A 239,005-nucleotide genomic window follows, 5' to 3' on the forward strand; every position below is an offset into this window, starting at 1 on the left:
TAAGTTCAAAACACTTCTTCAATACAGAAAGAGTTATTATTTACAGATCCACAGCTAAGTACCAAAACATCTTTCAATAAAACAGCTAGTTCCCAAGTTTCAGCAAGATCATTCTCACAGTGATCAGACGAGCTCTACCAACAAGCAACTTCTCTTTCCAGCCAGACTGACCTTATCGCTCTCTACAACTGCCTGAAGGGAGGCTGTAGTGAGGAGGGTGTTGGTCTCTTTCCCCTGGTAACAAGCAACAGAACAAGAGGAAATGGCCTCAGGTTGTACCAGGGGAGGTTTAGATCGGATATTAGGAAAAAATTCTTAACTGAAAAAGTTGCCAGGCATGGGAACAGGCTGCTCATGGAAAAGGCGGAGTCACCATTCCTGGACACATAGATGAGGTTCTTAGGGACATGGTTTAGAGGTGGACTTGGCATTGTTAGGTTTATCGTTGGTCTCAATGATCTTAAAAGTCTTTTCCAACTAAAACTATTCTATGACTCTCTAACTCTGTGTATGACAAATGCCTGTCCCCTATCAGCACACACTTGAGCAGGACACAGCGCAGTGCTGCACACAGCCCTGCCCCAACACCCCAAAGCACCTGCCCGTCTGCCCTGCACGCTCCTCCTCCTGCAGCACCGCCGTGACCACCCGCTCTACAAGTCTTGTTCCTCTTGCTTCCCGCTCCGCAGATCCCAACCACCCCTGCAGCTGAAGGAACAGCGTGAGGTCCCGAGCACTTTCTGAGATTAAGCACAAAAACTCACAAATTAAGGGCATTTTAGCTACACGTCGCTAGTGAAGTTAGCATTTCTGTCTCATGGAGAGATTCTGTTTGCAAAACGATGTTTGTTAGTAAGACCAATTATCTGCATCCATCTAAAGCATACTTTTAAGAAGAATGTTTTTCTATAAAAGATGCCTCAGCAAACATACAAGCGTCACTGAATCTAAAATAAAAAGCATATGCTATCTAACAAGAGATATGAAAGAAAGCAAAGCATTATGGGAGGAATAGCACAGTGAATATGGATAAAGAATTTGAGACAACTGGAAGCAGCCGTTCTCATGGATTTTGGCTTTACATTTTTTCATTAAACTAGATGACATTTAAAATGCAGCATGTCAACTACTATAGGGCTAACAGACATTTGAGCATTTATATTTCACACGTGCATCATCCAACTAAGAAGTGAATATTTCAGAAAACCACTGCGTGTCAGTCTCAAAAGTATGATTACTTTCCTCAATTTGTCCTCCAATTTTTCTTTTTATCCAGCAATGAATAGGCTGAACATGTGAAGAAAATAAGAATGCTGTGAAATCTAATAATAAAACAGCAGAAGGAAATCTGCTAACTTTCTAAGCAACTACACTGTCTAAAGAATGACATAAATTCAAGAGCAAGCTTTCAAGTTTCATTTCGTTCTCTCAGACCAGACATAAAAATACCACAAGTATCAAAAATGTCAAAATAAGACACTTTAAAAGATGAGCAAAACTTGTTCTTCTTCTAAAACTTGACATATGATATATATTTAAAATTACATACAAGGATATTTTAGCTAAGCCAGTTACTAAAACAAGCAATAAGCCATAAGAGACCTTGAAATTTTCTAATTCTCAGAAACAGTCTTGCTAAAAACCTGGCATTATGATTCCAAGCAGCATTACATTAAGCAGTTGGTCACCTCAACGAGATGGCACAAGTCTGCCACCTTGTGAAAAATAAACCCATCTGCATTAACAGCACAATAATCGTATGTCCCGAGACTATAGAATATGTTTTCCTACGATGTTTTTAACAGAAATAATCCATCAGATTTATCTGCTCACAACAAAAGTAACAGATAAAAAAAAATCAGCATGCACATATGGCTTATGGTGTAAAATTAGTGCTAATTTTGAATGTGAACACGTGTTGTCAAAGAATTCAAGAAGTATGAAATACAGAACGCTAACAAATAACAGAAAATACAGTTCACATATACAATTACCAAACAAACTTCCTATCTTCCCAAATTGCAACCTATGTTTAACTAAAAGAAAAAACCAATATGTTCATTTGTTTGTCTTTTTTTGTTTTTCTACCTCAAAATAATTCAGCCATGCTGTGGCTGTTCAGCTCTGGTTTTATTATTCTGACAGTTCTTGAAAAACCATCATCTTTCTGGCAGAGAAAAACTAAACCTGAGTCTTTAATTTTAAATAGCAATTATAAAAATGTTAGCTGTGCTGGTTTTGTTTTCATCTTGGACATTTCAACAAATTAGCACTACTTTTTTTTCTAAATGGATAGCTGATTAATAACATATACAATACATTATCATTTTAATGCTGTTGTAAGTAATTTAATTGCCAAATGACACCTGCTGAGACATTAACCTGAAGTAAGCAGTTTTGGTTCTACCGAAACTAGAGGATCTTGGCAACATAAACCATGATAAACACTGCCCTTTCTGCATGTCTTTAGGATGAATAACTAATGAATTACAAACAACCACAATAGAAATATTTCAGGAGCAAAATGCTAAAATCGATTTTCCAAAAGATACTTGCTCCAAGATTATAAAGTATGTTTAACTATTTTTATACCTAGATTCAAAAAACGCTATTGCTAGAAATTTGTCAAATTTCTAAGAGATGTTGATAGAATTTGAAGACGTTTATTTATGGCTAATTATGGTATCATTAAAACCACCTTGATTTCTGAGACTGAATCAGGCTAACAATGAATATTACCTGCAAACTCCCCGTGGTTCATCAGCAAAAGTGAAAACAGTTTTATTCTAAAAATAAATTATCATGCCATGTTTTAGTAATTCATGGACTTACCTCTTTAATTTAAACTTGTATCAACTCAGCCCACTTTTAATGAGCAAAATACATAGAGAATAATTGTACTCTTAAACATATAAGCAGATTGATAAATCCCATTATAAAATATTTTACCATCTTATAATATCGGTTAAAAACCCCCAATGATTCACAGACCTCTCTCTCCATGTAATTTTTCTAGCATCTTGTGATGTGGAGCTCATTAGAACAGTATTGTGCTCTAAATTTTGGGGGACTTTTTGCATTCACTTTCCTTTAAGAAAGAAATGCATTGTAATTGTATATATTTAAACTCGGTTCTTTTCACTTGAAACATGGCTGCTATCTGCATTAAATAGAGAGCATAAACACTGTCTCCTAACAGTGCTGATAACCTAAGACATTCCAATACCTGCATCAATGGACATGCTGGACAAAACAGCACAGCTGTGGACTACGTAAGCACAGGAACTTTTGTATCTTGCCAAGCAAATGAACACTTTCTCCCCTACATAAAACCAGAAAACAGAAAAAAAATCCAGAAGGTAATGTGGAATTCTAGCCAGAACCCCATCCCCATGTTACCATACCAACTCAAGTCAGTCCTAGTATTTCAGGACGCAAAATAGGTTGCACTAAAACATGCATATGGTCTTTGTCTTGTTTACGGTTTTATTGGCATGGTGCACAAACACAAAACTGGAAGCACAAGGCACGCAACTCCCCCAACTCTGTCATACTAAAATCACAACAAAAGACAATATCCTGGACTCTGCAAGAACCACGTTGGATTCTTAAAAAGCAACCCATTTTGGATTTCTCCTGTCCCTTCAACTTGATAAAGCAATTAAAGAATGACTGAAAATGGCTTTCCCTATGGTAAACACATTATCAACAATGTACCCTACTGGCAACAGGCCAAGCAGCAAACGGTGACCTGGCAAAGGTCTTAAATTCAAGACCAATAAACCTACTCATTGAAGAGTGGCTTTATTTTTTCCTTAAAAGAAACAGGGTTGAAAAGACATTGGAGAGGAGAATCTGCATCAGCCACACTCCTCAGTGTTAGCACAGGGAAGGAATCAGAGGCAGAACATTGATCTACATACTGTAAAAGAAAAAAAAACATAACAGTACTAATGTAAATAACTCCACAGTACTGACCTTTTGAGAAACAATTCCATTGTGTTCCATTCCAGAGTGACTGGAGTGCAATAATATGACATGTTTGCATAGATTTGGCTCCAGTATTTTCATCATAGAACAAGAAAGAACCTAAAGATACTACACAGCACATACGGTTTTGGATGCCACACCACCACATAATTTAGTTATATTTCTAAAACTGCTTAAGTTAACTTTAAGCGTTCAACTATTTTTGAGCCTAATTAAAGTAATTTACTCATAGGAACCATTACAGCCTTCTTCTATCCTGATGATAATACACTACATGCTTTTTAGAAAAAAAAATATATATACACATTGTATTTTACCTTTGTAAAAATATATACTCCCTAGTTCCATTAGATTTGTATATATATATATATGAGAAAAACATTTAAAATAACAATTTAGTAATGCCAGTAGTATTTCTTTAAGATTACACATCAAGGATCTCAGAAAAACCCAATTCAATTGGGAGTGCGCTCATATCCTACTTCAATACAAACCTGTGAACACAGAACCTCAGGATATGAAAGCCCAATTATTTAAAAGGGTATTCGTGAGACTGCGTTCCACTGTGTAACAACACGTTTCAGCCTGATATACCTCAATTACTCCCCTTCTAACAGGTCACATTATCAACTGCAATTCACCTTTTCTTGTACATTAACATTTATTTCCCCATAGAAGGTACATGCACATAGCCTCCATTGTATTTTCTAAATATCAGTTTGAAATATAATTTTTCAGAATGCTCCAATGATTTAAGAGCATACATTCTCTTTGAAAAAACAATGTCAGCATTTATTGGTAAAAAAATCGTGCAAATTCAGTGCAACATAGGAGCTTTTGAAAACATTACACTTTAGTAGTGGTTCATACCTTGACCACTAGCAAACCTAGATGGAAGTGGCCTGATCCAAGGAGTAAAAATGCACCCAGAGGTAACAAAAAGTTAAACATTCTGTTTTTGAAGAGAAACCTCTGAAACATAAACTGTCATACCTTCAAGGGCATGTAATACAATATTTTATTATAAAGAAAACTGACTGTAAACATCTCCCTTATGTCACATTAATTACAGAAAGGTGTCCTCATATTGAATTTGTTAATTCCAGGAGCTCTTAAATTCAATATATGCAACATCTTCACATTACATCGTATCAGATCTCACAGTCAGTTGCAAGAATGTAAGCAAACAGCTTATTTCCCCAGTTGCAACCAGGTAAAAAAGTCCTTACATAATGCAAAACATATTCCTTCACTCCAGAGTCCACAGTTCTGAAACAGAAATAGGTTTTCATAAGGGTAGGAAAGTATTAAAAAAAACAAAGGTCACCACATGAACCTCTGGATTTCATCACTATTTGGCCATTGAAACGTTTTGTTTAGAAAAAGATTAAAAGTTATGGCATTCACAACAATATAAAAAGCCAACTCTACAAGTTGTCTATACACAGATGGAAATGGAATATTGAGCCTATATATTAAGAATGGCAAAATAAAGTAACGAAATTCTAGCAATTTCTGAGGAACTGTGACAGCTAATAAACATACAAAATACATTAAAATCCAGAAGATCGATTTTGATTTTAGTGTATCAGCAAAACTCCAGCCAGCAAATATATAGACTGGAACTAATACATATTTTACAAGTTCGTGTCTTTGGAAGATTTTCCTCCAGACATAGAATGTATAATGTCTGTTATCTGCTAGTAAATACTTGTGAACGTAGGTAAATTTCCAGATCAGGAATAAAGAGATGACAGCTACTGAGCTGTACTGCACAGGGTGCTTTCGTAACGACAGAAGGAATCTCCTGATTTTAGTAGGGGTCAATAAATGAGGGAATGAAAAAAAGACAGTAAAGGACAGAAAATAGAACAGCTGAGGAAAGTGCAAACAGGCTTCGTGGCTACTTCTGTCACCAACAACAATTCCACCGTTGACGAAGACAAAACCAAAGAAGATGGTTACTAATACAATGTATGGCCAAGTTAAAGCAATAAGTGTAACTAAGTTTTTAGGTGATATGAGATACTGAATAAGAAACTGCAATATTCTGATTAAATCTGAAAATGATCCTTTCCTGGAACAAATCTTTTCATCTTTCTTTTTATGTAGTTCTGTCTTCCAGGCTTCATTTAGCTTCTCTGCAACAACATTTCCAGCACAAAAAACTGTCCACACGATATTTGTCTGACGAAACAGGAAGCCACAAAATCCAAGGAGAGCTGAAGTTTTATGGTTACCATAAAGACACATTAAATAGGCAAAGAGAGTAAAAAACACTGATCCTGGGTCTGTATAATAAAGGAATGTAAAAAAATAAAGGGTGGGAAACATTGCAAGAGTTAATGTAGACAAGATTCTCTGGAAACCAGACACAGCCTAGAGAAGAAACAGAAAAATGTGGTTAGCAATGTCCAATAATAATAAAAATTAAAATTAAAAAAAAATCATTCTTGAGAATTCAGTTATCACAATATAACATATCTTATGCTCTTTGGTTCCATCACTGCACAAGCACCCATGCTATATTTTTGTTATCCTCCTGTTACATTAATACAGAGTGTCAGATTGCACAATGTTAAAGTACAAATGAAAGTACAGAACATCATTGCAGGTGAGTAAAAAATACGGCAACAGAAATACACCAACTTCTTTCATATGTCAGTTGTTCACATATTTGTGGCATTAAAATCATTGTGGGAGTTTAAGTGCTACATATCTAGGATAAAAGAACTGCACAACTGGGCAAAAAAAAGTTTTATGCCCCTACAATCTCATCACCAGATTGTTTATTTGTGAGACAGCAGAACACATGTACTTCTACTATTGCCTCTTTTGAACCCAGTCCACAGAGCAACCAGTTCCAAGTTTCTAATATTTGGCACAGCTTTTACTGTTTATCTTCATTATAATTCATTAGTTAGAAAAGAAACTTTAAAGAAGGCAGGAGACCCTGCTGTTAAAAACTCCTTCTAATTATCCCACTCACTACATGATGCAATGCAATTGACAACACTGAAAAATGTGTGATGTTTCTGAATGATGTAGGGTAGGGTGAAAGAGCCAGTCACCACCCTACTGAGAAGAGGAAGAGAAAACGCCGAGTTCAAAGAAGTGCCAACAATATAACTACGTTTTCTAATGCTTAGTCTAATGTCATGAAATCTTTTAGGTTTTTTACATTCATATTTCCACCTCCAAGCATAAAATAAAATGTTCTGAAAGTGGAAAAAATGTATTGAATTTGACCCAATTCTGTATGGTCTTATCATATGCTTAACCATGAAGAGTCTCCTGTATGAAAATACATCAGAATAAATATTCTTCATAGTAAAAGAAATCCTTCAGTTATCGTGGAACAGGAAAAAATATTCTTACAGTTAAAAGTGAAACTAAAGAACTTCACTAAGGTGAAAGATTTTGAATAGGCCATTTACCACTGGAACAATTTATCTGCTGCACTGGTGGATGCTTCACCACTTTAAACATACAATACTATTGTATCTAAGTGGAATGGTTATGGTCTGGACAGGCGGACAGCTAAGACAGGTAAAAACTGGCTGGATGGTTAACTGGTCACACTCCATCCAAAGGGGAGAGTACCAACCAGAGTATCACAGGGATCTACACTGGAACCTGTCCTGTTTAACATCTTTATCAATGACTTGAAGGCAGTGAGATTACACTGCCATCAAGTGTGCAGATGACACTAAACTGGAGGGACCAGGCAATATACTAAAGAGCAGAGCTGACATCCAGAGTGACCCAGACAGCATGGAAGAATGGGGCAACAGAAATACTACGAAATTCAACAAGGATAAATGCAAATGCCTGCACCTGGAAAGAAATCCCCACAATGATACGGGCTGGGCATGTAGCAGCTGAGGAGCTGCTGCTCTCTGGAAAGGGACTCAGGGTTCCTTGACAGACAGCAGGGTGAATGTGAGCTGGCAGCGTGCCCTGGCACTAAGGAACAGCCTCCTGAGCTGCATTAATAAGAGCAGAGCAGCAGAACAAAGGAAAAAGATTATTCCTCTTTATTCTATTTGCTAGGCTGCACCTAGAATACCATGCCAAATTTTGTGTTCTGTGGTACAAAAAAAGCACTAGTAAACTGGAGCAATGGCAGAGGGACCACCAAGACAGCTGAGGGCTGAAGCACCTGCTCTGAGAGTAGAGGCTGAGGGACCTGGCCTTGTTCACCCTGGAAAAGAGATGGCTTGGGGGGACTGAACAGCAGCCTCCCAACACCTGCCAGAATATCAACAGGTGAAGGGAGCCAGGCTGCTCAAAGTGGTGCACAGTGGGAGGACGAGAGGCAGCAGGCATAAACTGAAATGAGAAGTTCAGACTGGATGTAAAAAAAAAAACTTTTCCACTGTGAGGCAACTCAGGCGTGGAGCAGGTTGCCCAGAGAGGTTGTACAACCGCTCTCCATCCTTGGAGAGTTTTCCAGCTGCCAACTCTGAGCAATCTGCACTGATCTCAGACCTGACCCGCTCTGAGCTGGAGGGTGGCCTTCCTAAGGTCCCTTCCAGCTTGAATTATTCTCCAGTTCTAAATATTGACATTAAACCTGATATCTTCCTAAAGAAAACATTTTAAAACACAGCTCACAGGGTTTCAACTCAGGATTCACTGGCGAAGATTTGTGAAGTCTCAAGCAATTCCAACTAGATGAGCATCCAGACCTTTGCATAGTAAGTCTATATGCATACTAATTTGAACTTTCATTTCAGTGGGACTACTTATAGTTATGCACAAGAGAAGAGAAAAAAAAAAAAAAAAAAAAAAGAGGATCGCATCCTGAGAAAAAAAGATACTAAAAAATTTAGAGGAAAGGAAATTTGCCTCCTCGGTCAAACTGGTAGTAGTACCTGCAGCTGTATAAACCTGAGGACAGTTCACATATGCAGTGAATATACACACAGTCACCGATCTGCTTGTATGAGTGCAGAGAATTATTCGCTTTGACCGTACCTTATTCTTCTGATGGATCTTGGAGAGAAGTAAATACAGCAAATATAAGTTCCCGGCACTGAAGAGGAGGTTGACGAAGCGGAGCGTTCCCACGGAGCACACCACGCTCCCGGTCCAGCCGAGCAGCCAGGCCGCGGGCTTCACCGCTCCCACCGACACCAGGTACAGCCCGGGCAGCGTGGTGATCATGGGGTCCCACTGGAGAGGGGGAGACACGGAGCGTTACGGACAAGGCAAGCAACGGGTTGTGATACCATTCCCACCCACACCCCATGTTGTCAGTTTGGCCTTTCAGTGAGTTGTGGGCATTATCACAGAAATGTTTCAGCATTTTGAATCTTGCCCTGCGCACCACCAGGTCACGGAAAGCAGAAGCGTGGACAGCAGCGACCACACGATTCCCCTTTCAAAGCGCCCGGGTGTGCTCATAGAAACCATGGCCCCGCCCGGCCAGCAGCCCCGGGCGGCCCCGCGCAGCACCTGCAGGAAGCGGCCGTGGCAGTAGGCCTGCGCCTGCGGGACGTGGAACGCCTCGTCCATGTAGGGCCCGCGCTGCCGCCGGTTCACGGCCGCGAAGAGCAGGCACGACAGCAGAAACGCGCCGCTCATGGCGGCCGAGAAGCCGTAGGCCTCGGCCCGCTCCATGCCGCCGCCGCGCTGGCCGGGAAGGGGCCGCCCTTCCGGGAGGGCTGAGCGGGGAGGAGGGGCCTGGCGGCGCGGGGCCGCGGCGGAGGCGCTTGGCGGGCGGCGGTGAGGGGCGGCGGGCAGCGGTGCGGGGCGGCGGGCAGCGCGGTGTTGCGGGCAGCGCGGTGTTGCGGGCAGCGCGGTGTTGCGGGCAGCGCGGTGCCGGGAGGGCGGGCGGCTCCTGTGAACGCGGCCGCTGCGGGCGGGAGGGGTGAGGAGAGCGGCGGGCGGGACGCGCGGCCTGTCCCGGCCGGGGAGCCCGCACGCGTGGGGTTTCACCTCTGAGAGGCGCTGAAAGCCGAACGTGAAAGGCTGCGTGTTGTTAAAGTTGTGTTGGGCAGGAGACAAGCGCGGCTGTGTGTGGTCGCTCCCCCGGGCCGCCCGGCGCCCGCGCTGCGCGATGCAGGTGACGCACCGGCTGGAGCTGTTCCCCGAGCACAGCGTCACCATCCTGCTCTTCAACCGCGTGAGGAACGCCGCCGCTCTGCGGAAAAAAGCCATGGAAGGGGCCATTGAGGGAGCGTTAATCAACCCTGCGATGGTGAGTGAGTGGGGGCTGGTGCCGGGTCACAGCGCTGGACGCAGCGTGGAAACCCTTCTGTGTGGCACGTCTGAGGAACCACCTGTGTCTGTCATCCCTGTACACGTTCTCAGCTGTCTCTGCACAAGTGTCCCTCCTTTGCTTTCATCAAAGTGGCATCTGTGCGAAGAATGAGCCTTGGCAGCACTGGCCAAAACAAAGTTGACTTGATTCACTTCACATCCTATTTGGTGGATCTGTTTAAACCTATCTACATCTCCAAAACGTTGTACTAACTGTTTCATGTTACCAAAAATCACCACTGTTTGGACCCTTTGTTCTCATTTAAACCCATAACTAGTTTCTGAATCTTTTTTTGTTAGAATTAGCAAAGCAGCAGTTAGGGGAAAAAAACAAACAAACAAACAAAAAACTAATCTAATCTGGCAATTTATTGACAGAAGATTTATTAATGTGATTCCTTTTTCAAAATATTCCAGAAGAGTGTAATCTTTATGTCAACTATTACCCCCCACAGTAAATAATCACATTGACTTTGCAGAGCAAGAATTGCTAAAATAACTGGCAGAATACGGTACTGCTCACTTCTATGATTGCAGACTTAGGCTATCAAAATTAAGTCATTTTTTTTTCAGAGTTCAAAATAGTATGTTAAATTTCTGTTTAATTTCTTTGTTGTATTTTACAGATTGTAGATCCTTTTCAAATTCTTGTGGCAGCCAACAAAGCAGTTCATCTACACAAGATAGGCAAAATGAAGACCAAATCCCTCTATGCAGAAATTATTTTCAGCCTTTCACCAAACAACAATGTAAGATTTACTGAACAAATCTCTTTTTTTTTTTCTCCTCTAAGCTTGCTAAGGTCCATGCAGCAAAACGAAATATAGGCATTCATTTAACTGTTAATCTGTTTGCTAATAGAAGTTACTGTTATTTTAATAATACTGATATGCTGTTATCAGAATTCTATTAATGTAAAACGTGTGTCAGTTTATATTCTTGGTTCATTTTAATCAGTAACTAAAAAGGTCGCTTACACATAGTGAGAATGTGATTCAGTATTTTGATATATTTATTCTTTTATTAGATTTCAGATGCATTTAAAAAGTTTGGCATTTCAGACAGTGACACAGCAGTACTCATTGTTCTGGTTGTGGACAGAGAAAAACCTGTAAACCTGGAAGATATAGCATCTCAAGTAGAAGGCCAACAGGTTTCTTTAGATGAACTCCCCCAACTTACAGACACTGCCAAGGTTAAAAAGGTATGTAGCCAAAACAGGTGACTGGCATAGAGAAAAGGTTTTTTTTTTTTGGTTGTCTGATTAAGTAGCAATGGACATAATTAACTTAGGGTTTGTATTTCTTTAGCATGACTGGAAACTTCTTTTAAGTGAAACTTGATTGTTTTTTTCTTATACCATTTTTACTCTGGGAAAAAGTTCTAGTTGTCACACCCTGACATCACAAATTTTAAGTCATCAAATTCTTAACATTGTCAGAAAGTTGGAACATAAAAATAAATTCCAGATTGCTCCCTACCACTCAGTCATTTTTGCTTCCTGTTTTCTCAGGCAAATATCCGTGTAATTAAAAATAAATTTTCAGTCCTGAACAGTTTCATCATCTTAAGCACATAAATAGTCCCAGCATGGGCGGCTAAAATAAAAATGTGTTGATGAACTGCTAGGAGCTGTGTTAGGGCATGTGGGCTCTTAACACATTACCATATGTTAGGTCGGTATCTTGAAGTGTATGTGTTCCACTTGATTAAATTCAAGTAGTTCAAATCGTCTTGATCATGTCCATCAAAGTGACAATGGGAACCTATGAATATAGTTGGACAAATCATAGTATATGAAGTGCAGTACTATTTTCATTCAGTTTCTTAGTTTTCCTGTGTCTCTTAAAATTTCAGAATTTGCTTGGTTCCTCAGTCCCAATTTTGTCTTGCAGGCCAGACAAGACAGGAATTTCTAATGTAAGAAGTGGGAGAGAGGAGGAAATATTTTTGTTTTGGAAGATACATGACCAGTTTTTTTCTTCCTTATAAGGCTTTTATGTTTTTCTTCTTTTTTTTCTGCAGATGTACAAAATTACTCCGCAGGAAGAAAAAATGAACAACTTATTGGACAGTATTGTTTGCAGAATGTCAACAAAAGATGTTTTATGAAAATCTGGAAATAAATATTTTTTAAAGGAAAAAGAGGGTGTTTTAAGATGTAAAGACACTTCATTGGAATTATTCCTGTGTGTCAGAGAAAGGGGTGTAGTACAGAGTATTTTGATGACATCTGGGCTTTGACCATAAATGAGCAGATTTGGATATGAGGGTAATCTGAGCCACGTTCTAAGCACAGAGACCAATTCTGTTGTGCAAAGTAGAATTTGCCATTGGCATTTCTGTCCATTTGTTCTTTCTTAACAAGAAGAAAAATCACTTTTGACAGTATCCTAAGTTGATCATAAACAAAAGGCTTGGAAGTCTGTACTTCTCTCTTTCATCAAATGTTTTGCTAGTCCTAGACAGGATTCAAACATTGTAGATAATTTTTATTAACTCTACCATGATTTGTTGTGTTTTTACACCCCTAAAGGTTTATACCCTTTTAACAATAATACTGCCAGAAAAGGTGTGTCTGTGGCACAAAGTATTGCCGAGGGAAAAAGGAAAGTTTCTGTAAGCTCTGAGCAGCACCTCCCTCTTTCTGCTAATGGGGTAGAGTTGCTGCCCAGCCTTTGGGGAGAGGAAGAGGCAGGAGGGGCACTGTGGAGCAGAAGCATCGGAGATGTGCACAACAGTAAATGAGGTCAGTAGGGATGATGCTAAAGTGGTGTTAGCACCTGACACTCCAATGTCATCAGATACAGCGTGCTGCTGAGGTACTGGTGTGTTGCTGTGGTACTTCAGTGTTGATGTTAAAATAAGAGGTGCTTTTCCTTTGTAATACTGGATTATACACGGTGATGCTGACTTCCTAGGGGCTGGTTTCTGGTGGAAAATTCACAGAGAAATTTGCATCATGGATTTACTCACTTAAATTGTTGATATAACTTACATAGCAGTCTGAAAGGGTCATTGAACTAATTTTGTTGAACCAGTGATAGGAAGGGTCATCAGAGGGAACTAAGAATAATGTTGATTTCCAGTAGTCACCAGGTAATTTAATCATTGTCCTAATTAGGTAGAAGTCCATACTGTTCGTTATTGTTACACTGCATTGTTTTTCTAGGATATGTATAAAACTGTATAGCTGTCTGAATTTTTGTTTTTTGTTTTTGTGGGTTTTTTTGTTTTGTTTTTCTAGTGTTCTCTGAGGTATTTACAAGATTGGGAGAGTACACCCCAGATTTTTCCACATAGTGTTTAGGAAAACAAAACACATTTTGGGGGAGAGGCAGGTCTGAGTTAGAGCTGAAATGTTATCCACTACAGTAAACAGACCAGCAAACTGATGTATAGACCTAGTATTGTCTGTGTTTCTGTATTCAATATGGAAATCCCTAGCTTCTGTTTTGCATGTTGATTTTGGTTAATTCTTCTTCCCTCAGTTAAAACACACTAGTACAAATACCATCCTTTTCTTACCAACCAAATCAATGGTAAAATACTTAGCAGGTATCATAGATCACAGAATGGTTTGGGCCTTCAAAGGTCATCGAGGTCAACTCCCCTGCAATGAGCAGGGACATCTTCAACTAGATCAGGTTGCTCAGAGCCCTGTTCAGCCTGGCTTTGGATGTCTCCAGGGATATGCCTACCACCTCTCTGAGCAATCAGGACCAGTGTTGCACCACCCTCATTGTAAAAATTTCTATCCTACCACTACATGTCCTTGTAGAAAGTCTCTCTCCAGCTTTCCTGTAGGCCCCCTTTAGTCACTGGGTGGCTGCTATAAGGTCTCCCCAGAGCCTTCTCCAGGCTGAACAGCCCCAAGTCTCTTGGCCTGTCTTCATAGGAGAGCTGTTCCATCCCTCTGGTCATCTTTGTGTCCTTCCTCTGCACTTGCTCCAACAGCTCCATGTCTCTCCTATGTTGGAGGCCCCAGAGATGCACACAGCACTGTGGGTGGATCTCACCAGGGCAGAGCAGAGGGGCAGAATGACCTGCCTGACCTGCCGATCACGCTTCTTTTGATGCAGCCCAGGATATACTTGGTTGCTGGCCTGCAAGCTCAGCAACTACCAAGGGAATTACAAGATCTATCAAATGAAATGACACAGGAGAAATGGATGTTCTGATTTCTTAATTTAAAGATGGTTTTACAGAATGTATCATCCTACATAAAGGGAAATGTGAGGCAGTAGTAAAAAATGGGGCTTGGAAGGGCTTCAGTCTTTTAAAATAAAATGTGTATAATGTCAGCACGTGAGAATGACCATGGAAAATAAAGACTTGTTTTCCTTTTCTGACAGTCCAGTTGGTACATGGAGTATATCATCAGATTTCCTGGCTGAACTGCTGACATTGTTTTTGGCAGCTTAAAATAACAGCTGACAGGTATCCTTAAACCACAGCCTTCTTTGAACATGTGTAAAACATCAGTCTAGTCTGTTTAATATAAAAGAAATATTAATAAAAAGATCACTGTATAATAATTGATACATGTTCCAAACTTGGCTTCCCAGTTTCTAATGCTTGTCCATCTATTTCATTGGTGTAGAAACCGTAAATATTTTGTTACTGTTGACTTGAGTTAAATTAGGAAATTGTGACTTATTGTGAGACCCGAATGGGCTGTTTTCATGGTGAATTTACTGGAAATAATTTTTCGGAGCTGTAGCCTCCATAGTATCATTCAGTCCAGCAGATGATTTGGGTCTGTTGGCAGTGAGAGATTATACCATTGCCCTGCAAGACCACAGTTTTCCTCTAGTCCTAGTTGCATTACCAAACTAAACTAAATTATTTACAAAAAACAGTAGTGTAGATTTTGACCCCGCAAAGTTACACATTAAAAAATTAGTAAATTTGGATCTGTAACTGTTAAATCAACCACCACTGGTTTCCACCAAGGTAAAAGTTTAAGAAAAAAGATAGGCTTTCAAAACATTTTGTGTCCTGCTGCTGTCTCCTCTGAACTTTCCTACCTCATCTCCTCTATCACAAGGTGAAAGAGAGGAAGATGAAGCATTTTTAACACCTTATTTGGATCTCCATTTTTCTTTTCAGAAACATTTCAGTTTACACATCCTTCCTGCTTATGGATGGATATCAGAATGGGGTACACAATACTTGTAAGAATTGTGTTGTCTACAGGTACTACATAATTACAAATGTGTATCTGGCTGTTCCTATGCAATCAAAATGTCTTGCAGTTCTTGTTTATTAGGATACTGTTTGTTAGTTTAGGCAATGCTGAAATTTGGGGTTTAAGCTGAATTTAAGCTCCAAAGGCTTGGACTATTGTTCCCAACAGCCACTGCACCTCAGTTCTGCCAGTCCATTGACCTGAGCTCATCAGGAGTTGGCAACCATAAAATTGACAGAGAGTTTGACAGAGAGTTTGACAGAGATTACAGTTGACTGTATTTCTAGAAAGCTTGCAGTTTTTCTGAGTGGAGTTATTTCCCTGAAAAAGTGAGAGTACGGAGTGTCCCCCATCAAAGATGGGCTGGTGTATGTAGAGGTTGGTACTGCCATGAGGTATTAATGAATTATGGAAAAGCACGCGGTGGCTGAAGATTAATTAAATATATTGGTATGAGATGAAAAACTGAGCCAGTTGGTTCTGCAACAAAGGATGCTTACAAATACAGATTATTTCATGGGTTTATTCCTGAGTTTACAAAGGTATTACCCTAAATTAAAAATATGCAGAAGCAAGCTCCATCCTTCATATAAACTCTACAGCAACTGAGATGAGAATTTAACTTGTTCAGAGATCTTCCTTTGCCTGTAAGATAGCTGGTTATATTGTTTGGGGTTTTTTTGTTTTGTTTTTTTGTTTGTTTGTTTTTTTTTTTTATGTTATTGTGGCATGGTAGATTACTTGCCTGTTTATAGTGTATGCTTTACCATGGATTGGGACAGGTAATCTTAGCAGAGGTAGAGACTGGACAACTTAAGTTCAAAAATGGAAAGCTGGAGTGGATATATAAAATATTGACCAAGAAAAACATTAGTTGAACTCTTCTTGCTAGCATATTGTGTTTAAAATAAGTTTCATATGCATGCAAAGGATAATATAAACATGTTTACAGTGTGAACAGGTATATGTTATTCACAAAGTCATGTTCTGTACATTGCCTATTAAATTGCTTCACAGATCCAGTTCCACAAGTAGCAACAGTTTAAGCAGTTTCAAGTAAACTGAGATATGCCAAGATCATTTTTTTCATACCTCCTGGGTATGGATAATTGACACAGATATGCCGTTAAGTATTTAATAAAGAAAACATACTGCTGCTACAAGGATGAATCCCTTCTTGACCAGGCTCCCCAGATTGCCATTAGAAGAATCATAATAATCACTGTGTAGAGGGTCTGGACTGTAGCAAGATCATCTCCATGCTGGTGCTTGAAGCCAGAGGTGCTGTGCCAGGTCTCACTTCTGTTCCCAGTGGTTTTCTGTCTGTGAGCACGGAGAGAATGTATCCTGCCATAACAAAAAACAATATTAAGATTAAAAATTATTCTTTTTTATTAATAGTTCAGTAGTGTTTATAATGAAGTTCAGAGTGTGCATTGTATCATTGACTAGATTTGGAAAAGAGCTATGTGGCTAATAAAGTAATTTCCATAACTGGAAGTGTAAAACATTAACCAGCCATTTGGTATTTCTCTCCCACTGACAGGCAGAGAGACTGGGGATGGGCTTGTTAGAGGACACACAGTGCTCTTACTCTTCACTGTTGATACAGATCAGTTGTATGAGAAAAAACATACCCTTTCATTTTGCAATATTATGAAAGTTGCAGGGTTTAAAAACAAATACTGGTTTCCAAAGCTTTAATCCATGGGAATAAGCACAGCATGTGCTCTGATAATGTGTTTCTGTCTCTGCTTTTCAGAGGGGACTTCCCTCGGCAATCTGTGTCAAGGTATTCATTAACCAAAGATACCAATCAGGACTAACTACACAAAGCGTATCTGCAGGATTCTCTGCACTAACATTTTACATTGCTCTGCCACCTTTCCCAAATGGTTTGAAAGTAGAAGTGCTAGTCTGTGGTAACTGACTTCCAGTTACTGTTATCTCCACTGAAAATTGCCCTGGTGGGACAGGTTTTTTTTTTTTGCTTTTTTTTTTTTAATAGAAAAATGTTGAATGTCCACAATTCCATCTGAACTGGAATGCCAACAGGAGATCAATCAGCTTGTGATTTTCATGTAGCTTAGGAAGGGGTGTGAGAAGTATGAGATGTATTAAGCTCTGGTTCATACGCATTCCTGCCATTATTATCACTGAAGAGTAGGAGCTACCAAAACCGTTACTGCAGATACAGCTTACGAGTAAAGAAATTTAAACACAAATTATATATGTATGCTCACTTAGAAGAGAGCTGTCAAAACTGGTTTGTTAAAAATGAAAGACTAGGAATTGCAGTCTGCCAAAGGGAATTCATCAATATAACAGAAGTTCTGCAGCTGAGATTTTACAGAAAGTAGTTGTAGAATTAGAAATACAGGACAAGGGCTACCGTCTGTCTTGTGTAGCTGCAAATCAAATAACATAGTTTGTTATCATCTGCCAGCATTATGTGAGGACCATGAGAGGAATATTCTCCCTGTCAGTTGTTCGATTTCTCATTCCTACCTGAGGGGAATGCAGTCTGTGTCACTTACCTCCTGCAAGCATTCATGGTGTTTTAGTGATTGAGATCCCAATGAATCAGATTCCTTCTTGCAGAGAGGAAAACGTTGTCCTTTTTTATCCTCTTGTTTCTTTGCACAAAAGAAGAAAATCTTCACTCCGTACAAACAAAAATAATCTTTCTTCCAAGCCCCCCGACTTAACCAGTGCTTATCTGGAAGCACTTGATCTGTGTCAAAGTTCTCAAATTACTGGTTTTCTGAAGCTAATTTTGACATAGTTCTTCAAGAAATTCCCTGGAGCAGCTCACAAAGCAAGTAATGAGTAATCCCAACGACTGGCTGCTTTTAGCTGCTGGGATCCCTTCTTATAAACAGTAGCTCGCTGCTAAAATGTTGCCAAATTCATAGCAACACAAGTAATGCACAGATGGAGGGTGCTGGTGATGAAAAATACAGGATGAGCTATAAGGATGAACTACTTTCTATTAGATCACGGGCTATTTTGGGGTAGAACTTAGTTCCTTTCTACGACTGTAATTTGTTTTAACTTGCCTGGAATGAAATTTCGAGCCACCATCACTTAGATGTGGTCTAATATTCAAATATTTTTATGAAAAAGTAGGTGCCTTCTTTAAGAATCTGTAGACTTTTATAACACAATCATATTCAATAAGCAGTATATCAGCACAAAAGAAAGCATTTGAGCATTTAGGGTTAGTAACAAGGTCACATCCTGTTCTTCCCCTGACTCACTGGAGCCATAATTAACAAGAGGCCGTGTCAATGCAGAGGTTCTTGCATAAGTTGTGCATCGCACGATGAGCTGGGTTAATAGTGGCTTTAGTATAATAAATCCCATGGTCCAGCAACTATTTGTAGGGCTCATGAATATACACATTTAAATTCATAGTTCAGAAAAATGGGCCAAGCCCTTCTTTCCCAAAACAAAGTGTGAACACCATCTTGCATCATATTTAAACTGCCAAAAAAAAAAAACTTCCTTATTTAACTATTACTTTAAGTTTATTGGCACAAATAAACAAATCTGAACGTGTAGTTCTGGTGCATTCCTAAAGGCTTTTGCCTTTCTTCACATAGCATTTATGTTTTTATATAAATCAAATTGGTTCCTTTAGTTTTAGTAAAACAATCAGCAATTTCCAAATGTCTTGTGATAACACAGTCCAGAAAATGAAAACTGAGCTTGTTTACTCATGCTCTTATCAGTCTTAAAACTCTTTTCCATAGTTAACATTTGTAAAAAGAGCTATTTTCATTTCATCAAGACTGTGACTGTTTAATGGAACTGAGTCTCCATTTCTTCTAAGTAAACTTGTTATAAGAATAGTAAGTACGTCAGTGTGCACTTCAATAGTAATGCATGTGCTGTTTCCTTCTAATGGCTGAGTAAAACCATGTCACTGGAACCACTGGAGCTACAGAGAGCTTCATATCATTCTTTAATATTACTAATAGACAAATAGAAATATTACAGTGATTTGGAGGAAGAAAAGATTCTGTAAAGAATTACTGACTTGAATTACTTCTAGCTCTTTCAGGCCTGATCATGAAAACATAGGCAGTTCCAACTTTTGGATTCTGCCAGAGGAGTTGGATGACTAGTTCCTTAAATTACACATACCAAATGGTAGGTGCCGCAATAAAAGCTGTACAGTGATTTTTTTTCCTGTGCCTTTTTAGTTTTATTTATACAATTTTTCTATTTCAGTCCTAAGATCTGTATCACTTACTGCCCATTTTACCCCTTTTCCCATTAGTTTCATCTTGTTGTTTTGTTTCTTACTGATGCTTCCACTTTCTGACTCAACTAAGCAAAGGGAGCCATGTGCAAGCCCCAGCTCAGAAGTGTGAGATTGTTGATTATTGGTCATATAATAAATTCTAGGTATCTCACTGACTTCCATTCTTCTATCAATTTTATTTGTGGAAAATTATCTTTTATAATGCGCGTGGCCCAGTTCTGTTAGTGAGACATTCTATAGGTGAAAGCAATGCAAGCAAAGACGGTAGGTGAAATCATAGAAATTAAATTGTTACATCAGTAACAGTAATTCAAGGACTCATGAGAAAAACACAAAAGAGAACAGGTATAAAATCCTGAGATGAAAAGCTGCAAGATAGCAACTCTGTAATAATGAGGATTGGCCCATTTTACGAGCCGCAAAACCTGACACTTCCCTACCTAACTGAGCACTGCCAGCCAAGAGGGACTCCTGGGGGGATGGGGTGGGAGGGAAGGTGGGAGGTGAGCATCTTCATACTGAGCCTAGTAACTTATTAGTCCCAGCCACTTACTGTGCATTCTAGGATACTTGCTACATACTCAAGATCCATATATGTTGCTTGCATGGCTCCCTGAAAGATACCAAAATATAAATGGCCAAGTAGAGAAAGGGTTACAAAATATTTTGGCTATATGATAATCTGCAAGTGACGATTAACCATTCTTATTCAGCTGCTGAATTGCAGTCCAGTGATTTACTTAGTCATTCCAAAGTACTTAGAACACAATATATCACTCAACTGCAATTTTTGAGGCCATGCTTGTATTAGGAGAAAACCCTAAGCACTGCACAGCATTAAACATCAGAAGAAATGTGAAAGAGTGGTTTTTTCCTGGTGTTTCTAACTGACATGGGTCTGCTTTTAAAACTGTTCTGTCAGTCAGCCCGTATCAGCTGGCATTAACTGGAACTGACACTCAAGGATCTCCCCATCCCTTATCACAGTATCACAGTATGTTTGGGATTGGAAGGGACCTCAAAAGATCATCTAGTCCAATCCCCTGCTGGAGCAGGAACGCCTAGGTGAGGTCGCACAGGAACATGTCCAGGCGGGTTTTGAATGTCTCCAGAGAAGGAGACTCCACAACCTCCCTGGGCAGCCTGTTCCAGTGCTCTGTCACCCTCACTGAGAAGAAGTTTTTTCTCAAATTTAAGTGGAACCTCTTCTGTTATGTCAGTTTAGCAACAGGTACATACATCCCTTTTGGCAAACTTAAGTTCCCAGGACAATCAGATCCAGCCAAGGTGTGTAGGAAACAAAAGGAGTCCTTGTGCACCCACTGCAGCCAGCATGTCAGCTGCGCAAGAGCCACCCTCAAGCCAAGTCCCTCAGTAATGCCCAGGCACTGCAGAAGGCCTTGCCTTCCCTTCCTGACACCACCGCAGCTGCTGGGGTCAGCCAGGCAAACCTGACTGCGGCAGCAAGCCGCGGGGATGAAACAGCAAGGCTGGAACCTGCACTTGAGGAGTAAAAAGTGCCAGAGGAGCGGCCTGGCCTGCGAGGCTGAGTAGAGCAGGAGAGGCCACGGCCCCAGGCATGGCAGCCAGCAGCCACCCATAGGCACGGGCTGCAGCCTTCTGGGCAGCCTCTGCTGGCCCTGGGCGCTGTGGTGCTCCAGAGGCCCATCTGCAGTTCTCCCAGCCCATGAATAACTACACGTGTTTCACCTGTTGAACACCGGTCCCGGTGAGCGGGGCGGGGCGGGGCGGGGCGGGGCGGGGCGGGGCGGGGCGGGGCGGGGCGGCCGTTGGGAGCCCCGTCCCACTACAAGCCCCAGAATGCCCCGGGCGGGACGCGTATCGTTCGAACCTGCCAATGAGGGCGCGTGGCGCGAGTCACGTGAGCGGGTTGCTACATTTCAAACGGTCCGGCGGCAGCGCCGCGCTGCTCTGCGCTCCTCGGCCTCGCAGAGGTGAGCGGGGTGGCGGGTGTGGCCCTGGACCCCGGCTGGGACCCTTGGCGGCCGCAGTTGCTCTCCCGGCGTCGCGGTGTGGTGACTGAGGCCTCTGGCTATAGAGGGGCCGTTGCCTTTGCCGCTGCCGGGGCCTACGCGAGCTCGCCTGAGGCGGGGAGAGGCGGGCGGCTCCTTGCGGCGTTCCTTGTGGCTGGTGAACGGCTCCGTGTCTGCCGGGCAACCTCTGCCCCGGGGGGTGGGTGGGTGTGGGTGTGTGTGGAGCGGGGGGAAGGTTCCCTCCGCTTCCGTGGGCTGTACTGAGCTGCCTCGTGAGGGACCGGCCCTGGTAGGTCCGTGCCCCGCGTTAACCCCTTCGGTCCGGCCGCACCGCACGGGCTCGCTCCTTTCTGGGGGTCTTTTGACTGACCGACCTCTCGGCAAGGCCTGAGCGCCTTATGTTAGGGTAAGGACGAGTTAACCTTTGCGCACAGGAAGATCGCATGTGATGGGTTTCTGTCCACAGGTGAAAGGTGCTGTCTGAAGCACAGCACAGATGTGCTGACTCTCGGTTAATGTCAATCTCGGATTAGTGCTGTAAAAAGCAGGTTTTAGTCTGTGGGGTGGCAGTGTTCTGTAACTGTCCAGCTGTGCTGCCCGTTGTAGCTGTAGTTGTATACGGAGCTTAGTTGCTGAACATAAAGTTTGTGTTAAAGACCTTCAAAAATCCTAGGTATTGCTGCTGAATTTGAAGGCTTTTTACAGAGGCTGCAACACCTCACATATGCATAGTCTCAGGTAATTTGATAGCACGTTTCAAGAGAGGACGGTGAGTTGTGTGACAGCACATAAACTGTGTTTGTCTTGCTATCCCTAAACATAACATATAAGAGCCTTCAGAGGGAATGTTTGCCTCCTTGCTAATTTGACAATATAATAAGATTTTGTGACCTTATTGTTTCAGGGCGGTGTATTTGTTTTGGGGTATTTTTGTTTGTTTGTTTTTAAACCAACTGTATAGCTAATTCTCTCTTTTCCAGACACTATGGAGGAAGGAAAAGAAATATCAGCAGATTGCTCAAGTCATGTGACTGAAGAAAAAACAAGTGTCTGTATGGGGAATGGTAGGTATAGAACATGTTGGGATATTCTCTTGTGTATTCCTTATTAAGGCAGTTCAGATCAGATATGCAGCATCTGCTTTATTTCTTGTTCTGTGTACTTGTTTCCTTGCATGGGTTGCTGTTGCAGCCTCAGACTTACAAAAGTCCTCAAGAGCCTGTGGAGCACTGGTGCTAGAGCATGTGTGGTAGTGACATGATGTCATCAGCTTCTCTTCTACATATCTAGCCTGGGCTCCTCCCTTTCCCACTAAATTAATATTTAGTGTATATGCTAGCTAACAGGAAAACTAATCTTTCTTACTGGCTCCAGTTACTGTCCTGTGGTGGTCTCAACTGGAAAAGAACTGACTGATAGGACAACTGCCTTGTCATGTAGCTCTAGATTATGTATTCTCCCTTCTCTTGACTGGAGGTTGCTGATACCCTTTCCCACAGCTGGATCCTACCTTATTATAGAAATAAGCTCTGAGATATTTTGTGATATTTGGGCATCTATCACAATTATGATTGTATTCACAGCTGTACCTTCAATTTATTTGACCTAAACCATGTTTTTATTAATTACTTAAACTTGGTAGCTAAAACTTTATTTTCTGACAGTTTCACCAAATTGTCAAAGCATAATGCAATCATTTTTATTGCAAATCCCCATTGTGACAAAATCCTTATTGTTATAGTTTCAGACATTCCTCTTCTAATTGATGAAAAGTTTGATTTTGACCTTTCACTTTCTCCAGCAAGGTAAGTGAAGGGTCTACAGGTACATATACCTTTAAAGAGGATAAACATAAGATGCTGGGCTGACTTATTTTTCTTTTTAGTGGAAATGAAGATGAAGTGTTTTTTGGACCTCTGGGGCACAAAGAAAAATGTATTGCTGTCCATATTGAAGCAAAAAAATGTGCTGAAAAAAAGAGACTGCCTCCTTCTGATGATAAACTGATGTGGAGCCCACTTATGGGAGAGAACTTTGTGGAAATTAGCAAAGAAGCTCATTCATTAGCACTGCAAATACAGACTGTAAGCAACAATGAACAGACTAAAATAAGCCAATCAGAAGAGCAGGAAAACAAGATTATAGAAAAATTTGTGGAGGATCCGAAGTCAAAACTGAAAATATTGAGGAACCAAAATATAGAGAGAAGTCCCAGGGCTGTTAAAAGGGAGACATACTGTGTGCAGAATAGCCCAGCATGTCAGCTGCCACCTTGTTTTCAGAAGGAATCAGATAAACTTTTGTCAGATGATAAAACACATGCTCTTCATACTTCTCCAAACAGAAGCCCTGGTAAAATTTGTGTATCTCCTATGAAAATTGCCAGTTCACCTCTGACACAAGAACAGAAAACTAAGAAAATAAATATGAAGGCACCTGGCAAACTCCCAATGGCAAAACATTCATCTGCTCTTGGAAAAAGCAATTTGTTTACTACTGAAAAGGTAAAGACAGTTTCTGGCCAACAATGTTTTCTTTAAACATGGCCTTTGTGTTTGAGGAATATTTAAACTGTCTACAAGCTTTTATTTTTAAAACTGGACTTTAATCTTCTGATGTTTCCCTACCTCATAAGATCCTTAGGCAGGAAATGTTATTATATGTGAAAAATAAAGTTAAGGCATATACTATGGTATAGTAGCCAACTAGTTGATCTATTATGACAATGTGGAGCATCTGGAGGCAATTTTCTTCTCCATTGTATTCTGGTGTTTTGAATACCAAAATTCCTGGCTGCTGTTTAAACACTGTTTTCTTGCTGGTAAAATTACTTCAGTGTTATTAGTGACTTAATGTGCAAAAATGGCTTTGTTTACTCTTAACCCTTGTCAGCAGAGATGGAGAGGGGGAAAACCACAATTATTTTGTTAGGACAGTAAAATCTTTTAGCACTAGTTCTGTTCACAATGTGTCTCCATCATGAGAAGCACTAATTCATGGTATTACATGTAGGATGTAGCTGTTTGACCAGCTGAAAATGTGTTCTAGGATAGCAAGGCAAGAGTGACCTTGTGTGCACAAATCCCAGTTTCTAGATACAAGTTCTGGATTTTATTGCTTTACACCTTATGGCTTAGGCTCCAGCAGGTACTGCAGATTTTACTGGAAATGTGTTATTGGCTCCTTGGAAACCTATAGAAAATCAGGGACCCTTTGATTCCTTTATGTTATGGGTCTCTTCTTGATTTTGGGTGCTATAAGAAAAGGCATGGTCTTAATGCTTTAACTAGTTGAATTGTACCCTGCTGTCTAAACAGACAGTTTGCATAGTGCAGTCTACTATTGTAGCGTCTTGTCCTTTGGAAAGCTAGTGTAAAGCAGAAGGATGTTAATTAAATGGAGACCTTGTATGGAACAGCTGTTACAGTATGTAGGTGCACATGCTTGTATGAAGTTTGTGCTGATGAATTGTTGCAGAGCTTTCCTCAGGTTGGTGTCCAACATCTGGGTTCAAACACATTCTAGTACTTAGCAAATATACCCATTAGACTAACTTTAAACTGTATTAATCTAAAGACTGAGGATGTGACTGGGTTCAAAGGCTTCTTCATTTATTGTTTTCTTGGTTTCTTAAAAAAAACCAAATTTGTGTAAAAAGCTTTATGGTCACTTCTAGAAACACTAGTAGCTTTTAAAATGTTATGTTGAAATTTACAGCCTGGATCAGGAAAACATGCTAGTATTTCTACACAAAGAGACTCGAACAGCATGGGATCATCTGAAGATCCAGTTTCTGATAAATCTAGTGCTGCTTCAGATGTCTTTGAGTCTTCATTCAGTAGCAGTTCCTCAGTGCAAGATAAAAAAGCTCTTCCTGCACCAAGTAAGGTAATGGCAAGAGTTCTTAATATGAAAATATTTTTGTGATTTTTTTCAATACAAAGAAAAAACTGAATGTAGTTACTTTCTAATTTAAAGTTATACAGTTTTGTATAATGGCTTTAAGGAATAGTCTCTGTTCTGCAGTTGCCGTTCTTGAATGTCTGTTCTAAGCCTATAACACAATGAACATACTTAAGAGCAGCTATGAATGTGTTGGATTAACAAGCATTACCTTTGGGTTTTTTTAAAGCACTAGTTGCAGTTAAGTGATCAGCAATTTTCTATAAGAAACAAAGTTTTGTTGTGTATGTGGTTAACTATACCATATGAAAAGGTTGCCATAACTTGTATGAGGGTAGAATACCTATAACTGTCAGGAGTTGTTTTGGAGCTTTAGACACCTACTTCCATGCTGTGTGCTGCTTCACTGAATCACGGTGCTGATGTTGGAAGTGACCTCTTGAGGTCATCTGGTCCAAGCCCCTGCTCAAGCAGGGTCACCTAGAGTCAGTTGCCTAGGCCCATGGCCAGATGGCTTGTGAGTATTTCTAAAGATGGAGACCCAACAACCTCTGGGCAACCTGTGACAGTGCTCGATGACCCTCGCAGTAAAAAAGTGTTTCCTGATGTTCAGAGGTAGAACCTCTTGTGTTTCAGTTTGTGCCCATTGCCTCTGGTCCTGTCACTAGGCAGCACTGGACTCTGTCCTGTCAAATATTTGTATGTATTGATGAGATCCACCTTGAGCCTTCCCTTCTCCAGGGTGAACAGTCCCAACTCTCTAAACCTTTCCTCAGATGGGAGATGCTCAAGGCTGTTAGCATCTTCATGGCTCTTTGCTGGACACTTACCAGATTGTACTCCTACTGGGGGTCCTGGAACTGCGCACAGATCTTCAGCTGTGGCCTCCCCAGTGGTGAGCAGAGGGGCAGGATCACCTTCCTTGACCTGCTGGCAACATTCCTCCCTGTGCAGCCCAGGGCACCATTAGCATTATTTGCTGCAAGGGCATATCAGCAGCTCCAGGTCAGCTTGTCTACCAGCACTCCCAGGGGCCTTGTCTGTAAGGTGCTTTCCAGCTGCTTGGTGCCCAGCACAAACTGGTGCCTGGGGTTACTCCTTTTAGTCTTTAATTCCTTGAAGTTCATACTCAAGTTTGTGGCAGCAATAAAAGTAACAGTCCACCTCCTAGATTTGTTGTTCCAGTTCTGTATAATAACCCAGATATAATGAACTGTTTCTTAGAAAATTCACTTTTAAAACTGTACTCTGAGGAAGGAACCAATCTAAAATTCACAAATACAAACATATAATACCAAGAAAAGCATGGCAAAATAATGTGTTAAGTAGTTGTTTTTTGTTTTTTTTTTTTTTGCTTTTGAATAAACTATATTCTCTGATTCAGCCTGGCTTGAAGAAGATAACACATCTGAAACTTCCTGGTGTTGCCAGTGGTCTCACAAGAAGGACTTCATCAGTTTCCAGCATGAACTCAAGTCTGAATTCAAGTTTACCCATTTCTCCCATAGGAAAAAATGGTAATCACTCTTACTACAGATTTGTGCCACAGATCAATTTTGAAGTAGCTAAGTGTGTCTTGGACTGTGGGTTTGGATAAAAAACAATACCAAAACACCTGAAATGCAAAAGGAAGGTGGAAGTCCTAGTCCAAAGTTCTGAGTTTCTGTAAGCCTAATAAAAGGATGAAGTTTTCTCAAGCAGATTGGAAAAAAAAACCAACTGTGGGGAGAACCTAATACAAGAGGCTCATACTACAATGAGGACATAAATTTGACCCTTTTGGTAAGCCTCAATGGATCAGGAAAATCATCTCGTAAAAATACTGCCGGATTTAAGCACCACAGTTCTTGTAGATCTATCAAGATACCAAGTTACTGCAAATTTTTATTTTGTACCTTGTTTCTGGATGGAAAATATATCAGTGAAAGTTAGAGCTTAATAAGAAATATTTTATATGATAAAGTGTATAGTCAAGATTCTTCCTAATAAGGAAATTAACCTACAGACTAAAAGTAAGAACTGTACAGAAAACTGAGAAAAGCATCTGTGGGGCAGTTCAGTCTGTGGTGTTAATAAGCATAACTTGAACTATTACCTTCTTGAATGTCTGATTAAGGGAACAGAAATAACTGTGCTGGGAGAATATGTTGAAAATGTAGCTTGAATCTGCGAACTGTACTGGCATTTCTTGAAGAATATTCTTTGGCTTGATTGCAGTAATTCAGGAATTTGGTGAGGAGATTTTCTAAAACAGACAAAATAGCTGGAGAATTCAGGGAGTAAGTTTTCAGTAGTTGTTTGTGTTCTCCTTAAACTTGAGTTGTTTGAACATAAATTTAAATGCTGTAAATTGCTGTTTTTTTTTCCAGTGTGAGTGTAATTATTCTGCTTAGTCAAAAACTTAGCAATAAGCAATGATTCAGAAGTATAACTTTCTATTTCAGGAAAGTCAAGTGTGTCTTCAAAAGCCAGTGTGAGTGGCTCTAGGCTTTCTTCTAGCACAAACAGGCTGGGCTTGGTCAGACCCACCAGGGTATCATCTCTGCAGGCTGCCAATACTGAGAAATTCAGGAAGCAAGCGAGATCTAGTACTCCCAAAACATCCAGTGCTGTAAGCTTGGCTAAATCTTCAGCTTCTGTGATACCATCTGAGGCTGTAAGCAGTGGAGTTCAGAAGCTGAGCTCTGTTCCTGGTCTACAGAACCTATGTCAGCAGACTAAAGATGGAAGTGCAACAAGAGGAAGCCTGTGTCCAAAGCCCAGGGCTCGACTTTTGTCTGTTCCTGCAAGTCTGACTAAGGTTCCGGTGAAGACTGGAGGTAAGTGCATACTTTACGTGACCTGTCTTCTAGCTTGGCTACTAAAAGTAAACATTTACCTTGAATGCTTGTTATTTGTTACATTACACTTCTGTCCACCTCTGGGAAGGAATTAGTATTTTAACTGAAAAGTATCTTTTATAAAAATATGAATGTGGATAGCAATTAACAAAACTTCTCTCCTTAGGTACACCAACAAGCAAACTGGCACCAAAAGCAACACCATCTCATGGACTAGCATTTTGTGGCACACCTGGAAGGTAGGGCTTAACTGAAAACTGAACATACTGGGGCATACTTCTTAGAATGCAACATGGTTGGGTGTTGCCAACAGTATTTAAAAGTTTTTTCTTTAATTGTCTAGTCCTTTGAGACCCTGCAGGTTAGCTATGTTAATGCCTATTTGAACTGATTTTAAAATAATAATGAAAAAAATACCAAAACCCAAAACTAAACCAAACAACCCTCTCCCCCCTGACTTGAGGTTTTCTTTACAGTGTGAAGCAGACTAGAGGAATTCCTAAAATAATTTCTTATGAAGCCCTTACTATGCTGTGATTATCAACTTTATGATGATTACCATTCCCTTACTGACCAAAGGGAGACAGATTTCTATTGTTTGGTAGAATAGTTTGAATAAAACTGTTTCTAAAAGCTTTTGGCTAATGCATATTTCTTTTTTAGTGCCATGGCAGTCAGCACTCCTGTGACAGCCTCAGGAGATGGGACCTTTCAGAACCCTTGCTTTCCTGAGATGTCTGTCTCCATGACTCCTGCCAGTCTAAAACGTTCTGGCTTACCTACACCTGTTCGCCGTATCCCAGGACTTCCAGCAGTGACTCCTAAAAGTGCACCAAGAATGGCACTTTCTCCATGTGCTGCACCTGTTCGTCAAAGTTCCAGCTTTTCTAAGAAAAAGATTCTTACAGCTAGGTAAGACAAAAACCTCCATGTATGAAAAGAGTATTGTAGGCAAACTGCTCCTAAATGAATTTTATTGATGACTTTAAGGTTTGAAGGACCTCTGCTAAATATTAGAATGAAACATTTGAGCATAGATGCTCTATAATCTTAATAAATACTTACATCTTGTGACTAGTGAAATACTATAAGCCTTACTGAGATGAGTCAATATCTGACATTTAATAATTATAATCTCTAATAGGGAGTTATTTGTATTTCTTGAGCTAGTGGACAACTTAAGACTTGTATCTGATGTTTTGACTGAAAATTGATTTGATGCTGGTGTTATTTTGCTGTTGTTTCCTGATGAAGGAAAGGAGCTGGTTAAAATATAGATTACTCTTAGCTTTGTTTTATACTGTTGCCAGTGCTTCTGTAAAATTACACTTTGTTAAAGCATCAGTGAAAAGCCAGGGATTTAGCTGACTGAACTTTAGTTTCTGAGCAGGCTTACCTGTATTTCATTTGAAATAATTGCTTGCAGAATGGGTGAATCCTACACTGTTGTTAATCATGCTTAGTTTCTGTGAAAATGTTACTTTCTTCATATCAGCCAAACATCTCCTCACCAGTGCCATAAATATGTATGCAGGCTTACTTCATGGTTGGTGGAGATGAGCAGTATTAAAGCATGAATGATTCATGGCTAGAACACTCTTCCTGTATGTTATATTGCTTAGGCTAAATGTCCAAAATAGTCTTTTCTCTCAAGGCAACAACTATTCTCTCTACAATGACTTTATCATACTAAGCTGATTACAACTCCTGGTCTTCCAGCTGGTGTCAGTACCTCCTCTCACCAGGGACTGAAGTGGGTTGCTGAGTGATATGCAATATTAGTACTTGTTTGCTAGTTGTTTCTTTAAAGTCTTAAAAAAAAAAAAGCAGCAAACTGCACACAAAAACACCAAACAAAACAAAAAATTCCATTTGTGAAGTTTAGGCTGCATATGCCAATTTAGGATTAAGTTCTTCATCATGCTGAAGTCATTAGCTCTTTTTTTTTTTTTCCCCACGGGTAGCCTATACATTTATTGTAGCATGAAATAACTTGTATTTTGCAGGTAACTAGTATTCTTTTGGATGAAAATATGGGAAGCCTGTTGGTCATTAAAACTTGGGGGGGGGGGCAGAAGGAGAAAACGAGGTTAGGACATTGGCTTTTCTGGCTTTAGTAGTTCATGCTGACTTAAAAGTTCTATTGCCAATGCTCTTTTTCCCTAGCTCTAAACAGACAAAAGAGACTAAGACACAGGTGTCTTCATCAGAAGATGATACATCTCCTCCACCTGTGCTACCTCTTGCACTTGACTTCTCACCAGAAAAAGCTGCTGCAGAAGTAGCAGAAAACAAAATAAAAGAGGCTGAAGTACAAAATCAGCTGGCTGAAGAGGCTGAAGTACAAAATCAGCTCACTGAAGAGAAACAAACTGAGGTAAAAAATGACAATACATTTTTCTATAGAACTACCAAGTAAACTTCTTCAAAATAGATTATTTCAAGATGAGGGATAGGGAGGAAAACCACTTCAGTACACATTAACTTGAAGTGGATTAACTTTAAATGTGTGCACCCTCTACTGTCTGTTTTTAGCACTGAACATGTGTTCAGTGTTTCCACTAAGTTTGTTCCCATCTCAAAGCTGAACAGACAAATACTTGAAGATTTCATATTAAATTTCCATTTCTGGAAGTACTGTGAAATCCTTGTGGTTTTTGATTAGAAAGTCAATGTCACAAGGCAGTTCCTATTGCAGCCATAAAGCCCTTAAAAACCAAGTAAAAGAAAAAAAAAACCACTGCTGTAGCTAAATTCAATCACCTAACAGTAGAGAAAATCTGCATATAGTGAGTGAGGATTAAATCCCAAAGCCCATGTAGCAGTAAATGTAGTTAAATGTCATGTACTTAATCCAGTGAATGCTTTTCTCTGCTCTGAAAAATTGACTGGCGTCATGTTGAGAAAGGACTGAACTGGTAGTTCTGAAATATTAACCTGTCCAAGTGGCTATTGATTTATGAACATTCTAGTGTGCAATAATCTGTAGATTAATTGCTTGATGTTACTGCATTGGTATTATCTCTGTTAGGTTACTCGATGACATAAAGTATCTGTTACAGAATTGGTTAGCATATGTATAGGGTAGTTCAACTGGACAAAAGCATAACTTAAGCTTGGAGCTCTACAGAATACTTTATATGGCTAAATGACATTGAACAATAATTGTAGTCAAGTCATTTAAATATTAATATAGTTTTTAATTTGGCTTAACTCTGGTTTTAAGTGAAAAATTTTGTGCCCCAAGGAGCTATTTTGCTTTCTCTCACTGCATTTTCCCCATTTGTGATGCTGGCCATTGGCAGAGCAAGAGCTGAGGTTTTCACACTGTGTGCAGGCAACCCTGCATAAAAAAATACCCAACCTGTAAATTAAGCCTGTTCTGTGATTATTACAGCTGTATAAGCTAAATTGGCTGCCTAAATGTTTATGAAAGAAGCATGGAGAACAGAGGGGAAAACCTGAACTTTTTTTTTTAAAGGCCTTGCTGGTAGATATTGGAATAGATGAATCTTTCCCACACACTTTGGAATGTGAAAGCAGACCTCTGATTGACCTTTCCAATACCCCTGAAGTGAATAAGATTATTCCTCTAAAGCCTACATTCTCAGGACAGGTAAAGGTAAGTTATCTTCAAGTTTTCTGGTACAAATATACTAGCAGAAAAATGTCAACTGGCTGCATACACTTGCCTGCAGAGAGGCTCCACAATACTGTAAACATTTTTTACTGTTAGCTCAATATGTTCAATATATTCCTACATGTTAAGATGCCCTTAAGAGAACATAGTATTTAAAATCAAACAATGTGATCTGAACTAGAGCTGAATCTGCAAATAGAAAAAGGAGGAAGATGGAAAAAGACCTTGATGCTTAAAGCGTTTCTTACAGAATGAAACTGTCTGAAGCAGGGAGTGCTGGCATCAGTACAGTAGGCACGTTGACTCCTTTTTCTTGTAGATTTGCAGTTCTTGGTGCCAGCAGCAGATCATTTTCAGCAAGAAAGAAAGGGTGTTTCTCTTGTTTAAGTCCTAATCCCCTCCCTTAGTTGAAAGATGTGCATTGGAGTCTACTCTAACAAGTATTTCTGGACAAATAATTTTGTGCACTAGTGGCTTTAGGGTAGATGCCTTTAGATATTGTCAGATGAATGGTGGTAACTATGTGGATGCAGCCTTTGACATTGGATGTAGTTGGGATTAATATCGGGTCCTTCAAAGTCTTTTAAAAGAGGATCACAGAAGTCTGACTTCTGGGGTCAGGGGCGTTTAGAAGTGCTCTGCCCTGCCCAGATGACAGTGTCACTTGAATATGCACAGCAGTGAAACTTTAAAAAGTCTTCTTAGGCTTTTAAGGTGAATACAGGCAGTAACCACCCCGTGACAAGCTTGTGCTTGTCTAAGAAGGAACGAGATGTTTAAAAACCTGAACCTAAAAGCTTGAGTGTGATTCTTGTATCTGTCTCCTGGATAGTAATGGGAATCTTAAAAAAAAAAAAGTACATGAAAAGACTGTGTTAATGGAGATTATCACTGCTAGTAGTTATATGCAACAGCTGACCACAGTAGCTAAATTTTATTTTTCTTTTTTTCAGTTAATTGATTTGAGTTCACCTCTTATCACTTTGAGTCCCGATGTAAACAAAGAAAATCTAGATTCCCCTCTGCTCAAGTTCTGAACATGAATTGAAAAGAAGAATTATTGGCATCTGTGATATTTCAAGTCTTTAGTTGTTACTCTTCACTCATACAAGTCTTTTTGAAGAAGGCTGTAGATTATCTGATGAACTGCATTAACTGCATTAATAGAATTCTAATCGTCTTGACATAGGACTAAGTCTGATTTAATGGTTCTTTCCATGGAATTTAAACTGTGTTGTTCTAAGGCTTTGGAGCCTGTCTGTCTTCATCTCCTGCCAATTGTCTTTGGTTCCTTATCCCTTGTGTGCAATGAAGATTTAATTTAAAATAAAAGAGTTGTTTAACAAACTGTTGTAAAAAATTAGCAATCTTTTATTACTGGCTTTGAGACTATTCTAGTGTTTAATGAACAAATGTTAAGATAGGTAAAACTACTGGACATCAGTGTGTTTTTTCATACAAAAGTGTAGCAAGTTTGTAAACAAACATTTTGCTGTTGAATGCTGGTGGAATATACTAATAACAGCTGAATTTATGTCATTCAAAGGAAAAAGCAACAGCTTGTTACTGCCACATGGTTTTGTTTCAACATTTGAAAGGTAACTTGAACTTTTCTACTCTCAAAGAACAGAAAAATGCTTTATTACCTGAATTGCCTGACTTGGATATTATTTGGAGATTTTTAAATACAGGGAGATGAATGAAAATGCACACAGTAGTAAACCCTAACTGTTGAAGCAACAAGCCTATCTTAGAGACGAGAGGCTTCTTGTGTGTATGTACTAGCTTAATATATTAGTGCAAGTTTATCAAGAGACGGAAATGGATTTTCAGCTGTTGTTATTAATTCAAAAAGTAGTAGAAGTTGGATACTCTAAGTGATTAAGTAGGAAGAAGTGTTGAGATGAGTTTGTCAAACATTTTGATGCTGAATGAGGCTTCTGCCTTGGTGTTATCTGAAGGTGCTTGCCTGCTTAGCACAGCTGCATTTTCTGTGGTTACTGCAGTGTCAGATCATGTTCTCAATGAAGGCCTTTAGCCAGATTGTGAAAACTGAGTCAAGAGAAAACAACCGTGCTACCTGCTCCTGCCAAATATGAACCACAAAAGTGGAATTTCTGTGCTTTCTTTGCTTGTTCCTGCTGTCCTGTGAAAAGCAAGAGGACTGCTTCAACTGAAACATGTATTAAAACTTTGAATCAGTTCTGTGCAGTTAAAAGCAATACTCAAACCAGGTCTTCAACTCGCCCCTAAATGGATAGAACACTGACTTTGGTTACGTATTTCTAAATTGAAATGGATTTTTAAGGAAAAAAAAAAAATCAATTTTTTTTGAGTGATGTATGTATTTGTGATTTCTTTTAAAAAATAGGTAAATTGGTTTATGCCTTCTGCTTCAGGGACTTGCAGGAGAGCCAAGTATTCTGTGCCCATTGAGAACTACACATGTGAATACAGGCTTTTGCAGGCAGCAGACCTGAACCCTGGTGTTGAGCATGACCATGACACCTTGTGAACAAGCTGGAGTCATCAGCCAGATGAAACACCCAAGCATGTGGTGCTGAAGCAGGTGCCTGACCTGCTGAATAACTTCTGGGATTCAGCTCCTGCACTGACTAGCCTGACCATGCACTGGAGCTCAGGCACTGAGGCAGCAGCTCCATGTGTCTGCAACTATGAGCTTCACAGTGCAACTCAGTTGCTCAAACACCCAGAGGTGCCTGCAGCAGGGTTAGTGCAGGGAGGCCTGCGCTGTCCTCCAGAAACAGCTGGAGCCAGGTAGACAAGCCTTTGTGTTAGGTGGTAACAAACATGAAGCATTCAAACAGAGACCATGATGTTTTCTTCTGGGTCTTTGTCCCATTCAACTTGCTGACTCCTGTTGCTCATGGATGTTTGCAAGGCTCCTGCTTGGAGTTTTTGTCTGAGGGTTCTGGTTGTCCTGAAGAAGGGGAGAGGGTTGTGGGACAGGAAGCTCTTCAGCTTTTTCCACCTTTCTGGCTGGTTTAACAATGTCTGGTCTCTCCTGTCGCCAATACCCTGAGCCCCCTGCCCTGTGGGGTGAGGTGTGGGCCAGCTGTGTGGCACCCAATTCAGCAGTGAACAGGGGAAAACACGGCAAGTCCTCATTGGTACCATGTCTTCCCTAAAATAAGACCTACTGTGAAAATAAGCCCTATCATGATTTTTCAGGATTTTTGAGGATTCTCAAAATGCAAGCCCTACTCCAAAAATAAGTTCATTTCAGAAGTCAATTTAAGTAGTGCCCAGGCAGCTATACATGTAAAAAAGTGAAATTAATTGGCAATAGACTGCAGCAGGACAGATAGACCCTTCACCAAGAAAAGTGGATGCCCCCACAGGAATTTCACTCAGAAGACCCCAGGAGAGCCAAAGCAATAAGGGCTGGCAAGTGCTGTGCTCTCACAGCCAGATCGGAGTCACGGCCATGTTCCAGAATAAATGCGAATAAATGTTGGGGTTTTGTTCAAGAATAAATATAGATTGTTGTTCTTTCTTTCGGGGAAGTAGGGTGCCCGCCGTTACGAGCGAGCAGGTGGTGACTGCAGGTGGTGACTGCAGGTGCTCCTGCCGCTTGTGTTGCTGCGTTAATTAACGCCCCCCAGCTCCTGCTCAGCGCCGGAACCCCTGAGCGGCGCCGCGTTTCCCACGGGCTGCGGCCGCCGGAAGTGCGGGGTGAGCGGCCGGAAGCGGCGGTGCCGCGGCCGCTGCTGTGGGGGGCGATGCTGGCGGGCGGGCGCCGTGTGGCCTGCGCCGTGTCCGGCGGCGTGGACAGCGCTGTGGCCGCGCTCCTGCTGCGCCGCAGAGGTGGGTGAGGGCGGCGGGGCCGGGCGCTGCTCTCTGCCGGTGCAGCGGGGACCGTGCGCCACCTCACGGTTCCCTCTCGGGCCTCCTGCCCGGCCGTTCCCCGCGCATGCGCCTCCTGCGGCCGCTGGAGCTGCCCCAGCCCGGGCCGGGCGCCTCGGGAGTGAGCGGTGACCGAGGGCATGGGAGGGACTCGGAGCAGTGACATGACATCGCGTGTGGCTGCCCGAACAGTTCGGGTTTGTGTGGCTGAAAGGCTGGACATGAGCCGGCCATGTGCACCTGCAGCGCACAAGGACAGTCGCGTCCTGGGCTGCGTGACCAGCAGGTCAGGGAGGTGATTCTGCCCCTCTGCTCCACACTGGTGAGATCCCACTGGGAGTCCTGTGTCCAGCTCTGGAGCCTTCAGTACAGGACAGACATGGAGCTGTTGGAGAGGAGCTGGTGGAGGGACACCAAGGTGATCAGAGGACTGGAACAGCTCTGCTGTGAGGACAGGCTGAGAGTTGGGGTTGTTCTGCCTGGAGAAGAGGAGGCTCCAGAGAGATGTTATAGCAACCCTTCAGTACTTAAAAGTGCAATTAAGAAACATGGGGACAGACTTTTTAGCAGAGTCTGTTGCAGTAGGACAAGGGATAATGGTTTTAAACTAGAAGAAAGGAGGTTCAGGCTAGATACAAAGAAGAAATTTTTTACAGTGAGGGTGGTGAAACACTGGCCCAGGTTGCCCAGAGAGGTGGTAGATGCCCCATCCCTGGAGACATTCACGGCCAGGCTGGATGAGGCTCTGAGCAACCTGATCTAGTTGAAGATGTCCCTGCTCGTTGCAGGGGGTTTGGACTAGATGACCTTTGAAGGTCCCTTACAGCCCAAACTGTTCTGTGTTTCTATGATTCTGTTAGCAATAGAAAAAAATAATACTGTGACTGTAGTGCAAAACTCCACAGGATGTTTGCTTAGTATGGGGCTACTCACATCTTCTGAAAGAAGCAGTTACCCATGTGAGTCTTGAAAAACACAGTTTTAGAGTTGAGACTTTAGAAATTTCTCTTTATAAGTCGTTCTTATAAGTCATAGGTCGAGAGAGGTTCTCCTACCCCTCTACTCTGCCCTGGTGAGACCACACCTGGAATATTGCGTCTAGTTCTGGGCCCCTCAGTTCCAGAAGGACAGGGAACTGCTGGAGAGAGTCCAGCGCAGAGCAACAAACATGATGAAGGGAGTGGAGCATCTCCCTTATGAGGAAAGGCTGAGGGAGCTGGGGCTCTTTAGCCTGAGGGGTGACCTCATTAATGTTTATAAATATATAAAGGGTGAGTGTCACGAGGCTCTTCTCAGTGACAACCAATGTTAAGGGGCAGTGGGTATGAACTGGAACACAGGAGATTCCATTTAAATTTGAGAAGAAACTTCTCCACGGTGAGGGTGACAGAGCACTGGAACAGGCTGCCCAGGGAGGTTGTGGAGTCTCCTTCTTTGGAGACATTCCTGTGTAACCTCATCTGGGTGTTCCTGCTTCGGCAGGGGGATTGGGCTAGATGACCTTTCGAGGTCCCTTCCAATCCCTAACATACTGTGATTCTTGCCTTTTTGTAGGCTACCAGGTGACGGGTGTCTTTATGAAGAACTGGGACCCTCTGGATGAGCAAGGAGCTTGCTCCATTGACAGAGATTGTGAAGATGCTTACCGGGTTTGTCAGAAGCTTGATATTCCTTTTCACCAGGTTTCCTACGTGAAAGAATACTGGAATGAAGTATTCAGGTAGAAACACATTTAAAATAGGTGATACTACTGTAGAACTGTGTTACTGTGAAAAGTGAGGATGGACAAAAAATGGGCAAAGGCAATTTATTTCAGTATTATCAGTGCTAAGAGAGAGTGGTGGCATTGCAGATTAAGTTATTGTCCTTTCATCTGAGCCACAGTAATTCGTGCTGTGTGCTCCACTGTACCGTCACTTTGAAAAATTAAACAAGGTTGTTTAATTCTGAAAGTACTTCCTGAGAGATAAGTAGGATGTGCTTGGTGGGTAGCCATGTATCCCCTGAGGTGATATTAATAAAACACAGTTACAATATTGCAAGTGTTTGTTTGACCATGTCCTCAGTGCACTGTGGAGAAAATCTTCCGAGCATTGTTTTTTACAGGTTAAAATCTTATAAGTATTTTATTTCTTACATAAAATGCTTAATATGAGACCCTCCAGTCCTGGATATATTACGCGATGTTAATAATGTTTATATACGTTTGTGTCTTTATTTTTTATTTTACAGTGACCTCCTGAAAGAGTATGAATTAGGAAGGACTCCTAATCCTGATATTGTGTGTAACAAGCACATAAAATTCAACTATTTTCTTCACTATGCTATGGATAACTTAGGTAAGGCATTTTTGAAGTGTGTCAGTACAGAGTGTGTGCTGTGAAAATGCTTAAAGGATACAAACTCTTAAAAAGCTGAGGAAAAACATGAGTTCCTGTGCCTGCCTAATTCCACATATCTCTTCTAGTATTTCAGTATTTACAAAGTATTTGGTTTTAACTTTGTTATTACATACAGAATCATAGAGCGGTTCAGGTCCCTGCCCACAGCACTGGGGTTGGAACTAGATAGTCCGTCACATCTTCCACTAGATCAGCTTGCTGATGTGTAGGAGCAGATTTAATTCAGAGACTTCTGTTGACTTGAGCATTAAGATTTTTACATTCCTAGGTGGTCACTGAAGTACAAAAGCACAAGTTCTCGCAAGCGATGAATAGCTTATTTAGGTAGCAAGAGCATGGTTATTGTCAGTATAAGAGTTTTCCATAGGTTTTCTTCCTTCATTGGTTTCTCCTTTTTTTTTTTCCTAGTTTTTTATAATGCTGTTTTAAATGGCGAATTTCAAGCATGTGACTTTGCGGTTTGGTTTTATTTTTCTCTTGACAGGAGCAGATGCAATTGCTACTGGGCATTACGCTAGGACCTCGCTAGAGGATGAGGAAGTGTTTCAACAGAAACATATAAAACGACCACAAAGGCTTTTCAGAAACCGTTTTGAAGTTAGAAATAGTAAGTGGCTACTTCAATTCATATTTCATCCTAGATATGAAAAAGAAATTTAAACTATATTCAGCGTCACAGAGTCAGGGAATTTTGTTTTTCTCACACAACGATTACCGCTTAAACCCCAGCCTTTCTAGAAGGGTGATTAGCAAAATGGGTTTTACTTTACTGAAAATTACCCTGACTAGTCAGGTATTACATTTTCTGTTTGGAGAGTTCAAACCCAGGTGCAGGGGTAAGAATAAGCATTTCAGGAGTAATCAAGATTCTGAAGGAGCTGTAATGTGGATTAAGGAGACAGGTCTGTCTTCTATACCCTGGACATGTATTTCAAGAGATCTTGATCAAGTATTTGCATAACTTACATAAAATTTTCCTTATAAGTTTCTTCTGTTTTAGGGAATGTGTTCTTTGGCTATTCATTATATAGTTTTGATAGACCTCATCATGGGGGTATACTTTAGTGCAATCTAAGAATTAAGGCCTGGAAACATTAAAATTAATACCATATTTTATAATGTAATTTGATTCTGTTTTACTGGAAAAAAACTCCAGGTTTTAATTCATTAGTTCTACTATTCTGCCTTATTTCTCTGTTCTCCTTTAGAAGCCTGGTTTTCCAGGCACATAAAGGTTCTGCCTGTACTGCAGTTGAAAAATACGAGTGCAGGATGTGCAGAGATTTTTAAGGCTACGATTCTCAGGTCAGCAATGGTACCAGTGGCGGCAGTGTAGGTTTTGCTCTTTAGTAGTTTGCCTGTGGCTGTGTTTAGCCAGAGGTTGGTCTCTGCACCACAGGGATTCAGTTGTTATTGGTACCTGAACTAGCCTGATTCTTGCTGGTTTGGGTGCGTCTGCATAGCGCTGTCACAGCTCGGACAGCAATTCAGAGATTTCCCACATAGCTCTGCAGTGGGCAAAGATGCAGTAAAGTAGCTCAGATGAAGCTCTGATGTAAAATGAGAAATGTGCTCTATCCAAAGGGAAGGAAACTTGCAAACTATGCAAAGCTGCCCCAGTGATGTTTTGGTGTTACAGCTTCCCTGCTTTGGTGTTCCCTGCTTTCATTTGTTTGTTCTGGACTTAAAGGGGTTTATTTGTTCCTTTGTTTTAATTTTCTTTCTGGAAAGTTGAAATGGTGCCAGCTGGACCAGTGGTCTATGCTTGTGACAGGCTGTGATTCTCAGCTGTTGTATTTTGTGATGCTCTGAGCAGGCTTTCTGCCCTGTTGCTGAGATTTTGTGTTATTGGTTGTGACCGAACTACTACAGGCCAGTAGTCAGTGTTTGAGTCAGAAAGTCAGAAACACATCAGTAGACTTTGTACCAAACATCAGAGCTATTAGCTCTTAAAGAGAGTGGACAGAACATGAATGAAAAATGGCACCGATTTTATTGCGTCTGGGCAGTTGGGACATTTCATCTATTTTATAGAAAAAAGTCAAACTCTGAGTATTGGGAGTAACCAAACATTTTTCCATTGCATTTTGAAAAACCTGCAAAACGCTGTCTTTAACATGTATTTGGAAAGAATAAAACTAAAATGTAGATTGTTGAACGCAACACTAAAGGAAGTTGAACTATTTAAAGGGGTTATGTTGAGGTGCTTGATGTGTTCTTCACTTTGCAGCTGTGAAACTCCTGCAAGGGGCAGACCTCTTTAAGGACCAGACCTTCTTTCTCAGTCAGATCTCACAGGAGGCTTTGAGGAAAACCATTTTCCCTTTAGGGGATTTAACAAAAAGCTTCGTGAAGAAGATAGCAGCAGAACACGGTCTTCATCATGTGCTAAAGAAAAAAGAGGCATGGTAACACTTAAACTCTTTTGACTTGTATTTCTTTCTAAAATAGACTTTCCTGAACTTTTGAACTTTAATCTGTGACAACCTGACTGTTTCCAAGCACCATAATAGAACAGATTGGGAAGCAATTTTATAGCTGTCTGCCTGCTTAAAAGTACTTTTATGAGCTTGTAGTTTCTTGTGTATTTAGCTTGCAGATAATTTGTCTACTATTATATCTCAGAAGAACTAAGGTGAAGGGGATTGTGATAGAATGCTGTGAGCCTTAAGGAAGATGTTCTCTAGTACAGCAGGTGAGAAGCCTTTGAGCTTTATTTTCATAGCTTTTAAAGGCTTCTTCACTATAACTTTTTTCAATATATCTTCATTAAAAGTTCTGTTTCCGTGGCTGAGAAATAACACTTCATTATTTGATCCTAAAAACTATTCAGGCAGCAGTTGTATTGCTGATGGCATCTTGGTAGCTTTTAATGTTTATATCCATCTACCGTAAATGGTGGTTTGAATGGTTGAAGAATGTAGGCAATAACCGAAAGGAAAAGGAAAACATATTTTTTCATGAATGTTTTTATGAAGAGGTAAGTCTTCACTGTATCACTTGTGTTAGTTTTGTACTTTAATCTGAAAGAGACTTCTGTTTTTAATTTACATACAATGTAGTCAGCAAGGTTAATGTGTCTGTTGAGCATGTGTTCTATTTCCTATTCTCTTCTATGCTTAGGGCTCTCACTGGTGCTGTGTAGAATTAGTTTACCTATGTTGGAGCAGATGCTGTGGTTTTGTTTATTTTATGAGATGCCTGGCATAGTTTGTGATGCATGGTTCATGATACATAGAGGAAAAAAAATCCATCTTGGACATTATTAATAGGCATTATTTCAGATCTTTTTCCTCTGCTTTTATGGATTCAATACCACATTTCCTTTTCAGAGTATGGGAGTCTGTTTCATTGGTGAAAGAAACTTCGAAAATTTCCTTCTTGAGGTGAGCAACATTAAATCTATGATAATCTTTATGTTCTGTTCTGGTTTTCAGTAGTGGTTTCTAACACTACAGAAGAACCTCCAGCAGCTTGTGGCCCACACGTTGTAGCAATGTCCTATCTCCCCGTGCAGTCCCAAGCCTCCCAGAAGCCCACGCCAGCAGGCTGTGGGCAGCGTCTCGCCGCTCCACCAGCAAGCAGTCGCTTTCTGCAGCAACAGGAGCGAGGGAACTTGCCCTGCTGCGCCTGCCAGGCTGACAAGTTGGGATGTGAGAGGGGCAGACGTCTGAGTCCTGCCGTGCCCTGGCGTGGGTGAGGATGCGGGGAGTGAAGCGCAGCAATACTGCTCGTAGGGACTGCCCTTTCTACTTTTCTCCTTAAAGCAGCACCAGGGAAGAGGCAGTCAGCTGCTTGGGCAGAGTTCGCTTCTTAAGTTTTCCAACTTCAAGGGAACGTAGTGACAGAAGCTGAAATAAACTGTGAAGTTTTTTGGGGCCATCTTGTGACTTAAACAATCTCTTCCTATTTGGTAGTATTTAGAACCTCAACCAGGTAACTTTGTTTCCATTGAAGATAAGAAGGTGATGGGAACACACCAAGGTAATTGGCTAACCCACCTTAATAACTGCTTTTAGTTAAATGAAACAATAGTGCTTATATTTGGAGGGACAAATTTTGTGAAATTCCAAAGCAGTCTAGGGTTTTTTCCCAGGTTGATAACTCTAATAATTGTGGAAAACTTGCTTTATACAATAGTGAGCCTTTAACTGGTTCTTGATTATTTGTTCTGTATTGCAGTGAAGTAAATGATAATTACTAAGGTTACTCTGTTGATACTAAGTGGTTGTTAATTTAATAGTGAGACACCATTGTTCATTTAATTATTTCAAAAGAACTGTGCTTCAGTCCCCGATTCTTTAGTACCTAAACTTAGCAGAAAAAAATACACCATGTACCTCAGTGATGCACAGTAGGACCTCACCAAACATGGGCAGCTTACCCTTTCCTGCCCTGTGCGTGTCCTTTGCTCTCCTCAGTTCTAGCTGCCAGAACTGAGTTCCTCTCCCAAGTAACATATGGAAGTAGGATGTTCTACTAGTACATACAAGTACGGGAAATTGGTAAGACTGAGTGGTAACAAAAACACAAATTAAAGCTGAAATAAAGAAATGTTTGTCTTTTATAAACCCTAAAAATACTGCGGTTGAGACAGATTAGTTTGAAATCACATGCTTCAGTACCAATGAAAACTTGTTAGTTTGGTCTGTAATTGACAAAATTCTCTAAAGTTACTTGGTTTGTTATTCTTTGTTTGGTGGTCACGTTTTGGGGAAATGATTTTAACATATTTTTCTGAAAGTAAACTATGAAAGTTTACTAGCAGCATTACTTCTTCCTCTTTCTTTAGGTTGGTTCCTCTACACAATAGGCCAGAGGGCAAGACTGGCAGGCCTGAAGGACGCTTGGTTCGTTGTAGATAAAGATGTCAGCACTGGAGATGTCTTTGTGGTGAGTTAATTAACACCGCTGTTGCAAATGACTCATCCAAGCGTTTTGTGACTCCTGCTGTACAGAATGTCGTTCTAACCTGGGCAGAATTCTTGGCTTTCCTCTTGGAGAAAACAAGAATCAACTAGTGCAGCATCAGCAGATTTGAAACATCTTGTCCAAACTAGTTTTTCTTGAGTAGGAAATTGGTTTAGATCTTGGCTTGTTCTATTTCCAAACAAAGGGAAATACTGAAAAGAATCAGCCAGTCTACTGAGCCATCATTTTCTGCTGTAAAACATGAGGTTTTCATTGTAGTTATTATGACACAGTATATAAAATGTGTATGATCTTGGTTTACTATGTATTGCTACTTTATTTTTCTAGTAAAAGAAGTAGTAGCCAGTAATACAGTTTTATCTTATTTAAAACTTGGGAAATATATATAAAAATACACACACATATGGGTAATATGTGTATATAGTGTATATATAGTGTATATATATATATGTAATCCTGCCAGTCATTGGTGTCTTAATGACTAATCCTGTGAGAGTTCTGCAGCTTGCTATCATTGCTAATGTTCATTGCTGTCCATGCAGTTATTATTCTTATTTGATACTGATGAGATTATAATGAGGTGTTCTGCTACTTGCTGATGTGCATGGGGGGAAAAAATCATAATCAAAAGAGAGCTGAGAAGAAACAGGTGGGATGACTAAGAATTGTTTTTTATACTCTACAGTAAGGTTGTTTTTGTGCAGCACGTTTGCTGGGGAGGTGTTTAGTTGGGAAATTGGAGAAGAGGGAGGTAGCATCTTGTTGAGGTAGGGTAGGGAGAGTGGCGGACATCTCAACTCAGTCTGAAGAAGGCAGAAATATGATTGGAGAAAAAAGAATATAAGAAGTGACGTGACTCTGAGGTGCAGAAGGTTGACAAATAATTCAGGCTTGATTTAGCCTTTTTTTGTTTTCATTAAAGGCTTCCACATGGAAGCTGATTAAGTGCGAATAAGCTCTTGCTTTCTTACTCATTTGGCCTTCATTTTGGTATGGCTGGATGCTGCTTCTGTATTGCATGCTTTACTTCACAAGTTACACGCTCTCTGGCAAAAGCATCAGCAATAAATAAAATTAATATTTTAAGGCACCAACAACAGATCACCCTGCTCTGTACAGAGACCTGTTGCGGACAAACCGAGTGCACTGGATAGCAGAGGAACCTCCTGCGGAGCTCGTTAGAGATAAAATGATGGAATGTCACCTCAGATTTCGGCATCAGATGCCATTGGGTAATCAAATCTTGTTTTCTTTTTTGTTTTACTCAGTTTGTGGAACTGTGCTGGTGTGTTCAGTGTAGTTTTGCAGAAATGGTTGAAATGTTGTGGCTTACCTTTCTGTCTCTCTAGTGTCTTTATAAAACAATTCTGTGGACTGGTATCTTGACTTACATCTGGTTAAACGAGTGAAGAAGTTTTTTTCTCTTTGAATGTGAACCGTAAAGATTAACTGGCAGGTGTTTGGCCATTTTCTGCTCTAGTGCCCTGTGTGCTGACTCTGAACCAGGACGGGAGTGTGTGGGTGACACTAGTGAAGCCAGCAAGAGCCATCACACCTGGGCAGGTAAGTTATTAGAAATGGTTTTCTTTCCTTGTTTATGTTTTGGCTTATCTGGCTAATAAAACAGTAGTGTTTTTATTAGCTGGAGCAAAATGGTTAATTTAGTTGTGTGTGAGAGCAGTTAGCTCTATTTTGACTATTCATCAGCTATTTTGAAGGAGATTGTTCCTAGTTTTAAATAGTCTGCTGTTCCTCATATTGTCTGAGAAACTGACAAGTTTTAGAACTATATGAAAACTTCTCTGATAAGCATTTGTATATGCAGAAACGGAAGATGTTGTTGTCTTCAAGAAACAGATTTTTAAAGGCATTAGTTTGATAATTGGCTACTTAATATGGTTCTAGTGTTCGGATTTGTTTAGTGAGGATCCGTGTCCAGTGAATTTCACTGTCCTGGAGCAGTCCTGTGTAGTGATGCCTTTTAACACAGCGAATATGAAGGTGCTGCATTACATCGTAAACCAGTGCTTCTCAAACTTTTTCTGGTTGCCCTCTCCCAGCCCACATTCTGTCCTCTCTCTTCCTCCCCAAAGCTTGTGGGCCCATGGAACACATCAGGAGGCAGATTATTCTGAGAGCTGGTTGTAACAAACAAACTCTCCCTGTGTTTATCTCCTAGTTTGCCGTGTTCTACAAGGGTGATGAGTGCCTGGGCAGTGGGAAGATCCTGAGGATGGGCCCGTCAGTGTACACCATGCAACAGGGCAAAAACCGAGGGGAGGGTCCAAAGAAGGAAGAGATTGACAAGATGGAACCCGTAACATAACACATGGGCTTCTTTACTGAAGGACTTTGGATAATTTGCTGCCTGAGAATAATAAAAACAATAATAAACGTTTTTCTGTTGACCTGTATATTCTAAAGGTCAGTTGCCCATCACGTCCCGGCTCTTGACTGTCAGCACTGAACAGATTTAAAACTAAAGCCAGTTTGGTACAATTTGACTGGACTGGTTGGTGCTATTTATGTTAATATGTATCAAGGGATGTCTTAAAGTTACTCTGTAATAGTGGTTACGCATACAAGAATTTTAATATAAAAATCATGTCTGAAATCATAAATCTATCTTTTATGCATAAGTGAAATACTTTTTTCTTACTTGAAGTTACCTGTCTCTAGGTAAAGTGCATACGTTGTTTTACAGTAAATGTGTGTGCTTTGAACATGGGATGAGGAATGAACCAATATTAAAGTTCAGCATTTTGGATGAACTCCAAGGAACAGATATTTATTTTTCATTTGATATAGTTTTATAAGAAATGCTTTAGATTCCTAAGATGTATTAACCTATGCTTTCACATGTTTATGTAATTCAGAATTACAGATCTAGGGGCTTAAAAACAATGTTGATTGTTAAATTTTTCACATAACTGACTCATTTTTTGTTAACTACTGAGGGCAGAGGCTGTTTGTTTTGTGTCCTGGAGAAGAAAATGCATTGTCGTGCTTCAGCAAAATGCAAATTCGTATGCCTTTATTATACAGTTCATATAGACCCAGTAATAATTTGATCTTGGATCGTGCCATGTGTCAAAATTGAGTGGTGTTAGGAAGAACTGAATACCCCTGTCCAAATTATCCACAGTTACAAGGATTGAGTGTGTGTCGAGGACAACCTAAGCTTATAATAGTTTATTACAGCAATTCAACAAAGATGAAGCCGTGTCTTTCAGCACAGTAGTAGAAGGTAACTGTCACTGAAGTCCAGCTGTGCAGGAGCAGGGCTTTTCAGGTGGGTTTAGAATGTTGAGATCTGGTTTGGGTGGTAGGAAAGCTGCACCATGAACAGATCTTTTCAGCAGATCTGGAGACTTGGATTCCGTGTAGCCTTCTGTCCTCTTCTGCTGTCTTACAATATACTAACAGTTACTTCTGCTTTTCTTACAAGAAAGAAGAAAAGGCGTAATCTTTTTCTCTCCAAAGTGTGGAAGTAGAAGGGGGAGAAGACACTTTTCAGTGTGTACCTGCTAGTCTGGCAAAGTTAAACACAGCTCAGGGAGCCCCGTGGGGAAAAAACCTTGACCCATGGAAAAAAATACTAGAATTTTACTTGACATTACAGTAGATCTGTTTGAGAGAGGAAGAAAGCCATCCTTTTTCACCAGTGCCCAAATCAATTCAGTTTAGAAGTCTGTCTTCAGAGTGGCTATCCATGCGCAGGTTAACTCTAAAGAATTTGTGCTTCACGTCAGCTCCTGATTTGTGTTAGGTTAGTTGTGTTATGGGTCCTGGTCGTAACTATGTGTTTTTCCTGATGTTTTCCTTATCTTTCCTGAAACTTGTCTTTGCAAAATGTGCAATTAATTACTAAGGAGTTAATGCTCCATGTTTTCCTCATCTGAGCTTTCCAGTAAATGTCCCAATTAAAATCTTCATAAGTGTTTTGTGTTATACTAATGTGTTTTTTTACAATGACCTCATCTGACAACACTCTCAGGTATGTTTGTTATTTGATACTGTACTAGTAGAGGTAGGTTCAACTACAAGGACACAAAGGACATAGCCATTTCAGTCTCTTCAGAATCCCCTTTTAATATTCACAGAAGCACAGAGGCTGGCAAGGACCTCTGGGGGTCAGCTAGTCCAGCTCTGCAGCTCAAAGCAAGGGGCAGCTGGAGCAGGTTTCTCAGAACCATGTTGTTGGGTTTTGAATATTCCAAGGGTGTAGACTCCATAACCCTCAGATCTCCCGAAGCCTTTCCTTCTCAAAGGTGAACAAGCCCAGCTCTCTCAGCTTCTTGTATGAGAGATGCTCCAATCCCTCATCAGCTCCCCTACATCTCTGTCGGGAAGTTATCAACACTCCAGAGACCTCCTGGACTGCTTGTGCCTTTCAGTGTTGTCCCTCCAGCAGGTACCAGAGTGGTTTAAGTCCTCCATGGGGAGCAGGGCAGAGCTCCATCCTTTCCTGCCGCTCCCTCACCTCCAGGATGACTTCCCCACCTCCCCTTCCCAGCCCACCCTTCCTGGACAGCCTGTCCCCACCCATGGCGGCGCTTGCTCTGTGTGAGCTGTCCCACGGGGTCTTTGTGATCCAAGTGCGATCAACCTCTGCAACTGCTCACAGATATCAACTCCTCTCATGTGTTCCCAACTATCGACGTTGCTATTGTGTGAGGAGTCCTTACTTCCCTTATAAAGGGAGGTAAAGGCTCCTCACACAATAGAAACATTGTGTTTCTACCAGGCAGCGCTTTCTTTCCTGTGTGCCTCAATTTATGTTGAAACACATACGTACTTTTGGATCCAAACTCCAAAATTTAGATATTGTGTAGCCACCTGACTTATTAAAGTGTCCACAAGGTAAGTTCTCAGAGCTGCCTAAAAACGTCTGCTTCTGGGCCTGCCCAAACCCACTGAAATCACACCAGCATGGGGACACTGGAGTACCAAACTCTGCTCAGAGCTCTGGTCTTGGGAACCAAGATCCATACATACATTGAAGTGCTGGACATACATACATACATACATACATACATAGAAGTGCTGGAGCGGGTCCAGAGAAGAGCAACACGACTGGTGAAGGGACTTGAACATAAGACCTATGGGGAGAGGCTGAGGGAGCTGGGCTTGTTTAGTCTGGAGAAGAGGAGGCTTAGAGGTGACCTCATCACTCTCTATAACTACCTGAAGGGAAGTTATAGCCAGGTGGGGATTGGTCTGTTCTCCCAGGCAGTCAGCAATAGGACAAGGGGGCATGGGCTTAAACTCTGCCAGGGGAAATTTAGGCTGGATATTAGGAGGAGGTTCTTTACAGAGAGAGTGGTCAGGCATTGGAATGGCTGCCCAGGGAGGTGGTGGACTCGCCGTCCCTGGAGGATTTTAAACTGAGATTGGACATGGCACTTAGTGCCATGATCTAATAAACGGACTAGAGTTGGACCAAGGGTTGGACTCGATGATCTCTGAGGTCTTTTCCAACCCAGTCGATTCTGTGATTCTGTGATTCTTCCCATTGTCCTGGTTTTAAACTCAACTGCTCTTAAACAGTCTTATGAACCCGCTCTGAAAAAGTGTTACAGGCAAAAAACTACTTGATAAATTTGAATAGGCTTTGCAAATAATTTCAGAACAACAAAGATTCCCACAGTAATTTTGATAAATTTGATATTTTTTTACCATTAAATGTTCATCCAGCTGCATAGACTTAGTAGTTACTTGTGTTTCTTTGGGTGCGAGCATTGCTCCAGTGACAGGTGGGGCTGCTGGGTGCTTTGAGCTCTGCTTTACACTGGGTGCAGCATTGCTGGCTCTGAGCAGGGTGAGGAAGCGCCCATTGCAGGGGACGGCTCAGCCAAGCAGGGGGACGTGACTCCCTGTGGCCTGAATGCATTTCCTTAACCTTTGAAGAGAAAAGGACTTTTTTCACTGTTCCTCAGCCTTTGTCTCTATCAGGTGGGCTCAATTTTTATAAATCCCATTCCGAGGACTGATTCTCCCAGTGCATTGTCACCAATAAGGCTTTGCTGGCTTTGCTGCTGGATCGCTGGTATGACGCTGGGAGCATCCCCTCTTAGAGTTCGCATCAGCTGGTAGGACTGGAAGAAGCTTTCACCCTCCTGCTCCAAAATCAAGTGTTCACATGCTTTCCCTCTAGCTGCAAACCACAGGGAACAAAGCTGATGTGTTGATTTGGTGAAGCTTTTTATTTCTTTTTAGAATATATCTATCGTTTCTGCATGCTTATAAGCAAAAAATAACAATTTTTTGGATGCAGCATTTAATCCTGTCGGTATATGTATTGCCACTTAGCCCCTGTGGATGAGGCTGAGTCCTCCTCGGGAGCTTGGAGATGATTGTGTGCAACCACCTGTTTGACTCGCCCCCACAGGCAATGGGATGGGACTGAAAATTCACAGCATGGCCTCTGCTGCCTTGATTTCAGGGTTGTGCAGTTTCAGAGTTAAGGACACGACTTCCCCTTCCACCTTTATCCCCAAACCAGAACTTTCAAAGCTCTGTCTGAAAAAAACCCACCCTTTCAGCTTGGAGACTTCAATAGAGGAAGGTCCATTCAGGGTCTCTGCTGTCCCTTCTTTACATGGGAGATGTTGGGTTCCACAGAACAAGCTGTGGAGGGATCTCGGTGTCACCAAACAGCCTCCAAGTCAGGCCATGGGAACATCAGTGCCATCTGCTCTGCACTGATGCCTTCTTCACACTGGACCTGCTTTAGAAGACTGGAGCACATAATACGGATGGTGCCCAGCAAAGTGAGTCTCCTGTTTGATCTCTGTAAGCACGCTGTTCCCTTATCAGTCACATTTATGGTACTGTCCAAAACAAACAAACAAAAGGTGGTGTCACCGCAGCTGTAAGGCAGTTTCAGTGGGAGCTGCCACCAGAGATGAAGCCCTTCCAGCTCCTCCCTGCTGGTCCTGGTATGAATGAATATTTCTTCAGCTTCCCCAGAGGTCTGATGAGCTGGGAGCTGGGAAGAAGTTCCTGAAGGCAAGTGGCTGTTCATGGGAAAGGGGAAAAACGTGAGAAGCTGTTGTGGAGTGAGGCTGCAGTGAAAACCGTGTGTGAGCTGGGGAGGCTGGAGCCAAAAGATCTGTCAGTAAGGATGAGCATGAACCAGAGAAAATCAGGTCGACACTGCAGATTCATCTGAATGCCTTAGATGCTGGTTTCTTTGAAGAAATCCAGATTGTTTAATTTTTGTCAAGCAATGAAAAACTGACAGCCCTGACTATTCCTAAGGTCAAATAACCCCCAAACCATGGAGCAAACAAAAAATATTTGTTTTCCATGCAATAAATTAACTTCACAGTACGAGTGAGAAGATATAGGTACTGTCCTGCTGGCCTGGGAAAACATAGGTGTTACGGGAATCATGGTAGCACAGAGTTTGGAGATGATGGTGACAGTAGGTAGAGAGGATGTCCCACTGATGAGGAACACAACTGCAACCTACACAACATTATAAGAACACTTCCTCTGCATTTATATGTATCTACATGCTTTAATTAATTCAACACAATGAAATTATCCATCACAAATGTGATAATCAACCCACACTGATGACACGGCGAAGCGGCGTGTCCTTCCCAGCGTCAGCACCAGGAGGCACCAGGACATCACGTTCGTCCCTCCCAGCAGCGCAGGACTCCTGGTTTGGAGGCGACGGCTGAAAGAAGAGTCATTAACATACCCATAATCGTGAAGTTCTTTTATTTTATGTATATATATATATATATATTAGGTTTTGCTCAGCCAATAGATTAGAATAATCGCCACTGGGTGGGTTTGCTTTAAAGGTCAGTTGCCCATCACGTCCCAGCTCTTGACTGTCAGCACTGACAAGTTCAAAACTAAACCCAGTTTGGTACAATTTGACTGGACTGGTTGGTGCTACTTACGTTAATATGTATCAAGGGATTTCTTAAAGTTGTTCTGTAATAGTTGTTACACATACAAGAATTTTAATATAAAAATCATGTCTGAAATCATAAATCTATCTTTTATGCATAAGTGAAATACTTTTTCCTTCCTTGGGGTTACCTGTCTCTAGGTCAAGCACATACACACAAAGCGGCACTGTCACTACAGGACGTGGAGGAGCCAGGTGAGCAGCAGCAGCTTTTGGGAGCCCACCTGCCCCCAGCCCCGGCAGCACAGCAAACGCCGTTCAGCACGGCACGCACCGTGCTGTGTTGGTCATTTGCTTTCATGATCACTCTTAAACTTCATCTAGTTCTTGAACAGCTTGAGGTGAAAAGGAAATTTTCTTTTCTTGGGCATTGGCGCCGGATTCTCACACTGATCTGGGTGTGCGGGTGGTCTGATGAACACTAACTGCTGTGTTTGGTTGGTTCAGTCTCTGGGACTTTTTTTTTTTTGCATTTTACTAAATGTATAGCATCGGCCAGAGAAAACTGCAGATGGAAAATGTTAATGGGCTCCTCATTCTACGCAGTTTTACAGCATGTAGAGTAATTTCTTCAATATAAAAGAGCTTCAAACTCACTCTGAACGTTTTCAGGTCCTAGAAACAGCAAAATACATGGAGAGATTCCTCTTACTCAGATCCTATCTGGAAAAACGAAATTTTCCCAGGGCACTGCCCTGCTCCAGGATTTATAATACAGTGGCCCCATTCCCATTCACAAGCACCAGTTTTTGAGGAAGCTGCTGGGAAAACACCAGCCATGTAATGACAGCACAGCGGTTCCTGTGGGGAATAGCCGCAGGAGACCTACTTCCAGCAAGAAGTTTCCTCAGGAGAATGGTGACCCAACTGCCCCGTCCTGGACTTCTCTGGCAATGGGAATTCCTCTGGTGTGTTCACTCCCACAGGGCTCCGGGGTTTGTGTCTCTGGGGTTGCAATGAGCTGGACACACTCTGCAGTGTCAGTGGTAGCTTTTTCACAGCAGTTCTGGCCATGGGCAATGACATGGGCCGTCTGGGTTGTCCTGCCCAACTTCTGGGACTCTTCAACAAACGGCAAACTCTTCTTTTCCTCCTTTTCCTCTGAGAAAACTGTGAGGTGGGAAAGAAGAGACTCAAAGAGATGTAGCATTGGTTTGTTGGGAGCCAGGTGTTTCATCCCTTGGTGCATCTACTCCTCTTCTGAGTTTAATGAAGTTTGGTCAGAGGTTTCACCCACGTCCTCTGGAGCAGGGAAGATGCCCCATGGGATCCTCTCTCCTGGGGTGGGTGCTGTAGAGATCCCCTCTGTGCCTCCCAATCTGCTGCTTTCTCCAGGGCTGAGCAACAGGAGAACCCCGGGCTGTGCCCACTGCTCACTGCAGTGCAGGAGGAGAGGCTGAGGAATTAGAACCAGCAACGCCACATTTCTTCTCTTATTTGAAGGAATTAAGGAAAATTTGCATCTTAAAAAAAGCAGATGAGTAGCATCACAGGTGCCTTGAGCAACGTGTACATCTCAAAGGCTGCGTCCCCAGCCCTGCTGCAGCTCCTGCTTGATGGCAAAGCAAACTCAGCCCGGCTGGTATGACTTCATATAAAATTATAAACATCAAAGAAGGATGGATTATAAACATAGAAAGGGCTGGTATACAAAACCGAGATAACTACATATGAGGCATGTGATGGAGTTAAGATTGGTGCTGGATTAAAGGTAGTTTTCCTACTGCTCACTCATTTTTATCTATCACTCCTCTCTGGGAGTGCATAAATAACTCCACACATTGTGTCACACCAACCAGCTCCATGGCAGAGGAATTAATTCTTTTAGCAAATTTTTGCTATGTAGTAAAACTGTGTGAGCAATTTATTACAAGTCTGAAAGGTTTGGGGCATGGCTTTTAGATTGAAGATCACTTCATGAACTATTAGAACTTGTTTTCTTTTGTAGCTTATTGAACTTATATTCCATTGTAATACCTATTGAAATGAATCAGAATAGCCTACTTGAGTTTTAAATATTAAACAAGGTGCTTTATGGTATAAGATTTTTACACTGAGCTAGTTTTACACCGAGCTTTTAGGGTGAAGCAGATAGCACAAGAAAAATCTCTGTGAATTGATTTGTAGCCAGGTGTTGCACCTCATTTAAGCCACATGGCCTTTTCACAGAGCAGAGGCTCTTTGTCTGGTGTGTCTGCTTTACACTGCGATACAACAGAGAAAGCAGGAGACGTCATCGCTGATGGATCAGGAGGAACGTGTGGATACCCACTAAGCAGGAAAGGTTGATTCTGGGAATCAGAGCAGGCAGCTGTGTCCGTGTGCTGCTTGCACAGCTGTCTGACCCCTGCACTGCAATGGGCATCAGCCGTAACTCATCCCCGTAGCTAACGCTGCGGCACTGAGCACCTGCCATAGACACTCAGCCCGTGGAGCTGAGGCTCTGCTCCGGTTAGAGAGAGACAGGCTTAACAGGGACGGAGCTTGCAGCAAACCACAGGCTATGCATGGCATATACCTGCATCACCCATGGAGGCAATAGAAACGCTCTGTGAGAAACAGGAGTGCTTTGCCGCAGGTCTGCTCCAGCGAGAGAAACCGGCATGGGCAGGACCTTCGTTGGGGTCACCTTGGCTGCGGTGGCACTGGCTCTTCTCAGGGTGCTGCCACAGGGACCATCCATGGGGCAGATGGCCACCCCGTCAGCTGGAACATCACTCAAGTGAATGAGAAAGAAAACATACAAAAATATGAGATCAGGAAGGAAAGTGTTTTCTGTTGGAGAACCCAGTGGAGAAGAGCCGTGTGTCAGGTGTGCTTTGGCGTCATGGCAGCTTGGTCCTTCCTGGCTGCCCACTCTCTCTCATTCTTTTGGTCATTTTGTGCCAGCAGAACAAACTCTAACCCCTAACCCTGACCCTAAACCAGCAGAGCTTTTCCATGACCCTTTCCATCCCCAAACCTGTTCCCTGTGCAGCTGGAAGTGAAGGAGTTAACCAGGCTTTCTCATTTGTTCTATCCAGAAAATTGAAACATGTAATAAAATGTACTGATTTTTCTCCAAGTCAATGTGTGATTTACTGCTTCACCTGGAAACTTGTTCACTCCGTTGGCTCCCAACCACAGCTGCTGCTGTTTTGCACTGGATTCAGTGAGGTGTTCCCAACCTGAAGGGACCATTTGGAACAGATCCAGGTGAAAGGCATATTTATTTCCTTTAAACCCAGGTATTCTTTTTCCTCTTAAAACACGCTGGCCTTTCGGGATCTGCTTTTATAACTGATGAAATTACTGCTGTAGGTTCTTTTTTCATTAAAAAAAAAAAAAAGGCTGATAAGCATGCACTAGGAACGCAGCTGTTTTGGTTGAAGAGCACTCTCATCTCTTCGCATCTTCAGGGTGCTCGCTCCAGCGCAGCTGTTTTATTATGGGTGGCTTGCCACGTGCCATGGACATGTGGGTTTTTTTGGTGTTTTTTGTTTTGTTTTTGTTACGTTAGTTAGTTAGTTAGTTAGTTTGTTTGTTTGTTTTAATAACTGTATTATCGCGGAACTCTCCTGTTTGACTCTCTGCTGCAAACCCCCCACTGGGCTTTGGCGAGTACTCGCTGGTGCTGGCAGTTTTGCTGCAGCCGAGTGGTTTCCCAGCAGTGCCCATCATCTCGGTGCTGGAGCCGCAGTGGTGGGTCCCTGACGCTGCCATCCCCGCGGGAGCCCGGCTGGGACCTGCTCCTCTTGCTCATGCCCTGCCCGGCGGAGGGTGACCCGGTGCATTGCATGTGGAGCTGGTCTCACCGCCGTATTTGTGTCACCCTGTCACTCCTGCCACAGCCGTGCAGCTCCGCAGGGCTCTGAGGGGGCTGTGTGGCTGCAGGGGCAAGCACCAGCATGGGGTCTACCCACCCATGCTTTTTTAAGGCCTCCCCTTGCCCCACCAGTCATGTCCATCATGTGCCCATGCTGAGGGAACAGCAGCTGAGAAGCATCTTTTTGTGGGGCGTCGAGGTTCCTTCAAACCTGTTCCTTCCCCTGCTCCTCACCCAGCAGAACTGCTGCTGGAGTCACTCGTACTTTATAAATGCTCTCACTGCATCTAAAACTGTCGTACCCAGGGACTCACTGTGCCGGTTGCCCTGTTTATACACACACAGGACTTCACTTGCTCGTTATTTCCTTGAGCATATGGACACATAACAAAACCACAGACCCAACCCTGTGCTCTTCGCTTGGAAATTGTGACAGAGGCTTAACATGTGAACAAGATCGTTCAAGTCGGACTTCCAAAGAGCTGTTGTTAAATGACCAAAATGACACAGTAGACAAAGGGGTCGGCATTTTTGCAAGCTGTTATATTTGCAAGAAAAAAACAGAAAGAAACCGACCCCATAAGAAGCTAATGGTAGAAACAACCCAACTGGATGTATTGCAACTATTTTAACGAAAGAGGGTGGCAGCACCTGGAAAGCTGGAGCTTTCAGTTCGTTTCTGTTTCACAAGGGGATCTGATGAAAAATTATGGCTTTGTGAAGGTCAGGATGGACTCCTGAAGCCTTAGGCTGGCGGAAGGCCCATGTTTCAGCCCAGGGTGGCCCCGGGACACACAGTCACTGCCTGAGAAGCCAGGGCTCCGATCATCATCAGTCCTCTCCCTCCACAAGGGGTGGCTGGGCCGCACTCCATTGCTGTGGTGTCTCCTCACCCAGCACAGGGGCTGCGGACGCACAGCACCAGTTCAGAGAGGCATCAGCCTGGGTCCCCCTTCAAATAAAGAAAATACGCTCAGAGTATGAAATATTGAAGCAGCGGATCCCCTGTTCACAGTGGTCTTTGAACAGAGGGATGGTGGCAGCTGATGTCTGACCTGACACAAGAGGAGACACCAGCCCAGGACAGAGCTCCAGGGGGCTCCTGGGGGCACTTGCAAGTGCTTTTAAGTATTTAGAAGACGACAGTGAGTGAACGCGGTCTCTTTGCAGCACACACATCAGGCTAATCTGATTTTGTTCTTTAATAGGGTGCCTGGCATGGTGGATAAACCAGCAGCAGGTGGGACACATCTTCAGTAAATGGTTTGATACTGTCTCACAGTCTATTCTCATATGCAAAATACAGTTAGTACGGTCTGACATTAATTGCTACAAGGTGGGTGCAAGACTTGCTTGGCAAGAAGGAAAGTTTTACAAGAGCCCTCTTGGGCTTAATTTTATTTGATATTTTCGTTCATGGTTTGAATGATGAAATAGACGGTAGCTTGTAAAGGCTTCAATGCTGCCAAAGGACTCCAGGCATCCTCACGGACAGAACTAAAATCCAAAATGTATACGAGAGACTGGAGAATGGATCAAAAAATCAAGAGACTAAAATGGAAAATGAGTCTAGTGCAAATTGCTGGGAGGAAAAGTGAGCTGCACACATGCAAACAGGAGCACAAAGGCAGGGCAGAAGCTCTGCAGAAGAGGCTGTGGAGCCCAAATGCATCCCAGACTGGCTCTGGATCTGCAGGTGATGTTGGCGTGGATGATGATTAACATCTCATTAGGTCTGCTGGGGATTTTTAAGAGCATGTTAGACAAATCTGCAAGGATATTTGATCCCTAGTTGTTGGAGAGGCTGGGCTACGTGATCGCTTAGGTTACTGCAGCCTTATTGTGCCATAATGCTGCCACTGGTCCACTTCTTCTGGAGTCTTTTTTCTCAAAATTTGCTTAGGCCAAATGTCATTGTAAATATTAGGACAGGAAAAGGGAAGGAAATGGAGTTTTTTTTTTAAGTAATTCTTTTCTTTGCGTTGTTGGTAGGCCTACCACTTCCATTTTGTGGGCTGCTTCCGTGTCTTCTCTCTCTGCCATCTCCAGAAAGGTTATATCAGACCTGGTAAAGGGGTTGAAGAAGAGCAAGAAGGAAGGTTAAAAGGTACAGCAGTGTTTCTGCACAAGGAACAGTTACACACGTCCGAGCCATTCAGTTGGAAGGAGACAACTCAAGCGCTCTAGGATGGAGCCCGTCTTCCCCTTTACCCTGGAGGAGGTGACTGAGGAGCGATGGTTCACTGTGTCCTGTGGCGCAGGCAGCAGACGTGTCCATCGCCAGGGACTTACATGAAGCTGAAGAGGAGCAAGAACATACTCTTGCTGCTTGTGAGTGAATCAGGCAACCCACTGTGTACCAGGAGTTTCCGTGGTTCCAAAACACAAAAGGACACATTATTGGAGGAAAAAATGGGCTGATGGGGACAAAAACAAGCCCTCCCGCTGGGGACCCGCGAGCAGCAGTGTGTGGGGGGCTCTGGACCCCACGGGGGGTGCCTAACCATGGAGCATGTGGCTGATAATCCTCTTTTCCTAAACATCTGCTGTTGGCTGTTACTGGAGACAAGATCACAGGCTGGTCTGTCCCATAATGATCCTGCTTATGTGAAAACCTGAGGCCTATTTATGCCTCATCTCACACCAACTTATTGCCTAATTTTTAGAAACATTTCTGAAAAAGCTGTCCAGATGATACTAAGAGATACTTTCATTTCCAGAAAGCTGACAGGCACATGCAGGTCCCTGCTGTGCCTCATGAGATGCATGAACGAAGACTTGCGCTACAGCCTGAAAAGTACAGAGCCAGCAAGACCACAGCCTGGCCTCGGCTGGCTTGAGAAAGCCAAGTTCATAGCCAAGGAAGTCCAAACAGGTCCTTTCATTGTCAGCTTTCATGGGCTGGGCTGGCTGCCTCTCCAACCTCCTTTTCTGAACTCGGTGCTTTCCTGGCCGTCTGCTTCGCCCTGTGTTAGCAGAGGGTGTTTTTACTCCACGGATCGATTCCCAGGTGTGAGAAATGTCGCAGGTTTGGACCAAAGGTCAATGCACACAGAGGCGCCTGTGCCAGCAAGGGGCACTGGGCTGGCAGGGGGACTGTGTGTGTATGTGTGTGTGTGTTCACCCGGAGCGCACCCCGCGCAGCCCGGCTGGCAGCCTCCTGCAGGCAGCAGCGCTGGCGGCCGATGCTTCACAGCCTCTGCTTCACATCCCCGACAGAGCGATGGCACCCACGTGTCCCTCCTGCTGCTTTCTAAACCCCTGGAAATGCCATTATTTGGTCCCTCAGCGTCTGTACTGTATTTTAAAATAAACCACCAGAGGAAGAATACATATTCAAAAAAATTTCTTAATTTATTGTAAATTCTCCTTTCATCTGCGCTGCAATTCCAGTGTTCTGCACATTAATAAATATACATTTGTTAAAAAACCAAACAAACTCCAGTGTCTAATCTGCCATAAAGCTTTTAAAAAGTCATAAAAATAGGTTTTAATTTTTTGTCATTAATACAACTGACCCTCATTTGCTGCGACAATTCTGATCAAAACAAAAACTACCTACATCTCGCTGGGACAAAATATACATACACAGATGTAGAAACAACTAGCGTGGGTTATACACAGTGCCTGAGCACACAGCCAAGTGCCAGACCCTCAAAACATTCACAACTTTTTTCAGTCGGAAAATGTCACACAGTACGTTGCATAATTTTTAAGGGAACAGCATCCTTCCTGCCTCTCCCCTGCCAAAGGCCGCCCCGATACATTTGAAAATGCACAGGAATATAATGAAACCAAGATTACAGTATCTGTTATTTCCTTTTTTCTCCTGCATTTTATTTAGCCCGGTTTTCTGTTTTTATTTTTCCCCCAATTTCATGCAGTTACACAAATGGCAGCCAGTATTTCCCCAAAGGGCAGCTCTGGCGAGTGAGGAGCTCCTGAGAGCCGTGGCCACGGCCGGGCCACTGCTGCCCTTGGCCCCCCCACGGGACGCCACCAGCAGAGCTCTGCCCCACGCTGCCAGATGCAAACTTCTTCACATCTTATTTTTCCTTTTCTTGTAAACACTGCAGGAAGGTGAAGATGCTGGACAGGCCACACTTAACTTTCCTGTTCTTGTGAAACCAGTGTATTTCCTGGGAAACATGAAACCTTAGGCCTTCCATGTGCTTTCTGAAACACCAAGAAGGCCAAGGCTTTGCCAAAGAGCTGGGCAGTGAAACCTGGACATCCCTGAAGACTCGTATTTCTGCTTTGATGAGCACTCCAGTGGGAAAGAAATTAACAGTAAAATAAAAAACTGCGCCTGGGGCAGAACTCGTCCCACGGGAGGAGGGAGGAGGACCCTCTCCCTGGGACACGCAGAGCACTGGTTTGTTGCAGAGCCAGATCAAAGTCAAAACCTACCATACAATGACACCACTTGTTTTCTTGTTCTTGGTAAGGGAAATATTGATTTGCCATCTTCCAGAAAAGGACTGCGTTGAAATCTTAGATGAGGATATGACTTTTTCTAGTCCTGAAGTTCAGTTGCTGAACATTTCAAAGCACTTGAGAGAAGAAGCCAAAACACCAAGAAATGAAAAAAATAAACAAACATTTTTTGTGGGTTTATAAGACGTTATGAAAAAAACATCCTGTGTCCTTAAAGTGTTCCAAAACCTGTCAACGAAACTTATAAATTATAGTAATGGATTTGGATGTAATCTTTACTGTATTACTTTGAAAACTGCATTGCATCTTAAGGTGGCTTTCATGCAAACCTCAGTTACTTTATCAAATGCCAAATTCAAGTAAAATTGTGCAATGTTCATATAAAAAATATCAAAACCTCTTTTAATTGATTTCCTATTATCAAATTAAGAAGATCAGTATAAATGTAAAATATACAAAGGAACTTTTTCTTTAGCAACACCATACAAAATATATAAAAGTATCTACACTTTTTATATATATATATAAAAGGATTTATTTTTTTCTTAAGACAATGTGTCCATAGGGGGACGGATTGAGATGCTGGCGTAGAAACAAAAGGACACTTGTTGGGATACTCCTCCCTAGAGCCCAGCAAGCTGACGTGTTCACACTGTAGCCGGACAAAACTCCACAAGAGGCGTCTCCTGGCGCTTGTCTTAAGGCTGATGGATTGACTTACTGTAGGTCTATATAACAACAACGTGTTTTTCTCGGTTCTCCCCAGCAGGTAAGCGGCCCCTGCAGCACTGTCCGCACCGTGAGCAGGTATCCGTCCCTCACAGTGCATCCCTGTGGCCATTTCCATGCGTTTCGGCACGGGTCTGTGCCGCGTACCCTGGAGCAGCCTGACGCAGGCGCAGCCGGGCACCGTGTCTCGCCGCGGGCGGTCGGGAGCCTGCGCAGCGCGGAGCCGTGCGGGGATCAGCGCCCACCTTGTCCTCGCTACGCAGCCGCTCCCACGACGTCCGAGGCGGGCGGGCGGCGACCCCGCGGCGAGGAGTCCAGAACCGCGCAGCAGCGGTCACCGGTTCCTGATGGTTCAAATTGAAGTTTCGTTACTGCCTCTGTTAGTGAGAAGAAGTAATCGTGCAGCTTAGGGTTAAACAGGAACAGGCAAACCATGCCACCCAAAAACACCTACTCCTTCTCAAAAAAGACTCATGCTAAGTGAAGTGACCATGCCTTGCCGATACAACACTTGCAGGGGGGATGCTGCCTTGGAGAACAAAACCAGTTGGAAGAAACATTTCCACGAGAGACACACTCTTCAGAGGAAGCTCTGTGGAGGGTCTGTGTTTGGCTAATCCTTAGGTGAAGGTGCAAGGTTCACATCCAAATCTTACAAGTTGTTAGAAACCTGGTATTTCAGACAGATTCATGCAATCTGCTGTCCAACAGCAGAGTTTTACAGTATGAAAAAGGTACAGAGACAGAACAGTTGCTTAGCTCAACAAGTTGGCCAATTATTCTCCAGTAATGCCTGCTACTACCTGGTAGCAGCAAGTAGATACTGCTTGTTAAAGACATCTTTCTTTCCTGGCTAATGAGGATACATTTCAACGGCCAGTTCCCAAAACTCAGAATTGTATTTTTACATTGAGCTGGCAACGGTCGGTGCACCTAGAGACAACACGGGTGTTTAAAGCATGGTGGGACAATGTCAGAGTTAGAGCTGGATGAGAAATTTTCTCTTGGTTTGGAGAAAGAATGAAATTATTATTTGTGTAAAATGTTTGTGCAGGCTTTACATATGGCCGTTGCCCTCATTTTAACTGCAAGAATTATGATGAGTAATGAGATTTCTAAGAATACCCTTTGGCTGAGGGCTTGTTCTGTCTTTTGTTAATATTTGATTTAGTTTACGATGGCAAACACACACACACCAATCGCCATGCAGTGGGTGGGAATCATGCATCTGGTAATTGACCATCAGTAGCTTGACGTGACACTTTCTCTGCAGCCTTTGGATCTCCTGCCCCAGCAATGGTTTCCCTCTGCCCAGCAGGACACCCAGCCTGTGCTCCCCCCTGCCCAGTTCCCTTCCCCCACAGAACACTGGGCTTCCTCACGGGTCCTCTCCCCTCGAGTCTTGTCCCACCTGCCCTCCTCCACACTGGCTGACCGACACCCACAATAGCTCTTGCTGGTCTTACTGGACATGCACCAAGAGATGCTGCTCCACATTTGCCCTGCACTTACCCTCTTCCTCGGGTGCCTGGTAACGGCCACATTACAATTAACTGTACCCCGCTAGCTGAAAGGCCCAAAAATTCAGAGCATGCCAGGGTGACTAGTGCCTGTGATACCTCTGTCGGCCTTCTCATCAGTGAAACACCATGGCTTGGGGACATGGTATGGACAAGCCACCACAAGAGTCACTGGTGAAGGACTCTGGTCCAGTCACCAGGTGAAATCCTTGCTCATGTGGGAGTTTAGGGCTGGAAAGCGAAGGGAGAGGCCAGAGTCAGACAGGTCTGCCAGGCCACCCCAACGTGGCACTTACTCTGAGTCTGAGGTGTCAGCATGTCCTGTTCCCACGTGGAGGTTCATGGCCATGCCGTTGAGCTGGTCTCGAGACTGCTCCCTCCGAGCATTTTTTATTGTCACCCCTGAGTCCGAGGGAGAGTGGACCCCGTCATTTGTCCCCAGGGAAGCAGTCCTGGATGAGATCGTGGTCTGATTGTAATCTGACAGCTTTTCCCGCAGCCGATTCTTCATATTCTTATCCACCAGCGGGGGAGGGTAGGTGACTTTATTTTTTAAGATGCCTGTTATGGAAAAGAGGGAATAATGAGAATTTTGAAGACTATCACTGAATTTCAAGCTGAACACATCCAAGAAGTGACACTTTATATTTCTTGATCAAAAGTTTGTCACTTTATTTCAAAACCAAAAGCTTAGACTTCAGCAACTACCTACTAGCTTCCCATGGTGTATCTGGTTACACAGGTTGGAACCATTTGGGAAGTGTTCTTCCCCAATAAAGGTATCATATTAACTAATTCAGGTTCATTAACTCCCTGGTCTCCCAGTCTGGCTATGAGGCCCGGTTGGCTGCGCTACCTTTCCTCTGCTCCGGCTGCTGGTTATTTTGGTGGGACAGAGGTCTGTTCTCCTTTTGCTGCCCTTCATTCTCCTTGTCCTGCGGTGCTTCGTTGCTGTGGTTCACCTGGTTTTCCCTGTGAAGCTCTACGTTGACCTTGGTCTCGACTTTGAGTTTCTGTTTCCCAACAGGGTCCTCGCTGTCGCTGGCTGTTACACACTCTGTGGGCCAATAGGGTTTCACATGATTGGGAAGGGTATCAACTGCAACGCAAAAAAACACTAGCTCGAAAACCACTCTTGACAGGTTTTCTCAACCACTGCCCAGCCGGTCCTGTTCCCTGTGGCTGGGGAGGAGTTGTGTGTCAAACCAGAGCGACACTTCAGATGATCCTTGCTGGACTGCGCTGCCCTTGGGGTGCAGCAACACACAAAAAACATGCTTGGTAGGATGGCAGGGTGTCCAAACCTTCTTAGAGCAAGGTTGCTGGCTCCTTTACTGAGAGGTGTGACTCAAACCTGCTCTCTCAGCTCTCCAGGGCCAGAGATCACACTGGCTCCCTGGGGATGCCAGTTTTTGAGGGGCAAGGATACCTGAGCCACCTCGTGCTGTGTCTGTGCAGAGCACTAACACACAGCCTGGACATCTGTCAGTCTAAGCTGACTTATCTTTAGGACAAGATGAACTGCACCTAGAAATGCTGGCACCCTGCCAGACAGTACTGATGTCGATGGCCAGTGATCGTCAACTCTTTAGCTCCGTCACCTCCCCAAACCCACTAAATCCACTCGCCCATATTGCACGAGGAGAGGTAGGTATTTCTTCCTTCTACCCTCAAAATAACCAGCTCCTTCCTCCTCTTCCTTCACATGAGACTTTGCTGACTGTACAGCTGAGGGGACCAGTCTGCAAAGCCCACTAGGGATGCTTTCTCAACCATGTGGTAATCTGAAAAATTCGTCCTGTCTACTCTAAAGCTATTTTAAAGAAGAGAATAAGCCTATTGCTCTCCCCTCGCACCAGGAGTACCTTTGGGTGTGCTGTGGAGCGGGCCACGTTCATTATTTTTGGAAGTGGACGTGTTCCACGTTTTCTCCGGCTCAAGCCCCTCTTCCTCACTGTCCGATGAATGGGAGGAGGCATAAGAGCTGCTGTGTTCATCGAGGGACAGTTCGCTGTCAGAGTCTGAATCATGCTCTGCAAATGCAGAAAGGGGAAACACACTGATGAGAGTGCGGACAGGAGCTGGACAAATCTACCTGACAAATGCATGAAGAGAAAGAAAAGGTTGGTGACTGGTGCAGGCCACACCAGGGATGAGATCTTACATCTGTAAGCATACGTAAGATTAATTCACAAGGACTGTGGCATCCATCTCAGTAATTATGGGAAGTACAACTGCTTGGCTCAGCTAGCAGGCAGGACCTTTTATGTACATGGGAGGTGCAGAACAGAATGGGGAGGCTTTTTACGCTATGTTTTAGAACAGTAACTCCACAGGATCTCAGTCAACACAACACACAAACCAAGGTACCTAGAAATGTCAAGAATCTGCAAATGCACTCTTAAAAATTGCTACAAGGCAACAAAATATAACATCAAGACCCGAAACAAAATGAAGTCAGCAAGAGACACTTCTCTTTTTCTTGTACAAAACACATAACAGCAAGAGAGGATATTGCCTCAAGGTCTCAAACGTTAAAAGATCTCCAATTAAAAATCAAGAGCAACAGCACATAATTTCTGAGAAAGAGAGGGGATGCCAGAAAGTGTCAACAGCTGTGACAGCTGTCAGATTAAAACGGAACGATCACAAGAAGCAGATACATGATACTTCCATTCCAGGATTCCCTAGTAAAGCAACCATTGCATAGCTCGTTATGCCAACAGCATAACAAGAATCAGACACACCAAGTAAGACTAACTATTCTTCCTATTATAGAAGCCTTTGAAAAAAGTGCTGAGAGGAAGAAGGTGCACAACTGGGTCAGAGCATTTAGAAATAATTCTTACCATTGGATTTTGATGGATTCCTATGAAAAATGGAGGAATCTGCTTCAGTCTGACCAGCCCTTGCTTGACTTGAGGATCCACTGAGCTTATGAGCAGCCTCATCCCTTAGAGAATAAAAACAGGGAACAACGTTTTTGGTCACTTTACTGTTCTTAACAACAAGTCAGACATGCAGATGTGATTCTTCTGGTCAAACGCAGACAGCTGCAGTGGATGCCAGCCAGCCTGTGCTTGGTTGTCAACACAGTCACTTCTACAGCCAGACATAGCTTATCCTGATGCTGCTGTCTGCCTTTGGTCACATGAATCATACTCCAAAATAGCCTGAAGTTAATAAGCTAAATCCCACTCCTTGAGACACAACTGAATTTTACCAGGCAAGCAGCACAGCCCATATAGTTAACCTAGTAGTTATGTTAACCACCACACTGTCGGAACTCCCCACAGAAGACGCATGCAAAAGAAATCCACGGAAGAAAATTACAGCCACATAAACCGGAACTGTTAAGACATCAAACAAGAAGCATTTGAACTAAAACACTTCTGTTTTCCACAAAAGCAATGAAAAGGGAAAGGCAAGCACCTGAAAGCCATGCACCTGCCACCTGATTACCTGAGAATATAAGCAAGGTAGCTATTGTGGCTCTTGGCTGACCTGACGGTGCTTTCTAGGGAGACAGTGGATTCCCCAAGAGTTGTGCGATACATATTTGGTTCTTCTATGTATGTGTTGTTACAGTTCAGAGAGCGCTGAAGGAAAAAAAAACGACACAAAGCAATAGTGAATGATCCTACCAGAAACCCTTGTTACCCCAAATTTTTGAGAGAGACCATCAGTAACCTTTGTATGAGTCACTGAAATTAATCAGACAATTTGCTTAACTATGGACAAGCCACCTATAAGTGTATTTAGGTAACATCTACCAGCAAGAGGATGTTTTTTCCCAATGTTTCTTCCTTACAGTTAGCAATGTAGCTCTTGTTGCAGTGGAATCATCTGGAAGAGGTTTCTTTCCAGTTAAAGTGTTCTTCAAGTGCTTCCTGACTTCTTTGTTAAATACACAGTGGAAGAAGAAAATGAACAGCCCCTGGATCATTTTAGAGAGGAAGAATAAATCTAAATTATTCATTACTACCAAACAAATGCAAACAGGTATTAGAGAACAGCTTTTCTGAAATAACCTGTGAATTCTAGTTCGCAGTCCATGATTTCAATAGCAATAACTATTTTCTGTCTTTGACTGAAATGGCATTGATTGATCTCCTAGGACTTCTTCATAATTTACTTCTGTGTTCAAGTGTGCATAAAGGGGCTGGGAAAACATACAGAACAACGTGTCCCTCCAGGATTTACAGAGCAGAGCTTGTGGTATCTGCCACCCTCCCTCGTTGTCTGGGAGGAAACATTCTTCCCAAAATATCTAATGAGGACCCCAATGTCCCACTGGAAGACACTGCAGGGGGTTCTAGGGCTGTACTTGCATTAAGATTTTAGAGCTTTTACACTGATGAAGAGACAAAATCAATAGCAGCACATAAAAAATATCATAGCCTTTAGTGAAAACCTCTGGAAATGGGGAAATTCTGTGGTTGGTGTCCTTTATGCTGTTGCTTAGAGAACTTTAGAAAGCTATGTAAAATGTGGAGAGACACTGCAGGCAGAGAGGTCCCAACTTTCACGTCATATGTTCCTGGGCTCAGCAACACCTCCTGGTGTGAAATCCCCAGGGCTGGGCGGTTGTTGGCTGCCAGGAACACGTGTTAACAGCTTTTGCTGGGGGCAGGGGGCACACATGTGTGTTGCCTTCAGATGCATTTGCTCTGAGGGAATTCATGCAGCTGCCAAATTGTTATCAATTTTGGTTGGAGATATAGTACATAGAAGCCAATCACTCATGAAGTTGCAGCTGTACCAACATCACAAGATGTGTGCATTTCGTTATTTCAGCCAAAGCAATTGACTTCTAGAGAAACTTTAAACTTCAAGCTCACTTTCTAAACATTCAATCAAATACAATCTTAGCTAGCATTAGCACTTTGGGATTATTCATTAATAAAATGCACATTAATAAAATGCACATAAATGTCTCTGTAAAAATACAAGTTCAAAGAAGGCAATGACATGAAACACCACATACCACTGTGCCTCTCTGGGCAAGTTTGGAGAATTGCCGCTGCTGACTTTCCTTCCTCTCATCAGGTTTGTATTTAATTTTATTTTAGATTTGTGGAAGCCTGGTTTTACAGCCTGAGCATGTCTATCTGTTTCAGAGCATATCTGTTGCAGTGGCAAAATAACCTTGCTCCAGGCCGGCCTATCTGGTGTGCTTCCAGGGCACAGACAGTCACTTCTAGAGGAGACCCACCAGACTTCTTTTTCTCTTTGCTTGCAATTTGTGGCTGTTGTGCTGCAGCTGACAAGAGTGGCCTGGTAGCAGTAGCTATTCCAATACTGCAGGAACTCGACAAGACATTTCTGCCATCCTTGGTCACATTCCAGTTGTGACCAACAGGAAGCTTCATGACTACTTCTGTACCAGGTCTTCTACAAATAACTATGCTCTGCATTTTTAATCAATGAGTGTGCCCCTTAGGACAGGCGACCCAGTAAATCTCTAAAGCGACCAGTTGTATTTGAAAATCATTATTTGGCCCATTTTCTTAAATAGTAACTTCATTTGTAAAAGCCCTGAAGTTGGAACCATCCACTCTGGGTGAAATAAAATGATCTCTTATTTGCAGTAGCAACAGAATGACTATGAACAATGCACGAGGAAGACAGTAACAAAGATTTTTGTCTCTAGAAAGATAAAGGTGTAATTGCCTACTATTATTTATCTGTCACAGGTTACAACAGTACACCACTTTTCTTTACAATGACTAAAAGTGAGAGATGCAATTACATGAACTTATGGTTTTGGTGGAAAGAACCCTCTTTTTGAGAAAAGACAGCAAAAAAGTGTACTTGACATGTCTGTTCTTCTGAAGTTAGCTGGTGTTTAGCAGGTTTTTGGAGGTCCGGGTGCAGCAGTGTGCTCCCCAGGGTCTGCCACGGATGAGACGCCATCCCACTTACCTGAAGGCAGCTGAAAATGGCAAAGAGATAGTGGAAGGTCATGACGTCGCTGTTCACGGCCATCAGCCCCAGGAGCCAGGTGGCGCTGACAAGCAGCAGGAGCAGGAACGCCGTCCGCAGCACAGACCTGTAACACAAGCACAGGGGCGTCTGCAGCGCAATGGGACACGCGGGAAGAGCCCAGCGCCTCCGCACGGGCCGTGCCACCTGCCGAGGATTCACAGCTGGAAAGGCCCTTTGGGAAAACATTCAGTGTTCACCAGCTCCCAGCTCTCTCACTGCACTACTCAATGACTTGGGATATTCAGGTAAAAAAAGGGTGCTTTCTTTTCAAGTTCATTTCTGAGTTTTTCTTAAAAAAAAGCAGGCTCTTCACCAAGCCCAGGCTGTTCAGCCCTGTTGACCATGAGGAAGAGATCAGGGCAGTAAACGGCCACATCTGTCTCGCTTCTGTTTGTCAAGTTCACTCTCACATTCCTTCTCAATGTTACAGCCCAAGGTTTTGGATCGAGAGCACTTAGGGGAATATTTGTTTGCTTAGACATTATTTCCACAGACACTTTTAAAAGATGGTCACAATTCTAGTGGTAGAAGTTTTGTATGATAAGTAAAATAGCTGCCATTAAGTAGCAATTATACTCCATTTGTTCGGGGAGATTTAAAAAAGAAACTTGAAAAAAATTACCCAAGAGCTAGGGCTGAATAAATAGCTAGAAAAATCCTTTTGAAATCTCATAGAGCTACTTATTTGGGAAAAAAAAAGGGGGGGAAGGGGGGTTGTCTTGCCACTACCTAATCACATTTCATTTCACAGGTAAATTCCGAGCTTTGGGCAAAACAAATGTTAATGGGAACAGGTCGCCACAGCAGCTTGGGAAGGCGGCAGGTTTCAACTTGCAAGGCTTTCTGCTTGTCCTACAGGGAGCGGGATGGGGGGAGAACGAACCCTCAACACGGGAACCTCAATGTGTCTCTGCCACGACATGGCTGGTCACCCAGGCATTAGTGAGGGGAGACCTTTCTGAGCCATAGGTGAGCATGGGGAGACTCAGAATTATGCCTGCCTGGGCATGCCATGGGTGGAAGTGAAGTGACAGGGTAGTGGGGAGTGTGATGAAAGATCTGAAGGACTACAATGATCCCATCCAGACACCAGACCTTGCCTTGTCCCCTCCCTTCTCCTGCCTACACTTGGTGGTGGTGCAGAGCACCATGGTGGAGGTTTTACAAAGCCTCCAAGGGAACCCCGGGCGTAGGTGCTGGTGAAGCATCTTCAGTTGCCTCTACCAGTGCTGACTGTCTTCTCCAAATACTTATTTCCCACGCCAACACTTGCTTTTAGGCAATTCTGTCCCTTTATTATTCCTAGCCAGAAGTTTTTCTACAGGTGTTTGAACCCAAACTTACGCGACTCCAGTTTTTTCAAATGAACGTTGCCTTCGTCTGCACGATGCCTTCATTGCCAGGATAAAGATGACGGTATTTATCTGAAAGGGGAATTGAAGCAACAGCATGGATTCCTTCTACAAAGTCATTAGGGCACAGTTTTCAATGACAATGCAATTTTTATCTTAAAATGGTTTGTGGTGACAAGAATATTTTTTCTTCAATTCACACATCTCAGAGTTCCGAGATTCATCTTGTTTCAAGCCAACATAGTCAAGAACATCCTGCAACTTGATCTGAAACCCACTAAGTCGGCCCTACACAAAGAGGTTCGAGTGAAACACAAACCCTCAAGAATGGCTGCCATTGTCCAGCCCAGAGCCCACTCAGCACAGCATCTTGCTTCAGCTGGGTCAAAGCAGAGCACAGTACCAGAGCACACATATAGCGATAATTCCTCTGAATAATCCTCCAGCCTCTGATTTTCAGAGCTGGGATGTACTAGGGGGATGGTGTATTTGCATTAGTCACTCATTGTGAGTATCGATGATGGGAATTCATGCAGTTACTTTCTGAAACCATGCAGAGCTTTACCACCGCCACTGTTCCATTTCTGTGGGTTTCTAACTCAAGTCCCTGTGGAGCAACAATGTGGTTTGTCCTCTTCGCTCTGAATCTGCCACTTGTTAATAACAATTGTGTTGGAAAAGACAGTGAACGGTTGGCTCCATGGTTGTATTCTCCAGCTATTACAAGCTCCTCTCTATTCTCTTCTCTGCAGCTTTCTCTTCTCCAGGCTGAAGGCTCCTAGTCTGCTTAGTTGCTCCTCCAGCAGGGGCTGTCCCATGTCTCTGATGACTCGTGACCCCAATCTATGCCACTTCCAGGTCTACTTCATACTTTTTGAGATGAGGAGACCAGACTTGGTATTCAAAACACAGTCACACCATGTATTTGTATCTTCTGGTGCTCTGTTACTGAGGGATGTTTTACATGAGAAATTAAACACCAGCCAATTCTTTTAAATTCTTGGAATCCGAATTATTTAATATTTCCTTAGGACTTCTGGATGAAGGGACTTGTTATGGCTTATTTTGATTTGTTTTATAAGCCCACCAACCAACCCTTGAAACATGCAACAAAGCAAAGAGGAAAAAATAAATATGATTCTGGCTATACAGCCATTGCCCCACAAGCAATCTTTGCACTGGCAAGCAGCCCTCTGATTTCCAGGAGTTCGTTCATGTCCTACGCGTTTAAGCAAAAGAAGAAAGCTCGAGTACATCAGTTTCAAATGTAAAGAATACAGTTGCTTCACATTATGACTATTGGTTGACAAAACATAAAATAAAACAGAGCAGTAAGGAAGAGACAGCTCAGGATGCCAACTCCACCATACTTACAACTACAACAATTACAATGGGTCCAGCAAAACTCCAGATAAGGGTGTCATGAACAGACAACCAGCAGAAATCAGGGTTCCCATAGCCTTGTGGATCCAGACCTACAGCAAGCCCTGGGTCACAAAATGGAGAGAAGGTACATCAGAAAGGTGTGGCTGAGATCCTCTACATAAACAGGTGCATTTTCAAATTGCTGACAAACAAAATTATAGTGGCAAACTGTGTTCAACAGGACAGTCTGGAAGTAAAAAAATCAAGGCAAATATTGAAATATAACTTCTGTAAATCAAAACCTTTACACTGCTCACTCCATATCAAATGATACCACAAGTTTTGCCTACCGGAACAAAGCTCAGCTGCATAAAAATGACAATAAATGTAAGTCCTAAATTAATTCTGTTTCAGCACAGTTTTATAGTCATACTCACACAGTGTGATGAAGCCTTGAGGGTGAGTGACATGTTGAGGAATTTCAATAAGCCTAAGCAGCAGAATGACATGAATCATAACTGAGGAGACGTCTACACTACAAAAAAAGTGCATTCTGAAGTGCTGTGAGCTTGCTGTCACTAAAATCACACCAGAGACAAAGGAACCTGGGAACTCATGGGAGTTAACTGCTTGAGCTCAGGTGGGATTCACTCTGAGCTGCCATCCCAGGTACCTCACCTTGCTTTCAGCACTGTTTGAAATGGAGTTTGCTAATGCCTCCAAGGCAATGGAGTTAAGAACACACCTTTTATTGTTTTATTTTTCAAAGCCTGGACTATTCTGAGAGTCTCTGAGTCCAGCCTCCACCTGCTGATTTACAGCGCCATCTGATTCGGTGACTTGCACCTCGCCCATATGGCAAGGGTAGCAAGGGACTGGGATTGCTGCCTTTGACCTGCAGAGCCCTGCAGAGCTCTTCCTTCTTCAAGGCACAGAAATCGATCCCTGCAAGGCCTATGGCCAATGACATATGGTAAATGGCTGCAGGATGTTGTCTGGGCACCGGGGTCACCTATTGTGTTGAGCGTATGTTCTGACTCAGCCAGGCGGCCATGGTTGATGGCAGTGCCGTTCTCCACAAGAATTCATGTGCATTAATAAAAGCTTGTTGTTTTGTTTTTTTTTTTTTAATTGAAGCCCATGTGCTTTGATGAAAAGACACTGAAAAAGGGAGAGGTAGCTGCGTTTCACTCTCACTGCTTAAAGCTGGCCCAAAGCCAATATTCACATCTGGTACAAGCCTATGGTCTATGAAAATTAAACTGGCTATTTGGCAAAGCAGTGGATATTGGATCTGTTTTCTCTGAAGTGTGGAATGAGATAGGACTGGTCTCCCTCCCTGCTCCCATTGGCCCTTCCACCACCCCCTTCAGCATTTGCCATCCACAAAGAATTAGCCATAAATGATTAAGGGGCCATAAAGTATTTTATACAGATGTAATTCTATAGACACAGCCTGTTTCCCAGGACTTGATTTCCCCATTAGTGGGAGTCAAACTATATTTTGACAAAACATCTGGCTCTAAGAGCAACTGGCAGTCAGCAACATTTTTTCACGCTCAAAATCCTACCTCAAGTTCTCCATTAAACAAATGGGGGGAATTGCAGTCTTCAGGTAGGCAGTTCAAATTTTACTGGAGTCAACAGCATATGAAGTAACACTTTACCCAAAGGCAGAATTAAACCAATGCAATGTGATACAGAGGATCATTTTGGGACACTGATTAAGCTGCAGTGTGGTTGTCCTGAGCAAACTAAGTGTGTGGGCTGCAGGATGGCTCACTGATGGTGGCAGAAACTGGAGCCAGTCCTGTGGCTGAGCTGGGTGTCCTGTGGGGACCAGCACCCATCCCAGGAGCGTGTCAAGAGCATGTTGTGTGGATGTACTGTCGTGGAATGTGCTGCTGGGGGGACATATTTTGAACCTCCTGAGCTCTCGTGGGCTCAGCAGCCGCGTGTGACTCAGGTGATGGCGGTTCAGCCTCGCCTCTCTCCTGACTCATCATCTCACTTAGTATTCACAGCAAACAGCAGACTTGGAAAGTGCCATTTTCTGGGCGATATTTGTTTTAGGGCAATGTAGGAACCTGTTTTGACACTGCAGTCTCCACGGTAAAGCAGTTACTGCACACACATGTCAGCCGGTTAGCATGTTGTCACAAAGACACACAAACTGGAAGGGTCTTGCTGGGTGCCACATCCAGCCCTGTGCTCCTGAGGCAAGGAAGTCATCAAATTGCTCTTCTAGGTGGATTAAACTACATTTTAAAATGAGCAAGCTTAAAGCAAATGCAAAATATTCCACTGTCACTCCCCACAGAGGAATATTCCAGATCCGCACCCTTTTGATGGCAGTAAGCCTTCTCCCAACTTCCATTCTACTTTTATTCATGGCAATTTGTCTTCCTGTGCTGTGACTAAATGCGGTTCTTCCCTGCTGGAGTGTTCCCTATGTCAGCGTTTTGCTGAGTTTTGCTAACCCACTCTAAAGGTCAAGGTTCCCTTCTGCAAGTAGCTTCATCCCATCACAGATGGCTTAGGACCAGTATGTGCCAGCTTGAAATGAATGTCAGTTTGAGCACGGAAAATACAAAAAATAAATAAACAAAACAGAGTAAAGCCACTACTATAGGTTCATTATTTTTTTCAGGATAGCTATGGTAAAGATGAAATGAGCTAGATATTTATCTTTCAAATAAAACAAAAAAGTCCTTCGGATGTCCAAGAATAAAATCCCTTCCCATATCTAGACTTTTCCACTATTAAGAAATGTACATAATCCTTCTCTCATAAAGCAATTTAAAAGAAATTGCATTTAAGATGCATGTTATGAAGTTTGAACCTTTTTACTATTTAGATATTAAAATTTAGAATTAATAAAAGAAGCTTATTTAAAATATGTACAGTAACGAAGTTTTCCAGGGGCAAGGAATCCCATATTGTGCTACTTATGATGAAATGATTTTCTCTTCAGATGATTTCTAAACCTGGAAAAGCAAGCTAAAGGCTTAGACTTTTTATCCTTTGTTTGACAAAATCCTCTGACTTGCTCAGTAATAGGGATCTGACTTTTCACTTAAATTAACTGCAAATTGAGTAGATTCAGAGTTTCCATTAGAGGAGATGACCTGGAACTGTAACTCATAGTTTCAAAAGTGCAAAATAGATCCATACCACAGAGAACAATATCTAAGTACAAAAATGTAGAAGTTCAAGGATGATTTATATTTAAAATGACAGAGATATGTCCAGAGCGGCAAAGCCTTCTGGGCTGTACCTTCTACTGTCTTCTGGATAAACTGATAGAAGCAGAAATTATTTATGTACAAGGTGATATAAAAAAAAACCTCACCAGCTCTCCAGAATGAAAGCTAACCTGTACTAACCAATGTTATGTTTCTGTATTACACCTTCTTAAGTTACATAGAAAAAAACCCACATATTTTTAGAATTCTAACTTGTTCCACAGTGTTTTTCCAAGTGTACATGAGTGATAGCTATTTGTTTGATTTGAGAGACATCTAAACCGCTGCCATGGCCAACAGTATGTTGCCATCTGTAAAAATAAAAGTAATTGGATAAAAGTTAACTGTCTGCCTATGATCTGATTTCCCATATGGCAACAGATACACGATGAAATAGCTGAACCAAAAAACCCCGCTCCAACTGTTCTGCGAAGCGGCGCTTCCCGAGGAGCTGTCTGCCCGAATTAACACAGCACCATGTGCTCGGAGTAGCACTGGAAATGTCTGATTGCAAAAATAGGCACGGTGAGGGTGGAGATGGATGTGCTCCTGCAGATCACCCTGGAACAGTTTAGAAGATTACTGACTCCAGCTTTTCATTACTTTTCCCCAACTGGACGTTATTGCCTTTGTATCTGAAATTAAATAAAAGGCTGCTTAAATATTCCCAGCTTGTTTTTATGCCAAATAAAACAGAACTGCTGAAATCCCCTTCAGGGAGCATAAGCTGCTGGTTGAGGGTAGGCAGCAGGAGCATCCAGCGACAGGTAGCAATGTCTGGTGGGCAGCATCACTGCTGAAACCACTGCAGCCACCACCCTGAGACACCACGTGTGAGCATCCTGAGGTACCAGCATGCGGAAGGAAAATACCTGAAGTCTACCAGCAAGTTGTTAAAATAAAAATAGAAGTTATACTCAAGCAGGGCTATCAAGCCCTGTTTTAATCTAGGAGCAGTGATGTTTTTGTTATTGTAAAGCCCTCAGTATCACTTCACCTCGGTCAAGAGATATTTGGTGTGCAGAGCTGCCAAATTCAGGATGACTTCCGCTAGGCTCGATTTGGTGTTGCCCTCTTTCAGGAAAACACTGAAGTGACAGCAGTAGTTGAGAGCACCCATAGCTGTCTTGGATGGGGCATCTTTCCTGAATTTGGCTAGTGACGATGGCAGGGATGGGAAAAGAAGCTGTTTTGGGGTGTTTGAGGGTACCTGTTATGATGGCAGGAATGCCCCATCCAACGACGTAGTAGAACCGCATGTGCCCGAAGTTGACGTTCCTCACTTCAGTCAGCATCCGGTAGATGTGGAGCTGCTCCACGAACATCCATGCGAAGGTGCTCATGTAGAAATAATGCAGGAGGATGGCAATCACGGTACACACAAACTGCAGAAGGGAAAGGGCAGGGAAATTAGAAATTCTGAATCACAATCTCATGAGTCACCAGCTCCCCCATGCAGCTAACGGCAAGTGTAATAAAGAGGTTTCAGCAGAACAAATATACTGCCATTAATGAAGTTTTCAGTTTCAGAAAAGCTGTTCATATTGTGAAAGCTTTTTTTTTTTTTTTTTTTTTTAACATTATGTGGCCTGTTCTGGTTCAGCTTTACCCTGTCAGCCCAATATGCTCTTGGTCACTGCCCTTGCCCTCCACGTTCTGCGGCTAATTTCTCTGTGCATATTGGCTGCATAGGTGAGACTTTTGGCTCTTCTGACTGAATTCCTTCTGCTCACAGGAGTGGCAGGGCTGGCAGAGACCCTGGCTCTTTCTCCTGGCGCAGAGCAGGAGGTGGGGATGCCCCTCAGGAGGCTGCAGACCCTCTGTCCTGCCTCCTGTATTAGTCTCGCCTGCCCAACGCTACAGCACGTTTAGCTGCATCAGCTACACTGATCTCACTGCAAAGACAAATTGCCCCTGAGAACGGTCACCCTCAGCCTTGCACTGACTCAGTATCTCCCATTTCCACATCAAGGGCCATTCTACAGGGTTCTTCTGCTATTTCACTCCTTCCAGGGAGCAAGGTATCTCTCTCTCCAAGACAGCATGCTGTTTTGGTAGAGTTTTGTTTTGCCTTGAAGTAGACATTGTTTTGTGCCCAATACTAGTCAACAAATAAGCACAAAGAAACTCCCTGTGTTTGGTAAAGGCTGAGGAGAGGTGTGAGACAGATCTTAGGTCTTCAGTTTAGGACCAGCCTCTGAGAAAGTCCTCTTGCTCTGAAAAACTTCACTTCTGGGAATGGAAATCCATGAAGCTTCAGCCCAGGAAAAGAGAACAGGATGAACATGAGCAACAGTTTATTTATAGACCTTAACCAAAGAAATCCAATATTTCTTTGAGGGAATTTTCTGATCAGTCATATTAAACATCTGTCTCACAAACAGGCAAAATTTGATGTGATCTATGATCTAGCATAAGATCACCAGGCCATTTTGGCTCCATTGACTGTGTCATAGGTCTGATAAGGTCTGTTCCACCTACAGCTCCTTTTGTGGGACTCTTTTCAAAAAACAATTGCAAAGCAAAAGCATGGATGTATCCATGGGGTAAGGCAGTGGTCGTCTCTTTTGTCCTTGCAGCTCTGCCCTTCACAGATGAATCCTGCAGACCTTCCACATCTATACTTCAAAAGCCATGGAGGATGCCCGGCCATTATCACCCGATTAAAATGATGCAGCCACAAGAAGATAACCACCTCCTCTTCAGATCAACCTTTTATCTAATGTCAAGATCAGAATATTTGACTACAAAGTGGGAGAGTGGCTTCTAGGCTCTACTTGGCTTGAGCAGCGGGGTTAACCTCCTTTATGTCCACTGCAGAAAACCACCCTAACTGCCAGGCTTTAGGATACCCTGCGTCCAGAGATGTTCAGTTCTACCCTCCTCCTGAGGCTGTGCTGCCTGCAGCCTGGCACACAAGTCATGAGGACAAACAGAAAGCAGGTTAGCGCTGGCCAGGTAGTCCATATCTTCAGCTAGGAACAAGAAGATCTGGAGCTTCCAGTCCCAGGTTTGGATCTGGGTTTTATCCTACTTCAGTAGCACAAAGGGGAACATTCAGCTCTGCCAGGCAGACAGAAGAAAAAATGTAGGACCTGCTGAAACCAAACAGACTGGGTCCTTAGTGTGAGTAGGGGTAACTGCTACAGTGGACAAACTTGTAGCTGAAGTCACCTTTGTGACCAAATGGCCACCTTGACACCTCTGACCTTCACAGACTTGCATTTCTGTAATACCTGATGACCAGCCTTCCCTCCCAACTTAAAGGGTGAAAGCAGAATGACCACAGGCATCTGACACATGAACTGAAATCTTGCAATTAACCTTCTCCTTTCAGAAGCAAAGGATTTTGACAAGGATCTGATTATAAGCTTGAATTAAGAGCACTTTGTGTAACCATTCGATTTTTGTTTTAAAATGTTTTTACATTGTGCTTTGGATCCTTCTGTTCCCGCGCAACACTGACCCTGCTTTCAGATTTTGGCATGACTTTTTAGTGGTTTTTTTTCATGGTATAATGCTCAGAAACCTAAGTTTTCCTGCTTAACTTTGCCGAGTGAAGGGATCATACAAAGACCGCCAACTTTCTGGATTCACTTACTGCATCAGCTTTATTAGAACACCAAGTGTTATTGAAAATGTATCTCCCCAAATAAAAGACCTTTTTTTCCTCTATGCAAGCAGGGCTTTTTTTGTTCCTACTGGCACATGCATATGAGTAGACTGCTGCCCTGAACATTACCTTTTTCAGGTAAAGAAAAAAGAAAATAAATCACTTTCTATCAACAGTCCAGGGAAAGATTAAAACCTCGCCCAGAAATGTGACTGTTAATTTACAGAAACCCATAAAAGCCAGGCTGGGTGCCAAGCAGTGCAGCATTATTTGTGCTCAAGCATTCTTTCCTTCTTTATGTTCATCAGTGCATGACTCGTTAGACAACTCATTCCATACAGACAGATGAATAATTGTCTCAAGCAGATACAGCTTACAGCCCTCCTAACTTCTCAAATTGACTGGATGTACTGTAAGGAGCGGCATTCCAACATATAAAATATATCCTATAACTTAAAGATATTTGTTAGTGAGTTAAAGGCTTGGGCACAATCACACCATGAGCCCCAAAGCATGAAAACGGGAAGGAGCAAAAGAGAACAATCTCACCAAGTATGACTATTAGTATTTGTGGTACTGCTGTAACAAACTGTTTTACTACTCTTATAAACTTTGCTTGGTGCTTCGTAATGTTACAAAATAAATATGGAAATGGGGAGCCATCATTTACTGCATAATTTTTAGTAAGATCCTGCAGGGATGTGGGCTTGGCCCCCTGCTCCTCAGTATTCATGTTGGAGAACTAAGAGAATATAAACTCTCTGCTAGTGAATTGCAGTGAAAAATGAGTGGTGTGCTCAGGAAGGCATGGGAAAGGTCAAGTTACACAGTGTGTTGTGGATTGGTTGGCAAGGTGGGTTCATTCAGACAAAGTTATTTTAATATGCAAACTCGTACATTATGAAACAAAGACAATATGGGTTACATATGATGTGAGACCATATCCCAGCAGGCAAGTCACTGCAGAAGACCTCATCATAGCAGCAGATAACTGGAGTTCCTGGTGCACAGCAATATCGAATATGGGACAAGAAGCAACACTACCAGCTGGAGAACTTCGCCCAGTTTAGCATTCATAATTTTCCAAAAGGTAAAGTGGGGAAAGAAAGCCCAGAAAAAGGAGAACAGAATAACCTGAATCTTCGAAATTGAAGAATTTAAGCAGCTTAATTTTATTTAGTTTTCCAAAAGAAATACTATTGAACAGAGGCTTCTTGAGAAGACAATTTTTATAAGAGAGGTCTCTCAAATTTACCAAGAAAAGGTCTTGACAGCACCCAGGTACTGGAAGTTAAAATTAGACAAAATGTGACAGCATGTTTAACTGGGATGAGGCACTACGACACCTTACACTAACAGAGGTAAGGGACTCTGCCATCACACCACATCTCTAGTCAAGGTCAGATACTTTCTAAAATGCATGTTATAGCTCAAATGGATTTGGGAATCCAGGGTGACTCTTTAAGCTTAAGTTTTATATACGTAACAGTGAGGCTACATGATCAGGCACAACGGTACCATTACACTAACGGTGATGACATCCATTGAAAGTGGGCATTTTCTTCAATTTCTTCTGCTTGGACAATGTGGAATCAACATGGATAATTTTGTTGTGTGTGTTTTAATCTCAAGATTTTACTTCCCTCTCAAAATTTAGACTGAAACATGTACAGTAAAAAATTTACAGAATATAAATTTTCTTCAGAGTGTCCAGATAATCCCTACACTAACATTTTGAATATTATTCATATCTGATAAAGAGATACCTTTTATCGCACGTCATCACCTACAGTCTACTGACTGGTAAAGGTGACTGTGAAGCTTGGCAGTGTTGGAACCCTTGCCTGCTTGTCTCCTACCTGACTGCATGGTAACCATGACTTTTGAGATGGGAGCTACTAAGAATTAGCAGCAATACTACACATAATGCTATATAGTTAAGATAGCAATGAGGTCCTAGGTACAGAACCTACACACTTCATGTGTGGTGTATATGTCATATTCAGTGCATTTGTAGTTTGCAATTCTTGACATGCACAAGGCTGGAGGTGCCTGCACTAAGCTTTGGCAACAGTTATGACGGGCTGAAGCCAACAATCGCTGTGCCTGGAAGGCACAAAGCAAAGTGACAGGTTTCCTACTGATTCTTGGAAGTAGCACGCTGTCCCATGCCTGGCAAGAGGCTTCTCCAGAATGGCCATGGTGGTTGTGCAACATGTGTATTAGCACTTGCACAGCAACATGTAGTCGACAACCTACCAGTCAACACCAGGAGCCGTTTGGGCTTGTGAGGCACCTGCTGCAGGAGAAACTGGAGAGCCTCCTACTGAACAAACAAAGCAAGACAGAAAACATTCTCATGGAAAGGAAGTAAGAAATTAGTATTCAGGGTTCAGCTCCTGGGATAAGCCTTCAGCAGGGCTGCTGTCATATATTCTATGAAAATATGATACAGTCCTACCTCCTGGCATTGTTATTAATCATGTAAAATGCACAAGACTATATATACCATCCCTGGAGGTGCTTAACAGACACGCAGATGAGGTTCTTAAGAACATGGTTTAGAGGTAGACTTGACAGTGCTAGGTTAATGATTGGACTCGATAATCTTAAAGGTCTTTTCCAACCAAAATGATTCTACGATTAAAAGTCTGACATTTTTCAAGTTTTCTACTTTAGGCCAAGTAGAGGAAAAGAAAGTGAAACAGATGCAAGTAGTTGTAGTCATAAAAGTCGTAGCAGGAACACCCTGACAACATTAGCAACAAGCACAGAGTAACTCTTACCGGGTTTTCAGTCTGGTTGATTCCAATAAGGAAGACGAGCTCTGAGAAGAAAAGGGCAGCCACCAGGTTTTTGTGGATACTGTGCAAGTTGGAACGTAGCGTGCGGATCAGGACCAGCAGTATGAAGGTGATCAGCAAAGCCACCAGCGAGATGGATACGGTTGTGTAAGTGACGATCTTCAGAGGAAGCACCTCTCCATTCTGTAAAAGACAGAGTGACAGGACCATCACGAGTTTTCCCTTCCCCCTTCCCCTTTCCTTTCTATATGCTACTTGGAATGTCAATGTTTTCATGGAGATTTGCTTTAGGACCAACAAGGAGTGGATGATGCCACCTCTTAAATCACTCAACATGTTGAGTGTGTATGGGTAGCACCCAGAGAGACCTATGGTGTTTATGTCTTTGTCCCTGCTAGTGTAATTCTAGATGGACCCCGTATCAAGCGATGCCACGACTACCATGTGTTTGTAATCCTTGTCTTGCTCCCTGCGCTGCAGCACAGCCTGGCGCAGTTCTGCATTGCCAGCTATGCCGTGCACCGGCCAGGTATGAAGCTCCTCTGAGCAGACCCAATAGCAGGCGCTGTCAGGCAAGGGGCAACATGGTCCTGACGTGCTGCAACATGGGATCCATCTGCTGACAACGCTGTGAGTCACCTTCAAAGCTCAAGCTCTGAATCAAAGTCTTTGAAAACCAAAGCCCTCGAAAACCACGAGCCTGACATCACCCACCTCTCGTTTCGAAATGTCCATCAGGACAGCAAAGCTGGTTATGTGGTTGCACTGGCAAGCGACGTGGCTGTGGTTTCTGGAAAACAGCTCACATCCTCTGGAGGACCAGGCACCTGTCCCGCCAATCCTGTGGGGAAAAAAGGCATTTCTGAGAGCTCTCCTCTGACCTCCCCTCACCTCCCGCTGCTATTGCAGCTCTTGCTCCATAACCAGAGAGGACAGAAATATTTATAGCAGCCACCTGCCTGAAAGAATATAATCAATTTTAAAAGCCTTCAGTTGAAGCAGTTTCTGGTATGACACCTGGATTTGACAGCCAAATTTTGTGGTTTTCTAACAATCTATTTTGAGTTCAAAAAAATATTTTAAAAATTGCTTTTGGGTCAGTAACCACACAAGCAGTAGAGGGAAGTGATTGCACAGAGCAAACTGGTGTAACAAAGGTAAAAAATACCAAAAATGCAGAGAGATACATGTTTTCGAGGCATCTCCGTTTCCCTAGATGTAGACACTACTTGTAGAGCTCCTATGTGAAATATGTTTCAGCAGGAATGTGATTTTGTTAGAGTTTTCCTCTGAAAAGTACACAAGAAAAGGTTAAAACCAGTAAATAATATTTCATATCAGGATGTCTCTTGTATTAACATTGAGGAGGTACCGCTCCCTTAAAAATTCTTCCCTGTGCAGCCTTGGTTAAGTCCAGTGACTTCAGGAATTATTTTGTATGAGTATTATTAATTATTCTATTCTGAAGTTAATGAGTAATAAAAATAGTCTTGTAGTTACTGAAAGAGTTTTTAATTAGAGATGACAGGACATCTTTTTCATTCAGCAATAAAATATTTGTTAAACAGTTTTAATATCACTTTCTCTTGAAAAGTACTCACTTCTAAAAAATTCTTTCATTACATGAAGTTTAAGAGCTGCTTTTTAACTGTGGCTGTATGAAGACATAACACAGACAACAATGCCATTGAATTTGCCAGCAAATAGCTAATAGATGAATCACTTTAGAGCTAATGAGTTATTCAAGCCCATACGATGTTTAAAAATTTATTGCAAAGGATTTGCCATTCCCTCATAGTTGGCAGAATTGTCTGTACATAGCAGCAATTACACCACTACACATGCAGGCAAAGAGAGGAGTTTATTATTGCAAACATAACAGATTTCTCTTGCATCTTCAATCCTTTCAACGATATAATCTCCTGAAGCTTTTGACTAGGAGGCAAACATTTCCTGGGTTAGTTTGCTCTTTTATTTCCAGCACTGCATATTGCCTTTTAATGGACTTTTCCATAGGTTTATTAGAGTTTTTGGATCATTAGGAAATGAGTAACAGCTATTCCTTACCCTGGGCAGACAATACGATCCTCTCATTATACACCTGGTTTTATGGTTGAAAATTGCATTATATAAGTTACAATATTGTGAAATCATAACATATAAAGCATGCAGTTACCTCTCAACACATTTTCTTTCATTTTATCCACACTCTTGAAATACCTCCAACAGGACTGTGCTGTCTCCACAATGCCATAAAGCCAACAAAACACTTGTGAGAATATACAGTTCTTAAGATTTTTCACATTTTCAAGAAAAACATGTCTGTATCTTTAACTTTACTGAATACAAAAGACCTAAATGAGCCATTTTCAGAATTTTCAATCTTTTCCCTCACACTTCCCTCCTAGAGAGTCAAATACTCTTTGCTTATGTTCTGCTTATATATTAGGATTGCTTCCAAACAACTGGAAGAGGTCTAATGTCCCAAAGAAGGTATTTCCCCTCCCTTTAATTTTTCACTAAAACAAATGAAAGCAAATCCACAATAGCTAATGGAAGGCAAGTTCCTTCTTATCAGTGTAAACACCTTTGGGTTGACTTTTGATTCCAAAATTTATAATCCCTACTCATATAATTTCATCTGCAAAACCTCTGTCCTCCTTCTCACCAACATGAAGACTTCGTTGTGTAATTTTTTGCACTGGCCCTGGCTGAGGCATCAAGAGTGGGTGCCTGCTTACCATGTACTCTGTCCATAGTCACTAGAGTGTAATAGAAGATGCGGCCCATGTAAGAACCGAATCATCTCCTGGAGATACCCTCCTAAAAAGAGTGCACGGGGCAAGGAAAGTCCTGACCTAGGGACCTCAGATGAGCCATGAATTCAGGCACTGGAGCTGGACTATGCCTGTCCAGATATACATCTGTGGGCCAAAAGCATGAGCAAATACAAGGAAATAGTGAGATTTATTATTGCTGGGTGAAAAAGAACCCTGCAGAAAGACATGATAGCACTGTGTTTGTTAGAAATCACATGGCCAATCCTTTGTTTGAGGAGTTATGATGATTATTTCCATTTTCTCAGGTTGGTGGGAAGTGACTACATGGCTCTGTTCCACCAGGAATCAGTTGCCAGTTGAATAAACTGAGCAAAATGGGTTTTCCTCCAGAATTATTGTCCTGGGCAGAACTTCCTTGCTACTGAGACAGATGCCAGGCACAGCCCTAAAGCAAGCAGGATACATACGTGATGGAGTGATTCCAGAAGACACAGACGGGCTTTGTTCTCTCCTCTGTTTCCAGCATGGAGTACTCCACGATGATGGGCTTTTCCACCAGGTTGGGAGGAATCTCCCCGTCACTGTGAACGGCTGTACTCACTACAGGTGTGTTAATAATAGGACGATTTGGCAATCTGCAGAAAGAGAAAAATTGTATGGTGACCTAAACGTTAAAATGCAAAGCACTGATTTGGTAGGTTCGGCAAATAAAAGATATCCAGTTGCTTCCACTCAGAAAGCGAAGTAGATGCACCATCAGCCTTCCGCACAACTGTGTTTCCAAAAGCTGCTGGCACTCCTCACGTGGTTGTTCTCCCACAGTGTGCCAGAGGAGGACAAGAGACAGAGTTGCGGTGACAACTGCAGCACAGGTGACATTTAGCCAGTAAAAAAGCAGGTCTGCCTCCTCTGCACACTCGGAGCAAGTGGAAGAAAGGGTCTGCACAACTCACAGACAGGTTTGAAGTTTACCTCAAGCTTCTTCGGTCAGGATCGTAGTTTTCAGGCAGGAGGTGTCCCAGGGATCGGTATATAATGACCATGGCAACAGTATGATGTGTGGAGTCATCTGGGTGTCGCTTCTTTCTCTTTGCAAAAGCGTTCTCAGGGCTTAGAACATCACTGTTCACCTTAGAGGACATTTTTTGGTTTGAAGGCTTCATTGTAGGCACTGCTATGGAATTAACACAAATATTAAATTATTTCAAAAAAACTTTGGGGCTACCATTTAAACTGGCAATCTTACTTTGCAAAGATACAGAGATGTGACTGTTGTTATAACTCTAGGCTCACAGCATTGTTATATTTGATATTTTAAATAAAATTTTAGCTCATTTCACAGTTATATAGGTGACAATCAAATAACCATCAAACCATAAATAATCATTTAGCCTAGCCAGAAAATAAGACATTTCTAAGCTAGAAGATCCATTAGTAAATAAATACTCTGTGCATGATCTAAGGAGAACCTTAAAACAACAGGCATGTTACTAAATTGCATGTATCTTTATATATGGCAAAGCTAGTGTTATAAATATAACAAATGGTCACATGGGTGTTCTCCCTGCTAATTCTCTTATATATTGAGCTTTCAGTTTTGGCAATATCTCTTAAAATTCACATTCGCTTTTTCTTTACAGGAAAGACACAGGTCATATAAGCAGGTGCCCTATTTCTGACGACAAAGCCATAAAGATGTATTAGCTTATTCACTGTTATGTGTTCTTTCCACAAGTGTTACTGTTTCCCTGTTTGGAGGATATTCAGCCATGGTATGTGTATCATAACTGCACTTTGGGTTAGCCTCTCTCTCTTCTCTTGCCCAAGGTAACTTGTGGTTCCTCTCAGCAATCTCCGGTACATCAGAGACACCGGGAAGCAGGTACTTCCCCACGTATTCTCCCTCATCATCCATCTCCCTGCACAGCTCAAGACCTTTTATTTGCTGTCTAGTTCTGATAACATGGCTCTGCTCCCAGGTTTGGATTCTCCATCTCTCACCCCAGCTCCCTCCATCTCTGCAAGGACCAGAGGCAGGTGGCTGTGGGGCTGCAGGCTCCAGGCAGCCATCCTGTCCCACCCCATCCCGGTGGGAACGGACACAGAGCGCGTCTCCCGCTTTGACAGGGTTGGAGGGGCCATGAGCGAGACCTGACAGACAGGTACAGCCAGTTACACAGACCCCCGCGCTCCCACCGCTGCCGGCAGGCAAAATGCCTCACAAGTATGCGCAGCTGCTGCAGCCCTAAATAATGTTCGCTTGTGTAGACGGTTTCCCCGTTCTCACCCTCGTACCGCTCGGCTGCAAGAGGATTAATCACGCTCCTTGGGAGCTCGTCAAAATTGCCCTCCGAATGGCAGCAGAAGGGTTTTACCTTTCCTGTCTGAGGGTCTGAACAAAGTATCAGGGAAGACAACAGACGACTCCAGATCTTTTGGATAATCTTCTTTAATCTCATGAAATCGTGGTATTCTAGCTCCCGTGAAATTAGACTTGTCAAAGATGTCAACAGCAATAACTAGGGAAAAAAAAGATCCCACAAAATTAACTTCAATGCTTTCAAATATGATATTGTGAAAAAATGAAACAGGATTGAAAGGTTAAAATACCTGCACAATGCAGAGAAGACATCTAAACTCCAAAATACAAAGTCAAATTTAATTTATCTCAATTAATACCTTAAATGACAACCCAAAGCTTATGTGCCAGCATTATGCTACATTTATCAAATTATAAATTTATTTTGCAGTGGAAAGGAATTCACAAGACAGTATATCATACTAGAAAAATACTACTGAAAACACTGGAAATACAGAAGAAGCATGTTCCCATTTCAGACGTGCTTCTTGTAGGAAAGACTAAATCTGCTGCTTCAGAAATATAGTTCTACTTCTGTTAAATGGTAGAGTCAGCTGAGCAAAGAAAATAACCTGGATTTTACCCGGGACTACTCCTTAGTCCTCCAGTTCTCCTCCTCTACACTAGCAGCTCCTCTCTGGTTCACCTCATCAACTCTGCCTGTTGTCTAACTGCCAAAATATTTAAAAGCAGCTGAGTTGGCTTGAACTCTCCAATTTCAGAGAAGTCATTGAGTGCCAATTTAGGTGTTCAAATAAAAGTGAGAAGCTGGAAGTCCTGGGGGTAACCCTACACTGAAAGCTGTGATCCACTGAAAGTTTCTATATGAAGAAATATCCAAGTTAAGATCTGCAAATTCCCACTCTTTTCCTAGTCTCTAAATAACTCCCAGATGAGCCATTAGGAAACTCCATTAACACCACGTTCACCTGGAAAAACTGTTCAAAGGAAAACAGGCCTCTTTCAGGCCCGAGTTGCCTCATCCCTCCCAACCTCATGCCTTTTTACTCAGGAAGAGCTGGTAGAAAAAAATCACAATTTACAACCTGCAAGAAATTCTGGTTTTTGTTTTCATCTTGGTTCAGTTTGGTAAAAATACTGAGCGTATTTTTTTTCTGAGTGTGAGGATAAAAATATTTTCATTCTGATAGTCCTGAATCAAAAGGAAATGTTCTGATTTATTAAACAGAAATCAAAGTATTTCAGTTTGGCTTAGTTCAACAATTATCTTTCCCCCAATGGTGTTGATGCAGGGCTTTATAAACTTTGTAGCTTGAATGTCTCATGCCTTTGCTTTTTATGCCCTTGTGACCGTGGACGTGAAGCACTCTTAGGACAAGGTTTGTAGGCAAAAGTAAATTCACTTCTTAAACCAATGGGTGTAGTTGGGAAAATAAGACGGGGTTTTGGGCTTATAAACCCTGCTTCAGGTCTAAAATAATAGCAGCAGCTTAAAAAGCTAAATACAAGTTCAGGCTGATAATAATTCAAACCACCCCTGAAAGAAAAACCAGAGATCAAAGCTGCTCGGGAGGGACCTGTGCAGGTCACCCAGCTCAGCCTCAGCACCCGCTCAGAGCAGGATCATCACCAACCCCCGACCTGCTCACGGTGTTGGTGCCTGGGGAGAAAATGGAACAGAGAGGGCAGGGGAGAAAATGGGGAAAGAGACCGACCAGGCTGTGGTTGTGCTTCACTTGCACATTGACCGTGGGGACATTGGTGAAGTGTCACAGTCCTGCAAGTGCAGGAACTGCCCTCTGCTTGTGAGGGGACGCATTTACTGGAATAGGTGGGGAAAGTATCTGAGTATGTCTGACATTTCCTTCTCAGCTTTGACCCATTCTGGAAGTTTTGGACCCCAAGGAATTTGCTCTTACGATAGGTTTTGAAAGGCTTAGAGGCTGTCTGAGGGCTTGGATGGGTGATTCTGAGAAAATCCTTTCAGCACAGGAATTTCTACAGAAGATGATTTTCTGGATAGGCTCCAGCATGGGAAAGCATGTGAAAATCAGAGGTATATGATCAATAGTAGGGTTTTTTTCTTGTACTGCAGTAATTCTTCAGGTGGTGGTGGCGTGATTCTTTCAAAAACATGATTTACTATGTTCAGCAAGGTGGTCTCAAAAGGCATTACCTTTACTTACCAACTTTCTCCTTCCTACCACCTGTATACTACTGCAGCTGCAACAAAATGCCACGCAGAGCAGTGGCACAGCCCAGAGGGAAAACAGACCAGGCATCTCCCAGGAGACCCCCATGGCAACTGACTTGAAATGAATGCACTGATCAGATTAGAAAATCCAAGTATGTTGTTTCTCCGTGGGCACTACTAAAGCAAACAACTAGTACCTATATCTAGTACATTTTTAAAGCTCTAATAAAAAAGGCAGTTTTCAACAGAAATACTCACTCATGTTAGGGGCAACGATGACAAAAGGTCTCATGTAGGTTTTCTTCATGTTCTGGGCCACGTTGTTGAAATATTCCTCATAGTGCCTGAGCAGATGAGCAGTGCCACCCTCCGTTCGCTGAATTTGCTCCCAGTGCTCCTTGTTGCTGGGGTCCAGTAGAGCACTGCCCACTTTGATAATATTCTGAGAAACAAAGTACAAGCCTAAATTACGAAGCAAACAAAGTGCTGGGTTTCAAGTGAGGAATATTGAAAATGATTGGCATTACTGCCTCAGGTGAGCATCTAATGAAATATTTTAATGCAGGCATGTTCTGCTGCAGCCGTATGAAAATATGCACACCAGTTACTCACCTTGAGGGTTTTTTGTTACATAAAGAAAATCCCTCCAAACTTTTTATGAGCAAAGTAAGCCGAAGTTGGAGGTTGTAAGAGAACTGCCTACTTTCTTTCCCCTTTATGACAGGAAACATAGCAAGAACATGCAGAAGGAAAGCTTAACCATATTTTCTTTGTCTCAGAGAAATGAGAGACAAGAAAAGCAGAATCTTTGGTATGTAGGCTGAAGAATGGCCACAAAGAAATCAAAATAATGTGATATGTTAAAAATCAAGAGAAAGCCGTAAGATAGCAATATTCCTCTCTTTTATTTAGATTTTCATTTTTTAATTTGTTGATTCCTGGACAACTAACATGGTGAAGAATGAAGATTTATAAGAAAACTTGAATTATGTTGTTCTCCTCCCATTTTTATGTTGCTTACAAATGGTGTTAAAATGGAAATTCTAGCTGAGGACCTACCCCTTCTGCCCTTTCTTACAAGAATATCCAAAGGGACCCCCAGACTGAATGGAGGAAGACTCCAAAAGTCTTAAATGGTTTAAACGGGAAAGGCACTAAGAAGTTTTTATTTTCGTTTACATATGAACTATATTTTTGTGTCAAAACCTAATTCCTAACTAAGGTAAAATCTGCATAAATGATGGTAGGAACTAATAACCTCAAGCCCTACAACAGCAAAGGCAAACATTTACGCTTCCTTTAGAAGAAGAGGGGGAAGATGCTGTATTCTCTAAGTACTGTCTGATGTTGTGAGCCTGTACCCGAGATAAAAGAGGCTTCCAGTATGGTCACTTTTATCTAGGGTGAGAAGCACTACATGGTTCCCCAGGAAGGCAGGAGACACACGCTGTACTTGGTACCTGGCCTCCTTGGTGTTTGTGAATGTTATTTATTTTTTTTATTATCCATTTTTCAGGTTTCTATCTGAGACTATTAAAAAAAAATAATAATTCCTTCTCCCCTTGTGCTCTCTCAGTCTGGGATGTTACCTTGTTTTTCTCAAGAGCTTTACTCATTATTTTTCAAATTCCTGACCTATCCTAAAAATATTTAGGGAGTTCTTGAAAACATCATTTGTACGGGTTTCAGTGCCAAGTGCAGAGAATAATAAATTAAAGCAGAGGTTTCTAAGCATTTTTTTCACTTATTGTTCTTGCTTTTACTTAACAAAACATGCTAAAAATGAAGTTTCTTCTCTCTGAATGGGGGAATTCACTCCCTCCACAGCCCGCAGGTGCAAGTCTGTCAGCACAGTGTCTCCTTAGGAAAGGAAAAACCAAATCTCTTGAAATCTGCTGCATCTAAAATGTTAGGCCTCTATAACCAACTTCCCATTCTAAACTGAGAAGACTAATTTGTGAAACATATTAAGCAACTACACGATATTCACTCCACTTCGGTCAAAGACAAATTTAATTATCCACTGCCATAAAACTTTTATGGGGAACTGTAAGGGCTCAGCACAGTATGTAGTTATCTCTTACTTCATTGAACTCCACGTCCCTTGTGGCTGCCAGGTCAAACCCTTGCTGCTGGCTCTCGTATCGGAGGACCCGGATCATCATCTGGTATGCTGTCCTCACATCGTTGCCATACAAGCTGGGTGTGTATTTGGTGGCATTCTGCAGCACTCTCACAATTCGTATGGTTTTGTCACCATCCAATTTGGTCTCGTTGTGGTGTAACTTCTCATTCTCAATTAGACAAGAAGGAAAATAAAACCTAATGATGTAACTTTTTTTTTTTTTTTCATTCTAGTTACAAAAAAAAAAAATCACCATTTAGGGAATTTTGGCACATTTACAAAAACAATCATAATTTAAGGATTTTTGGCACGAAGGAGTTATTTGATCAAAACGGTGTTTGTCTTGAGAAAAGGTGAACAGGACAATTCAATGGAAAACGTAACGGAGAGCCAAAAAAACACATAGGGCTCAGTCAAAAATACAGTGCGGGGATATCAAACTGGAGTCTGAATTGATGATCATTTACAAAATACAGGAAAAACCAATAAAACATGGCTTACCATGACTTTTAGATCCACAAAAGTGCTGGTTGTGCAGTTGAAAAGATCAGGAGGTAGCCAGCCCTTCTCAATGTTACAATGGCGAACTGCATTTCCTGAAGGAAATGAAGTGTTAATGGTAAATAACGCTCTGAATTGTGCTGGGTAAGTCTTCACAGATTTCAATTATCCTAGGCTTTCAGATTTCCTACATTTTCAAGTTTCTTAGAGTTATGCACATATTTCACTTTCCTGTCTGAGAAAAGTTAAATCCTACTAATCTTCGTGAATCATTTTCCCCAGGCTTTAGAGAAAAGTTAGGCAAGCTTCAATATCTGCCCAACTGCTCTCAGCCTCACTGCCCCAACGTTCTCAAATGAATTCAGCAATTTATTGATACCAAATATGAGAAAGACTGTGCACTTCCTAAACATTTCTGAAAACATACCCCTGCTCAGATTCCTGTGCAACAGCCTGTACAGGAAGACCCCCCGGACAAGTGCTGTCTTCATGTCGAAACGTGCCAGCACCTTCGCACGCTGCATGTGGGAAACACTTCAGCCAATGTGTACAATAATTGCCTTTAGCCTCTTGTCAATGGTCTGTGAGCAGCTTACTGTTTAATTTAGCCTGTTATTTTGTACTATTTGTCAAATCATTTTCTCGGTTGTGCATCCTTCACAGTGAATTGCACATTATCAAATTAAAAATTTACATTGTGCTAGTTAACTTGCACATAACATTTTGTGTGTGTCTAAGAATTATAATTAATTGAATAGCACCTAATTATATTCTTTCTCTTCCATGATTAGGCAAACACAATTAAGCTTCAGATTCTTAGCTTGAATATTCATACTATAAGGTTTACTTTTTTGAATGTTCCTTAAAGCTTGCAATTCCTATATGTACCCTTGCCTGCTAGCCTATTTGCTAGAAGACACACTGCCGTCAACCACAAGCACAGTGCAGAAAACTCATTTTAGTTCAACTTCATAGTGCTTAATAATGTAAATATTCTTCACTTCAATATTATTATTATTAATAATAATAATAATAAATTCTATCCCCTAAAATGCTCAGAACAGGAGCTTGTTTGACCACAAATCTTCTGCACACCTACAGGCAGTGACCACCCCCCCTGTAATATTTGGGGAAGTCACATAACCATTTATAACTCCTTGAGCCTGAGGAACACTTGCAGCAGAGAGTTATCAGGCCCAGAAATGAGGCAGAGGTCTCATTTCCCACAGAACAGCCTACGGAAAAGATTGTAAACTCTGTTTTCAATAACCTGATGAACATTTTCAGGGACATGTGAGAAAAGCAGATTGTCATTTGTTTGCTGTACAAAACGACACAGCTCTTGTGCTTCATAAAATGCGTTATTCAGCTGCCTGAATTATGGGTTAGAGAAAAGATGCTGGTGCAAAAACGAAAGTTCTGTTGTAACTCTTAGCTTTATTAGCCTGCAATGCTAGTAAAGTAATCATCACATAAATGATTTTCCTCATTTTATCTTTGCCCAGAGGAGCTGTATCACTAAAGAACATGTACAAGTCACTAGAAACTAAGAGTTACATGTATAAGAATTGCTTGATAGAGTAAACAGAAAACTGGATTGTGTTTTTTTTTTAAATACAGATTTTCTGTTCTTTAGATGTGTTTATCTGCTGCACTTTTGTACTTATTTTTTGCTACTATTCCAAATGTATTTTAACAGTGCTTGAGATTCAGCTAGCTAAACTTTTCTGCTCGTGATATGCATGAGCTATGCTGTAATCTCTAGACTAAATGAATTAACACCATTCCCTATGTACACATTTTCTTGCTCTCTTTTTCCCCTCAAACAGGCATGTAGATAAAACAGTTAATGTTCTACCCAGGGAACTTACCCACTGATCCCTTAGGACATGGCACAGCAGCTGGCTGGCCAAATTTGGTCTGTGGCCACCAAATACCAGCCTCGAAAGCTTTGGGACAGCCATTATAAATTACTGAAAACAGAAAAAAAAAACGACGCAATTTTTCTGACAAGATAAAAATCACAACAAGGAGATATTTAATCCTGCCCAAAGGACCTTCTTGCAATTCCCAAGTCATCTGCAATGCCTCCCCAGCGGTAACCTGTCAGCTGCTCCTCATCCAGCAGCGCGGGCAGACAGGTACAGGCAGAGGAGAGCCCAGGATGATTATGGGGCTCTGGATTTTGGCTCTGCCTATCTCTGCCTGCTCCTTTATTGTGGGAAAACGTTTTCCCTTCATTTCACCCACACACTGTGGCGAGACGGCTGCTGCAGCAGCTTTGTGCTGATCACAGGAGGGTGGGTGGATGAGAGGAAAGGTGGGACGGGCAGGATGGGACAGAAAGGCTTGGGCTGTGTGGTGCTGCCTCTGCAGGCAGAAGGTGTGAGGGCTCTCACCTGCCTCTTCAGCACAGCAATGCAATGCTGCACAGGCAGATACCTCAGGTTTCAAGCAAAATTAGGATTAGTGTTCTGCCCTCTGCCCCCCTGGCCCAGCTAGCTATATTTCCATTTGATGAAAATTAAAGAAATATGAGCTTTTTTATTTATTTCCAGCCCCTGTGAGTCATACTGGCATGGATTTAGGTGGAGGGGGTCCAAGTTTAGGCTGCTGCAGCTCCCATTGTTCCTGGTGGAACCACCTCTTTGGGCTCACATGTGCCCCAGGATGCTGCATGGCCATGGCTGTGTGACCCCTTGTGTCCCCCTGCCAGCGGCTCTGATCCCGCACAGCCCAGCTGAGCAGCAGCACTGGCTGGACAGGAGGTACCTTCACAGCCCTTCACGGTCACTTCAGCAAAGGGGTTGTCGCAGCGGTTGCACTGCCGCCCTATGACACCAGGCTTGCAAGGACACTGTCCCGTCTCCATGTCGCAGGCACGTGTGTGGGAGCCGGATGGGAAGCAGTCACAGGGGTAGCAAGTGTCACTGCTCTGGGGCCTGTAGTAATTTGCCTAGAAAAAACAAAATTATAGACAGAAGGTATTTGGCTTGTATTGCAAATTGCTTGTGTTTCTGAAATCCTGCTCTAACAGCATGTGCATCAAACTAGCAAGTGACGGGACACGAAGAAATGGCCTCAAGTTGTGCCAGGGAAGGTTCAGATTGGATATTAGGAAACACTTCTTCACAGAAAGGGTTGTAAAGCACTGGAACAGGCTGCCCAGGGAAGTGGTGGAGTCACCGTCCCTGGTAGTGTTTAAAAGATGTGTAGATGAGGCTCTTAGGGACACGGTTTAGTGCTAGGGTTAGGTTATGGTGAGTGTCACAAGGATGGAGCCAAGCTCTTCTCAGTGACAACTAATGGTAAGACAAGGGGTAATGGGTACAAACTGAAACACAGGAGGTTCCACTTAAACTTGAGAAGAAACTTCTTCTCAGTGAGGGTAACAGAACACTGTAACAGGCTGCCCAGGGGGGTTGTGGAGTCTCTTTCTCTGGAGACATTCAAAACCCGCCTGGACACCTTCCTGTGTCACCTCATCTGGGTGTTCCTGCTTTGGCAGAGGGATTGGACTAGACGATCTTCCAAGGTCCCTTCCAATTCCTAACATTCTGTGATTCTGTGACTCCATGATCTTAGGGGTGTCTTCCAACCAAAATGATTCTATGATTCTATGATAAAGGGGCTAATTTTCAAACCACAGGATAGTAATGATACTACTATTAACAGAAAATGTAATAGCTATGGGAAGTACACCGTGTTAGCCAGGACAACACAAAGAGGCAGAGCTGAACACTGGGGGGCTGGCTGGGCTGCCCTGTGCCACAGAGACCTGGAGTCTGGACCACCACTTGCAGTGCAGGCAGAGAGCCCATGTTACTCCTCATGTACTTGCTGCCAGTGCCCGGCAAACTTATTCTTGCAGGACTTGCAGTTTTCTCCGCTTTGCAATTCCAGTCTTGTACAGCATGAACAAGCCAGTAAGGAAACTTCTTGCACCGTCCGTTTATGTTTCACGTACAGGTTGGAGAGCCACCAATGATCACGTATTCAAATCACATCTGTAAATGCTTTTGATCTGAGGCATTACGCAAGTACACAGAGCATGGTGCTGGCACCCCTCTGGTTTGATTTAAACCAACAGTCGCTGTGTGTCCTGCTGGCATTTTGGAAAGCAATAGCGGGCCAGATTTGCTGCCCTGGTCTGCAAAGGCACAGCTCCTCTGATGTCATTGAAGCCTATTGTAAAACCTATTGTAATGGGTCCTTTGTAAAACCTTTAGAAGTGGGGTAGCTCCCCTCCCATGTCCCCTGTCTGTCCCCGCCTGTCTGTAGCAAATTCCTCATAAACTCCACAGTTGGCACTTAGGAAAGCATTTATCCTCTCGTGTTATTTACCTCTCTCCAGCTGCTGGCCATTGACCAGGGGAGAGCTTCACCCAGCTGGCCTGAGTGTTTCATGGCTATTATTCACTTATGATACACAAAACAGCACCGGCACTCCTCTGCACCCAGGTCTGATCTCCCTCGATAAACAGGGCTGCACTTCAGAGAGATCAGAGCTGGGCTTTCATCCTCTCGGTTTGGCTTTCCAAACGCAAATAAGATAAGAGCTGCACAGCATGATTTTGTGAAGGGTGGTGCCAGCAAAATGTTTTAGGTAAAGATTAACAACACTGCGCACATATGTATGATACGAAGCACAACTGTGTGTACTTTGTCTCAGATACTCACTTGTTGCAGTTATTAGTGGTACAGTAACTTTTTAAACTAAAGAAATTTCAACTTAAGACTGGTTTCTCTTGCTTACCTTGCAGCGGCATTCTCCGTTGGTCTTATTGCAATCAGAATCAAACCCTTTACTAGTCTCACAATTACATGGGCCACAGATGGGATTTCCCCACCAGCCTCTGGGACAAGGCAGGTCAATCCTATAAAAGAAAATTATATTGAAAGACAGTTCTTTAAGCTTCCACTTAAAATGTGGGAAAAAAAGAGCTTTGGGTCAAATCTGCATTCAACTCCATCAGCTTACAGCGTGCAATGTATCTCGCTGCAGCAGCCATCACTCTCTATATAAAAATATATATACACAGTAATAAAGGAAAATAAAGAATATCAGTGCTATGAAACCCTAGAGGGAATGCTTCTGTAAATGTTTTCATGACTAGCTCCTCTATGTAAGGAGCATACACCTGTACAAGCAAATAAAGTGCTTTTTCCTCTGGGAGAGTGCGATGGGGCCCACGCTGCCAAGCGGAATGGTACCGGTCCCACCAGTCCCATTCCCTGCCAGGGAAAGTGTTGATGGGCCGAGGCTGGAGAGTCTGTGCTGGGTTGTGCTGCGCTTCAACAGCTCAGGTAGCTGCAGGAGATGCTGAGCCCATGCCCAGGTCTGCCTACTGCCACAAACAGCCTTGGTGTACAGGTCGCCAACACTTTATATCCTGGTCCCCACCTCCACAGGTTCATGTCCCAGCCCTGCTGTGGGAGGCAGTGCTTGTCCAGCCTGTGGGGACACCAGCTCAGGTGCAAAGCTGGCTGCAAGCTCACCCTATAAAGGAAAGTCACCACTTTCAGCCAACCTGCCTTTCTCAGCCAGCTCACCACAGGGTTTGAAAAGCCCTGGTCTGCCACAGCGGGGGAAGAGGAGGAGGAGGAAGAGGACACATGTGGTTGGGGACATGGAAGAGGGAAGAGTGGCAGCTTTGATCCAGACTGTGAATCAAAGACTATGATTCAGAATATGAGTGTGGCAGCACAGCTTGTCGAAAGCTGTGCAGCAGCCTGAAAGCCACCCCTGCTGAAGGATAACCCTTGTTCTCACTCTGTTTCTTCTGGTTGAGCTTCTGAGCAGGTTTGTCCCACAGATTCCCCAACACTGGTATTGGCAAGGAGAGCTCTGGGAAGGGGCCAGGGCAGCGACCGGGTCTCTGTTAGCTGGAAATCTTTGTCAAGTGATAGCCTCAAGGATGATGCTGCTGAGTCTGTGATCACCCTAATGCACAAGGAATTCCCTTCCTGCTGCTCATTTTAGGAAAGAAAAGCCGTTTGCCATCTGTTTCAAAAACTATGTAGAATTCTGTTTACGGTAATTGCTAGGTTTGTATTTCTATGCTTTATGATATGAAAAACCACAATGCTGCACTTGACGTGATGTCAGCAGATAACAACAAGGGACAACGTCTCTGCGTTGCTAATCCAGAGGAATGAAAGATGAATCTGGCAACAGCACGGCCAACATTTGCAAGCCCACACAACAAAAGGCAGAGGAAGAGGTTTGCGGTTTTCAAAAGGAAGGAAACGTCACATGAGCTATTCCTAAATGGGCAGACAAATGCACTTCATTTGCACACCATGAATGGCCCATATTACAGCAAATCAAAGTGCCGTCTCTGGAATAAGAGGAGGCTGGTTGCTGAATGCTTATCTGAGACCAGGAAGCTGGTTACGAGGGAATCAGCATGTTTTCCCACACAGCAACAGGACACAGGCCTCCCAGGCTGTCCAGAGAGACGGCTTTTTGCCAGCCCTGGGACTGGACCCGAACTGCAAAGCCATTTTATCTGGCCACAGGCCACCTGACTGGGTGCATCGCTCATGTGTGTGCTGGGGGAGCTGAAGGAAAGATGCAGAACAACCTCAGGGCAAGCCCACCACAAGGTACAGGTCAGATGCAGTGCTGTGTAACACAGCACAATAGGTCCAGTCCCGGAGCTGCTGCTGAAGAAAAGCAGCCCCTGAGCATATGGAAGTTTGCCTGGTCTCCGGGAAGAAAGCTCAGGAATGCCAAAGGGCAGGGAGCTGGCAAATACCATCTACTATGAACACTCATATTGTAACAGGAAAGCTAACCAAAGCAGAAAAGGAAGCGGGAGGATTGCTGCCTTGAGAGAAGAGGTACCTGGTAGGATCAAGAAACCAAGAACAAAAATAATTGTCTTACTTGCTCTCGCAGTACTGTCCATAGTAGCTTTGTCCACATTCACAGGTGTAGCCATGGGATGAGCTGGGTTTGTGCACACACGTGGAGACATGCTCACAGGGGTTCAAGTTACATACATCAACGCAGTCTCTCCCAAAGTACCCTGGGGAGACAAGGTCATAAAATTACAGCAACTGTTGTAATTTACGATTTGCATGTCTCCAAAAGACCATCTATTTTAAGCATATACAGTAATAACACATCTTCAAGAACAGTAGATTCCCCCTGAGATACTGTCAGAAATAAAGTTCTCTTCTCCCTCTCAGCAAAAAAGACTGTTCTTTTTGACAGTCTGTTAACATGCTTGAGGCACCCTTGTGCCTTTGGTCCCCAGTTTTATATTCAGGGCATCTGTTACAAATAGTTTTGTATTCTCTCCCTGTCTGTATGGGAGGTGACTGTGCTGGGTGCTGACAGCATGTGCTGGCTACATGCACCAAAACAGAGAAAGCATTCAAAGTATCTCCATTAGGATGCAGGGTGTGAGACTCAAATCCAACAGCAGAAAAGGCTGGGAAAGAGAAAGAAAAAAAGAAAAAGAAAACAGGTGAAAAGAAAAGAGGAGGAGCACAGAAAGAGCCCTTTGGACCAGAGACTGTCTCTCTGGTTGATACGTTGCCTAGAACAAATCATCCTTAGTCCATGACTGCCGTTTCAAAGCTGCTATGGTAAGACTGAGAATAATAACACTGATTGGAAGAGGAAGAATTGAAAGATGAGCACTTTGCAAGTATGTTGCTCCTGCTGCTGCCACTGCTCTTCTTCGATGAGAGCATGAAGATGTGATCCAGCTCCTGGATGAGTGCATGGGATGGTCACTGGGTTACCTGGGTCACAGACACAGGAGTAGCTGTCCCAGTCATCACTGCAGTAGCTGTTCTGGGGACACGGGTTGGAATCACAGGGGTTATCCACTTCGCAGCCCTCCTTCACGTTGATCTTGATAGCCTGTTTCATGTTGAGTGTAGCTATATTTGTCGATGTCTCTCCCATTCTTACTCCCTGGTGACAAAAAACAATCGTTTTTCAGTGTCTTCAATTCAGAATACAGTGCCATGTGTTTCACTACTTCCATTAATCCATGAGACTACATCAGAGAAGAAAAGAAACATCAGCCAGATTTTTTTTCAAACGCTGTTCCCCTGTAAGACCAGATTTGCACCTGGGAAAGTGGGTGGAATTCAATATTTTGATTCTTAGATATGTTGATGGAGGAAACAGAAATGTTCAATGATGGACGAAAAATAAAACCCAACATTTTCACATGGGTATTTTCTTAAAAGTTCAAAGTTTGTTGCTACATTTTTCATTTCATACCTGCATACAGCCGTAAAATCCCTGCTGAACAGAGACTTGATCTCCAGAGACACCTCCCACAATGATGCTTTTCATTTTCAGTCCAGGTAGTTGATTTCCAATCTGCACAGTGCTCTGTTGAGAAAAAGGGCAATCAATAAGAAGCACTATCATTCTTTGTAACACAGGCAGCCTACTATCTGTCGTGATAGAGTCATGCAGTAGCTGACAGTAGATTACAGAAAAAATACAAAAGCAGTGAGGAGACAGACATCCAAAAGTGGCTTTTTACAAACTCCTTCATAAACCAGCTTATCATTAGACTTAATAAATCAATATAACTTCATTAGGCACTAATAACTGTGGAACATGGATCACAGCATAAGCATTTGTCCACAATGCTTTATCCTGCTTTCTCCTACAAATGCTTCTGTAATGCTTAGTGGCAAAGTGATGATGCTGCCTTACCTGGTACATCCCATAGTCCAAGGACATGACAGCAAGGTACTTGATATCTTTACCATCTTTAGCACTCTTCAGCTCTATTAATAGATGATGCCATTCCCCATCACTGACTCGCAACTGGCTCATCTTCAAACTAGCAACCTGGCTCAGCCCACTGTACACTTCAAACTGCACGTAGCTGTTCAGTATCTGTTGAAAAAAAAATAATGTCTATTTTATTTCTACGTATTTGTATTTGATGTGGAAGGAGGCAAGATAATAACACTTCCTAAGACAACCCAAAAGGAGAAAAACCCAAACAGTAAAGAAGGGAACACTTGCAGTAACTCTTTGTATAACTTTGGACTCTAACTTAACCTCCTGACAAAAAAAAACCAAACCCAAAACAATTAAGACACCTCTTCTCTATCTCTGTTAATGAACACTACTACCTCTGAATTTTACAAATAACTTTTGATCATTGGTCTTTTGATCTTTGTAGAAGGCTGAAGAAATCATTTGTATCTATTGATGTACACTTAGCTGGGGGGATGAAGCTATGTAGTTCATGTGGCCATATCCACTGATGAGGAAGAATTTCTTAATTATTTTCTAACCAAGGGCAGCCACATTTTTACCTGAATGTTGATCTTGGATGCAGACCCAGCATTGGCTTGCATTAACATGCCATTGACTTTCCGGGTTCTGAACATCAGCCCAATGTACCATGGCACAGAGATGGTAATGTCAAGGTCACTCCAAATGATGATGCTTTCACCACTGAAACGCTGAGGAGAAGGCATTGCTGTAAATCAAAAGACAGGAGAGAAACAGTTGATATCCTTCAGGACAAAGGTTAAGAGGAGAAATGATACTATGCCATGGTGATGGCACAGAACTTCTTCCACTGAGCTATTTTTAATCTACTGTGGAGTAAGAGCCAGTCTAGGGGAGTTACTGTGAAGCAGCTGATAACGCTGTAAATTCACAAGCAGTGCTTGAGGGGCAGGCAGCTTCTCTCAGTGCCTGCTCCCACAGGCAGCACCCCCACACTGCTGTGGTGTTACACAGCTGAGATGTTCCTAGAAAGGTGAGCTCAGGATGTCTGCTGATACAGTTCTGTTGATGAGTGGGTGGACAGAGGAGGAAGTACGATGGCAACACTTGCTGCAGATGTTTGCAACATACCCTTGATTACCCTGCTTCTAATTAACAGATTAAACACAGAGGAAAAGGCTGGGAGGCAACAGGAAATATTAATTAATTATAAATACTCCAGGGCCAGATTATTCAGCTGTCTCAGCTACGCAGCCTTTTCACAGGGTAAGCTTGTGTGGAATTGCCTTAATCACCTGTCTTAAATATCTCAAGGAGACAGCTGAAGAGTTGCCCTCCTCTCTAACCTTGCACAAACAGAGCTCCTACAGGGAGAAACTGATGACAGCCTTCAATGGAAAGCTCTTTGCTGATGGAAAACAGGGGAACACTCACCCTTTGGACTTTTAAAGTAGTTACCTCAGGTAACAGGAGCTACAATACCACGGATTAGTTGGTTCCACTGATTAGAAGCACAAATTAACCTGCGGGAGCTCTGCGCTACTTGCAACACCTCATATGGCACCACCACCACGTGTGGCAACCTGTAGCAGGACCTGCAGTCAGCCCCTGCCTGATGTCCTCAAGGGCTTGCTGGTGAAGTTCACGGCAGCTTTCTGAAAGTGGAAGCATGCCTTAGAGACTGGGTACAACAACCACTACAGATTGGCCCCCAGCCTTGCATCTCCTCATGTGCATGGTCAGTGAGGTGACAGGGCTTCACAGTCTCCTTCCCCTTCTGCTCCACACTGCCATACCTGCAGACTCTTCTGGATTTTCTTGTAGTAGAAGAGATCACGTATGTACAAATGAGTACATGTTACTATAAAACGGCAAGTCCTCAGAAAACAGTAAAGGGATGATGTCACAGCAGAAGGTGGAACCAGGTTGATGTGAAGTTGCATTTTTGGATGAAAAAACCCAAACTCCAAATTCTGGTATGTCTGCCTTGCTGGTCTCTATAAAGGGAAAGGCTGTGGGAGGAGGGGAGCAGAGGCTGGAGGAAAGTGCAAGCTCTTCAGCTCCCTATGTGTGAGAAACAAGATGGCAGTGACTAGTGGACTATCACTAGCCAAGCCAGAGATGTCACTTGCCCTTCTCCAAGGTGTGGTTACCCCACCACCCCATCCTGGGGTAAGTGCAGGCAGCCCCAAAGGGTAACCCCTCTCCCTCCTGCTCCAGGCTGTGATCTCCCCTTTGCAGTCACACTCAATCCTCCACGAATGCTAGCAAGAGAATACGGTGGAACAACTGAAGCTCAGCCTCCTCTTGAAACCCAGACAGCAATTTACAATGGTTTGCCACCAGACACAATGCCCCCGGTTTGCTTAGAACTTTAATCTGATGCTAAAGCTCTGGTTGTCTGGGCCAGGGCACAATACATCAGCCCACATGGCACCACATCAATATAAAAGTAACCAGGACATTAGGGTTGAGCAGGCTCATTTCCTCCTGCTCCACGTGTGCAAAAATCAGCACTCTCCTTCCTCCTTTACCATGCCAACCTTCACAACGACCTCAACTTCCAACTTCTTTGCTAGTGGTTTTCTAGACAGTTGTTGAGATTTTTAAGTCCGCCTGCCGCTGGAGAGCAGAGCCAGGATGCAAACCTTGCGGCTTCCCACCTGCTGGAGGCTGGGAACGCTGTTTGCAAGTGTTTCGGCTGGGCTCCTGGGAGAACTGGACTGGCCTGGCAATTAGCCACCTTCTTTTCTCACCAGTGGTGACTTTCAGTGCTTGCAAATACCATTCCCTTGCCACACCTGCTCCCAACTCCCCTCCCTTCCCCGGGGCCAGGGTGCACCTTTCCCAGCCAGTAAAACAGAACTCCCCATCGATCAGCCAGCTCTGACTGCCCTCCTCGCCCCAGCCCTTCCCCATGCCTGGGACCAGGGGTCTCCAGGGAGAGGCTGGTGGCCACATCCAACGTACCTAGATGGGACCTGACCACCCCGTCACCACAGAGGCCAGTGTGTGGGCTTCCAAGCACAGCAGTCCCTGCCATCGGTGATGCAGTGATTCATGCTAATAGTTTTCTCAGGGTTTGTCACTTGGAAGCACCGCCTGTGTATCTATGTACATTTGTAAGAGACTCCTACATTTAAAAAGCCATCAGAAATACATGAGGGCTATTCACTGTGGAGATCGAGGGCCTGGGGACACTGCCAACACCGGGATGTCACCTGCAGTTTGGGTGTAGGACATGTGACAGCTTATGTTTTGGTGCAAACATGTGGTGTCAGCCCAAGGCTCACACAATGACATTAGACAGCTGGGAGTGAGTTGGGCACAGCTGCTAGACCTTCTGCACAGCATTGCAATATCTCAATTTTTAAAATAATTAAACTACAACGAAGGTGAAACTCATTTTTCCCTTATTTTATCTCCTTTCTATTTGTCATGAGAGAGAGATGGGAGCTGCCAGGAGGTGAGCAAGCAGGTCCTAGGAGGGTGGTGAAGGTAGAACACCCCATCCTCACAAGTGCAGACCAGATAACAGAGTTTCTGAAGAGTGGGTAATAAAAATTTGGATTTTTAACCAGCCAAAGTCTTTGTCCTCTGTGAGCCTGAAGCAGATCCAGCACTACCGAAGGGATTGAAGAAATGCATCAGCCAATCACTCCAACACAAGAATGCAAATATTCTAGCCAAGACTTTTTAAAATACAGCTGCCTAATAATAGCTAATGCTGTTAGGATCATATCTGAACACTCAAATGAGTGAAATGAGTGAAAGCCAGGAGTATTGTATATCAGTGATTCTTCCTGACTTCAGCTTCAGGCTTCTGAAATCTTTCTTAATTTCTTTCTTGGCTTGCAATTTTTTCTTAGGGACATTTTGCCTCACAAATACAATCAAAGAAGCAAGTGGCCTGCCCCTCAAACTATAAAAAAAAAAAAAGAAATTAAGTCATCAGCAGAAGCACAGGGTTACTGAATGACAAAGGACACATGAAGGAATGCACAGCACTGGGGACACAGCAGAGTGCTGAGCTGGGAGGACAGTGATGCTGTGATTGTCGTCACCTGTATTACTTGAACTTAAAATGATGGCTACTGGGTAGTTTTGAGGGGATTTTCTAAATCCCAAACTTCATGTTTTGGTCTTGAGTTTGGGAAAAGAAAATGGTGAGTAAAACACAGATTTGATCAAAATTCAAAGCTAAGATAAAGACAGAGGGAAGGATTGTCTTTGAATGAAATAGCACTACTCCCTATTCACCCCAGTACAAGTCACACCAGAGCTGGGCCCTGGCACACTCTCGGGAGACATGTGATGGGTAACACTGAGACCAGCCTATCGTGAAGAAAACACCAGAGCTTCACTGACAATGATACTTGACATGAGACACATGGAAAAATTAGATCTTCATACAAACCTGGAGAGCTCAAAATATTTGAGGAGCTGTTATAGAAATTGGGTACCTTGCTAGGGGCAGTAATGGCAGCTCTAGGCTCTGCATGAGCTGGGACATGAGGAGAGGCCTCCATCATTCCTTTCCCCGCTCCCTCACCCTGCAGACCATTATTTCCAAGCTAGAAACTTAGCTATGTGTCCTCTCCTCCCAAGCGGCTGCTTCTCAGGCAAGGGGAGAGCAGTTGCCACCACCTGGACCTGGCCCAGAGTGAGGCAAACTGTGCTCAAATGGCTTGCACATCACTGTGATGTGTGCACCTCAGCTGGGAGATCTGCTATTCCAGAATCCATGCCCTGCTGAGAGTAATCAAGGATGTCTGACTTGGGGTAAACACACCAAAAGAACAAAATGCTCGATCACGCTGCAAACTATTCTGGGCTAAGCGTCACAGAGGGATAATGGAAATGAAGACCTACCTACCACAGCCGCACTGGAGGCCAGAATTTTGCTCTCCATTTCTCGGAAAACCATGCCTAGTTCAAGCAAGTTTTCCTTCTTGGAAGCCTTCAGGAAGGCTCCACATGAGCAACCCTCAACCAGACATGGAGGAGCCACCTTACACTGGTCAGCCCACTGCTGCACTGACCCATGGGATCCCTCATGCAGAAGACTTCTTCTTTCCTTGGGAACAAACCAACTGCAAGTTCTTCACGCCCTATAAAACACACCTGCTGCTCCTTCCTCGTCCTTTATTAATGAGGCTTTACACATATGCGCATTGCGTTCAATCAAAGTAAAACCCAATAAAACTGAAAGTGCTCATACTCAGCACTGAGTGCCCTCTTGCCAAGAAAGCGGTGATTAAAACTGCACATTTATCCCTGGTTTGAACCAAAGCCCAATAAAGTCAGCGGGATTCTTTCCACTAATTTGAAGGGGCTTAAGATCAGGCATTTCTACTATAAATAAAGTACTAAATACTGCCAAGTTCTCTGGAAGTACTTTGCTTATGTAAGTAAATCAATGAAAGCTCCTGTTATTCGTGACAGTATGTCAGCTATCACATTTATTATATAGGTGATCTCTAAAATTATTTCAAATAGTTAGTAGGTGACTATTAGCCTTAATTGAAATGTCCTGTTACCTATCTCTTAAAGCATCACAGTCTGACATACATTCTATGAGATGTTAATGACGGGTAATGAAACCTACACACGACTACACATGAAAAGGTCTTTGCATCCCACCTTGCTCGCAGTTTTTCCCTCCGTAGCGTACAGGGCACTCGCAGATGTACGTGTTCCACTTGTTGATGCACGTGCCACCGTTCTGGCACCAGTTAGTTTCACAATAGTTTCTCTGTGCTGCACAGCCTGAAATTAATGAAAACAGTTACTCTGCATGGTTTTAACAAGAGAAGGGTCTGAACGATTGTATCTGATTTTTTATGTAAAAAGAAGACATGACCATTATTGGTTTCGGGTTTTTTTCTATATCTTTGAAGCCAGTGAAGCAAAATGTGTATGGCAAAAGTTTAGGTGAGTTGAGCAAGGGTCAAATTCATAAAGACAAATCTATCAAAGTCTATCAAATATAGTCACTGAGCTGCAAATCTCTGGGGAAACTTTGGGGAAACACCACTACGTGTTTGTCCTGTTTTTATACCCCTCTCCTGGCATACACTGCTGGAGACAAGCAGATTGATGGTTTCTGTGACTCAGTAACACTGTTTGCAACTTACTGTCACCTAAACAACACACTCACCAGGGAAAACCAATGTGCAGTGTTACACAGTGGAGTAACACTACTCTACATCATTGTATTAAACTATACAGACACAAATTTCCAAATGATGAAAAAAAAAATCCATCCTAAAGAAAACACTCCATGACCATCCTGAAGTATATTTCTGTAAAACAAAAACTTGTGTTTAACTAAAGTTAGAGACGCAGCTGTTAAAAAAGGGCTCTAAGACAAACCAGCAATTTGAAGCTTATACTATGAGTCCCTTCTTAATCCATGATCAATGCCTAAGAACTGCAATTTAGCTCTTACAGAGACCTCCAGCAGGGTGGAAGGGATTTGATACTCTTGCCTGTAAGAGCTGGTTTTATCATGATGAGAACATTTTGTACACCAGAACTAATCCTGATAGGGATCCAGGGACTGGAAACCAAATCAGAAACTCCAACAGGCTGCTTCATGAAGCAGGTTTCAGATTTAGAGGACTGCAGAATTTGATTTACAGAACAAACATAATTTCTGAAAAAGCAATTAAAAATTTTGTATTTTTCATTAACTAATCCCACTGGCTTTGAGAGCAAAGTGACATTTAAATGGTAATTAAAAAAAAAAAAGAGGAAAAGTTCATTTAGGGGTAAATTACTGGGTGAAACTCATAACAATGCAGAAGGTTTAAACAAACGCGGTCCTTTTCTGCATGCCGCTTAATCCTGTGAGCGTGCTCTGAGGCACAGGCTATGCGGTGTGTCCCTGGCACGGGCGCAGACCGCACCTTGCCCAAACAAACGGGGAGCGCCGAGCAGGTCTGGCTGCAGCTGTGCCAGTGCCGCGGTGGCACCGCAATGCCCAGCAGCACCTCCAGCCCCTGCGGCGTGCCCTGGGGCAAATGCTTTGTGCTCAGCTGTGTTAACAGAGGGACAGGGGACATTTCAGACCCCTCTGTCTCCTGCCCCTTCTCGGGGTTCCTCCCAGTGCTGGCCCCTTGGGCACCCTGGGCGCTGTCACACACACAGCTATGGCAAAGAGCGTCCTTGTGTTGACTTTGGAGGCGGCCATCACTTGTACCTGGCAGGGTGCCGTTATTGGCGATGAAACTCGCCATGTCGATGGGCTTGCTGTCGATAGAGAGGTTCCTCATGCAGCCAATAAACTGTCTGTTGTGCACTGGGAAATCTTCAGGCAGGTTTGGGACACCACCAAGGAGGAGAGGGCCAGTTAGGTCCAAAGATCTGAAAAAAAAACAAAGAAATGCTCATCATTTCTTTGTTTTGTTTTGTTCTTTATCTTACTGCTTCCATAAGCACATTTGAGCTGTTTAGTTTACCCATGTTACCGTGCACTTCCCTCTGCTACATCAGCACTTCCAGAGTTCGTAATCAAAGCACCTTCCAGGAACACCGTAACTTCTAACTTAGGAGTTGTCATACACATCCAGAAGCCAATGACCTGTCCCTAACATGGCCAATATAAAGAAGAAAATGAAAATTATGGAAAGAAGAGCAGCCACAGCACACTTCTTTCTGACTCCCATCACCCAGGAGCTGCCTTATTCTCCTCAGCACAGGGCTGAGAAGCTGTAGATTTTGGTATAATGATTTAACTATATGCAGTGCAAATCCTTTTTAAATCCTCCAAAGGTCTTTGTCTTAATAACATTTGGTGGATGCAGCTTCCACTGAGTGACTCCACAGTGTCTGAAAAGTAGATCATTTGGTCAGTTTGAGTTAGTCCCAGTTTTTACGACCCCTCGCTTCTCTTGGGATTTTAGAGCAGTATGTGCATCTCAATGGTCTTTCTGCTGTCACTCATTAATTTATATACCTGCTTCGTTGCTTACGGTCCATCTCCTCTTTAAACTCAACAGTACTAATCTTTTTGGTCTTCCTCACAGGGAAGTTTTTTTTTTCATACCTAATGATTTTTCAACGGCCTTTTCTGTACCTCCTTTATTTCTACCTGCTTTTAAGACTGTTAAACGATGGAAGTAATAAGCTCTTCAGCCATCCCCTTCATTAATAAAGTCTAACATTTGCCCTTCTCTCTACATTTTCATATTGACTAGATGCTTTTTGGGGGCCATTCACACTGACCCCCGGGTCTTTTTTTTTTTTTGTTTTGCATTTTACAAGTAATTTGGGCACACATCTGTATCTACATGAAACTGTGCATTCCATTCAGTGTGCTGACCCTTGCAGAAGCCTCCAACGAATTCCATCCACCAAACTAAACTTTGTCACTTTTCCTTGTTAAATCATGCCTGCTTCTCCAACTTAATTTACTTAGTGGTTAATAACATACTGTTGACTCTCCCCTGGAAGAAGAGGATGAGTGGAAAATGCAAATACAGGGAATCCTTACTTCTTCGAGCCGGTCTGGGTCCCCTGGGCAGCGCAGGTGTAGTTTCCAATGAGGCTCCCAAAGCGCACGGCCACTGCTGTGTCACAGTCGTCCACGGTCACCACGGCCACCTTCTCTCCTGAAGGCCCATGAGGAATTCCTAACCGCCCGATGTTGGGCTTCAAGAAATGCATGACACATGTCATACAATGCTACAGACACATGGGATTTAAATGCTAGTTTAGCCAGCTCAACAGCATACTTTTTCTACCCTCCAAAACAGGATATGTAAACAATATAGGAGAAATTAAGTTGACGATGACATCCAGGCAAGAAAAAACCCCAGTGGATGACTGCAGGGAGAGGCCCCCCACACACAGTGGGTTACACAGCATGGGCAGAAGTGGTTTTTGTCTTTCCCGCTACTGAACCACTTTGGCCCAAATCACTTCAAACAGGTTTTTTCTTACTTCTGCACAGCAAGCTAATAAATTCTGCTCATTTTGCAACTCTTCACCTCAAGTGAATAAAGTCACTTGGATTTCAATATTGTTTCTGCCCAAAGACAGAAAACTATAAAATTATGTAATAGCACAAGTGAGGCTAAAGGCTTAAATCAAGTTTTCTCTGATGGGGCTACTGTCAGGGCCACCAGAGACAGAGCCCACCTTCCTATAAATGCTGTCTGATGACTGGAAGGGAGGGCAGATGAAGACCACTGCTTGTTCCAGCTGTAAGATGAAGTACACGGAAAAGCACTGCCCATTGCTGAGCTGGCTGAGAAACCCCCAGTTTCTAAGTCATGGAAGGACAGAGATCAATGACCCGTAGAGTTGGACAGTCAGAAATGATGGATGGATCTGAGCTTGCTCATGCAGCCTCTTTGGTCGAGGCATGAAGACTGACACCGTGGGTGGTGCACGGAAGATGGGAAGAAAATGTGTTTTAGAGCAGCAATAAATGCTCCGTCTTTCCCCATCTCCAGCTTCACCCAGGCAGCAGGAGACTCCTGACCACCCAGTCACAAGGTGCCTTGGTGCCACAAAACTGGAGTTACCACATTCAGCTTCACAAGTCCACTGTTACTGGCCCGCTCCACCCATCACCCCACTGGCAGTTGTCGTTCTCCCCACTTCAAGCACCAAGGAAATCCAGTGATTTCGACGGGCAGAAAAGCCTACGGGACCACCAGGAATCCAAACACCAAATTTCTGTGCCTCCACCACAAACACATTTTTCATCTCCACTAATTTCATAACCAATGAGATGTACGCCAGTGTGACTGACAGGAGATGGTATCTGCCATGCAGAAACTCAACAGATTCCTTCAGTGGAGAAGTGCATCATAATGGTTAAAAAAGGGTGCACATATAAATAGCAGCACAGCAGCCTCAGTGAAGAACTAGCAAATTCTCAAAGAAAACAGTTTTCCATGCTTGGTGTTTGTAGAGAGCTACAGAGTCCTAATCTACCACTGGTGCAGGATCTCTGAGGACTTTATGGGTACCAGGGAAGTGATGAGCTGAACTGCCCTGGCTTTGCTGCCGTTCCTCTGTGGGCAAAGGGACACCTCGCAGGAGGGAAGTCACCAGGATCTGACCAGACACATGGCACCACCAAAAGCCAAGAGATACTTTTATGATGTGTTGATCAACAATAGTTGTAACTGCATGAAAACAGAGGATGGCTGGGCATCAGTCTGCAGTTTGCTGTACACTCGCTTTAAAACATGTATTGCTCAACAATGTACCGAAACCCCTTATTTGTACAGCAAACAAGGAAGCAGTAAGGGGGTAAATGTCTATTCTTTCTGTTTCACTTGTACACACATAAATTTGTTAAAATACCTAAAGCCACTTTCATTATGTGTAAAGAGACAGATTTATTTCTAAGAGTAATTATCCCAACATTTAAAACATTTTCAAAAGATGTTTCCTGGTGTCAGTTCCACTTGGAAAGTATTTTCCACTTCCTCTACCAAGAACTAATGCAATCACATAGTTTGGCAGTTATACAATATAAGGTTTTGACCTCTTTTGAGTGATATTAAGGCAGATTTTATTTTTTCCGACACTCCCCGGACTTTGCCAGGAAGCATGCATATTTGCAGTGCTGGAAATGTTATTGTATGCAATAATGGCAATGTTAGTGAGCAGCTTTTCAAAGTAAATTAAAAAATACATAGAAAATTAACCGAGCAACAGGCAGACCTTCCTTTCCAAAATTAAAATGTTTACATTCTGGGTTCTACTTCTTTCCCTTTGGAGGAATGATTTGATGAACATTTATGTTCTTGTGCTTCATTGAAATAACCTATTGTTTCCTACATGGGAGCCCTGACAAAGGCAGGGTATTTATTCTCGCAGCAGGGGGGATCTGCCCAACGTTAATCAAGATTGCAACCCGATGAGACTCAGCACTTTGCAGCTGCTCCTTCACAGTCAACTAGCTGCAGCGGCAAAGTGACTTTCCCCCGCCCCAACTTTTACTTAACATAGAAATCACAAAGTGTTTCTCTAGATGTTGACTGGTCATTGCAGTACAGACCTCTGGCATCTCTTCAGCTCTGGTGACCACACAGAACCATAAGTTGATGAAGAAGAAATGGAATATTCCAGTGAACAAAGAGACCTATGGACAGCTCAAACCACCCTTAGCTGAAGCACACTGTGATTTTCTGACCATGTCAAAAGGCTCATTTGACAGAAAAGGCTTTTCCCAAATGGAAGAATATGCTGCTGGGAAAGGAAAGAAAGATTCTCTGAGTGATTTAATGTGACATGGGCTCTTTTTTCTCTTATATGTGGGCAGTACTACACTACTCATCTTCTCAGCATCTAGCACAGGGAATACCTTGTAACTGAAACAATGTGAAATAAATAAAAGACTGGAACAGAGGGAGCCCAAGTTAGGAGCTCCTTCAGAATTGAATGACGAAACTAATTTTATTCATTTAATATTTAGATTACCACTAACTATAGTTTCCTGTTGACACAAACGATATTTAGAGTCTTATGCATTAAAAAAGGAATCACTTTGAATATCTGAGTCTTAGAAAGAACTAATCAGTGAACATGAACCTTGGGATCTAATGACAAGAATTCGTATTGCAGGCTCAAAGATCATTAGCTATAAATGAAGAAAAACAACAAAAAATAAACTATATTAATTGACTAGAAAATAATTATGAACCACAGTGTGATTAAAATATAACAAAGGCAATACAACAATGGGTTGGTGCGAAGACTGGAAGGAAGGAAATTTCATGACACTGACCAGGATAGAATATTGTGGACCATTTTTATTTAATTTATTAAAAATAACTTCTGACTAGAGCAGATGCACAGAACTGCAGCCAGGGCAATGGAAAGCTTACCTTATCAAACAGACCAAAAGCACTTGCTGTGCTTAGCCTATCAAAGTAAAGGCTAAGGAAGAGTTTTGGAAATGAGAAGATGCTATCACTGCAATGGACACAGCACAGGGACAACTGGGGATAAGATACCCGTGAGTAATGTAGGCTGGAAATCAGCAGGTGATGCTCCGTCATACGAGGGGTCATCTTTGGGAAAGTAGCAGGGGTGAAAATTATAAAAAAGAGCATACATAGTATGTTTGTGATTAGAGAAGCTGGTGTTAGCAAGAGAACCGGCTTGCATTCAAAGGAAAATAAGTAACAGTAAGTAGTACTTGGAAAATACACATGAAAATGAATTGCCACCACTGCATGCTAGCACACACATTTATGTTTCACCTTTGCTTCTGTGGAATCCTACTGGAGCAAGACTGATCCCTAACAGTAGGAACAGCTAACACTAACCAGCATTAACTCACACTATTATTTTCTGGAAATACGTTCAAGGAGTTAAAAGGCAGACTTTCATCTGGGTACTTAGCAGTTCTTTCTGCCTGTCAGACCCATCTCCTGAAACACCATGCTACCCGAAAGGCAAGTTTCATTAGCTGTGCCAATTCTGCACTCACGAGTTAATGTTCAATGTGGTGTACAGGAATTTACCAGCAGGACCCCCATTAATGGTAATGCAAGTCATGCAACTGAGTTCCTGCTCATGGGGCTGAAAATTTACCTTGTGCTGCCCTAACCCTAAAGGCTGCCGTTTTACTTAGTGCTCATCCAGAAAGAAGTTGGAACTCAAACTTCAAAAACCATATGCTGTGCGTAGCAAGAAAAGTGAGTAGCAAAAAAAGGTACTAAACAGTTCTGTCAAGAGAACTTGGTATCCCTTAAACAAACTACAAAAGAAGTGGATTCATCCTGGACTCAACAAAACAGGAAAAAAAAGCAGCCCCGAGTGTTTCAGTGTGTTATCACCATCACATAATGATTCTTCAAATGTTCTGTGCATCCATATTAAAGTACATTGTGTTCATTGTACTGGCCCTTATGTTTCTCTGACATTAATCCCATACAGAGTTACCCGGAGAAGAGAAAGAAGCAGCCCCAACTCAGGACCCACACGTGAGAGCAGAAACCACTTGCTCTTCCCTCTAACTGTAAAACAAGGCAAACCATATTCACGTTTCTCAAGTAATGCCATGAATTAGTACATAAAATTGTACACAATATCATGAAACTTAACTTTGCCTCTTCAAGCTTTCATGAAGAAGATTAGTGGTTCTGATGTATGGGTGGACAATCTCAAATTTTGGGCCAGGCCTTGGCGTTTTCCCTTGCCCAGAGTCACAGACAGGCTGGGGCTGCAGGAACAACAGTCTCCCAGGATGTCTTTTGAAAACTGCAGCTGCCTTTCTGACCATGGCAGAGTTAAAAGTGAGACTCATTGACTGTCCTCAGCGGTGACCTGGAGGAGTGACCTTCTCGAGCCACGAAGGTGCCTGTGCCTCCCTTCGGCCACCTGCAGTGACTTTCCGAGGTTGCAGTCAGAGAACGCCGCGACAAAGGTATTTTACTACCGATGCCAAATCTGATTTTCATGAAACCCAAGTACGGAGCAATGAAGAGTTTGGACTTCTCCCCTCAACTTCAGCAGAAAGAAACACATGTAGATTCTCCCAGATGCATGTAAAACCCTGAGAAGCTTAATCTGTGAACTACTGTTTTCTAAATGCAGAGCAGATAGAGGAGAGAAGGTCATCAAAACACATCTGTTTATAGTTTGCAAATCTACTGCGCAAATCTACTCCAATTCCACTTAAAACATCAGGCACGGATATTCTCATGTATCTCAGTTTCATTTGGATCCTCTATTATTTTAAAGTAAATATTTAAACTGTGAGAGCCCACACAGTTACTTATTAAAGACACGGATGGTTTGATGATGAACAGTGAATGGAAAAGACAGACAGATTAATGGACAATAGAAGCCTTGTCTCAAATACTTAGCTGTTACATTTTTACATTATAAATACTACTGTTTTCTAAAACTACGACAGAAAATTGCTGGAGAAGTTTAAGCAAATAGTCCAATCTTTAGTAGACTCATTTTGGATTAAACCGGACTAGATACTGTACATGTAATAGTAACACTACAAAGTGCAAATGTTTGTTCAGTCAACCAGCAACACCGATGACACTTAGATTCCTGGATCTCACGGTTTTATTAGTTAATCTGCAAGACAGCAGGGCTTTTCCAAAGGTCCCACAAACATCTCCACCAGAAACAACTCCTCTCAGCTTCCATTCTTAGATAAAAAATTGCCACTTGACTTTTTGTATAGATGGAAAGAGGGAGAATGGTTTTGGGTGGCCAGGAGAGAGTGTTCCAACCTCATGGAAATTCCCTGAGCTCAAAATGAAAGCTGCTCTCTCCAGCCCAAACCTCATCCCGGAGGCTTCGCCTGCTGCAGCCACCCCACTGAGTCTTTTGAAGGAGCTGAGGAGATGATTGAGCAGCAGACTGTAAGCGTGGCCAAGCCTTTGTCAACACAAACCGGGAACCCGGGCAAACGAGACACGACCCATCTCTTTACGCTTGGCACGAGGAGACCTGTTTTCTTGGGGGACAGATAATAACTTTGCATATTGTGAATACCGCATTTGCTCAACTCACTGTACGCATTAAAAATATGTCTACTTTAGGAAACTGGTCTTTTAGCAAAATGCTTTGGGCAACATGGCTTAATATGTAGAGCTTGGCTTGTTTGGCTTTTTAATAAGTGCAAATGTATAAAAAGAAAAGCCATCCTGATGTCAGTGCCAGCCTTTCAGTGTTTCCAAGAGTTTCCTTACTGGACAATAAGTTACCCTTCTGTTTTTGTTAATCAGTAGCTAATGATTTATTGACTGTTTGGAGTGGTTAAAGGTTAAAAAGAATCTGTTTCCTAGTTGTTTTTAATACAAAAAAACCCCTCTTCTGCATTGTTAATGTACTGGTTCAGACCCCACCACCCCCAAAAGTGCCTGGTGGAAAATGCCTCATGTCCACACGCTTTGGAGCTTTTTGCTTCCTAACACTTCCAGACACAGTAAAAATGGGAAAAAATGGAGCAACTGGCACCGGGTCAGGCTGGAGGCCGCTGCTGGGGCTCTGGCCGCCGCCGGGGTCCCCCCTCGCCGGCTCCCTGCGGCTCATTAGGCAGCCGGCCAGTCGCCCGGCTCCTTCGTTAACCCGCCGGCCCCTGCTCCGCGAGCTAACGCGCAGAGGGGAGAAACCCCCTCCGATTCCCAGGCGATGCTGTGCTGCTTCATTGGTCAAAAAGCTCATTAAGGGCCCACAGCGGCGGGGCTCTCCCTGGGCAAGCGGTCAGAGCCCGGTCCCCTGCAAGGAAAATCAATAGATAAACAGGAAAAAACAAACGAGGAAAACACCACACTTGCATTCCCTGGGAAAGAGACCAGGAAATGCTGGAGAAGCGTAGCACCGCGGCATGGAGTGGCAGACCATTCCGATCAATCAGGAAACTCCAAATTAGGCTACATTAAGAGAAACCATTAATGTTAATCTCTGCTTTTTCAAGATTCCCCCTACAGCTTTCCAGAGCACCTTTAAAATACGGTGGTGTGAAGAACTGAGAATCTTGATTAGTCACAAGGGAAAGGCAGGACAAATCCCTTCACATAAACCCCTTACTCCTTTGATGTATGTATCCCCTTTACTCCATGAATATTTTAATGGCATTTCTTCACAGAAACTTGGCTCGAGCCTGAACAAAAACATGAGATCCTGTGACAGTGAAAAGGAAAAGCAAAATGTTTCCCATCGGTGAGACAAAAATGCAAATCCTAAAAAGCCACCAGACCAGTTCCTTTTCCTAGACAAACTCCCTGCAACACCAATGGCAGGATCCAGGCTGGGCCACAAAGTCGAGCGAGTTTTACTAGCCTGATTTGTTATCTCCTTCATGGCTGCATCCAGAGGCTAAGCTTTGATTTTCAAAGCAGGGGCTTTTGGCACAGGTATGGGACCTGGCACGGGTGACCAGTGCTGCCCGAACTGCTGCTGGTCTTTTGGTGGTAGGGCAGAGACAGGGAGCATCCCCCTGTCCCACCATGCGGCAATGGCATGGCGAGGCTGTGAAAAGCCACGGCTACACACACACACACACATGGCATCCAGACATGCTCCTTCCCTCCACACAGCACAACTAGAATCTTCACAAATATCATCCAGCTCCTGCAAAGGGTATAGTCTTGGACTTGACTAATTTTGGCAAGGGCTGCTGTAGTGCTGATGAGAAGAATGAGGTTTCCCTGCTTGCAAATGGAAATTCTATCCTCAAATTTTTATTCCCAGATGCTTCTCAGCTCTTTGATGCTGAATCAGTGATACGGCAAGGACCTGTTTTGGCTGTTGGGAGACCATGCCCATTCAAGACGACACCCAGTTTTCCACATGGGAGACCCCACTCACCACAGTGCTGTGGTGCTGCAGGTCCCCTCGTCCACCCTCTGCAGCCCCCTCCTCCCCTCTGATCTGTCCCCACGGCTGGTGCATCTTCTCCCTGCTCTCTGAACCCTTCTTCTGCCTACTTGGCTGTCTCCCTCCCTTGCACCAAGAAGGATGCTCTTCCGGAATCCTTGGAGAACTGGAAGAGGAGAGCACGTGAAGGATGCTGGAAGAACATCCTTGTTCTCCTTCACGTGTCCTCCTCTCCCAGTTGAGCAAACCCTTCTCCCTTTGATATTTCTCGGTGTCTACCTGCCAAGTACCACTCTCAAATATTTTTGGCTTTACAACTTAATTTTGCATCCAGGATGCAAATGTTATTGCTGTCAGAGTCCAAGGAATACTGAGAAACAGCACAAGGTGACACTTATTCCCAGCAACTAACTCCTCCCCCTTGGACTGATCCCTGGTGACACCTTGCCAAGCAAACTGCTACTCAGTGTGGGTGACAGGGGCACAACTGGGTCTATAAGATCTGGGAATCCCACACTGCTCTATGGGCTATGCCCTCCAGGGCTGGGTCTTTGCAAGGGTCTCCTGGTGCACACAGACCCCTGCATGGTCAGGTAATTGCAAAGTGCTGCTTCCCTTCACTCCACAGACGGATACAAAATACCTAAAAAGTTACTGCATATCAGTGAGTTACTGTAGATTGAGTGTGTGATTAAATTGAGATAACAGTGCACTTCAAAGCACTCACACGGAATTCCTGAGGTGCCATTTAAATGACTCTGCAGAAGCCCTGCCAGGCTGTGCTGCATAGACTTCCAGCCCCGTCCTCAGGGCCTCATGGTGAGCCAAGGGCAGTTCAGACTCCACCAGTTCTCATGGAAGTCCCTCCCATCTCCTTGGCCTTCAGCAGGAGAAGGCCAAAATGTCCATTTTGGGAGGTGCCATTAAACCTCTGAGGAGTTTTGTGGTATGGAGGTGTTAGATGGCTCGAGCGAAACTGGGCTCAAGGAGCACCATTGGGTGCAGGTTCCCCAGGGTGATCTGAGAGCCCCACACCACGGGGACAATGAGGCAGCTGAGACCCAGCTCAGGTGTGGGGCGGGCACAGACCTTGGAATGGCAGTGCTGTAACTGGGCATGCAAGCCAAGCCTTTAAAAACCTGGAAGGAGTGAGAGGAGTAAGCACTGAGCAGCCTTGCTGAAGATGAGGTTTCCAGAAGAGTGGAGGCTCAGGCTGATTTTGACACAACCCAGTCCCTACTGTCACTCACGGAGCGAAAACCCTGGGGATGGTTTCTGAAAAGTTACTGATTCTGTTTGTGTATAAAATTACTGCCACAACCAGGAATGTTTTCAGGTGGTGTTTGCAAACTCTGTGAGAACAACACTTCCAAAGGCAGGCGGGGAAGAGAAAGAGCCAGGTGCTGGGTAGGACTTGCCCTCCTCTTCCCCAGCCGCCAGAGAGGTCTCCCAAAGCTGTGTGCAGGAGCTGAGCAGCGCAGGGCTGGGGAGCAGGACACACTTTGCACCTCAGTGACCTCCAAGTGACTTTTGCTGCTTTACACTTTCACTTCCTGAGACATGGATATAGAGGCGAGTTATTTGTTATTTCGTGTCAAGACCATGGAATGTCGCTCTACTGCCAAATCCTGATTTCTTTTCCCAGATATCAATCACTTTGCACCTACCCTCTACCAGGAAAAAGAAATTCAACAGAAACAATTACTACTAATTGAAACCCTCATGAATAACTATTGGTGGAATTGCAGCGAGGGGTTTTTACAGTCCAGGCTCACATGTGCCTGTTCTGCAAGGGCTGAGCAGCTGCCCCTGTTACACCCACAAACACCTGCAAGGGCTCTGCAACCACATCCAAGCAGGACCAAGAAAAGGTAAATATTAGCCAGGCAGCCCTTCAGTGCTTTTCAGGAGATATTAGGAATGTAAATGGTTGCCACAGGCCAGACTAAAGTCTCGCTGAGGGAGCGGTAGATGCTGTGGAAGAGTAAGGACAGGGCAAATGTGCAGCAACACTTCTGTGCTCCTGTCTCTCGGCTTCCCACCCGCAATACCGCAGGCTGGAGCTCCAGACAGGTTTTCACAGGATCGTGCCACATTTTATGGATAGATGTGACTCATGTTATCATCTAATCAGCCTTTTGCCTTATACAACCACAGAACATCATCCAGTCAGTCCTGCCCCAATAACATGGCTTGCACCTGAGCTAAAATTTTTCTTTAGGAAGGGAAATACAGACTTAATTTAAAGATTTCAAAGCACAGCAAGACCACCAGAATTGCAGGCAGATTATCATGCAAATTATATAACTTCACTATTAACAATATTGTATTTTATTGCTGATCAGAATCTGTCAAGCTTCAGTTTCTATATGTTAAATCTATGGTCTCATGTAGACTAGGACTTCCACTGATGATCCTCTGGATTTGGGTGGGAGAGGATGGATTTGGCCCCAGCAAGGATGGGAGTTCTCTGAATCTTCAGCCAGAACGCCAGGAAATGACTCATAAAGTGAACTATTTTTGCAGAGATTACCTTTTCTCATGGCATTTTACAAATTGGGTTCTGAGCATGTAGGAAATGACATGTTTTGCATTCAGACACAAGGAACATATTTTATGTGTTTGACTAGCACAACATTTTGAACTTTAAATGTAAAACCCTGGCATGCATTCAGCAATGGATAATCTAATTTATTTCCCTGCCTTTTGCTGCTTGTAATTTTAATTGACTTTTTTTTTTTTTTTTAAATGGCCATACCCACTAGCACCAGAAATACACAGTACAGATAAACAACAGAAATTCACAGCTACGAATTCCTCATACCCTCATATGATACGTGTGTCTCCAGCACTACCTACCGCATCCTTCACAAGTGTACAAGCCTGCCCACCAATAATCTGCTGATACAGTAACTCATGTTAGTGTAAGAAAGTTGTGCTGCACCTGGTTAACAATATTGCTAATCCAGTAGAAACTCCCTGACCTCAAGCTGAAAAGTAATTGAAACTTCCATGTCCATTGGGATGCTGGTTAAAAATTTTGGTTGTGGATAGCAAAGAAAGTGACTTTTTCACTTGAATTGCTTTTTTTCCTCTTAGAACTCAAGGAACCCCAGAAACTTTCTCAGTGAAGAAGAGGCTCCGCACTTATGCAGGAAACCACAGATAAGTCCTTCTCAAAATCAGAGCTGACAACTTGACTGTGGTCGTGTGCCCTGTGGTTTTGGTGTTCTGCAAGTTTTTCTGTGCTTAAGCTATGGCAGAACTTTTGATACGATGAAAATGCCATGGAAGGAAGGGCATCCAGCACAAATTGGTGATCTGAGAAGCATACCACAGTGCTGCTGGAAGCTGGCACTGTCCACTGCCTCCTCCTTGCTACACCACCACTGACCCCTACAACGCTGCAGTACCTTCCACTATTAAATATTCACAATGTAATGCGTGACAAGGAAATGATAAAGTTAGAAATATGGCTAAATCTTAAGTAAGACTATGTGACTTGTTTTACGAGGAAACACTAAATTTTAACATGCTTTCTGCCTTGCACACTTGGTGTTTCTTTTTCAGTATTTACAGTACCCCCTCTGCCAAATATTTGCTTAACATTGTAATTAATGTTCTGCATTTTTCTTTACCAGTCAATGCCAAGCAATGCAAGAGCAGGGCTGTGTTGATCACGGACATTGTAAACAGAGCAACTCACTCTGAGCCAGCAAAATCCAAACTCTGGCGGGGCCCTCATCTGATCAACAGTGGCATTATCATAATCTTCAAGAACTGCATTGTTTATTTAGAAAATCTCCCTCAATCCCTTAACAAATTAGTCTGGAAGCCACCGGGAGGATTAACTTCAGAAATTCTCCCTCAGATTGCAATTATGTCTGCTCAGATGTCATGAGCGACAGACATTTGCATAAGTCATACCCAGCCTTTATTACTAATTGCATTTCCAGTAATTTGACTTCTGCTGTGCTCTGTCTTTTCCGACTGAGTTACAAAACGCAGCACTCGGCAGGGACAACCCTGCCCCGGTGCGAGAGGTGCTCCCCGGCACAGGGTGTAATACCTAATACCTACCTAAGAATTTAATTGCCAACCACTTTTCCTGACCATTCAGATTAAGGAGTAAACGATACTGGATGGTATCCTGGATACTTTCAGGGCAAAGTCTTTCACCATGGGTCCAATGACTAGAAGTTATGCCTAGCTGGTGGCAGCTATGTGGCTGTTGTCCAAGGAGCTGGCAATCCCTACTCAGCTGCAGGCATGTGCCTGCTTCATCAGTCACCGGCAGGGCTGGCAGCCTTGCTGCAGCCTGGGAGAAGACCCAGGGCTGAGTGAACAAGGTTTTCGAGGTTTTTGTGCTGGGACGGGATCCTCCCACCCGAGGGGCAGCGTGGCGGTGGGGTGGCACTGGGAGCCTGCGCTGAGCTGCTCCATGATGTTCCTGTTCACCTCTCGGTCCTGGGGGAACAGGGTGCTGCGAACACAGAACTTCTAACCAGAATTAGTTCCCTTTATAGGAGAGAAAGCAGTAACCAGTGTCACCCATGTCTTTTGATGCAGTTGTCACAATCTGAATGCCACTAAAATGCTGATAGCTGCCTTTTTTTTTGTCTCAGAGGCAATGGGGAGAGATCAATTACCAGTCCTGAATACAGAATAATTATATTTCCATAACAGGTGAATTTGCCATCATCAGAGAGGGTCTGTGTTTTCAGAAGGAAACAAGATAACCTATCTGTGAGCTCCACAGGCACCTGGCATAGGGCATGTGTGCTGTAGCCCGCAGGAGCTGTGCTCACCTCCACAGCAGACCATCAGAGGCTACTGTATTTCATCCCACTCTATTCAAAACAAAGCACTTCACTAACCTCTTCAATGCAGACCAGCATGACTCCCACTGCCTGCAGCTGCACGTGCAGCTCGTGCTACCACAAGGGGTTTGGATTAAAGGGCAGGTCCTGCCTGCCCTCAGTGGGAAAATGTCAGTGGCCACGGGGCTTCCAGGTGCCCACGAGAGCACCAGCATGCAGCCCTGGAGGTCTGCACTTTTAGGGTACAGCTGCATCACGCACTCAGTGACTGGTGGCTGGATGAAATGTGGTCCTAGCCACCTCTTGGGTGGGACAACAGAGGCGGACATGAGTTTTCAAGAGGGAAGTTTTGCGCCCGCATCCCTAAATCCTTCAAAATGCTCTGCCTCTGGCTGCTGCTAGGCACTGGCATGACACAGGCTCGCAGAATCAAATCAGAGGCTCTAGTAAAACAAAGGCAGTGATGAATGTTAGAGATTTGCCATAAAGATAATCCCAAAGATAATTCTGCTAATGAGTTTCAGGCATAATGTGTAAGAGAGTGAGAAAATGCCGGGGTTGTACAAGACTGAACACAAGAGCTCACGTTCACCACACGCTCAGCTGAAGCAGATGCTCCATGTGAGCACGGCAGGCTCCAGCGGAACACATCGCATGTCTAAGGCAAATTTGTGCCATAGTTTTGCTGCAGTGTGCAACTGCCCCCTCCACACCTGCCGGTGGGTCCCGCTGGCTGCTGCACATTCCCCGCTCCCCCCAGCTCTGCAGCTGCCCCCCCAGACTGCTGCATCCCCACTCACATCTCCCTTGGGAGCGCAGTGGATTCATCTGTTAAGTCCATATATTTACCCACCTTTCTGCTGTCTCTAGACCAGAAGGTGCCATTGGACTGGAGATCTGGAAGGCACCTGCGCAGAAAAGTCTTTCAAGAAAAGAAACTGGCTTGACTTTTCTGCTTCATTTAGAAAATGGGGACAGCCCTGCTCCCTGAAAAATATCCAACAAACCCAAAATACAGCACCTCTATATCTCCAAGTTTGCCAGGTAAATGTTGCAATTTTTGTCTCAGGGCCTTTGGTACTGTACATTACAGAAAATCTTTATCCTGAAGCTGCTAAACACCAAGCCTGATGTAAAGTGCTTCTTATTTCTTGCTTAGTGTCATGGCTTAAGCTGGGTGAGCAGCTGAGCCCCACACAGCTGCTTGCTCGCCTCCTCCACAGTGGGATGGAGAGGAGAATCAGAGGGTAAAAGTGAAAAAACTCATGGGTTGAGATACAGGTAGTTTAACAGGTAAAGCAAAAGCTGCATATGCAAGCAATGCAAACGAAAGTTTTGCCCAGAGGTACATGCACCACCTCTGGGCACAGACAGTCAGTCTGTGATCCACGGTATGGAGGTTTTGTGGATGCAGACTCAAAATGGTGGGCTGTGCTGGCACCGTAGCACAGCAGTACAGGCACAGTTAAATAAGCCTTTGAGATTGGCTTCAGCAGAGGAACCCACAGGTGAGGGAGGGAGGGAGAAGGCTGCCCTCCCGCCCACTTGCCCATGGGCTGAGCAGGCACAAGGGGAGAGCTGCAGCACGCACCCAAAGTACGGAAAATCAATTACAGCGCCGGTCTGAAAACAGAAACAGAGGGTGTTTTGGCACCTGGAAGCAGCTTTCAGCCAGTGGGTGAGGGATAAATCCTCCCCAGGAAAGAAAGGTACTGGCAAATTCTAGTGCGTGAGTGGGCTGAGAGCTAAATCTCCATAGCATTAGGGCAGACTCTGGTGATACTCAAGCTCCAGCTTGCCCCAGATGAAGGCCAGTTAACTCAAGAGAAACCAGCACTTACCACAGGCAGGCGATTTTTGAAAGCATATGAGTCTGATTTAGAGCAACACACCTCCTGCGCTTTGAATTCACAATGCACCAAAGATCAGCCCTGAGCAGCCCTTATTTCTTTCAAGTTTATCTCTAACTGAAGAATTTGCCTGTTTTCTCTGGCGGCTGTCTTCAGGCTAAACACGGGTCTGGGCTCTGCCGGGTAGGAAGTGCACAGGGACAGAGGCAGCAGGTAACTGCTAAATGCGACCGCCCTGGAAGGGTGGGCTACTCCCAAGTCAGTCCAGCATCTGAAATGACAGTCACAGCCTTCTTCAGTCTAAAGAAACACAAGGAAGGAATAAATGAATGGCAGCTTACTATCGATTATCAAATATGAGAAGAAACCTTAGCCTAGTTAAGGAAAAAGGGCAATGCTTGTCCTGAGCACCTCATCCTGGGAGCCTGCAGGCTCATGTCACCAGCAGAGTGGGGACACGCTGAGGCACCAGCATTTCTGCACCTCCTGACCATGGAGAAGGATCCCACGCACTCACGCCGCCCCATCTTACCGTTGTCACTTTTGTGAGTCGTTCTGTCAGTCACTCAGGTCTTTGTTCAGCCCATGATAGCATTTTTCTCTCTGCCCTTCTCAAGTTTTCTGTCATTTAGATAAAACTATCCTGTGCTGCCTTAAACAGATGCAGAAGGAGCTTCTGCCTACAGAACAGTAACATCCTTAAGCTACTTTGATGTCATATATGTATAAGTAACATTTGAGATACACAGTATACAAATATACATGTAAATGCCCTCTATAATTAAAGGAACATGTCCATACGTAAAACATTTTTATCTTGTGCCAAATGATGAATTCTACCCTGAGGTAAGGAGTCAGGTAAAACATTAACATAAATTTGATGGTCTATCTCAAATTCTGCACAAAATTGCATTTCTATCAGAAGTCCTGGAGAGTGGCTTGAAGTTTTCACTTAATTAAAAACACCATCCACTGCTAGGCTCATTAAAATCTCCTGTGCCAAGCACTTCCTACAATCATACATGATCCTGTGTGTACAATGAATGCCAGATAGTTCATGTCATATAACTGCTACCGAGCACTGTTACCATCAAACATCCTGGTGGTTTTCCAAACAAATATCAGCATGGCTAAACATATTGACTGTCACACATGCTGACAGGCTCAGGAGAGGCAAAGGATAAGGACCAAGCTCCACCAGAGGCTGACTGCACTCTCATCATGTGGGAAGGAAGAACATTACCCAGACAAAGAGGGAGCTCACGTTGTGCTGGCCCTTGCACCAGCTGTTGTGTGAGAAAAACAGCAGGTTGCTTCTGCTATTTTTTATCAGTTTTATTTGCCAGGCTGAAATGTTCCCCCTTCTCCTACCTTTTCTTTCAAGGTAACAAAAGAAAATCCATTCCTTCTGAATTTCTTATCAATATATATACACCCCTTGAGAAGGCAGGTCACAGACAAGTCACCTTTAATTTAATACCTCCCACTGATTTTAATGGCTGTGAGGTCAGGATCCCGGAAGGTAACACGTTTGAGCTAACAGAGTCAGCAAGTAGCTTGTGCCCTTGCTTCCCTCTCACTGTCGGCAAACATCTATAATTGCAAGAAGCACTGCTAACAGGTAAACTGATACCTTGCTACTGGGTGGCTGACATGACTTTTAATATACAACTGAAAGTAGAGAGTGGTTATAAAACACTCCTAGTTCACTTCTCCTCTCTTACAGATACTAATTCCTTCTCCTTGGTGTTCTCCCTTCCAGAAATTCAACACAGAGCCAACACTTCTTTAGTACAACATCCCTTAGGCACTTCCACTGAAACCGACTGTGTCAACTGTTACCAAGGGAGGAACCATCCATTTCCATCACTACACGATAAATGAAACCACATCGCTTCCCTTCCTCCTCTGATATAATCCCTTTCATTACTACAACGTTTTACAGCGCTTGTACATACCAGGACTTGTAAGAAAGCACCAAATACTTGAGGTGACAGAGAAGTGGCTTGATGTTTCCCTGCAAACACAGTGGTGGCAAAGCCAGCTCTGGAGTCACCTCTTGCCAGTGAGGCTGCAGTGTCTGTCCCTAAGAGGCAAGGGACCCTCAAGATAAGCAGTTAATTATAAAACAACATTTTTCAACAATACTAAGATAAATATTACCAAGCACATTGCTTCTGAGCTGGGTATAGAAAATAATTTACAGGAGTCACTTCTACACTTCTTATTTCATGGCTGTTATTATAAAACTAACTTTGTGGATCGTCACAGCATCACCAGGATGCTGCAAAACTGTGTGTTGCTGCTGCAGAAGCTTCCCACCAGAGTTGCTCCCCGGCATCCAAGTCCCCACTCCTGGAGTCCAAATTCCAGTGATGCTCAGCCAAATATTGTCCACAGAGCTGCAGGTGCCAAAAATCACTCAATCTTTGCTCGTATCTGACCGTGACCAACTCGGATTGCAGGAACAGCTTTCAGAGCTGTGAAAACTCATATAGGAAAATTTGCTTTGGACTGAAGTGATTTAGATTATGTATCAAAGCCTGTTAGTCTTTCTCCTCAAAACCTAAAGATGAAAAATTAACCTCAGCTGTGATGAAAGCTAATACTCCTTATGTGAATTACAGCATTATCTGAAAGCTCCAAAGAAGACCGGACCCTTTTTTGCTGGCTAGATGCTGCACAAATGCAGAAAGAAGGAAATAAACTGAACAGATTCTAGCTTAGGTTTTAAAAAGATACTTTAAAGAAATTTGAGAATAAAAGGAACTGGGAAAGAGAGATGAAGTTAAGACAGTACCTGACCCCAAACACTTGCTGTGAGCACAACAGGGAAGTTTTGAATTGCTATTTATTTCAACCTGCACCACGTGTCTCACATTTCCAAGGCAGGAGGAAAGGGTCCAGCTCAAAGAAGCTTGTTACTGCCTGAGGACACAGTGGTGAGCAGAGAGAGGACGGGCACAGCTGTCATGACCCCAGTAGTAGGACGAGCAGCCTGGCAGCACTCAGCTGCAGCAGTGTGATTAGTAAGAAAAGTTAAATATGTCTGCATGGATTTTGCTGTGCAAAAAAAGGCACAGAAATGACACAGGAATGGACTGATGAATGGATAGGCAAAGGTGACTGTATTTATTAAATAAAGAACACCTGCTGACGGAGCAAAAAGCAACGTGAGTGAAGTATAAGAAAGAGCAGGTAAAAATACCTCTCTAAGGGCTTTTTAATTCATGACATGGACAAATGAATAAAATGGATCTCTATGGGTATCTGGGATGACAGGTTACACATTTCAAATGGACGGTATCTGGAAGAGATGTCTAAAAAAGAGCACAGACCAGAAGCTACCCAGGCACGCAGCAGAATGGGAGAAGGGGCAAGGAGCCCCAGGAGGCCGCAGGCAGCCCCTGCAGCCCTGCTGCCATGGACAGGGCACTGCTGCAGAATGCCAGAGCGAGCTGGAGGCAGAAAGGAGGGAGGGGAGTCCAGAAGGGGCTGGAGGTGGGGATCAAACACAGCCTGGAGACAGGGAGCAGGGAGACAGCCCAGGGGAGCTGTGCCTGCTCGGAGGCTGCACTGTGTCTGAGCAGAGCCAAGGGGCTGAGTAGTGATGGGATGAGGACCTGACACTGTGCGGGAGGATTTTGGAAAGAGTCAAAGGATGCAATATCAGCAAAATACTCTGAGTACATAATTTAAGCAAACTCATGAGTTTTGGGTAGTCTGTTATTCAAACATGTCTTAGCTGTGTCAAGTTTAGACACAGCATCCCACTTATCTTGGCACAACTCAAATCCCTAAATTGTCTCTGTCTTTTCAACCTCCTCACAGGAACTTTTCCGCCAGCTTTGTTAAAACATGAAGTAGCCAAGGAACTGCTTTACAAACAAATACCTGGTGCGGGGCGCGGCGGGCAGCCCGGCGGGCAGATCTGCAGAGCTGCCTGCGGCTGCCGCGGCCCCGCAGCGCCCGCTCCGTCCTGCACAGCTGCTGCAACACGCGCAATCCTCAGGCATGCCGAGAGGCCCAAAAGTGCACTAAATACATACAGGGTGGCATATCCCCCCTGTGCCGTTTGCTCAAGATTGTGAGCTCCCCTCTGCCAGCCCAAATGTAACCATTCTGGAATAAATACTGCTAAGAGGAAGGTGAAGACCCAGTTCTCTAACATGGACAGCAAAGGGCACACTGCTGCTCTCCACACAGTGACCCTGCTTTTTGTCACTTGTACATCATGTGAGTGGCAAAGCCAGTGAAGTCAGCTGTGTTGCTGGGCACGGCCCCTCTGCTCTCCCTCTCTGCCCTGGGTTTCCTCCTGTGCAGCAGGCACAGGCTCATTCCCCTTCAAAAATCTGGGGCAAAAGAAGAAAATGATGACAGGGCACACGCGTTAACAACAGGAAAACACCCGCTGCTAACACGGCTCACCTACCAGTCTGCTTAAACAGCAGCAAGCCTGGAAAATGAGGCAGGCGTTTATTTTTAACATCTGTGTCAGATCTCTTTGCCTTTTAAAGAGTGCTGTGGGGCTGCCTGGGGTCTTTATCTGCTCGGCAGCACTTCAGCGAGTGGCTCCAGCGGCTGCAGCTCTGCCCTCCCTCCTCCTCCACCCAGGAGCCTGAAAGCTGGAGCGTCCCCCCACTGCCCCAGCAAGTGCCGCTCAGTCTATTGATGTGATTCACTAAGAAATATGCAGACTATGGAAACATGGCATGTTGCAGTTCCTAAGGAAGAGCCTCACAGTGTCCACAGATGTGTTCATGGGGACACACCAAGTTTCTCTTCTGCTTCTCTGTGCTCTGGATAGTAGAGAGTATATTAAGTACAAAACTTATAAGTTTTAAAATTTTATTTTTTACCATAAAGTAACTAAATAAAAAGGTTTCTATTTCCTCAATAAAATATCCTTAGCCTGGGAGACCCTATCTACAAGTCCAAAGCAAATTTTAATCCTCTCATTCAAACTGCCACACAAACTGTGATGAAAGGATGCAGTGCTGGGAAATAAAGAACTTGCTGATCATATTAATCCTTCATCTTCCATTCAGTTTCCTACACCAGTATCCCGTTTCCTTTTTAACAGCCAACAATGCGCCTCTATTTCCTTATGCAATCCCTCATAATGCTATCATGTCAGACTTAAAAGCAGTGTTTCTCAGTAACTAAATGAATTCTCTAATTTTTGTTATAGATTATAGAAGAGCTCTGACATCTATCTGTAAACAGTGACACCATACACCCTAAAAGCCTGCTTTTTGGTTCATCATGAAATGGCTGGTTTGCACAAAGCCCCCACCTTAGTTCAGTCAAAGTGAATTTACTACTGTCAGCTACCAAGGGTGCAGCTGTGGGACTCGGACCCCAGAGCTCACCTCTGAGTGCCATGGGCTGTGTTCAGCAATGCTTTGTGCACTTCTCTTGTGTATCTTTTCATGTAGCAGACAAAAAAAATATTTAGTAAGATATTCCTTGATTAGTGAAAAGTGCCAACCATTTAATAATCTAATTTTCCAAACCAGGGAAGCTTGTGCTAGCTAAACTGGTCATTTTACACAAGACAAGACAGTTACGGGGAAGAATTGTGCTTTGCTTCAGAGAATTCCACACTAGGGGTTTGTAGTTACTACATTGAAGGCTCCTGCACTGCACAGTTCTTTAAAAAGATCCAAATCATTGAATCAGTTGTTTTAGATAACACTGACACTTGTGAGGGTTTAAAGAACTGCAAACTAAAATAGTTTCAAGTACCTGAAGGTATCCCTGGCAGTACTTCTGAAAAGAACGTACTAGGTCTGATTTTGCCTTCCTGAGACAAAACTCAAAAGCCCTCAGAGGGAATTTTTGTCCCAGGCAAGGTGAGCAAGACCAGAACCACTTGTGCAGAGCTGTAGCAATGTGCCTGGTTAAAGAAACGAAATTCAGGTCAACTGCCTGCATTGGGACAGAGCCAGATGACCCACGTCTCTCTTACTTTGCAAATAACAGAGTTATCACCAACACAGTGAGTCTTACCTTGTTGTAGTACTGCACCTGGACCGAGTGCCACTGCCCATCGCTGACCCCTCCGGGAACGAACGGTGCCACCGTAGTGGTTGTCTCCCCTGCAAGGGCAGGCACAAGGGAAGAAATAAGACAACATCACTGCAAACTCCACCACGCACTAAACCGAAACATGGGGAGACCCTCATCTGGCACAGGAAGCAGCCGTCTTACTTCATCATGGTGGAATTTGGGTTTTTGTCGTGCGAGACAGTAAATATCCCCAGTGTCACAGAATTATTCTGGTGCACAAATACAGAAATAGCTTCTGGCACATTTGGTGAATTATGTTATTTCCTTTTATGATTCTGCAAGGTGCAGTAGCAGATGCAGCTATTGATCAAGCAGTCAACCGAGGAAAAAATGTAAATGAATTTTTCTGCATTTGTGCCCAAAGCAGCACTTTGAGGTGTAGTGATAAGAGGAGTATTGTGCCAGGACACTTTGTCAGGGAAGGGAAGCTGACTCCTCCTCAGAACGGAGAAACTGAAATCCAAAAGTACTCTAGTATAAAACCCATGGATGGTAACCTCGGTCCAAGCAAAATTTTACCAGTGATTAACGAAATTATCGGCAGCCTTTCAGTATTTAAATTTGAGAGCAAGTCTTTGCCATAGTGTTGGAAAGCTGAAGCTTTTAAGTTAGGTCTGACTCAGCAGAACCAGCTCAGTAGCCAGGCATATCTTTTCCAAGGTAGCAGCAAAATAAACATTTGTGTTGAAAGTACATAAAAGGCCTGGCACGGAGAAGGCACTGCTAGGTTTCGACTTTTTTTTTTTTTCCTCTTTCCTTTTTTTTTTAACAGTTGGAAAATTCTACATAATAAACCACAGGAAAAATAACTCTCTCCCGTAGGCTAATAAAGTTCAGAGTATTGTTGAGTTTAAAATGTACTTTCTACTCTCTATTTGCAACAAATATTATTCCCATGTCCCCTACTCTCCTTTAACTCCCACCCTATATACTTCTGTCATTTAAACAATACAGATTTCAGCTTAGCTCACTTGACATCTTGCTGTGATGTTTTTTGTCATTTCTTGATAAAAAATCTGTGGTAAAAATTAGGTTTTTTATTCAGTTATCAAGTTTCTGCAAAAGGAAGATCAGCAGTCTCCAATCCTTTTGCTTTTCTTACTGTGAAAAAGTTGTTGCGACAGGTAAAACAATCAGATCAGATGTCCAAAACTTGTACTGTTCGTTAAAAGCCACTTAAAACTATAAAACATAAACCATTCTCCTTCCAAAGAAAATACCATTTGCAATATACAGGACCAGACTTGCTCTCAGGTGCAACAGTGCAAATCTAAATTTAGTTTCACGTATTTTAAAAGAGTTCCTCCACATTTAAATGCATATAAGTGCAAGTAGAATTTATTTTTTCTCATTTCTCCTCAGGGTGCCTTTCAAGCAATTTGATTCAAGTTTAGACAGGCGGAGCAGACCCACAGAAGAAAGCAAATGTCTTCAACTGCAGCATGTTATTTCACTACACTAATCCAGTCAAAAGCCTTAAAATCTAATTTGGACATCTTCAAGGTAATAAAGGGGCAATGAAACCGGATATCTTCAACCCAAAGGGTCCAGATATGCACTTAAGCATCGCTGGTAGATCGATGGGGTCACACAGGATTTAACATGGGGTCTGATGGCAGCAACCATCACTGGCGATGAGTGTGCAACACTGACACGGATTGCGCCTCTGCTTCTACTGCTTTACTGCTTCCAGTGTCTCACTTTGCACCACAATAAAGAGTTGAGTAGAGCCCACATGCCTATCCTGAATACGGAGAATGGGAAGTAACAGGATTACTTCCCCAATTTGTGTCCAGTACAGAGGTACAAATGTCTCACTTGACCTACACATTCCCCCACTTGACCTACACAACAGCCCTTCCCAGATATTTATTTCTGTCCTGATGGAAAACATCCCCTAAACCTGTGACAACGAGGGGTTGTCTGCCCTGCTGAGATTCAGTAAAGCCACTGAAGCCTTCCTGGACTCACAGACCAGCTCCTGGGCTGAAGGAAGAACATGAGTGGTCTACCAAGAGGGACTCCAAGAGCCTCAGCAAGCCGGCTGAAGTCCACGGGGTGACTCCTGGTGGCTTCAATGTGCTCCAGCCATGCAGTACAGCTGCATGCTAACAGCTTCACCTGCTACCCCGTCATGGAAATTAGCACAGCTGGGTATAAGTTCTTGGATGGAACTTGGGCTTTTTCAACTCAGGAAAGACTCTTCTGCTGAGGCTGGAACTGTCAGGGTTTGTTATGATCACACTTTCATCAGCAAGAGCTTTGCCACTGCCAGGGCTCATTTTCTGGAAGAAACCTCTCCCCTGAGCTCCACTTGCTTTCCCGTCTCTCTCCCACAGGCACCAAAGGACGCTGGCTTTGTCCCACTGCAGACAGTGAGCAAATGCCAAAGCCTCTGTTTCTTGTTTCCCAGCCCACCGTAGCAACGGGTGGACAGCTCAGCTCCCCAGAATTCCTTGTGGGATACAGCTTTTTCTGGGGGAATGTGCTTCTACTGCGCAGCAGTGGATTCTAGCGATGGCATTGCTCATTATCAATCCCTAACGAACCGCAGGCAGTTTTCACTTGTTTGCTAGCTTTTCACTTGGCTTGTGTGCATTTTTTAGATAATGTTTATGCACCTATTTTCACTGATGACATACTGCAAAAATATATAAACACGCAACGTTTATCACAGTGTGATAAAATGAAGTCTCATTTAAGCAAACATTGGCTCAGAGGCCAACTTTCAGGCTAGTGCCAATCTTTTATAGTAGTCATAAACTCCAGCGTTTATAACTGATACGCTGACAAGCTCCCGCCTACAACAGTGAGCGTTACCACCACAAACCGCTACAATCTGGAGTACTTTCCAACACCCTGCATCAGTTGTTCACTGTACAATGTCAGCTGGTTACTCAATTAACAAGGCAACAAACAGCTGTATTGAAGTGCATTTCCAAATCGGTTAAGGTCTCCTGACCACAAGCAGAAATGCTCGACTTGAGCGACACGTCACCTGCAGAGAACGTGAGCTGGATCTGCTCCTCGATGATCTCCAAGGCAATGAAGTCGTGCTTCTCGTTAAAACGCCCGTTGTAGAGGAGGAGAGCGTTCCTCTCCCTGGTCGCAAACCTGGAACGCAGAGGTGAGGGGTTAGCTCCTGCTCAACGGCTTACGAATTAAAGACTGACGGTCAAGTCGCCCAGAGGAAAGGCAGCATTATAGTTAGCAGAAAAACAAGCCTTTGCATCTTTTGCAGATAGAAAATTATAAAATTGAGCCAGCGGCAGGATAAATCTATTCCTTCATAATTGAGAGAGGTAAGCAAGATGGAAATTACAGAAATCCACTCTGCAGAGATCGGCTGCGGATGCTGACCCTCCCAAAGGGTAAAATTAGGCAGACGCATGATGCAGTGTGAGTATCTGGCACTTGCCAAACAGTAGCACTTACTACACTTTGCAAACAGTTTGAAAACTAGAAAGCATTTTCACATCAAAGGGGGGGGATACTTGCTGCCTGCTTCCTGTCTAAATGCTACAGGGTACAAGGAGAGTTATCAACAGATTAAAAAGAATCTGATGGGGAGACAAGGGGAAAAGAAAGATAAGAGTTACTTTAATAATGCCACATAGACCACCAGGGTTCATCAATCAACAGATCAGTCAATCGGAGGAAGGAAAATAAACACTTAAATGATTCCACTAAATCAGTGCCAATGGGTGGTTTTTGGTTTTACTTTTCTTGTGCTTCTCATATGGGATGTTTCACACCTTTCCAGTTGAACAAGAGGCAACCCCACTTTCAAAGACGCCTAATTATTTTGTCAGCAAATAACTTTCCTTGCAAATTTCTGAGTGGTGTGTCTTTTATAATTTTAAATTGAATCCTATTATCTTCGGGGATTTGCACACAGCTTTCATCTACTTCGAAATGCAAAAAAATTATTGCACTTCACATAGGCATTTTTACAACAATTAATAATATATAAAGAGAGAAAGAGAGAGAAACCATGGGAATTTCTTGTGTTTCCAAATGGCAGTGTAGTTTGATTTTGTATCTTGAACTTCAGGAAATACGCTTGATTTAAATTAACCCGTTTTTCCAACAAATGAATCAAATGCTGAACGCAGCTAATGAAAACTGCCTTCCATGGACAGAAGAAATGATTCTTGTGTCTCTCATGTCTACTAGCAAAGACTCTCATGCAATGAAACAAAACCCACATTCAGAGAACGTGAAAGAAGCAATATTTGGAATATCAAGGTCTGGTATTTGAAATAAAATTCAAAACTAAAAGAACGTTTTCTAACAAAAGTTGTTTGTCATACATATGTATGTTGTGCATCAAACTGAATAAAGACCTTTCAGAACCAGGACCCTGAACTGAAGCTAAATGGAAATGGGAATTCTCTATTCCATACATTTTTTATTATTTTTGAAGGAAAATGCATTATTCTGGTTCAAAATACAGAAGTCAAAATTTTGACATTTCCAATAAAACATAAACTCCAAAGAATATCTATCATAGTATTAACATTATTAAGCTATTTTTTATACTTCTTTACTCCGCGTGTGCTCAGCTCCATTCTTTGCCACTAGTCAAAAGCATCCTTTGTATCACACTAAAACTTAAAACACTTCTGCTCTTGAACTTGTCTGGTTATCACCAGCTGGGGAAAAATATCGGTTTTTAATAGAAGGGATATTTTTAATCTGAGGACATCACAGGAAACAAAAGACACTTTCTTAGAAAATTTTGAATAGTGAGAAAACCTCTCCACTGATAGTGCCTCTTGGAGTGAAGGAGTAGCAAGTCTTGGAAGGAAGCAAGGAAGATGTATAATGTTGGGAGCAGAAAAACATGCCTGGTCAGTAACCTAAATACTTTACCAAAAAAATCATATTTTAGTTATGAGACTGGATAAGGAGAACATGCTGCCCTTTGTCAGGAGTGGGCCATGAGTCACTTGAGGCTGAGGGCAGCTACAGACCCTGGGATTTTACAAATGTTTTCCATCTGCACTGAAGGATAATAACAAGTGCAGATAAAAGAGAACTTCAGGTATGAAAAGCTAAATGTATCGTTATCCCAGACAGTGTAGGATGAACCCCATGATGGTCTAGACGTTTCATAATCACTCTGGGTAGACTGAAAAGTGTTTAGCTCATGATTACGACTAAATATACCATCTTGGTTTTAAAGATGGTGCAGAAACCATGGTGGAAGCACTACCTCGCTACAGTAGTCTGCTGTTTCTCGGTAAACCCCACACAGAGCATTTGAGTCACTTTAACTTGAAGCACCCTATGTGTCACAGATCTGCTCCTGAAAGCCTGAAAAATGACACCACGTGGCTTCGGGGACAAGCCAAGGGCAGTGCAGGTAATTTATGCTGGCAGCCAGCCCAGACTGCTCCTTTGTTTGCACTCACTGTAAGTCTGACAAGTCCAACAGAGCCTTTTGCTCCTCAGCTTTTCTAAAATGATCTTCAGAGGCGCACCTCTTCTCTGCCTTGGCATGCAAACCACGTCTGTGCTTTCTGATTTAACCAAAATGCCAAGATTCTATAAATTTCATACTTTGGGATTAAGGCAGATGAAAGATAAAATGGATAAGCTGCCTAGCTCCTGACAGATGTAAACCACCAGGAAACTGCTGGGTGCTGGATGGGACGTGGTGTCCTCCTTGAGCACTTTCTCTGGACAGACGCACAAACATATTTGTCGTTGTGGCTCTTGTTGTTCCTGTCAACAAATCCCCAGCCTTGCCCTTTGGGGTTGGGCTAACACGTTTTGTGCTATTTACTCACAGTCAACCGTGAGAGAGAACCAAAGGTCAACCCTGACCATCTAAACCATGGGAAACGCTGTAAACCCAGCCCCTCTCAGGACAAGAGGCGTGTGTGCACCTGGAGCTCTGGCTCCGCGGCACGCAAGCCCTATGCCTGCCCAACATGTCTTCCCCAGAAGAGGGTTTTTTCCCCTGGGATGGGTGAGCCAGGGGAGGAGAGCCCTGCTCCACTCGGAGTGGCCACCACCATCGCTTCCCTTGCCTCCCTGAGTGTCCCCATGGGAAAAGTGACAGCCACTGCAGGAGAAGATTGATCAACGTGGGGATGTTGAGGCAGATGGGATGGCGATGAGGCTGGTTGCTGGTAGCTGGGATGGGACCAGAAGCAGGAGCTGGGTGTGAAGGCCAAGAGGAGTGAGGTGAGGAGCTGGGACAGCTGGGGTTGTCCCAAGCACAAGGCTGGGAACCGACGGAGAGCAAGGACCTGAAGAGGACCAGCCTGTGCTCAGCCACTGCCCAACAAGACCAGGTCCTCTCACAGGCTGGGAAACAAGAGAAGGGAAGAGTGCTCCCAAATGAGCAACGTGAACAGGTTGGCTCTGGAGCTGGCCTGAAAGTCAGGAGGCCAAAAGCTCAACTAGTAAGAGTGTCAAACCCACCACCCACCCTTGCGCCTCTCCAGCCAAGGGCTGCTGAGAGGTGGCCAGAGAGGCCCTGGTGTCCCCTCTCCCCGTGCCATTGCCCCCAGTTGCAGCAGAGAAAGGTCAGGAGGTGGCACCTCAGCAGCAGCCTCAGTGGGGCAGAAAATCAAATGCTTTCAAATAACACAACTGTGCCCAACTTGCAGGAGTGACTGTCAGCAATCCCCCAGAGTGACTTGTACACGTAGGTAACTTGGTGGGTGACAATATTTAACAAGCAGCCCCTGAAGCTTAAGCGGAGAAGCCACCAGCCAGAGAGCCCTTCCCCACTGGGACTTACATGAGGGAGACGGTGAAGTGGAAGCGCTGCCGTAGCCCCTTGAAGGTGATGAAGGACTGCGGGGGGAAGCTCCTGGTGGTCATCTCGCAGTACGGCCGCTCGTATTCGCCCGGTGGACACTCACACTTGAAGCCGCCGATCAGCAGGTTCACGCAGGTTCCTCCGTTCTTGCACACCCCGGGAGCGCAGCGGCCGGAGCGCGCGTTCACCTCGCAGTACTCTCCTGCAAGGGGACAAGCAGACGTCAGGGACACTTCACCCCAGCAGCAAGCTGTGATGCTCAGAGTGGCTCTGCTAAAGGTTAAGCTACTTCCAAAGTTCTACGCCTGACCCGCTCTGCAATCAAGGCACAAGCCTGTAATTGCAGGGGGTAAGGGTGCTGCATCGTCTTTCAAGTCTGAATTTTCAGGGGAGTGCGGGATATGATCTGCTGAGCAATCCTCTTGCAAATACCCAACAACACTGGCCCCAGTTTTCAGATTCCTTGGCTGCTGCCAGACCTGGTGATAACTATAAAGCTGGTGACAGACAGATCTATATGGGAGGAGGTAACATCAACAGTTAAAAACTTACACACTCTCTGTCAACCAAAATATGTGTAAATTGTTCTGGCGTTTCACTATGGGTTGGAAATTGTGTCAACAGATAAGTGTTTGCACTTCGCCTCGAGCGGAATTTGGCTTTGCTGCCCATGGCAGCAGCAGGGCACGGCTGAGCTCGCCACAATGGTTGCAAAATGTTTATAGAAAGAATAAGCAGGATACCAATGACATACATATTGCTTCCACCTTTTCCCGTGTATCCTGCAGGTGACAGCCATCTTCTGAACTCTTCAGAGACGGGCACAGTAACTCCTCGCAGAAATTACAGATTCTCTGTATGGGTTGCTGAACCTGTTTTCCCCCCAAATGCCTTGTCTTTATTAACTCAGAAGTCTGTATTAAGGTGTGTTAAATGCAATACTAAAGAATGAGGTGTCTTCCTTTCTATGTACACCATAATTTTTCTTGTGTTTGCCCAAAATCTGAGAGTGAATCACAATTGTAAAATATAACATACAAAAGATATTCACTTCAAAAAATCTGCTGCGGTTGGGACAAAAGCAGCTGCTGAATTAATCATTGTACGGGAAGCTAAACCCTCTGTGTGAGTTAATTAGTTAACATTTACGTTTTGGCATGTGTCTTCCTAAGGTATAAAGCATGTTCAGATCCTGCATGTAAAACTCTTCAGAGAAACTGAAGATGGCATACATAGCTGAATTTTACCCAGTAACAGTGCCTGACGAGTAAATGTAGAGCAAAACTACTCAACACAACCAGCTGAAGGAATGAATGTATTTGCAACAGTTTGATATTTGCATGATTACTCACTACCAGATTATACAATCACATTAATTCAAGCACAGTTAAAACCGTGCAAATGCATTCCTGGAGGAAAGTAAAAGCAGCAGGAGCTGTGGGCAGTGACTCACAAACAAAGGCAAATTAAAGCAGAAAGTTTTGCTCCAGTCACTGCCCCCGCAGCCCTGCTCCCGCGGGTTCCCACGCCAAAGCTGCCCGCGCTGCCGCATCCAGACCTGGACATGCACCTCTGTTTTACACCAGGTTATATTTTGCAACGGTGTGCAGCTGGTTTAGCCACTGCTCTGGGGGCAGCGATCTCTGAGACAAGGTGAGGTGGACAGCCGAGCCATTTTGGCTCTCCAGCTTTGCTGCCTTTCTCCTCTCACATCAACATCATATGTTTTTCAGGCAGGTACGATTTATGCCAGCAAAATGCAGGAGCAAATACAAGAGTGCTGGGACCATGCTGCCAGCCAAATGCACATCCCATCCAGGTGGGCTCAGCTCCGGAGGACCCACCTCTGGTCCTGCTCCGTGCTCCCCACATGAGCGGAGCCACCATACAACTGCCTCCCGACCAATGCATTTGTCTGTCTCCTGGCAAACAACAGACTGGGCTGTTTCAGTATATTTGAAAGGGATGTGATACAAAGCACAGGGGAGCTGAACACATCTCTCTATAATAATAACTCTTGCAGTTAACAAATTATGAAATAAATCTTTCCCGTCATCCTAGAGGGAGTGCAATCCAAAACCTCTCAAGTAATAAACCATGTAGCTGAGAGTTCAGCTTCAGGCCTGTGCTTAGAGCTTTTCTGATTCAGCACTGATGTTCCCATATTCTTCACTTCAATGTATTAAGTTGAAATGCCGTGAAAACCTTTTGATAAATATCATCCTGTTTCCATTTATTAACTGTAAGTATCAGGCAAGATTATGTGAATACACCTCCCATAGTACTTTAAAATGCTCTACAATGTGTTTCTTTTGTGAGAAATTATATATATCATCCAAGAGGGAAAATTCCCTCAGTGTACTGGATGTGCAAAACAAAGCATGCACACACACTGGATGCACTAAGAGGACACTACAGAAAACACTTCTTGATGATCCGCTGCACAAGCACAGCCCATCCCCCTTAATACACACACATATTGTGTACCAAAACTCTCAAAAAATGGACAAACACAGTTTCTGAAGAAAGATTAAACACAGGCTTGTTGCTTTAAAAAAAATCGTAGGGTATTTTGTGAAATAACTCTCCAACTCAGAGAGGAATGCAATCTTCAAGGCTTTCTGAAAACAGAATGATATATTTGGCAAAAGCAAATAACGCTCAGGCTTGAATACACAGCAAGAAAAAGGAGCGAGCTAAAAGGAGAGATTCCTGGCACTGCAGCACGCTGTGGAAATGCCATGGCAATACAGAGGTGGAATATAAAAGCCTAAGCTGGAAGCCACTGGTGGTTCTGTATTAATTCTGCAGTAAGAATGTACAGATCACTTGTTTAGATACCTATACAGGCATCCAACTATTTAAGAGAAAAGAACGGTTACAGAAAAGTTGTATTGAATTATGTTTTGACTGCTTTTCATTGTGATACTTAAGTAATTTAAAAGAATGTAGTTCAACTTTAAATAAGATCCTTTGTCCTATATTCATTCAGCTGTAGCATCATTGATGTCCCAGTTACTAAAATTATTCTGAATTCTCTTTAGTTTATAATGTAAATGAGAACTGCATTTGATGCATATTCTTTGATGTTGAATTTTCATATTTTATGTGTATTTACCAAAATATATGAAAATAGTAGTTTTGAAATCTCTACAGTAACTCCAAGATATCACTGTGCTTCAAAGCACATAGGTCTACTAAGAAGCTTGATAAACCCCTATTTATCCTTTTTCCCCAAGGTAAAAAAAGTGCCTGAAATTATTTAGAAATGTGGCATTTTTGGCGTTATGAAGTAGCTATGTGAGCAAGTATTCAAGGCAGGGCTTTAATCAGGGGCACCCAACTAACCCCTTCTGTCAAGACAACACACCTTTGTCTGGCTCTCGAGTTTGCCACTTCCAAGGGCGGCCACCTCACCCTGGACACATCTCCACCCCATAGCACTGCTCTGAGGCCTGAAAAGTGCCCTCAAAATTTGAACCAAAGCCTGCATGGACGTGAAGGACAGGCTGGTTGCTGGCTGGAGTCCGGGCTGGAAGGGAAGAGCTACTTGAGGAGCTGAAAAGGGAAAGCTGAAGGGATCTGCACCCGCCAGCCCCAGGGATGAAACGCTCCTGGGTGCCTGCCCGCAGCTCAGGGTCGGAGGGATGTCTCGCATTCTGGTGGGAAAAAATAGTACAGAAGGAGGGAGAGCTGCTGTGCAGCGAGGGTCTGGAGGGTGATAAGAGCACAGCCCGGACACTCACCACACAGCCTGGAGTGGGTCTGCAATGCTGGTGATGCTGACATGGCTCACCCCCTCACCCAGCCCGCGAAACTCCCCTTCGCTCCTCATGGCATTTCCTTGGCTATTATAATTTCATTTTAAACACTGGCCAGCATTTTAGGAATCACTTAAAAAACTGCTTATTTATCACAACCTTGTGAAATCCAAGCAGGAGATGTGAAGTTTAGTCCCTCCAGCTGCTATATCTAAAGCATGCACTGTCAGATAACACAGGCCATGGCTGCCTGTTATCTGCCGGCAGATTCCTGCGCTTCAAAACAATTCTGGTCCTAGCCAGCAAATAGTTCACTGTTAAAGGACAGTAGCTGATCTTATTTGCTCTCAATTAATATTGATGACTCTTAAAACTACAGGCCCTGTGGTTTTTACACAGCCCTTTATGTAGTGCTTCCTGGTCTTGGAGCTCTTGAGATCACAATGTGGTAGTTGCTTTTGATACTGCTTCCTCCTCTCATGTATCTCTTTTTCAGTTTTAGGACTAACTTTACAAAGATGTTAATCATAAAATTTCTCCTATTAATTTTAGGTAGGTGAGGACACTCCAGTATCAGGTGTAACATAACCAGACCAGGCAAAGGAAAAGACTGGCTAGAAGATCTGGTCCTCCTCTGACCTATTCCAAACAAAGTAATGGAAGAGTTCAATGAATAAATAATCAATGATGATTGAAAAACTGAAAAGAAATACAAATATACTATTTGAAAAATGAAAAACTAGCCTCACGATTGCAAATACCTTGTGAGCTCAACACTGTGGGTTTCAGTCAGCACATTGGTGTGCATCAATGAGCCCGGCTTTGCAGAAATCTGCCTGTGGTTTTGTTGGTGAGTTGCTTGACCTTGTAAAGACAGACAACGTATAATGTTGGAAAGCTTGCTGGAAACAACATGATGCCATTAGTGTAAATACAGACTTACTCTACACTTCAGTTTACTGCAACATGTTTCTACAATATCCCTGTTTAGGAAATAGCCCTCAAAAATTTGTACCATTCTCCAATTGTTTTCAACTGAAATACTACATTAAATACATCTACATTTATGTGAAGCAGCAGACCTGCACTGATGTTCTTCTTTTTTCCAGTTTTCCTAGGCACACGTTAATTTTTCACTCAGCACCTGTAATTGTTTGACTCAAACTGATTCTTCTCTCCTTTCCTTCATCCTGTCATTTGCTCTAGATACATATTAATCTTGTCCTCCATGTCTGTAGTTGCTTCACCTGAATGGAAAGCATTTTGAGAAGGTGATTTAAGGAGCCAGCCTAAAACGATGTACTTTAAAGTAGAAAGGAGAAACTATAAGAACTAGGGCAACTAAATTCTTCAAAGAATTCCCATTGACCCATTGCCCTAATAAAAGAACAACTGCCATTAAAAAAGTATTTTCTATCTTGCGCATTACGGGAAAAATCAATGCTTCTTTTCCTCTAGTAACTAAACCGCTACTAACCTAAAATGACAAATGGCACTAAAGCAATTAGTGCCCTAAGTAATAAGAAGGCTGTTAAAACAAATTAGCTGCAGAATCAGCCTGAAAATCTCTACTGGGACAAGAGATAATGAAGTTGGGATCCAACACACCCACTTTAGAGGTGGTTTCATCATAGTTTGGGCTGAGTGGGAGTTACCATAGTTCCCTCCTTTCCCCAAACTCCTTTCACTTTCCTTCCCCTCCCATGTGTTGGCACTCAAGGTAATCCTGCAGTTGACTGATTTGTGGAGCTAAGATGTCAAAACACCATCCACTTCTTTATTGTAGGGTTAGTGATCTTCTGATCAGGTTCCTCCTAGGACTGATGGATGAATAGCACAGCAGGCACAAGGGAAGGAGGCAGGACCATGCACCAGGGATAAGAATGAAGGAATGGTCTTGGAAAGGTTTAACTGTTATGGAAATACAGCTTTAAGTGTACGCTCACGTGTGAGTGTAGTGGTTCATGCTTGACTTAGGTGAAATGGATCAACGGCTTCAGTAGATAACCCACCTCTCTCCACTGCCTGTGAAGGGATATACTGCAGGAAAATCTGCCTAAAATGTAAGTGCAAGTCAAATAATAAAAATGAATGTTGGATTTTGCCAATAGAGGGAAACTCACGACTTCAGGGGCTCTGTGGTACATGAGCCTACCCTCAGAGCCTTCTGGGGAAAGTGAGCCTAATCTCCTAGCAAATGCCACTTACCAATGAAACATTACACAAATAAACAAACAAGCAAAAATCTACTGGTTTTGTGAGAGAGGTTAGAGAGCGGTTACCCAGAAAAAGTAAGCAAGTCATTCTGAATGAAGGAGAAGCTGGATCAAAGAGAAGTTGGAAGCCACTGGTGTACTAGTGACTGTGATTAATTAGGGGACAACTATACCCATGTACCATTTTACGCAGATGACTCAGAAGTCCTATTTGAAGAGCAGAGGTAAAATCTGGGTCCCTTAGAAATCAATGGCCAGACCCCTCATGCCACTTCAGAGAGGCTGCACAGATGCGTTCATTGGACTCAGTACCAACACTGACAGTCGCCACTTCATGAGGTTCCTACATTACGCTGCTGCTGTGTTCAAATTCGAAAATACACTTTGGTCTTTCCTTTAACCTGTTTATTTATGTTTTTACAATTGGGACTGATCTAGAAAACTTAGTATCAGCCCCAACACTCTTACAGAAAGAAACACCAGCTTAAGGTCCATTTTGGGGTCTCCCTCCTCCCCATTGCTTTTTTACTCTTTTTGCCATTTTCTGCACTACGAAGGCAGATTATAAGAAACAAGCTAAACTAAAATAATACATAAATACATAAACACACACAAGCACTCATCAAACACAGAGACATACACTCACACTGCTCAGGAATAAACCTCAGTGACTTGTAATCACAGCTGTCTTTTGTAATTTAAGTTGCTAGCTGTTCCAGATTTAACAAGATGTACTTGCAAGAAAGTAACCTGTATTTAAAACAGTAAGCAAAACAACAAAAACATTCCTCTCACACACTTTATATATAAATAGCTTGCCAAGTAGCTCTCTGAGGTGATAGAAAATGATCCCAAAACAAGATACTCAGGAAATCAGTGTTTTAAGTTTCCTGTGGGCATAAGCACTAAGCTCTGAGCTCGTGGGAAGAGAGGGTGCAGAATTCCTAGTGCTCTCTTGGCTATTTGTATCATCCCTCTCCTTTATGATCATCCTTCTGTCTTCCCTGTGCCTTCTTCCACAAAGTTCCCTCTGGGCATCCCTGATAACTCACAAATCAGATTTCCCAAAATCATGGGACTGGGCTAAATAAAGGTCATGAGATCTTTAATCACGAGATGCTCCAAATAATGAACATGGGAGGCTTTTTATTTTCTTTCATTTGCCTCTGAAGCTGTGGGTGGCATCTGCTGGCCCCAAGACATGTGAGAACTTTTGGTGGTCAAATTCCAGCCCGAAAAACATGACTGAAACCAGCTGCTCTGAGGGAGCTCCCATTCCCACTCCTACCCCAACAGGAAGATGCTACTCAACCCTTCTCATCTCTTCTTCCCAACAGGGTCCTTGGGGACAGCGTCTGCACCATGGCCACTCTTGGGTCCTGCAAGCTCCTGGGAGGAGGAGGACCATGATGAAAAATGCCCTGGCCAAACAGACAAGGGGAAGGCCAGGACCCCATCCCACCTCCTGAGCAACCAAACTAAACCATATTTTACAAAGGCCAGAGCAGGGAAAGGTCCCCATCTCTCAAACCGATGGCACTGCACAGGCAGAGCAGCCACTGAAACAGTACCTGGCTCCTGGCCAGTCCAAAGCCAGGCCCAGGATCCCACACACAGCACCAGCCTGAGCAAACATGTTCCTCTTCTCCTCCCCTTCCCCCCTTCCCTGGTCACAAAACAAAGCAGAACAAAAGACACTCTGCAGGGATGGGTGGACAAATGAATGATTTGGGACTTTTTTTTTTTTTTGTGGTTTTGCATTTAAATGAGAAGGAATAATTGGGGAAAAAAGAGACAATACTGAGGAGGATTAGCGATATTTGGGGCACATCTGTTAGAGAAATGAATTAGTCTGTGGATTCCAGAAACCATGAGCACATTCTCAAGATGATATATGCTCAATCTGAATGGTCACTGGACCTTCCTCCAACTTCCACCAGTGCTGGCAGGAACAGAGCATAGAGAAAAGTCACGACCAGGTCCTCAATACCTGTGCTGTCTTCCTTGTATGGTTGTTGAGGATTAAAAATTCTCAGTCATTCAGCTTCCACTCTGCCTACACCAGAGAAGCTCGCCTTTCACTGTCCAGCAGCAAGACCAGGAGTGGTGCGAGCACCAGAAGTGGGGCCAACACTTACCACAAGTATTGTGATTTTTTTCCTATGGCGCTCTGATGAGCGAGGAGCCAGACCCTACAGTAAAACAGAGGTGCAAGCAATGTGCCCGGTTCTCCCCGCCGCCTGCTCCCATGGCACGGGATATAATCACCCCAGGCTTCTGAGGAGATGCTGAGGAAAAGCACTCTTTCTGAATGTGTTAGATGCAGCAGAGGACAATGAGAAATAAAACATCCATGCCTTCAACCTGCCACAGCTACCTACCAGCAATTTTTTTTGCGCTATGAGATCCAACAGCTAATATCTTAATGTCTTAAGCTTAACTCTTGGCTGATTTTACAACTATCTCTAAGCTCTGTAAATTATTGAACCAATTGTTGTAATGTACAGTGCCCTCACGAGGTGTCATCTCCCTCTGCATTTGACCTGTTAAAGCTTTAGAGACCTCTTTACGTTCTGTCTCTCATCCAGGACTATAGATGGCACAAATCTACACAAGAGAAAAAAGAAACACACTGAAATTTCCAGTTTATGTTGAGTTCTGTGGAAGGTGTACACGTAAGACAATTTATCATGATGCAATCTGCATTGATTTAAGGTAAGACATGGTGATGAAGCAGTGCTTTTCAAAAGCCTAAGCTTTATCTCTGGATGTATTTAGTAGGGGGAAAACATTAGTGTAGATGTCAAAGATAAAACCCAAATTAGATTATATCATTGTGTCTGCAATTTGCATTATGTCTTACTTGGAATAAAATCTCTTCCTAAAAATCCCACTTTAAAATCAACGGGAAACCTGGAGATCTAAGAACAAAACACACCTCTGCATTCCCCAGTTATATTCATTTACAGAGGAATATCCTTCCCTTATTTCTAAGAGAAACAACCATCCTCTACCTTTACTATATATACATCTGACAGTGTATTTTCTTCTCCGCTCTCTGTGTCACTTGATTCATCTCCAGGAGCGTTACTCGAGGGGCACACGGAGGGAACTCTGCCCGCAGGACACGTTCCCTTCGGGACAACCTTTGCAGACTGGTCTGTATCTGCATCCCTGCACACCTGCAGGCACTTTGGCCTGGGAACCAGCCGCCGTGCCTGGTTCTCACCTCCCTCCACGGGCAGGAGCCAGAAAGAACAAGGGCACTCAGACTCGGTGTGCCTCTGCTCAGATGACAAAAGAGGCTATTTCATCATGCAAAGCTGCAATTTTTAGCGGGCACTGAATGCCACCGGTGGCACCGTTAATTCCCAAGGCTGTTGTTCCACAGGCCATTTTTGCCTTTCCCAAATATTTGAAGTATTTACGTGAATGAGGAAAGCAAGGCAGGCGTGGTGGCTGCGCCAGGGCCGTGTGTGCAATAACATCTTTTATCAACAGGAACTCGGAGGTCAGAAAACCAGACGTGCTTCCAGGCACCGTCCCGCTTCCCGCTGACTCTCATGCTGAGCTGCTTCCACAGAGCAGGACACCAAAGGTTGCAACGCCCAGTTCCCAAACTGGTAGGGAAAGGGAATGCTCTAGCACTTATTTTTGAGCAAGCTAACATCTTGAAGCCCTTGAAAAAGGGAACATACCTGCAAATAATTGACCTCAGAAAGAGAGAAAGAAAGAAAATGACCCAGAAATATGGCAATAAGGACATCAGGGTCTCCCTTTCAATGGCAAACATCACTGTGTTCTTTAGGAGAGTCCGACCCTTATTCCACTAAGATCCTATTTAACTTTCTGCATGTCACTGTTTCAGCTCAGAACAAGAGGCAAAGCACAGAAGAAACCATCAGCCCCGGTCCCCAGCAGCGTGCTGGGATTAACTGCACAGGCAGCTAACTCTGCACACCTCCAGTAAAAGAAGACAGACGAGAGCCTGCATTTTGTGTTTTCCATAAACTAGAAGTTTTCACAGGAAAATCTCACTCTCACATCTTCTGTGTAATCCAATGCTACGGTAAAAATGATGGCATTTAGAAATAGGCAGATCTCAAACTAAATCATGCCCCTTAATGTTCTAGGTGGTCCCAGAAGCGCCGGTGGAAAGAAGTGTAATGGCAAATTAGTGAGAATAATTGAAGAGAAGCCATAAAATATTCATAAAGCAACCAAAAAACGTGCTTAAAGTAAATTTATTATTGTAATTGCATCTTAGGAGGCTAGGATTTCATAGCTTTATATTTTCATTTTATATGAGAACTATTAGGTTAAAAGGAAGTTATACACTGTCCTTATTGTGGACTGTATGAGTTCAGAGGTTGTGCTCGACAGAGGAAATACAACTGGTAAAAACAATCTGATGCTCATCAAACTTCCATTGTTATACCTTGAAGGTAAATTTTGAAAAAAAACAAAAAGCACTTTGCTTGTCAAATGACGAGGATTAGGGTATAAAAAGATAATCCTATAATCTTACATTTTGGTAGCTTCGAAAATATTTAATATACAGGTCAAGAACATAAACTGAAAACAAAAAGCAACTTAACCAGAGAAGCAGACTTTTTCTTAATGACTCCTGAAAATGGCCAGGTAATGTCACATATCTTGAACAAAACATCTCAAGATCAATATATTTTTAAATCTACAGACTAGGCAGAAATTCAAAAGTTACTTTTAAAAAAATATTTTTAAACAGACTCATTAAAAATGAATGCAGCCAGCTTCCACAGCTTGTACTTTACTCGTGTGTTACAACAGTTTAGTAGATTAAAATTCAGCCTTTTTGTAAAATATGTTTTCATTTAAAAGTCACTTCAAATGATTAACATCTTGTTACAGTTAATATAGTTCATTGTATCATCTGTATACAATGAATACAATTAATAATGTTTAATTATTTATATAAAACACTCATCTTCACAATAAAGTTTCCTACAATGTACATATCAGTGCGCTGACCCCTTGAAGCTGGGTGGCCCTATCTAATTAAAATATTTTTAAAAATTATTATATTGAAAAATGTAGTAAAATAACCTCTCACAAGCTTAGCTACGGAGAATTTGAGACAGCCTGAAGTGAAGCATCTTCATCCCAACTTTTAGAAACTGAAAATTGGGGCGGATGGCTGGTGTGGAAGCCGCGATTCGGGGGCGGCGCAGAACAAACCCCGCCAGGAGGAGCAGGGCTGGGCCGCAGGCACCCAACCGTGATGCTCCGAACAAAAGAGCATTTGCCACAACAGTGAAGTTGTGGTTCCCACCGTGCCCCGCACAACTGTATTGCAGAACTGTAATTATCTTGATGTTCAAGGCCAAGTGCCTCAGTCTGGTGCTCAACTGTCGAAACCTTCAATCATCGTAACACAAAGAACAGACAAACAATAAACTACTTCATACTTTTTTCCTCCCTAACAGGACATTATCCTGATACCCTCATCTCTGCACCCAGTTGTCCTTATTGCCACTTTCCTGTTGTTCATCTGCTGATGAAAATAAAAATGTCTAACTTGGGAATTATAAATATGTACAGACACCCACATTTTTTGCATAATTCAGTTTTACTGAATGATAAGGGGGCTTCCCAGTTTTGTTTCCCAGTTTTGTATTTACAGCAACAGAAAAGGAGTCCCATTACCTTGTTCCTTGGAAATTCAATTTCTTTTTTGTTTTGAAGATCTAAAATATTTAATTCCAGCCTTCCTGGAATTCCTTTTATTAGGCTTCACCTCTGATTTGCTATGAACGTTGTGAGGGGCTTTCCAGAACACGAGGCATATTGGAAAAAAATACTGTCTCACTATGATTTTATCTTCCTCACATATAACTTAAAGGCAAAGTTGTTTTGTTCTGTTTTTTCCTCCTTTCTCTTCTCCTCTTTCCCTATCTGATTTGTTTTCAGTGAGAAAGAAACCAACCAAGACACCTGGCCATTGGCAAAGGAAACCCCCAAACACGTAAAGGGTACTGACTCTTAGCAAGTGCATGTTTTGATGTATTAGAATGCATTTGTGTGGCTTACTTGCAGTTTAAAATTGTATTCAGCTAACCCATCTGACATTAAAAAAAAATCTCTAAGAAAAAACCCCAAGCCTTACATTACACAGGCTTGACTTGGCTAAATAAATAAAAACACAGTTGTAACCTATGGTCACAGAGAAGTTGGCCATTGCTTAATAAATGGCTATTTAAAATATTTTAATTAAAATAAACCTCAGTGTGTGTAGTTTCTCTCAGCTCCATGTTCTGCAATGCATATATATGTTCATAATTATGATGGTGTGTGGGAATTTAGCTACATCAGTGAGCAGGGGTTTTATATGTACCTATAAAATTATAATAAAAAAGCTCCACTTTGTGTAATTATGCTCCACCTTCCATTTTTTTGGTTGTTTTTAAATTATACCAATGGAGATAAGCAAATTCATTATAACAAGGGTTTTCAAAAAGCCTGGGAGAATTGTGACTCCCATTTAGGTGTGGTAACAGGAACTCCATCAGCATAAAACCAGGAGTACAAGTCAAGAGCCTAAAACCTGCTGAAAATCAATGGAGTAAGATTAAAAAAATACACGTACAACAGGTTAAAGGCAACAAAAGAGATTTCACACATGTGAGAACAAAGAGGATCCTAAATTTAGACTGATTGTTACTGACCGGAATGCCCCGAGGAAACCCCAGGTGCTCAGCAGGTACCTCTCCCACCAAGCACCACCAGCCCATGAGCTCATACTCGCAGGATGTTTTCTTGCCAAGAGGTGGAACGGACAGGTGAGGTGCCAGAGGCAGGTACCCAGGCCAGGGTAAACCCAGCTGCCAGCAGCAAACATGAGCTCAGCCTGGCCTGGCTTCAGGCTCAAATGTGTTGTTTTCACATCAGGTTTTTAACAAAGTTTCTCTTTAATGAAGCAGACTGAAGCCAATGGCAGGGGAGTTGGACTAGATGATCTCTAAAGGTCCCTTCCAACCCAAACCATCCTATGATTCTATAATTATACCTGGTCATTGGGGGTTGATATTAAACACCTACATTGTAGAAGAGCTGGGGTAGCACCTGTTCAACAGCAGCAATGCTGTCACGCCACAGTGTGTGCTAATGGGCCTCTCAAGTCTGCAAGCTCCTTGACTTCACACAGCCAACACCTGAGAACCTGCCTTCTCTCCATCTTGTAATGTAACCCAACAGGCATCAATGGCATTAACAGCAAGTAGGTGTAAAAATGTAATTGCAAGCATGGAACCATCCTCAAACTGGTTACTGCCCAGGCTCTTTGGACACTGAATTTTAGCTACATGCTACTCGAAATTATCAACAGTGGCAGAAAAAGCATAAAATCTTCAGTGAAAAACTGCGAAGGTGACAAATGAGGAGAGCAGGTAAATGAAGAGAAGAACAGGCCAGCCGCACAGCCATCTCAAGGAGAAGCTTATGAGGAAAGGCTGAGGGAGCTGGGTCTCTTTAGCTTGGAGAACAGGAGACTGAGGGGTGACCTCATTAATGTTTACAGATATATAAAGGGTAAGTGTCATGAGGATGGAGCCAGGCTCTTCTTGGTGACAACCAATGATAGGACAAGGGGTAATGGGTACAAACTGGAACACAAGAGGTTCCACTTAAATTTGAGGAAAAACTTCTCAGTGAAGGTGACAGACACTGGAACAGGCTGCCCAGGGGGGTTGTGGAGTCTCCTACTCTGGAGACATTCAAGACCTGCCTGGACGCCTTCCTGTGTAACCTCATCTGGGTGTTCCTGCTCCGGCAGGGGGACTGGACTAGATCATCTTTCAAGGTCCCTTCCAATCCCTAACATTCTGTCATTCTGTGATTCTGTGAAGCAAAGGATCATAAGGTGCAATCAGTAAGGAGGATTTCCTAGACCCTGAACTGTTTGGAAGAGCTACATTCATAAGTATATTGGAGCTGAATTACTAAGGTGGCTTCTGAAGTCAGGCCTAAGTGATGACACCGGTGTGTGATCTGCCGCTTGCTTTTACAAAGCCGCATCACACCTCCACTGCGATAAGAACAGAAGTCTTGTCGAACCATTCTAAAACTCATTAAGAACAAACACAACATGAAGTCTGTAGCTAGGTTTCCACATGACAGCAAAGGACTTTGATCAGTGCAAGTATTTCCACGGGCGAGGAGGATAAGACAGGAGGCTCCAGAAGAGGCATCCGAACCCCCGGCACTTGCAGCATCAAAGATCATCCTACGTGCAGCATCTCGGGGCGGGGGGCAAAGGAGGGTTCGTACATGACTGGGAAAACTTTCAAACTTTAAACAGTAGCTACTTTATGCACATCGGGATGAGGGTAATGTGATAAAACTCTTTGCTGGGGTTTAGGAAAAGGCACGGCAGATTGACATGAAGGCTGCAGGCCATTTACACCGTTTGAGAACTAAACTGTCAACAAATACACCGCAGTAATCCAACTGGAAAAGGCTTTTCGCATCCTGGCAAGTGAGCATAGGTTGAAGATTAGCTGAAAGACATATTCTGCAGATAAAAATCCACCTATAGAAGTGGTAGACCTCTTCAGTCACTCCTATGAATCTCCTATTAATTCCAGATGTCCAATGTTCACCTCGTGTGGTTTAGTGACATGGACAGAAATATATTCAACAGAAATATGACAACATTTAAAAGTTTAATGGACTTTGGCTTTTGACTGTAATATATGAAAGTGTAACTTCACTCTGTTGTTATTATTTCAGTTATCTGTGGAGGCGAGCAGTCACGCAGTCATGCTGTCTGGGCCACAGCCTCAGCTCCAACCCAGCAACACTTGAGTTCAATCATAAGGCTGTGGTGTGCAAGTCCCATCCCTGCACACATTAACAGCGAGCCTGGCTGCGAAAACAAGCAAGGACCCATTTTAACACACACACAATAAAGCTCTGAGTTAAACACAGCAGATGAGTGGGCACAAAGCCTCCTGCTGAGAGTCTGTCAGGAAAGAAAAGCCTTTCATGGGGATCTCCCCCAGGTTTCTAGCTGTGGGCAGCCCAGGAATGGCCCATGGGAGTTGCCTTAGCTGCTCTGGAGTTTGTCATTGACTGCTTTTATGTGACCTGGAAGAGATGATGATGCTGTGCCACAGCTTCCCATCGCTTTGGTGAGGGGGACAGCATCCTCTTGCTCAAAGGGGGGTCTCACAGGCTTCCTTCACTGTTAGTAAGAAGAGTCCACAGTGATCCTTAGATGAAATGTGTTCTGTACAGGTGCAGCTTGCAATGATCTGAAGGCATGGTCTCTGACAATATATATACACCCAACAAGTTTGCCAGATGATACCTCTTAATCTGAGTATTCAAAACTAATACCTATTTTCAGGAATTCATGACGTAAAATGGACATTTCACTAAAAGGAAAGAAAGGAATGCAAATTCACAGTTGACTGCTGTGCTCTTCAAATGCAGCATGCACTGCCCAAGAGCCAATGGAAGACTTATTACCCGTGGCTAATTGCAAAGAATAGGTTGTATGGGTTCCTTACATGCTTAGATATTAAGTCAGCTCACGAGACAACATCTGGGGTTCATTGCTGTTTGGTATGGGTAAATGCAGCAGTCATATGGGGAAACTTCAAAGCACTGAGAGTAAGATTCATGAGACGCTATCTATCACAGCACATAGCTGAGTGGTCAAGATCATAAAAAGAGGAAAAGATGGGGTTTTCCAGCTTTTGCACCAGTCATGCTCTGAAAAACATTTGGAAGAGTTAGGCTCTGCTTCTGGACCATCCACTGTACTGCTGGCGGGGTCCTCACCAGCTGCCCAAGTGATGTGAGCCCTTGGGGCTGGGAAGAGGCAGCAGAACCTGACTGGAACCAACTGCTGCCAACCGCAGGGACACGGCTCGCTCCACACCCATGGAGATGTCTGCTTGTTCAATACAGGCAGAAGGGGTCTTTCTTCTCAAAAATTGCATGCTGATGAGACAGAGCAAGTTGAAGATTGATAGAAAAGACTCTGCTGGGACATCCGTGCAGGGAGCAGAACTATGGGGTACTAACCGTAAGGAAAGATCCTGTAAGCATACATTCATTTCTCCATCAGAGTGAAAAAGTTAGCTGCACAGGTCCACAGCAATCAAAAGGAAATTGCATTGCAGTTATGCATACCTAGCTCCACTACAAACATCAAAACAACGGCATGGCACAGCACTGCTGAAAAACAAGAAAAATTTCTAGACTTCCAATGTCACACAGACCTTCACCAGGCTGCAATACACTACATAAGCTTTCTCATAGTGCTGCCATAGAGAAACTGCAAGGAAAGGCAACCAGGTATTCCCCTCTGAGGCACTGAGAAACCGTGAAAGTTATTAAAAGGCTGATAGTTGTCACTCTTCCTTGACTTTTCCCACATCCAGGATCAGCAGAAAAACTTCATTAAAAACTTATGACTTTCTGCAAATGGAGAAATACACAGCATTTAAATTCTGAAAACAGTGCAAATCACCCAGCACTCTCATAATTGTAATTATGTTTAAAGTCTTGAAAATATATATACTAGTTTTTACAGCATTAGACCTTGCCTAGGCTGTTTTCATCTCTTTATAAAAATGCACCTGGAATCCAGTAGTATAACTTTGGACCTGGACTAAGGGACACTGTTTAGGCAGTAATGATAGAAAACATCGTAATACCCTCACTGCATTGGTTAACACTGGAATGAGGTATCACAGAGAGATGACCCACAAAGCTGTCCAATACTGTGGAAAACATCCCTACATTTATAGGAGTGTTTGGGAACTACCGAATTTCTTACTTGGTGTTTCATGGCAAAGACAAACGTGGCTACAGCTGTTGGAAAGTTCTGGAAAAGCCCCCCAGCCCAGGGAGGACAATTTTGTCCAGCCTTGTCATTGCAAAGCCATGGCCTTTCATCAACTAAGCAAGGAGTTAAAGGTGCAGGAAGGAACCTGAAGGAATCAAATGAAGGTTTGCTGCACAGGATCTTGGCTGTTACACGCCTGTGATCCCACTGCTCCAGCAGAGCTGCAGAAGTGTAACTGAGAAGGGAATCTCAGACCGTCTCACCCAAGATGAAACACTCATGACGGCTACCCTGGCTGCCAGATTTCTCTACTTGAAAGCTGAAATTCTCCCAAACAAATCTCTCCAGCCTGAAAAACGAGAATCTGGTATCAGACCGAGCTGGGAAATTACTATCTGAAGAATGGATATAAGTAAAGATAAGGCAGAAGCAAAACTTCATATTTATTTTTACTGCTATATGTTTGCAAGAGCCAAACACTGAGAACTTTCTAAACAATATGGACTTCTGGCAAAATGCTGCAAAACCAGCTATAATTACCTTCTCATGACACAAAAGTCAGAATTCATGGTGGCCAAGTTAGATGTCATGATTTCTCATGTCAATATGGTATCAAAAAATAAATTAAGAGGAAAAAAGTGTAACATGTAAAAGAACTCTAACTGCTGTATTTGATTACTGTAAGATTTACATCCCCTCAAGATTTCTCCCCTCTCTGAAGTGAAATCCAAGGAGAGATGCAGAGGATATGGGAAATTCTCTGGCGATCTTTTTCCCTAGAAATTGCTCCTTGCTAGGGTTCAGGTAGCAAAGGAGGCAGAGAGAATGCCCTGTGCTAAGGAGAACTGTGGGAACATTAAATCTGTTATTTCTGGGGTTGTTTTTTTTGTTGTTGTTGCGAGTTTTGTTGTTGTTGCTGCTTTTTCCCCTTGAAGAGCTTTTGTTCTGTACAAACTACATTTTACTTTTTGGGAGCACAGACGCAGAGGAGAACAGTCGTGGCAGCTGCTGAGCAGAAGGACCACGAGCTGTGGGAAGACCCAGCGAGGGCAGGAGGCACCTGCTCATGGCAGGGCAGGAACCGTGGAAGTTCACACCCCAAACGGTGGTGACTTATGTCTGCAGCTCTATAGGAGGTGCCGGGATGGGGCTGGAAGTACAGCTCATTCAGAATCTGCTGTGGCAACCACTCAACTACAGTTCATCTCAGCTGCTTCTGCAGCACTCAAAGATAAATGAAATACAGCTGGAAAAATTACACAGGCTTTCCACAGTGTTCAAGTTCATTAAATTTGTTTGCTTAGCTTAAATTACATCCTTTAACCCTTTAGTCATGCACACTGCTCCCCGCCATCAATAGCATGACTGTGTGTACATTGTTCACTTCTCTACACTAATTTGTATATAAAGAAAAGGAGTTAAAGGGGTCACTATTCTGAATAAACATGATTAAAAATTTATGTCCTTCTGCACACACGTCCTTACATCACAGGAAGTGAAGCTAATTCCAAATCACACCAAACTACCCAGCAATCGGGTTTCAGAAATATCTTGTAGAAGCTCAGTTTACCTTTGTGCCCGTAACAGAAGAGTCCTGAAGACAGAGAAACTTTCATCAAGTATAAATGGCTAACAATTACATCAAAACAAATGGAGGGCTTCAAAGCGGGGTGGAAAAATGGGGGGAAATTCCATCCGATTAAGATAGGACATAATTACCTTCTACAGGAAATAAACACTATATTTTTAACAGGTGACCAGTCAGATAGAGTCAGTAAAAGGTTATGATTGTGCAGTGATTTCTCATCAAGTTGCAGCATATCTCCTCAGAGAGATGACAGATCTTAGCATCTTCTTGTAATTATTTTTCTAGGTAGGCTCTTAATTGGGAATTGGAAACATGAGAGCTCCCAGAGCAGGCTGCACTTCATTGACTATTACCATTCATATTTCATCTTTTACAGTTAATTCAAAGATTCATGAGTACCTCATACTGGTATGTTACTACAATGAGTAGTAGTGGTAACATTTCAGTAGTACCAGAATCTCCCAACTTTCATCCATACTTTCTGATCATTCTGACTTATGATTGCTGCATTCCATGAGCCAATACACACTGCTGCTATTGAAACCAACCTGTGCTGTTTAAATATTAAATAGATAGAAAATCTGGATCATTGCAAACAATAAATATTTATATGCCAGCAGAAAACACAGTATTACGATTAACAGATATAGACTGTAATTGAAAATAGATATGAATGTGTTTAAAACACAAAAAATCATACGTAAAACAACAAATCTTAAAGAAGATGGGGCAAGATTCAATAATGGATCTTTGTAAAATACTTCTGGTAATAGATTACTTGTTGATAACATTTTCCACCTTGTTCTGAAAATGAAATGAAAATGAACCAGCTAATGACCACGGTATGTGGGTTAGTGTGTCAGCTTTGATGGAAAATACATTGTCATGCAATGTTGAGCCTAAAGGCACTAATGTAACATAAACCAACCACAGAGTAGATGGTAATTGTCTACTGCATTTATTCAGCAATAAAACAAAAATATTCAATAATAATGGTATCAATTTAGAGGGAAAGGGATTCCAGAGCCCTATTGATCATGGTTGCTTGTGTTTTGCCCTGGCCAACCTGACTGTGATCATGACCTCACGTGTCCTTCCAAACAATAAAGTGTTTCACTGAAGCACAGTTAACTCTGGAACCTAAAGATGGCATGGCCATAAGCAGTGCTCACTCCTGAGCTTCTGATCACTGTAATATCCTGGCAGCAGGACAGTTAATTTTTAACTCAACAACTATGCACTGAAAATACAGTTACAGATCAAATCTTTCTTTGTGTATGAAGAATATGGTGCCTTTCCTCTAAATATGTACTGTGTCTGTTCTGACTACAGCATTAATTATTAAATATGTTTGTCAATTATTAATATAAGATTTTTCTCTTTAATTTTTAAAGTATATTTAGCCTTTTTTTTTTCTTGAAAATTTCTAGCAAGAGACCATCAAGATCTGACACAGGAATGCATGTTATTCCAAAAATTAAGATGTGGATGAATTATCCCTATTTATATGCATATCTTTGTTTAATGAAACTTGCTACTTCTAACCATTCCTATTTACAGTATAATAGTACATAAACATGTTAAATTAAATTAAATCTATTCTGTGATGCCCAATGCTGCATGTATTTTGCATCAGCTGTATGCAACGGATAATGGACCTTATAATGTATTTTGCTGTGTAAGTCATTTATGAGAAGGCTGGCAGGAAAACCACACCTCAACAAAGACCAAATATCCCAACCAGCTCACAGCTCTATTCAGGGTTGCACCAGTCAGGCAAAACGTTCATCTCTGTTCCCTTAGGAAGGTCCTGCTTCCCTGAACCCCACTCTGATCTCAGGAAGCATCTCTTGCCCCTCTTTCCAGGCAAAGACAAGTTCACTTGCTGCTGCCATGTCCATCCTCATTGACTGCTGGTTCCTTCCATCATCACATTTTTAATTATAACCCTGAGTGAAAAGCCACAAAAACTGAAGGAAAACCCTTCCCACCTAGAGGACTGGATCCAGCCCAGTAAGCATACACATCATGTAGATATTTTTGCATGGAGACTTAAATAATTTATGCTTTCAATTTTTTATAACTTTGGCAGAGAGGCAGTGTTTGGAACATCCCCCTCTGCTTCACCCCTTGTTTGCGGGGTCACAGCAGACATTGCTGAGCCGTCAGCATAAATTACAGCCAGCAGCACGTCAGCGCAGAACACTTAAATGCATGTGCAATTTCAAATACATAAATAATCCTAGAAAACATTCAGCTAATATTTTTCCATAGCTTCTCAGGAGTATTTGAGAAGCAGCACTTTGATCTTTATTAGCTGTCAAGTCCATGATAAGGCAAAGTATGCTCCTCAGCAGGCTGCTGGAGACAGGCCTGGCAGAACCTACGTCCTTCTGGAGTTTATCTGGACACTTACAAACTAGAACTGACTTGCAGTATTTCTCATAAATGTGTATTACTGCAGCTTCTTGGGACCATGAACCATCCTCACACTCTGAGCTTGTTGACAACCAAGAGCTGATGAGCTCCTATGATGGCTGTGCATCTCCCACTATGCCCTGGTAGGAGGGGACTGCTAAGTGTCCAGGAAGGAGTTAATATGCAAAAACTTGAACCAGGGAATGTGTCCCACCTTTTTCCTTCCAGATAAAAGCAATACATTTGCATAAAGCGTTTTTAGCAGAAATTCACACCACAGGAGTTGCTTCAGAAGCTGGCGGCCCCCTTGCACAGCCTGGAGCAATGGATGGTTCTTACCACCGTGAGTGCATGGAGATACGGGACTTATCCGAAGTGACGTGTGACACTCACAAGCCTTCTCTGGACCAGAAGGCAGCACCAGGAGTTTTTCTCCCTTTGACTAAGAATGTCAGCTTGACACAGAGCTGGCCTGGCTGATGGTCTAACATATAAATCATGGGTCAAAGATAAGATAAACACATACCAGTGTAGTCCTCATAGCATTCGCAAGTGTAGCCCCCTTCTCGGCTCCGGCACAGCCCGTTGCTCCCGCAGGGGTTGGAGTAGCAGAGGTCAATCTCCGTCTCACAGTAGTCGCCCGTGAAGCCCGGGGGGCATCGGCACCGCAGCCCGTTGATGGGGTGGATGGGGCGGAACAGGACGGTGTTGGAGCTGATGAACGGGGCCGAGCTGTCGAACTTCAGGACAGAGACGCACTTCATGTAGTTCTCACAGGGCTCACGCAAGCAGATGTTGTCATCGAAGGGCAGCACCCTCTGGGTGGAAATCATGGTCAGGAGGGTCCTGTTAAGGTAGATCTGCTCCTGCAGGTCCTCGGAGGGGAAGAACTTGTTTCGAATGCCACCAGGGAGCAAAGCTGAGAAGGTCACATTCAGGATATTGGAGCTGACATCTGTGTCATTTTGGATGTTAAAAACGAAGATGCCATCCTTGGCGGTGGAGAGTACTGTCGCCACCCCCTCCACAAACAGGGACAGGAGAGGAGAAAGGAACCTCTCCTGGGACATGTTCTCCAGCCGCACTGTGATACTGTTGGTGAGCATGTCATCTGTGATGATGGTGACACGCAGGGTGCAGATTGCTGTGACACTGTGGATGCCATCTGAAGGGAAGAGAGAAAGACAACAGCAACGTCAGAGACCAGGCTTCAACCTATGGACAAGGAGGCTCCCACAGCCTCCTGGAAATAAAACAGACCTTCGAGGCGTTTCAGGGCACCGGGATGGGAGAGGGAAACGTATCCACCCAATGCCTTTACTCAGGAAAACAAAACAAAATCTCTTAAGGATTGCAACTCGAAGGACCAGAGACACCTTGAAGAGCCCAGAACAGCTAGAGAACATCCCAGGCAAACAACTGGCAAGAGCTAGTGAGCGAACGGACAGCCTGAGAGCCCCAGGACGGCCAAGGAGGAGCCAAGGGGAAGGGGCTTCTCATGACAGCGACTGAATGGATCTTCATACAAGTCACTGCTAGTCTACAAGCAGTGCTGGGAGGCTGTCGCTTTTCACAGCACAACAACAAAATTATCTTCTCCAGACATGGTCTCAGACTTAATGAGCCAGAACTATGCACATACAGAGAGTTGTAACCAGAGCTTTAGACAAAAGTCACCTAAGGAAACAAGTCTTCACATATGAACACGTGAACTTCTCTATTCATCACACCTAACTTCTTCAAAATACTTTACGAAAATTAGGAAAAAAAATTGAAAAAATACATCCGTAGTGAAAAGCAGACATTGAAAAACTCTTCCATTTTATCCTTCCCCTAAAGCATTTCTGATATTGCCATGGATGTTCTGCAATAAAACCCATAAATATATAAATATAGCACTAATACCTGACACTGGACTGAGAGATGCCACCGTAAAATCTTGGTACACCCTGAGGCTGACAGTAGTGCTGTGAATGCACAAACTATAGAGCATTCTATCATAATGAAACATAGTTATGACACAGTGAGTGCTGTAGTTAATCCAAATGCAATGTGAGTATGGAATGGGAAGTTGCGTCATCACTGAAACTAAACCATTCTGTCTCCTTGCTAACATTAAGGACTCATTAAGAAAATACAGATCGCATTACAGAAAATACAGTTAGTATTACAGCAGCTTCTAGAAATCCCAGGAGAGATCAAGACTGGCTTCTGATAGGAAATGTTGCTTCTCAAAGATCTCATAGTGTAAATAAACAGCTGGAAATGGAGGTGAGTTCATCTCATGGTTTGAATGGCCAACATCAGGCCCTCAGGGGGTTAAGAACTGAATCCAGCTCCCTTAAGTTGCAGCTCACTGCCAAAGTCTTGGCCCAAAGTATCCCAGAAATAATTGTTTCAAAATTGACCTGCTATTATATTTATTTCAGTTAAACCATAAAGTACATGTGGAAATGGATTTTGAGTCACATCAATGTAAAATCACAGCAGAAACTGCAATTGAATCACTCTAACCCCAGTGTGAGATCAAAATTCTAATAGCATGGATTGCTAAAGGTCATTTGCCTAAGGTTTGCTATCTCACAGTGAAAGTTTATGACCCATTATGGTCTCTTATAAAGGTCTTTCAGGAACAGAAAAATCAGAATGGCTCCTTTCCCATTGGCTGTCACTGCTACACCTCAAGTGCTGTTTTGTTTTAAAAAGAGATGTGTTGCTGCAAGATTTCTCTCCCAATAATATAGTTGCAATATAGTAAATCAGAGCAGTATAATCAACCAAATGGCTTTTGACTCCCTCCTCCTGATCAGGTTATCTGTAAAAGCTCAGCTGTTGACTTTTTTCTGCACTGAAGCAGCTTTTAGGCAAACAGAGAAGTCTTTTCTCCTGTGTGCTACTTTAGTACTGCCTGGCTAAAACCAAACAGTCAGAAGGTCATTATTCAGGCGATCCATTCGAGGTGCCTCTCACAGCAGATCATACGCCGGCTTTCACTTTCTCCCAAGTCTGCAGAAATCTTTCTCTGCTCAGGCTCAGACTCAGTCTAGAAACACGTAATTTTGGCCTCCATCAAGACCCAAATCACAGAATCACAGAATCACAGAATGTCAGGGATTGGAAGGGACCTCGAAAGCTCATCCAGTCCAATCCCCCTGGCAGAGCAGGAACACCCAGATGAGGTTACACAGGAATGTGTGCAGGCGGGTTTGAATGTCTCCAGAGTAGGAGACTCCACAACCTCCCTGGGCAGCCTGGTCCAGGCTCTGGCACCCTCACTGAGAAGCAACCTTTAAAAATGACGGGTAGCCAAAATCCTCATTGCAACCTACTCCTCCTGCACGGTCTGTGGATTTCTGGCCAACAGACAATAGAGCATGCCCCGTATTTTCAGAGACAACATCCTCAGACTAGTTTACCCATTTCTGTCAACTGCATGGCTCATTCCCTTGAAAGCCCAGAAGGAGAACAAACTCTTAATTTTTTTTTTTTAAAGCAATTGACATTCGCCTGCCTGTCCCATAGGGTGCCTGAACTATTTTGCTATTTGTTGCACAATACGCTACACAAGTTCCCTCATACCAGTGAGAATGCTGGACAATGGGTCCTTTTCTTAAGAAAACACTATGATCTATAGCCCATGGTATGTATAGTAAGAAGACAAAATACGATCCACTGTCTGACAACGCACTAGAGTCTACAAACTGTCATAATCAATATCAACTGTCACAATATGCAAGAGCTTCCCAGCATTCACAACAGCTATTCTGACACAGTTAATAAATCACTGGAAAAAGGCCGGTGTCAGATACCACACAGCCTCCTTGTTCCGCAGGCAGCACAAAAGAAAACCGGGCACAGACGTAGAGCTGCAAAATGAAGTCGTGTTCTAAAAGGCAGTGCAGCTTTGTGCAGCCCTGTTGCAGAGCATTAATATAAAAAGAGAGCAAAAAGGAGCTGAGCATGTGTACTATAGGCAACAAAAGAGCAGCCCGGCTATAGAGGCTGCTGGACAAGCGCCTCTTTCATACACCAGCGAGTCTGAGAGCAGCATCACGGGATCCGATCATCCATTCATTCAGAAATTCATGGAAAGTTGAAACAATCTGTGGCTTTATGGGACCAAATTAGTATCTATTCTACTTTCAACAGACAACATTCGCTTTTAGGGTCTGGAACAAGTACAATAAAGTGGAAATTTTGTCCTTGTCTTTATTGGGAATTAAGCCGTAAGTAGACAATAACATATGTGTTTTGAGATTCCCAAGCGAAATACTCCATAAAACTTTCAAACATTTACTGCCAGAAATGTCAGAAAAATAATATTAGGAAGTGTTGTTTTATGGAGTGGTAATACTTTATGTCCTTTCACTGTCTGATGTCCCTACCATATGCAGCTATCTGATACACATGCACAACCAATCTGTTATTCTCTAACTGCTAAACGGGCTCTTCTGCTAAAAGGTCTTTTGATACAGCTATAAAAAGCCTCCATCATGTTTTGGCAAATGCAAGATGGCTTCAGGCAGGGGTGTCAAACACCCTTCAAGTGATGCTACGCAGGAGGAACTCTGGCCACACTTCGCTCTCTGGAGCACCTTGGCACATGAGACCACACACACATGCACAAGGCTGAGCTGTCAGTGGTTCTCACCACCATCATCTGCTCAGCTGCTGCAAACTGGCTGGATGCCTGAGTCTTCCTGAAGAAGCTCCAAAAACATGAGCTGTGCTGGCAGATGGGACCCGTAGGCATCCTGCTGAGGGTGGCTTGAGGGGACAGCCTGGACCTCAGCAGCCCAAGCCACTGCCACCCAGACAGCCTGAGCAAGGGGAAACATGGGACGGACCAAAGAGAACAGGAACTGATCCATCCTTTTGCGGGACTGGCTCCTAAACCCCTTCTACCAATGGCTTTGGTCACTCTGTGCTCGAGTTTCTCTTCCATGAAGTGGGGATAACAGCACCTACATGTACACTGCGGAGTAGCGGGTGCAGACACTGAAATGCTGAGATACTGGGGTAATGAAGGGAACATAAATATCCTAAACAAATCAGAAAAAGTTCTTTCAAAAACTCTTGCAGACAAGTTTAATCAAAAACAGTGTGGAAAGACTAAAAAAAAAAAAGGTCTTTTAAGGACTAACACATCAGTGAATGGACAAAGAGGACTCTGACTGGTCAGGCAGGCACACAGGAGAAGAGGTGTTCATTACACACACAGTCCTTGCACACTGGATTCATATCCTGGCAATATTATTTTCTGTATGCTTTCTACAAAAGAAATCTCCAGAAGGTAGAAATCAAAGCAGACTGCTGTCTTTTGTGTCACTGTCATTGCTGAATAGGCTCCTTAAAACCAGAACTACTCATCTTCACCCTCCATCAAACTAATGAAAGGATTTAACAGCAACCGCATTCCCTGACGCATTGCAAAGAAAAGAGAAGTAAGGCTGACAAAAGCTCAAACCTCTCTAAAATACACTAATAACTAACAATGTATTGAATAGTTATTGTCTCATTATTACCTTTACAACAAACTAAATCAAATCTGAGACTTTAATCTCAGCTTTCTATCTTCTGGCACTTCATAAACCAAAGAATTTCATTATCTAGAAATGTAAACACAGCAAAGTTTAACTGAAATGCACATTTGGCAATAGCAGTACCTGGCCAGAAAGGATCTTTTTGTTTGTTTTTTAAGTTGGCAGAAATGAAATAATTAATACTTTTTGTTTATTTGTTTATTATATACAAAGGTCTTAGGGCTGCATATCAAAGCGGAATATTTTCTATAAATACTTCAGCATCAGAGCTTTCTTTCATGGATAGCCCAGCCCACATCTATTCTAATTCTGCTTTACAATGCATCTGAAAACAACAGATGTCAGATTTTACTGCAGCCATGTAAACTCCTTGGCTAGCAAAATGTAGAGTAAGGACACTCCGTAGGTTCCAATGACATCTTGCTCCTCGCGGCTCATAAGAAGCAGGCATGGCCGCGGGTAGCAGCCGTCGCTGGGCAACATGCCTTTGAATGATCAGAACTCCATCCCCCATCACTTCTAGCCATGTCTTTACATATGGGAGTTAATACACACCTAGGCAGTACTAAGCCTTGAATTAGTGAGGATGCCATACTCTCAGTGTCTACCACTTGGACGGCAGCAGCACGTAAGTAGCACCAGCTCGTAGCAGCTGAGACCACAGGCAATACTTGGCTGCCTGAGCAGAGCTGGAACCTAAACCACGCGTCCTGCTGAGCAAACAGCAGTAAAAGAGCAGCACGTGTCCATAAAAGTAGAGATGCTTGGTCCTGCACTAAGCTTCGGTTTGCCTCACAAAGTCTGCAAGTCTGCAAGTCCTGCAGCGCATGTGTGCTTCTACCATCATGGAAACACACTTAAAATGCGTAAAATACCAGTGTAATTATATCATCCCTTCCAAAACGCTGCTGTAGGCACTACAAAGCTTCACTTCTATGAGTAGAAATAGGAAGTTTATGAGCAACAAACTCGTAAGACAAACTCTTTAAAATATTTTCTACATTATGGAAAAGTTCAGGAGCTTATAGCACAGGGAAAATATCCTGAAAGAAAGGAAACTGCACAGAAAATGGTGGGTGGGAACCTAAGTAAGATGCTTTGCCAAAACAGCAGAAAACTTTACCAAAAATGAAAATAGGCATAACTGTGAATTTACAGAGACCCTACCTCAAGCTCATCCCAGTTAGCAAGCAGCCGCACTGGAGAAGTGTTTCAGGACCAAAACTCTGTATGTGACCCCAGCTTGCCTTCAGGGCACCCTGGCAAAGGACAAGGGCTGGTGTTGGCCTCAGCTCTCCGAAAGGCCAGAGCAATGGGCAGCGCCAAATGTCCCCTGTGCATTCCTAACCAGTCCCTGTATTGTGGTAGGGACAGATGAAACTACAGATTTCTGTTTCCCTAGAAAAAGTTGTATTAAACATTGCAAAACCAGAGAAGTAACAGCCATGAGAAACAAACCCCATAACTTCCCTTTTGAAAAACAGAAAGGTAGAACATTCTATCATGTCTTAGACAGGCATAATGGATTCCGTCAAAGCCTCCCTTTCCTTAGGATCGGAAATGCTGCTAATGACAATTCCTTCTTTATATTAAGTTGGATGAAAGAACATGGAAATGATTCCCCTCGGACACACAAAGCCTATGTTACTGCTTTTGCCCCTTCACTTCAGGCTGCCAGTCTCAGCTCCGCACATTTAGGAGCACTGACTGCCAACACAAGTTATGGGCTTTGGAAAGGATATATAAAAATAATTATCTATTATTCACACAGTGCCAAAGGTTCACATTGGAACCGGTCCTCTGAAGAATGTCAAAGCCCAGGTCTGCTCCAAAGCCCATTACATCAACAGGAAGAGTCTCATTGACTTCAGCGGGCTTCGATCCCGGCCAAAACTGGGCCCAGAGCATAATTCCCTGAGTCCCTGCCAGGGCACTCGCACAGAGCTTCACTCCCAACCCGGCAGCCCCGGACAAGAGTTACAGTCTGCCCAGGAAAAGGCTGAGGGTTCAACATCAAAACGGTGAGAGAAGAAAGCAAAAGGTGAAGGGATGAGCAGGGCAAGCATGTGGACAGTAGAAACACGCAATGTGGGCCACACAGTACGAGTTGTAAAGGTTGTAACGGTTTTTCTAAAATCAGCTGTCTGCATCTGTACCTTGACGTCTCTAAATTTCCAAGAAGGATGAGCAGCAGCAGCCACCCTTCTGCAGATGCTCTGTTTTGAAAACACTGGCCAGTGTTGCCCAGTGTTCTTTGAAGAAAAGAGTGTTCAGAAGGGTCATAGGAAGGGGGAAAAGAAAGACGTGTTATATGGTGTTATGGGGGGATTTTAGATCCCAGGGTGAGGTAAAACAGAAGTGAGCCACATGGTGTATGCAAGCACAACAGCAATGGGCGCTCAGTCCTGACTGAGCTGAAAGGGAGGGAAATGTCCTGGGGAACACGTGTCTTTGGGGGGAAAGGAAGGTATCTGGGATTAACTAGTCCAAGGCTGGAAGATTGCTGGAGGACAAGCAATGGTCCATGCTGGCACAGAGTGAGTGCCCATATCCGACTGCACCAGCGACCAGCTCTCCCTTGCGAGCATTAGCCCCACCGCCTCCAGCACCGTCCCACTGCTGCTGCAGCAGCTCAGGGCACCCGAGGGGCTGTCCCGGCCCACCCAGGACACAGGTACGTCCCTGGGCTGTGGCTGTGCCAGCCTGCGCACTGCCACTGCACTGCCCCACAGCAGCATCACCCACATCTGCACTTGGGACATGATGCTGGGGTCAGTGCAAGAACAGGATCCCAGCAAGTCTGTCCAGACACTTCCAGGCAAAGGCACCTCTAATGCTCACAGGCTGCCTGCAGACACTCTTCAAAACACGGTAAGTCAAACCTCCATGTACTTCTTTTTTCAACATGAGTCATTTCTTCATCCAGGCAGAGAGGGGGATCTGGGACACCTGGGGAGGGTGGGCAGTGGGACCTGGGGCTTGCGACTCACAGCAGTTCCCACTCTGTGGTCCCCTTGGCAGCAGCCACAGCACTACCAGCTCATTCAGACAGCTAAAAAATCCCCAGGCTGTGGGAGGAGAAACTGTGCATAAAGCAGCAACTGCAAATTCCCAACATGTAAAAGAGAAAAAAATAAAAAATACTAATTTCGGCATCATTATCTTTAACATAGCCTGTGCTGTTCAGGATTATTTACTTTGTACACAATACTGAATATAAAAAAAAAAAACCCATATTTCGATTTGCAGCTTCAACAGGGGATTAAGAACAAATTGATGCCAACCAGATCGCACAACATTGTATGAGACTGCCATTAGCTTTTCAGAAACCAGCACCTGCAAGGCGAGAATTTTGAAATGCTAATTAGGTTGATAACACTAGTCTGGGGGAGTATTTCTGGAGGGTGGGAAGTAAGTTGGATCTGCTGGCAGGAGAAAGCACTCTTGAATTCTGTCTACAGGAAGGCTGAAATGCATCCGACTTCCCCCCCCCACACTCTGCAGCATTGCCTCCTGCTCTTCAGGTACCTGGTGCACACGGGGTATAACTGCTCTGGGGGGTGAGACGCAGACAGTGAAGCTGGCAGGGGTGCAGGAGCAACAAGGCGGCCAGGTGGAAACAAGTCCCTGTCCTGAGCAGAACGCACAAGAATGAAGGGTACTCAGAGGTATGACATGTGGGAAGAATGACAGTGATGAGTGGTGTTCCTCAGGAGCTGGCACTGGGACCAGCACTGTTTAACATCTTTGTCAGTGACATGGACAGTGGAACTCAGTGCACCCTCAGCAAATTATCTGACAACACCAAACTGTGTGCTCTGGTCAACACACTGGAGAGAAGTTACATCATCCAGAGGGACCTTGACAGGCATGAGAGGTGGGTCCGTGCAAACCTCATGGAGTTCAGCAAGGCCAAGCGCAAGGTTCTGCACATGCGCTGAGGCAATCCCAAGCACAAATACAGGCTGCGAGGAGAACTGATTGAGAGCAGCCCTGAGGAGAAAGACTTGGGGGTGTTGGTTGATGAGAAGATCAACGTGACCCCTCAATGTGTGCCTGCAGCCAAGAAAGCCAGCTGTATCTTGGGCTGCATCAGAAGTGTGACCAACAGGTGAAGGGAAGTGATTCTGCCCCTCTACTGTGTTCTCATGAGTCCCCACCTGCAGTGCTGCATACAGCTCTGCGGCCTCCAACGTAAGAACATAGATGGTTGAAGGGAGTCCAGAGGAGGGCCACGAAGATGATCAGAGGGCTGGAGCACCTCTCCTATCAAGACAGACTTGGAGAGTTGGGGCTGTTCAGCCTGGAGAAGGCTCTGGGGAGACCTTACAGCAGCCTTCCAGTACCTAAAGGGGATCTACAGGAAAGCTGGAGAGGGACTTTTTACAAGGACATGTAGTGACAGGACAAAGGGTAATGGCTTTAAACTGAAAGAAGGTAGATTTAGATTAAAAGAATAAATTCTTCCCCATGAGGATGGTGGGGCACTTCAACAGGCTGCCCAGAGAAGCTGTGGATGCCCCATCCCTGGCAGTGTTCAAGGTCAGGCTGGACGGAGCTTTGAGCAACCTGGTCTGGTGGAAGGTGTCCCTGCGCATGGCAGGGAGGTTGGACTAGATGATCTTTAAGGTCCCTTCCAGCCCAAACCATCCTGTGATTCTATGAAGATCGCATGAACACACTAATAACCAGCTCCTTCAGACCATTTTACTGATGAGGAGATTTCGCCAATAGCTAAAATGCAAACTGATTTTCCTTCCTGAGCTCTGCCTATCTCTGTGCACCTCAGCTGGTTTTCCTTGTTAGCCAGGACCAGCAAGACTCCTCCTGGCCACGCTCGCAGCGGGCTCAGCCAGCCTCAGCGCTGTGGCTCTGACCAGCTCCCAGCCCTTGGAGTGGGGCACAGCCCAGAGACCGCCACTGCCACTCTACACGAGCACATGAGCTGCGACACAGCTTTCAAACTCCAGCTGAAGAGCCGGGTTTCCATTTCATGCTAATGTCCATGGAGGCTGCGTGTCTTGCGGCACTCACCAGACCTGTTCAGATGAAAAACTCCACTCGGGATCGCTGCCCCAGACAGATTCACACACTGACTTGCTGGGGGCTCCGCCACCTCCCATAAAGCTTGATCTCATTTCATATATGATGAAAACTATTGACTGATTACTGCGATAATTTTTAAGCCTCTCTGAACTTCAAAGGGAGAGAGTTTTAATATCATTTACATTTCCATTCTAATTAAATGCATAGCTAAACGTCCATAGCTAGAAGACAAGCACTGGTTTCCCAGCAGGCTTGTGTTGCCTGCAGCCACATCTTGCAGAGCATGGCAGCGGTGGCAGCGGTGACAGTGGTGGCAGCGGTGACAGGGACCGGGCACTGCCAGGTAGGGGGACACACTGGCGAGCATCAGGGTGCACGAAGTCCAGGCACAGGGAGCCCCACCACCCCTTCACCCCACAGCCAAAGGGCTATTCATGGGCATCTCCACCTTCCCAGATGTAACCAGCTGTACACAGGACTTGAAACAAACTTCTTAAAGATCCATGAAAGCACCAGACAAACTAAATTGCAGTCATGGGATGTTCCAGCATTAATCTCCATTCAGGGCACAGTCTTCAAGTAAATTAGGTATTTTGTACAGGGTAAGATAACAGCAGTGTGTTTACCCCGAGACACACTTTTATGTCACTAACTCACTTGGAAAGAGAGTCCCTGCTTGGGGGGCCCGACCGTCCTGCTGGGGGAGCAACCGATGAGTCCTACAAAAGCCTCCATTCTCCTCACAGCTACACATCCCCTGCAAACATTTGTACTCTCTCGGTCTGATTAAAGCAAGGACTTCCCCAGGCAAGCCAGGGCTCCTCTCAAATCTCTCTCTGAAGTTTCAAAGCAGGAATGGATGAAAACTATTTTGGGGATGGCAAGGGAGGTGGGAAGAGTTGGGGTGGGGGCCTGGAGTTTCAAAACCAGGAGCAGCGACAAGGAAATACCTTCTCTGCTTCAGTGTTTGCACCCATGCTGCATATTAGTAGCCTCAAATGGATCCTTTCCAAACAGTGTCAGCAAAACAAAATCCATCAGGTTTATTTTTCTAAATGTCTCCACATTCCCATGTTCCTTTTGCCTGGAGATAGGCTCTGCTCCTTGCTGAGACCCACACTGAAATCATGGGGACGCTTCCCGCTGGACAGAGTTCAGGTTTGCTATCTTGACTGGAAAACAAAGGAGGGAACAATGAAAAAAGACGATGGTCACGTTTTTCTGATGTCATTTCTGTTTACAGCCAAGCTTTTAAAACAGTGACGTATCAGCTGAAAGTGTTATTGATATACTGGGCAACGCAGAAACTTATCCAGCTCCCTGAAACAGAAAAAACACCAGAAAACTGCAGCTGTGATAGCTCAACAGGTTGCCGTGTTCCTGCGCTGCCAAAGTACAGCCAGGGGAACTAAGAGGGTCCTTTGGCATATGTGCATTTTTTTTCAGTTTTCTGTAGCTTCAGTCATTATAAGACCATTGGCAAATTCATATAAGGAAGAAACAGAGGGTTCTCCATCCAGGGAAGGACAAGCAGTAATGGCTGCGTGGGCGGCTTCCACATGTACCAGGCACAGGAAAAGTTGGTTCAGCTGCTCCTTCTGCCCCAGGACATTCGAACACGCTCGAACACGAGGGACCCACAGAAGCAGGGCAGCCCTCCCCTACTGCTTCGGTTCACATCCAGTCTGCTGATGGGAGTGATGACTGGGGCACAGATGTCCCACCTGTAACATGCATGTCCTAAAGGAAAGGCTTCAGAGCCTTTATAACTCTCACTTTTCTTCCTTTCCCTCTCAAGTTCAATTAATGTTTAAGAGTTCTTAGTAAGTAGTAGATCAAAATCCAGAGAAGTGGGATGGTGAGCACCAAGGTCAATCTGCTGGGATCCGACAAAAAATACACCCATGTCCCATGGTCTGAAGAATTTAGACATTCTATTAGCCTCACTCCATTAGCAATCCCCAGAATTAAAATATTTTCTTCAACAGAATGCCATGTTTCCCCCCATTTTTGGTTACAAAGGGAATAGGTTTTCTTTTTTTAACTAGATTTTCAACTGACTAGTTTTGCTGATATTTTCTGTTAAATGAGGTCCGCTGAGTTAAGCAGAATAAGAAGCAAACAAGGCAAATAAGAAACTCCAGGAAACAAAACTTAAGCAAATAAGAAACTGAAAAAAAAAATTTGCATCATGTGATTAAAATAAAGAAAGAAGAACAAAAATATAAAATTACCAAGCAAAAACCCCCTCACCAAATTCACGTAGCTTTGGGAAAGACTCGCCAGGCACTAGCAATATTTGTAGAGAAAATTCTATGTACTTTTTCCAGATTCTCTGTTGACAGGCAACCCAGACAATCGTTTCAAAATGCACTGTAAAACCAAAAAATAACTTTGCTCAGCTAACCATCTACGTGTCACTTGCCACTGGCAATGAGATCATTGTGATTTTGGCCGCATGGTCAACTCAGATTATTCTTGGATCCCTGCCGTTAAAACTAGTACGCTGGACACGAATCAAAAAGGATAAAGCACTTGCTTCCTGTTTCTATAGTCCTGAACTTGCAGTGGGAATTTTTCTCTCCAAAACCTTCCCGAAGAGAAAAGCAGCCCCACAGACAAAATCAGGAGAATGCAGGAGCTCGACTCCTATTGCCATACGTCATCTTGGGAAGCCAATGCAGAGAAAGGGCAGGTCAAATTATGACAGACTGAAGTGGGTCACATCAGTGGCTTGGAGCCACTGGTAAAACACAGAAACTACACTGATCCTCAGAAATGATACTGCAATCTCAAATACCTATCTAATGATTTCTGTTCAGCTGAGCTGTAGTAACGGAGTCACGACTACATGATTCACTTCTTTAAGAAGCAGATAAGATTTTTCTGCCAGATACTTTGTAAGACACAGATCTTGAGTGAAACCAGTATTTTGCATTCTAGGACTAATATGAGGCTACTCAACAATTCCCATAATTAAAAGATTCTCTTTAAAGGAATTTACCATACTGGATAACAGAGGAAAACACTGGTGCTCTCAGCACATCCTTGATGTCAGCAGGGCGTTAGCAGGGCAGCGCCAGGAGCATGCCAGGCCGGACTCTGCCCAGCAGTCCATGCCTCTGGCCAACAGCAGAGCACTGCGTCTTTCTCCTCTGGGTGATGGCTCTTTCCTTCCTGCTCTGCCAAGACTGCAGACAATCCCGAGAAGTGGTACTTGGTGAGCTCAGGAGAGCGACAACACTCAGCAGGCACGTACCCACCACCGAGCAGGGCAGGAGGACTCCCTGTGCCACCTGCACCATGAGCGGCACAAAGTTTTACCGGTGCAGTGACGATTTATCCACCATTTCCAGGCATCCCACGGAAGCTACTGCTCCTACCAGACCTCTGGACATCCTAACATCCAATAGCAATGCCTTTTCTTGCAACCCAAGCAAAAATTTCAGGTGGAAAAGAAGATACATCCAGTGAAGTGTGGACATATGGTGACCTTCATGGTGCCATGGAAGAAGCACTTTTTGTCTCCCATGGAATAAACTACCCACGGAAAAAATTTCATTCTATAATGGCTTTTCTCAAGGCTGTTTGTACTTGCTACGAAGTCTAATGAATATATATATCTCCTTCGTAATAGCAGCAGTAGATTGCTATTAATATATTTAAAGGTGTTTTCATTGCTTTAGTTGTATTTTATGGAAAAATATAAAATACCAAGCCTATCCTCAAAAACTGTCACTGTTAATGCTGAGCCTTAAAATGTAAACCATTCAGGGAAAACATAAAAATCCTCATTCTAGGAATCCTTATGCAATATCAGCAGAGCCTGAGCATTATGGGACTGTTGGACATGAAGCCTTCAGCCCAAGCTCCCACCCCATACTTTGGTGAGACTCCAAACCACTGAGTCAGAAGGGTGAGATTTCACCCAGCACTAGCAGAGGTCCTGTCACCTTTCCATTCAACATACCAAACCCTCACGTCAGCCACTTGTATGTATGCAATGTGGGATAAATATTATCCCTGCATATAAATACTAAATTTATTATTAAAAAATCATTTTAAAACCTTTGTACTAGACACTGAGAAAAGCGGCTGTCTGTAAATCAGGATTTGCTCTGCAAAGAGCTTATCTGAATTCCTGCAGGATGCTTCATACTGCAGAGTCATCTCCCAAGAGCTCAGATAATTGCTGAAGTTTAATTAGTAGAAAGGATTTGCTGTCTCAGAGTCCAGCGCACATTTTTTCACCACCTGAGCTCCAGGACCATCTGTACAGGCAGGACACCAGAGGACTGTGCCCCCGACTGCAGCCACTCCTTTCTTCCTCTCCACTGATAAAATTAGGCTTATGTCATGGCCTCAATCCAGTGATACTGTTCACAGAAGAAAAGTGTATTTTAGACACTTTCTAAAATTTATTGAGTTTTCAGAAACCTCTTTTACCCTGTTTAGATTTACGTTGATACCACTGTACTTGGCCAGTGCTGAGCATCTTCATGAAGGAGTTTTCTAAATGCTCACAGGGCACCGAGTTATAGCACCTGCACTCACTGCACTGGGTTATCAACCCCTGCAAACGTCCCGTGGGCCCATCAGGGGACCTGCACCTCCGCTGTGCGGGGCAGACCAGAAACCTCCCTCTGCTTCCCAGCCTGCAAGAAACCTGCTGATATCTGAGGTGGGTTCACAAGATGGCCAAATCCTACCCGTGGTGGTCCACAGCTGCAGGATCTCACAGTGCTGGCTGCTCAAAGCATTAATTTATTTGAATGTCTCTTGGGAAAGGGAAGCAGAGATTCAGTATTTGCATGGAAAAAAGTATCTCTCTCTGGACATGACAGCTGGGGATGGGGAGGACGGCAAAGCAGCTGCAACCCAGATCAGGAGAGGCTTATAGGGCTGTGGGGGTGCCTGAGGAGCACGGGGCAACCTTAGGGAAAGGACAGCAAAATTCCCATAAATGCGTGACGGGAAGGGAGACGGCTTCGGCCAGCTCCATGTCAGCGGCAGCGCGGGCAGGTGGCTGGGGGCAGCATGGTGGCCAGCAGTGATACCGCGGTTACTCAGCCCAACTCCACAATTCATCATGCAGACATCATTCCTCGTGTCACATAAACACGGAATGAGATGCACACAGAAGGGGCATGACAGCTGGCTGTAAGTCTGCAGCAAGCACCTACTGGAGAAAAAACATTTCTACTAGAAATCCTCCAATATCATGTAGCTGAAACCAATACATGTTAACAGAAACACTTCCATTCCAGTGAACCTTTCACTGGGAATGACTTGGATAATTTTTACCACCCCATATGTCTTTTTTTGATGTCTATATATAACTCAAAATCCTGCACTGGTAAGGATGGCCCCATAGGGTCCCTGCTCCTGACCTCAGCTCAGGCTGCCCCGGTCACAGCTGACTCCTGTGGCTGCTGACGAGAGGTGGAAGCAGATCTTCCTCCAACACCCCCACAAGAACAGTGAATTGCCCCCAAAAAACTAGCTTTTACTCTTTTTGTCTTTCCTTCTGCCTTCCCAGCCAAGACAAGTTGCTGCTTTGTAGCTACAAGGAGGCAGAGGTGGAGCAGAATAGCTCACACAAGTGAGCTACAACGAGCAGTGAAGCTGAAGCAAACTCTGGCAGTGCATTTTGGGGGGCGGTGAGAAGTGTTCTCAGGCATGAAGCCTGTGGGGTGGGATGTGCTTAGCCAGACTCAAGCCTTCATGACCTCTAACTTACTCTAATTTCATTACAGTAAAATTTAAAAGTGCTTCCGCAGTGGCCAAACGTATCTTCAATTTCATTAAAAAAATCCACTCTTCTAATTAAGGATGGATGTATAATTCAAGTTAAAAAAGCAGTAAAATTTCAGAATGGAGGGATGCATAGGATGGATGTATAATTGAAAGTAAAAAAAACCCAAACAAACAAAAGCAGTAAAATTTCAAAGAATGTTGAAGCTCCAGATAAAATATTACAGCCCTAAAAAAAAAAAAAGCACAAAACCAAACCACCTTGTCTTTGCCTCTTTTTCAGAGACCTGTCCTGTTTGGCAAAGAAGACATTTCACAGTCTCCTCTTATGAAAATCCAGCTCCATGTTCTTGCTCCAGGGCTGCTGTCAGCTCTGTGTTTAATGGCTAAATCCTCTCACATTTGTCTTTGAAAGAGGCTCTTGTGACCAGGAAACTGTGCTGTGACACCAGGCTCCCGTGCTGGGCAACTTACTCTTTAGAACAGCTCAAGCTCTGTAAAATGACCTCTCTCGGCTCGCTTTCCCAGTTGGCTCAAGATATCTCCTGCATGTTGTTTGTACAGCGGTAACCTGAGGCTTCAAAAAATGCTGGAACAGGTGGTTAAAGTTAAGTCAGCACCCAAAAAGAGGAAACATTTTAGTATTACCTACCTAATACACTTTTTTCCTTACATCCGCACTCGTGACCAGAATTTGGTGTTTGGTTGGTTGTTTGTTTTTTTGACAGGTCTATGACTCGCACCCAAACACTACTCAAGGCCAACAGATATGATATTACAATTTTTTAATATATAGCATCTTTTAACATCTGCTGCGTTTACGGACTGAGTTGCCTGGAAGCGCAGGATGCTTTGGAGGCTGGGGAAATACAGGGGGGCTCCTTCAGTCTCTGAGTACCTCTCTTCCACAATGGTTTTAACTTGCCACTCAAGTAATCATGTGTCTGTAATTACTTTAAAAGTACTGATCTCACGCGGTGCACACCGTGCACTGTGTGTAAGTGATGGGATTTGAATAATTACACTGTCCTAGAAAATACCAAACAGTAATCCCAAGCTACCAGCAGAAATTGAGTAATGTAGTAAGAAGTAACGTGATAGCGAGGTCGTACAAGCATGAACACAGAACAGTTCTCTATGACCACTTGTCATAGAGAACTGTAAAATAAACACGGTGCTTCGCTCTCTCCTCTCTGAGCAGAGTGAGGCACTCGGCAGCACTGAACTCAAATTTCAGTCTCTACCCACCCTGCTCTGCAGCATCTTTGGTGTACTGGGGTTACTGCAGATTTGCACACAGGTACCAGAAGGCAGAATCTGACCAAATTACTTTAAAAAGAATGAATTGCTTGAGATATTAAGACCTGCTACCCACCTCTTAATACGCCATTGCTCTAATTTCTCTTCTTAAAGCATTTGCAGCAGTAATCAGAGGTGATCACTGAGCTCCATCCCGCACCTTTAATTAAAGTCTGTTTCTGAAAGCCCTGTCTAGAGGCTAATCCCTCTCTGCTAAGCTGCCAGATTTGCAAAGCAGGGCAAGGAGGCAGCTGCACGTTTGGGGAGGTGAAGAGTGCCCAGTTTGACATCCCAAACTGTCACAAAACATCTACTAATACTGAAGCCAGCTACTTCAAATGCAAATTGTCAGCAGTCAGTAAAGAAGTGGGGCAGAAAAGCACAAGCAAGAGACAACAGATGTGAAAGTTAATGATTCAAGGGTAAGTATTATACACATTATTTGTGCTCAGTACTACCGGCGTGGGCTCAGGTTCTGTCAGCCCTTGTGTGGAGCAGATGCTTCTGCTGGAGCAGATGCAGAGACATGCAGAGCTTGCAAAGAGGAGAATGGGGAACTGTAGACATTTTCCCTACAAGAGCTCAAAGAAGATGGGAAAGGAAGGAGAACTGGCACATCAGCTAAAGCCAATTTAGTCCTCCAAGCAGTAGTGGAGTGGCTCATAGGATCCTCATGAGCTGGAGAGGTCACATTTTGCTGTAGACATGGTGCACTGAGATTTCCACACCATTACGGTCACTCTGCTGCCTCTCCTTGTGACACATTGCCACTTACCCTCTGCTCTGCCAATACGGTCAGTCTCAGTCTCCTAAAATCAGACTTCCTCTATATTTCATCTTTTCTCATGTGTCTGCCCCTGCCTCCCCCTCCCAGAGTGGCCACAAAATCCTCCCTCCTATTCTCACTGTAAACTTCTCTCTTCTGAGACACCTACGGGAAACTGCCTGTGATGGCAAGTGAGAGCCACCACGAGTGGCTTCATTCACCGATGCCTTCTTCACACACTGATGTGGATAAGGAAGGGTCCCAATCGCAAACATGGACGTAAATGTACATGGCTGACTGTTGGCCTTGTCCTTCCACCACGCCCCAAGGGATGAGATTCTGTTCTATGTATCTCTTGCTCTGGGTCTCAGCAGGCTGCTAACGCACAAGAAAGTAACAGTGACAGAGCTGAGGCATCTCTGCAGAGAAGGATTTAGGGTCACAGTGCATATGTTTGGAGAGAATTTACTGCGTGGGCTTAGGAACTGCTCAGACTGACTGAGCTGCAGCTCCCAGAGATCAGTGCACGGAGGACACACGTACCCAAAAATCACAACCTCACTGTAAAGAAGAAAACATGAGACAAAGCCAGGAGACAGACAGATGAAGTGACTCTGACCAGTAACTTCATGGTGAAGAGCCAGACCTGTGGTCTGTAACAAAAAGAATGGGATATGACGTTGCCTTCTGGGAGCTAGGATGGGATTAATACAATAAACATATGGAGGGAAGATCACCTCAGGAATACAGGGGAATTTTCTGAGTCAGTATTTTAAAGTGAAAACTAATGAGACAAGCAGCAGGCAAGTCAATGCTTAATAGGATCATGTGAGAAATGTGAGACTCAAAAAGCCATGGGGAAGCCCTCTCCGAGACTGCTCTGGTACCCACCACCGGACAGCAGAGACACCGCACAGCAGCCAAAGGATGCAGGAGCGCCACGGAAACGGGCCCGCATTGGCAGGGCTCACGGGTGCTTTCTGTGATGAAAGGTTAGTACTAAGATTAAATGGTCTTAAGCAAAGAGGGTGCTAACCTCCCTGTGTTCACAGCTGACAATTCAGAAGAGCTTCAAGATAAGTGGAAAAAAACGGGAGGCACTTGGCTCAGAGGCCTCATCACTGGCTTCAGCATATAGCATAAAAGATAAATTAATTATTTTTCTTACATCCTAAATATACATTCTCCCTTCTCAAATGTGTGCCACAATAAACATTACAAGAAGCTAAGCCACATGCTGTACGCTGAAAGCTGGTGTTTGCCTCCATTGCTGACAGCCCCATGGCGCGTAAACGTCGTCCCAACACACACATACTGCCCAGGTCTGTGTCATCTGGGTTTTCTGCAAGCCTGGGGAAATGGGTGAATATGTGACTCCACAAATCCATCTCCCTGTTTGCACTTTTTATGGCTTAAAGAAACCCTCAACAATCAAAATACTAATTAAAAGAGTAAAAGATAAGCATTTGGTGGCAACTACATCAATGTATGCACACACAATGTAGAAGGTATGGGAAAGAAGTGAGCTATGGTAAAAACACTAATAAACGATGCAATTTGTGACCTAGGCAACATCACTAAACAGAGAACAATGATTCTTGGCTCTGCAATGGAGAGAGAATAGAGACAGAGGTGAAGGGGTGGGTGACGCAATGCTAGATGTTGCTAACAAAAAGACATGATAATGCAGAAGAACAAGGAGGTCAGACATTATGGCAGTGAATAAATGGGATGAAACTCAAAGCAACTATAGGAGGAAACAGAAATTGGACATCGGGAAGAGATCACAGCACAATATAAACTTGCTTGGCTTTTCACACCATGCAAAGAGGTAGGGAATTTTAACACATTATGTGTTTTCACACATGGGAACAAAAATATCTTATTTTTTTCTGCTAGTAGAGCTACAGAACATTTCTGTGATACAGAAATAGTAGAATGTAATTACAAGAAAATAGACTTGAGAGGTCTTACAAATTAAAGCAAGAACTAGCTGGTGATGCAACAAAAACCTACCCAGTCCACCCGCCACCTCCTCTGGTTCAATTCCTCTCCCTCCAACACCGGTTCGTTCAGCTCAATTAAACAGACCCTTGTCAATGTGCCTCAAGAAATGAGAAGCTTTCCCTCCCCGAGAACAATGGGGATTTAAGCTTCTGTTTTTATTATAGTATGGCTGGTTTCAGAAGGACGTATGCCTGCATTTAGCCTGGTGACACAGTGACAGGCGCCAAATGATGTCTGGGGATTTCAGTAGTAGGCACCAGTTGTTTTGTCTTATCGATACCTTTGTTACAAAAACATACTAAGTGCTTCAAGTAAATGAATCCAGAAACACCACACTTCCTAGTTACTCTATCTGATCTATTAATAAAACTGAAATAATATATGACTTTTTAAAGTGAATATTTACTTCTGAATCCTCTCTAAGGTCACCTCTCAAGTCACCTGGTAACACTTTCAGATTTCAAGCTACATTTTACCAGTAAAGGGTATTTTAAAAGTATGCCCACCAAGAGCAACACAACATTTTGCTGTTTCTCAAGCAGATACACCCTGCAGCGATCAGAGCAAAGACACGATCTTTTACCTTAAACCAAATCCCAGCCACCCAAAAGGCTCCAACAGGCGCCTCGTCCTCGGCAATACACCACACTGTAACACTCCTGCTCTGTCCTCATCTGGTGTCCCCTACCATGAGAAACCTTCTTCCATCCTACCTCCAACCTGACAAGCTTGGGAGCCTGTTCTTCTCGACACTACTGCATTAAGGCAAAAAATTACAAATGTCAGCTTACTAGATTGATGCTGTTTAAGTGCACTCCTCCACCTTGCAGAAGTGATAGCAAGGAGCTGAAAGGTGATGTGCGTGAGAGTCCCTTTGATAAGAGGCCAAGAACTGACACCAACACGGTAATCAGGCCTTCAAACCAGGCGTGCACATCTGGGATGACGATCTCCAGCTTCCATCTGACAAGCGAATAATCCTATTAATAGGAGTGTTTGACACCAGGTTGAGCGCTGCGGCCACAGACAAAGATTAAATGAGTTTAACTCGGCTTCTCTCTGGCTTTTATTGGTGTTCTGAACACTGACGTGTGCAGCACAGGGAGAAGGGGATTTTGTAGCAAGGCGTTTTCTTGTGGATAGGTTCAATCCCAACTCAGTCACTCTGGGAGCTTTTGTGCTAAAACTCCAACTGTAGAAATTTTTGAGGCAAAAAAGGTGGCCTTTCAGCCATGACTGTGGGAGTTTACATGGACCACCCAAAAAGTCAAGCCCTGCACTCTGGCACCCAGCTGGCTGTTGGGAGGGAGAGCAGAACCGTCCCCACGCCATGCAAGGCAGGACAGTCCTCAACACCTTATGTGGTGCAGGGTACCCGAGTGAGGATGCCACCAAGGCCCCCACATGGTGCCTCTTGCCCAGGGTTATCTCCAGCGCCAGGAACATTCAGCCAGGTCTCCCACTGAGCTCTGAGGGAGCGGCGGGGTGTCTAACACAACGAAAAAGGTTTATGAAATCTCTGTTCCCAGCTCATATCGGCAAGACAGCCTCTGGAGCACAGACTGGGTTGGTCGGGAAACGTGCTAACCCCAAAAGAATGAGCTACTCATCCCTGTGGCTGATGTCAGCTGCTCCTGACTCCTCCCTCAGGTGAGTTGATTCACGCATTTTATAGCTGTGAAGTATGAAAGATGCTATTGTTCCTTGAAGATCCCCACAGGATGCAGCTTCCACAATGTTTGGCCCTGTCCTTGCCTCCTTACCAATGGGTCTGAACCACAACTTTGCAACCCAACACTACTAGCTTTGGAGAACCTCCACTCCAGGTCGTTCCTTGGCTAACCCTTATTTTCCTTCTCCTGAATCTAGCTAACTATACCTTTGAGCACAAAAGATCACAAGAGAAAAACTGAATGCAGACAAGGCTCCAGCTCAGCCCCAGGTCTTTCAACTCTTTTCCTGATCTGGTTTTCGCTGACTCCCCCGCCTTCATTTTTTCTCACCAGTCTGGTGTGGATAATGAAGACAGAATATGCATTTTGCCTCCAGCAAGAGTTTTTTTAGTTCAGATCAGCTGCCTCTGACTGGAGTAGATGATTCTGATACAAGAACAGGATGCAACCCACAGCAGACTCAAATAAGAAAACCTCGATGGCTCATTTACTGGCCACTTCAAGAACAGGCGTACCCTAACCCTTCTGTGACTCCTGACATACCGCTGCAAGGAGCAGGACCATGTGTGCACCTACAGCTGTCCCAGAGTGAACTTGAGGCTACGATGCACTAAGGTCTGTGCTGCTGGAGACAGCTGGAAGCCTCCGCACTGACCTGGTGAAGGGGCTGGTCCCACAGGACGTCTGGCAGCCCGGCAGGATGCCCCCTGGCCCGGGATGCTCACCCTGTGCGGCTCCACCAGGCCCTGGACAACGGCTGCAATGATGGACGTGCACCGCAGCCTCCCCAGGGGAAAGCCAGCACTGGAGTGAAAGCCAGCCCTGTTAAAACCAGCCCAGCAATTAACATCCCACAGCAAACCATACAAGAAAATCAACTACTGTGCTACTTGAAGTGTAGCACATGTACATACATGAAAATACTAAAAATGAGCTTCAAAAGACACGCTGAGGAGGGAGGAGGAGTTGGGGAGGCTGAGAGCTGCCCAGAAAAGGAGCCTGCAGCAGTTTTTGTCTCATTGCATTTGCCAGTTGCCTTTCATAAACAATGTTTGGGAGAAAGAGCCTCCATAAATGTCAACAATTGCAGTTTATTACATGATCCATGACCTATTTGTAAACTGACTCAATTTCTTAATTATATTTGCCTTTAGACTGCAAGAACCATAGGAAAAATTGGTATCTTTTGTGGAGTTCTAAGTGAGCAAATTACCGGCTTCCGGAGACTTCCTAACAGCGACTTCTGGCACAAGCTCATTCAAGGAGGAGTGTGGAAAAAAGAATACGTTTGCGAGAAAGAATGTATATAATCTGTTATTCCCATATTGCTCCAAACCAGAGCAAACAGTCAAGCTCAGGTAAGGCTCAGACACACACAGCACGCCTTCCTATGGTTCTGAAGAAGGGGAAAATTCAGCCGGTTAACTTGTATAGACTAGCATTTGGAAGGTTTTAGTAACATTTCAGAACATGCTGGGCGAAGCACATCGATCTGTCTCCACTAGTCTAATGCGGGTGAGCTCAGGGGTCGGCAGCCGCTCAGGGCTGGCACCCAGGGCTGGCACCCAGGGGATGTTCTTCCCCTGGCATCAGAGACTGACCCTGCCAAGAGAAACTGAGCTCTTGGAGGAGCTGCTTCTGCAAGGGGTAACATGCTGCACACCCAGCAAACCATAGTGTTTAGGTCTGGCCAAGCCAGTGGCACCCCACTCCCGATCAATTGTATTGATCATCACCCTGTGTTTCTTATTCCTCATTTTATTGAGTGGATTTCAAGAGTTATTTCACAGGAAACAGAGCATTAGCAGAGTTAAGCTGCAAATGTTGGTCACTGAAAGACTTACTAAAGGCAAAGTTAAATAACTAAAAATTAAAAAATATTAATGAGCTGACCTTTCGGCACCACATTAAAGCTTACCTTGCAAATTAAAGAACAATAAATTGAGTGAAATACCACCTTCACAGAACACAGCACTTAGGCAATTTAAACAATAAAAAGACACAACTAACATAATGCAACTGAAAGCAGGAATGCCAATGTAACATCCTTTCCTGTATAATGGTCATTTCATTTGCCACCCTAGCTTATTTGGCTGATCATCATAATACGACCACTTACACCTGCACGTAAAAAAGGATTAAAAAAATAAAATGAAACAGCTTGCAGATTTTTTGTCCAGTCTAGAGTATGCAGTTAACTGTTATTACAAGGCGCTGTACGTTCCTAAACTGCCCTTCACTCCTTGCCTCTAATGCTCCCAGCTTTCCCTTTCCACTCCATGCTCCCTTTCCACTCCAGCACTGAACTTGGCTGAAACGTCCCACGTACAAGTGTCCCTGGGCAGAGATGGGGACACCGCAGCGGTGGCTCCCACTCGGCTCCCCATCACCTGCCCCGTGCCATGTCCCTCCAACGCTGCCCTGTGCCATGTCACTCAAACACTGCCCCCGTATCTCTTCTGGCACGCTGTGGGTTGCTGAGCACCACCTCGGCCCACACCTTTTAAACCTCCCTCTAGAGGGGACTTGCAGAGGTAATGTCTGTGCTTTTTGGGCCACCCAGCTTCTCTGAGCACCAAAACACGACCTTAACAGGAAATGTTAAATGGAAAATACTATGCAGTTTTCAAAAGCAGCAAAGGGTCCCTCTGTGATGTTTTGCAGCGTGCTATTTCAGAAACAGGAGCCTATGAGGCCACAAACTGCCTTGTGTTCTGCAAATGAAGCCTCTACTGCAGATATTTTTAAGCGCAAGGAAGGAGAAGGCAACCAAGTGTTCCTCTGATCTGCATGGACATGAAGAGAAAAACGCTCCTTTCTGGGGTTTTTGTTTGGTGTGGGGGAGACCTGCAACTGCAGTTGGTGTAGAGCTCAGATACCCTATTTGCTAAGATCTGAGATACCTCCCAATTCATACCAAGCTTCATTTTGAAGAATAAGAGGCAGACAGAAAGCTAGCTATATTGGGAAAAACAAAAGTATCCTACTTCACCATTTCAAAGATGCTGGAGAGGAGTCTCATTTTCCTCTTGATTCAATTTACAGTTTAATTTATACTTCTAGGTCTCCTACAATATTTTTTTTTTTTTTTTCCTAGAAAGAGCCACACACACAAAAAATGTCCATTAAAACTTCAGGGATGAAAGGTTTACAAGATTATCTCTTAATATGCCTAAAATCCCAGTTGCGGCATTCTAACCTTTCAGCACTTTAAAGGGTTTGTTGCAACCTGTTTGTGGTGCATTTCTGGTTGCTTGGGAAGCAGTAGCTATCGCATACAAAGCATTAAGACTGGTGACCAACTAGCACAAGAACAGGTATCTTCAGGGCAGGAGTGAGGTACAGCTGAGCATCAGCCTTCAGGAATAGCAAGTATCAGCCTTCAGAAACTAAGTCTCCCATTAGCAATGTATGCTGAGGAGCTCAAAGAGGAGCCAAACAGCATTAGCCTCTTCTCAAACCTGTTTCAGAAATGTGTGGGAGATGGTTGACGAGCAGACTGTTCCCCCAAAGCTTTTCCCTCCTGCCTTCGTGCTCAGCCCTGCAGAGCTCATGGAGTCACCAGAGATGTGTTTGCAAACACAGGGAGAGAAGAATGGCCAGGATTCTCATTTCCATCTGGCACAGGGGATTTTTACCCTATTTTTAATTTCTCTCTGCTCTGCACATGGCAAATGGCTTTTCCAGTAAAGCCTTTGTATGTGAAAGGTGGGGACATTTTTTCTTACAGTCTTTACACAGGGTATTTCAAAACCACAACTTCTTGCATTGTGTTGTGTAAACAGAGAGAAACAATTCGCCCATCACTACTTGACTTCAGCTGTTAACAAGTAACCCACACCTTGATGAAGCCTTTTGTGAAGAAAAGGATAAAAAAAATATTACTATCCAAACAACCACCTGGTGACTACTTGAGCTGTTCTGTTCTACTCAAGCTGGTGTCCACCTGCCTGAGAGGCCTCACAAAGAGCATAAGGGACAACACACTTCAGGGGGAGGTGGGGGGGGGGCAGGTTACACTCCACACTGGCCAGAGAAAGTATCTCCCTCCCTCTCCTTTGAAAGCAGAAAGCCTCTGGCAATGGCTCTGCGGATGTCCTTGCAGCAGCACCAGCCTGGATCACACCTTTCCCCAGCATCCTTCAGTGGAATCACTTCACATGGCATGTAAACCTACACACATCGCAAAAGACACTGATTTTTGTATACGTGTGTATAACAATAAAAAAAAAATACTGAAAATCTGTTAGAGAAACTCAGTAACACTATTTGGGGCTGGGTAGATGGTGCTGGGCCAGTTATCTTTGCTGCCATAAAGTGGTATCAGGCAGGAGCTGCCCCTCCAGCCACAGGTGCACAAGTCACTCTAGCGCTGTGCAACACCTAAGATTTATCACCACGTGCCTTTAAATAATGTAAATTCATTGCAGGTGGAGCTCAGAGATCTTTCTAAACCTGCAGGGAAGGGACAATTTTATCAGCAGCTTTTGGATGAAGTGTTAGAAGACACCTAAAGAATGAAAGCACATCAGTTCGACACACATTTCCAGGCAAACCTGCCCACCTGTGAGCATGTGAACAGAGCTGTTGAAAAGCAAGGGAGCACGAGAGCTCAAGCAGAGTAGCTTTGCACCACACTTCATTGCACAATGAATGGAATATCTGAGCCACCAATACCCACTCAAATCTGGTTGGAGAAAAGCTTCAGATATGGTTCGTTTGTAATAAGGCAAGAGAAACCAGCCCCTTTGTATTTGTATATTTTAAGTCTGGCAAAAAGTTAAAACATCACTGTCCTCACAGCCAAAGTCCATCTATTTTGATTGGGCTTTATATGATGGTTACTGAAGAGAGAACTTGGCATCACCAGTTTCAACACTGAAGCTAACTTGGCTCTGTGAGTCTCAACCCAGTGCTGAAACGGTAATACACATGCCCTGGGAATATGGGAATGATCTGGAAAATCCATCCCAGCAAGACCCACCCCAAAAGTCCTTGTAGAGTTCAAATGGGGATTTGCATGTGTGCCAGCCTACCCGGTCTGGCGGCCCCTGAAGGCTGCACCCCTGGGGGGCTGCGGGCTGCTGAAGGCAGGTTTCATCGTCTCTGCATAGAGCTCGTTCCTTTTGGCAATTCTCACTCTCCTTGAAATGTATGTAGAAGAAAATGTATGAAAAGAAGGGGAAAAACCTAGGTATTGTCTGTCACTAGTATTTCCATTAACTGGTTTTATCTAATCTATTCTTCTTTTTCTGGTCCAACCACAAAGGTAAAATGCATGAAGACACTTATGCTCCCTAATAGCAACCACAGAGCAGCACTGGGTGAACGTGACAGGCTCCCTGGCTCCACGTTATTCCTGTTAAAAATCCTGCCCTGTCATAGGGACAGCAAAACATTTCATATGCCTCCCACATCTGCTTCATTAACCACAGTACGTTCTTCACATGGAGCACCAGGCTGCTGGGACTGACTTGAGATTCTGCATGTAATGTACAGAATGTGTCCTGAGGTACAGAAGAGGGAACGATGCCTCTTACCATATCGCTATTTACTCAGTGTCCATATGCAGTACCTGAAAACCCTGATAATACAGATAACTGGTGGAAATGTCCCAAAACGGATTCAGCTCCTGGCAGCTCGCAGGCAGTTGGCACTTACAGAGCTTCCCTTGCCTGTGTCAGGCCCTGTTACGTAGTGTGATATGAAAGCTGTACTGCATATATTGAACCTGGTCTAGTCACAAAAGCTCTTTCAAATCTGAAAAATACAGTCATTTTTCAAACTCTTAATGGTCTGTAATATTTGCCACATGAAGTAGCAAAACAGCACAGCAATGCTCCTGCAGCTGTCCTGTGCAAAAGCTGGAGGCAAATGAACTCACGTCATGAGAGACCCACAACCAAAATAGGAGAAAACACCTTGGTTCTCCATAGCAAACATTTTAGATGCAGTATATCAATTCTCCTCAAACCATATCTTTGTACCATATCTTCAAATTCATATCAAAACCATATAAACAAAACTAAAATATGATCAGTCTGAATGACAGTGAAGTTGCACACTGAAAGCCAACGGCAGCTCCAGTTAATACCCATTTATTTCTATGGGCAAATTCTGAGATGATACTCTTTAAAATAAAGTTTATGGATTTACAGAATTATGTAAACACATCATATGAAAGATTGCCATCATATTGAGGTCACCTGTGACTGAGTTTACAACATTGATATAGACTGGCTAACGACTATTTATTTAGATCTACATGTGGTCCCAAAATAGGCACCTCTACTTCAGTCTTAGAAAAACTGCCAAAGTGAAATGACCAAGAGAAGTAGCTGCCCCAGCACCCCCGACCCCTGCGGCCTCTGGGCTGCCCCTGCTCCCAAACCTCTGCTGCAACAACTTATTCCGGGGAAATAAGAGGTAGTTCAGTCTTTTTATTTTTGCTTCCTTGTGGAGACTTGATAATAGCGATTTCAGTTGCTGCCAAAATACAGAGGCCAGTTTTGGGATCTGGACTGGTCTCCGTGGGTTTGGGGCTGAGCGCTGCCAGACAAACTCCACAGAGGTCACTGAATAATAATTAATTGTTTTATTAAAATACAACATGAGTAATCTGTTTCAGTTTTAATTACCCAAGTACTAACTGTACTTGACCAATTATTTTCAATTATTTTCATACTCCTGAAAACCCCTGAAAAAAAAAAAACAACAGTGAACTAAAAATTGATTAGCAAGTGAAAAGAATAAAGTTTGGATTTTATTGTTTGGTATAAAGAAAGAACTGCAATGATGTGAATGAGTTTAAATTTGTACCATTTGCATAATAATTTAGGTGCATTAAGTTATTTTTTCACTGAGTTTTATTATACCGTGTTTTAAATCTCTAATAGAACTGTAATGGAAAAAGTGATTGTCAAGATCAAGAATAAAAGAAGGAATTCAAACTGGCATGATATCAATAAAAGTCTTAATCCAGCTCCCAGTGAAAACAAAAGGAATTTTGGCATTAGCTATAATGGAAGTAGATCTGAGCTTAAGTATCTGCATTTCACAACTTTGCTCAACTTTTCTTTAGATTTCAACTTCAGCGATAGCATTTCACACACTCTTTTTTTTTTTTTTTTGCCTTGTGAATTCACACTTTTTGTTTTTAACCTGTGGATTTGAGTTCTGAGGAGGAATTAAAACATGAAGATCACAAGCCAAATATTATTCTCACATTCACAGATGCCAACGTGAAGTAATCCCAGTGGTTCTGCTGAGGTTTATATTACTGCAACTGAAAACAGACACACATGTATGTATACGGCAAAAAGACAAATGCCTTCACCTTTCTCAGAGCATTAAAGCTCAAACTTCTAAAATCGAATGTACATTTCTGGGTTTATTTTTTTCCCAGCTCCTTCATTTTAAGGAATTTTCACTTTCAGGTTCGAAGGTGGACCATTTCCAGCTACAGATGCTAAATATGATCATTTTTCATTTATAGGAATGTTCTGTGTTTCTTCGATTTTTGTTTTGGTTTGCTTTATTTATTGGGGGAGGAGGGGTGGTGTTTGTGTGTGTTTTGGTGTGTTTTGTTTGTTTTCTTTTGTTTGGTTTTGTTTTCCCTCAAATAAATTTCTTTGTTCACTATTTTCCAACTAGTCCAAATGCTACTAAGTAATTCTATAATAATATGGGCAATTTCTCACTCAACATTCTCTTTACAGAGATGGAAGTTGCACTGCCACAGAAAATCCTAATATACAACTGGATATTACGTAGACAGACATACACAGAGACACATATATACGTATGGACTGAGGACAAACACATACACTGACAGTCATACTTTCCAAGCAGTGAGTTGTTCTGTGTCCTTTGACTGCTGGGAAACACCAGAATTTCCCCAAGACCCGTCATGAATCCCTCCCCTCGCCTCCCGCTCTCCCCTCCCACTGTTCCCTCTCTCAATAAAGCTGTGAACAGGAATGTCTAAGCCTTCAGAGATGGACGTTTTGCCAGGTCCAGGGTACCAGGTATTTCGCACCCAGGAGGGCTCGGGGGAACTCCGGGCAGTCAGGAAAGGAAAACCTTTAGGATTAAGTAAGCGTGTCCAACACCTGCAGCTTCCACAGCCTCTTCCTTCCCCTCCCGCTTCCCACCTTGGGGGGCTGCTTTGCTTCATTGCCAGCTCCTGACTCTGCCTGTGGTTCCTCTTTGAAGGAAGTCAGCAGTAGACTGACCTGTGTCTAAAAGAAAATGTACTCTATTTATTTAAGGAATATAAACCCGAGGGCGCTGGGACGTCACCTTCTCAAGGCTCTGTGTATCACGACTCTCTTCCCTGCAGGCCCAGACTGCTGTTTCTCTCCCGGTTCACTAAGCAGCACAGGTTTTTACTATGTTATTCAATCCCACTTTTGTGAACCAGAACGAAATACACTACTGAATTTCTTTTAAAGAGGCTTTATCATGACCCTGGGCTGGCAACACTTCATGCATGTGTTTGTACAAAGTAGTCTACCACAAACTTCAAAAGACTATCACCCAGAAAACTGTGTACCAAAAACCAGACAAGTCTTCACAGTAGTGTTATCTTTACAGTGAAAGTAGCAGCCATGCTAGTTACTGTTCTGGTTCAGGCCTGAAGGACATAAAATAAAGCTTTCACCCTTTAAAGCAGCTCTTCTTCTGACATGACAGTCAAACAAATTGGAGGGTGGGTCATTTTGCATCACTGTTGTGTGGAAATGTTCAGTGACTGCTTAAAGCAGGAGGAAAAACCCAAGCAAATCCAAGAGCTGTACATTACAGCGAGGTTCATCTTTTAAAATTACTTCTGTATTTTTTTCTTGCTCTTATTTATTCCTGTTTATACAGAGAAAAAACTTACACAAATATCTTTAGCAAATCTGTTCTAATGTTTGCTTTTAATTAGCCTTATTATCAAATGCCTCCTTAGGTAAAATTTTCACACAGCTGAAGTACATATCCAATGGCCTGACATATGCTCTTCAAAACAGGCCAAGTCCTTTTTTTACTGCCTGGACAAAACTGCTTGGAAGGGAAAGGAGACTTGTCCAAGAAATTCCGGAAGTGTGATGGCTTTGTAGATAATTCTTACTGAATTCATAAGAAAATTAAAACAATTTACTGCCTATCTGATTTGCTAGTGCTTCTGAAAGAGAGTGAAGTTGAGACAGCACTTGACATATTCCCTTTACAACTATTGTATTTAAATTAGCCACTTTCTACTACACAGTATATGCAGTAGAATAAAAAAGGGGCTTAAATGCAAGGTCTCTGCTATGAATCACTCAGGAACATCAGATCAGATGTCCAGTAATTGATTTGGGATTTAATAAGAAGGGAATCTTAGTAAAGCAGGCTGTTTTCTTTCTCTCAGCATCACAGAAAGAGAGTTCTTCATTCACCGAGACAGCACGTAAATGAGCTTAAATCCTGGGTTGGAGAAGACCATTGTTAGGAACACAAGAACAAAGACCTCCCGGGCTGAACAAAGTACCCAACGTTTTGACATATTAAGCTTTCACGGTCTTAATATTTTTCCTGAAAGCAAATCTCTCCTTTTTGCATTTTTTTCCCATTCCTGCATTAACAAAATTAACGTGGAAGTATATAATGCCCTTGGTTTTAAACAAACTGGAGTGCACCTCTCCAGTATGCAAGGCTGTCACTATTTCTATTTCGGGCTTAAACAACCCTGTGTAAAATAACTTTCTGGGCTTACACAGCCAGTAGTTGTTTAATGTCTTGTGCCCCTTTTCTGGTGGAACAATGATAAATCATCCGACGTTAGCTCACGCCTTTCTGCCTGATCACTTCCCAAAGCTAAGAATGTGTGGAATTGCTTTTCCCAAAACTACCCAACAATGCCAAGAATGTGCTCCTGCCCAAAGGTTTATAAAGGCAGCATAAGAAGAAAAAAAGAGGACTAACATTTTGAGTTGAAGACAATGAGCAGTGACCAAAGGGGACAGTTACATCGCCCCATGTGCCACAGCTGGGAGGTTGATACGTGGCTCTAACTGTATAACACATGTCGTTTATGGTCGCTTGAGCACTTACACCTCTATCTCTGCATGCAATACAGAAAGTTCATAAATCTCTGTATTAAACACTTTTCTGTTAATCTGCTCTTTTAATGGTAGGAACCTTTACACCTCTGAGGACTCTCACTGCAAAGCTGAAGCTGCGAGACACTATGGCCCATGCCAGAGGAGTCAACTCAGGTCCACCTTCCTAAGAGTTACTTCCCAGAGGAACGCTCTGCAGTGACCTCTGGTCTTGGTCTTAAAAGGCAAATACGGTGAAGTAAGACTTGTATGACCAAGCTCTTACTCAAAGCAGCATAAACTGAGCTTTTACTGCAGTATTCATCAAAGCAGCATGGCTGTCACCAGGATGCTCCGGCAGGGGGATTGGACTGGATGATCTTTTGAGGTCCCTTCCAATCCCAAACATACTGTGATACTGTGATACTGTGATGAGAAGTCAAGCCATGCTTTCACTCCCAGCAGCTCCTACCAGCACATCAGGAGCAGTGGGCACCTACTTGAGGAGCCGCCCCAAGCAGGCCCAGGGCCATCCATCCGCCAGAGCGACGCGCTCCGCCAAAACTGGCATAGTTTTCACTCATCAGCTCCACATGAAAACACTTACTCATCAAAACAGCAAAATACAATCAATGAAAGAGATCTCTATTAAAAATTGACAGCTCTCCGTGGCACATCATTAAAATCTTTACATAACATCCTGTATTATGTTGTTCAAATAATCCTATTTTAATAGATGGAAGTTTTAAAAGGGAATTTATAGATTAATTCTTTCTCTGTTTACTTTAGTAGAGAGGGATTCCTGCTGTGAAGGAGAACATATTTTTGTTCTTCCATTATTTTCTACTTTTCAACATTTCAATGCTGCCTGGCACAGAGTCCTCACTCAGTATTTTGTAGAGCACAAAAAATAATGAAATAAGAAATCTGTTTCCCCTGCGTGGGAATGAGAACCACCCGTGATATTTGTGCAGCACAAGAAATGAATCTTCTGCATGACAGTTGCACTATGCAGAAGATAGAGTAGACTTCGTGTCTAATGGATTCCAGCAACCTTACACACAAATTTGGTCATATATTCTGCAAAGCAAACATACCAACACTGTACAGAAATCCAACCACATCTGCAAGTCAGGCAGTAAGTCATCTGAGCAGATGTTATATGGTTAATTACGAGTATGCTTTCTCTGTGCATTTCTCTGAAGGCCAAGGTAAGTGCCCAATAAAAATGCTATCCAAAACCACAAAGCATCTATAGGCATTTATGGTTTATGCTATTGCAGATAACTATTTTCTAAGACAAAGTCAGAGAAGCTAAACTAAATTAACGGGCTGGTATTTATGAATAAATAGACAGTAGATTATGCACATCCCTAGTTGCACAAGGACAATGAACAAAGGGACACATTATTCAGCCCTCAGGATGTGTGATTTGGGAAGCAACTGCAGCTCTAATGTGGGACAGCTAATGGCCATCCCTGCTCTTCATGCACTTGGGTCCTGCTGTAACATTTCCAGACACCCTTTCTTCACCATGGCATGTGCTACAATGCTCGCTAAAATATAGTCAAAGTGGAGAAGTCAAGACAGGCAACTCAGCTTGTCTGCAAACCAGAAAGGACTCAGTGAAGAGAGGAGGCAGATCCTGATTCCTCACTCCATGAAACCTACTCTTTAAGTGTTAGCAGATAAATTGTTAAATGCTGTTGGCTAACACTACTGCTCAAATCTTTTCAGTACACCAAATGAGTTCCATTAACAGAACCAAACCACACTTCTTTCTTTTTTTCTTTTTTTTAGGAGAGAGCACTCTCACCTCCCAGGCCAAAACCTCCACCCTATAATCCTCATTCATCTCATCTCTCCCGGGTTTGCTTTTGTGGCTCTCCTGACCCGAGGTCAATGTAACTGCCACACCACAGCCAGAGCCAGTCTAGCTCTGTGTGAGCACACACCAAGACCTTCTGCTCCCCTGGCTTCCAACCTCAAAATGTACCTCCAGAGTCAGAAGAGATCTTAGCTTGACAGCTTAATAGTGAGAAACCTACAGGGCAGCAAAACACCTTTCTAACAAAAACACCAAAACACTCAATGAAGAACGACGTGAGCTATGACTGGATTTATCTTTATGTCTGTCTGATGGGAACAAACTCTACAGTATGTAACTCCCTCCTTCGAGCTACCTGATGACACAACACAATGCAACGCATGGAGTTTTGTCATCAGAGACCCTTGTCACTCCTCCAAAGGAAAATCTGATGAAAGGTGATTAGTGTGTTGTATGTAAATAGACTCGGGAGGAGAATTTTTCTAATAAAGCATATACTGATTAATGCCCAGTTAAGATCCCCAAAAGTACGGCACGCTTACAGACTATTGCTCTTCCACATTGGGGTGCGTACTCTGCTCTTCTGTTATAAATCTCTTCAGATCCCCAAATGCTGAAATATGGCACACAGCAAACATTATTTACACTAAAGGATTAGGTTAGTTAATTTATCAGTGTTAATTGAGAGGCATTTACTTGTTGAAGTAGTTGCACATCTAGTCCCTAGGCTTACCATGAGAATGCGACCAACACCAGAGTTGTTTAACTGGTCCCTTGGAGCTCAGCAAACCGATCTTTATCGTGCTCTCCGCCAAGTCAGAGGAAAAACTCCCATCCCTGGGAACGGTGCAGGCTCCAGCCCGTACCGCGCTTCTTCCAGAGCAGCGGCCAACTTTTCAATCACATTCTTACAAGGAGTTCCCAATGCTCAATGAATGCTCTTGGCTTTTAGATAGAAAGCAGCTTTATCTAGTTTTGCTAAATTTCAGTTATTAGACTTTGGAAAGGTCGATATTTCTTTTTACACTAATAAGAATCTTCTACTAGTAATTAAATCACGCTTACTCATGGTGTGCAGTAACCTCCTCCTGGTAATTGCCATATGACTGCTTCTGGAACAAAGTCTTACTTAATGGAAACATGGCAGAATTAGGCCCTAGGACTCTATTAAAATACATCACAACTGTCAGAGTATGTTTTTTTCATAGTAACACGTGATTTTAAAATTAAATTGCAGCAGGTTGGGAAATCTTGTATGAAAGTTATTAAATATTTGCTCATTAAAGTGGTTTATTTTTTTCACCTGAGCTTTCAATCTCACGCAAGTCAGAGTCTTCCTTATAAGGGATCACAATAGCAGTAATATACGGGCACAAGAGACAGAGATAATGATGCCAAATCCTCTTGTTTTTTAAGAGCTTAAGTTAGAACCTTAACATTAGCTTAACACTGTTTTTTTCTCCCCCCGCCCCCCTTTTTTTAAATTTAATCTAAGATGCTCAAAGTGATCTAAAGGATTAGGATGCACAAGTCCCATTAGCTGCAACAGGAGTACTTCAAACTGTCAGAGAAGCTTGACCACCAGGGTTAACCCAACTCGCACTGCACGTGGAGAGGAGGCTCCGCAGCAAACCACGGCCATGCTCCAGCAACCATCAAAGCTGCTGGTTGCCACCAACCTGTCATGCTCAAGCCTGGTAAAGTCTGCTGACCCCGTTAAACAGTGCCTGCTGTAAGGGGGTGCACGCTTGTAGCGATACCCTCGCAAATCACGTAATCCTACAGATTTCTGTGAAGAGAGGTGTCAGCGGGAGAGGGGTACACGGAGTGTGATGGCTAATTAGCAATGTCTCTCCCATATAAATTCAGACTTAATGAATCTAGAACTGGCTCTAAAGATGCTTCAGATGGTATCAATAAAGGAGAAAGAAGAAAGGCCTAAGGCACTCCCATGCTAATGTAAGAATATTAGCTCTTCTTGCTTGCAGCCCAAGAGAATTCATTTACAAAAGTATTTGAATGTTTATGCTTTCTTTTCCAAGACTGTATATTCAAATATCAGGAGCTAAGCCTCAAAAAGAACAAGGAGGTTTATCCAAATAAAAACAAATATTGGTATCTTACAATTTGTGCTATAAAATTAAGCCATCAAATGACACTGGGGAGCAGGAGTTCCTGAAGCCTCTCTAGAAAACCATATTTCTTAAAATGGGAAACAGATTCTTGTGAAATAGTAGAGCTCCGGGTGTCAGGGCATTAAGAAAATCACTAAGTGTGATTGCTTGCGAGACTTCCATGTAAAAAAAAAAACCCTGGTAATGTTGTATCCAGTACTGTCCTCCAGCTAAGGAACCTGTTTGTCCATCCTGAGCATGCCGTGGGTGCTGAGGAGGGAAGAGCGGCTCGGAGGGAGCAGGACGCACACAGGCCGTGTGCGGGAGGCACTTGTGGCCCTTTGAGGCTGGACCGTGATTTGTGCCAATGCAAATCTCCTCGAAACGTGAGCACCAATTTTACCAAGAAAGGACAAGAGAATGCTAAATAGGAGTCTGCAGTTGGCAAAATGGTTTTGTAATATGAAATGTCCATATTTGGAATGAAAACAATTTTTTAACTATTAGCAATTTTGACATATTAAAAAAAAGGAAAAGGGAATTGCTGAAATACTTCATAAATTTGCTGCCTCTGTGAAATTCAACAGACCAACTCAGCAAGTCAAATGTTCTTGTGCGTCAGCCGGATTTGATTCATGAACTGATTTTTTAAGACTGTTAATGCACTCATTACATCCTTAAAGCCCTATTAAATTACTCTCTGCTCACCGTAATTTGGGCTAAATATAAGAACAAGGCAATATGCTCATATGTTTTTACGGCACCATAGTTTATGTCATTGCCTTAAAAAGCTCTGTGGAATTTTAAACTTTTTGTAGGAAAAACATATGTAGGTATTGATGCATTCACAAATATATACACAGAGATAATTTATAGAGAAAAATATACAGAGGAAATGCAAGCCTGTACACTATTTAGAACTGGGCCAACTGCATACCATGGAAAGCAGACTGACCTAAAGCTACAGTGAAATAACAAAATAAACTCTCCTGACAGCTACAGCTACAGTCCTCTGTCTTCTCTATCTGGGTGCACATAAGGATCCTCCTCCTAGATCACCATCCACATCCAATGGGAAAGAGAAAAGTTCCACGAGGGTGTACCGGGAACCCAGTTTGCAAGAGCTACATTAGCATTGGCAACTTCAGCAGAGGCACAGGAAGGATGTTTAGGAGAGTCTTTGGGATCCGAATTCAGGGGAGGGAGGTTCTTGTTTTATTTTAACTGCAGTTAACTACTGCATGTGACCTACCCTGAGGGAAATCAGGGTCAAGACAAGGCACCTGTATTTTCTGCAAGGTCAGCTCACAGGGCTCAGGCTGGAAAACTCTGAACTCAGAAAATTTGTGAGAGGATTATAGAAGTCCCCCATCTTCTGGATTCTGTGCCTTGGGTAACTGAAGTGAATTGTTTGAGCCAAGTGGTGAAGACAATCCCAACAAGTAGGTAGTTTAAGGCAGAGAACCTAGGCCTGACATTGCGCATTGCAGCACTCATCCACTAAAAAACTCTTTGCGTCATTTCTGAAGCACAGGTGTCACGTATAGATGGAAAAGACCCACCCTAGATGGGGAAGATCTGGCTCTTGGTTGCCCTCTCTTCACATCCTCCCTGAACTGTATCTGAGAAGAACAGCACTGACAACAGCAATCCGTCACAGATTATTTGAATTATGTTCAACACAAGGAAGTTGCATTCCAGAAAAAGACACAAGTCCACCCCAACAGTGAAAGGAGACCTCAGATTTCAGGGCAGCTGCTTTCCTACCCTGGCCGTGAAGGGCTCACCCTCTCCTCCATGTATCTCCTGATGAGAAGGCATACTCCATCAATGCTCCTTTTAAAAAGTAACTGTACCCTAAGTAATTTATTGAAGATTTAGATGAGGGGATTGAGACCATCATCAGCAAATTTGCTGATGACACCAAGTTGGGAGGGAGTGTCGACCTGCTGGAAGGCAGGAGGGCTCTGCAGAGGGATCTGGATAGACTGGAAAAATGGGCTGATTCCAATGGGATGAAGTTCAATAAGGCCAAGTGCCGGGTGCTGCACTTTGGTCACAACAACCCCCTGCAGCGCTACAGGCTGGGCGCAGAGTGGCTGGAGAGCAGTCAGACAGAAAGGGACCTGGGGGTACTAATTGACAGGAAGCTCAACATGAGCCATCAGTGTGCCCAGGTGGCCAAGAAGGCCAACAGTATCCTGTCCTGTATCAAAAATAGCGTGGTCAGCAGGACAAGGGAAGTGATCCTTCCCCTGTACTCTGCATTGGTGAGGCCACACCTGGAGTATTGTGTTCAGTTCTGGGCCCCTCAGTTCAGGAAAGACATTGAAGTGCTGGAGCGAGTCCAGAGAAGAGCAACAAGACTGGTGAAGGGACTTGAACATAAGACCTATGGGGAGAGGCTGAGGGAGCTGGGGTTGTTTACTCTGGAGAAGAGGCGGCTTAGAGGTGACCTCATCACTCTCTATAACTACCTGAAGGGAAGTTATAGCCAGGTGGGGATTGGTCTCTTCTCCCAGGCAGTTAGCAATAGGACAAGGGGGCACGGGCTTAAACTCTGCCAGGGGAAATTTAGGCTGGATATTAGAAAGAAATTCTTTACAGAGAGAGTGATCAGGCACTGGAATGGCTGCCCAGGGAGGTGGTGGACTTGCCGTCCCTGGAGGTTTTTAAACTCAGATTGGACATGGCACTTAGTGCCATGATCTAACAAATGGACTAGAGTTGGACCAAGGGTTGGACTCGATGATCTCTGAGGTCTTTTCCAACCCAGTCGATTCTGTGATTCTGTGATTCTGTAATTGTACCCTACACTTGTTTATATGGCTGCTATAGGAAATGTCACTTGGAGTGAGGTACCAAAAGCAAACTGCACCTCTGGTCTGTCCAGCAACCTGTGATGCAGGTAGAAAATGAAATGAAAAAAAACAAAAGAACTCACTGATTCCCTCAAGCAATCACACAAGAAAACCCCACCTAAATAAACAAAATTACCAGGACCTCAAATACCTTTCCACCAGTAAACCACAGGGCAGAACAGAACCTGGGAACATCCTGCAATAACAACAGCCAGCGGGATAATTTGGCCTTTTTTTATGTAAAAAGGACATTCTGGAAATTAAAAGCTTGACACGGAGAAGTCTGAGTTCTCCCTGCCCCAATGACCTTTGTGGGAGAGTCTGGTTCCAAAAAGCTTCAAAATGAGACAATGAATTTTCTGCTTTTTATGAATATTCACGTAGTATCTGTGTTGTTATTACTCAGAACTGTAGCTGGTTAAGCGCTGGCTAAATGCACTGCATTGGCCACGAGAAAAGCCGGAGACAGCCCCAGCCCCAAGGTGTTTACATGGGTTTGAGATCCTTAATGAAGCTGCCAGACAGAGCAGAAGAGATTAACAGATGTTCTGGTGGTGAAGCAAGAATGGTTAATCCGACAGGGAGACAAATACACAAGACACGGAGACCTAATGGTACCACTGTATGAGCGACCTCAGCATTTTAGGTATGCAAATCGCTGCAAGCATACGGCTTTTACCAAAGTAACAATTCTAATAAGAATAAATCTCAACAGAGGAAAATAATACCCATGCAGGCCAAATCCATATGAAAAGAAGACAAACAAGAGGGTCTAGACTGTTTACCAAAAATAATCTGTCCTCTTAAAAATTAATTAAAAACGGGAAAATTGGTTTGTTATAATAAAATCTAGCATTCTGTGTGAAAGGAAGTCCAACTGTTGATTTGGTCTTGCAAAACTCTTTTTACTAAGGCAGTTGGGGTAAAGTGAAGGAAATTGCTCAAGGAAGAGAAGACACCTCAGCTGAAGAAGAATTTGCACTGTCGGTGCCTGGAGAGATGTTTATGAGGGATATACAGAAAATTACTATAATAAGCTTCTGTGTCCCTATGCTCTATCGTGAATTGACCTGTTTATACCTGAAAACTGTTTCATTGCTTGCAACCAAATTACACATATTCTAGTATTTTAAGCAGAAACAGCAGAGGCCATCAACATTGAATCATGCCAAATATCCCTGCAAATTTATTCTCATTAGCACTGTTCTAAATTGCAACAGTCCAATTGCAACAGTCTATTTGCTGACCGTTTCTTGAAGTAATTTATTCTGAGAGTCAGCATTGGAGAGTCCACTTCCTGCGGTGATGTGTGATGGCACAACAAGTTATAAGCCCTTGGTATCTACACGGGAACTAAAAGAGCTCCATCAAAAAGTGAAATTAAATTAGTATTTACCTCTCGCAGCAGAAGGACCACTCAAATGTAATTCAGTAAGATTATAAACAGTTTTAAGATACTTTTACACACAGATTAAAGGTTTTTCAGAGGACAGATTTTCTCTAATGCAGACAAAGCTGTAAGAGTGATGTTGCCTGATACGTACTACTTTAATTTTGATGATATAAAACTTTTATACTTTGGGTGCTTTTTCTACTGAAGTAATGAATAATTATTCTCAAACTCCTAGTCCAGACTGATGTGACATTATAGGAACTAGAAGGTACACACAGATGATATTAGAACATCTATGACACAAGAAAAGAGTTGCTTTCTCAGTGTATTCAAGGGGAAGCGGTGGGGGATTTCTATCTTTATAAACAGTATAGATGTTAAAAAATGACAAGAAAAGAGCAAAATATTTCCTGTAAAGTGCAGCACTTCACAAAAATGTCATCACAGCACTGCAGTTTTGCAGACTTTAAGGCATTGCACTCCAGACCACTTGAATCTCTTCAATACATTTAACGCTCGAAGCAATGCAGATGGTGCTGGGTAGGCTGTGGTCACACCGGCAGCCAGATCCCGTTCCCCTTCCCGCTGGGAACAGACCCGTGGAGCCAGAGAGGACACCCTGTGTGACTGAGGTTCATGGGAGCTGGTTGTAGTGAGGCAACGGACTTCCCTGTAACGTGAGTGAACGTAAAGAGATGCATTTTATAGCTAAACCACATAAGACGGACTATATGATGCTAGGTAACCAAAATGCACTGCCAATGGATAGGAGACAGGTTGTTCAGGAAAAGAAAAGGCTAATGGCATTCTTGGCTGCACTAAAAAGAAGCCTTTATGCCACGGAACAAGCCCCGGTGAAACCGTATCTGCTCTATCATCTCTGCTTAGGGCTGTAATCCCACAGCAGCAGCCCCTGCCTGCTCCACCAACCCGACCGCCTGGGGACACCCTCCCGGCAGCACCCCTCCAGCTCTGCGGCTGCAGCTCCCAACAGGCACACAGAGAGCACCTTTGAAAACCCACACTGTTGTGCCCCACTGAATCATACCCAGTTCGGGAGATTCCCACAGAAGTAAACAGGGAACTGATTAAAAAATTAAATAAATAAATAAATACAGGTTTAAGTGCACTAATTCCATTGGTTTTGTTCCTGACACCATCCAAAAGGGATCGGCTGTTGACCCCTTCCCGGGACCAGGAGCCACCACAGAGCTCCACTGTCACCCTTCTCGTCTGACCCGGGGCAGGAGCTCTGCTGTCCGCCAGGGCTGAGGAGCTGCTCGGAGCCGTCACCCAGATTTTAGACTCAGGTAGTAATTTCTTGGGTGTTTTCTTTAACTGCACAGGTGCTGGCATATTTTCTATGTAAGCGTTACAAGAATAAAGGCAGTGAAGACCTGAACTCCAGGGGCATACTAGGAGTGATAAGAAGCAAGGACTACTCCCAAAATCCTAAACAGAGCTCAGAGTAGGGGTCTGAGTTGGGGAGGAGGGGCCAGAGTCCCAGAAAGGGGGCAATCCCAGCTCTTAACCCCTTGTGCTTTCCCTTCAGCTGGGGCAGTGCTCAGGACCACACGCCTTCTCCCTGTTAAACCCACGCCTGGATCTCAACGTTTTAAGCAATTCAAGTAAATAAGGATGTAATATAGATCAGATACAGGTGGTGTACAGGCACAAACTCCTCTGAATAATAAAGTCATTAAAGTAATGTAACAGTGAATGTGAGACAAGGTACCATGGTAAATGAAGCAATACTATTGTGCCTCCGGTGCTCTGGCCCTTATTTCTGTTATCCAGTGACATATCTTTTTGCAGCAGATAGGAACAAAGTAAAAAATGTCCTGAGAATGCCTTCCTACAGGCAGGTGACCGCAACCTTTCAGGCTATAACGCATTTATTGTGAGATCCTGGAGAAACTTGTAGTTCAGCTGCGGTTTTGTTGCTCTGACAACGCAGACAAAGTCTTGAGCTCCTTTTCTGTAAGCTCAGCCCAGTTCAGGGCATTCAACATGTTAATTCTGCTGGGGCCAGATGAGTGATACCCTGGAGCAGATACGATCTGGCTACTGTCGATGAAAGACTCATTAAAATTTTCTTGCTGTGAACACAGAAGCACAAGAACAATTTTGAGTGACCTTAATACCTCTGCCAACAGCCAACAACCAAACCCCCACTGCTGTGCACAACCCTCGTACCAGAGCTAGAGAAAACAAATTTAACGAGACCATAGCTGCACGGGAATACGCGTGAAACTTTAAAACCTTCTGACGTTTCCCTCGTTGCGAGGCAGAGGGATTCTCTTTCCTGCAGAACAAGCCTCCGCTTCATCCGCCTTGTATCAGATAACCTTTTACATCCTGACTCCTGGAGTTTTGTCCTCTCTGGGAGCTGTGAAAATTCCTCCGGAGCGGTGGCAGCGGTCAAAGATCGCATTTACAAGCGGAGTGCGATGCCGCCGGTAACCACAGTAACCGGGTGCCCCCCGAGCCCCGCCGGCCCCTCCGGTTGATGAGTAACTCGGGGACAAAGGCGGCGCCCAGGGCTCCCACCAGGTCCCTAACGCTGGCCCGGCCGGGAATGAGGGATGAAAGGCATGAAACAACCCCGGGGGAAGGAGGACCAGGAAAGTCGCCAAGCTGAAACTGCAGCTGGAGAGACACCTGTAGCTGGTGGGAGTTGCCATAAAGGGAATATTAAAGCAAATTTCTCCAAATGCCTTTATTATTATTCCTAAAGGACTTTTTGAATCAGCATTTACAGCCATTTCTCATGTGGAGAAAAAAGTGTAATAGGAACTTCAGCCACGAAACTCTGAATTGGATCCAGTTTTTGGTCCTCCTTAACTTCGGGGCTTTCAAGAAGAGAAGGCAGACAAAAAGTTGTTCATAACATTATTTCAACCACAGCTCACCTGTAGCAACCGCTTTGCCAAGTGTAACTCCCAAGTCCAACCATGTTGTGCTGCTTTAAAAATCTATTACCAAACATATTTCAATTATCCCAGGAATATTTCTTAGGTATTTAAAATCAGCTGCTTACATGAAAGAAAAGCTTTTGTATGAAAGCAGTAACCCAGCGGCTGCTGCAGCATCCCAGGAGCAAGAGGAGGCAGATGCTGGGCGAGCACAGCTCTGTGCCAAAATGGCAAAGCCTGTCTCCTGCTGTCAAAGGTCTCCTGAGCTCAGTGACCCTCCTGTGGATTTTCCTCACCCGATGAGACCCTGTGGACTCACTCCAGGCCACAACTGACACCCACGCAATGACAGGCAACTGGGAAACCCAGGGTCGAGCATGTATTCCCTTCCAGGCTGAGATCTGAACTGAAATAGATGCACTCACTGTGAGCCAGATTTAAACTACACCACAGCTTTGCCCAATTGCCTGGACACCCTGATGCAATATAAAAAAACAGCCCCTGTTTCTCACTCAGATGGATTTTCCCACATCCACAAACCCCTAAGTCACTATGTTGGAACTGATGAACCCTCACGCAGGGCATGAAAGTAAAATAAATGGCTCCCAGGTCCTGCTCCTTTCAAGTCGCTTGCAGAAGTCCCTTTGACTTCAGAGAGAACAATAAGAACCATAATAGGTTCTCATTAGGCCCCGTTCCCAGCGGGGCTTTGGGTACTTCCAGAAATAACAAGATCTTCCCAAAGGTCTCTTTCTTTGTCTCTTCCTTTAATCCCAACAGGACTGGAATTTGAGGTTAATTTTGTTGCAGGAGTAGGCATTGAGATCCAGTGCAGCTCACATCCACACCTCTCATTCTGCCACTGTCTCCAGATGTCTCAGGATTAGACCTTTCTTGTTGGGCAGCCAGGTAAAAAAAGTGGGTTTCTAACAGATGGCTCTGGGCTAGCCACCAGTTTAGTTCCCATCTAATTAATATTCCTTGCGTGTGCATGTGTTAAGAAAGAATTGAAAGTAGGTGTATGGAATAGGCACATCCAGAGACTCCAAGCACTGAAAGATATAATCGCCAGGAGGCTTCTACTACCTCACCCCAGTCCCTGCACATATTTTATTGCTAACTTAATTCCCTTCCAAACTTCTCCCAGATTATCCAGCATATATTTTGCTTCACTTTATAGTGAAGGCCCTATCCTAGAAATTTGTGCTTCCTCATTTTATTTTGGTAAACAGACCTATAACACAGATATAACAATTCCAAATAACAAATACATCACTATATAAAAACATAGAGATTAAATGCTATATTTCTAGATTTAGTGTAAAAATTATGTGCTTATGTTCAAAATTCTCCCTTTTTCTTATCCACACAGTTCTGTCCAGACCCAAACACACTGGTCAGACATGTGGATGTGCCTGCTCAGGAGATAATGGTGAAGTCCTGACTTTTTTTAGGTCTTTTCAGACAAAAGACTAAATATCTACAAGGACAGATTTCCCAGGCTGTGCTTTTCAAGCCTGCTTGGAGCTGGTCATTCAAGGCTCAGTTTGAGTGTCTTCCTTGAGCCTTTTCCTACTAATCTAGGGAACCAAGCTGTGATCCTGCTTTAGACCTAAAAAACCTGGAGTCTTGCAATAGCAAGAAATTGGAACTTAATTCCCATTGAGTCATTTCTTGTAGAGAGTAATTAAAATAAGCATTGATACACAAACAGCACTCCAGAGTCCTATTGTTTTACAAGTGACAGAAATCTGCATTTAGACAATGAAATAGGCTCTTCAATTTAAAGGGTCCCTTACTTAAAAAAAGGACTACAAAGGTGCATCTTGCAGCCCACTTTTCCTGAGGAATGTCTATGAGAAGGTTTCAATCACTATGACAACCTCTTTTTAATGCCAATGCTTTTCTAGCCCAGACAACTCTTTCCTGAGAAAGGGCATGTTACAAGGCTCTGCCAAAATTGTGGTTAAAAGCCTTACTGACAAGAAGATAATCTATGAGGTTACCGTTTTGGCAAACTTCAGCTTTCGAAAAGAACTGGGAATTTTGCATTATTGCTGGCCAAAAGATTGCTGCTGTAAAGCGAAAAAAAATAGAGAAAATCAGAAAAAACAAACACAAACCCAAAAAACGACAAAAAATACCCACAGTCAAACAATCTGTCATAAGCATCATTTGTGTAAAACATGGATGTTCTGGGGTCCAAGGGTTCTGGCATCTGGGGAGCCTGCAAACCTATAAAGATGCATTGTACAGGGACCAATAAGGAGAATATGAGTTATCTTCTCCTTATCTGCATTTTCCTTCAGTCCACAATAAAGTTTTATCTACTTTGACTCTGCTACGTCTCTGTCAACAAAATCAAACGCAAACGTTTCTCACGACTCATATTTACAGACAATTTCTTGTACTATATTGCCATCTCTCTCTAGAATAAGCAAATAAGGGCTTTCCCTTTTAGCAGTGATTTGAAGTTATTCTGTAAGAACTACCTCATGTGGAATACGATAAAAGAGACTCTTCAATATTCACAGCACAGTCCCGACCCGGTGTCAATTTGGAGCCACATTAGCGCAGCCCCGCTCAGGCTCTGCATTCCCGCGGGACAGTTTGCAGCCATGTGGCCGCCCGGTTCTCCCGTTCAGGGAGGTTTTCCACCCACCAGGGCTCCAGCGAGCTCATTTTCTACTCTGATTTCTGACCTGTTACTACTCTCACAGGGAAATAAATTAACACAGGTTACACGGCAAGCTGAACAGCTCGTAGTAAATCAGTGGCAGATGCTGAAGTGCAAGATGAGGATTTCAGTGCCTCATCCTGTACAAACGGTCTCGCTACCCAGGGCTGCTGCAGGGGTGGCAGATCAGCACGGGAAGAAACAGGCAGAGAAGGGTTTTGCAATCGTAGCCGGCACAAAAGCCCCAGCAGCTGTTGCTATTGAATCAGAGGGACGGAAAGGCTATACACACACTCAAACAACCGCCTGCACTGCGGCTGTAAAAACGTGTTGCAAGAATTGCTCACTTTTACCACAACACTGTTCTTCACGCGTGTGGGTATGCACACACACACAAAAACAGGGTTCAATGTTATACAATAACAATACAATGTTATACAGTATACAGTAGTTAAAAGAAAGGAGGTAATTTTATGTAAGACGTGCCTAAGCAGAATATACTCCTGCAGGGTAGCCTCTACTTGCTAAGAATACAGCTACCGTACTGAGCATCCTCCTCCAGAAGCAGCACACGTTACAAGATAAAGAGCTGTTACGATGAAAAATGCAACAAACAAAGGGGCTGGGGAAACACATTTGGTTCTGGAAGAATTGACATAAACCTGCATATCTGTGCCTGTGACTCTCACTAGGATCTGTTGCTTCAGAAAGCCATGGACCAGGCCAAACTAATACAAGATCTTGTCTCATGCTACCATCACTATTTACGGTTTAAAATATTGGAAGAATAATGGATGTCTCAATATTTTGACCTTAAAAATACTTGCAGTAATACACCGGGATATGGTCGCATACAGACACATAGTAAACATGAAAAATATAGCAATATAAGGATCTTTATAGATCTCTCAGAGTATATAAACTACCTAGGTAACTGGTAATACCTGTGTCTTTGTCATCAGAGAAAAAGAAACTAAGAAATTGAAGAAACTAAGTTCTGAAGCGTTCAGCCAAGGGATCTGACAAATTTTGCTACAAAACATTTATGAATGCATATACATTTGGCCTAAGTAAATAGGCTCTGTCAGCAAAATTACCTCAGTAGAAGGACCTGCAGCCAGAGCCCCCTTCCAGACACTACCCCCGGTTGAGGCTGTGTGTCCACAGCCCCCCAGACTGAGCAGAAAGGCCCTTTAGCGAGGACCTCGGGGAGCGGCAGGACTGGCGCTGATGCTGCTGAGTTATGAGTGACAAATTCCTTTCCCAAAATGCAGCCTCTTGCTCCAAGGGCAGCAGAGCTATGCGAGCGTACATCTAGCCCTGGGCTATCTATAGCTTCTGTACATAGATGACACTGTCTCTCAGCTAAGGCTAACTGGTCCTTGTCCTCCAGGACGGATGCTGGCCAAGCTGGGAGCAGCTCAACAGTGACAAACTCGTGCATCAATCAAAGTCAATGGAGGCACAGGTGCAGAAAGTCAGGCACACTCCCACCGGTCCACTGACAATGATGGAAGAAAATCAGCCCAGAAGGCAACACCTCCCAAGCTAAAGCTGAAGATGCAGGTCAATCAATCTAGAAAAGACGTGAAAAGGCAAGAGAAGCCCAAAGTCATGAATCTGCTGGCACAATGCCACCGACCAGGTTATTTCAACAGAGTGTGTTCATGTTTGGAGACTTGTGTCAGGATACTCTACCCACAGAGCACCAAGCTACACTGGCAACAAGGGTGTGCATCTCTCCAGCTGGTCCTCTTGGTGTCCTCCAGGACATGTGGGAAAGCTGTGGTCACATACTCATGGCATCTGCTGGCAATGTGTGGCTCTGGTCAATGTGAGCAGTTGGGGAACTGACAGAAACCCTTCCAGTCCCCACTGCTCTGCCCTGTAACCAGCCCCTTGCAGGCACCACTTAGGTGTTTCCCATCACAAGGTACTACAGTTCAACAAGTTTCAACCTCCTCCACTTCAGAGGGTGATCTCGACCTCTCCAGGAGCTGACAGCGAATAACAGCTCCTGGTTTTGCTGGTATCACCATTTTATCTGTCTCCAGGGGTTTGGCAACCTAGACAAACTCCTCCTGAAATGTTCTCAAACCTAGATGTTGGAGACACAGGACATCATTTCTACAGTGGAGGGTGTTTTAAATGACGGTATGAGAAACAGGGGCTGCCCAGCCTCCCAACTCCAGTTTGATTTGATAAGAAAGCTTTGGCCACAATGCACCGAAAACCCTGTTCCTCAGTGCAACTGATGACAGTTTGGGCTTTTCTGCTCTACAAGAACAACAGCGGTGCAATGTCTAAGATCTCCCAGAGCAACGCAGGCTGTACAGGGAGGGAATGTGCAATGGAGAGGGCAACTCTCAGCAACAGTGAGGAGGGAACTGCTGGCCATGGAGACCTGTTCCCCAGACCTCAACCACACAAGGGGCCTTGCAGATGTCTCCATCACAGCTTTGCGTTGCTTAAGAAAAGACACTGAGCCTCATTTGGACTGTCTAGAGTCTTGCTCTATCTCAATGATACATCGATCTGGCAGGGCTCAATGTCAGCAGAGATGTCCAGCTCAGCCCCGATGACCCAGGTGACAGCTATATGGAGGGGTCAGTCAGCAGTATTTGGTCAAAACCAAGTTTTGTGATTCAGGTAAAGATGGAGGTAGTCCACAAGACTACAGGAACTTTGCAATAAGCTCCCATTAAAGCTGGGAAGACCTGAGTCACATCACTGCCAGGTTCCTTCCTGCAGGCTTTTGGAAAGACACTGATAATCGGTTTTAATATCCCAGACGCTGATGCAGGGGAAGGTATCTAGGCTGTAACTCCGGAGTGCTACTCAGTTTAAACAAAATAGGCTCTCTTTGTGAGCCCTGCCTGAGGTGGTCAGCATCTAACAAAAGACCACTGACAGTCCTTTGGCACAATCTCAAGCAATTTGAACTTTTCACAGCTTTTGCTGCAACACAGTTCACTTAAAGCTGACACAGGCAGGAACTTTCTAGTAATCCTCATGTTAGCTCTTATGCTGGGTTAATAATTCCCTGCTCAATCATCTGTGACCGAGACACCATCAGTAAGATTTCAGTTAAGTCTTACCTAGTAGAAGGGGAGTCAAAAACACACAGGGAAAACTTTAAAAAATTAAATAAAGCAAATGCTCCATCATATTTGTGTGCAAGGCAAAGCAGGGTTGCTGGCTTTTTAAATTTTATTATAGTGATTTATGATACAAAGTGGGACCAAGACCAAGACCCTATGCTCTATGAACATAAACACAAGAAAAACAGCAAACACTTTCCTTTTGATGTCCTTTGAACAATGTTGCTTTAGATTTTCTGGTTTTCATTTTTTGTCTTTTTCTAAACCACTAAATAGAGACAAATTTAAACCTAATACCTAAAAATAATATACATTCAATGTTGTTAGCCTTGCGGCAAGCTCCGAGCTCCCGTTTTGGGTAAAGTTGTTCTCCAACAGGCTGGTGAAAGGGCCCCCATGAAGAGCCTCTCCCCCAGCACCACGAGGGTCCCAAGGCCCTGAACGCTGTATGACATCCAGATAATATTCTCACTGCTTCGGTGATTTTTTTTTTTCTTTGAAGCCTAAAGAAATCTTCTTTCCTGAACTGATTTTGGCTTAGTAAAGAAATTCAGCATGTTCTGATTTTAGTGCAAAGAGCTCTTGTAAAAAAAACTGGTCCTGTACACTCAATGGAGACAAACCTTGGTCTTTCTATCACAAAGGGCTCAGGAAGGGGTCTAAGAAAACAGGCTGCTGTACCTGTCCCACCTCAAAGCAAAATCCTGACCAGGAAGGCAACATTAGTTGTAAAAGGAAAACACAGGGATTTTCCTTAGTGATTCAAAGGCAATTCATATCACAATTAAAGCATCAGGTTCAGATGCACTCACAAATAACATGGTTATAATAGCAAAAGTGTCCATATATATAAACAAATAAATAAACTGGCAAGCGGGGGCAATGTTTAGCTTGAGTGGAGCTCTACCCGAAGGGGTGAGAGAGCCACGATGGTCCGTGGGCTCAGCACAGCTACCAGCGCAGGGTCAGCTCAGCTGGTGTGACCCACACATGTGGGCTTACGGTGAGCAGAGACCCTGAAGTTGTGGGTATCTCCTGCCCTCCCCTTCTCCTGCTTGTTTCCACAACCAGAATTTACCTCCAAACAGGTCCAAACTGAATCAAAAGTCAAATGGGGACAAACATCCTAATTTTGACAAGAAACCAAGCCCATGTCCTGGCTTCCCTGTATCACCTGTAGTGCGGGGCAGAGAGCAAACCCTGCTTGGCAAAGCTCTCCTGTGTGCGTTGGTGTTGGCAATCTGCAGGTTAAAGGCTGCCAACAAATACAAATAAAAATGTAAAAATATATTTGCTGCACCTGGTTCTTTATTCTTCTCTGAAATATATGACTAAGCTTTGCTCTAACATGAATGAGGAGGCAATATAGCTACTATTTGTGTATTGAAATGGGTATTAGCTGTATCCAAAACAACCCCGTTAGAGGGATGAGCAAAGAGAATAACAAAAGATGGGGCACCCCGCTGCTTTTCAGACAGTAGATAACAACCACCACCACCAGCCATCCAGGGACGGGTGTTTCTATGGCCAAAGCTTTGCAAGTTTTGCAAAGGGGTTTCAAAGAATGATGTAAACAGTAAAACTTTTACAGAAAAAAAAAAAAAAAAAATTAAGCTCAAAACATTCACGAACCATGCAGAAAATCACTCTTTGTGATTTGCCCCTTCCCTGGAAATGGTTTGGGCATAATTCCTTCATTTACTTCAAGATGCTCTAATTTACACCCTCCTGAGCAAGTCAGGCACATCTGGAAAAGTCATCTTCACAGTGTGTTACAAGACTAGGTGTGCTCATTGTAGGATGGGAAGACAGACAGCTAAGGAGACAGATGACAAGGAAATATAAAATCATGACAAGGAGAAGGCGAACAAAGAACTATTAATCCATTTCTTAACAATATAAAAACTAGAGATCACTCAGTGAAAGGATCAGACAACATCTTTCAACAGAAACAAAGAAAACACTTTCTGCAGGTGTATCCATCTGTAAGGTGTGGACTGTGATCAGGCGCTAGGGAAAGCAGAAATCTCAGAGAGGGATTAAATATCCCCATCACCCCACTGCAAGTCAACAGCATGATCCAGAGAAAGCCTGTAGCCCCAAAAGCTCTTAAACATCTGCCTGCTGGGAGCTGGGACAGTGTAAGAGGCGAAGGACCAGTCTGTACTTGTCCTGTTTCTCATACTCTTTCCTTAATATTTGTTAGTATGCAGAGCCAGAGTGGGGATATTACCTTAGACATCCCTTTTGCCTCATATAATTTAGCAGGTCTAAGAGGTGATGCTTCCAGTAGTAAATAAAACCAGGTGCCACATATGATCACCAGCGTCAGTGCTGGACCTGGTGCGGTTTTTGGCTGGTGCAGGGGTGCCCTGCCATGCTGGCTGGCTTGCAGGGACGAATCCTGGCCCCACCGGGATGTGACCAAGCCCAGGGAGCCATGCTGGCCTAGCCAGGCTCTGCCATTTAGCCTCTGGGGCAGGCAAGCACCCCTGTCTTGCTTAATGAGCTTCTGTAAACATTAGCAGGGCAGGTCTTTTCTAACTTTAAATTACTTAAATACGCAAAACAGTGGTTAAACCCATCCAGACTATTTTCTGCTACCTGTACGGCAGTTGGTCTCATTGCTCTCACACATCAATAAAAGGGCCACTTAGGCTAATTGGAGGGTACACCTTAACGACCCACACATGGCTCTGAATCAGGCAGCCCAGCTAAATCCCATTCCCGTGTGGCCTCCTAGCCCCAAAATGAGCCGCGCCAGGAGATCCTCTTTCACTGTTTACCTGCCTCTCCTTCAGACTCACTTCTGAAACAGAAGAAAGTCAGTGTACTTTTTGACTAGCAAACACATCCAAAAAGGGTGTGTTGTACCTCACAGAAAACGTAATTCACTCACAGGGCAGGATACACCCAAAAATCTTCTCCGGCAAGCACCAGCTTTTCCCAGAGGCTGGTTTTGTGCATATTATATTCAAGAAAACATTTTATGAGAAACTGTTCCTGTCTGCTGAGGGTGGTGTGAGGGAGCCCTGGGGCTCCTTCCCGCCAAGCTCAGCCCCTGGCCACCACACCAGCTCTGCATCCATGAGAGCTGTCATCAGACCAGGTGCCTCTAGGGCCTCACAGGTGGGTCTGTCTTCCACTTCACCTCTCCAGGAGTGTTTCTCATGCAAGAGAAAAGCATTCCTGACTGGATTTCTTCTGACTGATCCTGCAGGGGCGGGCAGGGTAATCCTGGTGTCCATCTGGCCATGATCTCTGCCTCCACCTGGCTCCCCTGAGTCCACTAAAATGAAGACCTGTGACTTTATGCCACAAGAAAGGTGGAGATCTCAGTGTGTGGTGAATATCTTTAACATAAGGATGCCCGAGAGAAGTGTAAGAGGGAGAATGGTTTCAAATCAAAACACAACTCAGGAGACATGAAAGCAACTTTTCTCCTCACACTGCACAAGCCTGGCTTCAGGGAAGCAATTGCCACACTTTCTAAACCAAACCAATGAATAATTACAGGCTGCTTAGCCCAGCCCTACCTATTGTGCAAAGTCCTCCAGACAGCTTTCCACACAAATGAGTCGCTTGAGCTCTTCTGGTCACTATCGAAGATGGAGACAGCAAAAAGGGAATGCCGGATGCAAGGACATGGGTTTAGTCTTGGCGGCTGCTTCACAGTAACATCAGTGGCCTTGCCTGGGGCCCCTGGGCAATTAGATCAGAGCCAAGCACAAGCACCTTTTGCTCTGACTATGGCTGACGCAGACTTTACAGGTCTTCTCCAATGCCTCTGAAGAGCGGCAAACCAAAGGGAGATAATGATTTCACGACCATGACAGCCCATTTCCCAACTCCGAGCATTTTTATACAGACAAACCATCGCATGAGTCCGATTCTGATGAGTCACCCTGTTGAGTTTGACTCATCTCCTCTGCTCCTCACCAAACGCAAGCCAGTACAGGCCAAATCCTACCCAGTGGATACTGTCTCCTGAAAGCAATTACAGCAAGCTGCTTCTCAGACTGTGAGGCCTCTGGGTGCAGCTGACGAGCCGGCAAGAGAACACTCATCCTGCACACACGGGTTGTCTCCATCCAGTTTTCTTCCCACCCTCTGTCTTTTCTAAAAGCACTGATTTCCAGCCCCGGGGTTCCAATGAGACAAAGTAGGGAGAAAAAGGGAACAAGCATGGACAAAGCTCAAAGTAGCTTTAGATAAGATGCCTGAAATCCCAGTAGCCTCTCTGGAACCACCTTTCTCTTCCTTCTTCTAGCAACATGACTACTGGTGGGGCTGCACCTGTCTTTGCAAAGATACAAGTTTGGTTTGTTGTCTGTTTTTGGTTTTTTTTTGAAGTGTAGCCAGAGGTCTGAGCACAATCCTCTGAAGCCAGTAAGGTTTCCTAAAGTGTGAGAGAGGCCAGAGACCAGCCTTTTCTATTTCCCCTCTTTGTTCAGATAAGGAATTTGCAATCCAAATCCCAGCCACACCAGTGCAAGGAATGAGCCCAGCTGCTGTGAGTAAGAAGCATCTTAAAGGTTTGCCAAGGAGCTGCTGTGAGACAAGGTGAACAGAGCTTGAAAAAAACTTTATGTGTATAAGACCATTAAGATAGCAAATAAAAAAACCTGTCCTGCAATGCAAAGGAATGTGATAGTTACTGACTGCTCCCCTATAGTTGCAAAGAGCCCTTGAAATATTAACAGGGTTATCAACATTCACTTATCAGTTACAGTAGTGCCTAGATAATTCAAAGGACTGAGCCAGAGCTCATAAATACATACACTTTCTCAATGCAAAATCCTTATTACCAGAGAATTTCTTACCTTTATTAACTAAAGTTTGTTATTTTTTTAATTAAGGAACCGAGAAAGGCAGCAATCTACAAGAAATGGAGAACTAAAATTATACAGTTGTTTATTTTTTCATTCACTCATTGCAATATTTCCTTGGGCTCTGTGTGTTTCCAACAGAGGTGCTTTTAAATGTGTTTACTGAATCTCCTATGGTTTTGATGTTTGCCATACAGCTGCGTTTTGCATCACAAAATCTGTGGTCAGTTCAAGCTGCAGGGGTGGCAGAACTTCACACAAATGAACACGAGGAGTTTGGTACCCACAGACAGAGTGGTGAGCGCTGACGCACTTGCCCACGTGGGTTAGGTGCTGACTATTGCACACAGAGCACTGGAACAAATTCTCCCTTTAGTTTGAGTCAATGTTCTCGCACAGGCCTAAGGGAGGGACAGCACAACCTTCTCTTGTGTTGAAAGGATTTTCTAGAGAATTTCTGCCTTCCAGATGGGACAAAACACAAGCATGGGCAAACATATATAATCTTCTCCAAGAAGATGCAGCAGAGAACCCACCAAGCCAAGAGCAGAGCCTATGCCCACCTAATTACCACCTCCTCTTTTATACCACTCCTGCTATCTGTCCAACCATGTGTTGAACTGTTCAAGCACAAGGTAATAAACATCCTACTCAAAAGCACCCAACCAGAAGTGAATCTTTTTCTTCAGGCTTTGGTTGCAAATGCACAGCAGCCCTAAGCTGATCTCTAAGGGCTGGCTGCACAGTCCCTCTCCTCTGCACTGGCACTCACACTGCATTGAATTCTTCCTTAATACCAAGTCAGAAGATTTTTGTTTGTTTGTTTTGGGCGTTGTTTTTGTTGGTTTTTTGGTTGGTTGGTTTGGGATTTTTGGTTGTTTGTTTTTTTTTTTTTTTTTTGGTAGTTTGGCGTTTTATCAACTTTCATGCTCCCTTGCACTGTCTGTGATACTTGCTTGATGGACTGAGCTGTTTCTTCATGCTAAGTTGGAAGTTTGTTTGGGTTTTTTTAATAGCAGATTGGCTTTTTAGCAACTTGGTGCATAGAAACAGCCCAGCACAAGGTCATACAGGTAACCGGGAAGGACTGTAACAGCCAGAAGCAAGATTGGCTCAGATTTGCTGCAACTTGTAGCCTGTGACATTTGTGAATAACTCCCAGCCCCATTCATCTATCTGCTGAACCACACTGCCTTCTGGATTCTTTATCTTCTTTTGATACCAAGTTTAGGAGAAGATAGCAATGCTGTTATCAACACACAGCAACTTAAACAAGCTCAGGCAGTTCAAATGGCTAATGCATTTACAATTTGTTGGTATGTGTGTTTGATTTCTGCAGAAAAAGAGAACAGGAAATCATTTTCCTACCAAGTTCGATTTTCTATTCAAAGAAGCTTCTCAAGGAAGTGTGTTGTATATACATAATACTATTTATAAATTATCAAGCATTCATTAATTCATCAAGCTTCATCTTAAACCCAGCTACACTTCTTCGGATCCCTTCACAGAGAGGTTGTTCCAGAAATTTGCTTCCCTAAAGGTTTCCAACTGCCTTCTAACATCCCACCTAAATTTATTGAGTCAGTTCACTTAGAGATGTTTTTCCTTTAAACTGTCCTGCTCTTAACTTTGTTTTCCTTAAGTACTTCAGAGAGGTAGGTAGCAATCATAGTCCTCTTTGGCTTCATTTTGCAATATGAAAGATGAAATCTTCTGCCATAAATTATATCCTCGGTGAAACAAATTCTCTGTTCCCCAACTTGTTCTCTTTACGATATAAATTAACTTTTCTTGACTAGGAACTATTAGAATACTACAGAAATGAGATATTCACAGTGCCTTGTACAACGGCACACTTTCTTTAATAAACCCATCCCAGTTCACAAACACCTGTGGTGGATGCCCCACTCACTAATGCATTTTTCAGCTGGTCTCTTGCTTCCATCTTTCTGAACCAACTCAAACACACACACAGTGGTTGGACAAGAAACATAAGTCATCCAAATACTGTAATTTCAGAAAATTGAATAATTTTCCATCCTAGTATTTGATAAGCATTTTAAATACCACCTAAGCAGGTGGAGGGCCTGTCTTCAAAGAGAGGGCAGTGTGGTCCTGGCACATTGCACGCAGGTAACAATATACTGCTTTCCTCGGGGAAGTGGCAGCGTTGCCTCTAAACAATCAGCAACACACGATCCAACTGAAGGAAATGCAAGAGGTGCTGAAACACCATCACTTGGAGACTAACCTGTTCCAAGAGATTTTGTGACTCATAAATTATTGTAGAGAAAATTAAATGCTACGAAATGCCTTAGAACAGAAACGGAAAATAAATTAAGATATCTAATAAGGAACAGAAGCAGTGGTGGTTTCTTAGTGTGGGATTATTAGCTACTGTGCTTTCCAAAAGTTATTAAATTACCCGGAAGCACTAATGGATCAGTGTCTCATTTGCTAGAGGACCAGCTCTCAGCTGTGAGCCTGAGCCCCTGCCCCATGACCTGAGCATCTCTGCAAGGTGCCTGCGCCCATCGGCCTCGCTCACTGCACCACGAGGATGGAGCGAAAACCCCATCCCAGGATGGACCATCAGCAAATCAGCCACTGACTGCCAGGAGTGGGAAGCAGGGAGGGGTGACACTGGTCACAAAACTACCCAGAGCCCTGCTTTTAACAGTCACCGTATCATAAAAGGGGAAAATACTGCGAAAAGGAAAAAGCATTGGATATGCAAACGCAGACATGTGGCTGTAAAATCATAAGGCTGAGCTCTCTTCTGAGTACATGGAGCGCTTCAGTGACCCTGCAGGAGCCTTACCTGCTGAATGAGCCAAGAATACGCCTTGCCGGCTATTAGGCAATGTCATGTAATATGACTACAGCAGTAAGCACAAAGACTCTACAGTGCAAAGAACAACACTGTGAATTTCACAACTGCTGAAATCTCAGACCAATTTCTTTAAAATTAAATTTCAGCACAGGAATAAAATTTAATGAGTTTTTTTCTTATCATTAGTCATTTGGATAAATTCACTTAAATACCATAAAGTGCACAATATCCCAACTTTACACAGCACTAAGCCAGTAACATGCCATCCTATACCATCAGTGTGAGATGTGCCGAGTGTGAGTAAAGTTGTTTACCCCATGGGACACTTTCCAGTCTGAGAAAGCTTTCAAATTGGCCATCAAAGTCGTCACTTTACTTTCTCTTTAGGCCTTGAAAAGAGCAATGGGATCTTTTGAGAGCTGAAATCTGATCAAGGAGACTCAGAGCAAAAAGCCAGGGAGAGTCACTGACACTACCTCAGAGCAGGCAAAACGGCCTCTCCTGGAGGACTTTCCCCCAGGAAAAAACAAACAAACAAAAAAGGATGGATGCACAACTGCCACCAGTGAAGAATTTTATCTGATCATTTCAGCCTCTCAGCTTCAGCGCAGCCTGATGCACAATGGCTGAGCCAAGGAATGAATCAGTCATCTCAGCTTAAGAAATTCCCAACTATTTGGCAAGGGACATATTTTAAAAGCAGATAATGCAAAAGTTTATAAAACTCATTCATATAAAACCAAGAAGTTCACTGCCTATAATAGAAAAAATGTCCTTGCCTCTCAGTTCTCACCTGAGTTTATTGCCATTAATTGGTCATATCCGTCAATGCTGTTGGTAGTAAACAGGAATTTCTTAGTTTAAAGCCTCTTAAAGCTGAATAAAGTCCCAGACACCGCTCTTAGCTGAGCCAGAAGGGAGCTGAGGCACAAAGGAATCAGCCATTAAAGGCGACTATGACTTGTCACATGGGATAGGAGAAAAATACAGTCACCATTTGTACCCAAACTGAGCCAGATTCCCAGTTCATGGGTGCAGCTGTTGTTCCCACAGACTGCAAAGGTGACAAGCACGAGCACTCAGTGTGCAGTGTGACCTGTGACCTGGGGCTGGTCACAGCCATCCTGCTACTGCCCAGGTCAGGCTGCAAAACATCTCTGGTACCATCACCACCTTGTGCCATGAGCCCTGAGACCCTGTGCAAGGACAGGGTTAAAGGATGATGGCTGCAAAACCTCTGGAAGCTGCACCTGGCAGCCAGCACCACTGAGGTCCCAGCCCCAAAAACAGCCACTGGGAGTGCGAGGGCTGCACTGGCGATGTGATGGCTGTCACTGGGTCACCAGGAGCATCTCACAGGGCATCCCTGGAAGGGACACACCCTGCCCCTGACCTTGGGCCAACGCACCACCTAATAGCAAGTCAGAGCACGGTGGTCAGAAGAGGGTGAAGGATGGATGAGAAACCTGCCCTGCCTTCCCAAAAGCAAGAGGGAAGGCAGTGAGGAAAGATGCTGCCGCACATCAGCCTGCCGGCTCCCAGACACACCATCGATCAGGCCCGGGGCGGTCCCCAGCGACGCCGTCCGTCTCTGGCTATCTGACCGTGTCTGCTGGGTATCCTAACTGTTTACAGCAGGTATTACAAAAGCAGCCCCCGTCAGGTCTCCACTGTGCACAGCCCTGCACAAACTTGCAACAGGCAAACTCCGCAGACGCAGCTCCTCGCTGTAGAACAGCACACGGCAAACAGATCCAATGAATGCAAAGGGAGAGGGGAGAAGAAGATAAGCAAGAAGAAAGACGAACACCAGCATGTTTTGTGTAACAAGCTCTCAGCATCCACCAAGCCCTAAAATGTACCCAGGGCTCCCACTTTGCATAGGCAGAGCAAACAACCAGCGGCTGCTGTCAGCAGCTTGGTCAACAAACCCAAGTGTTAGATTGCCAAGCTCAATGCAGAATGGTATCAGGTAGCTCAGTAAGCAGGACCTAAAAGTTAACCTGTGTTACCTAACATTGCAAAAAACTCAGAGAAATTTTCCTGCATCCCTTTAGCTCGTAACGAATCCTTTTGCAAACAGCCTGCAAAACCAACCAGAAGGCACCGGCAGGTTTTGTGATCTCCAGAAACCGAAGTTAAGACGGGATTTAAACTAGCAGGCAATTATCTGCCAGATGGAGAGCTCATCATGCAGAGCACACATTGCTAAATTACACTGTGTCAATAAAAGGAGGCAAATATCAGAAATACACCCCATGAGAAGAGAAACTGAGTCAACCAATGGGATAGTTCAACCCAGTCATTGCTGCCAAGAGACCTTCACTGTATGTGTCAGGACAACGTCGGCTAGCTGTAGCGTCAGCGAGCACATTGCGGGAAAAGCCACAGGATCCAAGCAACGAGCGGCAACATGTTGATAATTACGAGCAAGTCTATCATCACGGCAAACTGCAGTGAGAAAGAGGATTAAAGAGTAGACGAAGATGGGTTGAACTCTGGATATTTAGCAACGTAATTTTAAGTCTGAGCCCATGAGTCCTGCCATAACTGAACATTTAGCCCATCTGGGTGTCTCACCACATAAAAGCAAAATACATTTACAAATAGTTAAAGGCAGAAGACAAACAAATCAGTCCTGATCAATAGGAAAGTTCTCCCTGGAAAGCCCCAGGATTCTTCTTTATTTTACTCCTGAGTTCCCATCTGGGAAGAGCTGAGTCACTGACTACAGCCAGACCTGACCTGGTCCTGAACGGTTCATGATCCAGCTTTTATCATGGCCTGAACAAAATCCATCAGCTGAGGGTCAGAGCCAGGCTGCCCACACCGCGCCTCAGCTGAACACAGAGGTGCCCACATACATGAATGTGAGACAAAACCTCCTCTCCAGCGCCCTGCAAGCGTGAGCATGGCCCTGTAGCTTATGGCACTTACGGAAGAGATGGGAAACACGAGTTCCACAACTGCTTCTGCACCTTATTTGGCTCCTCTTTAATGTATAACACAATAAGAGCTTCGAGATCAAGGGCTGGAGCCCAGCCCATCTCTGCCCTCGCTAAGTGTCCTGATTGCTGTGCTGAATGAAGAGCCCAAGCTGTAGCGGGATGGCATTCCAAGTACGCCCACTTTATAGGACACTTAACTGTCTAAAATGGGATACCGCTGCAGGGAACAGGAACATAAAAAATGAGGCCTTGAGACATTTGATGGTTAGATACAAGTCCTCTGCTGGACCCAAGCTCCGAAAGGTGCCAAACGCCTCTTCCTGGCCATGCCGAGCTGTGCCTGTGGTGTCTGGAGGGTGGCACTCACCCACTGCCAAAACAAGCAATACACTAGTGTGGGACAGCTTTTACATGTTCTAAATTAAATTCAGACACTCAAATAAATAAATAAATTTATAAAATAAAAATCACAGCTTGGATGTTAATGGGCTTCCTTTAGAATCAGACCCAGCATGAACATCAGTGCAAGCACACAAATAAACGAGGGGCTGAGCTGGTTCCTGGCATGTCCAAAAGTGCTATGACAGAAATTCAATCCAATAAACTCAATGACTTGATAACATCAGTTTTGAATAGGGTCAAGGAGCCTGACCAGGAGCTAGTGAAGGGGAGGAGCAAACTGAACCAATCCAGCAGCATTTTGTACCCATGGTGCATGCTCTGCAATCCTCTTTCTCACTGCAGCTACAGACCCACCTTCAGTGCATTTGCTTCCAAACCTAACAGCCCCTTGGGATTTAACAGCAAAGACAGACTGCTAGGTGCTGGCCATCAGACCTCAAATCTGATAATACAGTCCTTGCCTTTGCCCCTTTTTGGTAGGATCCAGGTGCTTTTGCTTCTCCCTGAAACTGGATCTAGCCCACAGACTCCAAGTAGGCAGGAGATGCCGTGTTGACAGTGGTTGTTAACAATGGCCTCTCCTTCTCCCTCCTTCAGAAAGTGCTGAAATATTTTGACCAGATGCGTCATTTCCAAAAGTGCTAGAGACCTGACGGAATGCAGCACCTATCACACGTTCGGCAATGGTGTTGAAAACAGATTACTTTCCTTTGTATTTGATAAGCGTAACACGTCTATGTTTATTATGTGGTCCCCTGAGGATTTATTACAGGTTTACCATTTCATTTATTTGCTTTTTTTGTGCTTGTCAAGTGTAAATACTGGAATAAATACAAAGGCAGTTACAGCTTAGCAGCATTAAGGACTTGTTGAAACACAGTCCGAAAGTTTTCCTTTCTCTCCAGCAAATCTTACCTTTCTGTCCAATCACTTTTTTTTTTTCATGTGCAAAGATCATCTTTCTGAGGTATTTTAAGATTTCATTTATTTGTTGAATGCCAAATCCCCATAAAAGCATATTTCCCCCCTTCATTCACTCAAGCCCTTGACAACATTTAAAGTCTCTCCTAACATTATTCATGGCAAAACATTTTCCTGTTTGCAAATTCTAGCCTCCCCCATCCTTTCCATCTAGTCTGCTGAGCCTGTTACTACAGGTAGTTTGCTGTAACAGAAATAAGTACAATCATCACTACAAAAGAAAACAAACCCTTCCGTGCTGGCACACACATTCAGGGTGGGTTCATCCCACTGAACAACAAGGCAATTAGCCCAAGTCAGACACCAATGTTCCCTCTTTAATCAGTGGGGTGAGATGGGCATCTCCAGCCAGAAGTCCTCCTGCCTATCAACTAATCATGGCTATGACCTACATGACCACCTTTGAAGAGATACCTGATTTATTGGCCAGATCATGGTAGGTGATACAAATCTGACCATAAGAGCCTACCTGTACCTTTCATTGTGCTGTTTCAATCCAACAAAATCAACACTTTGCAAGGAAAACTCAACCCAAGAGTATGTGCCCAGGTCTTACAAAAAAAAGTGTTAGCCATGTCCTCGTCCAACAAACAAGAGGTAGCTCAATGGCAGATTTCAAAATCTTCCATGAAGATTACATCCTGCCCTTTTTGGAAACTTGTGTTGCACACATCTATAACTAGTTCAGTGTTTTTCCACACTGGAAAAAGAGCTGCATGGGAGGAAAAATAATAAAATCGTCACCAAAACACAAAGAGGCAAAACTGAATTTAATCAGGTCTCAGATGTTCCATCTTTCAAGTGGACAACCACTGTGTACAAGGCTTTGAAGAACTGAGCCACTTGTCAATTTGTTCTGTATTCTGATCTATGCAATCTTTTGGTCAGTCTCAAAATCCAAGCAGATTACAAAAAAAAACCCAAATCATTCCATAAAAAACAGCACTGTCATACTTGTTTCTTAAAAGGCAAAGTTGATATTAGAGTAGCTGGAGTACTGTTTCACCTAGAAATATCATAATTCCCATAGAAACCAGGACAGAAATCTTCTATAACATAGAAGATTGCCAAAAAGGGTCATTAAACCCAATTTAAACACCTTTAGCTCTTCTAACCTTCCTACATTTCCTAGAGAGTCTCCATAGACACTCTTGGAAATACAAATCAGTATATACCAAAGGAAGCCAAGAGAGACAGCTGTTCAAATCCTGTAAATTAGGCAACACTGAGGTTAGCAGGTAAATTGTTTTGTTATCTCAAGCACTCAAAGGTAGCAAGTCTGACCCCAACAACTGGCTCTCAAAATCCTGAGGACTTACAAGAGAGGGAGAAGGGATGGAGAGCGTAGATCTTGTCTGACATCTGATCCTCTCCTCATCTTCCATGCATGAGGGTTACAGGTAAAGTTGCCTACGCTGCTAAATATTGAAAAGGTGTTTGTAGCACATAGGTTTAGAAGAGGTTTCTGCTTCATGTTTGTTGTTTCCTGCCCAGAAAGTACTTCTGCTCCCCAATTGTAGAGTGGTCACGTTCCCACAGTCTCACCTGACCCATAGGGGAATCGAGGGGCCCCGTGACACCACAAGCCAAGGCCCTGCTATGGTGCAGTCATCACTGTCTGTACCCAAAATAACAAGATGAAAGCGAGCTCAGCTGTGCCAACGTATGCAGCAGCTATGCATCTGGCGGAACTGTAAACACCATCATGGGTGTTGCATGATACCACATGTCCCTGAACCCATGAACCCTGAGCACCCAGACAGCCAAAACACCAGAGACAACCCGTCAGCTGCAGGGGTGTCTGGCAGACCTGCAGCACACCCCGACGAGGAGGCAGGAGACCAGGGATGAGTCTCCCCAACTTTTCCTTGAAGATGCTGGGAGACAGCAGGGCCATGCTCTGACCAGAGTGGTGGAAACGTGAGGACACCTGGGATCCCCTCCAAGCGTCTGCTAAGGGTCTCACCAGCAACTGCCCTACCACAAGACTGGTGAGCACACTACCCATCTTCACCTAACATCATCCTTTAAAACCCAGCATTACTTTCCTCAGTCATGCGATGTCTGAGAAACTCCATTCAGATGAGAGTCAACAAGGAAAGGGAGTTTGAAGATATTAAGTACATATGCTGAAGGAAAACAGACCACTCAATGAGCAAATGTAAAATTATACACTTTATCAGCAGCCAGCCACTTCCTCAGGTAGTGCTTGGAGATAATGAAATATAAAATCCCACTGCTTCACATCAGCTACTTTCCCCACCGCTAATTCTACTGCAGCTTTACTATCATCCAAACCTAGAAAACTGCTCCTATAGTCTAAACAGAGAGTTCTTTTGTCATCACCCTTGACAACAATGTTTACTCTGTATTTGGCAGTTTGCAGAAGGGTCCGCAAGCCCAGCCTAAACCAATTCTGCACTGCAGGGAAACGTGTGACCAGAACAACAGAACAAAAGAGGATTCTTCCCAGCCTGCAAGGGCAAGTCAGAAGTAAGAGCACTTCAGTGGCTTCTAAGAGGGAAGCAAATCACACAAGGGAAAACACCACGGAAACAAATTCATTAACACCCCCCAAAGCTTAAAACGTAATCAGAAAATATAAAACAATTACTAATCCAATTAAAAATGGTTATTACAACTATCTGCCCATTTGCAAATAATTTGAAAATAGGGGAAAAATATTTCCAGGCAATCCCGCCATTATACTTCTCTAAATTTCATTTATATCCCTTGGGACTTGATTATCAGGTAAAGCCTAGTGGGTTTTTCTCCTGCTCACATATTCAGTCTCATTCTTCTTCTACCTTTTCCTTGTTATCCTAAAGTCTCCCTCTTTCCTAGAAAATAACTTAAAAAAACATCAGCAGTCAGACAAAAAAAAATAAGTCACTGGTACGCCAACCAAAGCATGTACCAAACCAGCCAAAAATGCCTGCAACCTCAATAAGCCATTTCTCATACCCTCTCAATCAAGGCAACCAAATGGCTTGTACAGAAATCTTGATAAGAAGATGCTGCAAATATGAACATTGCTCTTGGGTTTTTAAACAGTGCTGCTGAGTTTGGGTTTATGCAGGGCTTTGATTTTTTTTTGTCTCCAGGAACCAACTGTGGCCTCTAGTATTTATAGTTAAAATTTTCACTTTGTGGGATAGGGTTAAGAAGTGCCATCTCTGTATGCTTTAGCCACCAAGACATACTAAGGTGGAAATATCTTGTCAAAAACTATCTAACAAAAACAAGGAATATACAGCCTGTACTGCAACAAACAGAGAGAAATAAACATTTTTAGTGATAGCTACATTGCACAATAGCATTTTCTAAAATAAGCTGACAAAATAGCTTTTATCTGAGATAAAACATCTCATTTACTTTCTAAAGTGTGCTGTGTTAAACATTTCTTCTTTTATTGCTGGGAATAACCATTTTAGCAAAGAAATTGCTTATTTACAGTAGCTTGAGCTGCAGATAACTCCCTATTTTATTTATTTCCATGCAAAACATAGCTTTTATCTCAGTAAAAAGTTATTTTGTCAGTCAGCCTTCCACTAAATATTTTCCTCTCATAGGCACAGACGTTTTCCTGTCTTTTGAAACAAAAATACACCACTCCTACAAAATCCATGGATGAAATGGAAGCACATACAAAAGCAACAAGGCAGCCACAGCTTTTTATCAGCTGGAACAGAACATACAGCCGAAGAGGGGAAAATCACATTCCCACGGGCTGGAGGGATGCACATCTAAAACACATCTCACCTACAGAATACAGAACCTACATGGACACAGCAAAGAATTTAGGTAGCCATAGCAGATCCAGGAGCTACCGTAGCTATAAACTGATGGGCACTGCTCTTGGTTTGCTATTTTAGGAAAACAAACGTAAGTGTTCAAAATCACCGCTGCTAACCATTACGGGTCAGCCTTCACTTCAGCTCCACTGAATACACCAAGTAACTCCCCAGCCTTTGAGACGCTTTCCCCCCCTCACCTTAGTGTGGGATGTACCAGCACCCCAGGTTCCCTAGGAACAGCAACACACCTGCTCCCGCCCAGAGAGGAGAGAGAGGAGCCTCTGCCTGTCCTTTTCCATCATCTGCTGATTGTACAACCCGCAGGGAGCCCACCACAGCCTCCCAGGCAGGATGAAGCATCACCCCCAAGAGAACCAATTGCTCTGCAGATCAGGCCCCCCAAAAACCCACAAGACCACAGCAGCCCTCTCCACCCCACTCCCCAAAGTGGGAGCACAAGGCCAGGGTGCACCCCAATGATGCCAAGGTGCCTGGCCCACATCCCAAACAGTCACCCTACGCTTGCCCTCCGCACCCAAAGGTGCCCCTGAGCTCACAGAGATGCCATCCCCTCCAGTTTCTTTCTCACCTTTAATCCCAAATATTCTTCAGACACACAACCCCCCAATGTCGTGCACCTCAGGCACAGCTGTGGCCTTACCTTCATTGGAAGGGCTAAACCAAAGCATTGCATCTTCTGTTACATTTGTATGGAGAAGGCACAGAGCTGGAGACCCAGGATCATTAGCATAATGACTTTAAATTACAATAATAATGAAAAGCCTTTAACGAGTCTCAAGTCAAAATCCTGAAAGTTTATTGCAGCACAAATGAGCTCTATCTTAATTTGTATTTCCTGATAGTCAAAAACCTCACTAAATACCACGGGAGATTAAAAGCCAAAGAAATGTAAAAGGCGATACTTGAGCTTGCATACCCTTAAAAATGCTTGGGTGTCTATCCTGCACTTCACAAGGAGCACTACCTTCCCCAAACAGTCTGTTATACCATGATATTTTACATTTACCTGGACCATTCAAAAGCTGTAGAACAGTCAGGCTGGGTTTTGCCTGCACTGGTGAATTAGGCTGGGTTCCCAGAGGAGTGTGTGTACACACACATCTATTGTACCCCAGCGAGCTGTCCTTGATGATAAGTGGGACTACTTATGGCAGCACAGCCAAGCAGGTGCCAGCAGCATTTGCAATGTGATACCCGGGCAAACTTGTGCAACATTTGCACAAAGCTGAGGAGGCTAGCACCAGTCCCCCTCCCCAGCACCCTCTGCATCACGGTCTAATGTTTAACACGGGTGAATGCAGGGTGACTTAAGCAATGTTTAACCCATTTTTGACCAGATAAATTGATGTTATTGTGAACGTCACTGTGGACTAAAAGTAATCGTTTTTAATGACCCTGTCAATGTAAATCATATTTTAATAGTAATACTAAGAAATCACAGACTGATGGACCGTTGTAAACTCTTGACCACCTGTTTCCGAAGCCCGGAGTAAAATCCTGCACCCCCTGCAAAGCAAGGGCAGGATTTCAGCAGGGTCCAAATTTCACCCCAGTTGTTAAAACAATATAAACCTAACAATGCAATGTGCAAGCATGGGAATGTAAGGCCAAGCTCTGCCCTTCTTTGTACCTCAAGGTACAACAGAAAAAGGAGACTGTCTTTGTAAGGGACACCCCTGGAGCACACCTGGATTAGTTTCATCCAAAGGGGATCCAGTTTGTTCACTCAGATGGCTCTGCATGACAGGCACGGGCAGAGGGGCACCCAGGAAGATTCACTTCAAAAGAGATTAACTTCAAAAGCTCCCTCCCCACCCAAAGCAAAATGCTAACACCCACAGCACCCACCTCCTCCTTCCTGGGCTGGGGTGGGTTCCTGACGGGCTGTGGGGGCACAGCCCAGCAGGTCCCGCAGCGCCAGGGCCAAGCCAGAGCCTGCCCAGGGCTGCCCACCATCCCACGTAGGTTCTCATCATGTTTACACTGTTAGAGTAAGTTTTAAATGTCAAGCGTGCCGTTCTCAGGATTTATGAAATCAATTATCTCCATTTGCTTGGTTTTCATGATTCCTAAAGTTCTGCTTATACGCAGCAGGCCAAAATGACCATGCTTATTGGAATAATTCCCAATTCAAATGAAAGAATGCTGGTTTTAGCCAAGTATCAAAGTAATATGATTGAGAAGCGTGGCTTCTCATCAGCCTCGCACACACTCACGTGCTTCAACAGCACAACACAGCACTAGGTGGAATCAAGATTTTTATAGCAGCAGTGTTGCTTCCGACTCATATACAGATCAAATTCCCCAAGTTCATAAAGAGCTTCAACCCTTCCCTGGCCTGAAGAGCAGCTGCGAGTAGGGCAGGACTTTGTGCTTGTCTGGGTTGAGAGGTTAATGGCTACTCCATAGACAGTTTTTCAGTTAACTGGCAGGTCATTTTAGCAGATGATTTGCAGGTATTTTGTAACACTTAGAGATAACCCTGTGAAGTACTTCTGTCAGACCTTCTTCTCTCTTTTTTTTTTTTTTTTTTTTTTCCAAAGGCTGCATCAGATAAAGCAGAGAAAACAGGCAGGTGAGAGTTTCCTGGACGAAATCACACACTGCCAAACGCTGCCCTTTCAGTGTCCAAACAGCAAACTTCTCCAAATTAATGTCAAATGGAGTTTGGTGCTTGTCAAAAGTATTTTAAAATCCTATCCATAAAAAGCTTTAATCTTTCAAATATCTCAAGGCATGCAGCAGACAGCCAGTTTTGATCAACATCACAACAGAGTTTCAAAGTTCACACCTTCACCAAACATGAAAACGATGCAAGAATGACCAAGCTCCTATTACTTAACAAAACAGATCTTCATTCCTACTTGAGATTTCATTCACTTAAACTGTGTAAATCATTAGACTAAGAAAGGAATAGATCATGTCATCTTTTTTTTTCTGACCTGAACACACACTTCTAGTCTAACAAAACATCTTTTCCAAGCTTCTTGCTCCAAGTTGAGTTCTTATCTTCTGCTACTAGATAAAGAGCTACTGGTTCAGACAGACAATGACCATGCAATCACCTGCACCTTAATCCAAATGTTTTTCTTTAAGGTCACAAGCCAACTGCCTGTTTTTTCTGCAAGTCCTCACAGGACATGGAAACGGCATTTATGAGCTAACTTACCACATTAGCTGCCCCCCAGCATTTTGGAAGAAAGAGGAGTGGCTTGTGAAGTGATGCACCACAGTAAATTCAATCAGTTCAGTTAAAAATATATCACTATCGTTTTCCTGAAGTAAAAAGGACCTCAAGCCTCCAAACACAAAGGAGAGCACCACTCGATCCCCCAAGTCCCTGCTGCACGCCATGACTAGTTACAGTAAAGCACATGCTGACAGAATTATGCCACAGTTTGATGAGGTTTTTTAATACAATAATCCAAAACAAAGCATCTCCCAAAGTGTCATTTTATGTACTTTCATCTACTTTTTTCAGAAATAATATAAATATTAGCTTTAGGGTGCAGAGAGAGGCAGTGAGGAATGTATCTGGTTAAACCTCAGAAAGTCAACAGAAGTATGGGATCAGGTCCACAGCAAACTTTATAGAGTGGCACCTGCGGAGGAAATTACTCATTGCATGATTGATGCCACAATTAGAGGCATAAAAAGTAATTCCATGATAAACAAGCAACCAAGCAGAAAAGGAATAACATCCTAAGAGCATGTATGTGCTTATATTAAAATATATATTAGACAATATCAAACAGCCTTCACACATACACACTCAAATTCTCACAAGTGAGTGGTACAGTACCCCTCTGTCCCCCAAACAGCGCTGATTTTGGGGCTGTATTTGGCTAGTATCTGCCCCAGCCCTCCAAAAACAACCCCACTCCAACTAGTCTGTTACGCAGCCATAACTCATTGCTGTCAGAGTCGCCATTTCCCACAGGAACACACACCAGCAATGCAAACCAGCGCAACTCCGCCAGTGTCACATCCACCCAGGCCCCACCAGCAGAGAGCTGGCCTGGGGTCTAAGGATCTACCAGCCAAATCTCCCAGTATGCAGAAGGGAATAAACATGTTTTGTTGCTAAAAAAGTAGAGATAGCAAATCTCAACTTTTTTTTTTTTAAGAGGACAAAAAATAAGGGAGGGGAGATAGCCCTCCAGATACACTTATGTTCCCTACAGCTTTGCAAGTTAACATCCCTTATTGCCTTTATGCAACCACCTCAAGAAGCTTCAGTTAAGTGACCACCTCAGCTGAGGGAGGATGTACCCTTCCACGCACACTCGTATTTATTTACCCTTGTGATCCATGTTTACTTATCAACTTTAATGCACCACTTCAATCCACAGCACGTGGGCTTGATACATTTTTGTGGTTGCTCTCCAAAAATTTCACAGGTAAACTGATGCCTCAGGAAACTTAAAGCTGCAAACTAAAATGCAAGGGGGTTATTTCTGCCCATGCCCCCGTGCTGGTCTGACAAGCAGAACTAAGTGCTTCACGAGCCTCAAATGCTTGCTTACCTGAGACTGACACTTTCATGAGGGCTTCTAGAGGTCTGTTGTTGTCCAGATCACGACTGAGTTTGAGTTCCCCAGTGGCAGAGTCCAAAAGGAGCAAGTTTAATTCATTGCCTTGCACAAAAGTGTAGGCCAGGCTGTCAGACACATCGGGATCATGAGCTGGGATCTTGCCAATCACGCCGGACGGGAAGCTGTTAGACTTGTTGGTCACGTAGTTGTTGAAGAGGATCTGGAAGTCCTGCAGCACAGGCGGGTTATCATTCTGATCCAGGAGGCGGATGTGCACCGTTGCGCGGCTCACCAGAGGGGCAGAAGTGGCCTGCACCACAATCACATACTCTGTCCGGCTCTCATAATCCAGGTCCATCAAGGCTGTGAGGTCTCCATTAAGTAAGTCTAGCTGGAAGACCTCAGGGATGTTCCCTTCTACGATCTGGTACATGATCTGTGCATTGGTTCCCTCGTCAGGGTCAGCTGCACTGATCCGAGCCACGATAGAGCCCACAGGGCTGTTCTCCTCCACAAAGATGTCAAATTCATCCTTCTCAAAGACAGGAGGGTTGTCGTTGATGTCCAGCACAGTCACTTGGATATCCACAGAGGCTTTCAGCGGTGGGCTTCCCCTGTCCACAGCAAAAGCCCGCAGGCTGTAGACAGCCACGTTCTCGCGGTCCAGCTTGCGCAATGTGCGTATCACTCCAGATGTGGGTTCAATATAGAAGTCTCCATCTCCATCATCACCGCCTTGGAACGTGTAGAGGAGACGGCCATTGAGGCCTGAGTCGCGGTCGGTGGCAGACAGCTGCAGGACGCTGGTGGACAGCGGCACATCCTCAAACACCGAGCCCTGGTAGCGGTCGCGCAGGAAGCGGGGCGCGTTGTCATTGGCATCCAGGATGAGGATTTCAACATACGTGGTGTCTGATTTCTGAGGGATGCCATTGTCGTGGGCTGTAATGGCCAACGTGTAGGAGGCCTGGTCCTCATAGTCCAGCTCCATCAGGGTGGTGATGGTGCCTGTGTCTGGGTCAATGCGGAACTGGGGGATATTATCGTCCAAAATGTAAGTGATTCTTGCGTTCTCCCCTGTGTCTTCGTCAGTGGCACTGATAGTGACGATAGAGGTGCCGATGGGCTTGTCCTCACTGACACTCACTGTGTAGTGAGAGCTTTGGAAGACTGGGCGATGTGTGTTGGCATCTGTGATGTTGATGAAGACCTGGACGGTGTCAAAGCGAGTGCCGTCAGAGGCAGTGACTGTGAGCACATACTGCCTTTCCTGCTTGTAGTCCAGAGGCAAGGCCAGTGTGATCAGCCCCCCTCCGCTCTGACTGGTGATGGCAAAACGGTTCCTGGTGTTGCCACTGGTGATCTGGTAAGTCACAATGCTGTTAACGTCCCTGTCCACTGCTGTCAGGGTGAGGACACTGCTGCCCACAGCCGCATCCTCATTCAGTCTGAGGTGATACACCTTCTCCGTGAAGGTGGGGTTGTTGTCGTTCACATCCAGGACAGTGATGGATACGCTGGCTGAGGAGGTCATGACTGGCACGCCATGGTCCCTGGCCTCCACTCCAAAGTGATAGTTCTCCACAGTCTCTCGGTCCAGCTCTGCAGCCACCGTAATCCACCCTGTGCTGTTGTTGATCTGAAAAGGGAACCCAGAGTCACCAGCAACAGGAGCACCTCCAGCAGAAGGCGCCATCTCTATGAGTTTGTACTCCAGTCGGGCGTTCTCCCCAGAGTCAGCGTCCACAGCCTGGATGTGCAGCACCGAGTAGCCCAGAGGAACATTCTCCAGCACCGTGGCCTGGAAGGGAGTGCTCACAAAGATGGGGGCATTATCATTCACGTCCACGACCTGCACCGACACCATGCCACTGGAGTTGATCAAGGGTGGTCTGCCCCCATCCTGGGCTTTGATCCGGAGCGTGTACTCCCGAATAGTCTCATAATCCAGAGGGTTGATCAGGTCGATGGCGCCAGAGAAAGAGTGGATATAGAACTGGCCTTTCAGGTTGCCACTCACGATGCTGTAGTGCACCTGGGCATTGCTGCCCCGGTCCCGATCTGTGGCCTGCACTTGCATTATCTGGCTGTTCACTGGGGCATCCTCTGGCACCTGGACCAGGTATCGTTTCTCACTGAACTGAGGGTAGTTGTCATTCTCGTCTTCTACAGTGATGTGCACCATAGCCGTGGCACTCCGTGGGCCTGGATCCTTGCCCTGGTCATTGGCTTCCACCACCAGGTGATACTCAGAGACCTCCTCGCGGTCCACTGGGGCTCGGGTCCTCACAACCCCGGAACGTGGGTCGATCTCAAAAACCCCATCACCCGCTCCCGGCTCCAGCAGGCGGTAAAGCATGTTGGCATTGGCTGGGGCATCGCCGTCAGTGGCGCGAATGGTCAGCACCTCATAACCCACCTCCAGGTTCTCCCTGATGCTCTCCCGGTACTCGGGCTGCTCAAACACCGGCTCGTGGTCGTTGGTGTCACTCACGGTCACCGTCAGATAGGTGGTGGCCGAGCGGCGGCGTGGGGAGCCGTGGTCGGAGGCCGTCACCTTTAGCACGTGGGTGTCCTTCGTCTCCCGGTCAAGGCTGCGAGCAGTGACCACGCTGCCCGTCTCGGCATCGATGGAGAAGTAGTCGTTGGAGCGCTCGTCAAAGAGCGCCTCCATGGAGTACGCCAGCCGGCCGGCCTCCCCCTCGTCGGGGTCCTGGGCGCGCAGCACGATGACCGCCGTGCCGGCCGGCTCGTTCTCGGGGATGGAGACCTGGTAGCTGGGCAGCTGGAACTGCGGGGGGCTGTTGAGGCTCCGCGCCCGCCGCGCTCCGCGCCGCCCGCCGCGCTCTTCCCCCGGCGGCGGGGCGCAGCCAGCGGCGGCTCCGCGGGGCTCGGGGGCCGCCCGCTGCCGGGCGCGCCGCGGGCAGGGACCGGGACCGCGGGGCCCGGCGGGCGCAGCGCGGCGAAGCGCGGCTCCCGCCGCCCTCAGGCGCCCCGCGGGCGGCACAGCCGGCGGCTCGTTGGCGGCAGCGCGGCGCCCCGCGGCCCCCGGGGGCAGGTGGAGGAGCGGGGCGGCGCGGGGCGGCCGCAGCTCGCCGCCGCCCGCCGGCGCCAGGGCGCAGAGCAGCGCGGCCCAGGACAAGCAGGCGGCGGCGGACAGCCGCAGCATCTCCGGGGCTCAGCGGGCAGCGATGCCGGGCAGAGGGCTGCCGCACAATCCATCCACCCGCCGGGCTGCCCGCCCGCCCTCATCCATCAGCCGCCGGCTCGGCCCCCCCCGCCGCCCTCGCCGCCCGGGCGCTCCCGGCCCGGAGCCCAGCGCCCCGTTCCCGGGCAGCGGGCTGTAGAGCTCCAACTTTTCCACCTTAAACTTTGAAGTGAGTTCAAAATGGCTCCTCTCCTCCTCCTCCCACTGCCGCTCCCGAGAGGGTGATTAGCATAAACCTGCTGCTCGTCTCCTTCAAAAAAAAAAAAAAAAAAAAGAAAAAGAGGGGGAATTAAATACCGAAGTCCCCCTGCGACCGGGCTGACCCACGGGCAGCGCGGTCCCGCGTGGCTGCGCGACCCGGCGGACGCACCCCGTCCAGTCCTTTCCTATCCCGTCCCTGCCGTCCCGTCCCGCTCCGCTCCGTTCCGCACGGGCTGAGCGGCGCAGGCTGCGCGGCGGGCGCTGCCCGGGGCGGGGTTTCCTGCCGGCCCCGCCCGGCCCCTCCCGGGCGGCGGCGGCGGCGGGGCCGGGCCGGGGCCGGCCCCTGGGCGCTCCCACCCCGTCGCCCGGCGCCTCTCGGCGGCCGGTCCTGGCCCCGCGGCCCGGCAGCCGGCAGAGCGGGCCGCCCCGGCGGGGGCTGCGCTGGCTGGGGCCGCACGGGCGGCTGGCGGAGCGGGAACCGCCGGGACGGCCCCGCTACCCCCGCCAGAACCGGCGCTCCGAGGGGCGGCGGGAAGGGGCTGCGCTGCTGCTGCAGCCGCTTCCCCCGGCATAGCCACCTGTTGTCTCGGGTCCGTCGTTCAGAACTCAATTAAACGGAATTCCCTAGGGAAGGGGGAGGGGAAGTAATATTACGTTTTCAGGGCAGAATCAGCATCATCTGCCTGACTTAGGGACTGCCGCGTACCCCGGTGGTAGGTTTTGCTGACAGGCTCTTTTCTGTGAACTGTGCCGAACAGCAGGTAGGATCTGGAGCCTTGAACTAGAGATTTCTTTGGAGCAATTGCAAATAATTATATACGAGATGCAAACTTAGGTAGTTTGTGGGAAGAAGCAAAGCCAAACCCCGCATGTAAATGTTACAGTGGTGATTATATTGTCAATTCTATGAATTTATGCTAAAGAGTTTCTGTCGTTTTACTTTTTTTTGTGGGTAACGTTGGCGTTGCAGCGATGCGCCCGGGCTGAGCCTCCATCCCTGCGGCTGCAGTGGCCTCTGCTGGGAGCGGCGGGAAAGGCTGGGAGCAGCCCGGCTGTAAAAGCCGCCGTGGGGACCCGCCGCTGGGCACATCGCACCGCCGGGACAGCACCGCGCTGACCTCACAGGGACCTTGCCAACAAGGGCTTCACGTACCGCGAAGAGCTGGGGGGCGAGCGCTGAGCCGCCACGGGTTGTAACCGGGATTTCGCAAAACGCCGTGCCCTGGATGAGCTGGAAGCCAACTTCCAGAGCACTCTGTTACTGTCACTTCAGGCTCTTCAGCGCTTACAGGGAGCCTGTGGAAAACAAACAAACAAAAACCACAACCCAACCAACCAAAAAACCCCCCAATAGATTCTTTCAACTCCTATCATCCCCAGAACTGCATTATTGCAAGGGGCGGGGAAGCTTTATAAATTGCAGTTTTGGAAGATGTAGCCGATTCAGCCTGACTCAATTAGTTGGATTTTTTTATTTTGTTTTTAAATGGAATTTAGAAGCTTAGTTGGCTTCTGATCCTCTGACAAAAATAATAGTTCATGAAAAGGAAGAGGAAGAAATAGGTTAAAAAAATTAAATATAACCTCCCCTTTATCAAGTTTGAGTGTACGTGGTGATCTGTTTTATACTGCAGAAGTGAAGCAACTCATTCTGTAACTGGTTTAAATCAGATTAACTTGGGGTCTGCGTGTGAAAACTGTAGTTGAAGTCCATACTTTTCTTACTTCTCTTTGCATTTTCTTCCTGCGATGCTTAATGCCCATATTTTGAAAAATAAGCTTTTGTTACAAAATAATCCTTTTCAATGGCTTTTTAAAAGATCCAAGTATGTTTCCACAGTTTTTATTAGATACAATAGATCTGCAAGAAAATACAGTTTAAAGTTTTTTCCTCCCCATTTTATTGCAATAAGAGGCAACATCCGTGAGTCTGAAAAGGGAATATATTGTAAAAGCATCTGTATGAAGCCAATTATGTGCGTAATTACACAAAATCCTCCATCCATGCAGAGCTGGGGTTGTCTGCATCTAGATCTGATGACACTTTTAAGGCTGGGAAAGAAGGGGTTTGGTGTAACATCCATCCCTGCAGAGGAGGTGGTTCTCTGGAAGCGGCCAAAGCTTTCCGCAGCTCAGCCTATCCATACATTGAGAAAAGGCTTAAACATTCACATTCAGTAACACTGTGTTACGAATAGCTCACTTTTTTTTTTTTTTTTTTTTTTCCCTAAGAATAAGACTGGTGGAAAATATTTTGTCATGGAATTTGTGAAGTATATTGCAAAAAGTGGATATGGAATGTGTCCCTCACCCTGAACTCTTGCTGCGCGTGACGTTAGACACAAGAAGAAAAATCATCCTCAAATTTAGGCATCCATGCAACACAAAATGCATCTTGTACTAGATCTCTGCATACGTAGTGTTAAACACAAACTGATGCATGTAACCCATATTCATAACTACATTTATTTACTTCACAAATGCACCAATGATCTATTCTCGCTAAAGCAACACTTTGAGAAGATAATGTGAGAAACCACAACAGGCAGCAATAAAGCTGCCTTTAACCACATTTTGTTTTTCAACCTTCCAATTTTCCAGCACCTGGAAAGAAACTAGAAGTTTTGTGCCACACATTAGAACAGAAGTAGGTTCTGGAGGGGAATGTTATTTATTATCCATGATTTCAAATAAACTAACAACAAATTAGACATGAAAAAAGGCCCAAATAACAAATAACTTGCTAGTCTTCCAGCTGCCCGTGCTGGCTGCCGGTACATCCTACCCTCAAGGTTTGGGTCTCTACGTTGTCTGGGACCTCACATCAGCAGAGATCAGTCTTCTGTGGTCCCAGACAAAGTCTAATAAAGAAGGAGGGGCGAGCTAGGAGGAATTCCTCAGCGGGGAAGATGAGCCCTGGCCCGATGCTCCCCCGCCAGCAGCAGGAGCGGGTGGGGGCCCTGGGCTGCCTCCAGCTGCCCCCCCGCTTCTCCGGCTCCCCGGCCCCAGTGCAGAGTGCAAAATGGTCCGAGAATAGGAGCCAAGTCCCTGTGTCACTCTAGCGAACTTAAATCGGGTAATCCCAGGATTTCAGACAATTTCCCCCATCACGGGAAAGAAGCACAATAGCAAGTTGCTCTGTGAACAGGCATTTGGGCTTCTAATCTCCATACAAATCTGCTCCACTTCTAACCCAAAAAAGCCCAAATGAGCAACAGCCATAGCTGTTTTTCACATTTCATCTGAGTTTATTTTAGCAACAGAAGAATTAGTCTGAGCTCCATAAGGTGAAACTTGAACCTTCACCTATTGCAGGAACCACAGGGGTTTGGAAATGTTTCAGAAGACTTTTATTGCTAACATTCATTGTTCTTAAAGCCAAGAATGAATTCCAAAATGCTGGGATCCTTATTGCAGGAATGATGTTCGAGGCTTCTTGGCTGTAGGTAGCTTCTCTTTTGTAGTAAGAGACGAAACAGTTTAGAGCTCTTAGAGAGTTTCTTGTAACCAATTGTACTGTTGCTTGTTTTAAAATCCTCTGTGCAGACAGCAGCGATTGGTGTTGGAACTTGTTTGTTTCCTTATACTGAATACCATCCATGGATAATTCACCCTAAGGAGCTCAGCTCCACCCTTCTCAAACACTGCCTATGAATTTCCTCACTTTAAATTGGCTTGGGTACTTTTTTGCCCTCCTCACATTAGCTAAACACTTCACTAGTTACGACATGCATATAGACAAATAAACCAATAGAAGACCAAATTTCTTGCCCCCCAAAAAAGTGTGGTGGCTAAGAGCAAATAAAAGCTGAATATGGGAAAAGTGATGCAGAGACTAATGAATTGGAAGTGTAGTCCTACAAACTAACAAGCTTCGTAACAAATTCTGTAACAAACCAGTATATGACAACTGAAACTAATGCTCCAGTTCAGGTAAGCACAGTAGAAAGCCCAGGTCTATACATCCATGTGATTTTCTTTTCAGATCTCTCCTATACATTAGGAGAGGTACTGAGTGAAAAACAAACCCTTGGAAATTACCTTTAGTGGTCGTTTTGCAGGACTTGCGCTTTCTCTCTCGTGGGGTCTCACCTTACATTGTACAAACAGATTAAAAAACAGCTCTCGTGGCTTTGCCCAAGAGGTTTAGGTGAATTTGCTGCAAGTTTTTTGCCAGCCCATCACAATAAAGGTGCAGCAGCACAGGTTTCCTCGCTTTGACAGCTTCTGTTATTTAATCAGAGGAGAAGGGGACTAACTAATAAGAAAGGAGTACAAAAGATAGGCACATCTAGCTTGGCTAAGAGGCTAGGGACCAGGGCGGGCTGGAGTCTAACAACACATTGCAAACATCCACACGTTGTCACCAAGGAGCAGTTACTGATGGAGATACAAGAACATGAGGAACAAGGAGATGATACATGAGTAGCCTGAGTAGCAGGGTTCAAGTATGGATAGAGAGGTTTGTGGCTGTGAAGCAGCTTTTTGCAGGACTGCACAGCATGCTCAGGGTTAAGCATGCTCTGCATCTACATGGGAGTATGGGGATAACATTCTTGTATCACAGTCAGTAACTGCTGTGTAGTGTCTACACCTGCATGTTTGTAACCTGGTGTTAAACTTGCCTAGCAGTGGGGCTTTGCAGCCTGTTTTCCACGAGCTTGTCATGGGCTCCTCAGACACAGCAACCTTTGCACAGGAAAACCAGAGAGGGAAATCCTTTCATCTACTTATAAAGGTACATTCAAGGAGCTGCTGCTGGATGGGCATGAAGGCAGAGTGAAAGCAAGGACACTGTGACTTTGGTCTAAACTGTTGCTTTTCCAGAAGTCCAATTACATTCAAAGACAAGGTATTTCAGACTCTTTGGGGAGGAAGCACACAGCTGTAATGAAACACTTGCAGGCAGGGGATTTGTTGATCTGCTGAAAAAACAGAAACGTCGAGTGAAATACTTAATGTGGGGATATGAAGCCAGAGCAACATTTTGCTCAGATAACGGTGGGGTATGAGGCTTTGTGACTGTCTCAGTATAAAGACCAAGAAGGTGATATAAGTGTTCAACATCTCTCTTAATCCCTGTATTTTTTGCAGATGAGGTATTATGGATATCACTATTTCCTCTTCTTAGTGTTATTTTATACCTGGAGTTTGATGGTAAGGTACTGTCTTGGTTCCCAGTCCTGATCTGGAAGCACACCATGCACCACCCACCATCACTTTTCATCCAAGAGGCCTAGGAAGAGTATTTGTTTTTCTTGTAGATGCATTTTGTCACATATTTCTGAGGATTTGTCCTCATCCCTGGGGCTCGGCACCTCTGAATGTGAAAGAAACAGAAAGTGTTTGAAAAGCCAGCACACCAAATTGCTTTAAGAATCGCCTATAAGACTGCAAGGGGCCCCATTTTAGGCTGTCTCTGGCACTTGGATGGGTATGCAGAGGCACCATGTCCTCCTGCAGACCCCGCAGAGGGGTCAGGCCCAAGTGCTGGTGCACAACAGGTGTGTTGCACCACTGCCACACTCTCAGGCTGAGCTTTGCCCTGGGACCATGCCCAGTGAGAAATCTGGACATGGTTATCCTGTGTATGTCAGGAAAAGCAAAAGGGCTTTTTTTCTGGGTGCAAGCAATGCCGTACCATTTGGCCTCTGTGCCAAAGAACAGCCCCTGCCCTGACTTATTCCCAGTATAAATTAAGTGAAAAGTTTCACTTCATATGGATGAAACATATTTTCTATGTCCAGTGCTTTAACTGTTCACTTTTCTGCTCCTCTACTAGCTACGTAGCACCAAGGCTCTTCCTGGGGAGACTGGTTGCCCTGTCTCCCCACCAGCCTTCGCCAGGCTCAGCACTTATTAGCAGATCACACTCTGATTGCTGGATTTCTTTAGGGATCACTCAATATTGTTTCATAAAGAGAGGAAGAACATATACACTCCTAATGAATGTAGTTGTCATCACTTGTCAACTTTGTGCTCTGAGATCTTGGTTAGGTAGCATAATTATAATTGTATTTATATATAGGTAATTACAATCTGGGAAACATGCCAAATTCTGCTTTTAAGTAAGATTGGTCAAGGCCGTTTGCAGCTACTGGAGCCCCTGTGCAGGCAGCAGCCTCACCGGCAGCCCCACGGCCGCGGTGGGAGGATGCGCCGGGTGGAAACCAGGGGACCCGCCTTCTCGCTCAGGTACAGCCAGGGGTCATTTCTTATTCTGTCTGGCATTCCCCAAAACACCCTTATCTTCAGATATTCTAGCCTGGAAGCTGCAGTCAGGAGAAAGGACAAAAATGATCACTGGTTACACAGGCTGGGGAGTTGGAAGGTCATTAATCTGTCAGGCTTGTACTCCATTCCTACTGCGGCTGCCAAGATGTTTTTCCCTATACCAACACTGGTCCCACAGTCCTCAGAGAAACCAGAGTCACACAAGATGGTTTCTCATGGAGTGGATTTCATTTCAAATCGCACCACCACTCTTGCCACAGCAGCAGCTCCTGGACAAACAGCACAGAGCTCTGCAGAGCTGAAATGGCACCATATGCACCCTCCCTGCTTCTGCAGACCTGACCTACAGCTATAAACACCATCTTGATAATTTCTTTGTCCTTGTGGTCTCAAAATGCATCTTCAGGTGGAAAAAAATCCTCTGGAAATATTTCTAGACATTCCTACTGGAGTGTGCAGCATCACCCCTAGCTGTTGTCTCTATACTTAGTTGCACCTTCTACCATATCAGGTTAGGAAAATGCAAAGGTGCCCTTGGGTTTTGCAGGCCATGGGCAAAGCATTGGGACTCCCACCACCATCTCTGCTACTCAGCTGGGGAGCATCACTGTAACATTAGGAAGTGCTAATCTCCATTTCTACCCACAGGGCAAAGAATGAAATATTTTCTGAACGATGAGGAGGCTGAGAGACTTGGAACTAAAAATATACTTGCAGCTGCCACTGTCACTGATGAAAAAGGTTGTCAAAACTGGCTTATTTTGAAATTTTTAACAAGCAAACCCTGCTTTCAGCACAGGCAGGGGCAGAGAAGGGTACTGGCTTATTCATAGGACACTGGACCGGGATCCTGCATTTCTCAAGGGTGGAAATTGCTGGGCACGAGTGGGTTGCTTCTTGGTGAAGGGAAGCCTTCAGTCTTTTTGGAAGAGGGGAATTTTCCCGTTCTCCCTTTGCTTTCACATGCAACCTCCTATTGCATATACCCCACAGATGCCAGAGTATCTGCAAATAGTAGGGCTGGCGAAGGCAGATTGCCCTGTACCTGTGTCTTAGCTAATACAACCTAGACTGCTCCCTGTCCTAATTCTTGATCCTCATCTGATGTATGGCCATATGGCCCTCTTGGAAGTGCTTTGCTTTCCTCATACACTGTACCTCTTGATCAGATGGTTTGTTCACCTCTAAGACATCATTTTTAAAAAATACAGAAGTGATCAGCCTTGCTAATCCATCAGCCAAAATACAATACTGACTGTGTCTGCCATGAACGAGCTCACTGCGAAATCTCTGCTTCTCTATCTGCCTGTCCTGTTATGCCGACCTAGCTAACGGCACCAAATCAGCCTGATTCAAAAAAATCCTCTTAAATCATGGGAATAGCTGAAAGCGGAATTTGGCCTACAGGGCACAGGGCCCGGGTTGGGGCCAGGACTCCCGAGACAGTGATATGCCCTCACCACAAAGCAAGCCAACGGTGTCCTGGGCTGCACTGGGCAAAGTGTTGCCATCAGGTTGAGGGAGGTGATCCTTCCCCTGTGGTCAGGACTGGGGAGGCCACAGCTGGAGTGCTGGATCCAGCTCTGGGCTCCCCGGTACAAGAGAGACATCGACACACTGGAGAGAATCCAACAAAGGGCCATGAGGATGATGAAGGGTCTGGAGCATCTCCCCTATGAGGAAAAGCTGAGAGAGCTAGATGAATTACCGAGGCGGGGCAGAGGAGAAGGAGAAGATTTCTAGGATGGATCACCAGTTAGCTTTCCCTCTCTTCTGTCCCCGTCTGAGACCATTTTCTCTTAGGACTTATTGAGATATAATGCTGCAGAAGTGTCTGCAAACTGGAAAATGGCAATCTCACAGCTTGGCAGGATTCCTACCTGGTGCTGAGCTTCTTGGGATGGTTGTCAGTGATTTGTAGTCAGCCTGTGCCAAGCCAGCCCGTCCTTCGCCAATACTGAGACAGTGAAACCTGAAAGTGTCAGAAGAGCTGCCCAGTATCTGCCCCTTCCCTGCACTTCATCCCCTGGGTACGGACATGGAGGTTTCCTGTGGATGTGCAGAGGTGATGGAGGGGTGATGCAAAAGATGTGGCTCCTAATTAAGAGCTTTCTCTAGTTTTCCCTATCTGAATCCTGGCAATGGGAACTGCTTCAGGGCACGAGCTTGCAGCGCTGCAGAGCTCGATCAGAAGCAGCTGGCATGTCAAACACACACCGTGCTGTGTGGACCTCCCTGGCAGGCCTCATCGGTGGTGTTAATTTAGATTGCTGAGTTATGCATTGACAGTTTTGCTAAGTGAAAAACGCTGGGATGTGATAATCATAGCTGACATGTCTGCTGGTAGATCTGCGCCCAGTTTCCTTGCTTGGGCTGGATTGCCACTGTATGACTGTTATTAGCACTGTCATTGCAAGAGTTCATCTGGCACCCGTCAGTGTATCCAAAAGCCACACAGAACTGTCCTCTTGCTGTTGGTGCTGCCAGAGGCTGGCCATGCAGTGAGGACCATGCCTGCAGCTGGGGTGGCCATGGCAGCAGGTTCTCAGCATCTCCCAGGTCCATTGAGCACCAGTGACCACCATGGACCACATTCAGGGTCAGTGGGAGCACTGACCACCCTGAGACATAGTTTGACTGAAAGCTGCAGGCAGACAGGACCCCCCAACAGGTCAGTGTCTATGTGCTGTATGGGCTTTGCCTGCACCTGCAGAGAAGGCAGCTTGGGCCATGCCGGGTCTCATAGACGAAAGTCATCTCAAACTGAGTACAAATGTAAAGTGTTGCTGATTTTATAAATGGTTCATATTAATTATTCACATAAAAATACACACACAGACCAAATTAAATGAACATTACTGCCTATGCAAAGACAAACTCTCAAGAGTTAAGGTATGCCAGAATCAACATGACTTATGCATGCTAGATAGCCACCTTAAGTGCATGTTATGGGAGTAAGTTGCAGTTTCTCAGGGTAGCACTTGTTGTACACTGTGGACTTAATAATGGAAAAGATTTTAGTCCTCTTTCACATTTATTTGAGGCTTTTCTGGCCATTTTTCTCCATTCCTATAACAGACTCTTTAGATAAACAGCTCCTGCTGAGGTTTGAAATTGAATATAGTGGGAAATGTGCTCCAGTAAATGCTTAGTAGCCGTTGGGGTCTTTCTCAAATGTGGAAGGTACTGGATGTGGGTGATACATCAAAATCAAGAATAAGCACAGTGAAGGGCTGCCTGGCTTGTTACCCTGTCTCTGACCGTGGGCAATAGCAGGTCCTGCAGGCAAAGTGTAAGGAGAGGTACCGATGCTTCCTGAAAAGTGCTTTCAGACTGCAACCATTTGTGGTCCAAAGACTTCCTGACCAGCAATGCCTTCATTTTTAATAGTGCCAAATGGACTTCCACAATTTTGGCTGATTGCTTTTGGAACCATGTAAACTTTGGCATCCTCCCACTGGCAGTTGTGAAGCTTCAGCACACGTTGCATGAGAAACCCTCCTATTCCTTCCCTATAGCATCTGCCACCTGCTCGAGGTCTCAGACACCCTCAGACGGGCCTTCTGCTCCCTTTCTTCATGCTGCTCAGGACTTCATGGGAAGCCATTAGAGTCCCCCTCAGTTATTTATTTTTAGGGTATATGGCTGTAATTTCTTCTGTAACTGTTTTTTGTTTGTTTCTTTGTTTGTTTGCCTTATTATATTTGCCTTTGAAATGGGGGCTAGAACTGAGCATCATGTTTTGATTTGCAATGGCTCATTCAGTTTGTATCTCTGCATAATGGAAGTTTGAATTGGGTTTGCTAAGGAGTTTCACTTAAACTTATCTATCTTTTACCTGAAAATTTCATCTGCTATTTTACTGTCCAGTTTCTGGGTATTCTGAAACCCTTTTGCAAGTAACTTTTATCGTTATTATTTTGGACAGCTGCGTACAGTTGGCTGATTTTACCCATTATCCCTGAAGGTCTGTTATTCGCTTTCCTCTGCTGATTTGTTAGAAACTGGTTGCTCAGAGCAGCCTCGGCACATGTCAGTGTAGGACTCCAGCTGGGACTCCCCTTCCCTGTGAATATTGCCTGTGTGTTCCTGGGTTTTGCCAATTGCTTGCTCACATGCAGACACTCCCTCTGACTCCCCAGCAGCTACTTTACAAGCTGTTGTTGAAGGATTTCCCCTGAGTTGACTGTATCTGTTGGGTTTTGCTTGTCTGTTGACACTTGCTTGTCGATGCTTTCGAAGAACTCTTACAGATACGTGAGTCACGACTGCTGACGCTAACTGTGATGAATATGTTGTATTTATTCACATATCCGCACTGCCAATCCCTTCCAATAGTTTCTTTACCCAACTGTGCAATGGGAAAATAAATTAGTCTCCAGACAGTGATAACTTCGAGTGTTTTTTGTATTTCTATGTATATTCCTATCCCAAAAGACTGTCTGCCTCCCACCAAAGGAAAACTGGGAATCATGCAATTCATCTTCCAGCCACCAGGTAGAGGCAAAAGCCATTGCAAAACAGCTGCTCAGGCGATAATGTAACAGGATTTCCAAAATACCAATCTGACTGACAGCAAATGA

At 44.0% G+C, this 239,005-nt stretch overlaps 5 protein-coding genes and 1 long non-coding RNA gene across 13 annotated transcripts; 3 read left to right on the top strand and 3 right to left on the bottom strand.

Annotated features, from left to right (window-relative positions):
- Positions 1-1,487: 1,487 nt before the first annotated feature.
- Positions 1,488-9,703, bottom strand: ALG10 (ALG10 alpha-1,2-glucosyltransferase). 2 transcript variants are annotated; one of them, XR_014183156.1, is made up of 4 exons: positions 9,451-9,703; positions 8,971-9,168; positions 4,080-6,369; positions 1,488-3,636 (listed from the first exon to the last, which is right to left on the bottom strand). XR_014183156.1 is itself a non-coding variant. In XM_082043500.1 (3 exons), exons 1-3 carry the CDS (start codon positions 9,613-9,615, stop codon positions 5,314-5,316), a joined length of 1,419 nt encoding a protein of 472 aa, XP_081899626.1. In that variant the 5' UTR covers positions 9,616-9,703; the 3' UTR covers positions 1,488-5,313. The 2 variants fall into 2 exon arrangements, 1 of the variants encoding a protein (XP_081899626.1); XM_082043500.1 differs by having other exon boundaries at positions 1,488-6,369.
- Positions 9,672-14,761, top strand: TPRKB (TP53RK binding protein). Of its 2 annotated transcripts, none has more exons than XM_082043502.1 (5): positions 9,672-9,720; positions 9,983-10,195; positions 10,884-11,006; positions 11,285-11,461; positions 12,283-14,760. In XM_082043502.1, the coding sequence occupies exons 2-5, from the start codon at positions 10,055-10,057 to the stop codon at positions 12,367-12,369; spliced, it is 528 nt and encodes a 175-aa protein (XP_081899628.1). In that variant the 5' UTR covers positions 9,672-9,720; positions 9,983-10,054; the 3' UTR covers positions 12,370-14,760. The 2 variants fall into 2 exon arrangements, with proteins under 2 accessions (XP_081899628.1, XP_081899629.1); XM_082043503.1 differs by having other exon boundaries at positions 9,673-9,720; positions 9,996-10,195; positions 12,283-14,761.
- A 1,139-nt stretch (positions 14,762-15,900) lies between these two features.
- Positions 15,901-21,455, bottom strand: LOC309445858. Its single transcript, XR_014185368.1, has 3 exons — positions 21,429-21,455; positions 17,986-18,084; positions 15,901-16,795 (listed from the first exon to the last, which is right to left on the bottom strand). It is a non-coding gene; the product is annotated as an uncharacterized lncRNA (long non-coding RNA).
- A 141-nt stretch (positions 21,456-21,596) lies between these two features.
- On the top strand, positions 21,597-34,326 carry GTSE1 (G2 and S-phase expressed 1). Of its 5 annotated transcripts, none has more exons than XM_082064999.1 (13): positions 21,597-21,673; positions 22,693-22,776; positions 23,454-23,517; positions 23,598-24,216; positions 25,430-25,600; positions 27,000-27,132; positions 28,060-28,226; positions 28,317-28,434; positions 28,622-28,694; positions 29,119-29,367; positions 30,622-30,832; positions 31,937-32,077; positions 33,049-34,323. In XM_082064999.1, the coding sequence occupies exons 2-13, from the start codon at positions 22,698-22,700 to the stop codon at positions 33,130-33,132; spliced, it is 2,109 nt and encodes a 702-aa protein (XP_081921125.1). In that variant the 5' UTR covers positions 21,597-21,673; positions 22,693-22,697; the 3' UTR covers positions 33,133-34,323. The 5 variants fall into 5 exon arrangements, with proteins under 5 accessions (XP_081921125.1, XP_081921124.1, XP_081921122.1 ...); XM_082064998.1 differs by having other exon boundaries at positions 28,060-28,434; positions 30,622-30,790; positions 30,821-30,832; positions 33,049-34,320; XM_082064996.1 differs by having other exon boundaries at positions 28,060-28,434; positions 33,049-34,321.
- Positions 34,327-35,784: 1,458 nt separating this feature from the next.
- TRMU (tRNA mitochondrial 2-thiouridylase) lies at positions 35,785-45,710 on the top strand. 2 transcript variants are annotated; one of them, XM_082045915.1, is made up of 11 exons: positions 35,785-35,923; positions 37,517-37,611; positions 38,195-38,301; positions 38,849-38,971; positions 40,595-40,767; positions 41,697-41,750; positions 42,282-42,348; positions 43,157-43,257; positions 44,384-44,528; positions 44,777-44,859; positions 45,476-45,710. In XM_082045915.1, the coding sequence occupies exons 2-11, from the start codon at positions 37,562-37,564 to the stop codon at positions 45,620-45,622; spliced, it is 1,050 nt and encodes a 349-aa protein (XP_081902041.1). In that variant the 5' UTR covers positions 35,785-35,923; positions 37,517-37,561; the 3' UTR covers positions 45,623-45,710. The 2 variants fall into 2 exon arrangements, with proteins under 2 accessions (XP_081902041.1, XP_081902040.1); XM_082045914.1 differs by having other exon boundaries at positions 35,791-35,923; positions 37,517-37,682.
- Positions 45,711-58,406: 12,696 nt separating this feature from the next.
- CELSR1 (cadherin EGF LAG seven-pass G-type receptor 1) lies at positions 58,407-227,948 on the bottom strand (the record flags this gene model as incomplete). Its single annotated transcript, XM_082061971.1, has 35 exons — positions 58,407-60,577; positions 62,017-62,281; positions 62,577-62,819; positions 63,586-63,753; positions 64,570-64,673; positions 65,183-65,319; positions 65,532-65,657; positions 67,646-67,772; positions 69,053-69,132; positions 70,435-70,547; positions 74,881-75,055; positions 80,070-80,270; positions 80,802-80,928; positions 83,335-83,502; positions 83,840-84,041; positions 85,243-85,386; positions 87,640-87,823; positions 89,466-89,675; positions 90,008-90,102; positions 91,879-91,980; positions 92,780-92,963; positions 94,764-94,884; positions 96,900-97,041; positions 97,766-97,940; positions 98,256-98,369; positions 98,703-98,888; positions 99,317-99,483; positions 104,379-104,504; positions 105,940-106,103; positions 107,233-107,390; positions 127,735-127,823; positions 130,793-130,908; positions 134,552-134,774; positions 155,916-156,554; positions 224,771-227,948. The coding sequence occupies 35 exons, from the start codon at positions 227,946-227,948 to the stop codon at positions 60,553-60,555; spliced, it is 8,778 nt and encodes a 2,925-aa protein (XP_081918097.1). The 3' UTR covers positions 58,407-60,552.
- Positions 227,949-239,005: the final 11,057 nt, after the last annotated feature.

Source organism: Streptopelia decaocto (assembly GCF_964273445.1).
Source record: "Streptopelia decaocto genome assembly, chromosome: 1".
In the NCBI taxonomy this organism is placed as follows: domain Eukaryota; kingdom Metazoa; phylum Chordata; class Aves; order Columbiformes; family Columbidae; genus Streptopelia; species Streptopelia decaocto.

Coding starts and splice junctions, on each gene's coding strand:
- GTSE1 (XM_082064996.1), top strand. CDS start 22,698: ATGGAGGAAGGAAAAGAAATATCAGCAGATTGCTCAAGTCATGTGACT. Junction 27,133..28,059: donor TTCTCCCATAGGAAAAAATG/GTAATCACTCTT, acceptor TTTCTATTTCAG/GAAAGTCAAGTGTGTCTTCA. Junction 30,833..31,936: donor CTGAAGAGAAACAAACTGAG/GTAAAAAATGAC, acceptor TTTTTTTTAAAG/GCCTTGCTGGTAGATATTGG.
- ALG10 (XM_082043500.1), bottom strand. CDS start 9,615: ATGGAGCGGGCCGAGGCCTACGGCTTCTCGGCCGCCATGAGCGGCGCG. Junction 9,169..9,450: donor GCCACGGCCGCTTCCTGCAG/GTGCTGCGCGGG, acceptor CCCCCTCTCCAG/TGGGACCCCATGATCACCAC. Junction 6,370..8,970: donor AGATCCATCAGAAGAATAAG/GTACGGTCAAAG, acceptor TTTCTTCTCTAG/GCTGTGTCTGGTTTCCAGAG.
- TPRKB (XM_082043502.1), top strand. CDS start 10,055: ATGCAGGTGACGCACCGGCTGGAGCTGTTCCCCGAGCACAGCGTCACC. Junction 11,007..11,284: donor GCCTTTCACCAAACAACAAT/GTAAGATTTACT, acceptor TTCTTTTATTAG/ATTTCAGATGCATTTAAAAA. Junction 11,462..12,282: donor ACACTGCCAAGGTTAAAAAG/GTATGTAGCCAA, acceptor TTTTTTCTGCAG/ATGTACAAAATTACTCCGCA.
- TRMU (XM_082045914.1), top strand. CDS start 35,839: ATGCTGGCGGGCGGGCGCCGTGTGGCCTGCGCCGTGTCCGGCGGCGTG. Junction 35,924..37,516: donor GCTCCTGCTGCGCCGCAGAG/GTGGGTGAGGGC, acceptor GCCTTTTTGTAG/GCTACCAGGTGACGGGTGTC. Junction 42,349..43,156: donor GGTGATGGGAACACACCAAG/GTAATTGGCTAA, acceptor CTCTTTCTTTAG/GTTGGTTCCTCTACACAATA.